The sequence below is a fragment of the Aulonocara stuartgranti genome, assembly GCF_965226115.1.
Source record: "Aulonocara stuartgranti genome assembly, chromosome: 10".
Lineage (NCBI taxonomy): Eukaryota > Metazoa > Chordata > Actinopteri > Cichliformes > Cichlidae > Aulonocara > Aulonocara stuartgranti.
The window spans coordinates 8,980,844-9,269,201 of NC_138946.1; the positions used below are offsets into that span (position 1 = coordinate 8,980,844).

The following is a 288,358-nucleotide window of genomic DNA, read 5'->3' on the forward strand; positions in this document are numbered from 1 at the left end:
AATTGTGTAGGAAAATTCCAGTAGATCAGCAGTTCTGACCAGCCCATCTGGCATCAACAACCATGCCACACTGAGTCACCTTTCTTCCTAATTCTGATACTTGGCTTGAGTTTCAGCAGCTCATCTTGATCATGTCTGTGTGCCTATGTGTTTTGAGATAATGCCATGTGATTGGCTGTAACATTTGAGTCAGTTTTTCCTCAGCTGGTTTGATGCAGCAGAAAAGTCTCTCTTAATGCAGTTCTCACAACACTTCAGACATTTTTCATAACGCAGAATCAGCTGTGCAAAAGACACTGAAAGATTCAAAATACCCTTTTCACATTTATCAAAACACGAATAGTGAGTCAATCACTTCAACTCTGTGATGAAAGAATCAAACCCTTTCACCACTCTTTAAAGAATTAGTCATTGAAATGTTTAGTTGTTTCTTTGTCTTAAACCCTTAGTGACTTTGAGAGATTTCTGCAAAAATGTGAAGGATTTTTTGACACTTTACAAAATTGCTGAAATTGAGAAAAGCTAAATAATACCCATTAAATTCTATGCATCAGAAAACGGACAAGTCAAATATATATAATCTGAGACCTGAACACCAACTACTGTGTGGGCCAGAAAAGTCACGCTACATACATTTAGCAACCACTTTATTAGATATGCTTGTTCCAATGCTTGTTACAGTAATCCAAATATCTAATCAGCCTTTAACATCAGCAGCAACTCAAAGTATTTAGGCATGTAGACATGATTAACTTAAATAACCACTCATTAGAAACAGGCTAGGCAGAAGAGCATCCCTGAAAGTACAACATGTCTGGCCTTGAAGGAGATCTGTACTTCAGATGGGTACAGAAGACCACACTGGGGGCTACACCCATCAGCTAATAACAGAAATACCTAATGTAACCAGTATGTAACAAAATATATAAACAATGGGCAAATCAGAAGATTTCAGGAACGACAGGAGCCCAGAGGATGGGTAACCACAATGAAAACACAACTGCAAATGATGAAGCAATAGTTCAACTGTATTTGAAATTTGTGCACTGTATTGCCTTTACAATAACAACCAAAATTGTGTGTGCGCGCACAGATACCCAAAATAAAAAAAGAAAAGAATGTTAGACCCGGGTCTTTTAAAGTGTCAATAGGATCCAGATCAGGCCTGTTTGGTGATCTGGTGAGTTATTGGTGTGAGTTCAGTCCACGATCGATGTATGGTTTGCACTGTCCTGTCCTACCACAGTTCAGGCAACCAGACTTCAAGATTCAATTCCAAATGGGCTGTGGCTCGCCATCCATTGCAATGGAAAATTATTCCTCTTCTGCGGATTTCCACAAAGTCTGTAATCCAATGTTCTCCGAGGAGTCTCGGCTCCTTTCTCCAACTCAAAAAACCTGACCTAAGAGTGAGGTCAGAATTACTTCAAATGAACATGGTTCACACTTAACTAACACTTCTGTTTAAAGTATAAATCATGAACAAAATGTGTTTCAATTTCTAATGTTGTACAACTAATCAAATTCTAAACGTTTTCATTACATGGCAATGTAGCTATCACCAATCATTAAAGCAATTCACACTGCTCATTAAAAGCAGCAAACTCAATATACTCTGCTCACGGTCAAGTAACAACAGTGATGAATAAAAGTAACACAATAAAACATTTCAATACAACAGATAGACATACTGTTTTTTCCTTAACCTAACAACAGCTAATAAGTTCTCAACTAACGCTTAACAACGGGAGTGAGCGTTTAGCACACTCGCTAGCTACTTGCATAGTACCGTCACCATTAGCGTTTGTTTTTTGAAGCGAACAACATTAACATTTCAGGATGCCGATCAGCGGCTATAACAGTTTCGTTACTCACCAGTGCAAAGCACTTCGTATTCATAAAACTAGCTTCGGCTATCCAAATCTGGCGGCTAATCAAGCAGACACCAACAGCTTCGCTGTTTCAACAGCTACCACGTTTTCCCCACAGGTACTGCTATGGCGCGTGTGGTCTAAGCAGCCTTAGCAGCGCAACCAAATTGAAAAACAAGGCGGGACAAACAATCCCATTGGTTGGACTGCATTTGTATCCAGGTCAAAAAATAACCTTTGAGAAACAAAATAAATAAATAAATAAATAACACAAATAATGCAATTCCATACAAAATAATTTGGATTTTTTCTTTAGAGTCTCTCTCCAATCATGAGTGCTTTTAACTGAACAAAATAAAACACCTTTAATAATAATTACAATAAACAGTCTCTAATTCCATCTGTTTGCCACTGGGCTACACTCTCCCCTCCTAAATTCATGCAAGTCCCTTTGCATGGGAGATGGCTGTGACCTCACCACTTGAGAGAGTGGCTCCTGGTAAGTTCCAACCTCCTTACTCTCTTGCAAAGCATCAGTAAAAGCTAAGCTCAAGCCTTGGAATAAGGATTGCACAATAGATATCAGTGGATTACCCAACTGGGTGTACTGCAGTCTTTCTGGCGGACCTCTATTCCTCACTGAACGTCGAAGAGTGTCCGTTTTATCACCTTCCACGCTCTGTTGTGAATCTTCTTTGTTAAAGGCCTCAGGCTCACTGTCAGAGTCTTCTCTGCTTAGAAGAACATCTCCCTGAAAGGTGGATGTGTCTGCTAAGTCATTTCCACTTCCAGGTACATCAGCAGCTGAGCGTTTTTCACTCACGGCATCCAAGGCAGTATCCTCCAAAATGATTTCTGCATTTCCATGAGACAAGTCTTCTCTGACTACCGTATCATTAACAGCTAAGCAGTCTTCAGTTAAATTTATCTGTGCTGCCTCACCATCATCGGTGTCAGGGGATGATTTTGGAATCTCGTACAATGTGGTGAATCGAATGGTTTCTCTGGGACGCCTCTCACGAAACCAAACGGTATCCTCCTCTGTCTCAGAAGGTTCAGTCTCATCATACTGTTTAGCTGATTGCCGTGTTACAGGCTTGCGTGTGGAGTTTGTCATAACAGGCTTCTCCTTAGTGGGTGTGACAAAACCACAAGGGAGTAGGAGATCTCGATGGACAGTTCGCCAAGGAGCGTCTCTGTTCTCAGGTTTTATTGTGTAAACTGGGAGATCTCCCGCCTGCTTTACCACCACATAAACATCTGACTCCCACTTATCAGCAAGCTTATGTTTCCCTCTTAGGCGTACAGCACGCACTAAAACTCTGTCTCCTTCTTCCAATTTAGAAGCGGTTACACGCAAGTCAAATCTGGTCTTATTCTTGTCAGCAATCCTGTAACTCTCTTCCAGACGTGACTTCAAACTTTGCACATATTGCGAATGTGACTTGTAGCCGTCGTCTCTGAGGGGAAGACCAAAAGCCAGGTCAATGGGCAATCTGGGTTTACGGCCATACATTAATTCATAAGGTGAGTACCCTGTAACGTCGTTCTTTGTACAATTGTACGCATGAACCAATGGTTTCACAAAGCTATGCCACTGTGATTTGTCCTTGTTTTCCCAATGTGCCAAGCATGCTCAACAGCGTCCTATTAAAACGCTCTACAGGGTTTCCCCTAGGATGGTAGGGCGTAGTACGAATCTTGTGAACACCCAGGATGTTGCATAGTTCTTTGATGATGTGTGACTCAAAGTCAGGCCCTTGGTCACTATGCAAACGTTCAGGAATGCCGTAATGGACAATGAAATTATCCCACAGGCACTTGGCAACTGTTTGAGCTTTCTGATTGGGAGTTGGGACGGCAATGGCATACTTAGTAAAGTGGTCTGTAAGTACGAGGACGTCCTTAATATTGCTCCTATCAGGCTCAATGGACAAAAAGTCCATACAAACAAGCTCAAGAGGTCTGGTGGACTTTATGGTGACCAAAGGAGCAGCTTTTTCAGGAAGGGATTTTCTCAGAACACAGCGATCACAGGTTTTAACCTTTTTCTCAACATCTGCAGCCATCCTTGGCCAGTAAAACCTTGTTCTCACCAGGTCGAGAGTGCGTTCAATCCCTAAGTGGCCCATATCATCATGGAGGCTATGGAGGACTGTGTCTCGAAACTGCTCTGGAAGAACAAGTTGCCAGGTTACACAACCTCCATCTTGTCGTGTTCGGTACAGTATTTGATTGTGTAGCTCAAGGCGACTGAATTCCCTGATTAGTAAGGGAATATCGGGCAGTTGCTTTCTAACGGTGGGTGGAACCTTGTCCCCAGTCTCGAGTTGAGCTATAATTTCCCTCAAACACGGGTCAGCTCGTTGTTCTGCCCTTAGCTGCTCTACTGGCATATGGGGAATAACTGGTAACCCACCACACTGATCTTCATTCACAAACTCATCTGGTATAGCAGATACAGACATGGCCAAAGAGTCTACCAGGGTGAAAGCACAATCCATCTCTTTGTTTTCACTTGGGCTACAGCCAATGAGGTGCCTCTCACAGATAGCTGGGACCACGTCTGGGCCAAGAGTGACTCCTTGACCAGACAGATGTGTTTCAGTGAACCGCTGTATACGTTCCTGCTCTTTTTGTGAAACGGTGTCATTGAGCAGTTCTCCATGTGGTCGTCTTGAAAGACCGTCTGCATCAGAATTTAACTTTCCAGCTCTGTACTGAAGCTGGAAGTTAAACGTGGAGAGTGCTGCTAGCCAACGATAGCTCATTGCATCCAACTTGGCTGTAGACAGAACATATGTTAAGGGATTGCTGTCAGTTACAACCATGAATTGGCTACCATAGAGGTAATCAGAAAATTTTTCTGTAACTGCCCACTTTAGAGCTAAAAACTCTAGTTTGTGGGCAGGGTAGCGAGACTCACTCTTGGACAAACCTCGGCTAGCATATGCTATTACTCTCATCTGCCCCTCCTGCTCCTGATACAAAGCAGCACCCAACCCCATAGTGCTGGCATCCGTATGGAGAGTGTAGGGCAACTTGGGGTCAGCAAAACCCAAGATCGGAGCAGTAGTTAGCTTTTCAATGATCGCTCGGAAAGCTTGTTCACACTCTGGAGTCCATCGCTCACCAAAGGGTTTTTTCGGATCATGATACTGAGGAGTGTTAGCTTTGGGCTTGGTACCTTTGCGAAGGGGTGGGTAACCTGAGGTCAGATTGGTGAGGGGCTTCACTAGGTTAGAATAGCTTTTAATGAAGCGTCTGTAATACCCTGCAAAACCAAGAAAAGACCTCAGTTCTTTCAGATCAGTAGGCACTGGCCAAGTTTGCAGAGCCTTCACTTTTTCAGGGTCAGTCTCCACCCCATTACGAGACACAACATGTCCCAAGTACCTCACTGATGTCTGAAAAAATTTACATTTCTCAGGGGATAATTTCAACCCGTACTCTTTCAGACGGTTGAGAACTTTGATCAGTCGGGTCTCATGTTCTTCCAGCGTTTTAGAGAAAACAATGATGTCATCAAGGAAGACAAGAACCTCCTTCAGGTTCATATCCCCCATGCATTTCTCCATGAGACGCTGAAATGTGCTTGGAGCGTTCGTAATGCCCTGCGGCATACGGTTAAACTCCCAAAATCCAATGGGACAAACGAAAGCTGTCTTCGGTTTGTCAGCCTCTTCAACCTCAATCTGGTAGTAACCAGATTTTAAGTCGAGGACAGAAAACCACTGGGAACCAGTCAGCGTGGAGAAAGTCTCCTCCAAGTTTGGGAGTGCATAAGCATCCTTCACTGTTTGCAGATTGAGCTTCCTGTAATCAACACAGAGACGCACATCCCCATTCTTCTTCCTCACCACCACTATGGGAGAAGAGAAGGGTGATGTGGACTCCCTGATCACACCTGCCTGTTGAAGTTCTAGCAAGTGCTTTCGGACAGCTTCCAGATCATTTGGGTGTATGGGGCGTGCCCTGTGCTTAAATGGAGTCTCATCAGATAGCTTGATTTGGTGTTTTACCTGATTAGTTCTCCCAAAGTCAATGTCATTTTGCGCGAAGACCTCCGGCATATTGGCAAGTTTTTGTGTTACTCTCTCTCTCCACTCAGCACTTATGGGTGAGTCCTCGAAGTTGAAGTTGAGGCCTAGCTTCTGCTTGGTGCTAGAATCTGGTGTCACCACACAATGCTCATGTGAGAGAGAACACGATGAAATGCACTGATTTCCCCAATCACACACTTCTGGGGAATAACAACATCATGATCCAGCTCATTAGTCATTATGACTGGCACTTTATATGGCGCTTTCTGGGGCAAGTCAATGAGGCAAGGTTTAACTAACACCCCACCTGGCAGTGCTGACAAGGAGGGATGTTCTAAGAGGACAGATTTCTCAGTGGTATGACTGTTAACATCAATGAACCCCTCTAACACTACGGTTTGTCCTGCTGGAACTAGCTGGGGGTCTTTTCCGAGCGAGGTGACCAGACCAAGGCGGTTATCCTTGCACTGCCTGTGTCGCAGCCCCAAAATCTTTAGCACTGCTTTGTAACCATATTGTGATGGTTCATACTCTTCAGGACAGGTATCACGATGGAGTTCGTAAAGTAGATCTAGTGTGTTAGTACCTATCAAAACTAGTGGCTGGGGGACTGTACGAACATCTGGAACCACCAATGCTAGTGTGGGGACTTCAACCTCAGCACCTAAAAACTCTTTGGGGAATACAACATTAATCTCAATGTAGCCTAGATAAGGCACAGATTGGCCATTGGCTCCTTCAACCTCCAAAAGCTCAAAGAGAGGCCGGATCTCATGTTGTGACAGGTTCTGATTGTAAAACGACTGGGGAACAGTGGTGACTTGAGAGCCTGTATCCATTAAGCAGCTAACACAATTGCCCTCTATTTGAACCTGTGCTGTAGTTTTCGCCCCTATTAAACCTTTGGGTAATTTGAAATTACCACGCTCAGCATTCAATGTTAACATGGCACCCTTCTTAGTGGTCACTTTAGGCTTCTTATCAGCGGGACGTGTTTGACCCGTTGCAGTCCCCATCTGTCCCACGACAGGGACTGAATTCAGTTTAACGAAGGTGTGTTTCGGTGTTGGCTTTCCCATAACTGCTGACGGATTCTCAGTTCCTTTCTTTTAGCAGCTACCAGGGCAGGATTTGGATCTGACTCACAGGTGGCCACAATATGACCATCCTCCCCACAACGGAAACAGTACCACGGTTTTGGCTTTACAGTTAAAGCGCTGTGTGGAGGGGGCCCTGGTTCAGTCTTTGCATGGTCAGGTTTTTTAGTTTCATCTTTCTGCATGTGTTCTTTCTTAGAAGCAGTGGGTTTTCTTTGTTTCATGAGTGCTGTCAATTGACTCTTCAAGTCAGCAACTTGCTTCTTTAACTTACTTAGGTCACTTGATTCAGATTCAGCTTGTGTTTCGCTTGTTTCCTGAACACTCTGTCTATGGGAGACAACCTTAGGTTTGGTAGTACCAAGGTGCCGTTTCATTCTACTAGTTTTTGTTTCTTGCCTATTTTCTGCAGTACGCAGCAGCAACAAAAGCTCAGCGAGTGATGGGGGTTGTCGATCCTTAAGTTCTAGCTGCAAGACAGCAAGCAAGTCATGATTCCAACAACCCCTGTAAAATTGTTTCAGGAGGTGTTTGTCGACCTCTTGTGGCTGTACACCTCCCCTGCGTACAGTACGGTTCAATGCCACCTGCAGGCGATGCAGGTAAGCTGAGGGTTTTTCTCCAGGATCTTGCAATGTGTTCATGAACCTCACCAACAATTCCTCCCCATCCTCAACTGTGCCAAAGGCAGATTCCAATAATTGCAGGTAGGTAGATGGTGGCGCTTCAGGTCCAAGATGTCGAACTACATCTGAAGCAGGAATGAGGAGGCTCTCGAGAATTTTATGAGTCTTCTCCAAGTCAGAAACAGAAGTGTCCTCCATCATTAAATCAACATGAGAGCGCCAAGTATCATAATCAGCTTCATTATATGGCCGGGGAATCTTCCCAGAAAAAGCTCTCAGTCTCAAGGTGGAATGGGTACGTGACATCTTATCATCACTCTTTACAATGTGTTCAACCACAATTCTCTGTACGTCTGGTGGGTTAAGCTCACCAGGATTTAGAGTCAGGGATCTCTTGGTTCCAGAGCTTAAAGTCGGTGTGCGATATTCATCATCAGCGTGGCCAAGCTTAGGACAGACTGAAATACCAGCTGATTCAATAAAAGTAGCAGGGGTCTGGCTGGGCCTGTCAGTATGATCAACTTCCTCTATTTCAACCTCAGTACTGAGTGCAACACTTTCTTCGGCGACACCCACAGACTTTTCAATTTTTGTCATCACCTCTCTCAGTACCTCTTCAAAATCTTTCCCACTTAGCTTGGCTATTCCTCGCAGTTCACTCAGGTAAGTATCTGTGACACTCCCCCCAACTCTCTGGGAATAAACATCTGTCAAAGCATGTACAGAAAATACTACATCAGGATTGGCAGCTGAGGGGTGGACATAGGGCAACAAGGGTCCTAATGTTTGCACTGCTACTCCTGAGTTATACTCCACTATCTGATCCTTGTTGAATTCAGATACTTGATCATCAATGGTGAGGACCCTACTAATAGAGCCGTACTGCTTTAAGAACTCAAAAATCTCTTCATCCTTTTCTGATCCTGTTACCCCACGCACTATGACAGCATTTGGGACCTTAATACCTAATTTTTCAACAAAATCCATCTTTTGGTGCGACAGACGGTCTTACCAAAAGCTCAATCACACAATATGCTTCACTATCGTCACCCATTAATTCAAGGCTCCTGGCTGGCTCGCCACTTTTACACTGTAACCAGTATGTAACAAAATATATAAACAATGGGCAAATCAGAAGATTTCAGGAACGACAGGAGCCCAGAGGATGGGTAACCACAATGAAAACACAACTGCAAATGATGAAGCAATAGTTCAACTGTATTTGAAATTTGTGCACTGTATTGCCTTTACAATAACAACCAAAATTGTGTGTGCGCGCACAGATACCCAAAATAAAAAAAGAAAAGAATGTTAGACCCGGGTCTTTTAAAGTGTCAATAGGATCCAGATCAGGCCTGTTTGGTGATCTGGTGAGTTATTGGTGTGAGTTCAGTCCACGATCGATGTATGTTTGCACTGTCCTGTCCTACCACAGTTCAGGCAACCAGACTTCAAGATTCAATTCCAAATGGGCTGTGGCTCGCCATCCATTGCAATGGAAAATTATTCCTCTTCTGCGGATTTCCACAAAGTCTGTAATCCAATGTTCTCCGAGGAGTCTCGGCTCCTTTCTCCAACTCAAAAAACCTGACCTAAGAGTGAGGTCAGAATTACTTCAAATGAACATGGTTCACACTTAACTAACACTTCTGTTTAAAGTATAAATCATGAACAAAATGTGTTTCAATTTCTAATGTTGTACAACTAATCAAATTCTAAACGTTTTCATTACATGGCAATGTAGCTATCACCAATCATTAAAGCAATTCACACTGCTCATTAAAAGCAGCAAACTCAATATACTCTGCTCACGGTCAAGTAACAACAGTGATGAATAAAAGTAACACAATAAAACATTTCAATACAACAGATAGACATACTGTTTTTTCCTTAACCTAACAACAGCTAATAAGTTCTCAACTAACGCTTAACAACGGGAGTGAGCGTTTAGCACACTCGCTAGCTACTTGCATAGTACCGTCACCATTAGCGTTTGTTTTTTGAAGCGAACAACATTAACATTTCAGGATGCCGATCAGCGGCTATAACAGTTTCGTTACTCACCAGTGCAAAGCACTTCGTATTCATAAAACTAGCTTCGGCTATCCAAATCTGGCGGCTAATCAAGCAGACACCAACAGCTTCGCTGTTTCAACAGCTACCACGTTTTCCCCACAGGTACTGCTATGGCGCGTGTGGTCTAAGCAGCCTTAGCAGCGCAACCAAACATGAAAAACAAGGCGGGACAAACAATCCCATTGGTTGGACTGCATTTGTATCCAGGTCAAAAAAATAACCTTTGAGAAATAAAATAAATAAATAAACACAAATAATGCAATTCCATACAAAATAATTTGGATTTTTTCTTTAGAGTCTCTCTCCAATCATGAGTGCTTTTAACTGAACAAAATAAAACACCTTTAATAATAATTACAATAAACAGTCTCTAATTCCATCTGTTTGCCACTGGGCTACACTAAGGCTACATTGGTGAGTCACACAGTCTCACCAAAATACAGAAGACTGAAAAAACTGTACTCCAATGGCCTTCAGTCAACAGTATCCAGTAGAGCATCCTTGGGGCTGCTTAGAAGGGAAACTTGGATGAGCAGCTGACACTAACCTGAAAGTATGCATTTCTATTTGTTGCAAGTAAACCTCTGAATAGGCGTTACTGTATTTGCTCTTTCATACAAGCTTGAAGTCACTGGACTGGAAACATTAATGCAATGCTGGACAGTATTAGTAGAAAAAGGGTGTTTTCTGTCACGGTCTGGCTGGCAGACCGTGGGGATGTGGGGAAAGGAGGACCCAAAACGCAGACTCTGCGATGCAAACAGTGCTCTTTATTTACAGTGAAAAGGCTGTAAATACAATAACTCCCCGTTGCTCCCTCGAACCCCGTGTGCGTGCTTCCCTCCGATATCTGTGCTCGTGCTCCCCGCTGTTGTGTTTCCGCACCCCCGTGCGTGCTGCCTCTCCGGACCACTCCTCCTCCTGTAGGGAAACCAGAGACGCAGCCGTCAACACTAACCCTCGGCGGGCATATACGCACAGCACAGACCTAAGCTAACACACACTGACTTGGTAAGATAACTCAATGATCCCGCGTCGGTGGGAGCTCCAAGACTCTCCTAAGTAGCTCCCCCGACGAGCCCTGATCAGCGGCAGGTGTGTGGCTTCGGGTGTGGCCAGTCCCTCCGCAGGGCCACACCCCTCAGGCCTGCAGGTGGCCGAGCTCCATCCTCCAGGCACACCCGCAGACATACACACCCATACCTCGCCTAAACATATGAGTGGGACACAGACTAACACAGCACAGAGAAACACACATATGTACACGCACAGAGAAGGGGAAACGACACCAAAAATACATAATAATAATACACAGGTCCATGACTGCCCAGGGATCCTGGGTCGCCCAGTCCCAGGACCCTGACATTTTCATATTCAAATGACATAATTTCCTTAGGGATTATTAAAGTATTCTGATTCTGAAGTTCATCAAGACAGTAACAAATATCTTTAGTAGTGTAACAATAGCAGTATCACTGGACAATTTATTAGGTACTGTTAGATTATAATATTATTTTATGCCATGTTATACCCCTAATTAAAGATTGTGAATTATTATGTAGTTTTAGTTTGCATTATTCTCCTGAATTAGAAGAAGCTGATAACTATTGCATTAGTTAAACTGATTTGCATTACATTAAACTGCTGACTTGTTGTGAATGAATGATATTGTTTTATGATGCATTATACTGCTGAGTTATAAGAAATCTAATTTGTCTGAGTAGAAGAGAACAGAGTGTGCTGGAGTTTTCTGCCCCATTTCAGCAGGAGCAGATAAACAGGGAGCCAAGGTCGTAGCTTAGGCGCTGTGTGAGAGAAAGCATGTGAATGTTTAGGCTTTGTATGATAAGGTGGAGGCACCAGAGGCTATAAAAGTTTGAGCAATGCTCCACCATTTTGAGATTTTGAGGCTGTCTGCATCAGTGTCCATCTCCCACGCGTGTGATCATTAAAATCATCGTTTGACTCAACCCGGCCGGACCAGTGTTGTTATTGTGGTTTTTCTCTTGTTTCCATCCCCAATATTTTGAACCTTAACAGTACACCTTTTGGTAGATCTGTCTAGTACTGGTTTGGATCCCAATAGGTGATTCTATTGTGTAAAATGTTTAATTCTTCACATTTCATTTTTGGGTCTGGACACTATTTTTTTAGGGCCAGTAAAAAAAATTGTTGGTATTTTTTGATAAAAAGTAGAAAAACATTTTGATGTCAAAGTCCTAAAACAGCAGTGAGTAAAGGCTTTTACTCAGCGGTCACTGTGTTTAAGTGAAGTGCTCGACTGCATATTCTAACTCATGTGAAACAAGCTTTGATTGTTGAATTGTATCAAAACAATTGAGAAAACTTAAAAAAAAGAAATATGGTAATTATTATTCATCATTTTACTTACTTATGCTTACGTTAAATAGTATTATGAACATAATCATGTTCATAATTTGGTGAGGGAGCAGGATTTATTTGTCTCCTCTGGTGCATTGGACATGTTTTTTTGTATGAATGCTTTAACAAGGCCTGATATTTTTTTTCCCAGTGCCATCATCAGGCTAAAATCTCCACACGCTACCCTTTCCAAACAAAACACAGCACTGAATAGGTGGATTGTACAACATTTGCTGAGAAAATGTATGTTTCCTGAGAAGAAACTCCTTTGACTTCACTGATTTGAGGGTCTTTTCTGTACCATGATACTTAGAGCAAGCTTTGAAATTTCATCCTCAGTGCTGGTGAGGCTTAAATGTTGCATTCACATCACACAGGCAGGATAGGAAAAAACAAAAGACATCCCTCTAACTGTCCTTTCATTGCTATAGTCAGCAATTAAATGTACTAACAATGAGGTGTTCTGACATCAGTATAATCATCCTGCCTGAGTGTGCATTACTGCGCAGCGCATAATATATATGGAGTATATTTTGTAAATGCTTGCAGTGTTGTGTGTTTGTAGTTAATGTCATCGCCGCTCATATCTGGGGTAATAAACATCCATTGTCAGTTCTGTGTGGTTCCCAGAATTTTATGCCCAATAAAACTAGAGAAGGCAAGCCCGGCTGTGTGTGTCCAACAAATAAATACAGTGTCACATCAAAAGTGTCTCCAATATTTCCCAATAATCTTCCTATATTTGCTCATTTCCTCTCTCTGGCACACGAGATCAGATCTTGACTTCAGCGTATTGGAAACTAATGAGGCAGCTCTCCAGTTTCCCTGTTCATTTATGCAGAACACGCCAAAGTATTACATCCAAAACACATTGCAGATTAGTGTAGTTTTTCCCGTTTGATTTTTTCTTCTTTTCTTGTTTTTTTGGGAGAAAACAAAAACAGGAAATGAGGCCAAAAACTAACTGTGAGCAGATTTGTTGGACTTTGATGTGACTTTCATGTTATTTTGGGGGCATGGGGAAGGAAAGGGCAGTGGTAAGTGAATGGTTTGTCAGGATGGTAGAAGGAACAGTGTAGGGGCTTTGTTTTACAGAATCAGGTTTGAGTGCTGATCTTTGACCCACATATGTAAAGAGTGGATTATTAGAGTGATGACTCCAAGGTTCCCTGTTTGGTGGTGAAGGGAGGATTAATGATGGTTTAATTCCAACTATTAATCGCTTACTCAACCAGACTGTTTTTAAATCAACCACATGAACTACGCCATTGAAATCTGAATCTGAAATCTTGTCAGCAAAGACGTAAACAGTTCAGACATAACCCCAGTCATCGGTCAATGATTTAAGAGGAAGCTAAGTTGATATATGTTAGAGCTTTTCAGATATGATGTTATCATCACAGTGCATTTTACATAGCACATACCTTAAGTTGCACAGCTTATTGCTCAGAGGTAAAATAGAAGCTTAAGCGAGTCTTAAGACTTAAGAGATCCCTTATTCCTTTAAATTTTGCTTCCATTTTTAAGTGGTCATGAGCAATAGTTCTTCAGGCTTTCTGATTGCTTTTTCAGTCACTTTCAGTCCAGTCCTTGTACCTGACCAGAGCAATGCTTTGTTTGTTTTTTAAGCCACTTAACACTGACCTAAAAAAAAAGGTTCCTAAAACTGCCAGTGCAGAAAAAGCATACCCGGAGAGAAAAACACACAACAGAACACTGCCAGTCATAGATTGGCCTCCCCAGTAACTAGATGTCAACATTACTGAAGCAGTGTGGGATCATCTTGACAGCGAACAGAACAAAAGACAGCCAACACCCGAAGCAGAGCTTTAAATGTCCTTCAAGAAGCCCGGTTAACTATTCCTGAGGACTACTTAAGGAAATTGCGAGAAAGCTTTTCTCAGAAAGTTCAGGCATGTACTGAAGAATAAAAGTAGTCATTACCAATATTAACATTCGAGGTTATTGGAAATGTACAAACTCTTTTTGTGTACTTTATTTCCATGTATGTTTGTATGTTGCTGTACCTATTTCCCATTTTCCTGAGAGAAAAACAAAACTAAGGAAGAGCTATACTTTAAAATGATTATTCATCTTTTAGCATGCAATTGTGATGGGGCTAGGGAGGAGACCTTATATAGTGTCATTCATCTCATTTGCATTGTGTTTTTGCACAAAGAGCTACAAGTTGAACAGACTGATAGGTCGTGTAAACTGATTTAATTAACCTTTAACGTGACATTGTCCAAATTGTGGAACATGAAAGTGGGGGGAAAAATCCACAAAATGCATTTAGTCTAACTTACACAATCATTTAATCATACTAGAGAAAAAGATGGCAGTGAATATCGCAAATGTATTCCCCCTCTGCTATTACTCTAAAAATTCTCTGGGTGCACTAAAACTGATAAGAAGCATTCATGCGGGCCACTGATAATATGCACATCAGACCTTCAGTGACTCACTGCTATTGAGGGAAACTGATGTTATTGTACATGGTGCCATCCTCTGGCAGCTGTGGTGGACTGCAGGCAGAAAAAAAGCTAAAAAGTCTATTTTGTTATAAATTGCACATCACATGTGACACGTACTGTACTGTGTGTGAGTGTGTTTGTCTAATATCTGTGGGTTCATTTGCAAGGCACGTTACAGCTTCAGTGGCTTGGTTATGATTCTTTTTGTGATAAATTCTATGAAAAGGTGTTTTTCTCTGTTACGATTTTTTAAAACTCTGAACTTCAGCATTATATTTTTAGTAGAGTGGAACAATGCAGCTTCCGAAACCTAAACTATGGAAGTCATTTTTCATTTCATAGTGTCCAGGTGCAAAGACATATCTTTAAAAAACGTCATTTTACACACCATTACATAAATGGAAGCTCTTATAAATGTAGTTTTTATCATTTGCTTTGTTTGATTTTATGTTTTATATGACTGTGTATTTTTAATGAAATACTGTGGCACACATGGACTTCTATAAAAAGCAAAGACTGCTATTTTTTTTATTATTTTTTTTACTTCTTTTATTTGATGACTAACCAGTGGTATTTTTAACTGGTTGTAAATGAACATTATGCATTTTACATTTTTTTTTAACATTCTACATTTTTTCAGTGTATAATTATACAGACATTGTATTTTTTCACTGTATATAATTATATATCATCTCTTGATGGCACAAAAACACCAGAAAGTGTGTAATAAAAAGAATTCAATAGATTTCACATATTTCTCATGCTTTGAAGCATGAAAATAATTAACAGTCTTCTGTCCAAAAAAGACACTAAATAAACAAACAACATCACTCGTATGCAAAGCAGTTAATAAAATGCAATTCTTGCCTCACTAATATAAATTAATGTACAGATAACACACATGCTGGATATTTGGACTTGCATTTACATAGCACTTTTCTTCTATGCATGTTAAGCACTTTAATTTCTCACATATATCTTCTGCTCCCAGAACCTACCACTCACCACTTAACCCAACAACGACTGTAGACTACTTGAGTTCAAATTTGACACAGCAACATCTGCGATAACAACCTTAATGTCACCACTTTGACCAATTTTACTTTTTTTATGTGTATCTCCTGGTTTGTCACAGCACTTTTGCTATATTCGTCTGGGTTTTATATGATATTTACCTGCATTTTATGCTGTATTTTCATGTTTGTCTTGCAGATCTGAGTCACACACTTCTGTTCTTGCTTCTCATTCTTTGTAATCCCTCATAATGATGGATAATAGGTGCATTTTCATGTGTGTGGGACTATTTGTATTGTTTCATATCCAGTTGCTATGTGAGTGCCTTAATGTATCCTATGAGCTACATGTGGCACAGGCCGACTAACTCTGGCATTCTTGATTTCCTGCTTTCGAGCTTGTGCCCACAGCAGTACAGTGCTATAACTTAGGCGGCCTGCCAAACAGACCACAGTGTGCCCAGGGTGATGCTGTAGGCCACCACGGCCACCAAGTAGACTCTGAAGAGCAGCACGTCAAGCACATAGCCAACCTGGAGCCACTCCTTGGCAATTTCACGGCACTTGTCCCTCTTCTCTAGGAAGTGACGTATCGTTGTCACCTCTTGCAGGATGTTGTCCATGAGAGGTGGGACGTTGTCCTTAGCTGGAGTCAGGTGCAGTCCAAGCAGTCCATCTTCTCTCTCATGCTGGCTGAGCTTTCGGCCGATTTCACAGGTGTGGTGGAGTGAGCACGGGGCTGTAGGGTTTGATTGGAGTTGTAGGATTATTTACAGTGCTAAAGCTTAAAAGCATTTAGGGATTTTTCCTTATTTTCTGCATTATTTAAGTGCGATTATGAATTATATTAGCCACTTTACTTGTTTTCTTCAATACCTACCACTTCCATAGTTGTTTTCCTTGTAGTTCTCCATGTCAGTGGACTGAGAGGAAAGTCTGGAACATAGCCGGTGCTTTTTGTGGATGCAGAAAAGGACTGGAGCTCTTTCCAACACCAGATACTTCAGCCACTGGGGCACAGGGGGCTGCAGGTCTTGTTTGTGGACCAAACGTACAATCAGTACAGTTTCTGTTAGGCTGATTACTAGGAGGGCCATGCAAACCACAAAGTACACACCTGTAGGACAGATAAGATTAAAAAAATAAATGAATTGTAGTATATAAATGATAAAGGGTAGTATGGTAAATGGTGAAAGGATGTGGCCTGACACCCAATCCATCCTGGGATAGTTTTCAGCTCAGGTGATGTTTTGCCCTCAGCCATCTGTCACTGCATGCTTTACTACAAACCAATAGCTGTTCATGGTGTTGATCTCCCCTGACATATTTTTCTCTGTTTTGTTTACCCATACATTTAAAGAAAAGTAAGACTGCCTTCAGGCAAAATATTTTAAACTCATCTCTACATAGTCACAGAAAATGCTCATTTGAATACAAACTGCCGGTGAGCGTAATTGATTCTAGTCACCAATTAGCGGGGTTCCTATGGCAGTGGCAGGCAGAGTGTCAGACACAATGATGAGGAAGACAGAGTAGCCCAGCAGCAAAGTGATCTTGAATGAAACTCTCTCTCCACTGTCTGGTGGCAGATAGAAACCCACAATGTCCATCACCATTAAGAAGATGCTGGGCAGCAGCAGGTTCACGGTGTAGAATAATGGTCGCCGTCGGATCACCACCTGGGAGATTTAGTTTAGAGTCAAGTTAAAATGTGTGCTATCAAATGAGGGAGGACATGTTTAGCATTTCTTTTCATAAAAACTGGGAATCTGGGGAACAGATGGGAACATGTTTCTTGTTTCTTGTTGGTATAAGCAGTTTATCAACAGTGTTATCACCTGGGAATAGATTTTGAGTAATTGTACCACAGGCAATGAGAAAAATACACACAAGGTAAAATGATTTTTTTAAAAAGACCTTTCAGCTTTCTCTGTAAATCATAGTAAGAACATTAACTATAACCTATAAACAGGGGCGCACAAAGTGGTCCACATGTGCGCATTCGCTGTCAAAATAAAAGAAGCGCACCCAATAAGAAGTTGCAACGCGCGTTTGCGTCCATATAAAAAGCACTGTTTTTGTCCTGTAGAGTGGGATTTTCACGGCATATTCTGCACCACATCTCTGTGCGTTTATCATTTGTTTGAAGCCAGCTCACCTCCTGCAACCACTTTTCCGAGAATACGTGCTTCTTTTGTGGTTCGGACTCCTTCTGACATTTCTTTGGAGGTGGAGGAACACCAAAGTAATTGCTTAAAGGAGCTTGCATCTTCGACATCTTTAAGAGTTCTAAACAAATGTCTGTCCTCCTCCAGAAAATCTTATCTCAAACGCGCGTTGCAACTTCTTATCTGGTGCGCGTCTTTTATTTTGACAGCGAATGCGCACCTGCGGACCACTTATGTGCAGCCCCTGACTATAAAGCATGATGATGAATACATAGTCAGGTCCAAAGTTATTTGGAAGTATTTGAACAATTGTAATTTTACCTCTCGGGACCACTGCAGTGGATTTGAAATAAAACACTGATAATTTTATTAAAGTGAAGATTTAAATTCAAGAGGTTACACAAAAGTGTTGCATTAGTTGTTTAGGAATTATACCAATTTTTATCCATAGTCCCCTATTTTCACAGGTTCAAAGAGAATTGGCTTGACAACATTTCACGATCAGGTGATGCCTGTCTTTTTTCAATTCCAAGTACTGAACTTGCATTTGGTGCCTGTTCAAGAGACATCCAAGAGATGTCTGTGCAAGTAAACAAGACCGTCATCTGGTTGAAAAATGAAAATAAACCTGTCAGAGAGATAGCAAAAGCCTTTTTAGTGGCTTTTGCGACAGTTTGATGTGTGCTTAAAAAGAATGAATTCACTGTAGTTCATCAACACCAAAAGGTCTGAAAGACCACAAAAGATAACTAAAGTAAATGATCACAGAATTATTTCCATGGTTAAGAAAAACAACTTCACAACACCTTGCTAAGCCAAGAGCACTCTCAAGAAGGTATGTGTATCATGATCAAAGTCTCCAATTGAGAGATGGTTTCATCATCGTAAATGCAGTTTACGACAACGTGCAAACCACTTGTTCCACTCAAAAACAAGAAGGCCAGATTAGACTTTTCTAAAGATCTAAAGGAGCCTGCACAGCTCTGGAAAAAAATCCAAATCATGGAACGAGGATTCACTTGTAACAGACTGACTGGAAAAGAAACGTATGGAGAGGGAAAGGAATGGCCCACATCATCTGTCAAACATGGCTTTCCATAGAGACAGGTCACTGGTGTTTAGTAATGACTCAACTGCTGATAAAAGTATCAGGATGAATTCTGAAGTGCAAAGGGTTATACTTTCCTAGATTCCACCAAATCCTGCCAGCCAGACAGCGTTTCACAGAGCAAATGGTTAGTGATGCAAAACAACCTGCAAAAGCACCTCACAAGTTTTTCAAAGCAGAAAAATGGGATAGTCCTTAATCGCCGGAGGAAAAAGATGATGGCCATGGACTTCAGGCAGTCAGTGAGTGCAAAGAATTTAATCATAAAAAAATTCTTTTGTTTAACATCGGGGTTGTCCGGTTACTTTTGAACTTCCAAAAATGAGGGACTTTGTATAAAAATGCTTGAATTTCTGAAGAGTTAATTCAGTACTTCTGATAAACCCCTTAAATTGAAGCTGAAATTCTTATGTCTATTTTTTATTTTTGGTCAGTCTATTGTTTTCACTGTTTCTCTATCTTGACCTATTAGATTGGTTCTGAGTTTTTGTATGCTCTATACAACTTAGTAAATCTTTACACTCACATGAAATTTCATTTCAGCGTAATACTCTTCTTTGTCCACACTGAAGTTCTTATAGTTGGATAGTACATGAAGTAACTCCCACTCTCCTTGGTTCATGAAGACACGCTTGTCTTTACTGAGTTCCTCGGGCTCTCGCATCAGGGTGATGTTGATGTCATCAACTACAAATCGAACACAATATTGGGAGCAGCGTGAAACAGCCATGGCAACACGTCAGCCTTCACCTACCTCTGTGCTCTCTCACAGCGGGAGAGAGTTGATGGATTCATCAAACAGAGCAGTTGTTCTAGCCAAGACTTACAAGAAGTGGTGCTGCTTCAAAGACATTGATTGGATTTAGCTTTTTTTTTCTGTTCAGTTCAATTTGCATGCAGGTAATTGATAAATATGAACTATTCATTGCATTTTTTTTAAAGCATTCACAAATACTTCTAACCTAAAATGTACGTTTGGCTTGTTAGAGGCTTGTTAGCATTCTTATACATGGGAATACTTTTAGGAATAAAAATAATAAAATGTTCATTTAAATGTCATATAATAAAAATGTTTTTAGAAAAACAAAATTGTGAGAATGACTGTTATGTAATGATAAATTAATTAATAACTCGGTGAAATATCTTACTGGTATGGAGCCAGCTTTGGAAGGTCAGGCTGCAATTCTGTACATCAAATGGGAAGTTGTAGATATTGAGAGTGCAAGCTGTGACAACCTGGATGGGCTTGTAGTTGCGCACAACTCCATCATCTGTGACATAAACGTAAGGAATGTCTGGAGACTTCCCCACGTCTACACTGCAGGTCACAGGCAGAAATAACAGTTTTAATCATTGTAACAGAAATGCGAGAGGGTCTGTCTGTTAGAACTAGTAATAGCATAATCTTACAACTCATTGATGAGGATGTCAGGAACCCAAACATTAGCCGTGGGTATGGAAATTTTTTTGACTCCATCAAAGTCCTGTGAATCCCACACCAGGAACTCATCTTTCCATGACTGAAATATTCAGGAGTGCAGAAAGAACCAAACAGAATGTAAAGATTTTTTTAATTGCACTATGTCAGAAAATATGGACTGAGTGTGGTGTCATTATTAAGTGAACACAAAGGAATACAAAGAAAAGCAAACACAGATGTAAGTTAAAGCAAACATATTTCATGCAGCACTTTATAAGTTGACTAATGTCTAAATTTTATAGATAATACTTTGTGTCTTTTAATGGCGTATTTATTGATTTAGTCATTTGTCCAAACAAAGACAAGCAAACATTTGGTTTGTTTGTCTGTGTTTATGGCACTTACACAGCCCCATGAGAAAATGTAATGGTTTCAAAGAGGGGAAAAAAATCAATCATAACTGAAAGTTTTTTGTTTTAAATGGCATGAATGTGAATACTAAAACTTATTGTTGAGTAACCACATGTTTGCCATGTCAAATAGATCAAATATGTGATAAATTAATAATACCACAATTACAGATAAAGTAAGCAAACAATATACATCAAGATTTTTTATTTTTCTTACCTGTCTGTACCAGACGTATGTTGTTAACACCTGATTCTTCTCATCCTTTAACACAAAACAAAACAGAGAAATCAGGGGAAAAACAAAAAATGGTATATGGTCCACGTTACATTGGTGCTTCTATGTTTTTAAAAAAAAAAATCCTAACATGTGAAAGCAATGATTTAGATTCAGTTTTACAAAATGACTGTGTATTTGTGCATGCTCATGTATGCATAATTATGACACATTGTGTACTTAATGATGATTTCTTTATATATATAATGTTATATATACTATATAAAATATATATATATAACACACAGAAAATAGTAATTGCTTTGTAGACAGCATAACTCACCACATTAAGGATAGAGTATACCATGAGGTCAATTTCCACATTAGTAGGGGTGTTCCAGTCTTTCACTGGTCTCACTCCTTTCTTATAACCGACACTCAAAAATTCTGCCAGTCGCACTAAGGTGGCATTGGCAAATCTTCCAGTGCTGCTGCCCAGTTTCTTTGCTGAAAAAGTTACAGTGAAAATTTGAAAAACCCATAAAAAATCTAATAGACACACTAATATAATATATATATATAATAATATATGCACATATAAATATATGCCGTTAAAGAAATAGTTAAAATCACAAATGACAAACAAATGTGTAATAAGATTGGTTGCATCTGTGGTCAACTTCAATAAAAATAAAAATGGAATTCATCAAAAATAATTAGAAGGAAATCATTATGAATATTAAATGCACTGAATATTTTTAAACTAAATGTATTTCATAAGGAATATGCATTTCTGGTTTCAGATGACAGATAACAGCTACATGTCACGTATATTTAATCAAAAAGCTACATTTCCAAGCATTCAAAGCATAAATGTTTTGAAGTTCCATAACGTATTTCACCACAAATATAACAGTACTTTAAGTGTTCATTGCTTTTTTTATTTCTCAACATATATCCTTTATCTTTTATACGTACAATTAATGTCAGCTGTTTCTGCGATATTTCTTTCTTTGTTTGAGACACTTTAATTTTATTTAATTTAAATGATAGATATATATAATTATTAGTTACTAAGATTCATTATTAAGATTCAACTTTTTGCAAAAACACTTAATTTGTTAGCAGACAGATGTGACTAAAATAAAACAGCTAAGATTGGACTAGAAAGTCAAATGAAGACTAGCAAAAATATTACACAGGAAAGCTAATACCATTTTAAACTATCATTAATATTTTCCCTGATATTTGGTGAACCCAAGGCCCAAAACTGGCTTAGGTTAACAATAAAATTAAATCCTCTGGTGTACCTGTGCATTCTTTTGAGGCTTCATTAATCAGAAGGAAGCAGAGTGCTGTCCAGGCTGATGAGAATCTCATGCTGCTAGTTCACCTGTGTTTTCCCTTGTTGCTGCTGAAGTCTGCCTGTCGCTCTGATGAAAGGCCTCAGGATGCCTGGCACCTATATCCTCCACATCCATCCACTATATGCATCGCTTCGCTCACATCCACTATCAAAACCTTGTTAGTGTCACTCCACTCATGAGGGTGTATCCGTCTGCTCTGACACCACTCCTTGTTCAATAAAGCAGCAGCTCGCTCAGATAAATGGAGCCAGAGTTCTGCGACTGGATCATATGTCATGTCTGAGAAGTTATTTAATTCAATAATACGATCACAGGCCAGTATGTTACAATGTTTACCAATTAAGAAACCATTAGGCAAGAATGTCATCTCATTTTAGTCTCAAAGTGTCAGCAATTAATGCCTTAAAAACAATTAAAAAGGAGCGTGGCGGTGTGAATTTTTATTAGCCAGTTTTCAGCTGTCCTCAGTTTTACATCAGGGTACATTTTGTTTGGTAAATATGCCCATTAACTTTTAAGGAAAGGGCATAATATTTTGTTCACACCTCAGAGCATACTATACTGCAAATGTTCGTGGCCAGGATTGCTCTATCTACAGTACTTACTATGAGTAAACTGATTATGTGCCGCATACAGCCCAGTTATCTTTACAACACTGAAATAATCTTTGCTGGATCTGCCTTCAAAATGCTCCATCATCCCTATTACTACTGAGTCTACTATCATTACACTTGCTGTACAATTTCCAGACAACAGTGAAGTCCACAAATGCACGTAAGCTTCACATGTTCTGTGCTTTTGGATTTAAACAACAGTAGTATGTTGCAATTTATCAGGATCTAGAAATACTATTTACTTTCAATACATTTTCATGGCTATACAAGGAATAGTGGTATGCCTTATTAAAAAATTTAAATGATTAATGAATCATTTGCAACTGTTAGCCTTTGAAAAGTAGCAAGGTGAACTGGGCTCTTTGGCAGGCCAGTTTTATTCAGTTCAATTCAATTTTATTTATACAGCGCCAAATCACAACAACAGTCTCCTCAAGGCGCTTTATATTGTAAGGTAGACCCTACAATAATACATACAGAGAAAAAAAAACCCAACAATCATGTGACCAAGCACTTTGGTAACAGTGGGAAGGAAAAACTCCCTTTTAACAGGAAGAAACCTCCAGCAGAACCAGGCTCAGGGAGGGGCGGAGCCATCTGCCGCGACTGGTTGGGGTGAGAGAAGGAAGACAGGATAAAGACGTGCTGTGGAAGAGAGACAGATTAATAACAAGTATGATTCAATGCAGAGAGGTCTGTTAACACATAGTGAGTGAGAAAGCTGACTGAAGAAGAAATACTCAATGCATCATGGGAATCCCCCAGCAGCCTAAACCTATTGCAGCATAACTAAGGGAGATTTCAGGGTTACCTGATCCAGCCTAAACTATATGCTTTAGCAAAAAGGAAAGTTTTAAGCCTAATCCTAAAATCTTAAAATTCTGGCCTCTGTGCCACATGTTTAGCCCCTGATCTTAACTGCACCTTGAAAGAGGACGATATTGTAGTTCACTTTCACACTGACTATATCTAAAATACTGAAAGCTTTGGTTTTTGACTCATATAATGTAAGTAGTTTTCAAATTCAGATTGCAATTCAAACAAAAAAACCTAGGTTTGATTTGGATTGAACCTTTAGCTCTAAGCCATGGAGGGTTGTAACAACTCTTTAGTTTCATTCATGTGAAATTTCCTAAAGAAAGGTTTTGTGGCCTACTTTTTCACTCGCCTGCTCTCTGGGTTTCAGAAATAATGAATATGAGCAGCGAAGCCTTTGAAGGCTTGTAGCTGTCTCTCTAAATGGATGCATACTAAGTCTGTAATCATGTGTATTTCAGAAAGGCAGGATCCATCGTTCCTTTGCCTCACAAAAGCTTTTGTTGCTTCTTCTGTCATGTTTTATCTTTGCAAAATAATCACATTCTTTTTGTGGTTATTATTTTTATTTTAAAAAAAAAAACAGGCACAAACATCTACAGATTACATTTATATCCAAAACAAAGCGAATGCAGACATCTTAAACAGCCACTGGAAGCCTCATAGAGACACTAACAAAGCAATGATGAAAGATTTATTTTCAGATGTGTTGCATAACATCGTGTAACCAGATATACTGGAAAAAAGAGGTTGCTGATACCGTCAAAACTACATTAATATTGATCGTTACACTGGCAAGTTTTCTGTGCACATTTGATATTCTTATTAGGACTATTAGGAAACCACCAGGGAGTAGAGACACAGCAGCTGAGCTCTGAAAGGTTTTCACTGATCCATTTTGTGGCAGTAGGATGGAGATTAAAGTATGAATACAATATCATAGCATCACACTGGAAGTGAGAATTTTCTCCTGAGAGCTACTTTATTGTACAGTATCTCTGAGTAAATCTTCACTGCCGGGAAACATAATAACAGAGCCGATACAATAATGTCTTTGTCAGAATGATGATACAGTGCTACGATGGCTAGAGCGGTGGCGGTTACGCGAGCAGCATATTTAAAGAGTAGCTATTGCTCCAGAAGACTTCAAGTGTACTTTTTGCAGTTTTGCCAAATATTTGTACTGGCTATTTAAAAGGCATTACTCAATCTGTCAGTAATAAACATAGTTTTTTTAAATAATTTATATAATCTGAATAAACTGTTGTTTTGACCACATCCTGTTCTTAGACCCCAAAGGTCCAAAACTGTGATTAAAACTAAAAACAGTCAAAAAACAGCCACATTGCAACATATAAAATACAACAACAACATACAAATAAAGTGTATTGTAACCAGTGGTTTCTTAGGTTAAATATATATGAGCACTTCTTGAAGTAGCCTATATTTTTATTTAAGTCAGGTTTATTCTATACACAGCAACAGTGCAGTATTTATCTCTGCAAGTACAGTGGACATAGGCAAGAACTGTTTTTAAATGTGCAGTTAAGTCAAGCAAAGCTCCAGTTGACCCAGAGCAGCAGCAGCGTTCCAGCATACAAGCCCAGAACCAGCAGATAAAGGCGAAACAGGAAGCAGTCGAGCTTAGAGCAGAGGGCCAGCCATTCGCTCTGAGCTGAAGACTCGCTGTCCTCCTGGGAAAAAGCTAGACGGAGGGAAACCAGCTCTCGGAGGAGCCACTCCAGCCCAGTGGGAGTATCCTGGATCTCATTCAGGGACAGCAGATCCTCATCCAGTGAGTTTTCAAGCTCATAGTCTAAGAAAAAAAACATTACAATGTAAGTAATGGATATATATTTATGGAGTAGGAGACAGTTTATATCCTTTACCAGCTTTATATCCTGTACAATAGCCCCATTGACTTGGCCCACTGTGCCACCCTGCTGCTATTCCACCCTCAACTATTCCGCTAATGCATTTTTGTCCTACTTTCAAAAAGAGTTTCCATACGCTTTGGCACAGTGTGTATTTCTATTTCTATTTTTAGGGCTTAAATTTTCCCACAGATAAGATGTGCCTTGGCTCCCGTTTAAGTGTTTTTCCTCCCATGACTCATGATGTTGTTTTCAATTTTGCTGAAGCAAAGTAAAAAAAAAAAAAAAAAAAAAGTGTACTCTTATATCCGCTGCCAATAGCACATTTGGGAAAACGAGTCTTAAAGTTTACCTCCAGACGGGTTTATGTGGTCGAGGGTTTTGATGGAAGTTAAAGCACTCTCAGTAAAGACATGACCAGCTGAGCCATACTTGTCCAACAGGCAGGCAGACACTGACATTTCCTTGACCTCCTTCTCACTGTAGTGAAGCAGCTTCACAACCAGTATAGACTTGATCAGACTGAGCATCAGCAGGGCCATGCACACCACAAAGAATACCCCTAAATGGAGATTGCATAGTTCAGAAACTTGGTGGAGAATATAGAAACACTTACAATAGTGTCTAGTTACATAAAATCCAAACTATAACCGATATTTACAATAAAGCTTTACTGATTGCCCAGACACCTATTTCCATGCTCACAGTCTGATTCTACCTCAAACTGCCTTCATATTGTGACACACTGCCAGTCTTGGGGTATTTAGTCTAAGAGTGATCTTTTCTGTGGTTTAACATTACCCTTACTCTTTATAGGTTTTTCATGGAGCACTCTATTTAAGGCAGAGCAGGTTTGCAGCCTCCCCAGATAAATTACTGTGTGTAAAATTAAATGTGGGGAGCACTCAGAGCTTCATAATTTAATTAAGGTATTTCAGATTCTGCTTCTTCAATTAGGCTCCACTTGTTTTTCCTCTTGTATTCCCCCAGTACTACTAGACATACTATTGTCATTCTACAAATTAATGTTTTGCAGACAGTGCACATTGGAATTTATTTTACATTAACCTTTCTGGCTTCAGTTACAGAATAAAAAACAGGATATAGGTTGTTTGCTTTACATATGTGTGTCTTTAAAATCCCACCAATGAGTGAAGTTCTGACAGCAGTAACAGGCAGTTCATCTGTCATGTTGACTCTGAAGACGGTGTAGCCGAGCAGTATGCTGATCTTAAAGGTGATGCGTGTACCGCTGTTCAGAGGCAGGTAGAAGCTCATCACATCTACCAACATGAGGAAGATGCTCGGGATGAGGAGTCCTACCACGTACAGCAGGGGGCGCCGGCGAATCAACACCTGAATAAAAGATGAGGCCAGTGAGCTGAGGTATGAAGGACAGAAGACAGACAGAAATAATATCCACAAGTCTTGACAGTTCACACACCTAATTTTGGAGTCACTTTTAAATATAACCAAGGAATATTTGTTTATCTCTCCAGACAAACAGCTGTGTGCATGAAACACTTATCTCTGACATTTCTGCCCCCAAACCCACCTGAATGGAACTGAGGAACATTTTACTTAGGACACAAAACAGCAGCAGCACTGTCTTGTTTCACAAAATAAATGTCCTTATTAGTCTGTATAATCCACAAAACACATTATCAGCTGTAACATAAAGGACAACCAGACTAAAAAAAAACAGTTTCTATCCACAGGCCATCAGGCTACTGAATCACTAACTAATTGTTGAACTGTAATGATCTCTCACCTGTAAATTTGCAATTTTGTACATTTATATATGTATATATTTATAACACAACTTCATACAATATAAACATTGCATACTCTGCATATATTACACTGGGACAGTGTTGCAACTACTTGCACTTTAAATTCTGACTACACCTACACATAAGCTGCACTTGTTTTACTTTATTATTATTTTCAGTGCTATTTTCTATGTTCAGGGTTAAGTTTACTCTTTTAGTTAGTTGTTATTTAAATGTGTGAAGGGAACCTGCAAAGTAAGAATTTCATTGCTCTGCGTAACTACTTGTATTTTGTGGTGTATATGACAATAAACTTCACGAATCTTGAACATATTTCCACTGTCACTCCATCCATTTTCTTTCATTTATTCTGTGTTGGACCGTATCCCAGCTGCCATAGGGCAAGAGGCAGGATATGCACTGGACAGGTCACCAGTTTGTCGCAGGGTTAACGCAGACTGGCAACCATTCATTTAGAATCACCTAAATTGTCTAACCCCACTGACTGCATGTCTTTGGACTGTGGGAGGAAGCCAGGGTACCCGGTAAGAACCCACACAGACATGGTGAGAACATGCAAACTCCACACAGAAAGACCCCAGCCAGATGGTGGATTTTAACCCAAGGACTTCTTGCTGTGTGGTAACAGTCCTAACCACCGCTGCCTGTTGGCTCCTGTGTGATAACACGAGTGAACTTGTGTGTTGAGTACAAGTAATAATATAAAATTCAATTATGTCTGATTTTGATAACCACAAACCCTGAAAAACCACCATTAAATCCCTCTCTAGTGTGTTCATGTGTCTGAGCTGCCGTGATGGTGATTAATGAAAAACTAAACATAATCCTGTTAGAAAGTTTCCCGTCATAACAAGTTGAAACCATCCCTGATAATAATTACCAGCTAACTGATGTTTCACTAGCTGCTGCTGTGAGGGAGCCTTTCATTACTCTCTCTGAGAGAATGAGTCCCCGAAGTAACTTCTGTTTACACTGTACTCGTTAAACTTTGTTAGCATTCACAGCACATATGATATGTAATCACAGGAGTGTCTTATTCATCACATCTAGGACACTCTCTCTCAAAGTCATTTTCCATCGTTCTCTGCAGAATATCAGCTGTCTACAAACACGTCTATCACTCAGCTCGTCTCAATTTGTCAAGCTACAGCCTGCTTCACAAAGTGATTTATGAGCACTACTCTGGTACAGATTGCAAAAATTGCTGGCATCCCAAGTTATCATCACTCGCAAATTAAATATAAATTTGCAAGTCTGACAGTCCTTTCCCATGTTCGGGCATAGGATTCAAGGTTTTCATTTCTTCAGATCAGTTAAAAGTGAGAAAATTAGTGTGAAAGTAGTTGACCCCAATTGCCAAATTCATGAAATGGGCCCCAGTCATCAACGAGAGATAAAAAAGAGCCAAGCCATTATTATTTATGTAACAACAATATAGCAGTGTGCATTGACATCAAGTGGCCCACTGTTAAATAAGCTTGTGTTCCAAGGCATGAATAGGCGTCACTATGAATGCTTTAGTGCATTTTTTTACTTCCAAACTGGAACGAATATGTTTGGATTTCACTTTGACTTTTCATTTCGATGAATAGAGAATCAGGTCTTCTCGGGCTATAGATTTCGATTCTGAATGTGTGTAGATTTGTTTGTTCATGTTCAAGTATTTGGGTTATTAATAGCAGCTGAATGTTGCTCTGTTACTTTCTCCAGCTTGTGAAAAGCAACATTTTCTCAGAAGTCAGATGTTTTTATATAAAATATCTATTGCACGCAACAACACTGTCACAGTGTAACAATATCCCAGTGAGCCATGAAATGCTCCATTACAAAAAAAACCTTGGCTCTTTGAGCTGGATAACTAGCAGCCCTCCCTGCTCTCCACCTGCAATGGGCTATGGGGCCATTTTGCTCCCCGCTAACAAGAAGTCCATTGATCAGGCAGCCACTGAGACAGTCTCATTATGGTTGCTCACCCTCCCCTGTCTATCAGCTTCTCTCTCTCTATCTGTCTCTTTACTTGCCAGAAACAGCCTCAGCCTCATCATTTGGCATTAGCTCTCTAGCTCAATCCATGAAGGTCGCAGCCAATTGCTTTACACTTTACAATTCCACCGCAACGCTTCAGGGTGTAACCCGCAGAGAACTACAGTTTAAAGCTCACCATCGACTAGCAATCAGAGCCATCACAGCACAGTTACTCTCTCACTTGTTACAGAGCGTTTACGCCTCTGAAGTAATAATCTATCAAACACCCGAAATATTAGTATTTGATTGCTGTTAGATTTATAAGATAACCGGTTTCATTTAAATTACTCCCAATAACAGTAAATGTGATGAATGTACGCTAAGTACGATAAGTCACGTACGTTAAACTGGATGTAGGCATATTCAGTTTCGTTTTGTTGACTCAGCCGGTAGCGTGAAGGAATGGACAGCAGTTCCCATTCTCCATCATTCATGAACTGCTTTCTATCCTTAGCAGTGGTGTTTTCATTCCTCAACAGGGCCAAGTTTATTTCTTGCACTGCAGAGGGAGAGATAATGAAGAATAAAAGATGGCAGAAGAAACAACAATGAGCGTAGTGTGTATCTGCTATCTCCTTGTACTGTGTTGTCACCTTTGTCTCACAGTGGCAGACAAATCAGTTTCAAATTATTCAGTTTTCCTTCTACTATCCACAGATTTTTAAGCAAGGTGCACTGTCATATCTACATGTCATCTGTCAGCTGTGGCAAACCCTACAGCTGAATGGAATGATAAACACTGCAAATACGGAATAAAATAAGCTCAGCATTTCACTCACTGTCTTTATCGGTTGATGACTTTCATCAGTTGTCCTAGAGATGGTTCAGATTTTATCACAGGGCTGAAGCTATGTCGTTTACAAGGCAATGATAACTGATGGTTGCAAAGGCATATGAAAGAACACTAGCTGAAATTACAAAACATTAGCTGTACAGCTTCTACAGTTCGACTGTTTACTGCTTTAGTGGATCACCATAGTCTTTCATCCCGTCTTCCTTCTCTCACCCCAACCGGTCGCAGCAGATGGCCCCGCCCCTCGCTGAGCCTGGTTCTGCCGGAGGTTTCTTCCTGTTAAAAGGGAGTTTTTCCTTCCCACTGTCGCCAAAGTGCTTCTTCATATGGAGTCATATGATTGTTGGGTTTATTTCTCTGTATGCATTATTGTAGGGTCTACTCTACAATATAAAGTGCCTTGAGGAGACTGTTGTTGTGATTTGACGCTATATAAATAAAATTGAATTGAACTGAATTGAATTGAATTGAATTAGAAGAATAAGACAAGTTAAGTGAGTTTTGTTGAACTTTATGCAGCAATAGATATCTATGATTCTATTAACAGATGTAAACTGGATGAATTCATCAGAGCTTTTGGTTAGATTTTTTAACTTTGTAAAATATTGTAACATTTAATTTATTTTACTTAGTTACTGTTCTTACTTTCTTCGAGCAACTGTGACCACATAATTAAGGTTTTCTGATTCTGAAATTATAAAAAACAAAAGTTCAATTTATGTGATACTAAATAAAAACACTGTTGATCTAATCAGCCTCAACCTGTTGAATCACCATAGGTGCTCCTATTTTTTCTAATTTCTTTATTTTTATTATTATTTTATTTCTTTGTCTCCCTCCCTCACTAACAAATGCTTTTGGACTGAATAGAGCCCCATACTTCCACACAGCAGCCCCTATAACACACACACACCTACACACACTCATATATCTCGTCACATCCTGTCTTCTCTTGCACAATAAAAAACAATAAAAACGCTGTTGTTTTTGAGATTAAGCAGATACACCAAGTGAAGTCATTCTGACTGAATTTCTCTACTTAAAGCTGGTGAAAGTCTCCACCACAGGTATGAAAACTGTACTCTCCTGCTGTAAACGTAGGCTGATTTTACAGACCTGAGTGCAACAAACTTCGGAAGGTGAGGCTGCAATTCTGCTTGTCAAATGGAAAGGCATACATCTCGAGAGTGCAAGCTAGCACTGCCTGTATGGGCCGTTTGTTCTTTACTGAGCCAGAAGAGTTGACGTAAACGTAGGGGATCGGAGGGGACTTCCCTTCGTCCACACTGGAATGGATATGAGGAGAAAGAGGGGAGAACAGGTGAGATCATCAAGACACCTTTTGTTGAGCTGATCCATAACTAAAGTGGCTGTTTCGTGGACCTTGTCCCATGAACGGGGACATGCTAAACCAGCACCTATAAATGCTCAGGTTTAACATGAATCCTAACCTAATTTTGATTAGACTTACTGAGATTGAGACGTACATAATTTCCTCTGCCATTAATAAAGTATTGTGATTCTGATTATTTCATGATTACCTCTGGGATGCCAAAATCCAATTTCAAATACAGAAACATGACATCAGCAGTTACCGGAAAGATGTAATTTCCTAACAGTTTACAACTAAATTAAAAAAAACATTGCCATGTTTAAAGATATGTGAATATTTTAATGTACTGCAAATGTAAACCATGTTATCAATTGATGTATTATTGCTTTAATACAATGCAAAACAATCAGATCAGTAGGAATCTGTGGTACATTTCTAAAATCAAAGAAACTCAATCATGTTTGAGACTTGGGCAAAATTGAAGGACACTGCACTGAACACAAGAAAAAAAGTTTGTGCAGACACTTTCTTACAATTCACTAATGATAACATCAGGTATCCAGATAGCTTCAGATGACAGCGAGATCTCTTTGATACCCTCAAACTCGTCTGGATCCCAAACCAGGAACTCATCTGTCCAGACCTGAAAAGTGCAAAGGATTTTTCAGCTAAACTAAAAAGCTCTTTTATCCATAAAGATATATATTTTAATACACTGAAAAATGCCTTTTTTTCTTAACTTGTGTAGCAAGAAACAATAAGGAAGCACAAAAAGGCTATTTACCTGTCTGTACCAAATACTTGTAGTGATGCTCTGAGTCTTTCCATCCTGAAGAAAAGAAAATGAGTTTCAACACAATTTCTAAAATTTTTCTTATATATTAACTCTTCCAAGGTTACTGTTTGAGTTGCTTTGTAAACAACATAGAAATGCATGAAAAGTGATACTGAATAAAATGCAATATCATAAACGTTAGGAGCAATACAAACACAGCAGAAAGCATTCAAAACTAACATACCACATCAAGGACAGACCGTAGTGTCAGGTCTATGTAGACAGTAGTAGGAGTGGTCCAATTGTGAACAGGTCGAACGCCGCAGTCGTAGTTCCTCAGCAGGGTCCTGGTCAGCTGGTTCAGAGCTGACCTCTTTGGCTTCTCTGGCACACATTCAGCCAGATGGGCTGAAAATTAAAGAAAGATTACCACTTGGACAAACAACTCACACTCACAGGACACAAAGGACAAAACGATGTGCTGCTACCCAGTGGTGCAGAGGAAAATCTGAGGCTTAAACTATTACATCAGTGGATTACTAAAAAAGATATCATATCATGCCTAGACTCAATATCTGTTGCCTACTTGAATTTACACAACACAAAAAGAATTGGATAATTAAGTTTTGGGGTAAGCTAGGGGTATCAAGAAGTCCCCTTTGAATTTCCTGGATCACTTATTAAGTCTTGCAAAAAGGTAGCTGCATGAGCCATTCATTGTTCCGCATTCCCTTCATTTTGCCACTTTAATGTAAAGCGATGAGAATAATGTAAGGAAATCCACATTTTTTAAATAAATTTGTATTGATTTAAACACATTGTTAAGAGGATGCTTATAATGACCATCAGACAAGGTGACTTTTTCTTTATCTCTGCATTTATCGTAACATCTGAATGTGTCTGGTATTGCTGACCAAATACAATAAGCAAAGCAATGGCTCAAACAATTAAAACAAAACAAAAAATCAGGACATGTGACAGCTGCTTCATTCTGATGTGAAATGCCACAAAGACGAAGCATCTAAATGAATTCATGTGGACATCTCAATCAATTACAAAAAGAGCATCTTACCTGAGATCAGCAGCGTCAGCCAAATGAGAGACATCAAGCTAAAAACCAAGATTACAGGTGTTATCCAAGTCATACCCAAAATGATTGCCCTGTTAAAGTAGAAATATCCACAGTTTCATCAAATAAGTTCAACAGCAGCAATCCTGACAGGAGGGGAGGAGCAATGAACAGGGTAGAGCAGACATTTTTTTGGTTGTCATTGATTTTCCACTACCCGGGTAAGGTGATACATGTGATAGAAACACCCCAGAGAGACAGCTCCCTGGAGGTGTTTTTAGTCCAGTTTACAGCTTCGGATAATTCTAAACACTTAAGTATGTGTTGTAAAAGTGCTGGAAGCATCTAACAGAAGAACTAAAGAATGGACTGATGGGTAATTGTACATGTCTGCGAACCAGAGAGTGGAAAATAAAGCCATAAAATGCAAGGCATAAAAATATTTCACATTACAGATTGCCGTGACTGTAATACCATGGATATAAATGCATATCATTTATATTGCAATCACATTTAGTTTCTCGTAAGAAAAGCAGTAATTCAATTACAAAAACAACAATAAGGCTCTTAGAGACGAGGAAATTGTTTTGTTTTGTTTTTTTGTTTTTTCTGTAAGAGAGGCGGAAGTCACCGTATTGTAAACTAGCTACATAATTGCTGTAAAGCCATTAACGTTGGATAATAAATCTGCCATAGACACTGGAAGTATTTCATTACCTGAGGAAACGTCCCGACAATCACGTAACGGGTGCGCGCGGGTTTTAAGTTAGCGACCATTGACTGTAGTTAGCGATCGCTCCAAGGCACGCGCGTGTCTGGATAGGTGAGCGCGCACAGCTGGCCTGTCGCTCTGGTGCCTGACAGATGGAGCTGGTTTGAGTCGGAGGCAGAGCTGGAAGCATTTGGGGGGAAAAAATCAGAAGGAATTCATGTTTTCGTCTGCAATGAGAGCCGATCAGTCTGAAAATGGAGAAAACTCAACCAACTCGGTGAGAGCTCAGGATGATGGAGCTGCTATTAACACAATAAGTGGCATGTTTGTGACGCCTGCAGAGCTAACCTTAACACTAACCCCTCTGTTGTGTGGGCACAACCCCCGGAGGCCAGTGTGTGTTCAAAAATCTGCGATTTTAAAGTTTCCTCTGATATTCTTTAATGTAACTCAAAATAAAAATACATTTTAAAACGTTTTCAAATTTTAAAAAATAACGTTTTTTAAATCGGTAGGCATAAAATACACTTTTTATTTTTAAATCAAACTTCCGACATGGCTTTTTAACCAGATGTGACTACTTAACTGAGCCTTGTTTGATTGAACTTCTATTTTTTTTTTTTCTTTTGCTCGTTTAGTGACCAACAGATAAAATAATGTCTGTGAAGGTTCTCAGTCATCCAGGTCATCGTAGTCAAAGGAGCTTGCAAAGATAAAATAATAACACTTTAATTATGCAGAGTTTTTTGTATATAAATACATATTTTATTAATAATTCCCACTAGTTAAACGTAAACTACGTAACATTTACATTTAAACCGTTATTTGGCTCAGTAACTATTAATCCAACCGATTGCTCTTTCAATAGGCTTTTGTAATTATTCTAAGACAGTGTGGAGTGATTAGTGATTTTATACTTCAGGGAGGGCTTTCCTCTAATTATATATGATGTGGTGTTAATGAAAATGCAATGCAATCTAAACGTTTATTACACTTTTTTGGTTTGGTATTGACACAGGAGGTGTGTTTGAAGACAGAAAGAGACAGACCCACTACTGCCCTCTCACCATGCCTGGTGGCATGGTGAGTGGAATGATAAACAGAAGCTTGTGCTATCCATGTCAGTAGCTGAAAATAGAGGCTAACCAAGAGGGTCTCAGATAGCCACTGGACTCCATATAAGTCTGGTCAGCCTGCTCCTGGCTTCCTTTGTGTGTAAGAGAAAGATACCATGACATGTGCACCTGGTGTCAGGGTTGCAGGCTTTATATAGAGGCTCTAACTCAGTAAACGTGTGTTATTTCTTTTTTAAAACTTCATGTGTCTGTGAGGTCAAAGTATATGACTGCCTGGGAACACTTGTGTTTGCCTGTCCGTGTGTGGAACAAATAATGTGGTGGTGGGAGACTGACCATGCAAAGCCTGCTGGCTAAAAGAGGGGGATCTAATTGGAGGAAGGGTACCTGAAAGTGCCCCCGATTGGCCAGTGTCCCTGATTCACTGGTCTACTTGAAACTAAACAGAGAAGGCAGATACACAGACTGACATCCCAGCAAATCGCTAAGGTTTATTCAGTTGCTCCCTTTAGGAATCTCAGCGGATCATTTCCCTCCATTTCATTATCTCCCTTGCATCCTGTTCTGTCACACCAGCCAGTCTGCATGTCCTCTTTCAATACATCCATTAATCTTCTCTGTGGTCTTCCTCTTTTCCACCTGCCTGGCAGCTCCATCTTCAACATCCTTTGCCCAGTATGTGCACTATTCTTCCTCTGCACTTGTCCAAGCCATCCCAGCCTTGGCTTTCTCACTTTGTCTCCAAACTGCTCAACCTGAACTCTCCCTCTAATGTACTTATTTCTAAAGCTGTCCATCTTTAACATCTTCATCTACATCTCCTGGCTTTTTGTCAGTGTCTGATCTGACATTCTGATCAGTTGATCCATTTTGTTGTTGTGGAACTCACCCATAAATTACTGCCTCTCAATATCTCTAGCTATTCCAAAGCTTCTTCCAACTATGTTTCAGTTCTACTCATTGGAAATATAATTTCATTTTTGTTTAACTGTTCCTACTCAGCAAACTGCCTGTGTAAGTCACAGAATAGAGATGAGCCACACATGAGCCATGCACTTATTTGGTCCTCAGTTTGTTCCACTCCATGTACATTAGGTAAGGAGGACTGTAAGTGGGATGACACACTAACCTTGACATCTTTTGGTTACCACAAGTGACTTTCTTAGACTGGTCTTGTGTACCCTCAGTACTGGTGATATATAGACCAGACGTCACTTTCTGGCAGGAGTAATGCCAGCTGAATGATCGTGAGATCCCCTCTGAAATCCTGGTGTTTTCTCTGCTGAGGGAATGCTCATAAGGAAGTTGACTGGTGTTTTACTTTTGAATTCCTTTGGATAAATCATCTTTTTTGCCTCTTCTGACAACAGGGCTCTTTTTTTCTCTTTTGAAAGTCAATTTTTCACATTTTTCTTTCTTTGAGTGCCATTTCAGCTATCAGAGAAAAACTACCAATAGCTTTTGGTGAGAACAAAAGCACTATTCATTTATTTTGTTGGTGGCGTATTCTTTACAACATATTTCATTCTTGATGGAGGACAGACTTGGATAGTGAAAGCAAGGATTATTGAGCCAATCTAAATGGAGGACTTATTGTTGCCATTGTTACTGTAGTGATATTTATTTCGTAACAGTTGTAACTTCAAAGCCAATAATACTTCCAGTGGATCGCCTACTTGTGCTACAGTTATGTCCATTTTGTCTACCCAAATGGAAATGAAATGCCAGCCCATCACTGCCTCTAATGCATGGATCCGATACAGGAAGTTGTGTGTAATGGTGATAGAAAGATCTAAAGTCTGCCTGGTGTTTTCGTTCTCTCAGCAGAGTGAAATGCTGATCAGCCAGCTGAGGGAGATCACTGGCATCCAGGACCAACAGATCCTCTACAGAGCCCTGAATGTAAGGCCCAACAACTTAGCATCAGCTTTTAGAATCTGCAGCATCACATGTTTAGGGTACTACAGTTGTTTGACACTATGACTTTCAGACAGTAGAACAACATTCACGGGATTCCCGTGGCTGAGAGATTTGTAGTTTTAATGTGATTAAAAAGCTTGTAGGCCATTTAAAACACCATGAACCACAAACTGATAGAGCTAATACCATTTCTTATTTAGCCTGCTCAGCAGACCAGCCTCAACAAGAATCTGCTGTTTCACTTTAATAATATTTCATTTTAATATGATTGTCTATATAGTCGACTAATGAAGGGGTTTAGGTCAGGCTAACCTGAACTTACATTTCATGGAAGAAAAGGTTTACACTTTTTCTTCCACTCATCAAGCTTCTCGCTCCCTGTTGCCACAATATTTGAAACGTGTTATGGGCTATTATAAAATGATGACATTATTAAAGGTACAAAATGGACGATTTATTCCAGACATTCAGGAAATTGTTTATATTTAAAATGATTTTTGAGAAAGAAATGAAATACATAGAGTAAAGACTAATCTGAATGTGTGTATTTTTTAATTGATTATTTGCCCACATCTCATAATGGTAAAGTATCCTTACAAACATTCCTAGATTAATATCCAGATTCCCTAAAAATGTGAAACATTTCTAAGTTATGCTACGTCTGGTAAATGCATCTCCATCCATAACTTTATGAGTAATGCTGCTAACAAACAGATAAGCTAGCAAACATCCTGAAGCCATAGTTATTTGTAAAGAAATCCAAATGGTAATCTAAGTAATGGTGAGAATTCTGCTTTTAGCTGGAGAAATATATTAGACAGTTTAAAAGGTAGGAGATGTTTTATAGCAAGATTTAATACCATGAAGAACATGAATCTAAAACTGTTAAACTGTAGCAATCCATTCCCGCACTATTAGGCAGCTAAAGAGTCTTTGAAGTGTAAATTATGTTAAAGACCCCATAGGGTCCCATTTTTTCACTCCAGCACTCTACCTCAAGCTTACCATGTTTAAATACAGCTGCATATGAAAACCCCGTTAAAAGATTGAATGAATTGGAACATCATAAAAGTAACAGTTAAACAAACAGTACATTAAACACACTGGTTAACTTTCACAGGCATCGTGTAACCAGATGCAGACGGCAATAGGGTTATGTATTCGTTGAGTCATACAAGTCTAAAATTCTTGTTTAAAGCACAATCGACTGGATATGGCCATGTGTTTATATTTTGATTTGTGTGTCTTTAAAATGTGTTGATTTGTCCTTGTGATGTATTATTAGATGTTGCAGTCACAGATAAAATCCTCAATATTTATATATTCCTTCTTCTCTCTCCTCAAGGTCAGTCAGGGGGACATTGGACATGCTGTTGGACTGCTGACAACCCAGACTGCAGAGGTTCAGGACCCTGGAGAACCACAGGAGTCAGGGACATCTGGAGAGGCCTGGGAGGGCCAGAAAGGTACTCTGGAGATGCAAATTGACACAAAGCTGATAGCAGAAGTGACACTTCCAGCACAAATGCAAACTGAGCTTAATGGATGAATATAAAGAAAGCTTTACTATGAGACATCAAAAGAGAAGAGAAGACAGCAGTAAATGCATTCAGTTGGCCAGCAAAAGGCTGTTGGTTTGAGTCCAGCCGGAGACACAAATCTCCTTTGGGGTGGCATCAAGAAGGGCATCCAGAGTAAAACTCTGCCAAATCAAACATGTGGTGACCCCTTGTGGCAAGGGGGCAGCCAAAAGTGGCTACTACAGATTTGCCAAAATCGAATGACTTATGTGTGGCGTTAGGGAAATTAGGTATGAAACAGATAAGGAACACACTGCTCTTCAAACACAAGTAAAATGTACAAAGAATGTGTCAAGCTTTTTTTTTTCGAGGTGAACTTACACATATTTTAATATACATTTAAAGTATTGCCATTCATAGCCATCTGTTTGGGGATTTTAATGGTAAGTAAGCTAACAGGAGAATATCTGAGCAATGTTATGGGTCATCCATTTACTTTAGTTAGAAAACAATGTTTGAGTGAAGGCAGAGTCACATAGAAGAAACAGAATTTTATTATGAGTGCTCAGTGTGATTTTTACATTAACCCATTTTAAGTTGAATTATAGGATCTCTGTTGTAACGCTCTTGTGGTTTTTTGTTCAGGGCTTCCTAAAGATGAACTGCAGACCGCTATAGAACTCAGCCTGCAGGAGTCCCACAAAGCCCAGGAAGAGGAGCGAGAATTTCATAGGTAAAGGATGACTTTTCATTTGATACAACACTTGTTTTTGGTTTAATTCACTTTTTAATTTCAATAGAGAGAACTATGAAAATTAAAATGTTAGCGGCATGAGTGTTTTTCCTCTCAGGCTACTAAATGGCCATGGATGCCACAACTATTATCTTGGCTGTGTGAGTGTTACACTCTCAGCAAAGGTCACTGCTGACAGCTGACAGTTCACACGGAGCAAAAACACACAAAACAGTGTGGTCTAGCAGTTAATCTGAGATCAAAAGTAGATAAAATAGCAAAGAACTTTAAGTGTCTGACTACACTTTCTCTCTAGCCATGCTGGATGGATTGAAATGAAATTTCTTTCAGATGATAACCATCTATCAAAGACCTTAACTAATTATCGTAATGGTGATTCATTGACTTTTGATGAAGAGGAGATTTCATTTATCCAATCATAGATGGCCCTAAGATGATTTAGCTCCATGTCTTTGGGGAACCTCAGATTTCTTAACGTTTCATCCCATGCAGTGTTTCAGTTTACACTGAAAATGGGTAGTTATGGCGGTTTTGGTCCAGCAGTACCCCACACAGTTTACCCAAGTGTCCTTGGGTAAACTGTGTGCAGCTTGGGAGCTGCAGTTTTAACACTGAACCTGGAGTTGCTTCCAGTAACAGGCCCGCGTTTTGCATTGCAGCTCTTTTGCCACTGAGATGTGAGCAGATGAATAGGGCAGTTACTTCAGCATAGTTCATTCACCATGAGCTGTTCTTCATTTCAAATGCTGGATTTAATGTATAAGCATGTTGATGCTCATAATTCCCACAATACTGATTACCTGTTAGACTCATTTGCTCCTCTTGATGTACATTTAATGTTTTTCTACAAATCTTTTTGGGGTGATTTTACTTATAAAGATTACATTAAACTAACCCTAACCCATAACACTGGGAATGAGTTAACCTGTGTTCAATAGCGTTGTCAGATAACCATTTTAAAGTGGTAAACTGATGTTGTGCAGGGCTCTGGAAGCCAGTGCAGAGGAGAATGCTGCGAGAATAAAGAGGAAGAGATGTGAAGTCCAGAGTGAAATGTGTAGCCCTGCAGAGTGGATCCGTCAGGAAGATTGGCCTGTGGGCATTCGTAATGTAGGAAACACCTGCTGGTTCAGTGCTGTTATCCAGGTGAGGACAAGGAGCTTTTTTCACCTAACAAATAATAAGATGAAAAAGGAGCATTTTGGTTACAGAGGTCAGATTAATAACAACAAATGTCCATAAATATAACCCCTATCATGCTTCACAGAGAGATACTAAACAATCAAAATGTTGCTAAAATCTATTATTGCTTGTAAAATAGTGTAATTTATTTAGAATGAAAAAAAAAAACCCTCAATCATAAATATGATCAAATAGGAACACATGACATTGTAATGCCATAAACGTCCTGAATATGTTGATATAGAATGAGATCCATGTGAATTTAAGCAAATGGATGTAATACTTTAATTGACTTGTCTGTAACAGACTTACTTAAAATTCCTTATAAAATAACTATCTTAAAATTTAAGTATTTAAGACAAGTAAAAAACATATGGAAGAACAAATATGCAAAACATAATAGGGAATCTGTTGACTTATAACAGATATTTACCACCAATTTGAGGAGGAATTAGGAGGTTGAGGGTTAGCATTAGCAGTCACAAGTGTTTTAATTTATTTTTTATTTTTTTTACTTTTTGTTTTAAGTTGTTTCATTTAGTTTCCTAAATTGATTTTCTTGGTTCATTTTTGGGTGAAAGCATTTTGAGTTTCAGTCTTTTTAATTATCATTGTATAAAGGGCATATGTCAGAGGCAAGATTTAGCAAAATCAGTTCAGGTATTACAATAAAAACACTACTTTTTTGAAAGCAGCTGACTCACAATCTTGTAGACATCTATCGACTCAAAAACAAGGCCATCAAAGCCTCATCAGCCAAGCTGTAATAGCTTAAGCAGTAAACAGTTTTAAGTTTAATTTTAGTTGACTGTAATAACCCTGATACCCACTAACATAAATTAGTGTTGTATTTTTAATGTAGTGTATATATAACACATGTCGATGTTAGACCCATATGACACTTGACCACAAAAGTATTCAAATTCATATTCAGAAAACATAGCGACACCTAGCATGTATTCTGTTGCATGAAACTCATCACCGATCTCCACCTGTTCTAACAGTCTCGCCTCTGTTGCTCCCAAGACCTAAATAGCTCTTGCACTTAGTTCAACAAACATTTATAGACTTGGAGTTTCCTTTCAAAGATTTCTAACTTCTCTTGATCCAGTGTCAATCATCACATGTCTGTTTTGCTTTCAGCAATATCTGTCACCTAGTTTTTCCATGGTAAAATTTGACCACACTGGGTTAAAATGTACAGTACAGACATCTTTTTAAAGCGAAAGCAGAACCTGTTCAGCTACACAAGAATCTCCCTTCTATCTCACCTTTTCATCAACCCTCTATCTTGCTAATAAAGTTAAACATCTTCCCGGTGAGCTTGAGCATACAGTATTAATCTGAGCTCTTAATTCTATTATAAGTCCATTCCAGCTAACTTAACTTTTCCAGGCCTATCAGGTAGCTCGGCAGAAACCAGAACCCTAACTGAGATACACCAGCTATATTGATAATTAAATAGGACGGAGTGAGCGGTGGCAGCCTGAGTATAAAGTAAACAGAAGAGACTGTGATTGTTTCTCTCTGTTAAACTCAGATATGCTTCCATATCTGTTAAGAAGTCCCACCCGCATATGACGGGCCTTTATCTGGAAATTGAAATGGGGGAAATAAGGCCGTATTGTTAGAATACAAAAGGCGTTCAGATCATACCTTTTTTTCTCTGTTTATTGTACCAGAGTCACTTCCTTGTTTTACAACTGAGCTGTTGTAGATTCAACAGAGCTTGACTCGTCGTCTCCCCTAGAAAATTTTTATGCTATCAGATTGAGGCTGAGTGACCACGTGACTCAGTTGTCAGCTCATATTTCTTCAATTATCCTTTGTGGACTAAATTGCAGTAAAACTGAGATAAACCGTAATTGAATTTCCCTCTGAAATGTAAATGCATATCTTGATACTCAGAAGTGCTTATAAGCTCCCATCAGCCCTGCACATGACACATAAGATTAGTATTAATGCATTTAGTTTATCCTGAGAAACATAGGTATCTTATGACAAATTGATATGGGGTTTGTTCCTGGCTGTAAATATATTAAGCTATTGACATATACCGTTATAAAACCTTATTTTCCGACTTGCTGACTTCTTAGTCTTTTGCATATTTGTCACACTTACATGTTTCAGATGGTAATGAACTAGTGATTTGATTCAGATGTGTTGACCCAGGGTAATATCTAAAACCTGCAGGACAGCGGCCTTTGTGGCCTGGAGTTTCCCCCACCCCTGTTTTACATCATCAATGTAACGTTTTCCCCCCCGAAAAAACCTAAATAAATAGCTCAATACATTTTTAAGTAATAAATTGCACCCATAAAATACGGAATGTAGCCAATTTATGTGTCTTTTATTATTATTTTTTGGCAATAATTTCAGGGTTCAGGCTTTAAAGGGTTAATCAGAATCAGAATCAGAATCAGAATACTTTATTGATCCCTGGGGGAAATTATTTTTTGTTACAGTGCTCCATTTTAAACCAACATTAAGACAAGACAGACAATACGCTAACTAAGAATAGTACAATATATACATATATATACATACATACATACATAAGTCACTTATAAATAAATATTTGGAAAAGAAACATGTGTAGTTGTAGCAGCAAACAGTGTGTTAAGTGGATGCGTTGTACAGGGAGATGGCCACAGGCAGGAATGATTTTCTGTGTCGTTCAGTGGTGCTTTTCGGTAATCTCAGTCTCTCACTGAACGAGCTCCTGTGACTGACCAACATGTCATGGAGTGGGTGGGAGGTGTTATCCAACATTGTCTTTATCTTGGACAGCATCCGCCTCTCCGACACCACCTTGAGGGAGTCCAGCTCCATCCCCACAACATTGCTGGCCTTACGGATCAGTTTATTAAGTCTGTTGGCATCTGTTGGCATCAGGCTGTTCATCCTCAAAAACCCTCCAATGTAGCTGAATTAAAGCAATTCTGGAGAGAAGAGTGGGCCAAAATTCCTCCACAGTGATATGAAAGACTCATTGCCAGTTATCACAAACACTTGATTACAGTTCTTGTTGCCAAGGGTGGCACAAGCAGTTATTAGCTGTAGGGGGCAGTTACTTTTTCACATAGGGTTGGATAGCTTTTTTCCCCTTAATAAATATACTCATCATGTTAAACTTTATTTTGTGTTTGCCCAGGTTATCTTTATCTAGTTTTTTTCATGATCTGAAACATGTAAGTGTGAAAAATGTCCACAAATAAGAGATTAGGAAGGGAGCAGGTACTCTTTCGCAACACTGTATGTGAAGAAAAAAGAATAACAAAAAAACAGAGGATGTTGGCCTATTTTAGCCTACATTTTTGAATCCAGGTGAAACTACACCACAGTATTCATATGCAGATCAGCCACAACATCAAAACCTTCCACCAATTATTTAACCACCAAAATATCTCTGACCCGTTGTGGCATGGATACAGGACTTTGGTTGCTCTTTGTGGTTTTCGCAGTTGATGCTTTGGAAGTTTGGATGCTTGGTCGTTGCCTGTGCCTCATGTATTCCTCAAGCCATTCCCAAGCAACTATTTTTCCCTGCAGAACATTGCATTAAAAAAATAGAACTGATGTCATTAGCCTCACCTTTCAGTTATTGTGATGGTTGTTTGATGTGTGAATACTTAATCTACTTAACACTCGCATGCAAATTTCCAAACAGCAAGCTAAATGTCAGTGGCAGAACATTAGCAGTGTTCTTTGTTAATCAAGCAACATATTTGTAAACATATGTCCACATTTTCTCCTCAACCAAGTTACAATAAATGTTCTGCTGTAGCGATGATCTGCCATCTGGTAATCTCCCATATCCAACCTTCAGTGGATGGCTGGATTTATGTGCCTTGTTATGCTGTCTTGTTACAGTCACTCTTCCACCTGCCTGTGTTCAGGAGACTGGTTCTCAACTACCATCTGTCTGAGAAAATACTGGAGAAGTGTAAAAGCCATTCAGTAAGTAAGCTACTGTCACGAGTATATACAGAACAGGATAACACATAACTCTTCTTACTTTGCCGCTGTGATATAAGGGTGATGAAGTTGATGAGTTTACGTTAACAGGACAAGAGGAACATAGCCTTCATGCAGGAGCTGCGCTGCCTGTTTGCCCTCATGGTGGGCTCTACCCGCAGGTTTGTGGATCCTTCTGCTGCTGTGGAGTTATTGCGTGATGCCTTCAGGACCAATGAGGCCCAACAGGTACAAGATATGTACAGTATTTGTCTTTTTAAGGAACAACCTAACTCCGCACCTGCTTTTAATACTCTCTGACTTGCTGATAAAGCTGAGGTGTTCCTCTCTCAGATACAGTAACCAGAGCACATCTGTCAGCACCTTTTCTGCAGGGCACTTCAGACTTCTGGTTTCTCTGAAATTTGTAGCCACTGCCTCATTGTTTCTCATTAACTACAGGGACATGTAGGCTTTAATGGTCAGTAGTCTCTCTATTTTTCAGCTGCTGTCCTTCTCAGACTCATTTTCTTTATTTTTTCTATTTTCCAGCTGAATATTTTATTTGTGTCTTTGAAGGATTTATGATGTTTTAACTCTTCTAAACCACCATGACAGAAACCAGCCATAATTTTCCAGAGCAAGTCTGCCCACAAACTTTTTTTTTAGTGTCCATTGTAATAGGATCAGCAGACGGCAGGCATCATTATCTGGGTTTTGCACTGAATCCATTAAATTTACATGCAGTCCGTGTTTGCCCTGACCTGCTCTTAGCCCAGTTCTGTCAGGGCCACTTTAGTTAAAAGAGGTTTGTTACTTCATCTGTAATAATTATGAATTTTAGGCTGGGACCTTCCAATCCTTCTACCTGCAGATTTGCAAAGTCTATAGGGAGAGCAGCAACAAGACTGCTTAAGTGAAAAGAGCAGGCATTAAAGAAAGGGGCTGATCTCTGGGTGAATTCAGGAGGACTGTTTCAAGCTGATAGGAAGGCAAAACTCAAATAACGTCATACCGAGTTACAACCAATATATGCAGAAGAGCATCTCTGAATGCACAATATGCTAACACCAGGTGTGACCTCTGTCAGCTAAGAACAGGAAACTGAGGCCACAGTTTTTATGCACTCACCAAAACTGGACAATAGAAGATGTTGCCTGGTCAGCTGACTCTTGATTTCTGCTGCAACATTTGGATAATGGGGTCAAAATTTGGTGTAAACAACATGAAAGCACAGATCCACCCTGCCTCGACTCAATGGTTCAGGTCAGTGGTGGTGTTGTAATGGTGTGGTGGATATTTTCTTGGCGCATTTGGGCCCATAGTACCAACTGAGCATTGTTTAAATGCCTCAGCCTATCACATGTTGCCAACCATGCCGATCCCTGTAGACCACAGTGTACCCATCATCTGATAGCTATTTCCAGCAGAATAACGCACCATGCCACAAAGCTCAGATCATCTCAGACTCGTTTTGTGACATGACAATGAGTTCACTGTACTCATTTGGGCTCCACATTCACCAGATATCAATCCAATAGAGCACCTTTGTGATGTGACTAAACAGGAGATGGCTCGTCACGGTTGTGCAGTCTACAAATGTGCAGCAACTTCATGTCATTTCCAGCACCTTGTTGAATCTATGCCATAATAATTAAGGCAGTTATGAGGGCACTATAAGGTTCATTCCAGCACTGGCAAGGTGTACCTAATGAAGCGGACGGTGAGATTATAAGCAGGCTGAAACTGTTTAAATAGGATGCCAATTTGAGACTCTTTTATTCCCCGGTAAAATTCACAGAAGGGAATCAGCTGAAGATTTAGCTAATGTGGCTGACTGAGTTCAAGTGTTCAGCATGCCAGAGGTAGTGCTATGCACTCCTGGTCATCATTTAGTCTTGGTTTAAGACTTCCCAGTGGTCATGCAACAGGTGGTCATACACTTAGACAAGCTCCATTCACTGGGGAAGACCATGAGATGATACTGAAACAAGTTGATCTTTTATTAAGATTTTAATTAAGAGCTAAAAGACTTTTTCTTTATCTAACTTTCAGTGAAGATTGTCTCGTAAATGTAATAATATTTAACCTTCCCATTTGTTGTTTATATGTTTATGTAGATTCAGCACATACTAATGCTCAGCAGTCCCTTTAGTTCTTAGACAGCCCTTCATTAGGTCTTTATACATCAGAGACAGAGTACAGAAAAAGCACATAACAGAAAGACAATTAAATAAATGACTCAGACAAGTAAATTGCCCTTTTTGAAATGTGTCCCTTTTAGGATGTCAGTGAGTTTTCCCACAAACTGCTTGACTGGCTCGAGGATGCATTTCAGCTGGCTGCCAGTGGAAAGTACGTTTTAAGCTGATGGCACCCAGCGTGTTTTGTCATTGTCATCTTTAGTGCACTACTGCTTGCTAAATTAATTTAAAATAATGCCATGTTTTACTTTTAGAAATGCAGAAGATAAACAACATAACCCCATGGTCCAGCTCTTCTATGGTACCTTTGTGACAGAAAGAAGACACGAGGGTATGAGTTTGGTCTTTTTATTGGTGTTGTCTATGATTTTCAGTCATCCCCTGGTATCTATGTGATTTTTTTCTCAGGTAAGATGGTATATAATATTGAGCAGTTTGGCCAGTACCCCCTGCAAGTCAATGGCTTCAACAATCTTGATGAATGCTTAGAAGGTGCTATGGTAGAGAAGGAGATTGAGTCGGTTCATTCAGAGCATCATGTCACATCTGGACGTGAGGTGAAGAATTTGATCAACTTAAAATTGAATCTCTCTTTGTGCAGCACGCTCGGCTAGAGTTTGTGAAATTTAATGATCTGCTAAGAAACTCTTTATTTATTCATGTTTTCAGAGATGGTTCAAAAAGCTACCACCAGTCTTGACATTTGAACTTTCGAGATTTGAATTCAACACCCAGCTTGGGCGCCCTGAGAAGATACATAAGAAACTGGAGTTTCCTCAAATCATTTATATGGACAGGTGAGTTTAAAACAGAGGGGGATGGTTCCAGACTAGGCTTGTTGATAACTTAGGCCGCGGTCATTTCCACCAAAATGGTCATCCAACTTTATTCCATTGGTATTTTATGATGTGTGTATGGTGTAAATATTTAAATATAACTTTGCCACATTTTTAATTGTAGGAATCTTCTTGTTTTTGTGGTTACAGATATCTTCACAAAAACATTGAGCAGACCCATGAGAGGAGAGGAGAAGTAAAGAAACTAAAGGAGCAACTGGCAGTCCTTCAACAGAAACTTGAGTGGTAAGTTTTATCCTTTCTTTTTTTTAAGGTCAAATCTCCATCTAATTATCTGCTTTCTTTACTCACAGTTATAAAAACTATGGCTCTGGACCTACAAAGTACCCTCTAGCTGACATGCTCCAGTTTGTGCTGGAGTTTGCTACCACCAAGCCGACTAGCGTTTCCCCAGCTGAAGACTCGAGACAGGCCGCATCGTCACCGACTCCTCCAAGTGCCCCCCTCAGTGAAGCCATTGCCAAAGAAAGCAGGTGTTTACCTTTTTCAACTCTACTCTTCTTGTATAGAGCAACAGCATTATACTCACCGAGGCCACAAGTGGGATCTCGAAAATGAAATCATCTTTTAATAGATTTAATTTATTCTCAGTTAGTGTGGTTCCACACAGTCGTCTCTTTAAATGGGAAATCCTGACATGCTTGTAACTGCTGTGTCGTTGTTCTTGCCTTCTTTAGTGATCCCGGAGAATCAGTTTCATCAGAGAGCCTGGGTTCCAGTGTTTCCAGTTGCCAGAGGACCCCCATATACAAGCCCTTCACTCAGTGCAGACAACCTATTGACTGCCCACCACACCCTGCCCCCCACAGCATCACAGAAGAAGAGCTGCACTTTGCTAAAACCTGTCTTCAGCGTTGGAGGACTGAAGTTGAGAATGACATAAATGGTATGCTAATGATAATTCTCTTTTTATACCCACATTGATATTACCTTAAAGATTTACTTATATTGCTTTGTAAGCATCATATGAAATCATAACATCCTTCAGCTTTCTTTGTGTTGTGTTTTCAGTTGTTAAGCTGCAAACGATTTGTCTTTTGGTGCCTTGCTTGAGGGTTGATAAGTTCAGAGTGAGTAAACCAAAACAATCAAGCTGCATAGTATAAAACCCAAACATGCATAGAGTAGAGTGGGGTCATAAATCTCCTTGGGTTTTTTACCTTGTCTGGCATATTCCACATTATATAAACTCACTTGAACACCCAGTAATAAAAACACTGTGCTTAAAGATATGCTTCAATAAAACTGCTGCCAAACTGGATACAGCAGATGATGATGATGCATTAATGTGGGTAGCCTTGACAGTGAAATTGCAATGAGCCCCACGGTTTCCAATGACACTTGGTCTGCTACACTTATTCGCCATCTTCAGTGGAATAAAATACATTTCATTAAATATAAGTGCTGCAGGTGAGTAAAGAACAAAAAGTGTACTGGCACAGAGCTGTGCACCTGCACAAAAATAGAGCCAATGTTCTTCTGCTGACTGTGACTCATTCAGGCGCAGACAATACATCAGAATATGTTAAATGTCAAGATGAGTCATATTTCTTTGAATACGGGTGATAGACATTTGGCCGGCTCTCTCAACTTCCCCATTATGGCACATATCATATAAAATGTAGGACAGCTATGCAAGCATGCAAATTAGTATTATTCAGATTGACTTATTTTTGTTCCAACAGTTGTGAAAATCATTTCCTTTCAGGGTCTGTGTTTATTTTTTGCTTGTTTGCCAGAACTAAAGGCCAGCATTGACAGGCTCACTCAGACGCTCGAGGGCATGTACTCAGACAACAGTCTCTGCCAGGTAAGGCCTGCACACTCACCTAATTTAGCAATTCAATTACATATTTTACATCTGCAGCTGTAGAAAGTGAATGAGCTGAGATTAGATTAAACTTTACTGATATCTACAGAGAAACAGAAAATAGTGTCATGTAAACAGGACAACAGGACACAAATAAGAACAGGTCAACTGAAAGTAATGTTGCAGTTCATGGCGAACAGCTGATATTAAGTTGGGAAGCTGGATTCCAGTGTTCTTTCTCTATGTCTCTCGTGTGACTCTTAGGCCCCCTACAGACTCCATGCAGTGCTTGTCCATGAAGGCCAGGCATCAGCTGGTCATTACTGGGCTTACATCTATGACCATGCTAACCAGCGCTGGCTGAAGTACAATGACATAAGTGTCACTGAGTCATCGTGGGATGAGCTGGAGCGAGACTCCTTTGGAGGCATGACCAACGCAAGTGCCTACTGCCTAATGTACATTGACGACAGGCTACCTCAGCTCATCACAGGTACACCTACCTTTCAGTTATTTTATTTTTAAGAGGAAATGAGAGGAATGAAAGCAATTTTTGCAGAGCGTTCTCCGTTTACTTGATGCAAAGAGGCAGTTCAGAGGTTTCAGCTGCTCTCTCCAGTGCAAAGATTCCTTTGTCCAACCTTAATATTCAAGAGAGGAATGCTATCAAACACCTGAGCAGAAACCAAAGCATCAACATACTAGCTGACAAGCGGAGGTGTACCATTCAAGTCAATTCAACTGAAATATATTTATTTTTAAAACAAAGGTTTATCACTTTGTTTATTAGCCAGGATTTATTTGAGATTTTATAGATTTATAAATGTATACCAAACTAGTACATTTCATTTGCCAAATTCAAGTAAATTTAAAATTCACACTGTATTTATGAAACAAAATGCTCAGCATATCATTATAAAAATGGTTTGTCAAGAATTCCTCATTCCAGTATTCAATTCAGTTCAGTTTTAAATAGCTCGAATCACGACAATAGTCGCCCCAAGGCGCTTTATATTGTAAGATGATGGATACAAGCACTTGGCGACAGTGGGAAGGAAAAACTCCCTTTTAACAGTAAGAAACCTTGGGCACAACCAGGCTTAGAGAGGGGCTAGAGGTGAGAGGAGGGGGAGACAGGACAAGAGATGCTGTGAGTGTGCATAAATACATGTAGAGTGAAAGGAGAGTGAAAGAATGGTTATTAAAGAAGAAAGAACACTCTGTGCTTCATTGCAAGTCCCCCAGCAGCAAAGGTCTGTTGTAGTGTAACTAAAAGATGTTTTTTTAAAGTCACCTGATCCAGCCCTAACTATAACCTTAGGAAAGTTTTGAGCCTAATCTCAAAAGTAGAGAGGGTGTCTGTCTCCTGAAACTAAACTGGAAGCTGGTTCCGCAGAAGAGTGACTATTCTACCTATAAATACTGTAGTAACCACAAGCCAGCAGTCTGTGAACTGCTGAGTGAGTCTGTTGGGGTGATACGGTACTCTGAGGTCTTTAAAATATTCAAGACCTTTTATATGAGGGGACACATCACTAGATAGACAGCATCACTTATGTATGTACTTATGTAAGTGCTAAGCAACGTTAAGGAGCAAAAAATATGTTTTTTCCTGTAACTTGGACTCATGTAGTGAGATTCAGTAAAGATAAAGGAAACTGAAATGAAAACAATTTATGTATAAATTATATGGAGTTCACCCAGTAGTGAAGTAGTGGCTAGATACTAGAAACTAGAAACGCATAAACATTTTTCTATGCAAACATTTTAAGTATAGTAGCATATTGAAATACCTATTTGTACAATGGATATTAATATGCATGAATTCAAATGGTATTACTTGAAAGGCATTAAAATGATAATAAATGACAGTTAATTTCCTAACTAAAATGTCTTACATCCCACCCAGAAGACACAGATGATGAGACGGGCCAGGTGCTCCATGGCATGGACTCTCTGCCACCCATCCTCAGGCGCTTTGTCCACGAAGATAACCGCTGGTTCCAGCAGGAGCTCAGCGAATGGGAGGAGCAGTTCTGCCAGACAGCAACCCCGCAGGAAGAGTCCACCGCCTCTGCAGAGCCCACAAGTCCCAGTCTGGATAACATACAGCAGTCACCTGTTGAGCCAGCACCCCAGTCAGGATCCACTACTGAAGAGGTGGATGAAGGAGTTGCTCCAGAGCCACAGCCAGACCAAGAAGCAGAGAAAGAGCCAGAACCTGATCTCAGAAAAGAGCCAGAAGGTCTGTAGTGATGCCTGAAAAAGTGAGAATGACATAAAATATTTCATCACCACTCTAGATAATGTGGAGATGTATATGAAACATGTAGTCATTGTAATTATGTTCACACCAGGGCAACTAAGCCAGTTCAATCAAATCTTGAACCTCCTTCAGGAGCACAATATATACAGGATGAGACTTAAGAAGCAGATTAAAACACAAAGTATTATATATCTGTTCAAGCTTTAGCCTAAGGAGCCCAAAACAGCAGTAGACATTGTATTTAAAAATTGTATGGACCCAAAATATAATTAGCAAGGATAAGCAATTCTCAATAGAAGAAAATCTAATTCTACATGAAATATTGAACTAGTTGATTGCACTTCTTTGTCCAATTAAGCAGGTGTCAGTTATCACTTTCTCTCCAACAAAATCACCTCCCTCCAATGTAGTTTTATTGGCTGTGTAACAAGAGCCCATCAAAAATGTAATGAACACTTGTTACTGCAGAGCTTTCTTAACTCTAGACAGAAGTCTGCCCTCAGGCTGGACGAATAGACTGTATCATTGCTCAGACCTTCTAGGTGGGGTCTCTAATACCAGATGAGATTAGAATATATCCAGTAATCTAATTATATATTTAGCACTTCTTCTTTTCAAAAGACACATGAAGAGTCAAAGCCTGTCTTTCTTTTTTGACCTTAGCGCAAACAGATTTATCTCCCCCACCACCAGAGGGCCCTGGCTGCCAGCCAGGTGATACCAGCACTCCAACAGTCACTGACACCACGGGGGTCAGCCAGAGCTCTGATTCAGAGGAGAAGGAGCCGCAGAATCAGGTGAACAAGTACACGACACCTCACCCTATCATTCCCTACCCTACCATGTTGAATATGGGTCAGAAATTCTAGGCCACAAAAATAAAGTGCGTCCATCTGGGTCAGCGATCAGATTTCCCCAGTTAGCATGGTGATGACCCTTCAGGACTTATGTAGAGCTTATTTAGAGACCTATTTAGATTAGTGTACAGATAACAAGTAGTTATTTGAAGTAATTTTTGCACTTTTTGTTGTGATCATAATATAAACATAACTGTTTTTGCTGACCCAGATAACCCGCTTCTGTTGAATGCAGATAACTATTCTGAATCACAATATTTCTCACCATGTTTCTCATTGAATACATTTGTTGTTAGAATTGCAAAGTACTGTAAATTAGCACTTTGAGACACACTGTTCAAGCCAGGTACTAGACTTCCAGAGCTTACTGGTATGCTGACAAGACCCCCAAAAGCTGTGAAAGCATACGCTGATATAAGAGAGTATATACTAACGTGTTCTATCTGAAAACTTTCTCTGTCAGATCCCTGGCCCTGATGTAGAGCTTTGCGATCAGACACCATCTGACATCCACGTAGAGAAGGATGACCCAGAGGTGGCCGGCCTCGTCTCTGAAACTGAAGAAGAGCCCCAGGCTTCTGGAGAGGCTCCTGAACCTATCGCAGAGCAAAGCAATCAGGAGCAGCAGCAGCAGCAGGAGGTTCCAGCCAGACCACGACAGACTGAGAATGAGGTCTCAGAAGTGGAGATCCCCAATGTGGGCCGGATCATGGTGAGGGCGGATGCTGACGGATACAATGAAGAGGTAAGGCCTAATGTCTTAATGGAGTGTGATTTAAGCAGTTATAAATACATACCTGCAGCTGATAGCTTTCCTAGTCAGTGGACACAAATATAAGCTAAATGATCAAATGCAGGGTTAATGTAAACGTTGATGAGATTTAAAGAGATACAATAGGTTTTGAGTCATATATCATATGTGTCATATGTTTTTTCTTTGTTTACCCTTTGGACTAATTATCTGTCATTTCATGGTATAATCATTCTCTTTTTTCTCTACATTGTCATGTCATTTCCCAGATGATGCTAACTCCAGCTATGCAGGGTGTCATTCTAGCCATAGCCAAGGCCAGACAAATTTTTGATAAGGAGGGTCCTGAGGCTGGCCTCATCAAGGTATTTTTTGTTTGGGATATTGATGTTCTTTTAATCACACATCAACTCTAAATTGCAAAAAATCTGTAAAAGCTGTATGACTGATTTGACCTGATTTAGACCCAGATACTCATAAACTGTCCTTGGATCAACCCGTGCTCTAATTGCAGTTTTTATCTCTCTGCGAGACAGTTTTATTAAAAATCCACTCAAAAACAAAAATGCGCATTTTATGGGACTTTTTCGGTAGATGTTAATCCCTGAAGGAATTCCTTTTATCCTAAACTGGAGGTTCTCTTGCAATAAGCTCGGGAAGCAAGATTCACTTTGCAGGGTGAGAAGCCTCTTGAAGTATTCTTTCTGTATTTGATAAAGAACTTCTATGAAGCACAGTGTTTCATATTTAAAAAGATTAACATCAATAGCAAGATCTGTATTTTAACTTTGTCACTAAAGTCATGATGAAATCCCCATATTTCCTAGATTTTAAACAACAAAGAAAATACTTTAACTTGTGAAATGTGCGGTCCTTGTATAAGTCACACTGAGGCCTTAAAGTGTACAATTAATTAAATAAAGCATTAAAAACATTAAAATTTCCCGTGGTTCTTTCAGGCTTTCCATGAAGAGTATTCGCGCTTGTATGAGCTCTCTGAAGAGGAGACCACACCACAGGAGGATGCACGTCTGCAGCACGCTCTGGTCTACTTCTTCCAGAACAAGGCACCCAAGCGTGTCATTGAGAGGACGCTGCTTGAGCAGTTTACTGACCGCAACCTCAGTTTTGATGAGAGGTGCACACAGTCCTTGAGTGGCCAAAATAATTGTAACACAGATGAATTTTGTCCTAGATTACCCCAAATAAAAAAGTTTATAAATGAACTAACATAGAACAGAGGCATTTCAAGGTTGTAGCGTGTGTGTATATACAGGAATAGGAGTGTAATACTGTGGCTGGAAAGCAGAATGGTAACTAAAAATACAGTAGAATATATAGCATGCATATTGTGCCATCTAGTGTCCAGAGTTCAGAGCTGTAACTTTACAGTATCTTCTCCTTTCCATGCATTTGCTGTTAAACTTCATTTATCATTTTTGGTACTTACAGAGCCATCAGTATCATGAGGGAAGCCCGGGCCAAACTTCGTCTCATTAAGCCAGAAGACATGGACATGGAAGAATACATGGTACCGTCTCTAGGCTGAACGGATAAAATGTTTGATTTTTTTTATGCAGGGAAAACATCATAAATATGCAAATAAAGAAATTAGTATAATTTTCAAACAGATATTTGATGAAAAAATGTCATTAGGTCCATGATGCAATATGGCAGTGATCTGTAACAGCAGCTGAGACTTGCCCCCAAAACAGAACAGGGGCAGACATCTGTTAAGTAGCTTCACTGGGTTGAATTTTTGTTCCACTGCTGAGCATCTGTGGAAAATTAGTGGCTCTGTTAACAGATTTGTGGCCAAATCACCTCATTCTTGCCTTTAATAGCAATAAAAGGCTAAAAATCCAAAAGTAAAAATAGACACCCTGCACTGCTCTCAAATGTCAGTTTTATAAAATATTTTGCGTTTATAAAAATATTATTACATGGCTATCTCAGCTTTATGAAGGAAGTTTGTTTGTGTTCAGTATATTAAATCCCTAATCTGTGTTTATTTGGGTCTGCGTGGTTGACATTCCAGTAGGGAGCATGTAAACCCAGTGACATTTGTTCACACTGGAATGAGAACTATGTCCAGCATGGGAAGACAGCTGGGATGGTGAAGACACCAATCACAGACTGCAGTAATAAACTGTTTCTTATATCAAGAATATAGCATAAACCTAACACCAAACTTGTCTTTGATTAAATGACATATTCTCTATGTCTTTATATCTGTGCAGCCTCTAACAGTCTGATTTTACTTCTTTTTTTTTCTTTTCTTTTTTTCTACAAAATAGAAGTTTTTATTCAAATACTGTCAAGTGGAAAAAATAGGAGGAGTGTAAAAGAGGGAATTACGTGATGGTGATATTTCTGTTTGCTCTCTCACAGCAGTGGCATGACGATTACAGGCTGTTCAGGACGGTCTTTGTCTATCTGTTGACTGGGCTGGAGCATTACCAGCACAGGAAGTAGGTGTCGAATATTCAGCACAACCCTACCCGATCAGCATGTGTCTGACCACATTTTTCCAGATTAATATATGGTTGTTTGTGCTCATTCGTGCGTTACACATAAAAAATCTCACACATCACTGATCCTTTTGACACTGCCTATTAAGTTATGAATTCTTTACACAGAGTAAAGATGCACTCATTTAAAGCCAGGATATACATACCAAAGAATAGTTAATGATAGTACAGTTCAGATATCTATATCCTTGAATACTATAACTCTAGAGTAACATAACACGAAACAATTTCTAAAAGCATGGGGACCCTCATTTTAAATACTTTTCATATGTTTTCAGATCATAAAACTAAATATTTTGCTTACATTTTGATTACATTGTGTGGGAAATAACCATTTCTTTTTTTACAAAAAGTGTATTTTTTGTGTAATATGACAGCAGTTGTTGCCTTTGCGTACTGCAGGATGCGTGATGCACTGAATTACTTGGCCCACGCCTACGAGACCAACAGCACCCTGCTGCGAAACGGAGAGAAACGTGGTGTGGACAAGTCTCTCATTGCTGTTTACAGGAGGAAGTGTCTCACTGTGAGTAGGACTATTTTCCACTCCGTCGAATTGCAGATAGATCGCTGAGCTCGATTCTTCTCTATAAAGTCTGAAATATCAATAAAGAAAAATTATCTAAAAATAAGAGGTTTTGGTTTGCTTAAAATAAGATGTTTGCAGATCATTAGAATCCATCCTCTGGGAGTGATCCATGTCCCCCTGACATTTTCTAAAATATATTTCTCTGTACCAAAAATGTCGATAGAAGGACTGACTGGCCAAGAGGGCCACATTTAGGAGAGGAAATGTTTTGATAAGCTGCGCTTGGTTTAGTTTCCCATTACAGCCTGTATAAAATCTAGTCGGACAGTATTAGAGCAGGAGTAGATTTGTTCTCCAATGTATTGAATTTTATAAAGTATATTGACTTGGAAACGACGGTTCTTTAATTGCTGTTTTGCAGCTTTTGATTGTGTCTCTCGAACCTTTACTTTTAAAATGCCCTACATTTAAAATAGTTTAGTATCAACCTCATTTTGAATTTGATGGCAGCAACACGTCTCAAAAAAGTTGGGACCAAGGCAACTGGTGTGAGTGGTGCTAAAAAGAAACCGCTGGAGGAACAATTTTCACTACTTAGGTTAACTGGCAACAGGTCAGTTACATGATTGGGTAACTAGTCAGGCAGCGTTTCTCATAAGTAAAGCAGACAGAGGTTCACCAATCTTCAAAAAGAAAATGTGTCTGCCAATTGTGGAAAAATTTCAGAATAATGTTCCTCCATGTAAAATTGCAAAGACTCGTGAAATATGACTCGTGAAATATCATGAAAAGGTTCTAAAATTTGGAAAAATCTGAATGCCTGTGATTTTCAGGCCCTCAGGCAGCACTATAATAAAATCAGGCCTGATTCTGTTATGGAAATCACTGCATGAGCTCAGGAAGACTTCCTGAAACTGGTGTCTGTGAATACAGTTCCCCATATTATCTGCAAATGCAGGTTAAAGCTCTGTCACGCAAAGAGGAAGCCATATATGAACATGATCCAGAAAGGCTGATGTTTTCTCTGGGTCACAGCTCATTTAAAACGGACTGAGCAAAAGTGGAAAACTGCTCCGTGGTCATGGACGCTGCATCCTCTGGACAAAAGAGGAAAGGGTTTATCCGACTTATCATCAGCACTCAGTTTAAAAAGCCTGCATTAGTGCCTATGGAATTGGCAGCTTACACATATGGAAAGGCTCCATTAGTGCTTAAAGATATATACAGGTTCTAGAACAACTTGTGCTCCCATCTAGATGACAGTTTTTTCAGGAAAGACCTTGAATATTTCGGCAAGACAATGCTAAACCGCATGCTGAATCTATTACAACAGCATGGCTTCATGCCCTGCAGTCCAGACCTTAAAACAGCTGAAAACATTTCATAAGCATAATCAAATGAATAAGATAAAACAAGGAAGCTCAGGACTGTTGAGCAGCTAGAATCCTCTATTAGACAAAAATGAGACAACATTCCCAAAAGTTCAGCAGCTGTTTTCCTGAGATCCCAGATGTTTACAGACTGCTGTTAAAAGGAGTTGAGAGGGCTACACAGTGGTTCCGGTGCTTGTGATTAAAATATAGGGTGATAACATGTGCAAATCATTGTATTCTGTTTTTTTTTACACTTTACACAGCATCCTAGCATTTTCAGAACAGGGTTTGTACATATGTCCTGTCATCCACCACACAGGCACTAAATGAGAGCGCATCGCAGCTATTTTGCAGCGGTGAGGAGGCCAAAGTAGAAGAGGGTATTGCCATCATGGATGAAGCCGTCATCCCCTGCCTTCACCTGATGAACCGGGACTCGACTTTACCCCAGGAAGACCGAGATGCAATGGAGGCCATCCGCAGCCACTGGTGCTGCTGCCTGGGCCGAGACATGGATCGTAAGTTTAGATTGTACATCAGTCTGTACCGTCCAGCTCTATTATTCTTATAGCTGTATACATGATGTCTCATATGATGAGCTAGAAGTTTTAATTACAGCAGCTCAAAAAGAAATAAATATATAAGGTGGCTTGCTGCCATGGTTTTGTGCATTTTCTGCAATACCGACTTTTAGGATGCTTTTAGGTTGCTGTAGGGTTTGCATCAAAAATGTCAAAATACACTCAATTATTTTTTAACTTTCAATAAACACAAATCATTAATTTTCAGTTAAATGCAACTGACATATATGAAAGAAAGGGTTTATTTTTTCAAATAATTCATCACTGAGGAAAATGTGCTTGATATAAACTGGATGTATACCAGTAAAGTAAATTTCATTTGACCAGATTCCATTAAATTTTACATTATGACTTATGTAACAAAATTATATGGAAAATTCACATGTAATCAAATTACTTTAAGTCAGCATGTTGGTGCATCTTGAATAAATATTTTATGTGTATACAGTAGATGAGGATCCCTTATTCTGAGAGTTTGAAATACATTTAAATTAAAAGGAATGTGGGACAGAGGCATAAAGGCTTATATTGAGTCAATACAGTATAAAGTTTGCATACTCAATAGTGTAGGTGCACCCTTAGACAACATTTTGCTGTAATTACACACATACATTTAATTCTATACCAGTAATGCTGCTAGCTAATTAAAATTTAAACCTTAAATTGAAACAAAACTGCAATAAAGAAAATCAACAATAAACTAAGTCGCTCACTTCTGCTGCTCTTCCTTTGTGTTCAGAGTCATTGCAGGTGAAGCTCGGCGAGTTGCTTCCCAGAGTTCTGGACGGTTCAACTGACACAGTAGTGCTTAAAGACCCACCCAAAGTCCACGTCACCCAGGCCTACGACCTGTGCAGTCGCCTGGCTGCTGTTATGGAATCCATCCACAACACATCAGTGGTCATTGTGAAGTGAAATCCCAACAACTCTTTTTAAACTATGTATCTTAACTGAAAGTGTCCCGGCTGATGGTTTCTTCTCCACTGACAGACTGTAGGGCGGAGACATCATGTAGTTTTAGCACAGATTGTTTATTTTAGTATATCTGCTGTTTTGCATTGCACACTTGCCTTGTTCACATAGCAAACCCTGTGGGTAAATGATGGACCATGCAGGGCTGTCACCACACGAATACATAATTATTACAAGAACACATATCGTGGCATTTTACCCCAAAAGCCTCAAAAAGAAGTCAATGTTCTTCTCAAGAATATTAAGGTATGCACTTTGACTGCTCACCATACGCAAACAGCTATAATGTGTAAAAGAGGTACAAACTGTACTTAAAATTTTAAGGACTACATCACAAGGATATGCAAAAAGAAGCCCAAAAGGTTGCAGTATTGCTATGTTTTGCCTGGTACAAGATGGAGAACCAGCAACTCTAAAGCGGGGATTATCTTTTCAGGTAACACCTAAAAGTTTGAAACTTGTCTGAAACTGTCTTTATGTTACCTGCTACAAAGAGACCGATAAAGATTTAAGTAGCTCTGACCATCTCAATTTACAAAACCAGCTTGCTGGAGAACAGTGAGGCATTGAAATTCTGATTGGTGCAAATGTTCATATATGGAAATGTTTAGCTGGGCTACCCCGTTAACTTGAAAAAGTGTTAACAGTTGTCCTGTCGCTCAGCTCTGCAGTAAGTGACTGGATTGATATTTGGATTGTGAATATACAAGACTAAAAAAAACCCACAAAATTTATACTGCACAGAAAATAATAGTGTTTAATAGATTTTTAAAAAATATATGTTTTATATTACTTTATTATCTTTGAAGGTCTATCTGTAAACGCTGTAAGCCTTTTGAAAGGAGACTTGATATTGGCAATCCTGTTTTGTGTCGCAGATGCAACACGTTATCGTGAATGAATGAGGATTTCTAGATGAGCTACTGTAACAGCCATTTTTGCCCACTGATTTCAGTCTTTCACTTGTGCTCTGTGATGATACAAATAAATGTTTTAAATACTCTCTGCGTGCTTATTATTGAGACTATTATTGTGACTTGTGTGGGCAGGCTTTGAAGCTGTTCCAGCTGTTGTTCCTTCCCAAAACCAAAGCAGCATCACAAACACCCAAACAGAATTAATCCGCCTAAGGAGTTTGGCTGTTCCCCAGTAAGTATTAAAGAAAAATAAATCAATGAGCAGCAATGTTTGGGGATTTTTTTTTGCATTATAGTAAACATCTTATTTTGGATAGATAGCACATATGCCATGTGTTTTAATCCACAGAAGATAATTGATAATACCCATTTCCGGGCTGGCTGCTTCTTCCAAGGAGTCATACTTTATTGTATTTTTTTTTTTCAAGTTGACTTGTGCACTAGTTGTCTTTATGCATATAAGACAAGGTTCTGTCATGGTTTGGTATTTCAGCCAGTGGTGTTGGAGATTGATGGAATTATGAACACAGAAAAGGACCATCAAATTTTGATCTGCCATGCAAAATTATCTAGAAAGTATCTGACTAGCAACAGCTTCAACATGGCAGTAATCCCAAACACACTGCGCAGATGCAGTAAATGCTTACCTGGTTAAAAAAGACACAATTGAACACTATCAGCCATGGATTGGCCTCCTCAGCTTCCAGAAGCAGTGTGGGATCATCTTGACAGAGAGCAGAACAAATGCAGGCAGCATCCAAAGAAGAGCTTTGAATCTCCTTCAAGACCCCTGGAGAACAATTCCTGGAGTTACTTAAAGAAAGTACAGGACAGCTTACCTAAGACACCCAGTTGCTGAAGAGTAAAGGTGGTCACACCAAATATTGATTTTCAAGCTTGTTAGAATTGTATAAACTATGTTTGTCCTCAAATATTGTATTTTCACTGATGTTTGCTTGCTTTTTTAACTACACGTATTTTCCTAGAAAAATATAATGAAATAAGAAGGGCTCCAGACTTTTGCACAGTACTGTAAATCTACAATAAGAACCAGTTATGTTACAGAAGTCAGACACACTTACCTCTCATTGGCCTATTAACAGATTTCTTTACATTAGGATAATACCAGATTTAGTTGGATTTTTTTCTTCTTCTTTTACTCTCAATGAGTTAATTTCATCTGCTGATTAGACCACGTGTAAATCTATTGCTATTTATGATCTCTCTGCAGTTATACTGAGATTAAGACAATAATACTTGAGAGTCAGAGTTGGCACGAGGTGGATTAAGATCTGATTTTTGCTAGTCAGCATTGTTGAAGGATGTCAAGGGGGGCTGTTGATATGTCTACAGCTGTTTGAAGTTTTCAGGACATGTAGTGTTATTGTTCCATCTGAAGTTCATCATTTGAGGAATGCAGCAACATTTTTAAAGGAGCATAGAAGTCCAGTGTTTCCCGGATTATATCTGGGACCACTTCAGCACACACACTGCTCTTTACAAACAGCAGTGACTGTTCTGTTTGTAAAGAGTTTCGCAATCCTCACAGCAGGTGCAAAGGCATGACCAGCTACTTTCAGCAACTACATAGGTATTCAACAACAAAAGCATGTGTGCAAATTAAATAGACAATTTGTCAAGAGTTACTCTTAAAATATAATTTCAGAAACAACCAAAAAAAGATCTCTACAGGTAAGTAGTTTTGTGCATAAGGCAAGATTTCTCATAATATACAATACAATATTTCAGCCACAGGAAACTGACATGAGTGGCAAGCGTGAGCCTGGCTCCTGGATGAAAAATCTTTAAATAGATGCATCTAAAAAAAAAAAGTTTTGACAGCAGTAAATGCACTTCCACATACTGGCATTTTGCTAGTGCCAGTGGTGTGAGGGATATAACCACTCTGTCAGCTTTACAGAGGATATTACCTCCAAAATAGCCCTGGATGATCTTACCCACCAGTTACAGTTAGTTGCACTTTTGAGTTTGATCTAAAATTAACATTACAGGTCTTATTACATACTTTAAGAGGTATAATAACATTATTTAATTTATGTATCTTATTAACCCAGTGAGAGGCCTACTTTAGAGATTGTGACATAAAGCATTGCTGGGTCTAGAAACAATCACAACATGGTGCAAGTCATTTTTCTAAACCCAGTCTAGACAACTATTTATGCTTATAATGCAGTGTTATTGGGAACAGGGTTCACTGTTAAACTTTCTTTAATTGTTTTTAAGTGTTCTATGTGGAATTATTTTATGCATTAACAATGAAAGGGGCTTTTTGAACAGTCTTCCTTGTATTGTAGGAGACACCGGGAGGCTTCAACCTGCTTTTATTTTGAAAGTTACACGCCCAAGCGGAAACCTTTTATTTTAAGGACTTTAGTTTTCCTCAGCTTCCGTTCTGCACTCTGCTGGGACCGCACCATCCGAACCAGGAAACCAGGCGGCAGGTGAACTTACTTGGAATTGAAGCGCAACTGTCACGCAGGTTGTCGGGGTATGGAGGAGAGCAGTGCAGTTGGAGGACCTGGTTCAGATGCAGGAGTGAAACGGGGGTACTTTTATTGATTAACTACAAGCCAAGAGCGGAAGTTGTTTGACTAAAACACCCGGAGAGGACCGGAGAGCGTTCATTTGTCGGGTGGCAACGTGGAGAGAGGACTGTCTCGGAGTTTGCACCCGTAATTAAAAGGTACTTTGGCGGATAGGTAAGACGGAAAGTTAAGGAACAGGCGAACTTGCTGAGAATGGCTAGCTAAATAAGCTAGCTGGTAGAGACCTGCTTTTTCTGAATTTTGTTATGGTGCTCATATCAGGTGAAGATGGACTCAGGCTAAAATGCGCACCAGATTTTTTGCATAAGTATTCGCATTATGTCTTCCGGCTTTTACTGTTTAACGCTGACTGAAATAACAGCGGTATTTTTGCTTTCTGTTAGCGAAACTCTGTAAACGGATCCTGCCAACTTACCAGAGTTCTAAATATACATAGAGACGTAAAGGTGCACCCATCTGCTGAAACGTGTTACCCCTGCAAAATCATGGGGCCACCGTTTTGCACTTGTCTGTCTGTGTCTGTGTGTGTGTGTGTGTGTGTGTGTGTATATATATATATATAGATAGATGGAGAGAAAGAGAGTGGGCGAGATAGATATATAGATAGTGGTGCGCACTAACTATCATAAGCACTGACGCATTAATGGTTAAAGTGCAAACTGTAAAATTCAGTGGTTTGTGTTTGCACAGCCTGTGCTTGCACATCGTGAAGGGAGATAGACGTACTGCTGCTGTGCAGTTTGTTGAATGTTGTTGTTGAGTGCATCACTTTAGAATATGCCAGTGGATATGTGCTTATATATACATGCTTAAGTCTTTGCTTTTTTCATGTGTTTTTACTCATGGCATGGCTGTTTGTATTCATGCGTTAACTTTGTCTTTTTTTCCCACAATAGTGATTTCCTGTTCCCTCCCTTTAGCTCCCCTGGCTCTTTGCCAATAGGTTGTTGGTGCAAAACATTGTTGAGACAGCCCCCCTGTTCTCTCTCACACTCACACACACAGAGTTTGGGAGTATTTGGATAGTGAGCTCCTGTGATTGATGGTCAGGAGAAAACACAGCAAAGATAAACATTCACAACCGAGCATTTCTTTATATATAAACTTTATTGGGTTACTATGATAACATCGCAGTTAATAAACTGAAGGACCCATGATGTATCTTTTTTTTTTCTTTTTTGTAATATGTAAACAGACCTAGATATGGGCAGGAGCTGGTAAACCATCTTGGCTATAAATGCTGCAGTATTGTATGGTTAAAAATATGAATGTCACAGATTGATGATTTATGAGCTACAATTGTCCACAGCAGCATCACCAAATGTAAATTTTTGTATCTGATGCGTATCTCCTGTGACCACAAGGGAAGTTTTCTGTTTTCAAAATGAGTCACTTAAAAAAAAAGGTTGGTTTTGTTAAATGTCCCACAGTACGCTGATCACAAGGTTAACACTGTCTCCTGTTTCTCAATCAATCATAATTTGGTGATTAATTTGAGGAAGTGCTTTCAAAATAAAGTTCATGGTAATGTGATAGAATAGCGGTTAACAGCTGTGACTGTTAACCGCTAAAGTAAGAATCACGCTAAAGTAGCTTCATTTTTTGCATAAAAGTGGTACATGTCAAAGGGTTCTTGCAGGAGATTTAAAAAAAAAAAACTTTTGTTATTATCACTTAAACATGCCACGTGTATTAATCTCATATCTCTAATCTTAATCTGTAATGGGATCTGAGACACCAGGTCATTGATGTGATTCTGTCTCTGCTTCATATCCACCAGGTGAAATGAGCAGTGAGCTGAATGTGCCTATGGGTTCTCCAGCAGAGCATGCCCCAGACAACAGTGGGATGGACTACAGGGACTGGGTGCGACGTAGTTACCTGGAGTTGGTCAGCTCCAACCACCACTCAGTGCAGGCACTGTCATGGAGGAAACTCTATCTGAGCCGTGCCAAGCTGAAGGCCTCCAGCAGGACCTCTGCACTGTTGTCTGGCTTTGCAATGGTTAGTCAGTTTAGTCTAATATGAAAAATCCCCACTAACCTGCAGGAAGGAAGTGGTTTTAAATGTCATGTTTGTGCTGTCCATTTGCATTCTTAATGGGATGAGTGTTTTTTCTGACAATATAAATTAAATATATCGTTAAAGTTGATGAATTAAGTTTTTGACAGAGAAGCACATCTTGTGTTCTGTTGTGATCAAATTTGGACAGCAATTTTCCCACAAAGTAACAGCTATATAGTTAACTTAGTTGCTGTTTTGTTATCTCCATAGTAAATTAATTATTTTGCTCATCAAGAAGAAGCATTTGTAGCTGTTCTGGCATTGTGGCTTCTCACAAGACAAGCCACAGCCTCTGTTGCTATGGAGAGTAAGGCAGACAGAGCAAAACGCATTGCCTTCGAAACAGAATCTGACACTGACCCAGAAACTGAAATTTCATAAACCGCTTCATTTCCTGTGTGTGTGTGTGTGTGTGTGTGTGTGTGTGTGTGTGTGTGTGTGTGCGCGCGCGCCACCGGGTCTTTGCTGGGCCAATTCTGGCCCTCTTGCCTTATGCTTGACACCCCTGATCATTGGAGTTAGAGATTTATTCATGCTGAAGCCAATTCAAGCCTCCATTTGAGGGACTGCAGTTTGTTGGCTTTATTTTTCAGCCCTGGAAGCATGGTGGTTGTTATCTGACTTGAGAGTTAACATTCCAGAAAGTTTCTGAAGGCTTAGACTTGCCAAAAAACTGCTCTTTCTTAGTGGCTTAAATACTTCTGACCACAGTTAATGGGACCTCATACAGAAGGGTTAGAAAATGCCTGAAATTCTTTGCGTAGTATAGTTTGCATTGTGTTGGTGTGCTTTGATGTACTCATGGATGTAGAGTAATTTGGATATGTCTCTGTTTAAATGTCTCAGGTGGCCATGGTTGAGGTGCAGCTGGAAGTTCAATACAGTTACCCTCGTCTGCTTCTCATCGCCTTCAGTGTGTGCACCACCATCCTGGTGGCAGTGCACCTCTTTGCTCTGCTGATCAGCACCTGCATTCTTCCTAATGTGGAAGCTGTCAGCAACATCCACAACCTCAACTCCGTCAGCGAGTCGCCTCACGAACGCATGCACTACTACATCGAGCTGGCCTGGGGCTTCTCCACGGCCTTGGGGATCCTGTTGTTTTTAGCAGAAGTGGTGCTCCTCTGCTGGATCAAGTTCTTGCCTGTAGAATCTGGCAAGATCAAAAAGACAACTACCACATCAGCCACCCCTCTGGAAACCACCACCCCCTCGCAGCAGAACCCCGGCTGGCAGGCTGCCCTGGCCTCCACCATCATCATGGTCCCAGTGGGGGTGATTTTTGTGGTGTTCACCATTCACTTCTATCGCTCTCTGGTTCGCCACAAGACAGAGCGCCACCACCAGGAGATCGAAGAACTGCACAAGATTAAGGTGCAGCTGGACGGCCACGAGAGAGGACTCCAGAATGTCTGAAGACATGACGGCAGCTTTAATGACTTCACTTTGTCTCATATATTTATCAAACCCTCTCTCCCTTTTCTAAAATGTATTCTGGTCACTTTTAATACCTTGGACATGTCAGCAGTGAGCTTTAAAGTGTTGCAGTGCCGACAACCAATGTGTTCCAGACTGCTAATTTATTCTTATGGTGAACTTGTATTGTAGGATTTGTGCAGTGACTTTTTTCTGTGCTTTCAATCTTTAATCTGTGCTGATGAAAGGTCAAGTTAAAAGGTTTACAGAAAAAAAGGGCTATTAAGTTCTGTGTGCCATTCTTGCTATATCTCTGTTTTCATGTTAGGGTTGGGAGCTGGTGATGATTCCATTGTTGCAATGTTTGTTCAGTCTGAGAATGACTCATTTTTTTGGAATCTCTTATAAGTCCTCACTTAATGGCATAAAAGTAACCAATAATTCTCAAAAAGTTGTTCTGATTAAGCTTTGTTTATCATCTTGCCTTAAGTAATTTGCCATAATGTAATGTGGCTTTTGTTTGATTATTGTCTTTTCTGAAAACTGGTCTCTATGCTCAGCTTTATTTAGGCATAACTGTGACAGAGAGAGCCATAGCGTGCAGTATTTGTCATGCAAAGTGTAACGATGCTTTTGAATGTTCAGCTTTTCCTACTGTTGTTACTGAAAACATGTTTCTTTATGCATCTGTACCATCCCTCCCACGCAGATGCCATTTTGTGGGAGGGATCATTATATTAATCGTCGTATACGTAACATTATAATGAGCCGAGCTACTCACAAAGATGAAAGAGATGCTCATAATCCTGTGACGCGGTTATCATATTGACCAAGGTTTTACTTCACTTGAAGATGACACATTTAGGTGCCATCAGATTCAAGTTAAAGAGTGTGTGTCTGAAAGGGGTCTGAGTCTCAATCCAGAGTGGAAAAATTCTACTTTAGAGAGAGGTTTGTAGAAGGTCTTTGATGTCAATTATGGAATTGGTCAGTTTACCTTTTTTTAATTAGTTGTACCAAGTTAAGGTTTAATATTTTTACAGCACTTATATCTGAACACTCATACAAGCCACATTCACCCACAAAGCACTTTCTGAATAACATGTATGCACTGGAAGCTATTTCTTACCCAGTGCTACTTAGACACAATCTGTAGGAGCTGGGAATCAAACCACCAACTTTCTAATCATTAGAGAACCTGCTCTACCTTCTGAGCCACAGCCATCCTGATATAGAAAGATGCAGCTTTTTGCACCTACATGCTTAACTCTATAATGACAGGCAAAGTGTAACTGCCAACAAAAACGCGAGTTGTGTGTAATTGTCAGATGGATTCTGTGAGAGACTCAAAGATTTGGCTTTGTATAGCAAAGTCAATACTTGATTTAGGTTTGATGAAATGCTACTGAACCCCAGACCTCATGCATTATGTGGTGGCCTTATTGCTCACCCTCAACCTGCCCCTCCAGTGGGGTATACAACAAACTGCAAGCAGCTGTGCGGTGTCTCTGTTCTGACTGGAGGGGAATTGTTAAACTAAGTGTCTATTGTTGGTATGTCTTAAAAAAGCTGCATTCTAGTGTTTTTTCAGCCAAAATCTCACAAATGCCTCAAACCTTTTTTTTTTTCCCTTTTTACTCAAATAGCTTTTACTGTCTGTTAAGACCTTGGATCCTTTGTAAAAGATGTCAAATGTGTCTATTCTGTATATACTGATGATGCACAAATTGCTTAAATATGAATGTGTTACTGTCCAAATATAGTTCTGCCTTACAGAATTGTTGCCTTTTATGAAACGCTGTTTTGCTAAAGGTCATAACACAAGTACATCTTTTGTTGGAAATGTAGTGAAGCTAAAATGTGAGTTGGGTGTCATCCAAATATTTGGAGGAAGAGTCACATATGAACAGTCACAAAGTGCATGTAACGAGCATGATTTATGGTGTTTACAGTTTTTTAAATGTTTTCAGTTAAGTGCGGGTCCATAAACGGAAATCCGCACGGCGAATGACGATGTTTGAAAAAAGAAAAATGTTCAAAACAACATTCCAAATATGACTGACCAAAGTGTTGCTCAGTTATGTGTCGTTTCTTTCTTTTCAGAACAGAAAAAAGTGCACTTGTAGTTTAATTGTACAGTAAGTAAGTGTCGGTTTCTTATCAAAGAACGTCCTCCATTGTGTTGTGTTTGTTGCTTCTTAAATGGATACTGCAGAGGACACGGAGACCTGTGCTGTAAGATAATTAACACCCTGAAGGCTACCAAAAATAAAAATAAAAAGTTCTCTGTGTCTTTTATGTCCACGTCCATTTTTAGGCACTGTGAAAAATAATGATTTATCTTCACTCTGTCTATTGAAATGAACTGACCTCGTGTGGCTTGACTAATGGCCACAGGAGGAAATGGTACTTGAGAAAAAGATAAATAAAATCAAACTTTTCCTGTCTTGTTGCTCCTGTCCCAACCAGGTAAACTAGTTCTGATAATCTTCTCAGGATGAGACTGAGGCCTGAAATGTCCAAACGTTCTTAAAAAAAAAAAGTCTTGTAATGTGAGGAGGTGTTATTGAGGTAACAGGTCACACTGTGTTGTTTTGTGACGCATTCCTGCAGTGCTACATGCTAATGGTAAAAACATCTTCAGACTACTGCTGTCAAAAACATAATGTCTTAGACAAACCTTTGTAAGGAACCTTATTTTAGTGATAAACGTCCTTCTGATGTTCTTTGAACATTTCTTGAGAAGGCCGTGAGAACGTCATCAACACTGTGGGAGGATTTCCTGCTAGCTGGGAACTTGCAGTTGCCAGTATTACAAAATAACTGATTGACTGTGACTGATTAGCAAGCCAAAGACATCCTGAACAGCACGAGACAGCAAAAAAGTAAAAGATCTCCAACATGCAATATCAATATGATAGTGCACTTTTTTAGCATTTTGCATGGCTTGAACGATCCACGGTATTTAAAGCCAGAGGTTTCTGTGTGTGGCACTGAGTTAAATCATCACTCTTAACAGTTTGATAAAAATGCTAAACAGTGATGATGAATATGGTGAGCAAACAGGAATTCTTGTACTCCTGAAATGTAAATTCTGCTTGAAATCATTTGTTTAGATGAGTGTCACCAAGTGAAGTTTAGCCCATGTCTAAGACTAGTGCAGTGCGCTATATGAAGCAGCGAGCATGCCTCTGCTCAGCAGTGGAGGACATTGTGCATATTTTGAAGCACTTAACCTTTGAAAGACTCAAACCTTGTAAGAGAAACCACACACCACACACACCATACACATCACTGCCAAGCACTTATCTGCAGAATCTCTCACACACACACACACACACACACACACCTTCAGACACCAAGTTCTTTTTTGCACGTTTCCATTGCTCTTCCATATACCAGGATTGCAGTGATTGGTTTCACTAAGGTATACTTAAGAGCATCTCAAATAACCATTTTGAGTTTGCAGTTTAGACTTTACTGAAGATTTTACTCGCGTTTACACGAGAAAGAGCTATCAATCTGTCAATCCTTTCCGTGTCCGGGTTAGGGTGTGTAAACGAGCGAGCATGCCTCTGCTCAGCAGTGGAGGACATTGTGCATATTTTGAAGCACTTAACCTTTGAAAGACTCAAACCTTGTAAGAGAAACAGAACTCTGTCCAGGATTCAGAGAACCATTAAGCCGGCTGCACAAAGACTACTGAAGGACGCTGGCTTTGACTTAAAAACAGACTTCAAAAAGAGAAACTTGAAACATTTTGGTGTCATTTTAGAATTCGGTCCAACATTTACAGCAAAGAGAGAATTTGAGATTCAGTAAAAAGAGACCTATGCTCATACATAGAGCTTTAAACATGGGTTGTCATCAAGGACTCTATATTTGCTTAGTTATAGAACACCCTTTCAGAAAGGACCTTCAGGTAGAGCAATCATTCATAGTTTGCAGTACATATTACCTGTGGTGTAGCACAGAGTTCAATTTTTAGGTCATTTTTTATTTTCTGTTTACATCTCTTTTTCCACTAGGAAAAATCACCGACTTCCATCAGGTGTTTTTCTTTACTGCTCCACAGACAACTGTGCAGCAATGCACAGTTCAAACCACATCAAGTTCGCCGATGACACGACTGTGTCAGCATACAGAGGAGGTGCAGCAGCTAACGGACTGGTGTAGAATCAACAACCTGTCTCTGAATGTTGACAAAACAAAGGAGATGATTGAGAGCACAGAGAGATCACTGTCCACTTAACATCGGTGGATCCTCTGTGGAGGGCGTCAAGACCACCAAAGTCCTTGGTGCCCACCTGGCCGGAACAGTTTATTCCCCCAAAACATCACACTCCTGAACACACAGTGACAGGAATGACACCACACACTTCATACACATCACTGCCAAGCACTTATCTGCAGAATCTCACTCACTCACTCACTCACTCACTCACTCACTCACACACACACACACACACACACACACACACACACACACACACACACACACACACACCAAGTTCTTTTTTGCACGTTTCCATTGCTCTTCCATATACCAGGATTGCAGTGATTGGTTTCACTAAGGTATACTTAAGAGCATCTCAAATAACCATTTTGAGTTTGCAGTTTAGACTTTACTGAAGATTTTTACTCGCGTTTACACATAACCTGTTTATAGCACTAATGTTAAATGCATATGTGCCAGTTCACAGCTTTAATTTGTCAGGTTGAGGTAATTTTAGCTTCTAAGAGGTCAATACTTACTATTAAAAAAAAAAAAAAAAATCCCCATGTCTAATGTACACCCTATAAATTCTTTACTATTCTTTTCACTCTTAGAGTTTGTATTCCTCTGGCATTAACCATCTGAACATCTTTTCTTCTCTGGTCTTGGTACTGCACTCTACTCCAATGCGGCACCAGCAATGTGGATAAAAGAAACTAAAACCCAGAGTGACTAAGCACACAAAGGTATGTTAACAATCCACATATTTGGCTAGTACACAAGAATGTTGTGTGACATTCCTTACTTTGTTGTCAATCTAGGGCTAAATATAGGCCTATAAACCCTATAGATGTATACATAATTCTGTGTATGTAAATATGTTACCTTTGAGACTTTGTGTATTCTGCCTTGACTTATATGTTGCAAATGTCTAGCTAACAAAAAAATAATAATTTTTCTTTATGACTCCACTCTTTAACCATTTATACACAGGGAACACTGACTCACCTATAGTTTGTGATTTAGCATTGATAAACTAAAGGAGCACTGATGGTGGCTTTAAACAGTCACATACGTCCATTAGTTGTGTCAGCTATAAAATAAAAAAAAAACAAAAAAACACAAAAACAAAACACCCATATATTCATTCTGTGCCACTTGTCCAGGCCCGGGTTGCGGGGGCAGTAGACCCTCTCCTCAGCCACCTCCTCCCGCTCTTCCAGGGTGACCCCATGTGTTCCCAAGCCAGCCAAAAGATAGTCTCTCCAGCACTGCCTCAATATGACATCCCCTAAATACCTCACCTAGGAACCCTTACAAAAGCACCTTTTAATGCACAGAAATGTCGTCTCTATGCCAAACTCCTCGTCAAGCTTCTCACCCTACCTAACACGGTAAGGTGAGACCATTTGTAAAATAACGAACGAATAAAAATCAAGCTCACTCTCAGTTCCAACAAAGTGAAATTTAATATCTACAGAAAATGTGGGAGAAACTAATTTCAGTCAGAGAAAAAAAAAAAGCACACTTTCTCAGTAACATGACTTGAATATTTTGGTATTGTACTGGAGATCATTTCTAAATGAACTTTTTTCTGATCCTCATTTTAAAATGCAAAATTAATCTGAATTCTAGACAATTAAATTAACTTGTATTCACCATGTCCTCTTCTTCCTTGGAAAAAAAAAATCACTTGATATTCTCTCCATGAACAGTATTTTTCAGTCTGCCCTTCTCTTTTGTGGCCTACAGGGGGCATACAGTGCACATTTTATGTTTATGAAAAGCTACAGCCTGGCAGTGAAATTCAAAATGTGCAAAACCACTCTCAGCATTTTTTTTTTTTAATAGGAGGAATCCTCAAAATGCTCTTTACAGTAATATTTCCAAAAGGAGATACAAACCTCAAATGTTCACCTGCATTTTTTGAAGCTATGATTGTTTATGCTCCCTCGCCTTAACGTGTATACGCTAAAGTATATACAAGAACTTCAAGACTGTCAAATCAGTAATAAAAACATGTAGAAGGCTTCATCAAGAATACAGGTACAGACAGTATACCCTCTCTGACCTTTAAACAGTTAATCATAGGGGGCTGTTTTTGCTTCACAAAATGTCAAAATAAATACCAGCCTTTACAAAATTAAATAGATTCTGAAGGCAAAAGAATACGTTCACAATGTCTCACAGGTTTAAAATGGCATTTGAACTAATTTGTATGTAAAATCAGGGAAAGAAGAAATGAAGCTTTCTCTACTCAACTTTTTAAAGATCTTTGTCATTTTGTTTCTAACCAGTTCATAGTCTATACAAGTAATATGCATTCAGCTGTAGAATAATATGTCGCACAACTTCAGGCTAATGATAAAGACCGTATCACTGAAATCTAAAAACAAACAAACAAACAAACAAAAACCTGACAGATTTTAAAAATTTAGAGATGTTACATCTTGCAGATAACATCCTAAGATTTCTAATGCCCTTTCAAATGAAACAAAAAAAGTTAATGCAATAACAAGCCCACGGATCAAACAGAAGAGGTGTAGCTTTCTGATTGATCTGTTGGAGCTGGGACCCACTGGGGAATGTTCAACAAACTGCAAGGAGTGTTTGTGTTAACTCATATATCGCAACTTTTTCAACACCTGACTCTGCTCGATTTTTTTTCTCTACTCCCAACAGTGTCCGTACAGATGCTGCTGTGATTTTCTTGTACAAATACTGAGATCACAACATGGTTATCTCATTATTTTCTCAAACACATTCTGTTTTTCATCGGTCCATCTATGCATCTATTTTCTGGAGCCCCAGCCTATCGCAGGGCAAACACAGAGAGACGGACAATTTTGTGTCACCAATCACCCTAACATGTACACCTTTAGACTGTGGGAGGAAGCCGGAAGCTTTGAACCCACCTGTAGGGTACTGGTGCTACTTTTTCATCCACCAAATTGACAATCACACTGACTATACACACACATAAAGTGTGTCCTACTTACAAGTTTGGCCATTCACAATAATGACATAATCAAGCAGTGATCTATACCTAATAGAAGACCAGCAAACTTGGCTAACGGTGGAGAAACTCCTTTGTCTACTGATGCTGTGAAATTAAATGGGACCTTCTGCAAAGCCTTGTTTTAAAAAGAAAATATACACCTTCCTAAAGAAAAACTGTGAGAAAACAGTCAAATAACGAATAAAGAAGCGTATATCAGACAATACTTCTCTGGTATATTGTTACTTTGAAAGTTGTTACAATGTTAAAGCCTGCTATGATCTGCACTGAGCATTACAACAGGAAACCTATTCATTACTAGTGAAACGTTCTGACATGGTGTGCGTCTGTGTGACCCAATAAAGGTAAGTACCACAAAGAAAACAAAAGAACTCAGCATGCAGTTAAAGGACTAGTGTCACGCGTAAGGCAGCTGAACATCTCGGTCGACTTCCCCGTTCAAAAGCTCTGCAAAGACGCACCTCGACAAAGACGCTCATCAGAACAGAAGACAGAAATGTGTTAATGAGCATTTGGTGTTTTTGGCAGTTTCTTCTGTTTTTAAGAGCCACAGCTGTACAACAGAAGAAGAAAGCGGTGTTTGAGGAGAGCGCATGAGCTTTAAGAAGAGGATAATTAAGCGAAGCATGTATACTGCTTCTACCAACGTTTCCCCTTGCAGTCAATGACACGCTGGGAGGATTTGGTAATTTAACACATGAGCAGCATTGATAACTTTGAGGAGATTTTGACAGGGCTGCTGGAGTGTCTCAATAGTTCCACTTGAAACATTTATCATCGAAATTTCTACTTTGAGGCTATTAGATATGCAACTTCATCATGAACTTCTTTAAAACTGAAGCTCTTCTTTCTTGCTTTCCTCTGTCTCTCATAATCATCGTCATCAATAATATCAATTATCATGCACAGTTTGTCCCGATAACCTACACATTCAAAGTTCATTACCCGCCCCGCCCCTCAAACTTCAATACAACATGCCACAGGGTACAAAACAAAAAGAACACAAAAGGAAAAACAACAGAAATCATCACCTTGACAGGTAACATAGCTTATAATCAGTCTAAGGCAAAAAGACAAACTAAAGAACAAGTAGTGGGTTAGTGAATTTAGGAGCTTTCTGAAAAACACTTTTCGTCCTCGTCCTCACCAGCCTTCGTCGTGGGAAACCCTCTGCACTCCTGCACGGCCTGATTTCCTGGCTGGCGTCTACATGGATTACTGACGTGGGGAACGTTACACCCTGAAGCTCTCTCCTTTGCCATCAATATGGCGCAGACGCAGATAAACATCAGTGCCAATGCCCTGCATAGACTGAATAGACAGAGAGCCACCGAGGTACTCCGCATAGGCCCTAGACGTGGGTAGGCCGAAGCCAAACCTGTACAACACACAGGCAACAGGTTTAAGGTGATTACGTGAAGTGACAGAATCACACCAGGCTGAAAGTGATTTACTGTAGGTGAAACATTAAGCTGCAGGTAAATACAGGCAGCCATCAGAGCTTTTACTGGCTCATAAAGAAGCCTACTGGAATCATCGAGACTGGATAAAATCAATACTCCTCTCTTATCTCTGACACAAACAGAAGTGCATCAGTAAAGAGCTTACCCATGCATAGGGTTAGACTGATTCCCACTGTTGGTGATGTTGTTGAAGAGGTTGCTCATGCGGGGATCCTGTGCACTCTCCTCAGCTGTGCTGAAGTGGTAGTCCATCACCTTGTCTATGATATTGTGAGGGATACCGCCGCCGCGATCCGAGATCCTGAATTAGAAAGAAATGGCAACAAAAACTTGTAACGATACCTTCTGTTACAGGAAGTCTCCCCTGCAGCAGTGAGGAGCGCACAGATTTGCAAAGGAAGTACAAATTATTGGTCCTACACGTTAAAAGAAATCAACTGGGCTGGTTTGGGTATTTGGTCATCATGCCTGGACAGGTAAACCTGCTCAGAGGCTCAGGACACACCTGGATTACAATTCTGGCACTCACCTGATGACAAAATCTATGTCGTTATTAGCGATGGTGACAACCACATCGGGGAGATTGTATGGGGTGTCCAGATGGCTCTCCATGGTGGCCCTGAAGATGCAAATTGAAGATCGATGTGACAACTGTACTCCCATTTAATAACAATCCACTATGCAAAAAAAAAATATATATCTTTTTAATAATACTTTTGTTTTTCTACAGTCTGTCAATCAGAGGAGGCAAGAGCAAGTATTCAGCTCATTTAATTGATTAACTGATGCAATCCACTTTTAAATTTAAGTTGTGTGCTAAAAAGCAGATGTGTAGTCTAAACTACATACTTTTTCAGGCTTTTGAGCGAACAGTGAAGATTCTGTTGCAAACCTGTTCTTCTTGTGCATAATACTAAATTAAATTGTGCCAGAGCCACTGTTGTGACACATGAAAATCTCAATTTTTCCAGGTGGATGACACACAATAATCTTTCTAAATGCTGGTCCAATAGCCCAGTAAAATTTTTTTAAAAAGGACCTGTGTGCACACCGACTTGGACTTGGCTTCTATGTCCAAGCTGAAATCAACAACATTCTCTACACTCGTTAAAAGCTACATCAAAAGAGCCAGTCATTTTCCAAACTGCACCCCTTCTCTCCCGCTGTTGCCCTGGAAACCATTAGCAACAGCTACACTGGTGCCAACATTAAGCCAGCTCCAGGGCTCACTCACACCAGTCAAACAGCACCAACTAAAATCTTCACTGCTCTCCCTCAATGATCCTTTATTGCCATCACATTATTGCTCATCTATTATTTTACTGATTCACATAATTTTTCACTGTCAGACAAAAAAAAAAAAACCCAGCCAAATCATTCAATATAACTTTATTTAACACAAGCTGATTTGAGGTCAGTGGACATCTCCGTGGGTGAGTGAGTGGTTAGTTTACCTCATGGCGTTCTTGAGGAGCTCTGGCAGGATGTAATCCAGAGGCAGAGGGATGAACGGGAAGCGAGCTGCTACGTGTCCGTTGATCCTCACCCTGGGCGAGTTACCGTACTGGTGCTCGCAGAGACGTCTATCAAACACCAAGAACATTTCTCATAATATTGAAGACTACAAGGTCAAAAATATATACAAATTCTCTGCCTCCACACAACGACTGAAATGAAACTGTTTCATGACACTTTTCTAAAAAATATTAATGACTTTTTTACCTGATTAAAAAAAAGGAGGAGGAGCCACACGTAGTGTAGGGTGTTACCATGGACAAAGCACTAAGTAAACCTCACAGTTATGGGAAAGGTGTTAGTTTTGTCTGCGTGGGATTAGAAACCAAAGCAGTGGACCTACTAATGCTGCTGGATGACAATTACAGTTCATACAGTTCATTAAATGGAAGTCCAATTTCATTCATACAAATGTTAAACTGTAACGACAGAGAACACGCTGTATCTCTGATTGTTTCTTTGCAAACTTCCTTTGAACTTGGTTAAAACAAGTCTATAAAAGGTCACTTGATTAGATTACCAAAGACAAACAAGAATGAGAGCCCATTCACAGCTCCACATGCCATTTCTGAAAGGTTATCTGATGAACTCTGGTTTGCCTCGGTCAGCACAGAGACAAAGTCACCGAAAGGTGAGATAAACTAAGCCGTACCAAACACTCACCTGGCAAAATCCACCCACTTCTCGATGATCTTTTTGGGTGAGAGACGTCTGCATATGATCCCAACAAAATCAGGCTGGAATGAACAAAAAAACAACAACAAAGAAAACAAACATTCTTTTTAGTCAAGTCTAAAAAGTATTTCACAAAATAACTAAATCCCCGCTGATTAATCAACACTGTTGGTTTAATTACACAATAGCGTTTACTTAAATAGCCAGCTGCCAAAACAAACATGACGTATTTTATGCTTCCTTGTAGCTGAAGGTAAACACCATGAAACCAGCAACTTCTATTTGACAGGATCCTGTTGTCCCAACCAGAGATGGGCAGTAACGCGTTACTGTAATCTGATTACTTTTTTTCAGGTAACGAGTAAAGTAAGGGATTACTATTGCAAAAACGGTAATTAGATTACCGTTACTTTCCCGTAGGAACGCTGCGTTACTGCGTTACTAAAACCGTGATTTTTTTTGCGAGAATGTCTCATGACAGTGACGTAAGCGAGTCCGTGACAACAGCTGTGTGCAGATCAACAATGGATCATATATTGAGTGCCGGAGAGAGTATGAGCGTGCAGCGTTTAAAGCGTGGAAGTACTGACCTTGCTTTGAGTTTGATTCCATAAAAAGTGACAAAAACATTAGCGTCCGTTGTGCGTGGGAAGAAAACTTCTTTTTACAGCGAAAAAAAAACCCCTAAACTTCCAAGCAAGCACCGAGTGCGCAACGACGTAATAGGAAACTCACAGAGAAACTCGCGGATTCTTCAACTGACCGCGGCACACCTGCACCAGGGTAAACCTCCGCCTACCCTACTCCTGCTTTACAGGTGAAAATAGAGCAAAAGGACCGCTAGTCTTTGATGTTATTTATTTTCTGCTGTGTTTTACTTGCATCTATTTGAAAGACTGAGTGTAAACACACAAAAAAAAAAAAATTTATGTGCTGGAATGTGCAGAAAATAGGTTTAAATGTTAAACAAATTTCTTCCAGTCAGAGAATGTTGCATATAATTAAATTTTTGCTTGATGCATAAAGTTAAAAGATTAAAACTGATTAAACAAGTTTTAAAAAAGAGACTTTTCCATTTGATTACATTTTGTATGATGGATTATGCAGATAAAAGTAGAATTGGGCTGAAAGATCTATCGCTTTATCACCTATTCAGGTTGTAAATTGTGTTTTTAAAAAGTAACTAAGTAACTAAGTAATTATTTACTTTTGAAAATAAGTAATCAGTAAAGTAACGGGATTACTTTTTTGGGAAAGTAATCGGTAATTAGTTACTGATTACTTTTTCTAGTAACTTGACCAACACTGGTCCCAACCCAACATTAATCCCATGTTTGCAGAAAAGCTGGACAACTATCACCTTTCCCCTTAACAGTTACCGCATGATTTGCTCTGGGTAACCGTCACCGTTCAGAGGTTTTCAAATCCTTTGAATAACAGTTGCACGTACATTATCTTCATGAAGGGCGAGATGGTGCGTGGCCAGCATTCGTATTCCCAAACGAGAGCACAGCGTTGTATCCAGGAAGTTGCGGATGACCATCTCATCCTGTGACAGCAAATAAAAAAAAGCAACTGAAACTTCACAGTTGAAACTAACTTATCAACTCTAACAGCTTTTGGTGAATCACAGCAAATGTTTTATTTTAGCTCTACCTCCCATAAAGGTTCTGACATAAAGATGTGATTTAATGACCATTAGAAAAGTTTCCAGGTTTTTCCTGTGTAGCTGCAAATGCAAAGACCGCCCTCACTAACTTCTAATGCAGCCCCAGTAATTTAGTTCTGTAAGCAGGCCTGAAATATGACATAAAGAGCCTCAAGAGTGACTCCCTGAAAGCTTTAAGGAGTAAAGAGTTAAAGGCAGATCAGCAGCTTTCTTAAGAAAACACATCATTGTTAGCTGAGAAAGCCTTAAATAGTCTTTCCAAATAATAAAATAGTGTTTAATTAAACTGAATAACAAACAAACTGACATTAATAACCTAACCTGTGCAGACCGAGAGTAAGTTGTTTTAGTAAGGAGTCATTTCCAGCAAATGGTGAATCAGGTCAGTCTTAGTATCTCTGTACCTGGATGTGTCTGCGACACTCCCTGAAGCCCTGTGCCAGCATTGTGACCACATCCTTGTGGTCGTCCAGCAGCTGCCGCACTAGTTTGCAGAAACGAGCCTCCACGTCCTGATCCTTGATCTGCAAACAGAGATGCTTCACACTAAACCCAAGAAACCCGACGTTTAAAGAAACAGCCTGCTCTAAGAAGAGCCTTTTAATTATTTTGGATTTTATATTTATTCTGGCTTGAATGACTCAACGCTTCATGTTTACCTGCTGCACTGAGAGTCAGCTTCAGTGCAGCAACAGCCTCATACTCAACACTTCTACTGCACAGAGATTTTTTTTTTTCTTCTTTCACAGAAACGCTGCTTCCATTTATGAAATTGTCCGTTTCTTTCACGACTAGAGCTTCACATTAACGGTTGTTTAAATCCATAAATGGTGTATTGAGAAATAAATAAAGAATGCACAGGACCAGTGACTGAGAATCAGTCGAGCAATTCTGTGCAAACCGCTGTCATTTTAAAGCCACCAATGAGAGAATTCAAATGTAAAAGCAAAGCAGGTTTCAGGCATACAGATAAAAGCCGGGTGAGCGTGACCTGCCTCTGTAGCACAGAGATGTTTTTAGACACTATGATTTCCCCTGAGAGCTATTGTAGTATAGGTGACTCCAACCCAGAGTCACATTATCTGATCCTTTGTCTCTGTAGTTTCCTCTTAAATCTAGGGACCTTTTATTTTTAGCTAACCTTGCGTCTGCCTCATCTCTTTAGAAATGTGTTTATACAAGAGAACAAGAGGAGTCTGAAAGTCTCAGCACAGTACAGTGTTTCCACGCTCCATAAAGAAGGCACACACCTTTATAGGCACTGAAATAGGTGTTGTTTTTTCTTAACCTGACAATGTTAGGGTTACTTATCAGATTTAAGTGTTTACATTAACACAGAGGAAAACATATTCAGCCAGTTTGAAATCTCCAATCATACATGTGCGAACACAGTGAGCAACTGGGTGTACTCGTCTGCTTTGTCCAGACCTAAAAAGAACAGAACACAATGATCACTTTGCTACTGCATGCAGCAGTCAGTGAGACAGTTTGGCACTGATAACCCAGGAAATGCATTACATCTAGCAAGCAAGGATGACTGTGATGGAACACGTGTTATAGCCCTGACAGTACACAAATAAATACAAACAATAATCAGTGTCGTAGAAAAGCTACAAATCCTAAACTCGATAGCAGAGAAGAGTTATCCACTAACCTTCCCTCTACGACCTTTCAATGCCAAACAGAATGATTGGCGAGAAACAGATTTTTATTGACTCGAACAATGCATACGGCTAATGTTTCATTAGTTTTAATAACAGAGTCACGGCTTGTTTACTACTCAAATGAGCCAATCCTAAAGCGGCTGCGGGCAGATTCATCACACGTCTTGACAGGAAAAAGGTTCACACTTCCTGTTTTTGCTCATGAGCAAACCCACTCCCTGAGAAATAAAACTTGAACTTGTGACCCGTGTTTGTGCGCGTGTGTGTTTACTGTTCGTGTTTGAGTGGGTCGGGCACTCACCTCTGGAAAGTCACTGAGCATGTGATAGGCTCTGATATACAGTTCATGCTGTGAGAAAAGAAGAGAGATGCGGGCTATGGTTAGACCGGTTTCTCTGTGATCGTTCACTCAGCCAGAAAACATCACACCACAAGCACTGTCCCCCCTGACTGGGCCTCACTGTGTTACTGACAAGTCCATGTGAGGCTTACACGTGGCAACTTTCTCCAAGCATCAGTGGGATGAGTTTTCTGTTACTTGCAGAGTTGAGCAATTTCTCTGAATCAGAATTCTGCATAAATGACTAGACTGGCTTATTAAAATCCATCTGATCATCTTGATGTGCAAAAGTTGGAGAGTTAAAATCAGTTCCAGCAATTATTTCACTTCTGATCAAAGAGCTAAACAGTGAAGGTACAGTCACTCCGACGTCACAAGTAGTGGCACAGAAAAGGAGCTTTTGCTTTATGTAATCGACACAGAGCGGTTCCGTGATACCAGAAAAGGAAGGAATCTGGGTGAAAGTTCACCAGCAACGAGACATGCAGAGGCAGCGAAATACTCAAAGTGCTTGCAGGGGAATTAAAGGCTCAGCGGGAACAATGACAACAACAATTCTTTTGGTGTCAAAGAGTCTGTTATATCCAGACACATGCGTATTTTTCTCGTTAAGTTTTTGAGATCTATGTATAAAGGAGCTTTAAACCTGACCTCTGTCTGAAATTGCATCTGAAAAACTAAACAGCCCTGCAAGATCAGAATCCTGCTGATGTGGACAGTTTCTGCTGGAAGAAACATTTCCCATGAAAAATTAGGAAAGTAGAGAATGACAGCATAGTCATTAAGTATGAGTTATTGATATGACAGGCCTAAGTCATGTGTGAAATAACAGTATCAAAATTATTTACTGGACAGGGTGTGGCACTGATGTCGTTACAGTTAATCAAAAACAACCTTGCCTGCAAAAAGTTTGGAAGACTGTCAGAAACTTAAATAAAACAGTGTTTTCGATGTCATTTAAACCCTATTTATGATTTAAAAATAGTACAATGGCAAATATTACCAAATCTGAGAAATTGCATTGTTTCAAAATATTTTGCATTTGGTGCCAGAAAATCATTCCAAAGTAGTTGCGACAGCTGGCAGGAAAGTGGAAAGTGGCAGGAAAACAAACCACAATTAAGTGCCAAAAGGCTCCTCGAATGGCCACATGAGGTTGTTTCTGAAAGTGGATCAATCTCCATAGACTCCTGTGTTAAAATGACCAACTAAACAGCCCCGGAAAGCATCCAGAAAATAAAAGGTTTTGTGGGACTTTTTTCTGCTTCCTACATTTGGATACTGTTGAAGCTAACCGTTCAGGGCACGGCAGCTTAGACTGACAGGTGTGCTGACACCTTACTGCCTGCGCTCACCTCTGCTAACTCAAATAAGTGAACTGAACCTCTCCACTGTGTTTGCAGTGTTGGTGCCTTCTGAAGTTTTTTTTTTAAAATGACAAATAATAAGACAAGCTTTCTGATAATGACCATCCAGGCAGCCTGTGCTTCAGTTTTGTGTATTTGTCTGTTACTAAGCACCACTTATGTGTTTATAAGCATGTTTATGATGCATATTGCAAACCAAGCTTCCTAAAAAAAAAACCAAAAAAAAAAAAAAAATCAGATGATAACTTAAAACCCCATCACTTTGTCCAAATATGGGAACTTCCACCTAAAAATGTCAAATGTGCAATTTGTTGCGGTAATATGCAATGCTCTTCCTGAAAAACAACATCTGGGTGGCAGAAAACAAAACCTGCATTTATTGTTCAGCATTAATAGTACCCAGGACAGTTTTACTACAAACCTGAATACAAACATGTGCTTTCAAATCACAAGCTGCAGCTCCTGCGTCAGCCATTGATGCTCTTTATTTTAATAAAAAAACAGAACGGTACAACATTCCTGGTATGACCCATCTTTACAGGATATGGATATCCCATAAAGAGTCTACAGGTTGTTTGATGTCACCATTATGTGTATAAATAAAACCCCTCCTTTCAGTTCTTGCAGTCGTATTTCAGCTTGGTATTGAACCATAAACCTGCTGTACCTCTTAATGCACAGCCATACCTCCCTGTCCACTCTGACGGGAGTGGACAGGGAGCATCTTAAGAGCGCTTTCTGTCAAGACTTTCCTGCGCAGTATTGTTACTTTCTATTTATATAATCAGTTACAGGGCCCACTTCCTGTATAGCTCAGCAATCTGTAAACTGTATTTGGGTGTGTCTGGAGAGCTGTGCGCTTACCACTTGCAGAATCGTGGGGTTGCAGCCAATAATGAAGGGCAAACTACGGAAACCCTTGATGCGATGAGCGATTCGTACAGGCAGCTCCTTGTGGAGGTACTTGGCACTGCTCTGTGAGCGTAGAAACACACAGAAATAACAATGAAGAGTCTCAGAAGTCTCATTATTGTTACACTTTACAGAAATCCCAGCACGGCTGAAATATTTACCAAGATGTGGTGTCCATCGGCAGACTTCCCAGAATACAACAGGGTTGCTAAAGTCAGTCGAACAGAGGCCTAGGGAGAAAGCGGCACATAAAATTACACACACAATCATAACAGCAGGGTTGAGATTGTGTTTTAGTTTCGAGTGTGCAGCCGTAAAAACACACATGATTGTTATCCACATAAATGACTGGCTGTTTAGCCTGTGACAGATAAAGTCCTTCAGGCAGTTCATGCAGATTTTTAGCTGGGACACTGAAGGACACTCCATACTTGTCTTAGCTGTACACTCTGGTCCAGGTGACGAGCAGAGCTGAGTGTTCGCAAAACATAACGAAACATTTTCACTGCGGTATATAATTTATATTCAGAAAGTCCATAATCTGGCCTTCCAAACTGCAGTAACTCAGAAAACTAAAGCATTACTTTGTGATTGTTTGATGGCGGTTAAGTCTACCCAGACACAGAGACCTGGAGCTGTGAAAGCAGAAAAGACAGCTGTCTTTATCCAATCACTACATTTCTAAAAAGTCACACATGTAAAAACATTAGCAACTTTTTTTTGTCTGTGAACTTATTTGCCTGGTCGTGAAACAAAGGTTCCTGAGACTAAAAGCTCTGGGCACTTTGAAAAAACTGCAAAAGTGCTCGGAGCGAAACATCTAAAACTCAGCTTGTTATACGCTCGCTGCATGACTGTGTGTTTTATTTCCTCACGTGAGGCCAAGCCTTCAAAAGCATGCACCGATGTCGAAGGCAGGATATGGATGTACAAAACAGCACTGCTATTTTGATGTGCTTGCAGCAACAATGATGCATTTGCTTAGTGTATTATTATGTTCTCATTTGGTCCATTTTGGTGCTGTAGATAATAGAAAGAACACATGAAACACTCCCTTCATATCTGCACACACAGAGCCTGAAGCAGAAAAACTGGTCTGCAGAGAAAGTTGATAACCAGCTTCGTGATACCTGTTATCACTGACTAGGCCTGTAGATTTTGTTGACTCAATTTGTTAAAACAAAGCCTTAAGACTGTTAAATCACAGTTCTGATAATTGTTTTAATTTAACAAAATGCATTAGAAAGAAAAGACGGTGGCTGCAGCAGACACCCTTCATTGTTTTAAATGCAATTAAATGTTAGCACTTCGCTCTTCTCTACACACAGCCCACAATTAGCTATCCTGTCTGCTAACGCACTGCCAACAGAGAACCATGTTCAGCGCATTACAGCTTCAACATCACCTAGACATCGTTGTTAGACTTTCTTGTAAGAATACGTTTGTTTTCAAGAATTATTTTCCATCTCTATATCGATTAGAATATAATCAGATTTAAAGAAAAAACTATCGATAGAAAGACAGGGAAGATATATATCTCTCAGATAAAGTCAGTGTCTGACAGTGATAGTTACTAGAGCAGGGCGATATGGCCAAAAATATTTATCACGATATATATTTGAAAATTTGCGATAACGATATAACCGACGATATAATTGATGCGAGACAAAATACAACTCCACAACATTACTAGCGCAAAAAGACAACCTTCCATTTATATTCACTTAAACAAGAAGCTGGTTTTTATGTACATTAAAGCTTTATAAAAATGTAACAGTACAAATGCAAATTCCTTGCTGAAAGTTTAACCAAAAGGCATTTCCACTAGAAATGGGCTGACATGTCCTGAGCATAACCATGTATAATATCCACTGAAGTTAAAAAGAGGTGCTTTGCAACATTAAACTGCAGTGTGCAGTACGCATTTTTCGGACCATAAGGTGTGTGGTATATTGTAATAAGCAGCAGCTATTACTACCTCCCACCAGTAGGTGGTACTGTGTTATTGTATGTGTTCTGAGCTTATGGAGTAAAAGTCTAGACCTCCACCATAGCCTCGTCTCAGTCCTCTGTGCTTGGTCTAAAGTTATTGTTGACCACAACCCACGCTACACGGGCAGTTGGAGCAACACTGCATAAAGTTACAACATGGTGTCAGAAGTCGGCAAGACCGTGTGAACAGGGACCGCGACGTGAGTAAGCTAGCCGTAGATTAGCTAACAGTAGCCATTGCTAACGGCATGGAGCAATTCAAGCCACCATCACCGCTACTGCTCACAGGCAATTTATCTGAGACCTGGCGCAGATGGGAACAAAGATTCGGACTGTATATGACTGTTACGGGTGCGTTGGAGAAGGATGAAAAGGTTAAAATAGCCATTCTTCTCCACACTATCGGCGAAGAAGCGCTTGAAGTGTACAACACGCTCACAGTGACCCCGACCGGAGACGCACTGACAATGGCGGACATTTTGAAAACGTTTACGGAATACTGTAGTCCACGAAAGAACGTTGTTTTTGAACGCCACAAGTTCTGGTCATACCCAATGTCGGCGGATATAACAGTGGACAGATATGTCACGGAACTCCGTCAGAGAAGTAAAAGTTGTGAATTTGGGATCAATGAGGACGACATGATCAGGGATAAATTGGTGTTCAGCATAAGTGACGCAAGACTAAAAGAGAGATTGCTTCGTGGCAACGACCTCACACTGCGCAAGACGATAGAAATATGCAGATCAGCAGAAGTGGCCAAGTCACAGATTCAGGCCATGCAGTCAATAACTGCAGCCCAAGACACGTCAGTGGACGCATTAAGAAAAATGCCAGGATACATTAAATCAGGACACAGTAAAAACAAACTGAGCAACGACAAACAAACAGTTTGTCACAAATGCGGCAACAAACACGCATTCCGACAGTGTCCAGCCTATGGGGCAACATGTCACAAGTGTGGGAAAAATAACCACTTCTCAAAAGTGTGCAGAGCTAGCGCAGAGAAGAGTAGACACTTCAAGAAAACAAAAACTATTAACAACATTGAAACTGATGGCGATTCACTATACATCGGCATGGTATCCAGCGACAAGCACAAGACTGGCAAATGGCATGAAAGTGTGACAATCGGAGACGTACCACTCACCTTCAAGCTAGACACAGGTGCGGACGCAAATGTGCTCCCCAGATCAGTTTATGACGAGTTACCAGATATGCCTCGGTTACAGCCCACAAAGACTGTACTCATAGCTTTTGGTGGAGCCCGCATACGTGCAGATGGTGTGGTGTCTCTTGAGTGTGAAGCACGGAAGCACAAGGCTGTGTTTGACTTTCTTGTATCAAGCCATGCAGATAAACCGATCCTAGGTGGACAAGCTTGTGAAGAGCTCCATCTGGTGCAACGAGTTGAGACCCTTGCCATGACATCCTCTGTACCGAAATCAGCTAAACCACCTTCTACCTCGGAAGAACTTGTGGAGATGTACGCTGATGTGTTCACAGGCTTAGGTGAGTTCCCTGGACTTCACCACATACATATTGACCCAAATGCAACACCTGTGATTCACGCATGCAGGAACGTGCCACTCTCCATAATGGATGCGCTGAAGAAGATGCTACAGGACTTACAAAACAGAGATGTCATAATGCCTGTCAATGAGCCTACAGATTGGGTCAACAGTCTTGTCGCCACACAGAAGAAGAACGGAACACTAAGGGTGTGCTTGGACCCTTGTGATCTGAACCAAGCAGTTAAACGCCAGCACTACTCCATTCCCACACACGAGGACGTTCGCAGCAAGCTAGCAGGAAAATCCATCTTCACCATATTGGATGAAAAAGATGGATACTGGCAGATCAAGCTGGACGAGCCGTCATCAAAGCTCTGTACCTTCAATACACCTTGGGGCCGATATCGCTTCCTCCGACTCCCATTCGGGATCAAATCAGCCAGCGAGGTCTTTCAACAAAAGAATTGTGAGACTTTCGGCAACATTCCTGGTGTATTTATCATTGCAGATGATATGATAATTGCAGCTACATCAGAGCACGAACACGATGAAATCCTGCAGAAGGTCATGGAGAAAGCAAGAGCAGCTAACGTGAAGTTTAACAAGGACAAAATTCAGTTCAAAGTTGACACAGTGAAATACATGGGCCATATCATCACAGCAGCAGGGCAGAAAGCAGATGTTTCAAAGATCAAAGCTATTGTCGACATGCCGACTCCAGAAGACAAACAAAGCCTTCAGCGTCTGCTGGGAATGACGAAGTTTTTGGCACAGTACATCCAAAATGAAGCATCGCTCACAGCACCTTTGAGACAGCTACTCAAGAAGGACACAGTGTGGCAGTGGCAGCCACATCACACAGTAGCGTTACAGACGCTCAAGTCGACGCTCACACAAGCTCCAGTGTTGAGATTTTATGACCACAAGAAACCACTAACACTGCAGGCCGATTCTTCAAAAGATGGGCTGGGCGCGTGCCTATTACAAGACGGACAACCTGTGTGTTACGCGTCACGAGCACTCACAGACACAGAAAAAAGGTATGCACAAATAGAAAAAGAGTTGCTAGCCATTGTGTTTGCCGCTAAACGATTCCACCAGTATGTCTATGGAAGACCAGTGACAGTGCAATCTGATCATAAACCCCTGGAGGCGATAGTGCGCAAACCGCTATGCAAGGCACCAGCGAGGCTACAAGGAATGCTGCTGCAACTACAGAGATATGATCTCACCGTCACATACACCCCCGGCAGAGACATGTTCATAGCCGATGCACTCTCACGTGCCACAACTACCAGTGACGACGGAAACGTGAGTGAAAACGCAAATGATGAAAGAGTTGTGTATGCTCTGGAGGCCACAGCAGCATTGAGCGAGAAAACATTGTGTGACCTGAAAAAAGCAGTGGCAGCAGACAGCGTACTACAAGCCGTGCGTGAAAGACACTTCAACGGATGGCCGCCCAGAAGGAAGAGTTTAGACAAAACACTCCACAGCTACTGGCCTATGAGACACGATATCAGTTTCCACGATGACATTATTATGATCGGGGACAAGATCGTAATACCCCAAAGCTTCAGGCGTGTGATCCTGGAGAAGCTGCACCTTGCCCACCAAGGCGTGCAGCGCACAAAAGCCAAAGCAAGAAGAGTGCTGTACTGGCCTGGCATGTCACGCGACATAGAGACCATGCTTGAAAAGTGTGAACAATGCCAGCAAATGCAGCCAAAGAACCAGGCTGAACCGCTTATTCCACACCAGATTCCAGAGCTGCCATGGATGAAAATCGGAGCAGACATCTTCGAACTGAACGATCATCCATATCTTTTGTTAGTGGATTATTTATCAAAATATCCAGAAGTTCTTAACTTACCTGACAAAACGGCACACTCTGTGATTCAGAAGATGAAATCAGTCTTCGCAAGACACGGAATTCCCAAAGAGATAGTGAGCGATCATGTTCCATTCGCCAGCCACGAGATGAGATCGTTTGCAGCATCCTGGGAGATAAACCTAACTTTCTCCAGTCCCGGCTTTCCTTCTTCGAATGGCATGGCGGAGCGAGCCATAAAGACTGTCAAACATGCACTTAAGAAAGCCGCACGGACTGGAACAGACCCACATCTAGTGCTGTTGTCTTTGAGGAACACTCCAGTCACAGGACTTAGTGTGTCACCTGCACAAATGTTGATGGGACGGGTTCTCCGCAGCACCCTGCCATGCACCAGTGCTGTGTTGAGGCAGTCAACCCCACAGAACATTCACGACAAAGTGCGCAGGTTGCAATCAAAGCGGAAACGCCACTATGATCAGCACGCAAGACCATTGCCTGTTCTGACCCCAGGCGAGACTGTGCACATGCAAACAAGGCGCGGTTGGGAGCCAGCTGTTGTAACTCATCGGCGAGAGGAACCACGCTCCTACACTGTGCAAACACCAGATGGTAAAGTGCTCAGGAGGAACAGGAGACATCTGAGGAAAATACACCCAAGTCTGTTCAAGGACACACCCATGGACCCAGATGAACTGTCCGTTCACACCCAAGAGCCAGTGGAGCCACCAGCAAATGACACCCCACAAAACTCTAGTCCTGCAAGTATGGACAACACACCCACATGTTACACACGCAGTGGCCGAGCAATAATACGCCCTGCCAGGTATAGAGACTAAGTGATTGGGAAACTTAAAGTCACTCTATCCTGTACCTGCGTTGTTCTGTACAAGCTAGATAACTGTCTTGTTGGCAAAGAGAGAAAATATGTCATGTTTCATATGTTCATTTTGACATGTCTTATCTAATCTGTCATGTGTTCATCTGTTTCAAAACACTACACTGATGTGTATTTGCATTGCTCAAGTGACAAGCAATCTGAGGTGTGCTCTACTTAATGTCTCAAGAATATAATATTGTTAATGTTCCTACGATTTAAAAGGTGCATTTATGTTACAAAATATTGGAGTTAAGAGGTAGTATCTTTATCTCGGAAAAGAGGGATGTGGTATATTGTAATAAGCAGCAGCTATTACTACCTCCCACCAGTAGGTGGTACTGTGTTATTGTATGTGTTCTGAGCTTATGGAGTAAAAGTCTAGACCTCCACCATAGCCTCGTCTCAGTCCTCTGTGCTTGGTCTAAAGTTATTGTTGACCACAACCCACGCTACACGGGCAGTTGGAGCAACACTGCATAAAGTTACAACAAGGTGCACGGGATTATAAGGCACATTAAGCGAAACAAAGCAGTCAGATAAATCAAACTTTATTAAACTCATTCTTCTTGCTTCCTCCACTTCTGTACCATTGTTTCATTAATGTTGAATTCTCTGGCAGCTGCTCTATTCCCATGTTGCAGTATATTAATGACTAACCTCGTATTGTGGATGGATTATCTCAGTTGTTCTCCTGACTGAAGTTTGGTCCGTTTACAGCATCCTGCCATGCGATTGCATTTGTCTCTAACCATGAAGAACCTTCACGTTAACTTTTATAAGTGGAAAAGTGTTAGTGTTCGTCCTCCAGCTTCACTGTTTATGTTATGCTAACATAGCTGTGTCGCTAGCGATCACGTAGCACATCATTATATACCAGCTAGCCCAACTTCAGTAACCCTACAAACGTCACTGCTGTTTAGTTTCCTGTCTTCATTTATGTTGCAAGTGATAGCAGAGGTGTACGTTTGATTTTTTTCAGAAATCTCTCAGTCAGAACATGCAATATCATGCTTAGGTAACTAGCGAAACTAGCGAGCTAACTTCCGCTAGCTTCCTGCTAACTTCTAACTCCGTTAAATGTGATAACTTTTGTTTTCATGGATGCCTGGAAGTTAAACTTTATAGTTACACCTCGTAAAGCAGCAATGCTGATCGTTTTATTAAAGATGAAAGAATTTAGACAGTTTTTAACTCTAAGTGATGCTGCAGTGTTGTTTGACCTGAAGTATACGGAGTTTAGGACCCAGATTACTCCCAGATTTAAGAGCATCTTAGTCCGACAAATATGACAATAACAACGGCCGCTTGCATGTTCTGCAAAAAAATGTGCTTTGTTGTGTATCTGACGGACAAACACCAAACCAGTTCCACATCACGGAAGTTGCACCATTTTTACAAACCAATTCTGGATCATCTGTTTCACTCAACAATCGGCCATGTGCGTATGAAAACAAAGGCATTGCGCATGCGCGTTTTACTCCCATTCTATCGCGATATTTCATTTTCCTATCGTTGCCTAACATTATACCGGTATTACCGTGAACGGTATAATATGGCCCAGCCCTATTAGTTACAGAGGCTAAGATGGAGGTAAGTCACTGTGGTAAAGCAAGTCTAACATTTAATACTGTGCTCAGTCATCACTGACTAATGTATGTAAACTTGCCACATTATAAAACCTTACAACGGAGCCACAACTTCACCAACCACAGGCATGTGCACTATAACAGTGCACATGCATGCATGCAATGTTACGGTGTGCTCCAGTACTTTATAGCACTCCAACTCTGCTCACCAGCTGGAGCAAGTCGTGGCATCAGCTCCAAAATGGATCCGAGGGTGCCACAGCGAGATGCCAGTAGCACAATCTGAGCTAGCTAGAAAGACAAGAACACTAAAGAAATGGTTCATGGTTTGGATTTCCTGTTGAATCACTGCAGTAGCCTGATTAAATCAAACATACTACAGTGTGATAAAAAACATAAAAACTGTAGTAACTGTTAGAATAATGCATCTTTAAATTGCAGGTCCAGTCAATAACATTCATTCACACCCCACAGTAAGATGCAATTTGCAGGTGCACAAGTAAAAAGCATTGTGTAAATACAAGCAGAATGCACAGCTGTATGCCTGGTGATGGTCTACAGATCTGGGAACAGATCTCAAGTTAGAACCCAGGATAAATGGAGCCTAACAGGCACACCTAAGTCAAACAGGCATCAGTTTTATAAGCTCTAGCTGTGTTTACCCCAAAAGGACACTGACACTCCAGTGCTAAACCGACATGCACAAGTGGAGAATGTACAAGTGGAAAAACACTACTCATTGCTCCAGGATCTAAATGCTAAGTAATGTCAGTGCAGTCCTAATGTTTGCAGTAGGTCCAGTGGGTCCTACCTGCGGGTGTAGGACCCACTGGAAACAACAATCTGCTGGATTGGTCGTATTACATTATGTATACTGATGCAAACATTAAGCCATTGCATCGATATCACTGTACAAAACAATAACATTTGTCTTCCGTAAAGTGAAAATGTTGTCGTTGGGTAGTGTTTTGTTTCAATATTTCAATTCCTTCCTCTTTTTTGCTGTAAGAGTACTTCTTATATTCACTCCAGTAAGTGAGTAAGTAAGTAAGTGAAAAAAAACTGAAGAATGTGACCAAAAAAACAAAACAAAACTGAGCCAGGAGGAAGAAAAGCATCTATGCTATTTTTATTGGTAACAATAACAATAATAATAATAATAATAATAATACTAGTTAACATGGCGACATTCATTCGGGAGTTGTGTTTTCTTTCTTTTGTTTCACTTTAAGGAAAAGTATTTTAGAGATTGGCAGAACAGATTGTTAGACTTGCTTCTCATTAACTGGGGCAACGTCAGCTCAGCTCCATCGCTGAAACTTTACACCATCAAGTCTCCTGTTACTGGACAATCGTCTTATGTCTATAGTGTAGCTAATATTACAATTTTGCGTTGGCACCTCGTCTGGTCCGGTAAACATCAGCGACAGCAAAGAACCGACGTTATAATTTGTCTAGAAGCTCAGCAGGCTGCAGATAAATTTACCCGGGCGTTGCGTTCAGGTCTTCGGTACCGGGCATGTCAGCCGCTTTACATTATTACTGAATTATTATTATTATTAAATAGACCATTATAATTCAATACACTATATGACTTAAAACAACAACAACAACAAAATAACAGAACAAAGCACGCTCTTTTCTTTTGCTAGAGGAATCTCCGAAATATTAAAGGAAAATTACAAATTACAACTACAGACACTGCAATGTAGGTGACAGCTTTATTCCTCTTATAGAAGGAATTCGTTTTTAAGCTTCTAACTGACAAAACATTAGTTCTGAAGGCTAAAGCACTGCTCTTTTAAGTAGCAGCATGTCACTGTTTTTCCACCTGCCCCTGAACGTAGCACAACCCAGCCGCAGCTAGCTACAGCTAGCTTAGTTACCCAAGAGTTCTGAGACCTTTTCAGGAGAAAAGACCGGGAACCCGTCACATTTATTACCTTTTCTGCAGAAGAATCTATTGCAGACTGGTTATAAAACGACGTGACAGTCTTCGACCGCTCTCGTGCCATCTCTGAATATCCCTGCATCGAGGACGTTGACCGAAATCTCTGGCTCCCCGTGCCTGCCAGCGGCGGTACTGTTTTGGTGGCGGGGGCCAGCAAGAAGGTGCCGAGCCTCGGCCTAGCTCTGCTGGCTGCGCCGCTCAGCATCTCAGCCGCTACACCCGCCAGGGCCAGACGCATCTGGAGATGAGCTGTGTGTGCGAACAGGGCTGCCCTGCTCTCATACAAACACGGAATATCACAGTCGCTACGAGGCCATTAGGGTCGCGTCGTACTAGAGCACAAAGGCATGTATCTCTGAATACAGTTGCGTTGAGGGTGCAGAGAGGGCTTTGTGCGCATTGGCCAGTGGGGAAGAGAGCTGGGGGAACGACATGACAGCTCAGCCAATCAGTCCACCAGAGGCGGAGCGAAGCAGCATCAACAACACCCCGGAGCCCAGAGTCTGCAAAGCCCCCCCCCCCCCAACGTTCTGTACTGTACTGTACTGGAGGCAAAGCAGGAACAGCCGATTGTCAAATTGCACCAGTCATAAGTTTTATTGGCCGACTTGAGGCTGAAGGGGACATTTTAACATGTATGTTACTTGTGAATCGTTTATGCAGGTAGAAACGAGCTCAGGACCATTAATTAGAATGCCTTTTGCTACTTAGGATTTTTCCTGTTTGTTGAAAAAAACAAAACGTGGTTCAGGGACCTGCAGTTAGTGTTTGCTGTGTGCCTGTTAAGAAGTGAAAAATGCAAATCCCACAAGTTTCACTTCCTGTTAAATAAATGTAAATAATGATAGAGAATGTCCCAATAATCCGCCCCAAGAACCACGGATTGAACCGCCCAGCCTCTTGCCTTTTACTGCCACCCAACACACTTTGAACCCAATCCTCATTGGGGATCCTGTATGTGGTGAGCCCACAGAAGACCCTGTCCCTTAAGCTCCTTCCCCAGACCCGGCCCAAGAGTGCAACTCCAGTAACCCTAACCCCCTAACCCTAATCCAGAGTAAACAGGTCCCTTCATTTTTTATTTTTTTTTTATCTTTCATGGTACCCTCATCCAGGATTTGCCTTGGGAGACCCTACCAAAGGCAAAAGCCCCCTGACAACCCTGGGATCTTAGGATACATAGATCCCAGAAAATAGCTTCCTCCAAACGGTAGATCGCTTCTTGCTTAGAGATAGGGTGAGGAGTTAATAAGTAATTTGGGAGGGAGTCCCAAATGAGTTTTCCAGGCATGTCCTAACAGAAGGAGGGCCGAAAATAGGTGTCACAGGATAGGTGTTAGAAAATGAAATGATGAATAATAAAGAATGATGTGTCATCATTGTGTAGAATTTTTTCAAACTACTGGTGAGAGGGCACTTCTTAATACCTGCTATATTTCAATGTTAGGAAGATGACTAGGGCAGAAACACTGAAGGTGAAGAGAAAGACTCCCTCGGTCTTGTTTTGCACTCATATAGCCTTACATGAAGTGTGGTTGAATTAATACAAAAGTGCATTCTTTCTAAACTGTTAACAAAGGGACTCTGCTGACCTATGAAGACAAAACAGGACAAAAGTCTGAGGTAAAAGTTTGGACATCCTGCATGGTTGGATAACCTGCTCAGTAAAACTTGTTTGGGGAAGTTTTTTTTGTAGCAGCAAGTCTTTTGATTCTTGTGTAGAGAATTTACAGCCATCCCTGCCAAAGTCTTGGGTTCCCAGGAGTCTCAGAACACCTTTAGGAGATTTCCTATTATTGTTTAGGTTTGTGGACCGGGAGAGTCACGTCAAAACCTTCATCTTACACTTTCTGAGCTGGTCCATTGTAGATTTTTCATAGTTTTGGAACATTTTCTTCTTTTCATCTTTGTCTTTTACAGATACTTCAATGTTTACTCCTGGAAATCATTTGTGTAATTGAATCCATTCTTCCTTGTAGCACCAAAGTACTCCCAGTAAAATAAGCTGAGTGGTTCTTTTCATCTAATTTTTGAACCCCTTTTCCAAACATATGATTCTGTAATGAAATCTTCTGTTTTTATTGTTTGTTTTTTAAGCATATACATTACTGGGCACAGTGGGTAGCAAGCACCCTTCAAGTAAATTCCTTCCAAAGAATGTAGTCTGTGTTTTCAGAGCTAAGGAAAAAACAACCATGCCAGCCACCAAGTGGTTAAAATGAGAATAGTCAATACCAGGTACAACAGAACAACCTGTTTACATCTTTGCTGTACTTCTTAAGAATTCAGACATTTGATTCAACAACAGAATACACTTAAAAGCCAAAAGCAGTTAGAAGCAAGCTAAAAACTTCTTTAATTAAATAAAATAAAAAAAACAGTCCACTTTCAGCTTTAAAGCATAAAAACACAATAAGCACACTGACATGAGAAGTATTCAGAAAAGTAAATGTTGCAGCAGTTTCACTCTTCAGTGTTATCTGATCATTAAAAAAGTAGCACAGGAAAATAAAAGCCTCAATCATTCACATTCAAAAACTATACTTATCAACAAAGCATATATTTCAAAAAAGAAACAAGCCGCAGACTCTTGACGGCTTAAATCTGAATGAACCAATTTAATGTGAAACATGAAGTTTGTTACAGTGAAAATGTGGATAAACTGTAGCCCTTAAAACATCCTGCAGACACTGAGCAGTCTTATTATGTGGAGTCACAATCTGCTGTGTGCTAGGACTGCTTTTTCTGCAAAAACCAGGTCCTTACTGGTGGAAACAAGGGTGATGGAGGGGTGAGACCTTACCACAACACATCATTAAAGTTAGGAATAATTCTTTGACACGAACTCGTGACCGTTCTGACATTACACACAGATCTGCTAAAAAAAGTTTAACAAAGCTTTAACTAATTCAAGTTAAACTTAAACCAGCTAAATGGCTTTGTTAATGTTGGGCTCGCTTGTACTTTTACACTGAAGTTTGCACATCCAAACTGTGAAACTGTGCCAGGGAGTAGAAACAAGAAAACAAATTCAGTCATCAGCTGAATTTTGAAGTCCACGGTTCATTATTGTAACCATGTAGATCTAAATGGAGCCGTTTCTGTCCATTCTGGACAAATCAACGGATAATTCTGTCACAGTCAAAGTCACCTAGCTATGATCACCTATAACTCATAACAGCAGCAACTTTAAGTAAAAACAAAAACATCTGAAAATTACAGTTTTATGTTTAAACTCCACATAATACATTATTGTGTAAAAAAAGTAACAGAGTTCTTTTGTTCTTCAGTCTGTGATGCTTTTAGATGCTGATGTAGCATCAACACTCGCAAATTATGAATGTGCACATTTTCAGTAATGGGGCACACTCAGATTCTTTATGGCTGTGCAGTCCATGGTTGCTCAGGGCGACTCCTCTCTCTTCCACACTATCACCATATTCTTGTCACTAAGGGCAACTAGATAGCATAGCTCAGGGTCCATGGCTACGCTGTTGATGGAGGGGCCTTCTACCTTGCCGTGGCCGTTCTTAACTGGGGTCGGCCACTCCAACACCTGCCAAAAACAAACAACATGTTAGTGCTGAGTGGAGAGAAAAGCGAAATGCATCTGAAGTTTCGGCTCATTACACGCAGCCGACGTGAAGCTTTGGAAGTCTCAAATCACTAGTCTTTACATTTCATGTGCAGGCTGAAAGAGGCAAGCAAACTGAGCTCTCTTTAAAGAGTGAAGATGGATAGTGACATTTATTTCATTGAAATGTAGGTTTAAAATGTCTCCATCCTTTACGTTATCTTAATGGCCTGCACAGGCACTCCTGTGCACGATAATCCTGTGTTTATATGTGAGAGCTGGTCATTGTGTAATCTTCCAAAATGAAACAAAAATCAACTACACAGCTCAGATCTCTCATATTTATGGTGGTTGCACACATCTGTTATCAGAGATGCAGACAAAATCTGAGGAAATTATGCTGAAGCTAAAATAATACTTGAATGGCCCGTGTTTATCTATTGTAAGCTTCCTGTGTGCATTCCTGTGCACGTGTATTTCTCTAGGAACAACACAATTAACTGCTTCTGCAAATTTAAATGTCTTGTGAGTGCAAGACAAAGAAACTCTCTCTTTACGGGACTTCAGTGGATTCACACATGAAGGACAATGTTTCAGCCCAGTGCTGAGATCTGGGTATGTTGTGACATCACCAGAAATCCAGCTGGAAAACAAACAAGTGGGCGGATGAAGCTCCATGTGTTTTCACTTTTCAGAGCTAAGATTGTGAAACAACTTTAATAAGACATAAAAGTAAAAGAGAGCAAAAACAAGGACAACGAAGGAAAGTATAACTGATGATTAGGATAACGTTCACTAATCTGAGAGTTTGTTTTGTCTGACTGCAACTACCTCCCAGACTAATTTAATAGACTCATTTTTAGGAAAAAAAAGAACAAAAAAACAATCGATATTTCTCTAAACAAGAATCGTAAGAGAAAGCTACTGTCTGAGAATACAGATACCTCAGTGGGCAGTATGGGTTTCCCAGTGTGGAAGCTGTTTTTCTGGAGGTTGGGGATGTGGTATGTCCATATCTTGCCTTTGTCATCACCGCACACCATGTAGGCTTGACCTAATGATAGGAATGAGAACACAGAAAAGTACACGTGGTGAGTATCTGTGATGTTCTTGGTCTAAGCACTAAAGTAGTTTTTTCACAAGTTACTACCAGGAACCTTTAAATGAACTTTAAAGTCCTTCAGGTCATTAGCTGTCTGCATTTCAAGATCTTCTAAATTAGTTCACAGCATAGAGTGATTGAGTTACATCAGCTGTCCTCTCTGTTGTTTCAGAGCTGCAGGTCTGAGTGTGTGGCTTCGGTGAAGGTGTGCACTCATCTATTTGTGCTTTAGAATGTTTTATTTATCTGATTCACCACAATCTGGAGGGTTAAAATCATAACCCTGGAACGTAATTTAGATTGTAAAGTGAAAACATCCAGTTCTACAGTAAAGCCGACAGTCAGGGCAACTATGGAGTGGCTTCAGACCCAGTCTGGACTGTCCTTCTGTGTCCCAGCTCCCAAAATATCTGTGGTGACCGGAAGATGGCAGTTAATGAGCTTACTGCCTTTGTCTACACTGATGATGACCTGAAATGACGACTGAATGTTAAATGCATCAGAACTGACGAGATGAGGTGAACTTACCAGGACAGGTGTTGAGAGCCAGGTAGGGAATCTGAGTGTTGGTCCACTGCAGCTCAGCCAGAACCACAGCACGCACTGCTTTGCTCTTCTTGTCAGGCTGCTGAACCTTGGTCCTGCTCCAGCTCCACAGGTAGATGCAACCATACAGGTAGTTCTTGGATGCTATCATAATTGACAGAGCGCGCAAAAGATTAGGAAAAAAAATGAGAAAAGGGAAGTCAGGAATAGTAATAAGCAGGAGATTTTAAGCTAGACAATTTTATTTATGTAGCACCAATTTACAACAGAAGTCACCTCAAGGCGATTGATATTGTACAGTGAGACTATGACACTACAGAGTGCCAGAGTCAGATCCTCAAACTTAAATGAAGTCAGGACCAACCTGGACTGACTGCCAACGCCAAGCATCGCTGAAAGGTCTAATTATATCCAGCATGAGTCAATGTTTCCAGCTCAGAGTGGCATGTGTTTAAAGGCACTGTAAATAAAACTACAGTGGTATTGTGGTACACTTACCCACTATGTCATCATTAAGAAAACTCAGGCCGTCCACCGTGTGGTAGTCATGGTCTTTGTCTTCCTTCTTGTATATGGGGAAAGTTATCTCCATTTCTTTTGACCTACCAAGGAGATAAAAACAAAAACACTGTAATTGTTTCTGGGTGGGCCACATATGTATTCATAGTTTTCTCATTAAAACATCAGTGAACAGATATAGTGAGCCAGTATAGTCTAGGTCACTGACTGTCACCAGAATAAAAGGTAGACTGGGAGAGATTCAAATCTCACCTCTTACTGGTGTTGTTGGCACCGAGCTGTGTGTTGTAGCAGTGCAAGCCGTCCTCACAGGCAGTCAGTAGGTGTGCACTGGGAGCAGTGGGGGGCAAGCAGATGTGCAGAGGGGTGGTACCGATTTCCAATACCAGCAGCTGACTGGAGGGTCAAACAGCAAATTTTCAACATCACAGTCTGAACCGTTCATCTTAATGTCAATGGTAGCAGTTTGAAAAAACATAAAAAATATATTTAAAAATGTATTATTGATAAACAGTTATATATTTTAGAAAAGTCAGTACAACAGATGTGATCTGCTAAAGAAATTGCATCGCAAACACTTTTCCTGGCAGAAAGACTCACACAACTTTGAAGTTGTACTGGCTGTCCACCCCGCCGATATCCCACATCAAGATCTTGTTGTCGTACGATCCCGCTACAAGACAGAAGTTGAGGCGGTGTTACTTTACAAGTAACTCACTTTAAACAAGAGCAAATCAAACTATGTAAAGCCCACTACTCTAACAGGTGAGCAAATTATTGCTAAAGCAATATCAGTGAGATGTGAGGACTTAAGAGCAGGCATAGCTAAGAATACAACTAGAACACAGAGACAGGAGTGTCACTTTCCATAGCCAACTGTTTACAAACGGCATCAGATCCCTAAAACCTTAAAAAATATATCTAACAGAGAGAAAAACATGAGCAGAAAACAGTCCAGCAAACATTCAAAGAGGTGGTAATAATTCCTAACTGGACAATTACACTACATCAGATCACAGCTGAAGCAGAGGTTGATATGTAAACAATGGTAAATGATTACAACAGACATGGGTAATCACCTCGCTATTCATTTGTTTTCTCTTTATAAGTTTAAGCCTGACAAAAGATTTATTTACAAACCATCTGATTCTCTGTCAGAACTTTAAACTCCCAATTTTTATCCATACTCGCTATTATGGTTTGAGTTTGTGTAATTAATTACTCACTGAAGAGGAAGTTTCCCTGCTGGTGGTTAAATCGGAGGACAGACAGCGCCTTTCGGCTGGCTCTGAACTCTCCGTAGGCCACGTTGTTTCTGGGATGAATCAGTTTGACTATCCCTCTCTTCCCACCGGCTGCAAGAATGCTGCAGTGCTGCGCTGAAGCATTGCCTCCTCTGGACATCAGCACTGTAGTCCAGGCCAGGGAGAAGAACTCCTGGTGTAAAGGAAAGCAACAGACAGAGAGCTTTATTGTTTTCTTGCCATTATGAACCAAGTATCCTACGAGTCTGAGCAAAAGACAGAGAGAAAATTCAGGTTTTTAAAGCCTAACTACTGCAGACTAATCCGAATAAATGGAGCATACCTCCCCGGGAACTTTGTACTTCTTCATCACCATCCCCATTTCACAGTCAATCAAACAGATAGAGTCTCCTCCACAAGTAGCGACCAAACGACTTCCTCCAGCGTTGCCTGTTAATAAAGATAAAAAGCCTGAGTTTAATCCCACATTTACAAAAAACAACAACTTTCAAATCTCTTTCTTCTAATCCTTAAAGCTTTGTTTGACTTGGAGATGCCCTGCAACTGTTTTTCAACGTGTATTCAAACAATACCAGCAGAATCAGGCAGTGGCTGGAAAGCACAGGCCCACAGCTGGGTGGAGAAGTCCTCTAAGCTGTCCTGTTTGCTGTGGCACTGAAGAACATGGAGCGGCTTGAGATGCACCGGCTGTTGGAGGAAGGAATCATGAGATGGAGAAGGGAGATAGGGGGAGAAACTTTAATGAAGGCACAATCTGATGATACCTATAGTGATGCTACCAATACTGATGCACACAAAGCTCGAGCAAAAAAAAAAGAAAAGTGGGGGGTTCACAGCTATTTTGACAATAAACCAGGTTATTAGACAAAAGAAAAGACCTGTTGGAGCTAAATGAAAAATTAAAGAAGAGCCAAATTACTAAAATTCATCAAGAGGGGACATATGTTCTGTACCAGCTGCCAGATGTACAAGTCTGCATGGAAACACAGACTAATACTGCCACCTACTGGCTGTCTCAAGATACATTTTGACTTCAGGTATGTTTTTTTCCTTTTTTTTTTTTTTTTTTAGATCTTTTGTCTTGGGAATTCAGGCAGATCAATTTTCCAGTGATCAATGGCATTGGCAGCAAATTTCCTGAGAATCTGACTGGCCAGACTAAAATTTAAATGACTGCATTTAGCAAAGAAGGTATATTTCCCTTACCTGTGTGTCGCTGCGAATTTCTACTGTTTGCAGCATGTCAGCATCTCTCCGTGAATCCTTTTTGCCCAAACTTTCCTTCCGTTTCTTCTGAGCATCATCCTCGCTGGTTTGCTGCTCTTGAAAACTTCTCTTGGGTCTCTCTGATCTCCTCTCTCCCCTGCTCGGGGTAATGGGAGGCCGACTTGTTTTGCTGGGGACATTCCTGATTGTGTCGATTGGATCTTGTGTCTGAGGCTTGAGGCGGAATCTCGACTGGCGTGGACTGTCTGAGGCTGCAGAGGCTGCGGGATCTGTGCGAGGCTTTTTGTGAGGCCTCAGTCTTATGCTGGTGTCTATAACTGATTCAGTTTGTTTCCTCTTTGCGGGCTTCGAGACATCCTGTGTAAGACGAAGCCACTGTATGAACTTTAAATCTTCTAACATCATCATCAGCTGACTACAGAACTTTGGATATAAAAGCATATTCTGGACTAAAGCAGAGACACTAAGTAGGAAGCTGCTGATCTCTGGTGCAACTTCATTAATGCAGCAATATTTAGTGCACACAATGACTCACAGAGTTATTTTGAGTGCCTGTAGTCTCCACGCTATCAACTTCTTTCTTTGATTCTGTCAGTGAGAGAAGATACTCCTTAGCTAATATCCCCACCTAGGATCCAAAGGAGACAAAGAAGAAGTTATTAAATGTAACAGAAAGCAGCCAAAAACAAGTGCTAAAGCACTCTAAACTTACCCTCCACCTGGTGAAGTCACTGACTGAATTGGGCCCAAATTTAACTTGATAAGAAGCAGTGCTGACAAACTTGCTCTCCAAGACATCTATTTTCTCTGCTGTGATGGGATCAGGGAGGCAGAAGCTATTCTCCCAAAGAGCAGCAATCTAAAATAAACAGCAATAGTTAGGACAGCGATTCCAGGCTACGTGATGAAACGATGACGCATTGCCACATCTGGGCCAGAAGTTTTTTTTTTTTCCAAAACAACAGCTGCTAAAAATCATTTTTTGGTGCATGTTATGACTTTGTACAGTATCAAATGCAGGAACATTAACACCAACACCATGAAGTAGAGCAAAATAAGATATTAGTTCCATACCCTGGTCCTCAGATTATCACTGTAGACATAACGCAAGTGGTTGGCATAAGTACTGACATCTTTACCGTTGTAAATCCTCAGATTGGGCAGCAACACCATCAGCTTGTAAGTGTCACTCACCTGATAACCAAAAGAAACGTTAACAATTAAGTCAGTGTGGCGGCATTTTATGATGAAGGGACCTAAAAAAGCAGTCTCTCTGTGAACACTTTCAAACATACTGTACATTTGATATGACTGTGCAAATGTGGAAGACACTGGAGATCACAGCAAAAAAGGAAAAGAGTTTAATTCCTCCATTATTTGCAGTTCAGTGAATGATTTATACTTCAGAATTATTATGTAATTACTCATTCTGATCACTGAGCTGACAAAGATCATATATATTTGTTGTGTGCCAGCTATTTGATCTTGTTTATGAGTGGCAGCCAATCAGAAGCAAATGATGAAAATGAGCGGAAACCATTTTTAAAAGAATTTCTCTGCTAATAATACAGTTTTCATTGGGGCACTGGGATAATAAGAATGCAGGGATGTGTTTTGCTTTATCATATGAATCACCTAGAAAAACAACCAGATCCTACAGAGGAGCAAGGATTTCCTTATTTCCATTTATCATCTGCAGGATAGTGGGGGCTGAAACTGTGTCTCTTTCACAGTGGGGGGAAAAGGCTGGACAACAGTCTATCTTAGAGTTGACACAAAAAAGAGCCATTCACACCTACAGGACTTCATTTCACATCATCAGCATGTGTTTGCATTGCAGGAGGAAACCCTTAAGACAGAATACACAAACTCAGCAGACAAAGGCCTGAGCTGGCTGAGGGAGTCAAACACATGAATATTTTATTGTCATGACAACTGATGCAGGGTGCTCCCTTGCAATGCTAACACTAATAATCAGCTGATATGATCATTCAGCAATGTGGCCTGACTCAAATATTTCTCCATGAGCCAAGCCAGACAGCAGTAGGTGTAGATGTATGTGATTTTATGAAATACTGATGACAAGTGTCAGTTATAACCTGTTCATGTATTTGCCATTTGTGCTGTAGCTGCAAAGAGTGACACTAAAACAGGAGTGTAAGGAGAAAACAAAGCGATGTGCTCACAGTGATGTAGAGGTTGCCATCCATCCTCAGCTCTTCTACGTTGCTTAGCGAGTCCAGAGTGGTAACGTTCTCGATCTGGTTGTCGCTCAGGTCCAGGAAACGAAGAGCAGGAAGCTCCAGGTTCTTGGGAAATTCCTGCAGCATGTTTCCAGAAAGATCCAACTTCTCCAGAGACTGGAGACGGGACAGCAGCTTGACAGGTAGATCCTGAAGCTTCAACCTCATCTTAGACAGGCTGAAACACAAAGAGCACCAAAGTTAGTGTTTCCATGGGGTATGAAATAAAATTACATATGACACCGTTTAGTGATTATAGTATTACATCTATAATCATTTATTTAAATCTTATGGCATACACACAAATATCACAAAAGTATAAAAATATTTCCATTAATTCAATGTTTTATTCCAGTTTTTAAATAGCCAACTGGAAAATGTCTTTGACTATTAGGGCCTTAGCTGTTTATGTGCACTCAGCATTGGTATAAATGTCATGGTCATTTAGGGCTTCATAATTTCCAGGGTGGAATGAATGGATACATTTTAATTACTTTAAAAAAACAAGAATCATCATAAAAATACCATGACAATCATGCCCATGATGAGTGGATGTAAACTTGTCACCACAACTGTAACTAAGCATTACCAGTTTACTTCAGTGCAACTTTAACAGCAAGACAGCAAGACACCTACAGGGCATAATAAGAAGAATAAGAATAAGAAGAATAAGAAGTCCTTACTTCAAAGTCATGATTTGCTCCAGTTTGTTGGCTTTTGGAGAGGCTTTCTCCAGTAAAAGTTTCTCAGTGATTTTTTCCATCGCTTATCTGCAGGAAGAAGCACAATTCAGGAGTGAAGATGGCAAACTGAAGCTAAGGCTGAGAGAAGTGTCCTCCTAGTTTGTTTATATTGTCAATCCTGTTCTAATCACACAACCAGAGCACCGCCCACATGGCCAAAACAAACTGACTACATCAAGGACTGAAACTCCGTAAAAGCTCTTTAAGAATATAATTAGATACAAACAATAGGGTAAGGTCTGTAACTGCTTTAGAAGGCCTGATTAGTAATCAACACCACTGATCAGCCTCGAGAACAATGAAAATTCCTGTGGATGAGAAACGCTGTAGTACAGACAAAGACTTAGAAAAGTAGATTTGTGTTTAATATTATTACACAGATATTGTTTACAACTGAGCTTGTTCCACTTGTTTTAGCTGATCTAATTACTCTTTTTTGGCATTTTTTCCATTTAGCAATTAAAATCCCCTCTAGCTCCTCAGCATGATGAATCTGTTAAAGAAATGGAAGATTTCCTCCAAAAACAGTTTACAATAAATTAGCGGCTATTCAACAATAACAGGCTAAATGCGATTTCATAACGCGCTATCCTTTAAGTAACGTTATCATAACGTCTATATAGAGATCCATACATACTAAGGTGAGGAAGGATATTTCACTTAAAGAAGATGAGAAAGTGTTATATGAGAATAAGTTTGAGTTTCTTCTAGCTAACCACGTTGCAGTGCCGACAGCCGTATATATCTCTATATATTTATATTTCTCGGCTACAAACACAAATAACAATTATTGGCTTAATTAGAGCAAGCGTTAGTGGTTTTGATTTTATTATTAAACAACTTAAAACTTGCCAATATCTGTGATTAATATCACTTACCAAACACTTGAGCGAACTCAAAACACTCTTGCCGAAACCGAGCTTTCCCGGGGAAATGTTACGTATATCCGGTGGGCGTGGTTTAAATACGAGATTGTTTTTACAGCCTGGGTTTTGCCTGCCAGGCACTAACCTTAACCCTATGACAATTGTACAATAACTTAGTTTTTATTAATATGATTCTTTTTTATTTACGTTAAGCACATTGAGTTTAAGTGTAATTAAAAGTGCTGTATAAATTAAATTGACATTGATTTAAAATTACGTTATTTTAAGTTCTTTGGATCACAAAGAAGTGAAATAGTATTGACATTTCATTCCAAAAAGCCATCACCTGAATATTTTCTGCTTTTGTATAGTTCCAATGTGATAAAACAAAAAAGGTAAAATTCATGTCATTTTTGAATGATTTAGTTGAAGTTGTGCCGTTAATCACCACTCAGAACATTTTCAGGATGTGGTTCAAAAGAAAGGGTCTAGAACTGAAGAGTAGATTATGCTGTCTGTAGCCCCTGAAATGCATTCATTCTGGCACTCCCAGTTTAGAGCAATGAACAATGAAGACTTTAACAGAACGGCAAGGAGGGGCAAGAGGTCTAGGCAGGGTGGCACTGAAGTATATGAAAATCTCCTATATGTTAACGGAGTCAACAAAATATCCGCAAAAACACTTTAGAATTATTTATTGTACCATTATCTGTTCTAAGAAAACAAAGGCAATAAGAGGCTTTTGGACAAACAAGCAAACAGTTTTTACAAGTATTTTAAGGACATAAAAGTTGGAGGGCAGATTTTTAAGGCAGCCACTCCCGACATTTACCCTTATATCACGATCAACAATCTCTCTCTATATATATATGAATAAATATATATATATATATATATATATATATATATATATATATATATATATATATATATATATATATATATATATATATATATATATATATATGTGTGTGTGTGTGTGTGTGTATTTTTTATATTCAGAAATGTGTTTTCTTATTTGCATCCTCTTTTAGCTTTGGTTGGATAATTCTCAAACCCTGAAAATACCCGCATTCTCCGCTAGGTGTCGATAAAAAATGTTTTCGTTTGCTGCCTCTTCCTGACACAAGAAGAAGATGCAGGACGATGGCTCCCGACACCAGTGACGACGTGCCTTCATGCGCTTGTAAAGGTGTCCGCCGGTGTCTCGTTTGCGAAGGGTTGAAAGAGAAAGTACAACCGGAGGCGAGTGAATCAAAGGTACTGTTTTCCAACAGAATACTTATATATTGTGCTTATAACAGTTAAAAAAATAATCAAATACTGCTAACAGCAGCGCACACACAACAAGCTACGGGTGCCCTCTGAGGACATTCCATCCTTATTAAAGGGATATTACTGCGGTTATAAATGTGTGCCAACAGCTAGTGATGGCCAAATGAAGCTTTCCGAAGCACTGAAGCTTGTATTGAAAAACGGTTCATTACTCGAAGCTTTTCAACACAGTCCTCTCCGGTGACATCTGGTGGTGAAAATTTTGAAGAGCAGCTTGAATCTGCAAAATAAAACGGACTGCTCAATTATCACTGCTCACTCAAGAGTGGAGTTCTCTCTGATATTGGGCCACCGTTCCGTTGCTTTGAACATGTAATTGGTTTTGTTTTCTCGATTGGGGGGCTGAAAAAAATGTAATGCGTATCTGCGTAATACATTTTGATCAATAAACTTTCCCTATTTAAACATGCACTATGGTGTGGCCTTTCTTTGCTCATAACTCCTTGATGTTGGTAAATACAATAAGTGAGCAATATATATAATATACATATGATAATGCACAGCACATTATGGAGTATGCCCCTGCTGTGAAGTCCTGCCTCCATCTACTTGTCGTTTAATCACTGGACAGCTGGACAGGTTCATACAAAATATTAGATTAGGCCAATTCCTATACATATTTTTGACCTAGGGGTGGGACTGATTGTGAACTGGAAAGGGAAAATGCTTAGGGGGCTGAGTATGGCTGCATCGTCACTGATTTGTAGAATCATTTTGATTCGATACAGGATCCGATTCAATTTGATTGGAATCTGGAAAGTTTTGCCTCAGTCAGAACTATTACAATTCTGATCATTTAACAGTATATATCCATAATTTCGTATCTATTAAAAGAAAGCTGACACATGTGAGACTTAATTAGAGATGTAAACAGAGAGTTATGAAACCTGCAGCTGCAGAAGCCAGCGGAAAAAAAAAGAGGCAAACACAGCGCGGACCCGACGACGCATCAAAATCTGATTCTGACGCGTCGGGTCCGCGCTCTGTGTTCACGTTTGTATGCAGAATCCGTAAACCTGCTCCCAGTTACTGTTTTAGCTGTATGGTGTTTGACGACATGTTGTGAGGTTTAACCTGAGATGCTGGCGTTTCAGGCATAATAACGTTAATTTACAAATCGACACGGGATTTTAATGAATCAATATCACTTATTCAATTTAGCATGGATTGTAATCAGAAAAGCGATAATCAAAACCCACCCCTAATCAAGAACTTGCAAAGTAAAAACATGATCTATGTAAGGTAGCCCTTTTGTTATTTACATTTAAAAAGAGGATTAGTGTTACTGTGCGCTGGCTGAGTCTGTTTCTTTTCTTAGAAATAGTTTCTCCTGCCCTGGAGAAAATCCACTTGCATGGAACAGAAGAGGCTGTGGAGTGCAGGAACCACACTGCAAGCTGGTAGATATGCAGGTATTCCTGGGTCCTGCAGACTATCACCTAAAAACAATAAACAAAATGATTTTCTAAACTGTGTAGCAATGTAATGTACGTATAGTGTCAAATACATTTTTGTAGTCTTCATTAGCTTTAATTCACATGGAAGTGTTCCTAAAGTCATATGCTGTAATGATATTTACATTATGAAAACATGATTTTGGACATTTCAAGTTTTTCACTTCGGCAGATAAAATGAATTGAGCAAAATCAACTCAAAATATTCCCACACGCCAGAACGTCCTCTCTTCCTCGCTGGCTCCATATCTGTCAGTGGAATGATCACCTCGTCGCTATCTGTCACCATCAACACACTCCACGAATCCCGTGGATGATTCACTTCCTTATATCCGTTTGAATCAGGTACCGAAGCAGTTACGTGCGTAATGAAGCTTCGGACGTCACTGGTCACGTGACTTTTGCCAAACGAAGCAAGCCTCGACACAGTGCTTCTGAACCAGTGTGTTGTTTTTTTCGACACACGCTCCGGAGCGTCAGCTTCAAGCGGGCCATCACTACCAACAGCGTTTGTCATTATAACAAAAAGGCATTCACTACAAACTGTCAATTTCATCGCCAAAATAATAATAATTCTAGGAATACATTTGCGTTACTGTATAAATAACGATGTTTTTCTATTTATCTATCTTTCTGTGAAGATTGTCCATCATTTCCTCTACGATCCTCAGTCGAGGCTCGCTGTTGGAAAAGATGCCCAGGCTGCATCCTTCCCCTTTTCTGGGGTCTTTCTGTGGGAGAACTTCATATCAGAAGAGGAAGAGAAGGAGCTCATATGTGCGATGGACCAGGATGTGTGGAAGGAGTCGCAGTCCGGTCGAAGAAAACAGGTTAGCATGTTATCAAATAAAAACAGACAAAACATTTTTGTTTAGACTATGATTTATAGAAGCGATTATCAGGGCTGTAAAGCCAATATAAGTGCCAGTCCGAGTTTACTCAGGTCATCAACAGTGATTCACAGAGAGTTTGAGTCATACTTCTCCATGCTGCCTTCAACACTGTTGATTGTTGATCGTGATATTTTAATTCAAAGGCTTCGTGATTCAGTTTCTCGATTGGGTTTCATCATGACTAAAGGGTAAATGTTTCTATGTGTTAGTTAATATTTTTAGAACTGCAGAAATAAACATTCTGTCAGTGGTTACTTTTTAACCTTATCATCTAACTCACAGGTGTCGAACTCCAGGCCTCGAGGGCCGGTGTCCTGCAGGTTTTAGATGTGTCCTTGAGCCAACACAGCTGATTTAAATGGCTAAATTACCTCCTCAACATGTCTTGAAGTTCTCCAGAGGCCTGGTAATGAACTGATCACTTGATTCAGGTGTGTTGACCCAGAGTGAGATCTAAAACCTGCAGGACACCGGCCCCCGAGGCCTGGAGTTCGACACCTCTGAAACCTGTTCACAAATTATGAAGCTACGTTGATGACATTAACTTGTGGATGTCTAGAATCTTTCTAGAAATGAATAGAGACAAGATAGAAAAATCCAAAAAAGTCAGAGACAGAGAAAATTTGTTCATATTTATTATCCCTTTCTCTGAAACACAATGAACAAGTCAGGCACCTTGGCATCATTTTGGACTGTGGTCTCAGTTTTGATAATCATATTAATAAAATAACCAGAATTGCTTTCTGCTACTTAAAAATGTATAGGTTAGAAAATTCTTATCTTCTATTTGATATATGTAGTATGGAAAGTATGGAAAGTGTGTGTGTGTGTGTGTGTGTGTGTGTGTGTATATGTATATATATATATATATATATATATATATATATATATATATATGTTCCTTGTCTCAGTGAATACCTCAGGCAGCAGAAACCCAAGAAAGAGGAGGGAGACGAGGAACCATCATGGAAGGACAGGCCCCTGCACGGTATGTACCACCGGCAGATAGAGGAGGTGGCTGATATCCAGAAATCCTACCAGTGGCTGGACAAAGCTGGACTGAAAGACAGCACAGAGGCACTAATCATGGCAGCACAAGAACAAGCTCTGAGCACAAGATCCATAGAGGCTGGGGTCTATCACACCAGGCAAGACCCCAGGTGCAGGCTGTGTAAAGATGCCCCAGAGACAATCCAGCACATAACAGCAGGGTGCAAGATGCTAGCAGGCAAGGCATACATGGAACGCCATAACCAAGTGGCCGGCATAGTGTACAGGAACATCTGTGCTGAGTACAACCTGGAAGTCCCGAGGTCAAAATGGGAGATGCCCCCAAGGGTGGTGGAGAATGACCGAGCTAAGATCCTGTGGGACTTCCAGATACAGACGGACAAAATGGTGGTGGCTAACCAACCGGACATAGTGGTGGTAGACAAACAGAAGAAGACGGCCGTAGTGATCGATGTAGCGGTTCCGAATGACAGCAATATCAGGAAGAAGGAACACGAGAAGCTGGAGAAATACCAAGGGCTCAGAGAAGAGCTCGAGAGGATGTGGAGGGTGAAGGTAACGGTGGTCCCCGTGGTAATCGGAGCACTAGGTGCGGTGACTCCCAAGCTAGGCGAGTGGCTCCAGCAGATCCCGGGAACAACATCGGAAATCTCTGTCCAGAAGAGCGCAGTCCTGGGAACAGCTAAGATACTGCGCAGGACCCTCAAGCTCCCAGGCCTCTGGTAGAGGACCCGAGCTTGAAGGATAAACCGCCCGCAGGGGCGTGCTGGGTGTTTTATATATATATATATATATATATATATATATATTAGTAATGGAGTCCAATATTGTTGCAGGACTTTGGCCCGAAGGTGAACTTCAAGAAAAAGAAAGTGCGTGTGGGTGGCTTCAGTGGACTCCCTGCTTTGAGCCATAAACTTGTGCTTCGGATGTATCAGGAATCAACTCTAGCTGGCTTCCAGCCAGTGGAGCAGTGCAACTTGGATTATCATCCTGAGCGAGGTGCAGCCATTGATCCACACTTAGACGATTCTTGGCTATGGGGGGAGCGCTTAGTCACCATTAACATGTTGTCAGACACTACACTCACCATGTCTCTGGAGCTGGGCCTGCCAGAGCTGGGACTAACAGGGGAGGTCCATGTAGCTGTGCACCTTCCTCGCAGATGTTTAGTAGTTTTATACGGCGAGGCACGGCATATATGGAAACACGCCATTCACAGGAAGGACATTCATATACGTAGAGTCTGCAGCACCTACAGAGAGCTATCTGCAGAGTTCCTGCCTGGAGGGCAGCAGGCAGACCTCGGAGCCCAGCTGTTGAATATCGCCTTGAACTTCCAAGGCTCTCCGGTTTAATCTAATTTGATGGATCCAGAGGGAGCTGCAATCTAAATCACTTGGACTTGTCTTAAACTGTGAAGATGTGTCCTTTAAGGCACCCTAGGGCTTGTTTGCTGGATCTGTGCCAGCTCCCCAAACAGTGAGCAGTGCTCACGAGGCTTGTGTGCATTAATTAGTTGAACATCTGCTTTGCTGCGAAGCCAAGCTGAAGTCAAATTGCTTTGGAAAAAATGTTGGGGAGAAATTGTTTTAAAATAGCTGCAATGTCATTATTTTATTCCACCACAAACTTCAATTTTCTTTTTGTTTTATGACAAATGGAGAGAAAATATACATACACACTTATTTAGTGTTTGGATGATGGAGAGCACAGCCTTACACATCTCTTTAATGGTTCAAATCTGGTGAATGGTATGGCCAGAGTAGATACCTTAATAATAATAATTTAGTAAGCTTGATTATTTTTATTGTGTCAAAATAATTTTAAATATGGCCTTTAAAGTGAATTGTTGCACTGAATTGCATTTCTGTCTCTGTCATTCTTGGAAATAGACGGTCTCAAATTACAGATGTTTAAAAGTGGAAGCTTTTATTGACACATATAAATATGTGTGTGTGTGTAGAGAGAGACTGACACAAACCTAATCTTTGACGTTGTGATGATAAGGACAAATCTTTGATGACAAGCTGAATAGAGAATTATATACTTGTTGGGATTGAAGCTTTTTTTTTTCTCCTTCAGAACTGCAGTTGTAATTGTTAAGTTAAACATTTAACAGTAAAGTATGACTTAAAACAAAAACAAATCTGATTGCAAAAGTGAATCAAAAGATCTGTCACCTGAAACAATCATGTGCAATAGCTGCCCTTTAATATCTGGCTTTGTTGAATCAGCAGTGGCTGCGAGTCATTGTTCGGAAACCCAGTTTGTCCAGTTCCCGATGAGTTCTCAGACACAGAGTGAGAACTACAAACAGGATGTGGCCCGCACACTCAAAACTGACTGCCTTTACAAAGTTTTTGTGTTCAAGTCATTCTTCTTGAAGTCATTGTCTATTTAAAAGAAACAGGAAATGTGCAATGGTGTCAAAGCTTTTATTTTTCAGTTCTCTAAATGTGTTTTTGAGGTTGCTGCCGTTATCCACACATTTAGCTTCAGTGGTCACAGATGTCTGTATTCACAACACGTCTCCGGTTCATCCAGCTGGCAACATATGAATTTGATTAAGAACTACAAACATGAAGACAAAACCTTTATTGTTACTGTGTTCAGGATGTAGAGGGATTGGTAGTGCCGCTGCTGCTTAGTGATTTACTTTGTGATATTTAAAGGAAAAAATAAATTATATTGTAAAAGAGAGAACTTTTCAATAAAAAGCCAGGGTCAAATGAATTATTGTCTTCTGTATTTCCTGAATAGAGTGTTATTTCTGCTGGGGTTTGGAGCAATTTCTAATAACATTTTTCATGTTGGGGGAAATGAATTGTCACTGGAGAGATTACTTTACTAAACAATACATTTTTAAAAGAAAGCAGTTAAAGTTATGGATTTCTTTTTGCAGCTCATGAGTCCTTTGAAATCACTTGTAAGCTCAGTATTTTTTAAAGATTTTGAATAAATGGCAATTTACTTGAAACAGCAGCTTAATTTAAATGCTATTTTTAGCTGTTAGCAGAGTTATAATTGATTTATATTTTCAATTTTTTCTTGTTTCGTTTTTGCTTTTTATTTTTCTAAAAATGTTTAGTTTTAGTTTAGTTTTTTTTGTTTCAGTCTCTTTAATTAGTATTATGTGGAAAGCATATGGGGGGTGCAAGATTGAGGGAAAATTAATATATCATAGTGAACTGAATATTACAGTAAAAACATTTTTTTAAAGCAGTTGACTCATAGTCTAGTTTTGTTTTGTTTTTTTGAGTTAATTTTTTTTTACATTTAGATTTAGTTCTTAGTTTAGTTTCAGTTAATTATTATAACTTTGGCTATTTGGCTCTATTACAGGTAATTTACGTTAAGCCAGTTTTAATTTTCCCAGGTTCTGCGTGTTTGTTGACCGTGCTTTTACTTTGAAGGTACGGCCGGACATCCTTGTTTACTTTAGCTGCTGGCTTGCTGTTGGCTGGATCCGCTTCTCAACCTGTTTGTTAATCGCGCTGTGTGGCTTATTAACGCCCCGAGTTTATAATAAGCCGGGCTGATTTCTCAGGGGGAGATTTGACTTGCCGTCGCCGGGAGGCGGTAGGTCTATTTTTGAGGACAGATTAAGCAACACGGTGAGCATGTCCTGAGCTCGGAATCAAACTGAGTGGCTTTTCAAATGTAGCTTGTTAGCTAGCTGCATCGCGTACAGTGTACACACTGCCTTTTTTGTTCTGCTCATGGACAGCCTCTGCATGACAAATTATTACCAGTGTTGAGTGCAGGCAGGGCACGAAGACAGCGATCGTTTTGTTTGAAAACGTGTCAAGAACTGATCTTCGGTTGTCAGCCACCCACCCCCAGCCCCGGGCTAACCCCCGGTCACCGACCGAATTAATGGCCGGAAATCCGAGAAGGGGCGCCGGTCTCATCGGCTTGATGAAGGACGCCTTTCAGCCTCACCAGCAAGCTCTCCAGCCTCACCAGCCCGCAGTGGTCGACAAGAAAATGGTGGAAAAATGCTGGAAACTCATGGATAAGGTACTGACAGTGGTTTTCCGGTAATAAATCCTTTACAAGAAAGGGGTTTGAAACAGTAAACGAAAAACTTCTTACTTGACTTTTTTTCTTTTTGTCTGTAACTCGACATCAGAGACAAATGCAAGGCCACTTTAACTGATTTTCTTTTCTCACATATTGAAAAAAGATTTAGCTCAACTTTTCCATATGCTCCTTCACTTAGCGTGAAACTGCGGTTATATTGAATCATCACTAATTCCCTTTGCATGACATGAATAACCTCCAGGACATCCACACAGGAAGGTGCTTTGGCTTAAATTTTAAACAATAACCTTTAAAGCAGTCTAAACCTGAAGCCTAAAACTGGAGTACAGTGGTGTCTGATTGTCTAATTGGGGTCATTTCTCCTGAATTAGGTCACATTCATATCCCTAAGAGGACACCCTATATTTAGTATTGGATAAGAAGAGGTGTACATGTTGCAGGGGCAAAGCAAGGTTCTCTATAGTCATTGCAGCCTATTTACTTTCTTTTGCAGTTGGCTATAACTAAATCAGATGAGCGGGAAGTGCAGAGAGATGGTGAGACAAGAGCTCACAAGATATTAATGCAAGTGAGCTGATGTAGGAAGTAACAGTGCATCAGATAATAGAGAGTGAACCACGGCATGCATGTGCAGTGTTCTGTGCAGACTCATTTACACCTGTGCTTGTAAATGGCACGTTTGAGGTCAAAAGCTTTCACACCTGGGTGGTATGCTTCAGGGCTGGGTGCTGAAAATTTTTACTGCCTTGCTGTAAAGTTGTATTGTGGGAATATATTGCCATCAAAGTAGCAAAATGAGGAATCCGAGGGTTTGGGGGAAGGGCTGGATCTGATATAAAGAGTGAGTGTGCAAATGTATGCAAAAAAGAAACAAAACCCTACTTGCATGCACAGTTGGTCCACAGCAACGTGGGGAAAAGATGCACTTAAATGAATAGTGACAGCTAAGTTTCTGGTGAAGTTGATGCAAATTTTAGGTATTCAACGTGTTATTGTACTATGAGCCATTTCATGTTTATGGTCACAATATATTGGAAGTTATTTGGTGGGTATGGGAGCATAATTGAGTGCAATTTGATAAGTAACCTTAGTTGTCAGGTGATTAGTCGGGTAGTAAATGTCCGTCACAGATTAAAGAAACAGTTCCTGGTCAAACTTTGATCTACAGCTTGTGCCGCATTATTCTCCGATTACCGAAAAGACTTTATCAAGAACATTATCATCATAAACATTAGGAAATATTGGCTGAAACTTCAAACCATGACATCTGTAAGAATGGCAATTTTGTCCAGTAACATCACATTGCAAAAATCGTGACCCAGTTTTATGAGCTTAAAATTTATAGACACATCCATATCCAAACTTGCGTGCGATAGCTGATGATCTAGCTGGAAAACTGTCACGAAATCTGTGAGGTCTCTTTAAGCGCCCTGAGTATTAAACTGGTTAGTCCTGTATTTAAATGACCTCAGGCTTTTCTCCAGTACCATACTTAGACAAACTTTGTGAAACACGCACATTGCAGCATCTCGCATTGCCACAGCTAAAGGTTTTAATCCTGTTTGTTTTATTGTTTTTTGTTTTTTCGTTGTTTGCAAGTTAAAAAAAATAAAAAAAATCTCTGAGCCGTTGCGTTCTCTGTCCAGGTGGTACGTCTGTGCCAGAACCCCAAGGTGGCGTTGAAGAACAGCCCGCCCTACATCCTGGACCTTTTGCCGGATACCTACCAGCATTTACGCACCATTCTGTCCAGGTATGAGGGCAAAATAGAGATCCTCGGCGAGAATGAGTATTTCCGCGTGGTCATCGACAACTTGACGAACAAGACGAAGCAGACCATGAGCCTTTTTAAGGAGGCCAAGGAGAGGATGTACGAGGAGAACTCCCAGCCCAGGTAGGCGCACGTTATATCTGGTCAAAACGATTCATCTTTGTGGGGGGGAAACGGAATATTGCACCAGCAGAAAGCCAGGATGCAAAAGCTGTGAAGCAGGGAGTATCTGAATCATGGCACAGTTAAAGAGCTAATCGTTGTTTTTCTTGGCTTCCTATCAATAAAATAATCCCTTAAGCTCATGATGGTACGATAATTCGAGACCGTCTCTGTCCTATGGAGCACAGAACTGAGCTTTTTCACAGCATCTGTTTTGACATGAAATAGTTGGAAAGCACAGATGTTGATGATCACATTAATAAAGATCGTTACCTAAATAGAATAAAAGCTTCACTAATGGACCACCTTTGTCTGAAGGTCTGCTGTCAGCATTGGCTGACTTTTTTTATTTTTATTTTAACCAAAATAAAAAATGGGTTCTTAATGAAAACCTTCTAAACTACCCAAGAAATACAACTCATACTGAGATTTTTTGTGTGCTATTTTTTTTTCTCCATCAGATGATTAAAAAGATTAAAAAAAAAAAAAAAAGCGGCATGCTTGCACATCTCTAACTCTGTGCATTTAAAATGACTAGAAAACTACTGGAATTGCTGATGTCATTTAAGCTCTATAACATTAAACCTGCAATCTTTTTGTAAATATTAATTTGAAGTATTGAAAAAGTTTGTCTTTTTTCTCGAAATGTTCTTACAAGTTTCCATCGCTGCGATTAAATCAAACCATATGAAGCAAAGTGAACTTTATAGGGAAGTGATTGCACTTTCGCAATCATGTGTACTTCCTCTGCTTCTCAGAAAGTCTTTGCTAAGCAAAAGTTCATCCTTCCTTTTACGCACTGAATTTTTATCAAGTGTAAGATGTTCTACACAAACAGCTGTGTTGGCATTAGCAAATGCATGTATAGGTCATCGGAAAGCCTTTTAATTGAACCTTCAAAGCTGAGGTCATGCTCAGACGATGTCATAAACATATATATTTTAAAAAGTCGTTGCCCAACTGGCTGTGCTCAGTATGCGTCTGCGACTTTTGGTTCAGTTTTTTGTCATGTGTCACCTTGTGCCTCCTTTTAAACTGATTTACTGTTTAAAAAAGCAAAACAAGTTTGGACTAGATTATGCACCCGCACTGGTTATGTTCAACCCCAATGAGGGTGGACTCACTTCCTCTGAAAAGTAGCGTTTCGTGTAGACTGCTCAAACCAGTTATCTTCAAATGTAAAGCAAACGCAAGTGTAAATGTCAATTTTCAACATTGCTTCCCTTCTTCTGCAGTTATGTTCATCATTTCAGCTCTAAGTGGACATATTTTTATAAATTTGACACTTGAGTTGTCAGGAATGGGGTTCGTTTATCTGGGAGGTGGTGCAGCCGGCCACAAGTAATTTTACAGAAAGTGCTTTATATGCATTTAACAAAATAACACCAGTTGTTTCAACAGCAGAAAAAGAAAAAAGCGAAGAAGAAAATGTCCAGTTGACTATTGTGTTTGTTGAGAAAGAGGAAAAAAATTAACTGTAGATCCATAAAATGTGCCAGAGGAGAGGGAAATGTACGAGACGAGTGGTACCATCTTTGATTCCGCCTGATTGTTTTGTACTCGAAAGTGTCTGGCTGCTGAAAACTTCTATTTCTGTGTGCATGCAAGTGTAACTTCCCCATTTTATTTAAAACCGAACATGGCGTTATAGAATACTAAAGACATTAGGCTGATGATACCTGTAACTAACTTGTTGCTACGGTTTCCTTTAATTGTCTCTCTTCCTTTTCTCTCACTTAGGCGAAACCTTACCAAGCTGTCTCTGATCTTCAGTCACATGCTAGCGGAGTTAAAAGCCATCTTCCCCAATGGCCTATTTCAGGGTGACAACTTCAGGATTACCAAAGCTGATGCTGCTGAATTCTGGAGAAGGTCATTCGGGGACAAGTGAGTTTTTGTTTCAGCTCTTTATTCTTATTCTTGGGTGATGCTCGAATGACTCATATTTCACAGTAATCCTTATTTATGTCATGCTGGCCATCGATTCCAGTTCATCTCTGGCTGATACAAGCAGTTTTATCTTACTTACTGCTTCCTGCCTCTTGCAAACAAAAGATTTAAACAGAAGTCAGATTACCATATTAGCATAGTCACATTCACGGGCAACATACATACGCAAAGTAAAAAAAACACAACAAAAGCGCTGAAACTGAGCATTTATAGCAGTGGGAGGTCTGGGTTTTGGGGTCATGAGTTAAGGCTACGTAAGATGACCTCATGATTTGAACCTTTGACTGTGAGCATCCCAGCCATTTTATTAGGGGCACCTTGCTTCAGAGATGCCTTCATTTTTGTGGCATTGATTCAACAAGGTGCTGGAAACATTCCTTGCTGATTTTGGTCTATAGTGACATGACAGGATCATAAGGTTGCTGCCACATACCCAGGTTTCCCTATTGGACTCTGGAGGCCATTTGAATGCTATTGCTTGGATGTTACTTACTGTCATGTTTAGAAAACCAGTTTGATTGGAGCTGTATCACCTGATATGTTATTTTACTGAAAGCAGCTATCAAAAGATGTTAGAGATGTTTGTGGGGGGAAAATCACAGCAGATCAGCAGTTTATGAAATGCTCAGAGCAGCACCAACAAGCATGTCCCATTCAAAGTCCTTTAATCGCTCTTTCTCCCACATTCTGCTCAGTTTGAACTTAAGCAGGCAGTGGTAACCATTAGAGGTGGGGATCACCATACATCCCACGATACGATATTATCACAATACTTAATGCACGATATGATATTATTGCAATTTTTTAAAATATTTTGCGATATTCAGATTCTGTACATAAAGGTAAACTTTATCAATATTCATTTTATCTAATATCAAAGTCTCACACTCAGTCTTTCTCTCATTTCAGTCAGTTTTATTGCTGACAAACTGAACGGTTTGTATTACAGTCTAGTCCAACTTAACTGAATGCAACCATCTGGTACAATTATAGCTATTCTGAACTATGCAATTTATGAAAACTATGCAGCCCCTTCAGCAACTGAAGAATTTGAAAGTAAATGAAAACAAAATATAATTTTACATTAAATAAAAAAGTTTTAAACTTAATTAAAATAAAAAATGTCTTAAATTAAAATAAGTAAACTGTCATGTTTATTGCTGCCAAAAAAAAGTTAATCTTTTGCTCAGAAAAAGGATCAACATGCTCTGAAGTCAGAGCATGTTCCATTCCACAAAAACTTTTTTTTGTAACAAAACATCGATTTCTGCTGTCCCTGTAGCGATACATTATTAGCAAACAAAATATCACGATACTTCACAGTATCGATTTTTTCCCACACCCCTAGTAACCATATACATATGTGTCTGCATGCATAAATGCACTGAGTTGCTGTCATGCTCAGATATTAGTATTAATCAGTAGTTGAACACACGTATCTAATAAAGTCACAGTTGAGTGTGTGTATTTGAGGAAAAGCATACCAGGTCCCCTTTAGTCAACTAAAAATACACCTGTGTATATATTTAGAGTTGTGTCTTTATAAAGGTCTGCTGCCTTGTTAGCTAGGTGTTAGCTTAGCAAATCTGCAATTTTATTACATTTTAGGTTCTGTTTAACCCCAAATTCTGTCTTAATAGTGAAAGGCAATGTCCCCACAACAAACATTTGTTTCCTCTCCCTCCCTTCTACCCAGGACTATAGTGCCATGGAGGACATTTCGGCAGGCTCTTCATGAGTTTCACCCTATTAGCTCAGGTCTGGAGGCCATGGCGCTCAAATCCACTATCGACCTCACCTGTAACGATTACATCTCTGTCTTCGAGTTTGACATCTTTACAAGGCTCTTTCAGGTACGTCACAAAGCATTCAGAGTAGTTCACTGTAAAACTGCACAGTTTACTAAAATGTTATTAAAGTGCAAAGGCGGTGAATTACATGAGGACGCTTAAATTTGTTTATTTGTTTAAATTTGAGTCCAGCTTAGTCTCTCCTGTGTAAATGCAGCAGCAGGGTCTGAACCCACTCGCATATGTTTTTCTGTAGTGTTGCCAGCGATCAGAGTTGGTGTTTGTAATTTTATTGCTGCAAACAGATCTTCTGTCCTATATGCATTATAGTCTCATACCTGATTTTTGTTGTGAATTCAACTTCAAAACAGCCGATGTACACAACATAAATAAAATGTTTGCATTTGTGAATCTGTGTCTTGCAGCCATGGTCATCTCTTCTAAGGAACTGGAACAGCCTGGCTGTTACACACCCTGGTTATATGGCCTTCTTAACCTACGATGAGGTGAAGGCTCGACTGCACAGGTTCATCCACAAACCTGGCAGGTAGGCCTCACAGATCAGATATATCCTATAATACTTTTGGGGGGAAATTCCTACTGTATTAAATATTTTGTTGCAGGAGTTTGTAGCTGTTGGTTGAAATAACTCTCTCCCACAGCTATATCTTCAGGCTGAGCTGCACTCGGCTGGGCCAGTGGGCAATTGGCTATGTGACAGCTGATGGGAACATCCTGCAGACCATCCCGCATAACAAACCACTCTTCCAAGCACTCATTGATGGATACAGAGAGGGATTGTGAGTCGCATATCATCAGGGTTAATGAACTAGTATTTAGTGTCGATTTATAGCACTATTAAACTGCAAGCTGTCAGGGGAGGGTATTGTCTTTCAGCCTACTGAGTACATGTTACTTTAGGTTACTGAATTAATAGTGTGGAGGGTGGAGTCTTTGTAGTAGTTCCTCAAAATTTAACAAAAAACCTTACGAGGAACAGGTTGGAGAGTGTGGATAAAATGGTGTCACAATCGATGTATAATTAACTAGTTTGTGTCATCCTGCAGAGAAACAGACCTGTTTTGTTGTTTTTTTAAGGATTTTATAATGAGAAATTGTTTGGCAGCCTCGATGAATTGTAAAAACATGGCGAGGTTGTTGTTTCTTACTGTTGATTTATAAAATCTGAAACGGACCCTTTTTTCGTGACTTGGTTGCGTTTCTGTGCGCCGTGGTTCTCCAGCTATCTTTTCCCAGATGGCCGTGCACAGAACCCAGACCTGACAGGGTTGTGTGAACCGTCTCCACAGGACCACATCAAAGTTACTCAGGTTTGTTTCTCATGTGCGTGCATGTTTTTAATGCAGAGAACAAATACAGATGCATAAAATGACAGATTTTTAGGAATAAATCTCTACAGGATGAGAGTAACATGAGCAGCCGGTGTTGAACGGTCTCCCTCTTTCCCTCGTTTCTCTGTGTAGGAGCAGTACGAACTCTACTGCGAGATGGGCTCTACTTTCCAGCTTTGTAAGATCTGTGCAGAGAACGACAAGGATGTGAAGATCGAGCCGTGCAGACACCTGATGTGCACCTCGTGTCTGACCGCCTGGCAGGTATGACCTTATCTGCCACCTCTCCATTTAAACTATAAACTTTTATTACACTGATTTGAAGCAGCTCGATAAATCCTGACAGGGATCTTCTTTTTCCTGCTGTAGAATTTTCTTTAAATTCCGTTTTTTGTGCTCAATGGTGCCTTTTTAAATAGGTCAATTAATAATAAGTCTTTGATTTAGATTCATTTTCAGATTGCAAGTGTTTTACTCCACTCTCTGATCTGCATGTTTAAACTTAAGTATAATGTCTTTTTTCTTTTTTTTAAAAAATTATTAGTAGTAGTTCTTGCAGTAGAGGAGTCGTGTCATGTTCCTCAGTGTAACTGTTGCAGTCCCCAAACTTATACGTTCGGTTCTTTGAGCCATAAGATCCCACAGTGCTGCTGAGTTTTAATAATGAAAGTGTGAAACAAAGGGAAGCAAAAGAACTCCGGCTAAAACAAACAAACAAAAGAGGAAGGAGACCATGAACGAACCACACCAGACTGTCTGCTTCAGGCGTCACCCCTAAACTACTTTTTTTTCCTTCCTTTTTTAACTAAGAACCAAAAACAAAATCAAAAAACAGGCCTGTAGCAACAGAAAGGCAGAGGGGAGGGACAGAGATTCCAGTTACTAACCATCAAGCTTCAGCAGCCAATCGGCACTAAGAATAAATCTAAAGTGAGATCAGGTTAACGAGGGTGCTGATAAAAACACAACAAGGTGACGACTGGACCAACGCACCGAGGTCACGTGTAGCTGTAACTTTATTGTTTTATTAACGTGATCTTACAGTCAGTGAAGCTGAAGCACTTTCTTTTTGTACTTCCTTTAATAAAATCCTTCTTGTTACTAACAACTAACAACTTTTCCTCTTCAAACATAAAAGATTAAATAGACTTTACTGGCTGGGAACATAGACTTGCTAAGAGTGACACAAAGGACTTGTTTGCCATGAGTGAGTGATTAAGTGAATTAATTTGATGTGCTGTTTATTCTTGATGGACTTTGGACTTTAGACTTCCTTATATGGAATTTATTTTGATTGTGGTTGACATCAGACGAACAAGATAATCGTTGTCTTCCCAAGCACGGTCGTGTTGTTCTCACTACTCTGCTTTCATGACAGAAATGCTCTCCGGGCTAATTTAACAGATTAATTAATCGCAGCATGACTGCAGAGTTCTTTAGACATGGTTTTTGTTGAAGTGCTCCTTCTGCAGATCTTTGATGTACAACATTTATTTTACATCTTCAGTTTTATTTACATTATAATTCATCCTATCCAGATTGACTCTTTTTGTGGTAGTTTTCATGGTTTCCTCCTTCAGCTTTCATTCTTGAAAAGACTTGCAGCTGTAATTTGGGTTTAAATCAAAGCAAAGCCTTTTACAAATGATGAAAGCTTCAGTCTGCTCCTTTACCTTTACCTCCTAACCTTGCTGTGTCTTTCTGTGTGTGTGCATTTCAGGAATCGGAGGGTCAGGGCTGCCCGTTTTGCCGATGTGAGATTAAAGGCACGGAGCCTATTGTAGTGGACCCCTTTCACCCGAAGGCCAGTGGGGCTTCCTTTGCTGGTTTCCAGGGGTCGAGCAGAGCAGAAGCCGCAGGCAACGAAGAGGAAGAGGATGATCGGCTGGAAGACCAGCAACTTGTCATGAGCAGGCTGGCCTGCACCAAAGTAAGACGAGCACGTACATATATTTAGACACTCACTGGGTGCTTTATTAGACACAGCTGTTCGATTGCTTATTAATGCACATAATTAATCAGGTAATTGCTACAACAACTCAGTAAATTTAGCTAATAGATATGGTCAAGATGACCTGCTCAAGTTCAAGCAGAGCATCAGAAAAGGAATGAAAGGTGATTTGAGTGATCCTTATCGTGTAAATATCGCTGAGGAATATTACAAGCACTTCATCTGCTACAAAATCTGTAAATCAATGTGTGGGTGTGCAGGTGGAGCGCCCTCCATCTCCAGTGTCTCAGCTGCCTCCGGTGCCTCCGCGACTGGACCTCTTACAGCAGAGGTCCTCTGCCTCCCTTAGTGCACTGAGTCAGGGAGCCACAGCCAAAGTAAGTACACGCCTGAGTGCACTAAAGACAAAAGACTTTGAGACCGACTAGCTGTGGAAAAGAATTCAAAGGGTGGAAAAATAGTTTTTAGAAAAACACTTGCATTGGCCAAAGGTGCATTCAAGACTTACCGGTCACTGAAATATTTTCCCTCTGAATAGTGCCTATAAGAAGAGCCCTGTGCAAACATACAGTTGAACCAGAAGTAATAACTGCTTAATCATATGGAAGTCATATGCAAAGTGTTAAGGCCAACACCTGCTGCTGGGACGCAAACTTCATTACAAGAGCAGTACATTTAGGTCAGAGTAATATCACAAACTAACCACCTCCTATTACCAGCTTTAACTCACTTTTTATATCAATAAATGAATGTATATGAATGGCTAACGATATAAATATCTAATGAATATCTTCTCTAGAAAAGAGCATTTATAGTTTTAGTTGTGATCAAAAGAGCCTGTGAGATAAAGCTGTAATGAGCCCAAGTATATTTTAGTCAATATTTCCTAGAAGCCTTGAAGTTACCACAGTGTGTGTCAGATGTCCATTTGATAGTCAAAAATAATCATGTGTTAATGTGGCTGCAGATTCCTGGAAATTATGTGAATTGGCTAAGTGTTGGTATTCACAACTGCTCAATTGTTTGCGTGTGACTTAAAGATTAATAGTCACGCCTTTTTATTAAACCTCCAGTGTGCTGCCAGCCCTGCTAACACAATTATTGTTAATACCAAAATAGGATGTGTGTGTGTGTGTGTGTACTTGAGTCTTCACATCTCTAACAAAAAACATCCTGTACTGTGTCTTCTGACCCAGATGGTAGCCACTCACAGGGACAAGCCTCTACCTCTGCCTCCAGCACTGAGAGAGCTGCCCCCTCCTCCCCCACCGGAGCGCCCCTCCCTGGTCGGCCAGGAATCCAGACTCCAAAGGAGACCCCTCCCCTCCACCCCGGACCAGCCAGCCTGGGCAGCCAACTACATGGTGCCACGCCCTGCAACGAAGGCCCCGTCGTCCATCCCTCAGAGCAACGGAGCCGGCGCAGAGGGGAGCAAACCGCAGACGGCGATCAATGCTGTGTACTGCCTGGCTGCACTAAGGTGTAGTAGACAGGAAATAATGTAGTGAGACAAGAACTGATGAGGAGCGAATGGATATTTTTCCGTCTTTCTTCGACCTTGCCAGCAGCGTTCTTAACATTTGTTTTGGTGATGTAATGTAGAGCCACATCAGTGTTCTGATCTATCAAAATGATGCCTTTCATATATTTCTAGAACTAGTAAAAAAAAAAAACTGTCAGTGTGTTTGCGTTTTGTGTCTCCTTCAGGATTTCTCAAATTTGTCATTTACGACTGATGAGAAAAAACACGCTCTGTGATGTCTACCTTTGCTCAGGTCGTTGCCAGGGTCAGCGGTGTCCAGCGGGGAGAAGCTGTCGTCAGACGGTGAAGATAATGAGTACATGAGTCCCACATCCCTTCCAGCTTCCGGTGCCCCGTGGGTAATAACAGGCTCCTTGGTGCCCCCACCACCAACCCAGGGAAACAACCACAATGACATCAGGTAAACGGAACAGCAAGGGGGATGAAGTTGCTTCTATTAGAAGAATGTTTTTCAGGAAAATGACCTCTAAAGGCTTCTCCGCAGCTGGAACGTATTGACACTTAACATGTGGGCTATTTATTTCCCATATTTTTAGGTTTCTGGATTAGTTTTAGTATTCTGACTCAGTTTTTAAAGGCCAAACATAATCAATGACCAGAAGAAGAACACAGCTTAACAGCATTGAAAGTATCACAGTGTAAGGAAAAAAATAGACAACACTGGATTTAGACTACAAGTGAAAGAAAATCAGACCCAAAGGGAGCATAAAAATGACACAGTTGGTTCCACTGTCATCTTATTAATGGAGTATGTATAGTGTAAAAGGAAGAACTTTACACCAGATCAGGTCAGATGACTTGAAGCTCCAGGGTGTGCTGTCTTTTGGACAGCACACCCTGTCCAAAGGACAGGGTGTGCTGTCTTTAAGGGAAAAATATAGATGTTGGGTTGTTGGAAATACCAGCAGATCAACAAACATGCTCAGACCTTCCGGCAGGTAATAAAATGTGCTTATGTGTGTGGTTATGTAATTGTATAGTGAATTGCAGAGAAAAATCTCGCTGGGAAAGGTTACAAGTGAATTTCAAACAGTTCGTAGAGTGAAAAGTGAGGAAGTTGGTCTATAAACAAGTTAAAGGGATAGTCTGACACACAGTAATGCAACCCTCAAATCTGAAGCTGTGTATTTTGTCCAGCAGGGTGCTCTCGAGGTTCCCATTCCTTAGACAGAACTCTCGTTCACTTACTTGCTGTTTTTCACCTCCTTAAATAATTTAAAGGGCATTGCTTGAAGATGACGGCAGCTGCATCTCAGCTTGTCTCTTTGATTAAAATGATGAAAGTGTCTAAAATGTAGGGAATTCGAATGGATAGGAAATCTGCTTAAATTTTAAAACTCGAGAGCTGAAAGTTGTGGTGTGAGCCTACAAAGATGCCTTCACTGGGTCCATGCATGACTAATTAGGCTTAAAATGTGTAATATTTGGAAGCATTCATACCTCTGTGTGATTGGTGGATTTTTGTTTGAAGTAGAGCTAGATGTTTAGCGGTCTATTTGTGATGTTAGCACACTGAAATGATGAGTTTTTGATCAGAGGTTTGGTGATTTAGCTTACAAAGTGTAGATTCAGTCATTGAGAATATTACTTTCTCTGTGAGGATTAGTTTGTGTAAGAGTCAGGCATAAAGGATCGCCAACAATGGCCCTTTTCAAAATCTGCTTCTAATACTTTTTCCTTTCTTTTTGTTTATTTTGGTCATGTAGTGTTACCATGGTAACTAGACAAAATTTCAGATTATGAGTTAAGTGTAAGGGGCTCAGGATGCAGACTTTCCAGGCACACCGCTCTGTCCCCAACCACCTACAGTTCAAACCTGCTGTTTGCAAGGGGCATCCTATCAGAAGAAAACTGACTTTAAGGGGACGGTGGCCTGAAAGTATAAATGGCATTATTTATTTATTTATTTATTTATTTAAAATCATGGAAAACTATTTGAGTCCAAGAATAAGATTCTTTAAATGAAAATAAGCACAGTTTGTTCCCCTTTAAATGATTCCTCTATCTCTCTCCGTCTCGCTGTGTGCCTGCAGTGAGGTGGGGGACAGTGACTCTGAGGACCCCCAGGTTTACGAATCCATGTGTAACATCCAGGCCCAGGCTGGCTCGTCGGAGACGACACAGAACTCTGAGCTGGGTAACGTTCTCAGTTTCTCACTTCAGTGTATGGGAAGTGCTTGATCATTGTGGATTACTAACAGTAATCGGACTATTTGTTCTAGTAGTAGTGGATAAACTGACATCACAGAATTAAGAATATCAGTGTAAAACCTCATTTTTATTTACATTTTTTTCCCCCTCCAAGACCTTCCTCAGCATTCAGCTGTTCCGCCGGACAAAAAGGAGGAGGCCAGTGTGGAGGATGTTTACGAGTATGACTTTCCCAGACCAGTGGTCCCTCCTGCCCCCGCCAGAAGAGCCCTGTCAGATATCGGCGGCCCTTCTTCAGCCTTCAGTAATCTCAACATAGACTCTGCAGTAGATCCCAGTATGTGTGGGTTTTTTTTTTTTTTGTTTTGTTTTGTTTTTTTTCTCCCCCCTTTTTTAATTTCTAATGATCAGCAGGTGGCGAAATTTCTGGTTTCAAAAAGGGAGTTGTGGTCATTAGTTACGTCGTACTGAACACAGCGTGATTTATATTTTAATAGTGATCACCAGTATGCTCAGCTTGGGGCTTCAAGATGATGCACGAACAAACCGGTGACATCCAGTTCTCTGTTGTCCACGCTATTAATGTTGTTTTATTGAGCATTTTTCCTCAGGCTGGAAATAAAACAAAAAGTGCCAAACAATTTTTTTGGCATTGAAGCTAATCACAATTAAAGAAAAATCAAAAAGTCCAAACAGAAAAGTAGTTTTAGTTAGACTCTGTAGTGGTGGACAAATGAATATTAATTTGAGAAGTAATTAGGCTACATGAATGTAACTTGAAACTTCTTGTTTAACTTTGGCTTCAGCAAATTACTGCTTTAACCACACTGAAGTCAGTGATGGAAATTGCTTTCATAGATACTCTAACACATAGTGCTGCATGTCAGGCCAGCTTGTGAAACTGCTCAGGCGATTCATGAGGTCAAAGTTGCAACAGAATCCATCGTGCCAGGCTTGAAGCTATGTGCTTCTAGATGAACTACAGGTAGTTTGGACCAATCAGCCTTCTGTTAGGAAGCCACATTCATTCTAGGAGCAAGTGTCACTGCTTGGCAGTTTGCTTGGTAACAGTTATTTTGAAGCCAGAACTTTAATGTCAGTGATAACCTAAAGGCCTTTTTTCCTGCAAGTTTTATTTCTGTGGCACATGCTGTTTCTTTGCCTTTCACAGACTGTTACAGATGATTTATCCAGTGTTTTAGTTTTTTCAGAGTGCGGATACTTTTAACAGTTTTTAAGGACTTCTTAAATGTTTCTGTTTCTCAGATGTTTCAGGTTAGCAAATGTCTGGTTATAAAGGCAAATATTAAATTATTTTTCCCACAAATCATCTACTCATCAGTGCTCATGTGTCAATGTAAATGTGTATTTGACGTGTTTATTTTGTATTTGACTCATCACGTTTCTTATTTTTCTTTCATTTTCTCTCATTTGTTTCAGGTATGTTTGTAGCAGGCGGCGACCCCGAACGTCCCCCAAAACCTCTCCCGCGGCGAGCCAACTCTGACCGACGGCCTCGTCCGTTAAACCGCGAGCCACCTCCGCCGCCGCCAGACCTCCCTGGCCCCTCCTCATCTGCCTCCCCTGTTCCACCTCCGACTATTCCTCCTTCAGGTCCTGGAAGCTTGGCCCTAAACGGGGAGATTGAATGCCTCATATCCCAAGGCTACTCCATCCAGGACATCCAGAAGGCCCTGATGATCGCTCAGAACAACCTCGAGACGGCCAAGAACATCCTGCGCGAGTTTGTCTCCATCCCTTCCACAGCGCACATCGCCACATAGTCACTTTGCGCAGGCTCATCCTCTGTCTCGTCTCTCTCCACTCTGTGCCATTATCATTTACCAAGCACTTTCCTGCAGGGCCACAAGTACTTTCAGAAGGCTTTACTCTGAGGGATGATGCTGCGTCCATGTTATATCTCATCCAAAGTCATTTGTAGTGGGAAAACAGCAACGTGGGGTGGGGTGGGGGGACTATTGTTAAAGACAATGTCAAGCGGCTGAAATTACAGTCTCAGAATCTCTTTTACTTGTAATATTCATTTGGAGATTGAGGGTTTTGGCCTTAAAGGTGAGAGGTCAACTGTAAGTCCGATATGACCTGAACACAGCATAAATGGAGAATCGGAGCCTTTAAAATGGGCTTGCTGTGACCCTGCTGTGATTCGCTGAGTTAGTTAAATGCTGCGGCAGTGTCTCCCCTCAGTCTGCGTGCACGCTCTCATTAAGCTAAGTGTTAAAGCCGTGCAGACTTTGTTCAGCGAAGGTACCCCGCACATAGTCGTGTCCAACTGGGCGTCCCACTGCCTGCAGCCGCTCGGTCTGGTGCTTTTACTGGCTTCTTTGCAAATCGTGGCGTACGAATATGTAGCGATACGGTCTGAAACTGGTGATTAACTGTGTGGCAGTCGTGCTCGTGCTGATGAATGTGAACGTGTAGTCGCGGTGCAGTATTGCAGGGCTTCGATGTCGTACGCGTCGCTGTGGCTCGCTCCGTTTTCGATGGTATCTGACAAGGCGAACACAATTCAGTTGCCGTCTGTCAGCTCCAGGTTCGGTGATAGTTCTATGATGAAATAACAAATTTAATGTTTAAGTACTCTCATAATGTGTTGTGGTGTGCGTAGTACTAACAATGGCTGAGTTTGAGTTCTTTTTAATTCCATCGTTTCCTGCCACCGCTAGAGGTGGCCCGACACTGAAGGCTGGTTTATTTAGTCGCAAAGCTTCTCTCTACGCTCGTAGTTTCTTAGTTAATAACCGAAAGAAGCTCTTAGAACAGCTTCACTCAGTTCACTGGGAAATCACATCAAACTCTAAAGCCTAAAGCAAAAAACAAAAAACTGAAAGTGGGGTGAAGTCACGTGGACTCAGGTACTCAGTAATAAGCCAGGTTATATGTAACGAGCAGATGCTAAAGGACACGCTTCCTCCATCCTCACAGACATTCCATAGAGTGGATTTTCTTTATATTTTTAGGTTTCCTGCAGCATATTTACATACAGCTACCATAGTTAAGATATTAAAATCTGTTTTCTGATTCTTCGATGAGCTCGTTTACGTCCTCTAACTTTAAATTCTGGATATGACTCGAATGTAGCTGCGGTAATTCCATCTGTCCACAGTCCTGTATGACCATTTTGTGGATTTCAGTCACTCTGCAGTTCATAAAACTCTTCATGGGAGGAATGTTGGGGAAAGGCAACAAAAATCTCAGGATTGTATTAATCCGTCAAAGCAATTTACAACACATTACAGCTGTCACAAATGCCAACAAATTTCTAAAACATGTTTTAGAAATTTGTAAAAACTTTTTAAAACAAAATTGTATTATTAGTTATAATGTTAATAATGAACAGAATTCATGTTTTTCAGGCATAGCAGTGAGCCAGTAAAAACTTTCTGTGCAAGAATGCAAGAAAATAAGTATGTGGCATCTTAATTTAAAAAAAAAAAATTGTATTTAAACCAAATTAATGGACAACAAAAATAATTATATTCAAGCATTAAAAATAAAATTTCAATCAAATAGCTTGTTTATACTGGTGGATTAACTGGTATGGAGATGATTTCGGTAAATACTAACACTGTTCATTTAGAGCAGCTGGGGCACAAACCTTACATTGGATGGTGGTCTGATAAACGTGTTGTATAGCCAGCTTCTAGATGCGCAAGTGGTAACACTAAACACGCTCCTGATCACTAGTTTCAAACTTAGAAAGCCAATTTTTGGGGGGCTGATTTGAGCTATTTGCAGATATATTTCACTCTTGGTACTATATAACTGCTACTAAATGGAAATTAAAAAGAAAAGACTAGATGAGCGAAACATCCTTCAAAGATTTATCCGTGATGTTTCGTAGTTTTCCACCAGAGGGCACTCTGTAACTTCCCTGTTGGCAACAGGAATGTTCTGAGCAGAGTGAGAGAGTAAACGAGTGATCCATGACATGTATTGTCTGTATTTGTGTGTGTATAGACTATGCATAACAAATTTGTTTATTTCGGCTGCTGAAAGAAAAACAAACTGTTGATATCAGATTTTTAAATCACTAAATATCAGTTTTGTTTTATCCTATATGGGTCGGGAATAAATGCCCAGAATAAATTGGCTTGAAATTGTCACAAAACCTTTGAACAGGGACTCGTAGACTCTGACTTCTATTTTAACTTTGGTACAAAAAACAAAGAAATCAACAATCTGCTCCAATTTTACTAACACGTTAACTTCTTCGCGTAAAATTTCAAGCATGCGTGCTCTTCATCACACCAAAACTCTGGTACCACCACTAAGGATGAACTTAGATTGTAATACTTGTAGTGTTGCAATCCATTACAAATACTAGCTTTCCTGTAAAATGTCTGAGTTGACGATACGGGACTTTCTCCAAATTCCTGCTGTGACCATGTGCAGCTTCGCTGATTCATGTACGCTACTGTGTAGTTTTACTCCCCTTTTCTCCTCTTTAAAAGCTGCTAAGAAGTAAACATCTGGTGAGATCAACACTCTTCCCATACATACTTTTATGAACTGCTGCTTTTCAGTGCACAGAGACCTTAGGTCCTTAACGCGCCAATAAAATATCCAAATTGACACGTAAAAAGCCCTTTAAAGGTTTGGATTTCTCTCAGGTTATATTTTCTTGTCAATGGACCAAAAAAATTCAGCAGCTGCCACTTCCAGGCATCACCACACCTATAGCGTCTGAGATGAGCCCATCGGTGGTATTCAGCGTCATACCTGCATGAGGGCTGTTGGTTTGTCTACTTAAGAAACTAAAGAAAGATTCAGATTAAAGACATTAAAGGAGAACAGTGATCTGATCTGAATCCAAACACAACACAAAAAGAGTTGCAACATCTGGAACATTTATGTTTTTCTGCATGAATATTATTTAAACCATAGGCTGATTTTTGTTGTTGTTCTTACAAGTCCTAAAGGTAGATGACAAGAACCCAGTTTAATCAAATGAGCCTGACAGTGAAAGGAAGCTCACTGTCAGCTGGTCACCTTTTCATTCCTCCGCAGCGACATGTACAGTAAACGTGCCTTCTGTCCATCACAACTTGCACATGCCAGCAGGCAAGCCAAAATAACCCCTCCACATTCACCATTTAAATGTGTTGGAAACTACTGCAGATTGTTTTCAGGTCAAGCGCTCTCTTGATTTCACCATGGTAACACTATATCAGAACTACAGTTTATGCAAATTTACCTTTTTAGATTAAAAAAATTTAACTGACTTAAAAGTGTTTCAGAATAGAGAGAGCTCCACTTTTTAAAGTCAAAATAACAAACTTTAACCCTGATTTGGGTGAAAGGGCAAAGGGTGATTGACTTATATTAAACATGAACTTTATCTGAAAAATGTTTCTCGTAATTATCAGACACTAGGATCTCCCACCCCCAATAAATGTGCTGCTGGATTTGGAGACAGTGCAAAAACCTAATACTTCAAACGGAACTAAATGAAAAGAAATGTTACTAAATTTCTAAATCTGATGCTAAGGGGGAGAAAAAAAACCCAGTAAATCCTGTTAAGAACCCAGAATACCCTGGAGTTGTCCTGCTGTTTTCTGGCTGTCTGTGATGCCACAGAAATGTTGCAGCTTTAATCGCCCCAAACCAAAAGAATCTTAAAACGTGTGCGTGCGCTGCTCCTCCTCCTCATCTTCCTCGAGTTGCCCCAGAACAGAGACCACGAATGTGTCTTCAGTCCCCTCAGCTTTGTTTTCACTCAGTCTTGGCGTTTTGTATCAAGGCAACCAACTAAATGGCACTAACTCCAGGACTGTTGTAGTCCTGATGTGTGATTACGCACTCAAGGCTCATTGTCCTGCTGAATCACTGCCAGAGGCTCCTCCGTCTCACACGCTTTCTCTCAGTGTCGCCGGTAACCTCGGCCGGTGTGTTGGTTCTGATCCGCTGATTAACAAGGAGTGTGTGCGTGCGCTTTATTCATGTTAACTAGCCTTCTCAACAGGAACTTGCCTACTAAAAAAAACTGTCTTCATTGCTTTATTATTGTCTATGTAGATATTTTATTTATTGTGTTTTTAATATCCTCGGCATTCATTGTGTTACAATGTTTTCATGCCTAAGCCATTAAGATTTTTAATTAAACTGTATTTTCTTTAACATTTGATCTGTGTGGTTTGTCACTAAACATAAGCAAACAGATTCTCTATTAATGTGTTTGAGCATCAGGTTATTTGCATTTATCAAACTTTATGGGACACGCTAATGAAACGATCCTGCAATAACAATTTTAAGACTTGACACAGTACGCTGCAAGACTGTCATCTGCAGTGCATCACATTTGTAAACGTAGTGGGTCTCCAAACATTTACTGCTGCATTATTCTGCATTCATTAGCGGTTGTGTTTCTGGCTACATGCTGAAAGTAAAGCCAACGTTCTCCACAAACTCCAGGAGGAGCTGCTATTTCTCCTTTGTTTACTGCTAGAGAACTTGGTTTGTCTGCTTTTATCAGACTCAATTACTGAACAATTCTGCCTGAAGCGAGGTTAATGAGAGTGTACTCGACAAATTAAAAGATCAAAAAGGGTTCAGCAGAGTTGAAGGCGACTGTAGAGTCACTGCAGGCAACTTATTAATCTAAAGGTGAGCTGCGACCACTGTGCTATGAATTATGTTACAGTTATGGGACACTGGAGGTGAATACATGTTTTAAAAGTTAGGTTCTCACATGTTTAAACACAAGTTCCACTGTTTCTGCATGCAGACAGTTTTGGTTTTACTCGTCGAGGTTCTGAGATTTATCTTAAATAACATTTTTAAGTCTTTTTCCATGAGTAACACCTGCCTCCTGCTTATTATCTAGACAAAGTTATAATATGGCTTTGTCAGTTTTTTGCATTAGAAAACGTTCCTGTAACATTATACCCAGCAGCCTACATGTGTATAAAGGTATGCATGACAACGGCTGCACATTTCATTCATTCAGTTTCTTTTGTACTTCATGGGGTGGTTTAAATCCACCATCTGGCCAGGGCCATTCTGCATGGAGTTTGCAGTTTCTTCTCATGTCTCCAGGGGTTCTGAGTACTCTAGTTTCCTAAAGATATCCACTTAGTGGGTTATGTTAAGTAGTGATTCTACATTGCTCATGTGCAAATAGCTTTATCTCTGTTGTTGACCTGTCAACGTTGTACACTGCGGGGATAACTCTGGGATAAATGGGGGGAAAAAATTGCATGATAAATCTTCTGCCATCACGTAAGTATGGCTAAGATTGACAAAAGGTGTTTGTTTTAAATCTTCAACTGTATTTGAGAAACAGAGGAGCTGATGTGGGTTGCAAAGTAGCTTGCTTTGAGCAGGTTAAATACTGCAATCTGTGTGAGAGATGCCTATTGGATGTGTAAAAGGGTGTCTGCTGAGCCATCACAGCCTGAACTAACACTGTGCTTAAAATGTTCAGTGTGCATTTTTCCTGTGAGGCACCCAATCACACACAATTTATTTCTGATTTGGGTTCTGAATTTACACTCAGACATCAAACCTATTAAGAACCTCTGAAACAAACCAGCTCACTGGGTTCCTATGTGTTGTTCCCCCACTGTTAAATAAACACTAAATGCTTAAAGCACAAACTTTCAGTGTAGAAAATATGATGTACTTTTGCGCTTTTCCCTCAAAAAAACCCGTCACAGGCAGCAATCCATCCAAGCAGCAAAAATGCAAGACAAAGCCAAAGTACCGAGTTGTAATCATGGTGGCAGCGCCTCCTTTGGAGGCTTTACACTAAATGAAGCGAGAATGGCTGATTTGATTCGCAGCTACATGAGCTAACGCTGCCTGAATTCATTGCAGATGTGAGCTTTGTTTTCTGACCTGCCTCCTTCCAGACTCCAGCTGGAAATCTGAGCTACTGTTGGAGTCACTTCCAGTTCGTGCTGACAGCGGTTTGGAGGCTGCACTCCTTCCTGTCTTCTCACTGTGGGACTGTGCAGAGCTAACACACTGAGCTCACATTTGCTGGGGTTCATATTTAGCCTCTGGGCTCTCACTTCAGAGCTCCCTTATACCTCTGCAAAAGTAATAACACTTTAAATGAAAACTTTAAATGAAACTTTATTTGGCTTTATTTTCTTGCGAAAAATATAAAAAAATGCAAGCTCAAAGAATCACATGTACAGTACTCAATTTACACACGTAGAGAAAAAGAAAGAACACAACATTTTTTTCCCCACCAGTGAAAAAAATCCAGAGCAACAAAACAGAATCAGAAATGTTTCACTGCACACAGGACACTGTCGGCGTTATGGCTTCGTGCAGCTTTTCTAAACCATAATGACAGTTATTGCCTGAGGACAACCTGTACCTGGATATTTCTTCCAACTTCAGCTCAGTGGTACAAAAAAAAGACACAAACCAAAAGCAGATAACAGAAAACACATCACTACTTTGTTAATGTTGCAAGTCATTGGGGCAATGTAGCGCTCTCAGCAACAAAGTGTATCTTTTTCACAATGATGTACACAGTGAGCAATATTCACAACACTGGGCCAAAAAAAGGAGCGCACCAATATTTTTGCCTCTTTTCCCTCATCAGGCAGCCGGACTGCATTTGTACAGAGTGTTTAAGGTTAGCCACAGTTTCTGCCTCATGTACTATAATTACATGGGAGTAACAGAGTTGAGCACTTACTGAAATATAAATCGTTGAAGGTGTTTCAAAAAGCTTTGAAGATATTTTTCAAGAAACAAATCAACGTGTTGCTGTGTACAGAAGAATGGAGGCATAAACTCTTGTTTACATTGTACAAATGAGTCGAGGAGAAGCAGCTCATCATTTCTGGATATTGTTTTTTAAACACTGTGAGAAGAGTCTTCCAAATATGTTCAGAAAATCAGTAATGTTTAGTTTTCAGACTTCTGGGTTTGCTGAAGATTGTTCAAGCCGTTCTCCTCCAAAATGACAAACTGTAGACTGATATTTCAAGGTTTGAAAAAAAAGCACTTGCTTTAGTTTGGCAGTCCATAACAGAAATCTTAATGTCTGCAATTTATTTTTGTTGAAGGTTTGTGATAGTTTAATGGTAATGCCAAGCCAAGATTATTTTAATCAGTCTGGCACAATGCTGACCAGAAAACTAAATGTTCAAATCTCAGGTCTTCGCATATAATTTCTCAAAGTCTACAAAAACAAAAAGTGTGGCTGCCTGAGGGGGGAAAAAAGCGCAGAGCCTGCAGCCAGACTGGAAAACAGTATCTGCAGCATGTGTGTTGTCTGGACTCACACATGCAAAAACACTGGGACGCCTTTTCAGGCAACTAGCTCTCAGTGGAAACACAAAGCAAACAGCAAACAAACAAATTCAGTGTATGATGTATTCTCAAAAACATAGGCACAGCAGATCTCTAACCTTTGACCTTTTCACCTTCAGTAATAGTTCAAGGCCACCACTAGCAAGTCTGTACAAACATGTATTTACAAACAGTACACGAGCTTGACAGCAGTTTCCAAAGAAGCTGCCAGTGTGTTGTGTCGTTTTGACGCTCAAATTAGTGTTGGGATTAACCTGCTGATGATCATCGATTCGGGCTGAAATTACTCGTCCTTTTCTTAAAGTCAAACACACTGACACCCTCTCAGTATGACTGTATCATTTGGTCTCTGACAACACGTCCTGCCTTAAACATCACCTGGAACCATGAACACGGATCAACATGCACAAGACCCAGACGCTGCCATGAAATGAAAATCTGAGTGCCAAATTCCTTAAATAACAAAATATATATAATATATACACTTTGATAAAAACAAAAAATAAAATAACATGATGCACGTAAGATGCCATCATACACACTGAACAACAGCAAAGAGCTGAACACAGTTTCAGGAAGTAGTACAAGAACTAATGAATGGAAGAAAACATTCACTCAAAAAAAAATACAGATCTCTATGTACATACCTGTGTGTGTTAATGTGTGTGCGTGTGTGAGTGTAATGTGCATGTATGGTTGCAGTTCTGTGTCGATCATCTGAATACTGCTGTGAACAAAGCACGGTGGGTCGAACGTCCAGACTGTGAGGTGGTGTTACTCTGCAGGTATCAGGTCAGTGGGAGTGTCTCCTGCCTCTGCTGTTCCAACACACACCCACTGCCGGCTTCATTTATCCTGCTGTCTGCTGCACATCTTCACAGGGGCTTCACCGGAGACAAAGAGGAGAGCGTCAGCTTCTCAGATACTCCTCTCAGTCCAGTGATCACACTGAATAAATCCTGTTTCCAGCTGCATGCACTACATGACTGTTATTCTATATTTATCACACATTCAGTGCAGCCCTGAATGTTACCCAGAATGCGACGGCACAAATGTCTAACTTGGATCAAACATTTAAGTTTAACTGAACAGCTACCAAACATGTGAAATTAACCACAATATAGACAATTTTCAACTTCCACAGCCTTGGCAGTTATGTTAAATCTTCACAGAATAAAGGCATTTGATGGCAGTTTTAAAAATGCTGTCACTACAAAAATTGTTGTTGGTGTTTGATGAAATGAAAACTGCAGTCATGGTTCACACAAAATTACTGGCTATACATAGAAGTTGAGTGTAAATTGTGACTGTTCATCCACAACAATAGTTACCTGGTCATTAGGGCCCTTTTTGTCTCCGTTGACAGCCTTTAGGAGGACGGCTTCCTCATTCTTTGTGTTGGTCTTCATCTCCACAACAATCTCATCTTTGGTGGTCTTCTCTTTGGTGCTGACGACAGAAAGAGATGTTGGGACATGTATGTCATGGCTAAAGGCCCAGGCATCAGTGCTGGGCTTGATATGATGGCAAATTCCAATTTAGACAGTTTACCTCTGGTTTCATAGACTCAGTAATTCCATTTTTCCTTCTTTTATAGAACATACTAATCTTACACACGACTCAAATAGTCCTTTATTTTTTACACTTGAAGCACTTCACTTTACAGCCAATTCAGAATCACTGCTTAACCTAGCATGCATGTGTTTTAGAGAGCCAAAATCACAGAATTACTTAATCATTTGGAAGAAAAAATGGATGGATGGCTAGATAAATGGCGAGAGTGTAAACCCAAAAATATATAATAAAAAATATATAGTGTACACATTTACTAACACGTTGCAACAGTGCAAACTGGATGCAGGCGTAAAAAATATTGTTGGCAGCGTAGTGGCACGATTGCGTGACCGTGACCCTGTTGCAAATGTATCCCTGTCAGTTCCCTTTTCAAGATGCAAAATATAGGGAGAAAAATATTTAAATAAAGTGCACAAACTGATTTACAAACATCTACGATGTGCAATTTAATTGAGTTGATATTAAACACAGAAAAAGCATGTTTTGTGCTTTATATTGATAAAGAAACAACCTGGGTGTTAGAAAGCAGCACAACTTTTATAAATCACCCAGAAAACTAGCCACACCTGTCAATGCTCTTTAGGGCCTATTTAGTAAATCTGGCCCTCACAGAGTAGCTGGAGGCTTCAGACTGCTCTAGATAGCCTGTTTCAGCCTGTTTTTTCAACTCTTTTATCTCTATGATGCAGACGTTGCTAATATACTAATATCAGGGACATGTGATGCCCGTGAGCACAGAAGCTCCACCTTACATTTTGTTTGCCATGGGCAGCAAGTTATAAAGTTTAAGTGTAAGAATGAGCACAATCGGTCACCTTTAAGCAGAATGAGTAGAGACAATACTTACATCTCCTGCTTGCCAGAGCGTCCACAGGGGATTTTTCCCTTCTTGTGCAGGAAGTAGATTACACTGCCAAGGAAGGCCAGCAGCAGCAGACACACTATGATCACTACAATGATCACCCCACTGCCCTCTGCGTCACAAAAACACAGACAGAGGACACACTGATCATAGGTTCATCTAAAAGGTTAATCAGGTTAACCTAGTTAACTTTATCAATAACGTTTCTGTTTACTGGTTCAACCTGCACATAACAATCACACTACACTGAAGATACATGATTTACTTTAAATCACTCAGTGCTTTCGTGCCTGTTTCATAACATCACTGCAGTCGCCGGAGGAGCTTGTACAGCTTAGACTTTAACAACATGAATATGAAACAGAAAGACGGTGTCACATGTGTGGTGTTGTGAATTTTAAAGCTCTACCAGGGACTTAAAGTGTAAACATTATTGTAACGGCAGCGTTTTCTACTATTCTTCTCTTTAACTTATCTCTTGCAAAACCCTGTAACTATAAGGAAGTATAACGGGGTGTATTTACATACTGCATTACTTGCTGCTCTGCTACAAAGTAGTTTATTTAACAAAGTTCTTCTCTTTACGCGTAAGAAATAATTAACTGACTGTGAAATTATGTCTATTATATTGTCTCTATCATTTAACTGGCAGTGGACGCTGCAGTGCAGCAGGACTGTATGAAAAATCCTTTATTCATTCATTTATAATCATCATTTATTTTGCTCAGCATCTGTGACCCGTAGCCCTAATAATTGACTTCATTTGAATTGCATTATCCATCCAGAATGTAGGGGAGCTGTATTATCACGTCGAAGTCTACTGGAACAGCATTTGTAAGAAGTAATAGACTGGTGGGAAATAATACGAATATTTTAAAGGAAAAACAAATTCTTCCAGGGTAATATTGTATTTTGACTCAATGTGTCATTTCAAGTCCGAAATAGCATTCCTTGATGGCTTTTTCTCACCTCATAAGACTTGCCTGGTTGCATGCCATCATCAAAAAATGTCTTAGACACCTCATGTAGCGGTAACTATCACAAATGTTGTTTTAAGTACTTTGGGGGTGTTTATATGCTGGTCTGTCTGTGACCAATCCTGTCAATGGAATAGTGATGCAGTGATAAAACTTTACCGGTTTAGTAGCTGAAATAAAAGTGAAGGCAGGCATAGTCCAATCAGTGGGCACTGAAGGCATCAGAAACAGAGGCACCATGCCATCACTGGCATCCCACAGCCCTGTTACTCATTAATTTTAGTGTATTTGTAACTCACAATAGCAACAATCGTTATCTGATGCATAAATATGTAATACAAAAGCTTACATCCTTTCCTTTTAATCAAAAGTCTTTAAAAAAACTTTTGCTACATATCATACAGCCACTGGTACATCTGTGTAGTCTCTCTGTGTCAGTTCATTGTATTGTCCGGGTCTTCTATGACTACAAAACTAGCAACAAGGCCAGGTGGTTATAAACTGATCTGCATTTTCTGTTCTTTTAATAAAATAAAAAACAATTAAACGCTTCCACAGTCATGTGTTCCCAAATCTAACTCCAAATTTCTAACAATCTCAAATAAATTTTGTAGTTTGTATAAATTCCCTCGACTGCACTGCTCTAAGCCTTCTGAATATATACTCATTGCAATAAAGATGACAGCTCTTTGTGTCACGTTTATCTCCAAACAACAACGACAACAACAACGACAACAACAACATCTACGACAACGTAAAAACTACAAATTTAACCAAGTGGCTTAATAGCCTCTTTAATAGAATTCTTAACCTTTGCATAGGTGCGTGGGATGAGAGGCTATATAACCTTTGGCACTGAAACATAATTTTGCACAAACAATGTGAATGAGACACTCAGCGTGCAAAGACATGGACAGAGAGGTGACATGGGCAGAAGGATTAGAATAAAGTGATACTATTATCTTTCTATTCTGCTTTCCTAGAGAAAGATGCATCCAAAGCCATCCAATGTAAGGGAGAACTACTAAGAAGTTAGTTTTGAGGACTTCTTCAGGTGTTTTTATACCCGTGGACACACTTCACACTTCACAGTCAGAATTCAAAGGTCATGATATTTTTTTTGCATTTCATCCACTGAAATATCCACGAGTGTCCTGAATCCATATAAAAATTGGGAAGCACACCAAACACGGTGCATAGTGTTAATTCACTCTAAAAATACACATAACTGCAGTATTTTGAGTCCAGCCAATCTCCATGTGAGATAACTACAGCTCCCGATAACGCAGTAAATAAAAGTAAACAAGAATTTACTTCCTATGAGCACTCTACCCTAAATGGAGCACACACTGGGTTTTTTACTGTTGTTTTGGTTCCTTTGTATGGCCCATAGGGCCGATGAAGATTTAACAGTGACTGCTCAGATAACGTCAGAAAATTACTTTAATGCCCCTCGCCACAAATAAGTGCAAATTTTCCAGGTATGTAAAAATCTGCTGTAAAACAAGAGGGGTGTCTGGAAAAGTCAGTAAAAGTGAGACAGTGTCTGTTTTTAGTGTTTAATAAGTTATTTTATTTGTTTTAAAAATTCTGGTATAAATAAATAGTATTTGTACCAGGGCAGAGTGTTTGGTCTACGTACCATTCTAGCTTCTGCTGTGCTTGAATTTGCTGGTGTTACGATTTTTTAGTCTATATCAAACAGAATATTTAATGTGCCCACAGGCCATCCCAAAGATCTGCCAGCGAACCAAAGACAGGACTCGTATCGAGTCACTGAAAAGGATTGATAAATAATGTATGGACTCATCCAACCCTTCACTGTCACACACAAAACTTAAGTCAAAAGCGTGAAAACTGAGACACAAGTTGATAGAAAGTGAACGAAAGAAAAATAGGCGTCTTTAACAAGAAGAGACTGAAGGGCAATAATCTTACCAGGAGTGAAGGGAGCAGTTGTGGTGACCCTGGGAACTGTGAACAAGTAGAACAAAACTTAGAGCGGGTAGCTGTTCATGTCTACCAACATCCGCAGAGCACACACAGACACTCAGATTTAACTGGATTCTTTTCATTTATTATAAAAATCTACTTGGACTGTGTAACACAAGTTTCTGAAGCATGCAAAGCACTTTTCAAAGAATCAATAATGAGTCACTCAAAGATGTTCAAAAAGCTACTTTAACATGCGCCCTTATTCACAAGGGGTCGCCACAGCGGGTAGCTCCACATATTTGATTTAGCAGACTTTTACGCCAGATGCCCTTCTCGACACAAACCCCGAGGGATTTGTGTCTCCTCCTTGGACCGGAGCAGGGATTTTTCACTTGTTAGATATTTGATCATTTAAACAAAGATCAGTTTATTAGCTGGAACAAGGGAAAGTTTCAGATATTGTTTAAAACATAGCTACCAGTTATTGAGTTCAGTTTGGTAGCTGCAGGCTTCTTTCATTTTATTCAACTGAATGTGCTTTTTTTTTCTTTTACTTCGATCTAAATCTGAGGTTTAATGCAGCAGCCTTCAAGCAATCACAAGACTTAAAGAGATGTTAAAAAAAGAAAGAAAGAAATACTTTGGTTTTTCAAAGATATGTTTGAAAATATCCATGATATCCAAGAATCCATGAGAACCTTTTTATCAGTAATCATAGGGAGACGTGTAATTTTCTGAGAGGCCAAAATAGGTAAGAATCACTGCATTTATGTGATAAACTAAGGTGTGATGTATTTACTGTGGTCTAAACCTCTTAACAATCATTACCACTGACATTCATTCAAATTAAGTCTGATACGAGGTGTCATCATAAAGCCTTTGTGTGACATCCGTGTCACAAATGTCATGTAACATCCGCAAGTACCTTAAGAGGACACATTTTACTATCACAGAGACTGTCGAGGTGGACCGGACAATAAAACAAAAGAAAGCTTTATTCTGTCAAGGAATAGAGCTGCATCTATATTTCTTACAGAAGGAGACACAGACAGAGACTTTAGATGCTACTGTAAAATTTTAAACCCTTTTGCTATCTGTGACTAGAAGTCTGACTTTGTTTATCCCTAATCTAGAACTAACCTGCTCTGGAGCAGATTAGTACAAGCCTTCAGTCAGGAGCATGACCAGGAGCATGCTCAGCACATTCATTTGCAATATGAATTAATTGCTAAGGGTAAGATTATAAAAACCAAACTTCACGAGGAAACCACGTGAGCAAGTGGTGTGCACCACTCTAAGCCATTTTCAGTCATCACTCACCCTACTCGAGTCCCTGTAACTTTGTCCTTCAAACCTAACTTCCAGAGAGAGATTTTAAAGAGGGAGGAAAGGGATTTGGGAAGCTCTGCCCAAGGAATGACTTTAAAGGTGAGATTGGTCAAATTTAAAGCAGGTGTGTTTTTTTGATTTTTTATGGATGGGGGAGTTAATAGCTTCACCTCATGAATGCATTCTGGCCTAACGGGTCTTCTGAAAAAAAAAAAAAAAAAAAAAACAGAAGACATGTTAGGCCTGGGCTTCTTGGGCTGAGGAGGAGGGAAAGTTCACCAAACCTTGAATGATTTGGGGGCTACAATAAGTTCATCAAATAAGAAAGACCCACGCTGAGTTACAATTATAGTGCATGAGAAGTAGTGATGTTTGGTTAAAATGTGACAATCAATTTTTTGGTGTGTCCTCAAAGTGCCTGAAAAATGCATTTAATCTATTTAATACTAAAAAGTCATCTGCTTGTTTTATATCATCTCACGGTACCCTGAGACTCTTCTTTGCAGACATGTATGCACGCAAACATCACCACATATATTTGTACCACATTTTCTCTATATTGCTTATTTTATTGTTTTTTATTATAATATTCATGTTGAAAGTCCAGCGTGTTTTTGAAAGTCGTGTATTTTCAATGTGCAAATACGAAGGAAATCAGACACTAACGTTGTGCACTGGGACGTTACTAATGATTAAGAAAAAGTATGAAGAAGATGTTTGAGGGCTTTCTCCATATGTGAATTCACAAAGCATAATCAACACACCAGCAGTGCCTCTACAAAATGTTTCATTTCTCCAACTGCACAGATAAAAGGAATCAGCATTATGAATACTGAGCAAATGACTTCTGATTAGATTTAGGAAAATAAATGTTTTCTGGAAAAACCATGTTTCCAATCTTTCCTTTTGCACAGTTATTACAGAGCAGGCGGCTAGTAAGTAAATGGAAAATGTATTTGAAGATTTAATGTTAGAACCAGGGCGAGCTAATGATGTTCATTCATTTAGACTTGAAAAGCAAAATAAGTTTTAAGTTTCAGCACTGATGCTGCCTGGAAGAGGTCAGAAAATTCTGTCCTCTTCATAGCTGTACTTTTTAACTCCCTTAATTAGCCAGGAGCCAAATATTGTGCAAGAGTTGTGGCACTGTGTGTAACAGTCCTGTCAAATGGGAATGCAAGCTGGAATTAAACGAGCTAAAAGATGAAAGAAAACTTGTAAAGCTCTTTAGCACCGAGAGTTTCCAAACTAGCATGCTGGAGCAAAGGTTAGCATTGGGAAAACATATATGTAAATGAAGTCATAGTTATAGTGTTCTGGTGTAAGTGAGAGAGAGGCACTTACTGGCTTTGATTTTGAAAATCTTGACGCCAGAGCCCCTGTCACTGGAAACGTTGCACTCAGCGGTGATGTCCGAGGTGACTTTGACCGATACCACGCTGTGAGTCATGTGCTTATGTGTTTTTTTATCCACTTCATGCCAGCTCTGTGGAGACACACAAACACACTAACTAAAGCTGGACTAAAGCTGTTTGAGAATACTGTAATAAATGCTAGCATCATCGTGACATGTAAACAATCATAACAAATCGAGCTAGCTTCGACTGAACATGAACATTGTAGGACAAATGTCATCTCCCACTGTGAAGTAAGTTTGCACTGCGAGGCAGACTAAGTACCTGGCTGCCAGTGATGTTCCAGGAGATGCTTGGCAGTGGATTGCCCAGAGCCTCACAGCTCAGGTTCACCACCCTGCCTTCCACTTCATCTAGCTGGACCTCCTCCTCTGAACCCACCAGTTCAGGACCACCTAGAAGCACACATAAAGAAATGAAGATCATTACATGTCAGTGACAACACGGTCAAACTCTCACAGCCTTAATGAAGTCTTTCTAGTTTAAGTTCTAAGAATCACCACAAATCCCATCACTTGGCTGACATTTACTGTAATTAGTTTTCAGGGCAAATCAGAGGGATGTAAAAACAGAGGGAGCAAGTCATGACCAATAAAGAGAGTGCAACAAAAACATGTCCACATATCTAATGCTGTTTTCACAATTCATTTTTTCCCTCCAGGTCACATAGGTCCTCCTCTCAATAACTTCTCTCAGAGAAACTAAAGGGCTTTGCTGTTATTGCCCCCAGACTCTAGAGTAGTCTGCCAGCCCATGTAACAACCTGTGCAATCAATGACGCTTGTACGTCACCTCTAAAACCTCAAAACTGCCTATTTTAGTCAAACATTTGTCGCTCTTCAATTTCAACAGTTTTTCCACCACTATTAGAGTTTGTGGGTTTTTTTTAACCCTATGTCTAAATTTTATTTTGCCATGTTTATTATATTTTATTGCTGCTATTGTTCTTGTGTTATTGTAAGGAGACCTTGAGGGTCTTAAAGGCGCCTATAAATAAAATGTATTATTATTATTAATATTATTATTATTAGGTATATATTTATTTTTATTTTTGACTTATTCTGAAATTGTTCTTTTTTTTGGAGACCTAGAAAACACTTGGGGTCAACTAATAGTTATAAAATGCATTATATGAATAAAATTGACATGACTTGATATGTGAACTCTGAAGAATGCAAATCAAGTCTGAAGTTGCCCAAAGCGCTCTTTTCTCAAATCCAACAGATGCAGGACACAGAACACAGAAAGCTCGATGCATTCTGCACGCTGAAAATACTTTTCAGCGCGGGGTGGTGTCTGACTAGAGCATGCCAAAGACAGAACACATGACTGCTGTGAATTCTCCACATAATTATCTGCTCTACCCAAACAAATGGGGAAAATTCTTTAATGTGTTGTCTGAGTGATTTGCACATTTGCAATCTAGAATGGAGCTCCTCGGGGTCATTTCTCGAGTATTTTACAAATGGTGTGTAAAAGCTCGATTCTCAGGCACAGAGATAACAGTCCTGTTTTAGAAACCAAAAACATCCACATTACGAGGTTGCAGGGATGGTAAAGTTGAAGTTGCACAATTGTCACCCAAGGGTCACAGTTTGTAAAGTGAATAGTTTACTAAATTAAGTTGATTTTCACTCGCTTTAGTTCTGCTTTCAACTACGGGCTGACTGACTAACAGTTACCAGTTACCAACATCCATTATTACTGCAATATATAACTGCACAAAATGCTAAGAAACAATTGCTAAATAGCTACAGTAGTAATTTGTACACTCTTTTCAAAAACCTTAAAACTGAACCTTTGAGTCAATTCATGCAGTTGCAGGATGGTGGAAATTATGAGTGTGACACAGTCAAGGCCCATGAATAGCAGCAAGTTGGTTAAATGGGGGGAAATTATGACTTTTTTTGAGTGGAGCAAACCACCATCTAAAGAAAAGAAGAAAAAAAGCACAGGAAGTCTTGCATAAGCTTGTCTTGTGACTTCAGTTGGATGTCAACAGCCCTCAGTACGAGCACTTCATCTGTCAGTAGACGTTCTCTAACACTAGCATGGTGCCAACCAAGTGTGAAAGACGCCCTCAACCAAACATGTCTTCTCAGAGAAACTAAGTTACTTTGATTTATCTTTATTACAATTTTCCAACCTCACCTAATTTTCACTCTAATATTGTTTATTTCCCATTGGTTTGTCGTTATTATTATTATTTTTTCTTTTTAGTCACGTTTCATCATTTTCTTGGCTCTCCACTGGGACCCAATCTGTGGATCGCACTAAACCATCCAACCAGTAGCATTACTGAGAGTTGAAAAACTGTCTAAAGTCTTTCATCTTTAATAAAATGATCAGCGTTCTGTTCTACCAGGTGTAACAATTGAGTTTAACATCCAGGCATCCATGAAAATGGAATTTATGACCTTTAACGGAGTTAGAAGTTAGCAGGAAGTTAGCTCGCTAGCTTCTATCTAAATACAATATAGCATGTCCTGACTGCGGGGTTTTAGAAACAAATTAAAACGTACAGCTCTGTTATCACTTCCAACATAACTGAAGACAGAAAACTAAACAGCAGTGACGTTTGTAGGGTTACTGAAGTTTGGCTAGCTGGTATATAATGATGTGCTACGTGACCGCTAGCAACACAGCTATGTTAGCATAATATAAACAAGCTAACTTTTTTTCCACTCGATAAAAGTTAACGTGAGTGTTCTCGGTGGTCAGGAACAAATGTAATCGCATGGCAGGATGCTGTAAAAGGACCAAACTTCAGCCAGGAGAACAACTGAGATAATCCATCCACAATACGAGGTTAGTCATTCATATACTGCTGCATGGGCTGGGCTGTAGTTACATCCTAAGGTTTTAAAAACTGAGCTTAAATAAATGATTAGCGGTAATAAAAGCCGAGGGAGGTCAACAGTGATCACTGACTGTTTTAGGAGCTTTTTGAGATTAAATAGAAGAAAATGCATAACATTAAACATGTTAGCGACACAAAAGCCATATTAAACGCAGACTACTTTAGGCCTGGAAGTAGGATTCGTGATGACCGGATAGATAGTTAGTTAGCATATCGTTAAGGCTGGATCAGGTGAGACCGAACCCACCCTTGTTAAGCTGCAATAGCCTTAAGCTTCTGGGAATTTCCCATGATGGACAAATGTTTCTTCTTCACTCACCTCTTTTCATTCTGTGCCTTTATAAACTACTCTGTATTAGTTATTATTAATCTCTGGCCCTTTTCCACAGTCTGTCTTTTGTCTTGTCTCCCCCAACTCACCATCAATCAGGCAGAGGTTAGCCCCTCTGTGAGCCTGGTTATACCAAATATTAAAAAGGTTTCTCCTTTCCAATGTCATCAATGTCACTGCCAAGGTTGTGTGATTGTTGTTGTTTTCTCTGTATTATTGTAGGGTGTCTACATAACTCTCTCTCCCTCTATATACACACACACACACACACACATATATATATATATATATATATATATATATATATATATATATATATATATATATTAGGGGTGCAACAATACACAAAATTCACGGTTCGGTTTGATACTTTGGTGTCTCAGTTCGATATTTTTTCGATACAAAAAAATGTTCATGCTTTTTTAATTTGTCATTTATTAAATTTATAAATATATATTTTAACTCAAAAGTACAGTTTTTAAATTTAATGTTGCTGAAACAACAAAGTAATAAAAAAATAAATCTATCTGATCGAGAAATCACTCATCTTTGGAAAAGAGAGTTTATTACAGAGAAATGGCTCTTTCCAAAATAAAAGCTATACTATACGCTTCTTCTGGGCTATACTCTCAGCAGCATATTAAACATATCAGGTCCCCATAAGGAGAATCATGTGCTAACGGCTGTCTAAATGACTCAGGTAAAGTTTGTAGCATGCGTGCTTGTTGTTTTTGTCTGCTTCCACTTGTCTTTGCACTAGGATGATGTCGGCGTAAATGTGCAGTCATATTCGTTGTGTTCCCACTAGTGCTGTCAGCGTTAATCTCATTGAAATGATGTTAACGCCACAACACGGCAAATCTCCGTTAACGAGCTACCGCGGATCGCCCCGTGCGTGGGGCTGGACTGCGTCAACACGTTAACGTGCTAACGCAGTAGTTCCCAGTAGTTGAGCATTGTGTTGCACATCCGACATACAGTTTTACTTTTGTCCATGACGCGCTTACCTTCAGGGTCATACTTCACATGAAGACCAAAATAGTTCCAAAGTCCAGATCTGAATGAGGGTGGGGGAGGTTCAATTTGCCATGTTGCAACGAGCTTAGCTTCTGTCTTGCTAGCTTGTGCTGCGCTCAGTGGATCTGCGCTCGACAGTACAGCCTAGGCGGAGTAGTCGAACGCAGATCCACTGAGCTCTCAACACAGACAGCATCGTCAGAAGAAAAGTTGATAAAATAAATTTAAAAAAATTGTATTGTTCGATATAAATGCGTACCAAACCAAAAGAACTGTATCAAACGGTTCAATATCGATATGAGTATCGTTGCACCCCTAATACACATATATATATATATATATATATATATATATATATATATATATATATATATATACACACACACACACACATTTACATTATATACATATAATACATCAAATTGGGGGGAAAAAAGAAAAACGATTTCCTTGCAAGTAAAAGTGATGGGAAGTTGTTCTAGCAGTGCAGGGGATTACTAACCTTGGACGATGATTTTAACAAAACCGTTGGTTTTCAGGTTAGGCAGGGAGGGGACCGTCACCTCACATTTATACACCCCACTTCTTTCATAGGTGGCATTCTGCAGGTGGAACGTGTTCCCTCGACCCACCACCATCCCATCCTATACATATCCACAGAAAAGATGCACAAACATAAAAAAAGGCTATGATAGCTGGTCAATCCACTGTGGCTACTACAGAAACATCATCTCATCTATTAAATAGACTGGAACAGTCGCAGAAATGTATCTTCCCTTCAAGGAGAACTAGAACAGCAGTGATGTTTACTTATTTCTGTTTCTTTCTTTTTTACTCTGATCAAAGGAAGCAGCTGTAAACTCAGTGTTGTGTTTTAAAGGTTCATACCTTGTACCAGACAGTAGATGTTGAGCGGGAGGACAGAGCATTGCAGGTTGCAGTCAGATCTTCTCCTTTGTGCATTAACTCTTCATCTTTTGGTACCACAACAGCTGTATCCAAATCTGGACACAAGAAAAAGAGACAAAACAAGATATGTGAAAACACAGTTTAAAACAGGCTGTAATTAACAGAGTAAAAGAATCTGTGAATTAAACTTGGTTTTGAACCAAAAAATATGCAAGCCAAGCTTGCCAATTAACAGAAATGCAAAACTCAAAAGTCTGCAAAGACAGGCAGGAATTACGTCCATTGAGCTGTTGGGCAGCTTTGAAGGTTTAATAGTAACAGCAGCTTAACATCCCCCCAAAAAACCCAGAACAGCAATGAAGAAACCATGTACTGTAGAACAAAATACACAGAATTAAAATTAAAAGCCTTTTTTCTAGCAGAAGCAGAAAGATTTACTTTGTGGTAAATACAGGATATGTCGAGTTTAAATCAACATCAGAGCTTCTTACTATAATATAAGAAAAAAATATTTAAAATTAGAGAAAGAAAGTCTTCAGGTTTAGAGGGAAACCTGAGAATTATTAGTAAACTTTCATTTGTACAAAACTGTTTCCTCCCATATGTAAGTATGTATGCCATTCATATCAAGTTGCTCCTTACAATGCACTTTGAGCTCCACTTCTCCTTTGACTTCCATGACGCCATCGCCTTTCAGAGGGTGACATTGGTAGGTGCCGCTATCTTTCCGTGACACTGATGACAGGATCAACACATCCCTACTGCTCTCGAAATTCACATCAGGCTCCTGCAACAAATACTTTCATTTTAATTTTCATCTAAATACATTTTACTTTGGTGTAAAAGCAATAACAGGTAATAATAGTTTGCCTTTGACTTCACTGTACCATATTTGGGCTTGATTAAAAAAAAAAGATAAATGCCTAATTGAAAATATTATTGGCAGGAAGCAAAAAAGCAGTAATTGACTTTTATCTATCAAAAACAGAATCTGTGGTTGGCAAAGAGTTTCCTCAATCCTCTAGTGAATCAAGTAGTCTTTTGTGTCCTCTTAGAGAACGACCAAAGACAGACTCAAAATTAGTAACTTTAAACACAAATATTTGATGAATTAAAAGCAGATCCTTTCTTGTAACCTGCTATCTTAGACAGACAGTCACTTAGAAAAAGAGTTGATTTTTTTGTCCAACTTTACCAAAATCTTCTGAAGGGACAACAACAAAGTCACCCACTATTTATGGGTGAGTCCATTAATAATAAGCACATATGGCCAGACAATTACCAAGTGTACATACGAGAAAGCAAAACTAAAAGGCACATAATGTCTGTTGCATTATTCATTACAGTGCAAAAACATTCTGTATACAGCTATGATACAACTGTTAATACATCATGAAAGGTCTTATGGACATTAAAAGTGATGGGGTGAGTTATTAAAACTTTTCAAGATCTGTTTATCTGAAATTCCAGAAATTGGCTAGAGTCAAGAACACAAATTTTTGTTTCACCTTCATAAATACTAGTATGATCAGGACAGTGCAGTAAGGATCTTGTAACAAAAGAGTTCATTTTACAGTTCTGTTTATCATTCAATGGATGTTCCACACTTCAAACGGCTTGACTGACATCATTTTTTTACCATCTTGTCTGAGTTTTTAGCTGTTACTGTGTGAATAAATCATGTAACCTCGATGATGGCTTAACAAAATGGAGAACTTTTCTTTATTTTCTCAGAAAAAAATCTTTTCCAATTACTCTTATGTGCCCAAGTCAACAACCGTGAATAAAAAACCCTGACAGCCAAGTTAAGAAAAGTTGACAAAAGTGGACAATACAAAAACTCAGCTCACTGCCACTTCAACTTTTCTTAATTCGGCTGAGCTGAGGTTTTTCATTGTCTATAAGTACAATGAGTGCGTGTCTGACATGGGAATGAGTCCTACCCATGAGCCCTGTCATTGTGGCCTCTGGTCTCAGACCCCAGCCTGGACCTGCAGGGTCAGAGCTGACAGAGTCTTCATAGACCTTGCACACTCATGTCTACATGGGTCCCTGTGAGCTATGCATATCAAAAACATTCCCTACATGTCTCTTGTGTGTCACCCATTCTCTCTCTGGGACTTGCAGGATGAGAAAAGGCCGTCCATTCTTACTTCTACTTTGTTGAAAATGAAGTGCGGTGGGGGGTTGCCATCACCCTGGCAACGCAGCTCCACAGTATCCCCCTCTTTGACCAAGCCCTGGGGCGACTCCTTCCAAAGCTCCACCATGGTGGTGGGGTCTGTACGCACACACAAAATCAAATTAAGCAGGCTTATTCAGCAAGCTGTTAAAGTCACTTTATAACGCCATTTCCATATTGCTGACAGCACAGACTGCATTTGGCTCTGCCTGCCAATGAAGGAAAGAGGAGATACTGAGGCTGTTAAAATTCTTATAGGTGACGGAAATTGAAATGAAGTTTGTTTTGATATTTATTTTTAGTGAAACAAGGTCATTTTATGAGTTGAGGACATTTTTAAAAAGTTGGGGCCCAAAGAAGAAACTACTGTACTACTACTGTAAACACCATCTTAGGATGAGTATGGACAGATGCTGTGAAAGACAAGAGACTTATTTTGGGATTTGTGTGATATTGTCTCTGTTTTGATGGCTTTTGTTTTTCATTCTTACAGAATAAACTAAACCAGCATGGTTAAAAATGGTGAGCAATAATAGCTGTAGCTTCAAAAACACCTTTTTGTACATTTCGATACAACAAGCATAAACGTTAACAAGTAATCACTGCAGCTCCTTTGATGTGTGTCTTATGAATATTCCACCGACTGTGAGCAAGTTCAAACAAATTAGCATCTATTACAGTAAAATGAAACACAAGCAGCTTCCTTTGAGGATGAAGCCAGTTACCCAAATACAAAACAAAGGAAAAGGATTTCATATATATCCAAGGTGTTAATATTTCTGTTACGTTATGCTCTGTTATGACACTACATATAAAAAAGTGATAATCAATTAACAACAAATGCTATAAAACAGACCAGAATGTTAGCTACAGTTCAGCTCATGATACATCACAACTCACAGGTTAATGTGATGTTTGAATACTAGAAATAAGGTTGTGAAATCTCTTTTAACAAATTATCCTGTACATAAACAAATTCCCACAAACCCAGTTAACCTGGATAAACTAAAAGTTTATAAATAAACTTGATGAAAGACTAATAAAGTCATAAAGAAATAATTGCTTGACGTTATTGCTTCTAAAGATGGTTCTATAAGCTACTGAATCTTGGGTTATATATTTACTTAGTACACTTATTTTCTTAAGTTTACATGACAATATAAAAACCCTGAGTGTTAACTCACAGTGGACAGTGATGTTGACGCTTGGGGACTCGATTGTCCTGATACCGTCCGGGACAAAGAAGCTGACTTCACAGGAGAAACGGGCATCCTTGTCCTCCTTTTCCACCTTGTATTCCAGAGTGCTCTGGACGCTGTAGAGGTCACTGGACATCCGAGAGCTCAGGATCACTATGTTTACACCTGGAAATTGGACAAGACTAAATGTGAACATGCATCGACCAACACCATTATGTAATTTAATTGCAATATGCACGATGCAGCATCATGCAATCAGCTAATCTGAACAAAGTGCACATATTTTGCTCCTGTTTGAGTCCTTGTTCATGGGAACAGTTACAGAGTTACACTAGGCTAATATTGTGTTCCCATACTAACATGATCACAAGGTAAAAACACAGACATTTAACATGTAGTGGTTAACATTGTTACAACTTCAATCCAGCTTTTAGTATAGCTTGCAGGCAGTTTTTCCTCTAGTGCTGGACATTGTCAAAGGCAGCCTACATAGAGAAATATTTACTGAAGGTGATGGATGTACTGATCCAGTATGACAGCATTCTTTTAGATAACTACACGTATGCATTTTATCATTTCCTAGCTGGTATGTGCAAAAAGGATTTTCTGTTATAGTCCTGTGGGGTGTGTTTGAGAAAACTATAATAAAACAGGAGAAAAGTGAATTTTAAACAAAGGGAGATTTATTTCTTATTTGATCCATCTGCAGTTTGTACTCACGTCCTGATTCGTTCATCAGTGGCTCGCCGTCCCTGTACCAGGTGATGTTAGGTTTAGGGAAGCCGTTTCGTGTCTCACATGATGCAACCTGGGTTAAAGGTCACATAGAGAAATCTTTGCTATCTTTAACTTGGTAATTTATTTGTTTTAGTGACTTTCAGATGCCTCCTTCACATTGCCATCTCAAAGAATATTTATTTGTCAGCATCTAAAATTGAATGGCTCACCTTAGATGGTGTGTCTTTAGTGACAGATATTCCAGTAGTGACACTCTCAATCTCTGGAACATCTGGAGGAGCTGAATAAGAAACAAAAAACAATTGTAGTGGTTTATAATAAATAAAGATAGAGCTCAGTGACATTCTAAATGTTCCTTTAGATCGATTAGCTTGTTTTCTGTGCTTTCTTACCAAATACTCTGAGGTGTGTCTTGCGCACCCCGCTCCCAGCAGCCAGCCCATTAACATGGCAGTAGAATTCCCTCTCGTCAGACAGTCTGACGTCCTGGATTGAGAGTCGAGTTCCTTTCTCGTCAGTAACCACGTTAATGCGGTCGGTGTAATCTGTGCCGCTATCAATCAGTTCTTGATTGGCATCAGCGTAATAGAGCCGTGACCGCGAGCCACCACGTTCAGCCTAGTAGAGAAGGACATACAGTAAGAACATGGCATATTTAAAGTTCAATCACTCTTTTTCAGTCAACTCAGTTTTTCCTACACAGAAAAACAGTTTGCCTAATGGGCAATTCCCTGGCTTTTATTTTGAAAGTTTAGCTGTTGCTAAACAGCTATTCCTACTGTCCCTCTGAGCTAGAAAATCATAACAAGCACTGGCATCCGAAACAAAACGTCCAAAATGGCCAAGTTGGAGTTCATCCTCGCCCCCAACCAGCCGTGGCAGATGGTTGCAGCTCCCTGAACCTGGTTCTGCCTGTTTAAAAGCAAGTTTTTCCTTCCCACTGTCACCAAGTTCTTGCTCATAAGGAGTCTGATCACTGGGTTTTCTTAATTTACCGTATTTTCACGACCATAAGGCGCACTTAAAAGTCTTAGATTTTCTTCAAAAAGTACGGCGCGCCCTATAGCGCAGTGCGCCCTGTGTGTTGTAAGGAGGACGTAGTAGAGAACACCATGAGAACGCTAAAGGGTGAAGTGTGGGCGCAACCCTGAAAATGGCAAAGAGACACGCTTATGAAGCACAGTTTAAACTGAAGGCCATCAGCTACGCGGAGGAACATGGAAATCGAGCAGCGGCGAGAGAATTTAAGATTAACGAATCGATGGTTCGCAAATGGAGGAAGCTAGAAAACAAGCTCCGGCAGGTCAAGAAAACGCAGCTGAGTTTCCGCGGACATAAGGCGAGGTGGCCCGAGTTGGAGGAAAGACTCGAGCGGTGGATCATCGAGCAAAGAACGAGCGGGAGAAGCGTTTCGACGGTCACCATTCGGCTAAAAGCAGTTTCACTTTCACTTTTTATGAAACTGTGCCATTTTTCCATCCAGGATTGTAGATGCTTGGGCTAACATGTCTGCTGGCACTGTTGTTCGAGCTTTCGCAAAAGCCGGCATCATTTCCGAGGAGCCGCACGGCACGGAAAGTGACTCTGACAGTGAAGAACGTGAACCTGGCATGTTTGATGGAGATTTAGCGCAGCTGTTCAGTTCAGACACAGAGGATGAGGACTTCGATGGGTTTGATTGATGATAAAAATGTGAGTACCAAACTTCGTTTTGCTCCTGCTTTATTTTTAAATACGCACACTTGTATGCTTGTGTGTTGTTGATGATGACGATTACTGGTAATAAAAATGTGAGTAAGGTACCAAACTCAGGTTTGCTCCCGCTTTATTTTTAAATACGCATACGGTACTTGTATGCGCCCTATGATCCAGTGCGCCTTATGTGTGTGTTAAATACAGTAATGGCACACATAACTGAGACTGCGCCTTTTAGTACAGTGCGTCTTATGGTCATGAAAATACGGTACCTTAATTTAACTTACCTCAAGTTCCTTGAGCCAACCTTTGCTGTGTTTTGGTGGTATAAATAAAACAGAATTGAATAGAACTCACTTAAGAAGCTTGGATTTTTTATTTTTAAACTGCACATTTGAACCCTATTTACATAAGAAACCCTGCTATGTGAACAGATCTGCATGAATCAAAATAAATCTAAAATGAATGAGAGCCTCAAAGACTTAGGATTGCATGTTACTTCACAAATAGAGCACTTTAAGAAATCTCTGGAAATTACACAAAAGTTTGATGTTGCAACAAAAAAATGGAGCTCAGGGCTCCCTAATGGTGAGGTAATTGCTTGACTTTAAGACTTCATATAACAGCAGTTGATAGTTTCAGATAGTCTGAGCATCAATTTTCACTCACCGCAAACCACTGGATCAAAAATCTGGGCTTGCTGTCACTGTTCGTGGAGGTGTACTGGCAAAGGATCTCAGCCATGTCACCGATGTACACATCCACAGTCTCATTCATAGACAGCTCTACCTTGGCCAACACTGAAAAAGACAGAAATACATGTGCATAAATCAACTTTATGCTTCCTGTAAGCACTACATGGTTATCAAACATTATTCAGGAATCGTGTAAATCCAGAGAGCATTGTCCAGTGAAATTGGATGTATTCATCCTTACCAAACTTTAATTCTTAAAATATGTTTTACTTCTTAAAGCATTGCTCCTGACAGATGATTGACTGTCTTCTCAAGCCAAACTGAAGCTAGGCTGCCCTGTTAGCACAACAAAGAAGAAAAGGCTTCCTGTCCACATGGCATAATTTTAATCTCCCTTCTGCCTGACTGACTGTAACAAAAAAACCCACAAAAACATCTTGGCCAGAAATGTAGTTCCCTAGGCGCCGTTGGGAGAATGCAGGCAAGAAAAAGACTAGCCAGTTTGACACTGTGCTGTTGATTCAGAGAGCCAAGAGCTTTTTCAGCCATGTTGGACTTGGCTGCTGTTCCAGAGGGGCCCACTCACACAGTGATGAAAAAACAGAAGGATGGCACAATAACGTGTATTTTCTCTGCTTAATCTTGTTTGGAGTTACTTTGCAAAATGGCACAAGATACCCCCACCTTCTTACACTGTCAGGCGTCACCATGCGATAACCATTACAGTAACTTGTATATTTTCATTCACAAGTCAAGCAATCACAGGATAGAACAGATAGAACTTGTATGAACAGTTGCACTTGTGTACCCAGACAGCAAATACCAACCTCTCTTTCACACTGATTTAGCTTAAGTCAACTTTTGTATTGAGCAGATAGCTGCAGAAATAGCCGAGCTGTTGGGTGTGCCATCATCCACCGCAATTTCTTTAGCCACAGCAACACAATCTTGATTCGTAATCTGCCCTACTTCCAGATACTCCTCTGACTTTGTGTACTTCCACAAAATGAATATCAAGTTAAAGATTTGCTGTTTTTACCCACTGAATGCGAGGTCAGCCAAATTTAAATCAAGTTAGTTTGTAGAGTTTTACGGGCCGATTCCCAGAGCAGTTTCAACACATCTTATAAGATTTATTTAGTCCAGGGAATTATTCATGGATATTCCTTTAAGTCTATTAATAATTACTACATACAGATGGGGGGAAACAAATTGCATTGCAATTTTTTTTTAACCAATGGCTTCTAAAACGAAAATAAAAATAATGAGTCAGAGCTACACCACGGTGCCCTCAAGTATGTTTTCAGCGTTGGTTGAAACTGATCAAGCATGAAAGGAGCATTAAGAGTCCAGTTGCCACCCTGCTGCCCCCATTCTGCCGGCTGCTCCCCATCACCATCTTGTCAAGCCCCCCTTCCTCGGCACCAATCATTTTCGCAACTCATTTTTTTCTTTCTGTCCCTCCCTCCTCTGCGTGGGGCTATGCTCAGCCAACCATTCCTTTAAGACAACGGGCGAACTATTGTTCCCCCACCTGGGTGGACCAAATCCCCCCCTTGCACACATAAATAAAAATCCCACACACCAGTCAGCCAAAAAGTGTTATTTTCATCCAAAGCAAAGGTTAGCAACAGTTCATCATGTACTGAATACATTGTTTACTGTGACAAAGATGACGTGAAACGGCTTTGAGACAAGAAACAGATTACGGGCACTGAAGAGCAAAATATGTCACAGAAGTCAGTGTAAAAAATGCTGCGTCTCTTTGGGGCCATGCTGCTAACTTTTCAGCTAATCCGATTAGCAGTGGGGGGATTTAGCTTCGCAAGCCAACCTGGGACCAGTCTTATCTGTTCCTGTTGTGACTTTATACAGCATGGACTAAAGGACAAGCACACATGACCCATGATCTATGGAGCCTGACAACCGAAACTGCTGCCTGTGGGTGTGAATGCGCATACATTTGTGGCAGTCTGCTGTCTGTGTCTGGATGATATAGAGCTAATTAATTCAGGAAAAAAAAACCACTACTCCAGAATATTTGGATGTGTTGACAGCATGAGGGCTCTGAGTGGACCTTAACTGAGTGGCCTGTCAAGAGGACAATATAGGAGGACTGGAAGACAGACCAGTTACAATGCAAAATTATAAAATAAAACATTAAATATTAAATATAATCCATTATTCAGTCAATTTCCCATAATGACAGCAGTAAAGCAAATGAAACCACCATGCTAGAAACAAGGAACCAGGCGTGGTTGAAACATGAAGCCAAACAAACCAAGTGACTAAAACGGCACTTTCTCAAATGATCATAGTTCAGGCTTGAACTGAAAGAAGAGTTCATCTAAGGAAGCGCTGACTGAGACATTTTGGATTATTTCTGATACCAATGTTTAAAATAACAATTTAGTTTATTCAAATGAATTGAATTTTACTTATTTAGCAACAACAGTCACCTCAAGGTGCCTAAGGTAAAGAGCCTACAATAATACAGAGAAAATTCACATTTCTAATACTAATATTTATTTGTTTAGCAATAAGTTTTCAGTATAAAAACTTAGTTTTCCTCTTTTGTTTAAATATCACTAAGAATATTGTCTGAACATGTGGCTGTTTTAGTTTTCAAAACCTGTTCTCCAATGTTTTTGCATTCAAAGACCAAAAACAATCATAGTTGTTCTCTGCAGACATGTTGGTGTCCTCCATGAAAACTACCAGAGACTGTAGCAATCTGCGAGTAACACTAAGTTTTGGTGCCGCACCTTTTTGTGACCAATTACATCAACCACTCGCCAACCAGTCGGGGAATACACGTCACTGTTTCATCAGAATCAGAATCAGAATCAGAAACTTTATTGTCATTGTCACGAGAACAACGAAATGAAGAATGGTCCCCGATCATTGCATCATGTAAATGCCTTCAATACAAGTGTCTATGTAGCGTGTAGATGAAGACAATTAAGATTCTTAATTAACATCTCAAATGATAAAGGCTGATGTGTGAAGTATGCACAAATTTATTAACTGCCTTGATACAATATTACTCAGACTAGGGATGTTTAGTCCGTTCTGTTGATCCAGTCTGGAATTGAATTTGTTAGAAAGTTTCAGTGGATTGCTCTCAATGTTCAGCTCAGTGATTCCTTCACATTCATTTAAGAAATTGCTTTACTTATTCTCTTATATATCTTGGCATCCAGAAGCTGAATTAGCATTGAACTGTATACAGATGTTTATGATTCCCACTAAACTGAGCACAGTGAGGTTCAAACTCTGATGTCCTCTTTGGGATAAATAGCAATTTTCATTTTGTGCTACAATGATCCCTGACAGTCCTAATGTATTTATACAGACTTGTGACTATTTTTAATAAGATATAGGAAAAGAAAGAGCACTGGAGAGAATGGGCTGAGGTGGCTGAGATGGTTTGGACATCTGCAGAGGAGGGATAATGGACACAGGACGTTGATTGTCAAGCTGCCAGGCAGGAGGAAAAGAGGAATAACATAGAAAAGATTCACAGATGCAGTGAAGTAGGACATTCAGAGGGCTGGTGTGACAAAGGAGGATGCTAGGGATAAGGTGCCATGAGAGAAGTAGGGGAAGACTGGAAAAGTAAGAGAATCCACAGACGAAACCATTTTGTCTGATTTCTGGGTAAGACTCACATGCTCTCACAATACTAATAAGACAATAATACACATTATAAGGGGATAGTTCCAGGATAGCATCTGTGTACAGTCACTCATTATGCACGTCGGACAATACTCAGACAGTATCCTCACATGCTAACTAAGTAAACTGCCATTACTGCAATCTCCATCCCATTAAGGCTGCAAGCTTAGGCCTTTAGCAGATCTGCAGCTCTGCTGCCGATAAGAGTCCAAATCAACTCTGACATCACAAATCTGTAATCCTGCACATGCCTGGTGACCCGTGAAATAGGACTGAGTGCCTATTAGAACAGGATTTTACTGAATGAAAATCAAATTGGTTAAGATATATTTTGGAATATTCAGATATAGTTAAATCAGCACATTTAATGTTATTTATTTAAGCTACTTCAGAGAAAATGTATGAGAAGATTAGCCTTTCAAAATTTCAGAGACCTGGAAACGCCCAGAATAAAAGCTGTACGCGGGCACTGAGTGTCCCCTCGGAGAGTGAAGGGTGTAAAAAGCTAGCATGTAAGTGTGGATGACAGGGTGGAGGATTTCTCAATATGCAACCCTGGTTTGGTGCTGAACACCTGCGGGACACTGTGTACCGCCTGACATCAAAGAGCACACACACACATAGTGAAAGCATACAGTGAAGAAGAGCGCTCCTTGTCCTCCCAATGTGGCTGTTCTTTCAGAAGCAGCATCTGGCACAAATCTCCCAGCAGCCCCTTTCCCGTTGGTGCAGCAACTGTCACCCATGCTCTATTCTTTCACACAGACAGATAAGGAAGTGCTGCAAATCTCCTCAAAGCCACCTCTTTATGCATGTGTGATCTCTCCTTTCATGCAGTAAAGCATATCGCAGCTTCAGGTCAAGACCTCAAACAGTCCTCCATGATCAATGCCAAGGTGAACTCTCTCAGATTCACGACAGTGCACCCTTTAAACTTGGTTGCAAAGCATTTTTAAACTATGTGACCAATTTGCATTGCACATCTTTTGCAGTTCTTTGACTGTGAAGAATTCTCAACTTCAAATGTTGCATATTAACTTTAATCTTATATGATAGCACTGCAAAAAAAACCAAAACATTTACAAGTCCAATGGGATCAGCCTTATCGAGGTTTCTGCACTAAATGAAGGTGACTGATTGTTTTCTGTCAGAACAATACTTACCTATACCGCAAATTAGGGCTGAACGATTATGGAAAATAATCTAATTGCGATTTTTTGCCCCAATATTGCGATTGCGATGCGATATGCGATTATTTTTTAAGGTCTTTGTCTTCTGTATTATTAAACAAAGACAAGCAATACATCATATAGTATGGCCAATACTATATTACATTAATTTTAAACTGTTCTTTCCTGGAAGACAGACCTCTGTTATGATGACATGAGGTGATGCATGAATTGATGACTGACATTTTTATTTAACTTCTTCAATCACAACAGTATATTTGAACATACACAATAGTTTATTTTTAGCTTACAAACATCTGAGCATAAAGTGCTGACAAGGAACCCTGGTGTAAACATTAAAATGAAAGTCAGTACAATGTGCAGATTGCAGAAATATACATAAACAAAATCAGTGGCTTTACCACACTCAGTTTTTCGACATCTGTGAACTACTAGACAGTCATTCAATTAAAAAATAATATTAAATAAATAAAACTAATAAATAAAAAATACACACATCTTACTGATCTCTGCAGTCAGTAACATTACACATAAAGTGCAAACATAATAGCAATTGTATAAACACACACACAAACACGCCTTTAAAATTTAAAGGCGTGAAATTGGACGGTCTAGTTCTGATTAGCGTCACCGCTGTCTCGGTGGAGTTTAATAAACTCGGCCGTCTGCTTCTTGCTATCTAAAATATAACCAGACACTGGCGTAAATTCTCGACTGTCTCATACTTCTGTTTAATAAGTTTTCTGTTTGACGTTTAGTCAGCTGTGTGAAAACCAAGGAGGAACCCACCCGGGGGATTAATAAAGTTTTATTTTATCTAATCTAATAACTTTAATCTCAGCCAAACCGATTTACTCACGAACAAACAAAACACTGAAAAAAGCCCAACAATAACATTTTTAGGTTGTCTAAGTGACTTATATATTACGTTTAACCCGAGCAGCGAAACTCCGCGGTGATCTGAAAATGATGTGCCGGGAGTTGTGCCGTTCTCGGCCGCATCAGTAACCCTCGAGCTCCCGGCTAGCTGTCGAGCTGGTGGGTAGCAGACGCCTCTGAAAACGTCGAAGCACTTTTGCAAATATGGGATATCTTGATAAACCGAGCAGATATTTGATGTTTACACAACTACTTTCTCGCCTGAAAATATTTTAAAAGTTTATTTTGTGACCCAGAAAGATTAGTATGAGTAATTTTAAAACTTAGTAGCGGCCGCCATTGTTGGAAACTGGAGTTTGGCTGGGCCGTGCTATGAATTCTGGGATATGGTAGTAATTTGGACAGCCTTCGGCGCGTTGCTGTGACGTAATCGGTCTACAAATGCGGCCTCAGGAGGATGCAGCCCATGAATTTGGACATGTCCAGAGTATAATCGCAGCCTTTGCGGTTAGAAAATTGCACTTGATCATGTCGCGATATTATCGCAAATGCGATATATCGTTCAGCCCTACCGCAAATTAGAAAAAAAAAAAACTGGTTAAAAGATACATTCTCACTAATGATGTGTCTGCATGTCATCAACGTGCCGAGTTATTGTTTTTGTCATTTGCTTACTAGACTTTTACATCTCCTGACCATGTTCCTTGGTCTATGAGTGAGTTGAAAGTGGCAGGCTGCCCACAGAAACATTACTTATTTGAGATTAAAACTATTTAAATGTCAGCTTTGCTGCACTGGTTTTGAATGTACTTTGGCAAAGCTTCCTACACACCAGGTCTCTCTTTGTCTTTTATTATTTTCTTTATCACTACCTCAGCCAAAAAGGTTGCGAGTCGGTTCAAGTATGTCTGACTGTCCGTCTGTTTGGCTGGCAAATGGGGCTAAGCCCAACTAAACATTTTTCAGTTCATTTAAATCAACATTTGGATCCAGGAATTTTTCGGAAGGATTCTTTAACCCCGAGGTAAAGGGTAAAAACTGTACTTGTCACAATGTATTTTCACAAATATATATAAATTTTCAATAAGAACATCTGAGAGACATTGTTTTAATATTACAGGGTACAGGGAAAAGGTAGAGATTTGATAGGGTGTTCTTGTCTAATATTTTCATGTGTGTGCGCATGCACGGGTTTGTTGGTATGGATATATATATATAATTGTAGGCTGTGTATCCTTGAGGTGTTAATGGGGTTATTGAAAATGTGTATATGTGCGTATGTGTGTATATACGTATGTATGGATAGATAGAAACATATATGTGTATATATTTAAAAAAAAAAAAAAAAAAAAATTACACATAACATATAATGTAATTGCAAGGAGGTATTTCTGTAGTCTATTGATACTAGATAGTGGAAAAGGGGTGGGATTAAATAAGCTTATGCTTCTTCCTGCTCCTTTTTGAACATGGACGTTATTTGGAGTTGTGGTTGCTCGTCTTCCTTTTGTTTGCTTTGTTCATTTGTCTCTTTTAATTCTATTTTTTTTTATACTTTTTCAACATGTTCAAAATAAAGATTCAATCAATCAATCAATCAATCAATCAATATTCTCATGATGGTCTTTGCAAACATCCAGATATCCTGCAGGATTTGGGGGCTTAGTTCATGCATGATTATGGGATAAAATTTCAGCCATGGTAGAGGTATGCATGACTGCTCTTGTTTAACTCTTATCCACCTTACCACTCAAACCTCTGCTCACATACCTGGAGATGGCTTACAGACATACTGGGAATGTTTCTCATCTTTTCTCAACTGTTTCACCACATCTTCCAATCATCAACAAACACAGTGCCATTTTTGGCTTTTCAGGAATTACTAATCATTCCCGCTGGTTAGTAACTTCTTCAGCAGCTGCATACATTTTTAATCATCACACCCGGTGGGTGAAACTTCATTAAAGAAGCAACATGAATGTTTTATTTATGCTTGTATCTGATGTTCAGCACTGAGTGCCGCTTGTTCCTCGGTATCTACTATCCATCAATAGATCCCCTACAGAGCCGCTGGGCTCTGGCACACAGGCTGCTCCACAGCCACAGGATGGATAATTAAAGGTCAATAGGCTAAACACTGTATCAACATTATGGGGGGTTCCTTTTACTATAAGAGAGAACAAAAACATCTGGAAAATAAGCCTATGGTAAGTCGTTTTGCTAAAAACAAAAACAAAATTACACATATGTTGCGTAGGGGTGGAAACTACAAAGCCACCAGCTAAAAACATGGAAATACAACCAATATATTACACAGTCATTCCTCTCACCAAACACTGGTTTAATCCAGTGTAACAACTGGATACATGATTTTATAGTTCCTAAATGTTAGTAACAGTAACTGAAGTCAGACTAGGAACAAGAGCAAATGCAGCTCAGCAATCCAGAAATACCCCTGACCACAATGTTGCTACTGCTATTTGGTTTTCTCTTTAAACATAAATATAAATTCAAGAATAAATGGCGTGGTTTCCCTCTACTAAATGGATAGGTTGGATAAAATATTAACCACAAGTTCAAAGAAGGTTCTGACCTATAACGACATGTTTAAAAATCCTTTCCATTAATTAATTTAGTTTTCAAAAGCAGGTCATGCGATCCTGCTCTGTGAAAGGTAGGCAAAAATGATTTCTGAGGTAGACAGAATCTGGAAATGACAGCGATTCCTTCTTCATCTCATATTAACGTGTGTGAAAGACGAGACATTAAGGTAAAAGGGGCCAAATATGAGGCTTTGGCTGTTATCCTAACACTATAAATAGGAGACCTTCTTTCCAATCAAACCTCTGATGACAGCACACTGACTTGCTGCTCTACTCCAACAAAGGCCTTCTTATCCCAGCCCCTGTGGTCATCATCACAGTGCTGAATATCCTTGAAAGCTACAAACTAGGTGCCAACTAAATCAGCTTTCCCTCAACCGCACAGCAGAAAGGCCTGGGATGAATTAAAGTCCCCAGGAGCCAAGAGCTCTGCTAACTTTGAATTCAAAAAGTTATTATAGAACAAAAGCAGCAATATAATCTATATTTTTTGGCACTTTTGGCTTTACTTCATCGTTGGCAGAGTATTTACAAACAGAAAACATGCAGATGTTGTATGTTATGACATGAAACAAGAGTAACTGGCTTGAATAAAACTCATTATATTTTACATTTCAATCAACAGGACATTAGCAGGATTTCTGCAGTCCTGTTTTCTTTGAGTGTGATGTGTTTTCATGAAGTTTATTGCTACAAGATTTACTTCCCTTCTTCGGGATCTTCCAAGCTGATTATATGTTATTCTTTCAATACCAATGCAATTATGTTATTCCTTCAGAAATCAAACTCACTAGTGTAAACCTACGTTATCCACCACAATCGTGGTTTTTTTGCACATTTTGCACACTCAACATGTAGCTGCTGGTTTTAATCTCTCTGAGGATACAGGTCCTATCTCTTATCGTCAAACAGACTAAGGCTTAAAGATGTTCAACATCAATGGATTCTAATCACTAAAGTCTCTCTTTTCTGCTAACCTCAAAATTGGCGACCTTTTTCTTTAAAAGTTAAGTAGATGGTATAAAACAAATCAAACCAACTAACATACACTCTCATTGGAGCACTGTAACCAAGAAAGCCCCCCCCAAAAAACAAAACAAAAAAAAAAAAACACATAAAGAGGAATGATTAATTCCAACTACATAATCATGTATGCAAACAGGTCAAATCTATTTAGTGGGATGTTCTCTGATACAGCCACACACTGATTTGTCAGCCGAGTTTTCACAGAAAAAACAAAACGTACACATTTATCTTTAATGGTGATTACATGCGATGTGACACACCAAGTTGCTCACATAAACACATATTTCTGTGCTTATGAGCTTCCATGTGTTTGAACTTTTGTGGATTGTTTTGTGCATCTGTGTCTGTTTTTATGTGTGTATTAGTATTCAGGCAGGCCTGTGCTACAACAAAGGTCTAATTGTGCTTTCGCTCTCCTTTTATCCCATCACCCAAACATGAGGGGAGCTGTCGGGCAAGCGTGCCACACCCAATTCACCGGGATCAAAATGCTGAACCCCAGCCCCCCCAAATCCCACGCTGAGAACCCTAATGCTCTCAAAGAGAATATCATAGTGATCACAGGTGCACTGCTGTGTTAATGAGGAGAAAAGGCTACTCCCTGTGCCCAGGCCAGTCGTACCCTCCAACATTCACAAAAGCATAATCCAAAACCAATGCTGTTTTGGTATTATTAAAAAACAATCTTAATTCTCATAGCACACTCCCATCAAGAAAATATCTGTAGCCAGCAGTCCAACAACCACGCCCAATTTCACTGGCGACAGGGCAGTTTGAGAATTGGCCACAATCTCTTCAGAAAATCTGGTTTCAGTTTTCACAAATCATCATATTTGCCACTGAACTAACCATTAACGGGAAAACTGAGAGAACTGCTAATCAGATATAGATATAAGCCAAATAATTTGACATAAATAAATGGAAAAGGGAGACAACAAAGGAACATTTTGTGGAAGAATGGTGTTCAACACCAATTTAAAACACCAATTTTTTGCAAAAAGACTGAAATGAGTGGTCCAACACTTAATTTAACACAGGGTTGATTGTGGGGAGTTTAATACACGTTTTCATTTAAAGTTTTCAGTAAATACAGTTGTAGTCAGAAGCTTACATACACTCATCATGGGTAACTTTTTGACTGTACAGGATACATCTTTAATGCCTAAAAACAAAAATTGGATGCACACAGTTGAATCATTTTGGATTTTCTCTAACCCATATGGGGTCAAGTGTATAAATACTAGCTCGAATATATACATACACACTCACTAATACTTGGGTAAATGTTCCTTAGCAAGTTGCACCTTAATACATTTGGTAGCCATCAAGAGGTTCTAGCATAATTCCAGCTGAATATTTGACCAGTCTTGGCAAAGTCAAATTTAGGTTGATATAGGCTTGGGGTCAGGTTCACACTGCAGGCGAAAGCGCATCAAATCCGATTTTTTTGACCCTATGCGACCCATATCCGATCATGGTTGATCTGATATCCTCATGTTGGTGTTGTTCCCAGATCATCATACTAAATGTTGTTCCAGGATTAACATTGCAAGTGACCAATCAGAATGTTGTGACGTCATACTTTTGCGACTTCGGGAAAAACCGGCGTAAAACAAAAAACCGTACTAAAGCTGCGTGAAACCGCCTCTGTCTGCCGATCAACGGACCCTGACCCTAACCCTAACCCTAACCCTTTAATAAACAGTAAGAATCATTTAAACTGCTGTTTTGTCTCTCCTGGCCTCACTTGCGCTGTTCCCTCTGAAGAAGCGAGAGTAATCGCGAAACGTAAGGGATGCCTCTCAGGCCTCTCAGGCCAGCGTGAGCAAGGTTTGTACCTCCCCCAGAATAAGGTAATTAGAAGTTTTAATAGTCTTTTTAGCCCTAGTTTTTAGTGGGAGAGAAACACACTTTTTGTTCTCCCATTCAGGGCTAAATTGAATAATTGAACCAGGGAGTGAGGAACTTATGCCTCCCACTTTTTCATTTTAACTTTTTTAACTCAACTCAGCGGGAATAAGCAAATTAGCCCTCCCAACTGAGAGTTTTAATATTGAATTGGGAATAAGCAAATCCAGCCCTCCCAATTCATATTTTAAAGTTTTAGTGGGATTAAGCAGAATTGGCCCTCCCGGTTTTAAGACTATCCTCTGGGGGAGAGGAAGAGATTTTATTCTTTTAACCCTTTTTAACTTTCTGGATTTTAAGAGGGGAACTCCAATGTTTTTTTACCTGTAATATCCTGTGTGGCATAAAGAGTTTTTGCAGCGTGTGAATGAACCACAGTCAACCAGGAACTCCACAAAAACGACACTGTGTAAAGGAGTAACATTAAGAAGGGACTTGGTTCAAAGACACTTAAAAAGTACAGCACACTGCTTAAAGGCCCTGGAACAACAAGTGACGACGTTTCTGACAAGATCCAGTGGAAGCCTAACCGCAGATGTAAAGGCAGGTGAGTTCCCCGGTAAGACTTTTAATCTTGGAGTCCAGAGTGATGAGGGTTGAAGGAGGAGGCTCAAAGGCTGGTCTGGGAGGGGAGGTGGGGCTGGGGGGAGACAGGGACATGTGTTTTGACGTTCTAGGATTAATTTTAAGCCAAGAAGGCTCTTAAACATTTAACACACAGTAGGAATATGGTCAGGTGTTGTTTTAATTTTTATGGTTTGGGGAGGAGGGAGGGAAGGAAAATAACGAGGGTGGGATTAGGTGGATTATGTTTTAAATAGATTGCTTTATTGAAGTGATTTTTATTGGTCTTATTGGTCTCTTTTAACTTCTTTCTTTTTATCTGGCCTGGCTCGACAGGGACATCCACTCCACATGACAGGATATATAGCTACAGCCGAAACAGGCAGTACATTGGGGAGATGATGAGAAATGTCCCAAATTGGGCCAATGCGGTCTACATAGGAGTAAATACTTCATGTGACTGCACAGATCCCCATTCATTTTAATATATCAGTAAAAAGTGAGGCTTGATTTGAGGCGGCGTAGTTTAAAGTAACACTGCTGCCAATGAAAAAAATCATATCACATAATCATGTGGAGGCATAGATTAGATAAAATGGATGCACTTGGGAGCGGGCTGGATACTTTTAAAGATGAAAAATTAGATAAACTGACCTTAGGACCACCCAGGATGAAGAGAATTTTAACATAAATATCATCCTGTGGGTTTTAGTATTGGGTAGCTTCATTGAGCTGGTCTTTTAAATCCACTTTGGACAGCCTGGCGGTCAGTGGAATGGTCTTGGTTTTATTATAATTCCCTGTGAAAATGTGTTTTAGCTTATTAATGCATTTTTTAACATCGTGAGAGGTAGAATAGGCTTGTGTTTTAAGGTTGTTTTTTTAGGTATAATTATTTATGTTTTAATGATCATTTATGTTTTTTTAAAGTTTTTATAAGTAAGTCCAACCCAAGTAAGGGGACTAACAAGATTACCGATATGTCAGCAGATCTTCCTGAACCTCCAACAATGTACTAACATGGATGTGTAAATAAAAGTGTTGAAAAATAATTGTGTTTGCTGTGTTTCATACCAGCTGCATGACTTTTTATATTTACTAACTCCAAAAACTAAAATTAACTTTCTTATAAAAATGGGTGAGATTTCCCCTATGGAGGTGTGGGAGGGTCTGTTCGCATGTTGGTTTTTAGTTGAGTTTTTATATATATATTTTTTTTAAAAACTTTTTTTATTAAGACCTGAGCACTCTTAGCCATTCCCTTGATAAATGCAACCAAACAGGGACTATATATTGGCATCCTCGCCATATGCCATCATGAGGGATGCCACCAAGACTCACACAAAAAAAAAAAAAAAAAAAAAAAAAAATGAAACTGAGGTGACGCACATATATCATGCTATAAGATCACAAGGAGAATACGGGTCCAGTCAGCCACTAGGACCGTGCACTGGAGCTCCAAATGGAGACAACTAAGACTTAATCTCCTAATACCTAACCCTTTAATAAACAGTAAGCAGAATTGATACTGTCCTTGCAACATTGGAATTTCATAAATGCACGAATGGCTTGGCGCGCAAAAGAATAACGTCACAACAATGTGATTGGTCACTTGCAATGTTGAACCTGGAACAACATTTTCATGATGGTCTGGGAACAACACCAACACGAGGATATCAGATCATCCATCCGATCATGGTCTGACAGTGTGAACAGCACAAATCGGATATTTCCAAATCCGATCTGGGTCACTTTCGTATGTGGTACTGAATCCTGTCACGGTTCTGGGTCATTTTGACCCAGCTTTTTCAGTTTTTTATATTTTGGTATATTTCTATAGTATTGATTATTATTCCAGATTAAGTTCAGTGTCTGTCTGCCTCCTTGTAAATTGTTTCTTGTTTCCTGTTTTACTTTGGAGGTTCGTGTCTGGTGTCAGTGTGTTCGGTTTACGTTTCCCGTCTCGTCAGCTGTGATTTCTCCCAAGTGTGTTCCCCTCCTGTCTCTCATCCCTTGATTACTGCCGTGTGTATATTAGCCCTGTGTTTCCTTTGTTCTCTGTCGCGTTGTTAATGTCTACTCACCCTCAGTCTATGCTCTGTGTTTCGGTCCTTGTTTATCTGCCTGTTAGTTTATGTTTTCCCAGTGTAGTTAGTCCGCTGTTCATCTGCAAATAAAGCTGTTTACTTTGAGTTCAACTTCGCCTCACTGAATCCTGCATTTTGGGTCCTTCCTCCTTGAGGATTTTGAGATTTTACTTATACTGCATAATCTGCAGATTCTGACAGAAATCTGCAACTATCCTTTGAAGCACCGCTCCTCTCTAAAACAGCGGTCCTCCAGGCTTCATGCCCTGGAGGACGGGGCTGTGGCCCCCCCACACCCTCTAGCAGATCATTACATGAAGGAACCTTTTAAAAAAAACAAGCGCGTCCATGCTCACAGGTGTACACACGGGTGATCACACCCACAAACTACACCCTTTTTGGCTTCTACCTCAAAGCACACTGTGTTCTGTTGATCTTATGTGCTGCACAATAATGTTTAATATTTAGTATTTACTGTCATATTCCCATATATCATTGTGATGTTGTTTATTCTATTGCTCTCGTTCTCTTCTGCTTGTTTTCTTTTTTCTTTCTCAGCAGGTGATCCAGGTGATTGATATATGCATTTTTTTTCTTTTTTTTTTTTCTCTGCTCATTCTGTTGGTTTTTGTTTTTTGCCCTTCTCCCCCGTCCCTCTTCTCAGCTGTTTCTCTTTCCCTCTTTCTTTCTCCCCTTCTTTCCCCCAGTCAAGTCTGTCCCGTATTCAGTAAATGAAAATAAAATAAACAATAAAAGGTGAATCAAATGGACCATTACGGCAAGGCTGGGATGGTCAATTTGGTAAAGTAAATCCGTTGGGCATCTTTCTTTGCCTTTAGACAACAATTCTGATGGCAAAAGAGCCAAACGGGACAGGCAAAAAAAAAAAAAAAAAAAAAAGAGAGAGTTGCACTTTAAAAGGGCTTTAATGGAACCAATTATTGGGAGTATCTTGCCATCTGATTGTTCTTGTTATAAATGTTCCTCCTTCCCTTGTCAGAGTTGGCCATCCCCATAGCCAACCCACCTCACATTTCATCTCTCCCCATTGTATAGTGATGAGAAGGTCGATAAAGTAGTCTTCACAGTCCTTAAACATTTTCCATATTTCCTAATTAGGCCAGGTTGCATGTAAAAATGAAGCCTATGGACAAGTACTTTCTCACACATGCACATACTGAACATATTCACACTTCATAGTGTGTTCACTAGCAAAGTCTGACTGGGAATCTGATGTTTCTCACAGGTAAAGGCAGACTGCACAATACATAGTTGATGTCTAGTGGTTCATTTCATATACTTTACACTTGACCAAAGCTGTCAGTTTGTGCTGTCTGCAGTTGGCATTCCACAAACTTAACATCTGACATACTAGAGAGGTGCTGGACAACCCATCCTTAACACTGGATAGAGGGGACTTACCATAATGTCAGTGGGAGGAAGGATGGAAAGAAGCAGGCAACAGTGGAGAACAGAGGAAAAGGGCCACTAAAGCCTTTGACATTTTGTTCATGCTTGAAATCCTCAAGTTGTTCTACTGAGAATCAGTCGATTCAAGTACTAATTAGCAATCAGAAGAATGTCATGGCTCCAACAGTAATTGTGCATGTGTGTGAAGTTACCCCACAGCTGTCCTAATGTGGCGACTGTTTCTCCCTTCCCTGCCTCTTCTCAGATTTAATGCAACCACTGCTGCACTAAAAACCTTACAAGCTGGAAACTCTTTGACAAAACAAAGTTTAAAAAAAAGAAAAAAAAAACAGCAATAAGAATAATTATTAGGTTATCTACATTATTATGTAAATTGTGGCGTTGCGTTGTGTGTGACGTCTTCTTTTGCACACTTGGGCCACTTTGAGGGTTCACACTAGAGCACGTTTGCTGTTGCATTTTATTTGTAGCGTGAACAAGCAGACAAAAAAAATCGGAATTGAGCATTAACACCTGCAGTGTGAACGTAGCCTTAATGTCATCTCTGATGTGTATTTGGGATAATTATCCTCTTTCAAAACCCAACTATATCTAGTTTTCTTAAAGCTGTTGATTTGAATTTGGAGGTAGTCCTCATTCCATTCACGTTGCGCAATGTACCAGTACCACTGACAGTAAAACAATCCCACAGCATGATGCTACCACCACCATGGCTGAGCTGGTACAGCGTTCTTAGGTTTAAAACATCACCTTTATCGTATCGTAGTGAAATATCAATCTTATATATTTAATCTCTGTAATATTCAGGATATTTATAATTGAGCTATTTGTATATACATTAGAGCTATTTCTTTCTTATATTTTGTAACTTTGTAATATATTGTATTATTGAATTTAGTTCACATTGTTACTGCTCTTATTGTCTTCGAGCAACTGCGGCCACATAATTTCCTTAGGGATTAATAAAGTATTCTGAAGATCCTCAACACCACTGGTTGAAACGTAGCTCAAACCATGACAGAGCCTCTACTGTGTTTTACAGAAAGTTGCTTGCCCTCATGTTTTCACCTCTCTCCTGTCCTCCTCCCTATATATTGAAGACGATTTCAACCAAAAACTTCAACTGAAATTCAATTTGTCATGAGCACGAGTAAACCTAAATGTTAAATGGACATACTTAACATTTCACTTTCATCAAACCTATTATCTGAATATACATATCACATGTTAAGTAAATACAAAAATCTAGCTGGTTCAAGTAGTTTCTTATCCGCATTTATCTCTCTTTTTTTCTTTAAATTGTAACTAATAGACTTTTAAAATAATCAGATTTCTAACAGTAACTGCCATCTTGCTTTTACACCATGGCCAATAATACAAAGAACAAGAGATAGCTTGCAGAAGCATTGTTTTCTAACGTTATTTCAATCCTTACTCACTCAAGGACAGAGCTGAGGTTGTCTGATTGTCAGCGAGATTATGCAAAAACAACCAAACCTCATGGAACCAGCAAATTTTGGGGCCGATCTGGTTCTCTTGCTTTACAAATTTTCAAACAGGACATTAGCTGTGGCTCAGGACTCCCCAAGCACACATCTAGGCCAAATAGGTTTCACAGAGATCAGTCACGCCAGCTTTTCACATTTGAAGCAACATTTGAGCAAACATGCATTCAGTTCAGAAGAAGAGAAAAGAGGAAGATGAGAATACAATGATAAGAGGGTCTGAGTATATCTGTCTGGTTGTACCAGAATGTTATCAACCACATCTTCCAACTGCTCTTTGTGATCACACACTCACACAAAGTGAAGAACTGTGGCAGGGATCACACCGGATACGGAGGAAACCCAAAAAAGGGAAGAAAAAAAAAAGGGAAAAAAAACGTGGATGTCAATTTTTTTGTTATCCAGGTTTACTGACTGATCGATCTCTAGGCATGTGTGAGACCTTAAGCATAAAATTACATCTAAATCTTAAATCTGACTGACTTAAGAAATCCTTTTAATTGCACTTCACAACAAAATGAAACATGTCATCTGTTAATTAATCCAAGTAAATCCAAAAAGACTTTGGAACTGGTTGCCAAAACTTTTTTTTCTTTTTTCTTTTTTTTTTTTTTACAATGGAAACTGAAAATCTGTTAGCAGTAACAACCATTATGCTGTTATGCTATTATGTCACAGTCAATAATATAAAAGAATAAGAGATGACTTGCAGAAACAGTGCTTGCTCAAGTAAACCTGGTCATTACTCTTCCAATGAGAGAGCTGCGGTTGTCTGCTTGTCAGCAAGATTACACAAAACTCCCAAGATGAATTTCATGAAAATTTGTGGACAGAAAAGTGATAAAGAGAGAACATTTATACATTGGCTGTGGCTCAGCCAAGCACCCATTTAGGCCATCTATGTTTTGCTGAGATCAATCATGCCTGTTTTTTATATCTGAAGCCAGGTTTGAACAAGCACGCATTCAGTTCTGCAGTGAGAAAAGATAAAGATGAGAAAGAAGTTATAAGAAAACATGCATCTACACTCCTGCACTGGAATCTTATCAACCACATCAATCAGCTCCAACTCTTCAGCAGCTATACTGAAGTAGCGATCCCATCAGCTCCAAAAGAAGCCCAAAATAAATATAATTCGTTTATTTTTTGAATGTTAGTGTTTTGTCTAGTTAATCAGTAGATCATTTGTTTGTGGCGCTTTGCAGGTCTTCTGTGGCTGGGTGAACTTGCATTACTTGGTGGTTAGGGGGTGTGCAGCTGAGATATCGGAGGGAAACTTGTGGTGGAGGGCAGAGCAAGAAGCAAACAAAGAACATGTAGGTTTTACTGCTACTAGATAACTGCAAGCGTTTAGAAATGCTGCACAAGCAATTACAATGCTTTTTCTATAGCTAAAAATATGTTTATGCTTCACAACTTCTAAGTAATTGCTGGCGATGAATCACAAATCCCAAGACAGCAACATCTCACATAAATTAACCGGTTTTAGAATGTCTTACAATCCCCAGGGTATCCTAAGACACTTTTTTTCAGTGATTGAAAACATCTTCACCTTCACCTTCCAGCAGCCTCATTGACAAATTTCCGAGACCTAAAAGTCGTCTATTTTCACAACAAACCTGCCCTGTATTTCACATCAAAACACAGACCTTGCCTCCGGGAAGTAATAAACACTTTCTCCTTTTTCTCTAACAGGAGTCAGATGCGTGCAGTCGGTCAGACACAATGTCAAACACAATGATATATCTGTGTTCAAAACTCATAACCAGCCGCATTGTTTGATATGAAAGTAGTGAGCAGCTCAGCGCCTACTTTATCTTGATCTCCAGACTGGGAGACTCCAGTTCTCAGAGCTCAGCAGACAATATCCACCACTTGTTTTATTCAGTGGGCCGCAGCATGCCAAAACCTTGAGCCAGGGCCATGGTTATGACTGGATTCCTAGTCGTCGGGTGGCAATGTGTCCTGCTGGGTTGGGGAGGATGAGGGCGGCGGGGTTCACGTTGACACAAGCAGCTGTGAATAATAGGAAAGTCGCCCACATTCCCATGCTGCAGGGAACGGGGCAGTTGGGGGGGGGGCAGCAACACCTGTGGGCAGCCCATTTGTCAAGTGATTTGTGGGGCAGAGTGTAGAAGCAGTGAGAACAGAGGACCGAGGGCAAATAGGGGTGTGTGTGTGTGTGTGTGTGTGTGTGTGTGTGTGTGTGTGTGTGTGTGTGTGTGTGTGTGTGAGAATGGAGGATGGGGGGGTAACTTTGTAGAGTATTATTACAGGACCACACACAATGTCATGCCTGTTGATTTCCGCTCTTACACACACCTGTGCAACTTAAAAAAGGCTTCACTTCCTCAAACTACAATTGGAGTGGAAAACAGCAGAATCCAGCTGAACTGGCCTGAAAGCAATGAAACTGTATGCCTGCAAGCTTATCGATTTGTTTTATCAACTAGGGCATGTTTTTCTCACACCTGCAGACTACAAAACACTGATGTCATAGCACCAGAAATTTTCCACACCTGAGCCACATGCGTGTCTTCGTGCTCTGTTTCAATTCTGGGCTCAGACTAAAAAGATAATAAAATAGCTGCGCTGATCCTGAAGATCCTGAACCATGGCAGTGGCATCAATAAAATGCTGTGATCTTATTGCACTTTGTCCTACTCCTGTCCAATATCGACATTCTACATTTTTACTCAGGTACTACCTAAGCTTAAAAGTCCCCAAAGAAAGATGACTCTGGCTAGAGCTGGGCGATAGAACGATAACGATATGTATCGCGATATAACTTTTACTCGATAGAGAAATTAAGCTATCGCGATAGACCTCGCCGCTCTTGTCCTCTTAAAAAAAAAAAAAAAAAAAAAAAAAAAGGTCAGCCAATCCAAATTAAGTAGCGCAGAGCCGAACCAATCACAGCCGCAGCGTCACGTCGCGTGACTTGTTACGTACAGCACAAGTGCCAAGCCGCACGTGTGTTTGTTTGGGAAGCAGCCAGCGGGTAATGGAGCCAGCGCGTAATGGAGGAAATGAGTGTGCCGACTAGAAAAATCAACCGAGCGTGACCGAAGAGAAAACAGATGATGGTTCCAATGCCGGAGAGATTGTCGAACGGAAGAGCCATAGAAGTTCCGTAGTGTGAAGGTATTTCGGCTATTTCAAGTCTGACAAAAAACAGAGTAGCGTGCACTGTAAATTGTGCCGAAAGCAAGTCTGGAAATACAATAAACTGGTGCATGCGTCACACTGTGCGCCACGTTATTGTTTCGGTGAAATGAATTTCTACAATACTGTTACTGTTAATTCTACTCTCTGCAGTGTTTAAATGCTTACATATACACACAGTTACTGTCCGTCCACACATACGACTCGGTTCTGCTTCTATGCCCCAGCTTTGTTTACTTTTTCCCACCGAGGCTTCTAGACTTCTGATTGGCCAACATTTCTGCACGGTTAGGAATCTAGCGCCACCTGCTGCTTTGGCATGTTCATAGCAGCGTTTTCCTTCATTTCTGCCTTTATGTGTGGACGGGATTATTTTTTAAAACGAAAACGGAAAATCTCCGTTTTCAAAAATACCCGTGTACGTGTGGACGTAGCCTCAGTCTCTGACTGGAAGCGCTAATTCGTCATTCGGCTTTTGTCAGACTAAAGTAACTGTTAAAACTGTTTGAAAAGCTCAGCTATACAACAAGGAGAGATTGAGAATTTCCTTTTAGTTCTCAGTTTATTTGATATTGACAAAAGTTAGTCAGTTTTGTCTGTTCTTCTGTAAAACAAACTAAGATTTATTTTTAGAATTAATATTTTGTTTCTAAGTGGAATCGACAATTTAGTCTGTTTCGTTTGTTCTATTTTGAAACTTAAACGCTTTAGCGGCTGCCTTTTGTGTAGTTTGCAATATTTGCCTTTATTTATCTGAAAAAGTCTCATGTTCCTTAAGTACATCTACCCTGTTGAACTTATTATGGGAAATAAATATTTAAATAAAAACAAGCTGCTGATTATTTCACATTTTACTTGTGAGCAACGGCACATTTAAATCTTACAAATATAGTTATTTGGCTTATATCGTGATAGATATCGTTATCGCCTGAAATGAAAAAAACATATCGTGATATGAAAAAATCTCATATCGCCCAGCTCTAACTCTGGCACAGTTTATCCATTCAGAGACAAACAGAAAGCTAGTCAGGGCACTATCTACCCTATTCTTACAGCTGGACTTAACACAGTGTAAATTTAATGTAAAGCATTCAGCCTGGCTCTAATGTTCCCAGAGATTTACTCTCAAACTAATTCCAACCATTTAGCGAACAGAAAGAAAATTATGACTATTACAAAGTCCAGCTCATCAATAGTAATAAAGTCAGTGTGTTGAATTTTATTATCAGTGCATTATTTCTTGTCTATGGTGTATATTTTGGTTTACTTTAACCGCTCTCATCATAAGTGCTTCCGAAAGCAGCAGCAGTTTGCAACTTTCAGTGGAAAAAGGATCTGATAAATGCGACCTAGCAGGTCAACACAGTGGAGAACTCAAAAATAACATGATGTGACCACCAGGGATTTATATGGTTTCATTGTTAGAGTGCTTTTAATTAATAAACTAAAAGACTGAACATCCATTATTTAATAAGTGTGGAAAGAACAGTAGCTCACAATAGCAGAAGAATCCACTCTCACAAGTGCCTGTAAGACAAAAGTTAGATAACCCAATTTTATGCTGAAACATGTATAAATTAAGTTCCACAGATGAGCACACTGGGAAAATCCTCTGCTCAGAACACTGCTCTTTGATTAGGCGGTTGATCTTTTAACAGCATCCAATATCAGGGCTGAGGGCGTGGGGGAGGATTTGATATTTAAGCATCTCTTTATCCTCTTCCTTTTGAAATGTCAAGTTCAAAGATCCAGACCAGCAGCCTTGATCTGTGAGCTAAGACGACCCAGAGAACTACCCAGCAACTCCTAACCATCATCACACGACAGCTTCACGGCAAGTAGCAAAACAGTACACATGGAGTTTTATTAACTCTGATTACATTAAAACCAGTAAATAGGCTTTTGATGTTTGCGCCTCATGCTCAGTCAGACCGTCTAAATCAAACCAAAGCTGTGTTTTCTGTGTAAGGAAATGCTCACTGGATGTCTGAGCCTACTCTAATCAAATAGAACTGATTCAATTAGGAAACTTTCCCAGGCAGACTCTCATAATCCCACAGTGTATCTTCAGTTAGTGGAATTTTTAAAGACAAACAAAAAGAAGATTTTGATGTCTGTAATGAAAAGAAGTGATACGCTGACCTTTAGTTTTAAGCAGGGTGCCAGTGCTGGTTAATGAGTTACTGCCAGTTCATCCAAAGCCAAACCAAGCATGATGCACTACTGAACCTGATTTCATGGCTCATGAGAGAAAAAACACAGAAAGGCAGCCCCCCTATGACTAGATAAAATCTAGACCTGCCTTGCATTTAATTTTTTTGCATCTTGCAACCGATGGCAAGCAGCTGCTGTTAACTTCTGAGCGACCACTTTTAATCGCAAGTCGACTGTCTCGTGAGGGCACCCTGCCTCCAAAACAATCACGTTCCGACTTGGGCTGACCGCAATCTCTCCCAGACAGACTGGCAAAGGTTTGCAAATAGCTGCTGTCCAATTTATAGACACAGACAGATTGTAAACATGTTGCAATCAATCTGAGTTAGTCTGCATCAATGAAAGGAACTCAAACATGACACATTTCTCAGATCAGCTGGATGCCAACTGGTTGAACCATGATTTCTGTCACATTGCTTTGTCATTCATTTCTGCAAGTTGTTGGCATGAACTTAAATCTGAACTCAAGAAGAAGCCGATGTTATTTGCACCAGTGTTCACAGTTAATCACTGCATTAAAACAAACTGTTTGTCATGGTTGGCTGTGTGGCAGGCAGGAATTGGACCCAAAATGCAGGACTCACGGAGGCAAAACGTGAACTTGAAAGCAGCTTTAATGCTGACCAAAGGAAAACCAAACAGAAAACCTAAACTGGAAAGCTAGAACTAAAATACACAAGAAAACATCAGGAGAGCCACAGCACGAGAGAGAACTGACGTTAACGACACAACGCAGAACACTGGAGGACACACACTATAAATACCCGGACGGGAACATGAGGGAACGAGGAACAGGTGGGAACACAGCCGGGAGAAATTAGACTAAACGAGACAGAGGAAGCGAAACTAGAAACACTGACATAAGATATGAACCTTCAAAATAAAACAGAAAATCCACAGACTGAACACGGATAACTCTGACCAAGAACAGGAGGAACACAGTACAGGGGTCAGAGTGACATCAGGGGCAAAGGAATACACAAGCTAAGAAATATAGAACAGAAACCAAAACACCAAGAACCAAAAGGAAAACACCATTCAGTCACAAACTGACTCCATCTTATTGTTGTTTCATCGGTCTTGAGGCACCAAAGTTGCCTTTGTTTGTGCCAGTATAACATTTTTCACTTACATCACCCTCATAGTTCTTTCAAGTTTAGCATTGACATGTCTCTGAACATTTATAAGCAATGCAAGGTGCTTTAAAAATGTGCAAAAACTATAGAATTTGTCTTCCATTTCCAGAGTTTTTGCAGAGAGTTACTGAGTGCATACAAAACCTTTCTTGAACTTGACAGATCATATTTTATTTATCATACATTTCTATCAGTGTAATAGTGACTGCTTTGTTATCAAGACCTATCTTTGAAGCTCAGCTCTCACCATGTAAAGCATTTAAAAAATGATTCAGCTCAGTTAAGACACGTACAGGTGAGATCAGAAAGACAAGGTGATCAAACGATTAGAGCAAATGCTTCTGGCAGACTGAGTCCATAATTTGTTCATATATGAAAAAGATAAGGGGATTAGCATTAGAACACCAAGGTAATATAGCACTGAAAATGCTGAATCGGAGATGAATAAAGTTGCAAAATTAAAGATTCGGTTCATTCAGTGAAGTTTAAAAAGTTTGAAAGTAGGTTAAAGTCAATTCAGTTTCAAAGTATTCAACACCTCAGAGTTTTTTAAGGTTAAGGTACATCTATCGCTATGAACACGTCAGCACTGTGTAAAGCATGACTGCTTCTTATTAAAGGGGCGAACCACTGGTTTAACACAAGAGTATCTGTGCACTAGCCATGGAGAGAATTACCAAACCTGCAGAAATGGTTATACACCATCTCTGGCTCTGAAGTAGCTGAAAAGACCCAGATAATGTAATCTCAGCTTGGGCTTGGAGGACTCAGTTTTTTAAGAAACTACAATTTAAACTCGGGCTGAGGCATTGGAAGAACCAGTCAGAAAGAATTCATGGGAAGTGTGTTAAATATTTCCAGAGTTTGATCCATGCAAAGAAACTAATGCTCTCTGCTGCTTCAAAGTTAACATTCAAATTTTTGTTACCAGCCTATCACAAGTGCTCTAACTTTATAGCAGGATTGTCCTGAGTGCAAATTTCTAGGCATTTTCTGGTGCTAGTCAAACAGAAAATATTCAAAGTATAAATAGTGGCTTTAAAAATAACTCATTTCGCACAGAAAGACCTTTAAAAGCAACAGAATGTCTTGTATTTTTTTCGTGCACAGTGCACAGCCTCCCTGAGGGCCGAGAGTAATGCCTCACTCTACAAAACAAAATTCTTGTGGGAGATAAAGACTCTCCACCACTAAACAAAACTGTCAATACATTTCTCACTAGGTACTTTTTTAAAAAAGAATCTCGAACAATTACAAAGACACACAATCTTGTGATAAATGTGTTAAATTGGTAAAAATTAACTAACTAATGAACACTACTGCTGTTATTAGAAAGGACTATTGCATTGTATTGGTCTACTATCCCGCATTAAAATAACCCCAACTCTGACACTGAAAACAAAATAAGGTCTAAACTGATCCTCATCACATGAATAATTGAATATATGGCTACAGCCTTATTTTTCATTAGTTAAAAAAATACTGATTTTTTTTTTCTTATTGTCAGCAAAAGAAGTCAACAGATGAAACCGAACAATTTTACAGCTTCCAATCTTCCAAAGAGTTCAACTGCTGTCTAGAGCCATTAAAAGAAGTGCATCAGTAAAGCAAATGATTAAGATTCACTGCACTGAAGCAAAACACACATTAGATCACTAAACATTTATTAATCCTGAAGAAAGAAAATTCAGAAATTCTCAAAGCAAGAATTAGTGTTGGAAAACTGCTGACTATAGCCTCTGTGTCAAAATGACCTTACAACACACATCATGAGATCTTGCGCAGACTGCTAGCAGAAGGGGAAGTGGAGATGATGGATGATAATCAGATAACATCTTTGTCACTGGGTAATAGGCCCTGCATGGTCGTGACCAAGTTGTAAAGAACCACCAGTCTTGCAGATAATCTCAATAAGGGATGACACAATAAACTGGCTGTCTGATTTCTGGTTAAAATACCATTAAATCAAACATCATGAACATTTGTCTTGGAACTCTCTAAAGCATTGCTTACTCCTCCATAACAATTGGCTCTGTGTGCTGTACCCTTTAACAAGCAGCAGTGTTTTTTTCAGGCCTGTCGATATCAGTGTTCCTGGTCTCTGCTGGGCAGCAGATGCCAAGCTGGCTGGAGGTGGCGGAAGCCCATGGTGTTCTGACTCCTCCGGCCCTGCAGGGGGCTTTGCCTAGTCAGAGACTTCTTCAGCAGGTTTTCTGCTTGTTAACCATACTTGGATACTGTCTGGCATGGTTTCCAAAAATCTAGTCGCCATTACCAAGCTTTTTTTTTTCCTCCTTGTGTCTGTAACTATGCGACAGCGTATATGGAAAAGGAGCTTAAACTGAATCAAGCAGCTAATGACTCTGTAACACTTCAGGAGCCATAATTTATTAAATGCAAGCCTGCATGGGGTCTGTTATATCAATTTGACTGCATATTAGATTAGTATGACATGTTGCAACTTAAACACCTCCAACGGGGTCTTAAAGCTGGACATTTGTTGTGGGGTAATGTGGTGTATGTACTTCCAGGAAGACTGAGCAAAGGAGAAACAGGTGGGTCTGTTACTTTACCTTACCTATCTTTCATATAAATGCAACAAAATAAAATATAAGTGCACTGAATTAAACCTTAAAGTTAAGAGACTGCATGTTCACTAAGTATAACTGCATAAAAACCTGTCTATTGCATCCATTTTGAGTCACATATTAAGTTCACAGTCACTTTAACAACAGGTCAAGGACAGCAATGACTTGCAGGCTTGTCTGCCTCCATCAGGGCATCTCCACCAGATGCCCAAACCACCCTGAATGACTCCTCTCAAAATGGAGAAACTGTAGTTTGACACTAAATTCTGCTCCTGCCACCCACTAATGTTAGAGGAACTACAGGGAGACTTTGGCTAAGATGAGAGTCATGTTTTTGCTTTGCCTCGAGGGAAAATGGGCAGCTTTGCTGCTGCTCCATCTCCTCTCAAAGCTGAGAAGTGCATTTAGAGAGACAAAACCACTTACCACACACAAAGATTGTTACAGTTTTCTCTGAAGTTTACCGGTTTGTAAAAGCCTGAGAGCCAGAAGTCACCTCACTTTGTCCACTGCATCGTGTCACTGTTACCTATGTCATGGTTTTTCTGAGTTTTTCTGTTATCTGTGGTTTCTATTGTAATCATTAATCTATCTTGCAGTGTGTTTTCGAATGTTCGTTCCTTTTCTAAATGTGTTCTGCGTTCTCTGTGTCTTATTGTCTTGGCTTTATGAGTTTATTCTTTGTCCTGCTTCCAGTTGTCTCCCGTTTTATTTTGAAAGTTAGTTCCTCCTGTGACTTTGTGCTTTTACCTCCCTCCCTTGTTCCTTTTCTGACCTTGTTACTGTCATGATTGAATTCACTTGTGCCTTATTACCCATTTTTCTGGTTTGTGTATTTAATCTTTATTTTCTACCTATGTCAGATCACCATATGGTCTCCCCTTTGTTCCCGTATTGCTGTCTCCCCAGTGGGCTCTGGTGAATTTGCTCCATTCTTCATATTTTTGACCTTCTTAGTACTTCAGGGTTTCCTGCCATCACAGTACAGCATGTTTTCTTTTTTTCAGTATTAATTAAAGTACCTTTCTGCAATACCTGTCAGTCTGCCTTCATCTTTTACTTTTTCACTGCTTTATGAAACATCAAATATGGCATCTTTACATAATGTTAAATGAATGTATCTTAAAATGAAAACTGTTCTTTCAATATCAAGATAAAAATTGTTTTTCCTCCCCAAGACATTTTGCCAAAGGCCAAAGAAAAAAGGAATCTCTAAATCATTATCAGCCATCGCATAATTTACAGAAAACCCTCTGGGTGGTTACCATTTGTCTGTGACAAACATTCACTTTAAAATGTTTGGAGCAAATTAATGACTGCTATGAAGCAAGATAATCCAGTGCAGTAAGCATGATGTCTTCATTTGGTATTGATTCAAGTTCTTTATTAAATTGAGTCCTTTCCAGGGACAAAATAAATCACTAACATGATTTTCATTTGTACGAAGAGAAAAGTCTGCTTGTCATAATACATTTTGGAAAACAAGTAAAACCTTTTAGAAAATAAATACACCACAAGAAATACTAGCAAAAACTGTGTCAAATCTGCATCTTTGCTTGAACAGGATGGTGCCTGCCAACAGCTAACCACAGGTTTTATCTTTATTGTCCTGAACTAAAGCTATTTCAGAGTCTTCAGTCCAGTTTTCACATTGCAAGGGACAGTGTACACCTGGAGTCTTGACATGCCTTTACACTTAAATTGCACTTGTAGAAGAAGACCCCCTGAAGGCAGATTCCAAACGCTGAACTTGAGCTGCAAAGGTAGATCACATTACAGCTCTCATCAGACACGTCTTTAAAATCCATTCCCTGTGTCTGGCAGCGACCAAATCGCCCCTAAAGTCAACTCTGCATCATGTCTCTTTAATAAATCCTGTCTGTGATTTAGTTATCACCCTTCAGCATCTGATTCTTATCTGTGAATACAGCCAGTTGTCACAGCCCACAGCAAGACCAGGAAGATGTTCCAACAAAAGCCTAAATACTCTTGTTATATCTACACATCTCATCCGAATAAACTCATATTAATCCATCTTCATACTGTGGGAAGGCATTCTGTTCAGTTCGAATACGTATTTTTAGATCCTTTACAAATCGAATTCAGCTCATCTCACTCACTGCAAGGCATCTGTCTACAAATCCTCCCACACATTTGCCCCATGACTTCTGGTGGCTGTACACATAGTGTGCACACACAGATTGTAAAAAGATACAAGAATCTCATTTCCAGTAATACAAATGAGTCATTTCAGGAAAATCATTAAAGGAAAGATAAAGAGTCTTTTGTTTAGCCAACATTTAACATTTGCAAGTCCGTTTTTTTTTTTTTGCCATTTAAAATGCAAAAGTTTTTCATTCTTGAAAAAACAACCTCTTTAGTACCAAAATCAGATATATTTTCTCAAGGCTTAAGAAATACAAACTATTAGTTTGGTGAGGCAATCGACCTTTTAAAGAAAATTTTAAATGCAAAAATAAAAAAACACCAAGTATTAATCTGAAGAACTGGTAGTGAAAGCGAATAAATATTTTGGCCCTGATGTTAAAATGATGTAGAGAAACATTTTAGACAAATTCCTCTGTCCGATCAACAGTAGTTGTTGGTTTTCCTTAATTGCTTAATTTTCTGCCTCTCTTGCGCTTCCTGAGGGACACTTAAACAAAGAGATCAGCCCTCTGGGGAATCAATCACACAAATGCAACAAATGCCCCGCAACCACTTACTGAACAACCAAAAAAGACCAAAATAATTAGCCTGCACTACAAGTCAGCTAAAGGGGAGAAACCCACTCAAAGCATGAAATGTGAGTTAAATCAGACACTTTACCTCTGCAGTGATGGTTGAGCCTTAGGGGCCAGAATAACATTAAAAGACATGACTGACACAGGACTCTCTAATGTTGTTCATCCCCTATGCATAGAATCATGTGCAGACATGCCTCCACACCTTCAGACAAACTTTATTTTGCAAAGCATATAATGTTGGGGGTGTTTTATTATGTTAGCTTACACTAATGTGCAAATTTCACGCTAACAATTCAACAAGAAACCCTGAAATTTTGACAAGTTACAAAAGGCGGTCAAAACCAGCCCCTAAGAAACAGCAACACTGCCAGATGCATGCTATATCCATGGCATGGCACAGCCCATTAGATTGAAGCGAAAACCATGAAAGACTGTCTGGTTAGCCCTGGGGTCCTCATGAATATTCATCTGCACATGCACACACTGAACACAGAGATTTCTTTTCACCATCAAAGTCAGTCTGGATTCAGACTGGTTTCATTTTAATTTAGCAGATGTGAATGCAGGTTTATGTGGCAGGCAACTGACTGGCACAGTGCCAGACATAATGAGCCTCATCATTTTATCTGGAGGGAGATGAATAAGGAAAGACAGTACAGCTAATAATGTAATGGTAAATGCATTTGGCAGGTTATTTTTTTTCACCATGTTTCCTTCCTGATGGTTATAAAACTGTCAAAATCTATGACAAGTCTTTGTTTCCTACAGGCAGAAATAATGATATCAGATATGATATTAGAGGAAAAAACAGCCAACAGGACAACCTGCCCCGACATGGCAAGATGTCCCGTTGGCTAAAAGTCATGACATACAAAAAAGCAAATACATAAAAAAACGAAAGCAGAGGACGGACAAGTAAAGTTAATCAAATTGAAGACAATTTGTTTCTTAGCCGTGAAGCAACAACGGAGAATGACTGTCTTATTGATTTGTTTCTGAAAAAAGAGGGAAGCAGGAAAACCCCCGTTGACCCCATGACCCGTCCCTACCCTTGCTTTACTAACCCATGAACACCCTGAAGCAGTCAAACTGTCACTTTATTTTTGGTATCTGACACAATAATCAGTAACCCATAAGCCTTTGTCCTCTTTGTGTCTTACAGCAGGTATTGTCAGTAACATGTATTTACTATTTTGTTACTTTCCTCATATATAGTGCCGATATCACTTTGCAACTTAATCCTGGTTATGGGCTAAATGGTACTCTAAATATATTTCCCCACAGACACATCGACTGCATTGACAGTTTGACATAAAGTCAAAGAACAAAAGAAATCAGAGGACATGGCATTCACTAGGACAATGGCATGGTCTGAGGGGAAGCCTTGAGCAAATACTTAAGAAGCTTAATGACATCTGCATTGTTCGAAGAAGAATCATATCTCATATCCATTACAAAAAAAACAGAAAAACCAATGACATAGTGCTGTGGTCACATTTCACAAACACCTGAACCCCGCAGGATGGCAAGGGGAATCTCTGCTTCCCACTTTCCAGGAGTAATAATTTATGGACCCTTTTGTAACAAATTGTAAGCAACAATGTTCGTAATTAATGGGTAAATTCTGGCCCAGAGATGTGGCACTCGATCCTTTTTTTAGTGCCTGCTGCTTGAGGTACTATTATAAAATAATTTAGTACTAACCTAATGGTGCAAACAGTAGAAAAAAATTAATATATATAAATATTGCTTCAGTTTCTGCACAATCCAACTTCATTTGGACATGATGGTAAGCTTTAAAGTTGCTGGCTGCAGAAAGACAAAAATCTTAATATCAACGTCCAAAATTAAGCATCTTAATTTCTCAGCTTAACTCTAGGAAATATAAAATATACTAGCTTGCATCAGATTCTACTGCCAAGAATGAAAGAAGGTACAACTAAATCCCAAAACAATCTGGTGTGATTTCAAATCATGTTTCTGGTTAGGAAGTAATTATTCCTGTCACTTGGTTAGGCTTCCCACGTGGAAGGTTATGTTTCATATGCCAAAGTATAATTTCTTTAAAAATCCGACATAAGATTTTACTGATTAACTCAGATGAGAGTAAACTGAAAATTAAACTAAACTCTATAACCAACGTATGCAGCACAGTATAGAATAAATTCCATCCCTTTGTGTGTGCTCGTGAGAGAACTGTTGATTTCAACAACAGCAAAGCAAATAATCCCAGGCTCTGGCAAATATTAAAAAAAACAAAGCAAAGAAGAGGGCATGAGAGAGGTGTGCAGAACACAGGGTGTGGGGGGGAGATGGCTCAGAAAAAGGCGGGAAGGAGGCAAAGACCATTGTGGTGTAAAATTTCTCTGTAACACGAGCCCCTGCTTGTTGCCCCACGGCAGATTGTGCCTTGTCCGATGTACTGGCGTCAGGTGTGTGCAGCTGCTCTTTAAGCTCTGTTTGTGGACTAAAAAGGGAGAGAAGAGGGAAAAGGAGAAATGAAAGACTTCTCAATGAAGGCAATACTGGAGGGTTTTTTCGTCTCTCGCCCTGGCACTCAAGGGACTGCTGCCAGGACTTGGACTGTGGCCCAAGACAGTGCCATGTGTCCCACAGATGGGCCTTCTAAATATGAAGGGACATAATGTACAGATGGCCAATTTTGCCTGGGCACAGCTCAAAGACAAATGGCCAAATCTGCTGAAGACTGAAATACTACAAATTTGTCTTATTTTAAGACAAAGAACCCAGTAGTTGTTATGGTACTCCCTGCAGTGTATTTTCAATAATACTTAGATATTTTACTTATGAAAAAGATACATTTTAAACTTTTAATTGTTATTTTATAATTACAACTAATTCTACTAACAGTATGCAGTATCTATGATTATCAAATCCTGAGGATTCTACATAACAGAAGACACGGGAGGAGAGTCACAAATAATCATACATTTCTTGGTGAATGGAAATTTTAAGCAAATATTTAGGCTACTGTCAACATTTCAAGCTGCATGTTGTTTCTTTATCATCATTTTCCACTGCAGAAATTCTCAGGCAGTTTAAGATTCCTTTGTGCTCATTCAAACCAAAGAAATTTTCCCCCTGTAGGATGCCTTTCAGCACCGTTTTCAAGGGATAAAAGAAGCAGCTTTTCAGGGCAAGGTGCTTCTGAATGTCTCTGAAAGACTTCTTGCTGGGACTTGACCCTGACTGATTAAACTTGTGACTAGTGTTGTTCTTAATACCATATTTGCAGGGCCCCAGAGAGCCACAAGCAGAAATGTGAACATGTCAAGGTATGGCAAGTTTGTTACTGTGATGTTGTCTCACATTGCCACAGTACACAAATGTTAAAGAAATGGTCTCTGCTATAATTTTTGCTACATTTACAAGTCAGATGCCTACTAAGAGACAAATTTACGAGCAGTAGAAAATGTCGGTATTCTTTTCAGTTCCCCACTGCTGAACAGAAAAGAAGAGAGAGGATGGTGCTTTAAAAAAAAGTCCCCAAAGAGCTATTAAAAATTGTTAAATTGGCAACAGTGAGGTGAAATGAACATGATAACCAATGCTGTGAGTGATAGGGATGTCACACACACAAGCTGAGATGGTAAATACTCCTGGATGAATATCCAAATATGCCGGCAGCATCCCACACGACGGAAGACTACTCCTCCCAAATATCACCAACAACAAAGCACAGTTTGCCAAAGTTAACAAAACAACTAGCAAAGTATAAACCACATCATTGCCCTGTGTTATTATTTTTACTCTTGCAATGCAGTCCAAGCCGCTGCAAAATTATAATGCTACTTTGTGAGTTCTGTGGGTGCTACGCTGCAGTGGACATGAAGGATATAAGGAAATGATTTACAGTGCAAGGACACTGTAACTCTTAAGGTGTAACTCTTATGCTCTAACTTTGCTGACATCATCCGCACAGCCAATCCAGCAGGGTAAAATATACCTCTACTTCACTTCACACTGCTCTTACAGTACTGGATAGAAATAATCAATCCTGTGCGAGCAATGCAGCCAAATCCAATATTTGTGAGTCAAAGAAGTGTGATGAAAAAAGCCCCTGAGCACTCTCCCAACAAGACGAGAAAAACCTGAACCTGCAAGATTCCTGAAAAAAACTGAATTCTGCAATGCCTTTTAAGGGAACAAGTATTAAAAAATGAACTTAATGTGTTTCTGGGGAGATTTTTCATGTTTCTGACACTGTGTGATAACAGTTTAACGCTCTGAAGCAACCGTATGACAAATTCTTTACCTCCTGAATGGACACATATCTTCTTAAGTCTCATGAGTAATTTCCTGCATCCTTCACCCTGACTGAGTCTGCTTAGACAACCGTCTCTAGCTCTTAAAAGAGGTCCTATCTTTTCTGAGGTGATTGTTCGCTTTATGGATTTCTCACTGTGGTGAATGATGTGCTTTGAATAACATACCAGGCGAGGATGTTTTGGGGCAGCTCTGAAGCACCAGAAAGGTAGTCGATACAGGAGAGTCCCTCCCAGAAGGATAGGGATCAAACTACAGAGGCAGCTGTTGGAAATAAAATCCCACTCAAACATCAACCATCCACTACACATGCAAGACAAGGCCCTTGAAAAACCTTTCAATTTAGGCTTAAAGGTGATGTCAGCTCTGTTCCTGCCAGCTAAACAGCTAGGGCTTTGATTTCCCAAAACATGTCTTGGATCTTCAGAGCATGCACTGGCTTCAAACCACAAACTGAAACAACAAACACCAATGAGCGCTCAAGCAAAATGCTTTTTTTTTTTTGTTCCAGTCGATTTGCAGCAGAGAAGCAGCCAGGTTGAGCACCTTTTAAAACAAAAGGTATCAAGCCTGCTGTCTTGGTGTTGGCACACATTCAAAATGAAAAAAAAAAATAGTTATGTTCTCTGGGAAACTATGATACTTAGATCATCTTTGTTCTCCGACAACAAAGGAAAATGCTTGGTTTACTATCATATACAATATCCCCTCATAACTTCTAAAGCTATATCAAGTCAAATTAAACCACTCAGGTTTAAAGAAAGTGCCAGTCTTTCTGTCAAAAATGTCTTAAAAATCCTAACATTTACTAACATTTAAATAGTCTAAATCAAAACATGCAAACCCCATGTCTTAAAAGTCTGGAATAACACACAAGGTATCCTGCAATCTATTTAGAAGCTTTTAAGTTCGAATGATTAGCTAAAGTAATGAAAAAAAGTTAATGCAATTGCTTGTATTTATTTAATTGTCCACTGTGCTGACCTACATGTTAGCCGAATTAGCTTACATATGCCTAACGCTACAGCAAGTCACCATTATAATACTACAGGGATCAAACAGCACACTCTCTTTAATGAAAACAATGAGCCAATACATTAGATTATATGGCTGTCATGCCTAGCTATCACTCAGGCAAATGCACTAATCCCACATGGACAACTGCAGCCAACAGCTGCACACTTCCTGCCACATCCAGACAAGCCCAGCAGAAAAGCGTAGGCATTCCCAGGCATTCAGCCATGGAGACGGATGAAGAGGAGGTCAGGGAGACCAGCCATTATTTACTAGAGAAGACTGACTCACTGGGATACATTATGACTGCTTTTTTATTTTTCTACATGCTGCAAAAAATATTTTCTTAGAAGTCAAAAATAGACCTGCAGATTTACAGCAAATACATTTTTAATAGCATATTTATATCTCTATGAATTTATTTTCATTTTCAAGTATTTTTCAATATGACCTTGGAGTCAACATGAATTTGAATGTCTCAATTACAGGATTGACTGTTTAATAATTCAACAGTCTGATATATTTAGAATATAAATAAATGTATATAAACCACAATGAATTATAAATAACATTGTAGAGGACTGCATGGTCATCACTTATTGTCTAAAAATGACATTATTATTTTCATAACTCAACAATTTGAGAAATATTTAAAGGCGACATCTTTAGAAAGCTTGATTGATTGGCTTACTGTCCACGGATATTAAAATATGATATATGATGACAACCAGGAAACACTTACATTTCAGGGTTTGAAACTAGAGCTGGTCCAGCAGTTGTGCTAGACAAATTGCCACTGCTATCTATTCATTATATTTCACATAAATAACAAATTACAAAGTCCTTCAGATGTGTATTAATTCTATCAAAAATGCTTAAAGCCAAAAGAATTTAAGAAAGGCTGAATGTGGGTAAGCATATGAAAGGGAAATAAAAGAAACCTTAATGTCATTTAACACTTCAACACACATAACACCAGCAACATGGTATTGTTTTTGATTAAGCATCATACTTGTAGTACTTCAACAGATTTTCTTCCCCAAGTGATGTTAAAACTGATCAAATGATGTCAATACAACCACTTTTTAAACATCAACCCACCCCTATAGTATGCGGCTATCCGATACACCCATACTATAGGGGTATTATCAGGAGTCACTCCCTAACAGGCAGCTGAATTGTTTGGATACTGAATTTTCTTTAGAGCTGGAATGAGCTGCTCTGTAGGAAAACCTTCAAGTTCAAGTGAAAAGTGTGTCTAAGGCCAGTAAAACTGGGATTTGGGGCTAACTTTACAACTTTAGCATTTTCTAGAAGGTGCCCTTAATCGTTTTCAACAACAATGCGAGTTCACGGTACAGCTGGGCAGTATATCAATGTTTTTCTTTGCTTTCTTGTTATGTTTCCAAACAGGATATAAGTTGAGACATTACCAATTGTATTGATATAGCTTGCTTTTGACACTTGGTTCGACTTCTTTATGGTCCAACAATAAATAATATCTCCAAGGTTGAAGGCATATGTTTTAACTGCATGGGTGTCCACAGTAGGTGGTGATCTGTGGAAACACTGTACTTAGAAAGAAATTGCTCTTCTTATTAGGGCTGCAAAAAACACTGATTCTCAGATACTGACCACTGGATTAGGTACTCATTTGCATCAGTATTAATAGCAGCAGTCCTGTTTTTATCTCCTCCAGTTGACACATAACTTCATACAGCCCCTCCCCTCACTAGCATCTGCAGTAGTTGACATTCACAACACTTAACAACACTTTAAGAGGAATTTCGAGAAGCCAATAAAGCTCCAGTTGCAACATTAATTGCTTAACAATGAGTCTTAATTACACTATCCGTGGGTCTGTTCGGATCCCAGTGAGGTAAATTTCAGCTTGCTATGGTCTGTGTGGACATCTGTGTACCTACCTGTTTTTTGTGACAGTATGGACTTGTAGAAAATTTGAATTACAATGCGATCCAAGTGACAGACTTCAAAGAAGCGTAACGGGAATGACTACTCATCTGTTGAGTCTCCAGCTGTCCCTGTCTGCAGCAGAGTATAATCAAGGCATTAGCAATTTACTCAATAGCTACAAACCCAGGGAGTCACAAGGTAGTGTACTCTTAGTGCCCATCCCAAGCCTGAAGGTGCATTTATGTAACAGCCACATTAGCTGACTGTTAATTATCATTAAGGTAACAGCCATGGCTAAACTTTGCAGGTGGGATGTGAACGTTATCAGCCCTGCACGTCTGTAACATTATAATAGACGATGTTAATTTACCAGGATAACAGAACTGTTTGGGTCTAAAAATCATTATGTTTCTCCCAACTGAAGCTAAGAAAAGTCTACCAGCAACCAAACAGAAATTGTGGCAGACTACCTTAACAACTGTGTTTCATCAGCAAACAAAGTATGGAGCCAATTCACCAGAAGCACAGCACTACCTCAGAAAACCTAAAAATACTGACTTTTTCGTTGTTAGCAGTCCCCAAGACAAGCTTAAAATATTTGTCATAAATACACTATGCAATTATGTTAAAACCTTTTTTGCATGATAGTGTCATCGCTGTTCTCTCTTTTTTTTAACTGACTCTTCACTTATAACTGATTTTCTGTCATTTTTTACCTCTTGTAGTATCCAAAATAGTGAGGAGGATTGAGGAATTTCCCAGTATCTGTATTATTATGACAACGATACTCCTTAAACACAACAGACTTCTTTGACAAAAATCGCCATTTCACCCTGCAGATCATGAAAGTTGCTGGTCTACCACTGTGTGACCTTTTTTTAACAGGTTAATCCAGTTTTGAACTAACCCTTTCAAAGACCAAAGTCAAATAACAACACAAACAAACTAACCAGTTGATGCAACAGTAAACCAGCACCTCCTATCTTTTAGCAGGTACGCTGAATAACTGACTTTGTCAACAAAGCACACTGTCTTTGGGTGATGTCACAGTTAGCGGTACACTACGATACAGCTGCTCATTTTAACATCACAAAGAAATATTTATTCAGGTAAGTTGCAGCAGTTTCTTACTAAAGTCTGCGGTACTCACATGTTGTTACACTAACATATATTATATAAAAGCATCTGCCAGTTTTCTGAATGCAAGAGGCATTTTACACACAGAAACTCAGAGCGGATCCCTCCGAGCCTCCAAATGCACCGATGGATAAAACCTTGTTTGGTTAGAAATATTTCATAACAGCATTAACTAAAAAGGCCTGTCTGCTTTCCCTACTCTCTGTTCTGTAAATGTCATCGTAAAAGCTCAGCCACTGCTCAGATTTACTGCTCTACTGCCATTCCCGGACCACTTGCCCATTCTTTTAACAGAACGTGATGATCATATTGATGAACATTGGACTCTGAAATCAATAGTGGGTTGTATACAGTGCATCAACAAAGCTTCATGTTTGGGTTTCTTCTCATGCTCAGGATGGGTTCATTTCCATGCAGCAGAAATGCTTTTAGCCACAAATTGTATTCGAGTAAGTGCCCTTCAAGGTCCATTAGGGAGTAGGTCAGTTTTGACAGGGGCTGGTTTAGAAGCTCTTTAGGGGTCCGGGGTCTCTACCAAAGGCTAATGACCTAATCCAAAAACAGACAGCTTTACTTGGTCTCCAGAGGAGGTAGAGGGGAGATGAGGATTAAATAGAGATAACCCAATTAAGACAAGGCTGATGGAGTAAAAAAAACGTGGATTTAAGGAAAAAAAGAGGGATAAGGTCAGGACAAAGTGAGTTGCGAGAGGGCGGATGGTTTGGGTGGGGAAACTGACTTAATGAGTTTTGATTAATGTGTTTTGCAAATATGATTCTAATAAAAATTTAAAGACACCCATATCAGGTGAATAATTTATCTTTCTTCATTTTTCATGTTCATTTAAAAGGATCAGCCACTGTAATGAAAGCAGTACAGCATTTAACAGTCCAATATAAAGTTGAAAGCACACAGCTGTATCGTCGATATACAACACACTCTAGTTGATCACGTCCTTCAAAATGAGAAGGTGCATGGTGCCATTACCCTACACTGGCTAGATAAACAGTAGAGTTGCAGTTAGCTATCCAAAAACTTCAAGTATTTCCCCAGTTAACCTACTACTTCTACAAAATTCCATAAAAAATTAATCATCATAATTTTCCACAGCTCAAGGGAAAAGCTTAAAATAGCTAAAATTGTCAAACAGTACAAAACCCAACAACCCAAAAAGGTTCAAATTGTTTTGAACCTTTTAAAAAAAAGTCAAAATATTGAAATTGAAATGTTTCAGTCCACCCACCTTGTTTTTTAATATGTCATGTAACTTAAAGGGGCACAAAAGGAAGAATTTGCAGTTATTACAAAAGCATTCAGTATTGTACTTCTTTGCAGATTGATTATTCAACAAGCCTCAAACCTTAAACTAATGTTTGCTTACCTGTGAATAGCTTTGATGAGCCCCAAGTCCTTAAGGCATACTGCTTTTCTCTGTCTTATTTTGTACTCAGACAGACCAGACAAACAATACACGAGAACCTTTCACTACCGGGAAACTATAGGTATTTTTCTCAATTTGAGCCAATCTGGTCAAGAGAATCAAAGAAAATTGTTCATAGAAGCCCCAACTAAAAAGATCTATAAACAGCTTCTAACCCTCCACAGCTCCCTGAGGCAATGACTCACGCCTTTGCAAAAATATTCACAAAAGTTAAACTCAGACTGGCTCTTAAAATGACACAAGCTGAGGATATACAGACACTGAAGCAAACAAACAAACACATTGCACTGCTCTGTGCTTATCTATCCCATCCTTTAACTAAAGAAAAACAAAATGCCCCTGCCTTGAAAACTCAACCCTCTTCTAAATTTGGTGCTGTGGTCTACATAAAGTGTTGTGGTTCTTTAGATGTTCACAGCAGTCGCATTAAACCTTTACCAACTTTCTTCGCAGACCGAGAAGAGTTTTATAACACACGAGCTCCTCAGACGCTCGACGCATGCCCGCGTGCACGCGCTTAGCTCTACGGGCTACAGCTACGCATTTGGTGCTTAATTAGTATCAATTACGCAGTAATTAAACACACCTTTAAAGGCGACGTTTCACGAAGACGACAAGCAACTTAAAAAAAATAAAACATGTAAAACGTGTAGAAGTCAACACCAGGAGGTTCATATATTACTATATTAAAATGAGGATGAAAATTCAACACAGAAGCCAAAAGCTTGTTAACGGAATAAGATAATGAACTCCTCAGAAGCACGCGACATAAAAACACGTCAACGTCTCGAGCAAACGAAACAAACGCTCCGAAAATTGTCGCCGCATCCAAGAAGAGACACGCATCCAATTCTCATTCAAACTCTGCACTCCTCCACGAAACTTTATTCTTTGATAAAAACGCGCAAAAAAAGCAAAACCAAAAATAAACCGTGCTCTTTTACTTCTCGATTTTTTTTTTAACTTACCGCTCACGTGCAACAGGCAGACCTGAAGAAACAGCAGCAGAAACGCTCTACGAAGGAAAGCCATGTCTTTTGCTGCTTGTCCGTATCCACTCCAAAACAAACTGAAGCCAAGTGGTGCGTCGACGAGAAGTTAGCTGCCCGCTGGAGACGGAGGAGAGAAGAGGAGAGAAGACGGGGGGAGGGTGGAGGAGAAGAGAGGGGAGGGGAGGGAGTTCAATTAAAGTCTCAGTGCGGCTGGGATCTCGTATTGTGGGGCCTTAACGTGTGTGGCAGAGGCACAGAGCTTATCGGTGTTTTCTTCTGCTGCAAATTCACGCTGCATAGATTCCTTCTTGGTGGAAAGTCCTCAAGGTCACTGTTTAATATGCCCACCTTATCACGCCTCCGCACCTTTGAGGCCAAATCGCATGGCCTGTTGGCTGTATTCAGTTTAACTTTGCGCTAATGCTAGATCAAGGTTAAAAGTTTATTTATACAGGAGTCTGAAATTTAATTTAGGAGCTACCGGGCTGTAGATTTTTGTAAAATATGCTAATAAGCTGTCCAGATGAGAGTGATGCCACATATCTAGAGCCAGCAGGCAGTTAGCCTCGTTTAGTATAAATTCTGAATGACAGCTTAACAAAAATATGCCTACCAGCATTTATGAAGCTTACCAATTAAGATTATATATCTTGTTTAATAGCCTACATACAGGAAATACGTGTAAAGGGGGAATAAAATGCTCTCATATGAACTAGATTACACTATATCTTAGCCTCTGACTTATCACATTATGTGCAGATTGTAAAATTAAAATAAGCTGACGTGTATTAATTAAAAAGCTTTATAGATGGAGGTTTGTTTGGTTTTTTCTGTTGTGTTTTCTGATGGTTAAGACTGCTGAGATGAGTGTGCCAAACTTAAGACTACTGAGAGGCCAGCGAAGCCTGTTTTTAAGCCGGACAGTGATTTTAAAAAATATTCAGGGTTAGAGGAAAACCTCAACCCTTGACTTGTGCATCTGAAGAACCAGATGGCTCTGTTAAGATGTGGAGGACATTTGGCTGGTATGGTTTGGCTCCCTTTGCCTTTTCAAGGAAGAAGTGCCACTCCAAATAAAAACAAAGCTGTTTTACTCTGCAAGGGGAAATCTTTTTATTGTAATTAGAGATACAGTGCCCACAGGAAGGATGAGGATTTTCACAGTCACCAGAGTTCAAATTATCAACACACTTATGGGAGATTACAGTTTAGACAGCACTATCCACCTACACGGTTGGCAGCAGACCTTATGAACTGGATGTGCAATCAACTTTGACAAGGACATTTGCCTCTAGTCACCTTGCTTTTCAAAATATAAACAACAACACAAAAAGTGCATATTTACAATAATATATGCATAGGACACTCACAGAGAAATGCCTTCACAGTTAAAAAAAATGTCAAAATATTTGTCTTAGATTGAAGATACAACACAGAATGCAAAGAAGACAAACAGGAGATAAAATTTCTTTAAGTGCAGAAGTTTTGTGTAATTATATTATGCCTTTCTTTAATTGAAATATTCAGAAGATTCATCAGAATATTGTTCTGTATTCCTCAACTATCTCATCTGAACATACTTCCCTTCTTTCAAGCTCCCCAACTCCTCAGATATTTCAGACCTGATTCGTAACTACAAGACATCTACTTGTAACCTGGACCCTCATCTAGTCCTCTTTAGAAGTTGCCTCCTCTCTCTGGTCCCTCTCATCTCTGTCAAAACTGCTGCAATAAACCGGATTCTGAAAAAAAAAAACTGGTGCTGATCCTACCAACTTCCTTTCTAATCAACTTTTCATTTCCAAAATTCTTTTTGCTATTCAACTTCATTCACTTTTATCTCATAACATGTTGTGTGAACAATTTCAGTCTGGTTTTTGCTTTGTTCATAATTCAGTGACTGCACTTACAAAAATTACCAATTACATGGCAGCAGATTTCAGTTTATTCAATCTATTCTCATCCTTTTTGACTTCAGTGCGGCCTTTGACACTATCAGTCATATCACCCTTCTCAAAAGATTATCTTCCATTGGTATCACTCACACTCTACGTGACTGGTTTAAATCCTACCTATTTGGGTCATAAATATTGATTAACCACCACCTTTGGAAATTCAGGGCTTTGTCCTGGGCCCCTTCCTTTGTATCGTTTATCTTCTTCCCCTTGGCAATATCTTCCATAAATACAACATCAATTTCCGCTCCTGTGCAGATGACACCCAGCTCTACCTCAGTACCAGACTTACATCCACTTTGCCTCCACACTCTCTCATCAACAACATATCTGAAGTAAAATCTCAGTCATCTTCAAAAAAATTTCAAATTAAACACTGACAAAACTGAGGTTCTCCTCATTGGTTTCAGCAGTATCCAAAATTGACCGTTTTTCCTTAGTCATTAAGAATTCCTCTGTGTTCCTCTCCTCACAGGTTAAGAGTGTGAGTGCCATTGTTGACAGTAATTATATTACCTGGTCGGCATATTTGTATCTACGTAACATCAGCCACCTTCACCCCTCCCTCCCTCCCTCCCCATACTACTTCTATCATTGTTACTTTTCGCCTGGATTACTACAGTTCCCTCTTCTTTGGCCTTACTCACAAATCCCTTCATAAGATTCAGCTGGTCCAGAATTCAGCTGCCCGTATTATCACTAGAACCACTCTACACGCCACATCACTCCTGTTCCGGCTTCACTGGCTCCCACTGAAATTCCACATCAACTTCAAAATTCTCCTACTGGTATTCAAGGCCATCACCCCTCCATATCTGTCTGACCTTCTCCATGTTGTCACTTCCTCTTGTACTCTAAGATCTTCTTCCTTCCTACACCTGACTGTTCCCTCTGCTTGTCTCACAATCAAGGGGTTCAGAGCTTTTAGTTGCCCTGCTCCCCGGCTTATTTTCCAATATCAGATATATTGATTAACCGCCACCTTTGGAATTTCAACTTTAAAGCCCATCTGTTTAAAATGGCTTTTTACCTGTGATCACATTTCCACTTATAGTTTTTATTTGTTTTTCTGCACAAAGCCATCCATTTAGTGTCCTCTTTAGTCATGCTGCCCACCACAATTTTAGAAGAAGCACTGTAAACTACTAAACTGCAATAACTTAGCCCTTAAATTTCAAACTTAACACTCTGAGTGTTTAAGTTTTTCATTGCCGAACTGCATGAATTAGTGTAATTTATAGTCAAAGTGTATCAGAAGAATTCATCTGAGGATGACAGTGACCTCACTGGGCTGGCCTGGACTCCCGAGGCCCATCCATAACCCTGGCATTGTCCACTTCCATCATTAGAACATCCAATGGGGAAATGTATTCTGAAGGAACAATCTTCCAGATTGTTCCAGCACACCACTATTTGTTTTGGCAAATAGTAGCTCAGCACCTTGCAAAGACACTTTATTTTCTCTAACTTGTCATCACTATACACCATTTATAACATGGATGAAAGATACAAATTGTCACTCTTAGATACAGTAAAAAGGATATGGAGCAAACTATGTTTAGGAAGGTACGAAGCCAACATAGACATAAGCTCTTCTGGGCTCTCACATGTTTTGAATGGCCTCGGTTCATTAATGAACTATGTTACTTTTTCCTCTGTTTGAAATCTTTGACCTAAACTAAATTTGCCTACACTGGGAGGGACCTCTTCCACAGTACATGGAAACATCTGATTTACATTCTATCAGTAAAGCAAATTTGAAGGTTCAAACCACCTTGTGGTGCAGTTTGAATTCAATGATGTGTTGTTTTCACCTCAGATAGATAAAAGTGTTAACACTAGACTGTGATTTCAGAGACAGACACTTAGTGTTTGCTTGCTTGTTACTGATGTCCGAGGCAGCAGCTAGTTGAAAACCCCTATCTTCTTTAATCTCTGAGTTACTCATGCAGCAGCTGCTAATGTAAAACTGCAATTCTGGAACCAGCTTTTACGACTTTACTACTAAAAAACAGTCCCTTTAAATCAAAAGCTTTTCAAGGTTATTCCAGTTATCCACTGCTGAGTAGAATATATGCTCATAATTAGTCAAAGACACAGTGAATTTACTGATTATTGCATCTATGCATGGTTGTCAGACACCTGTCTAGGTATGTAGTCTTTTTCACCTGTTTGTCTTTTGTCTTCAGACGGAGGGACATGTGGGTCTACCTTACTCAAGTCTTAGAACTTTGGAGTTTTGTCCAAAAATCACATAACCCATAAAAGGGGGTTAATACTAAGACACCTGGTAAAAAAGACTTTTCTATCTTTATGTCAAACAGTTTTGCTCATATGTCTTCCTCACCTTGAATTATTGAATGAATCCTGTATTTAAATATTTTTTGCTTGATGGAGGTTAACAAATGTATCATCACTCTAAGTTTCATCAACATATATTTAGTTTTGCGAGTTTCAGTGTGCAAACTGAGCAAAGTTTAGACACACTGGACTGCTTCCAATACAGCAGCTCCCAGTGTTTTTAATCGCTGCATGTGGGGTCACCTTGGCTAACAGCTGCAGCAGAAAAGTTTCCTGGAGTTGGTCACCCAGTTGTTTGACCCCCATCATAAGTGAAATTACAGCTATGGGCACGATGCAGGCATTAGGCCTGGAAACAAAAGCCACTTTGCACAAAACACTTAAAAACCCTATAGGTAAAACAGAAAGAGCTTCCAAGCATGCCAGTGATCGGCGCACTCTTTCTACCTCAGTCTGACCTAATTAACTATGTTACTGATAAATACGACCTTCCTTTAAGGTATAAAACCTTGCAGCAGCATTGTAGCCGAAAACTTTGAATGAATTCTTTAATAATTTGCCATACTTACATACAAGATTCCTAACACTAAACAATGTTTTGCTTTATTTACATGGATTTGGCTGCTGTATGGAGTGCTGTGGGAAGGTGTTTGTCTCTTTAAAATCCCTTCAGGCTGTTTCTCTGCATGTTTAGTCAGCAAACTGACTCAACCTACACCTACTTTGCTCACATTTGAGACTTTTATTGTGAAACTGTTACACTATGACTTGTCTGTAGTGATGTTATAGCAATAATTACAAAAAAATGAATGTTTTGTTGCTTTATATTGATCAATCCAGTCATAAATCATCTGACCATTCAAAACAAATGCAAACAGATGTTCTGCTTCATTTAAGCATGAATTTTACATGTTACACACTTAATTGTATGACTACATTTTTTAAAATAAACTGGATTAGCTAGACAAGACTGGGAAGGTTTGGACAGGTGCAGAGGAACGTTAACGCTCAGTTCATCACTCTAAGATTTCCTGTTGTAACCTTAGTTGCTGCTGGTTTTTGGTGCCATCCACTTTAATATTCTGAATCATGAATTTAACAGCTGTTTGAAAAAGTACATAGATTAAAAAAAAAAATTATTCAAAAATGTATTCACTAAAATGATTTTTTAGTAGATTTACACCAGTCAGTGCTCACAAACTATCCTATTTTTGGAAGCCACACAAAGGGCAGCCAATCAGAAGAAAGTATTTTGGATACTTTTGGATAGTGCAAGAACAGGGGGGCTGCATTAAAGGTCAGTATATTTGAACTCAAAGAATAAACAATCTAGTCTGACAAACACCTATTTCTTGATTTTGCACTGGGGTTACACTTATATGAGTCATTACTCAGTCAGCGTTGTCAACTCAAAATAAACCTAATGCTTCATGCTGAAAAGGGCATAGCAGCAGCTGCATGCAGTGTAAAAGTGTATATTGCGCCTCACATCAGAAAATATTTGGTTTGAATAGAAGCCAGCTTTTCTGTAGGAAATCTTTCTCACATGTACCTACCCCTTACTCCTGAAATGATTCTCACCAGGCTTCTCTAAAAAGGGAGTTTTTTTTCCCCAACTCTCGGCCCACACATTTTCTCCTTTGTTAATACCAGAGGCTCGGTATCTCTCGTCTTCTTCCACCTCAGTCTGACCTAGTTACCCGCATTACTGATGAATATAAGCTTAGACCTCCCTTTGAGGTAGAAGCCTTGCAACAGTATTTCAGCTGAAAACTTTAAGAGAATTTATTTAATAATTTATCGTACTTTGAGATGCATGAGAGTTGCTTCAAAACACTGTATTCAGATAGAAAGTGAAATAAATGTTTTGCTTTATTTGCATGAATTTGACTGCAGATGGCTTCAAAACCAGCCAGTCACGCCATGTCTTTCCTTTATATCCCTGCAGGCTGTGTCTCTTTATGTTTAGTCAGCACTTACCCAACCTGCATGTGTTTTTCCATCAATTTTAGCTTTGTACCAAATTGTGCTCATATTCAACCGCTTCACATTTTGAGCTGTGATCCAAAATTATGCAAAAGTTTTTACATTTAAAATTTCTAGACTTTTAAATGCTTGTTAGTGCATAACAAAGTGAGATGTCTGAAACCATCAGTTTAACACTGCAGTGTTGGTAAGGAGTAAAACACCTTTACAAACATGGTGACACATACCTTCTCAGACACAATCTGGTGCTGTGTAGTGGTCATCTTAAAAGCCCTGTCTTTTATCACTTACTTTGAATACAGAAATAGCCACAATCAGCGACAGCTGTTGCCATTATCTGTGACATTTCTGGCATCTGATGACTCTATGCAGCACTAAATAGTGTTGTGATTATTGGGAGTCATTATTTTAAATTTTCGCATTGTCCAACAACAGAAAAAAATGTCTGGAGAACTAAATTGTGATGTTTACATAGTTTGTATTGCTATACTTGCAGCTTTTCTTTTGCAGAAATAAAGTGATTGGAAGGGGAACAGAGCAGAGGCTAAAGGGGTGCCTGCTCCACTTGGTACCAGATATAAACTATATATAAACTTTTTGCCAGCACATCTGTGTAAATCCAGTGGGAAGAAGGAGGATGTAATGGTTTTCCCCATGAATGTTTTGGAGACCTTCAGCTAGATGATCTGATAACTTTAGTGTAGACACAACAAGCATCATGTACCTGACTCATGCTTTAAAGCATGTGCATTTCCTCATCTTTGCTTTCAAGAAACTATTATTACTCTCTCTTGAAATTACAAATGCAATATTATTATAACTCCTGTTCTGTTAAATGTTATCTCATTTATGACCATGACATGCATACAGAATGACATAGTTCCAAAGTTTGAACAGAGTCAGCTTTTTAAAATTAAAACTGTGTTTTGATGTGTTGGTGCTGTGGTTGACGGTTAGTTAAATGTAGCCTTTAAAAAAGAGATACTGTGGTTGCTGTGTGTAAATAGATCTACTTTGTTAAGATTGGGGAATCTTGTTTATGTGCTTAAAAAGAGAAACTATTTGTTTGAGGTCTAGGAATAATTTAACATGTTTAAAGGAACCAGTGTTGGCAGAAAACAGGAATTAAATGGTGATTACCTGTATGTTAGTATATCAACATATATATCATCTTCCCTTTTCAGAGAATGTGGCTTTATATTAAAGCTTGCTATATCTTTCATTTATCAAAAACAGTGTTAAATCCAGTTGAGCCTCAGTTAAATATCTGCAATGTCCGTTCATGAACTTTTTTCTTCTTCTAATTTAGAGCCCAATTCCCTTTGCTCTGCAGTCATTTTACTATCACTTCTGTTGTCCGGGGAAGGGTGTGTACAGGCATGTGCTACATGTATGACAGATGGTATGGACAGCCCACTTCTTTTCACCTGCCACGAGAGGGGAGCTCCATCAGAAGAGCATAACATGCCTGAGGTTTTTGCTATCCCCTCTAGTTCACAGCCCCCCCTCTGTGCAGGCAGCCCAACAAAGCATGTGCTCTCATAACTCAACTTTGACTGGAGCTCGTGAACTTTTTGCCAGGAGGCAACAAGGAAAGTTAGGCATCTCTGTAAAAGCTTTTTGAAATAATCGAATGCATCTAACCTGCTTTTCAGTCTTCGTTTAATCATTTCTTTGCCTACTCGTGAGACACTTCACTAGTTTTTGAACATAGCTACAACTTAAATCACTGCGAGGAGTAGCAGTAGAAATAGTTTGCATTTTTTTATTAGTAGTATGAGGTGAGATGTGTAGAATCAATCAAAAATATACAGAAAACAGAGCCTCTGTCCAGCCAGACTCCAGCTTGGTGCAGAAAAGCCACACACGAAGGCTGCCACAGAGATTAAACATCCGTCTCCAGTATCAGATTTCTCAGTATCTCTGCCTGAGTTATCAACCAAACCAGGACTGGAGAGCCATGAGGAAAACACCAGCCAGAAAGAAAGAGAGAGATTAAACTGAGAAGTAATTCTGACAAGCTTGAGGCAGTCTAAGGCATCTTAAAAATCAATAAACAACCATGAAATGTATGATTGATCAGTTAACAGTAAGGTAGTGGTGTCATTAATGGTTTATACTTGTATTACTATACTTATAGTGAAGAATAGCCAGAGAAACTATTGATGATTACATGCCTAATAAAGTGCTGATGTTATAAGTGTCTTCTTGTAAAATCAGAAAGTGAAAGGATTTTGAAAAACAACCAGAGAGGGTCAGTGTCTGCTGGTGACTGGGAAAAAAAGAATGTATACAAAGGTTTTAGTGAAATTAAACATGGTAACTAATTTGATTATTTACCCATAATGTGTTTCATCACACCATCTATTACCCCACTTGACCTGATAGGTAACTGGGGTAAGCTTATGCAGGATGTTCAGCTACGACTGGCAAAAATGGTTTAGAAACATTCGGACTTTATAAAGTTTACTGCTGCCTTGGGCTTCTGCATCACTTTAAATCAGGATTCTGAATCTATGCAGAGCTCTCAGCCGTGTTACACGGTCAACAATGACTGAGTTTCAACTGATTTTGGATTTAGTCTTCAGCTTTCAGAGAATAGTAGCCTGAGTGGGCTGCTAATGCTACCAATTACTGCATGCATTAAGTAAAGTAAAATTACATTAAAGGTTTTAGTAGCATTATTGTATTTGAGTTAAAGGCGTCTTTATGGTACCCGTAACCTCTCTTCACTGACGTAAAGGTGTGTGCCTAAATCAAGCCCATTAGATGAAAGCTGTTGTTGCTTTGTCTAGACTCTGAAAGTAACAATCCCTCACCAGTAAAAGTTCATTTACAGCATAAAACTATCCATCAATTAAGAACTATTTCAATTTTTGCCATTAGGCAAAGAGATTTCATAGTTTTCTTGGGGTTGGCCGGTATGGGTGTTGTTGAAAAACTAGCAGTGAATGGTTTGGGAAGTAAGACCACAGCTAGACATATCACCTTGACCTCAGGCTTTTAGTAAAAATAATTAGAGTCTTGCTGTGGACAGATCATTAGCCAGGCTAACATATCAGTTTACTGCGATGACTGAACTAGGCTCCTGAGTGGAGTTGCCAAAGTATCAGCGTTGCCAGATTGTAGTCAGTAACTAAAGTGCACATTCCTGAGACAGGATTTTGATTCAACACGCGCGGCACTAAAGTGAGAGAAAAGGACTGGAGTCAGAGAGACCGGGGTGGGTTGATAATACACTAAAAAAATCTATATTCATCTCTTTAGTTCTTGGTTGACAGACATAAGTGGAGGGCCACACAAACATCCCTCACCCATAGAGATGAAGTCTGTTTTATATAACAATGAAAAGAGAGCGAGAGACTTGTGAGAAAAGGTCTTTGAAGTGGGCAGAAATCCCAACCCTGATCGAAAATCCTTCATTTCCCTCCAATAATGGAGCTGGGGGGAGTCAGAAAGAAAGATGATTCCCCTCTGCCAAATCTTTCCTCTGCTGTATTTTAAATCAACTCTGCCTCTTTGTCATATTCCTGCCTCTCACCTTTTTCCATACTTATCTTTATTGCAGTCATCCGTGGCGCCGAGGAGTGGCTGGAAAGCAAGACGGGAGAGGGCGGAGGGAGAAGCCATGTGTCAGCTGTCACCCGTTAGTGTGTGGAACTGAAGATTTAATGTTTGTGTACACATAACCTGCCATGAGACATAAAACTGATATCCCTGTTAATTCGGTAAGGTGAGCTTTTAAATGACAACAAACAAAAAACTGTAAATGTCAAGTTAAATGTTTCATTGTGTTTTTTTTACCGAGCCAACAGAAATCTTTGGCTGTTGGAACCCCAAATATTGTTGCTAAAACAAACACATTTTTATCTTGATAGGACTGTCTGACTCAAGGCTCAGGTGAGAACTTATAGACCTCTAACCGTAAAAGTGTAAACAAGAATCCTAATTTAACCATTTTGTTTTCTAGCCAAACATGTGCCACATATTGAATTCAACATGTTGAAAAAATCTCTGATGTCTTCCAATAACTAAAGAAATGTCAACACAGGCCCTGGTTTCTCATTACTATTAAAGCCAGTTATACTCAGATTGCACATCACTGTGCCATTCTTTGTTTTGAGCTTGTATACAGCAGATAAGGGATGCGGTGGAAGATAAATTATAAGATGGTTTAAAGACTAATGTGCCATGGCTTTTAAGCGCTCCGAGATTTGAATGTACTTTAAAAATTATTGGGTTTAATTTTGAGTATATAAGGTTTAAAATATTTGAAATCCTAAAGATATACTTAGTCAATGGATTAAGATGCGGGGTTGTACTTTGAAAAGAGCATTTTGGTTGTAATGCAAAAGATAATGGTGACATCCATCCATCCTCCTAGCTGCTTATCCATGGGTCATGTGGGGTTTCAGAGCCAACTGTCATAGGGCAAAAGGTGAGATAGCCCTTGGAAATGACTGCAAGTCTAAACAGGGTGATAACAGCTTTGTATTTTCTGTTATTTGGTACTTATATTGATTTAGTTTAATCGATGGTGCAGATTTTTCTGGTTGAACACTGTGTGATACAGCAGGGGATGCTGATAAACATCATCAATTAAGATTGCATGAATTTCTCATTTCAGTCTAATCATTAAATAACTGCCTCCCGAACTTACACGATTAAAACTAGTAAACTAACATAGTAGATTTACAAAATTAAAATTAAAATCATTAACTACGGAAGGACACCACACCCACATGAGACTGGTGAGTTTCTTTATTTAGAGGTTTTGCTACAACTGAACTGGTTTTCTGCAGATGCAGGGGTCAAACAGGAAGCTGTAAGAGCAGGTAGAGGAAGTACGGTGGATTATTCTGGGTGGGGTTTAAATGCAAGTTTGTTTGGCTGCACTGTAACAGGAGTTATGAGCTCTTCTGCTGCAGTGTTTTGGATTAATAAAAAAAACCGAAAAAAAAAAAAAAACCAGCTTCTCCAGCTGTGCTTCACTTGTATGAAGAGTCAATGTGGATTTTACTATAATACTAGAAAAGCACTACATAAATGTCAGACCATTTACCAAAACTAACCAACTACCAAAAATAACCAAGCATTCAAAACAGAATAACTAAGCAATTCACTATATATATATCTATATCTATATATCCATATAGATATAGATATATATCTATATCTCTCTATATATGTATATATATGGTAAATATTAAACAGCTCCAATCTCTCGAGCTGTTCCCACGAGATGATAACTGTACACTTTCGTGCACCAACATAAAAACGTAATCACCTAATGGCTTAAAAACTCTTTACAGTAAGAAAGGACATGGTACTTAATCATCATCATCATCATCATCATCATCATCATCATCTTGATGTCCGGAGCCTGGAGTGAGCCTGCACACTGGCTGCTCCGCTCACACAGATTGGGAGCAGAGTGTTTCACCACAGGAGTGCCAGACAAAGTCAAGGGCCGATGGTTTGAGCAGGCAGACACTTACAGAGGAAGGGGTGGGAAAGAAAGGACACCATTCACTAAAAAAAAAAAAAAAAATGCCAGGGGGCTTTAAGGGCACGCTTCCCTGTTCAAGCAATGGATTGCAAAACCTTGCCTGTGTTGACCAGGGGAAAAAGATTTATGTCTGTGATGTCTGTCTTAAAGAAAATTGCAGCAATCAAACTAACAATCTTCCAAATGGGAACAGGAGGACCGCTGGGCCAGAAACGACATAATTAGACAGAAGATTCTTGTGTGTATTGACTTAACTGCTTAGTATTCAGACTGGAAATCTTGCACTGCACATTGCAGTTTGAGTTTCAAAGCAAAGCTCATCCTGCAGCATCACCCAGGAAGACAGAACGAAAACATTAGGCTGGAGGAGGCAGAAGAAAAGAGTGATGGAAACTGCCAGGCTGGGCATTAAATTATATAACAGATTGTTTATATTTATTGCTATAATGGTCTTTTTGTTCCAGTGTTTCTTCCTTAAGTCGTGTTTGGTTTAGGGTTAAGCTTCTCTGGTTACCAGGTTATCTGTTTATATAATACGTATTGGTAAGCATGCTAAACAAACTAAATACACAGCACATTTCTTGGTAATAGAGGAAAACACAATATTGCACAAAAAGGTTGATCCGAGACTGACTTCTTAACTTGAATTCTTGGTATGTAATGTTCATAATACAAATCAAATAAATGAATAACCCATTGTTTACATTTCTTTCTTTCTTTCTTAAAAAAACAAACATTATTTAACATATCTTGTACGGCACTAGTGCACTGGAAACGCTGAATAAATTGAGCTTACAGTCAGAGCAGATTCTGGATAACACACACACACAAAAGAAAAAAAGAGATCCATGTGCTTTCACCTCCATTAGCTGCGGTGAATTTTGCCCGACCAGAGGCACACTGGAACTATACAGAGACACTACCCAGAATTTCTTATTAGATCATAGCTGGAGCATTGTGTGTTGAGGCGATCTGCGTGAGTGTGTATACGTAGTTGTTTTTTGTTTTTTTTCTAAAGCTGAGGGCATAAATGGGTTAGGGGACCTCATGATGTTTTGGGGGTGGGGCAACTGATTGTACCTCCTGCCATTGCTCAGATCGTGTGACAGGGTTCGCCCTGAAGGAGACTGTCATGTTACCGGTGACCCCGTTAGAAAGATTGTTGCCATGGCCACAAGACGCCTTAATGAACTAATGAATCACTCTGGCACACCTCAGCTCAGACGCATCAGTGTCTCGTTGAGGGCACGGTGGGAGGGAGCGGAGGGGTGCGGTCAGGCCTCAATAAGAGGGTTTGCTTGAAGCAGACTTGGGGACCCAGGTGGCCAATTGTTCGTAAATGTACTGAATCAGAATTTGGTCAGGGGGAGCTCTTAATCATCTGCAGAAAGCACACTTCTCATTCATTCTTCTCTGATTACATTAACAAGGCGTCTAGGAGCATGCCATCTATTTTTTCCTTCACATAATGGAGAGACTGAAACCTCTTTTGTTTGCAGTGAATTACATTATGTAAAAAAACAAGACCGTTTAGTTGTTATATCCCATGATGTCAATCCAGTATTAAGGAAGAGTTTAGCATTTTGGGAAGTAATTGTATGTTTTTTACTTACTAAGTACGAGATGACATTGCTGTGGTATGAGGAGATAATCAGTCAAGTTCAGGATAACGACTTGAATCTGAGGCAGGAAAATCTACCTCACCCTACACCTGGTCTCTATGAATAAAGGGGCAACATCAGGCAGGTGCAGTCACTGTGTATCCTTAAGTTCCGTTATGGCTGCCAGGTTTGGCACCAATGGCAACTTTAAACGCTACAACGAATTACTTGGTGGGTGGATAAACTGTTTGTCGGGACACAATTAAATCACACATATCCCTCCCCAAACCACAGATTGCCGTAGAAGTAAACAGAGCTCATACAGCCACATCAAAAGCAGCGGATTAAGGACACATGCCGAGCGCTCGAGTTGGGAAGCCTCTCCTCTGGCTCTGATTACCTTCTTAAAGTATAAGTAATGTTATCCGTCTTAGCAAGACTTCAGAAAAGTTGCCTACAGATGCCGTCGTCATTTGGGTTTTAAATCATGGGGTTTGATGGGAGCTTAGATTGTATATAAACAGTAGATGCAGACACTATGATGTCACTGACTGGCATATGAACTCCAGTCTTGAAGATTCAGCATTTTGGTTGTTGCCATGCTTTTTTTCTTAACCCGACATAATGAGTGAGGGGATGGTCTGACTGAGAAACAGAAGATACTCACACAGTAGCTACTTTCCAGTAAAAAATAGCAACACAGTAAAGTATTTCCTGCTAAATATAAAATAAATATGACCATAATTTACTAAATTTGCTTCATGCCATCTTGAAAAAGACCTGAAACTAGTGACTGAGACCAGAAAATCATTTTTAAAGTCTTTACTGAAGTCGAAAATTAGGGGAGAAGTAAAGTGATTATCTCATAGATTTCAATATAAATGGACTTATTTCTGCAGCCAGTGGTGTCGCCACCTGCTGGCTAACAGAAAGACTGCAATTTTAAGATGCTTCTGCATTGGCTCTTTCATGGCAGCACTTTGAGACAGTTATCCACGCCTTTGTTACCCATATGGAAATGAAATAGTAAAAACTTGCATAAAAAGACTTGCATAAGATGTGGTCAACTTCATATAGTGAATCATGTAAGGCTTATATGATTTACTCATGAAAGTGGCCACTTTCTCATTACTTTCATATAATTAGTAAGTATCCAAAACATACAAGTTTCATTTATATAATTTTTTTAAGGGATCTTATATCTGTTTTCACTCTTGTATGCTTTTCATACAAGTTTCACACAAGCCGCAGCTTGTCTTTTAACCGGCACTCAAAAGTTTGGGCACATTTCCCCTATTTTAGCTTCACTTCACTGGCTGCCCATTCATTTTAGGATTCATTTTAAAATTCTTTTATTTGCTTTTAAAGCCCATGGCCTAGCCCCATCTTATCTCTCTGAGCTGCTACAGCCTTATACACCCACCCACTCTCTCAGGTCAGCTGATCAGCTGCTCCTGAATGTACCCAGGACTGAGCGTAAACTTAGAGGAGATCGTGCTTTTGCTGTAGCAGCTCCAAAACTGTGGAACGATATTCCTTTAGAGATTAGACAGGCTTCTTCTCTACCTATTTTTCAATCACTCCTGAAAACCCACATCTTTACCCTGACCTTTGACACCACGTGAGATGTTGGCTTTTATTTTTAGTTTTATTTTAATTGTTTTTAGTTGACTCTGTGCTGTTTTATCTTGTTTTTCTTAATATAAGGCTGTTTTAATTTTTATGTATTATGTGTTTTATTTAGTTATTTTTGCTGTTTTCTGCTATTCTACTGTTTTTAACTTATTTTCTGTACAGCACTTTGGTCCTGTGCTGGGTATTTTAAAATGCTTTATAAATAAAACTGGATTGGATTGGTGTCACCTTACAGATCCAGAAGAGATGTCCATCTTTTACTAGAAATACAGTTTACATTGAGTTTTTGCAGTGGAGGAATTGAAAAACAGAGCGGCAACAGAGCTGTCTTCTTCAGCGGGTTTAGTGCTGCAGTTCATGTAAACCTAAAGGATTTCTCCCAGATTTATAAATATGTAGTGACTCACACTCACAACAAACTCCTCATCCTGAACACAATAGTTCAAATCCTTCTTAGCATTTCTCCCCCCCAACATTACACGGAGCAGCTCAAATTATATTTGCTCCTGTTGAGTAATCCTGCTGAATTTAATTTACTAAAAAACAAAACAACAACTAAGAAAACAGGGTTTAAATTGATGAATTTGAGCCTTCGGGCAGCTCTGATAACAAGCTTTAACCCCTCCTTGCTCTGCCCTTTTAGCTGTTTACAGCTTTACACAGAAAAAATGGGAGCTTTAATGCACTTTTCTCGGGTATCTCACTGACTGACGCATGCACTTCTAAACCGAAATGAGAAAATGTAAGCAAAGTCTTGAGGAGACCTGGCGACAGACCTCTTAACACTTCACAGGACTAATGGGAGCTTCTATTCCTTGTTTATGTATTGAAGGGCATGTAGAGGGCCAAGACGGGCCCCTTGAAACTGGCCTCCGGTTACTTGAATGACAACCCCAAGTGTGTTTGCTAACACCATTAACCTTAAAACATTAAATTATCCAATCACATAAAAAGTCAAGTGTTTAGTATTCCCAGTGGTGTTATTCCCAGTGCTCAGAAGGGCAGCAGGTCTGTTTTCGGTGCAAAGGGTTAGCAGGTTTTATTCTCATCATCTTTTTAGTAGGCTTGTTTTCTTAGCAGTACTTACATGTAGTTATTTTATGTTCTTTTGATTTGGGTTCCTGTTGCATTTAGATTCTCCTTTTGACCTTTTAATACTGGGTTAGCTGAAAGAGGTCTCCCTGTTATTTTGACTGGTGTCTTAGTTGCGATCCCATTGTTTTTTGCTGGTTTATTGCAGTGTTGTTAAGTGATGTGGCACTGTTTTCTTGCCCCTCCTGTGCACCACAGGCAGCTGTGACACAGCATTCAACTCTATTGTCCGGGGTGGCTTTTTATAGTGTGACGTGTCTTGCAGCTGCCAGCCATTTAGTGTTTGCTTGATGTTTCATTTGTGGAAAGTGAGTAATGCTTGAATTGCAATGTGTAATTTAACATCATTAAATTTGCTTGTGTTCTTTAGATTTACTCAATTTTGCATTCCAAGCATTGGATTTTAAAGACAGTGCCAGACAGTATCGGTGGGTATTGCATGTCTATCAAACAGTTGTCTCACAACATTCAACACCAGCGCAGGGACTGTTGTACAGTTTATATTGCAAAGTGGAAAGTAATGGGCTGGAGGTTGTCTAATTGGTATAGCAGACTCACAGGCTTGCAATTAAAAAGAAAATGCAATTACTGACCTACGTCGTCCTTCCGTAACTATGACTAAATGTTTTTCTTGCTTAAACTTAACCACAGTTTATTTACTGCCTCCACAATCTTCCTGTTAACTCAGCAACAGTGTATACAATAAGACAGAGACAATGTAGAAAGCAGTGCTGACAATGGAAACTCTGAATGTAGCATGTTGCAGAATGATCTAATACTGGTGTTCTTGACTGGTTGTTCTCTCTGTCCAGTACTTAAATCTTATCCAGAACAAGATAAGTCAGCACATTTGCAGCACAAATTTGCTACAGTAATTACATTTTGCCAGAGATTACATTTTCCCTGACCTGTACTCAGGACAAGAAAAACACTTTTGTGAGAAAGTTCAAGTCTTAACAGGCAGATAGACATGAAACTTATGAATGACATTTGCATTCTTAAGTCCTGAACTCTTTCCATTTTGGGCACCGCCATCCGTGAATGTGAGATGTTGTTACTTTCCACTTCAAATACTCATTATCATTAAATGCAATGGCAGCTACTCAGTGTATTTAAGCATGAAGACATTGTCAAGATTACTCACTGAAGTCAAACCTGAGCATCACAATGAGGAAGAATGGTGATTTAACTGACTTTGAACATTGCATGGTTGTTGGTACCAGACGAGCTGGTGATCTCCTGGGATTATCCCACATAAGCATCTCTAGGGTTAAAAAAAATGGTCCAAAAAGGGAAAATATCCTTGGTTGAAAATGCCTTATTGATTTTAAAGGTTAAAGGTGACTTGGCAAACTGCTTAAAGCAGAAAGAAAGCCGACAGTAATTTATGTAACAACTCGTTACAACCAAAGTATGCAGAAGAGAATTGCTGAACATGTTGAACCTTGACGTGGGCTACAGCGGCAAAGATCAGACCAGGTGCCACTCCTGTCAACTAAGAACAGAAAACTGAAGCTACAATTCACACATACTCGCCAAAACATTGCCTGTTCTCATGAGCCTGGATAATTGCTGTGACATTCGGATGGTATGGTCAGATCCATGCTTTCATTCAGACTGATGATGGTGTAAGGATGTGGGGGATATTTTCTTGGCACACTTCACCAGCTGAGTATCGTTTAAATATCTTAGCCTACCTGAGTATTTTTGTTGACCATATCCATCCCTGTATCACAGTGGACCCATCTTCTGATGGTTGCTTCTAGTAGGTTACTGTGCCATGTTTCTGGAATATGACATTTAGTTCTCTGTACTCAAATGATCTCCACAGTCACCAGATCTCAATTGAATAGAGCGCCTCTGGTATGTAGTGGAACAAGAGCCTCAGATCATGGATGTGCAGCTGACAAATTGCAGCAACTGAGTGATGTCATCATGTCAATAACAACTAAAACCTGCGGAATATATCCATTCCTCTCCGGTTCTCATATAACGCTGTTCTTCTCTAACTGAGCACTTAAAGTGCTTTCTACTACAAGAATATCACTTTATTCTGTGCCTTTAAGTGCTTTCTAACTATCACATACATGCATTAGGGGAAATTAGTGGTTTAGTATCTTGCAAAAGGACACAATCACTCCTGGTTATATCTGCACAGTGAGTGCAGGTATAAGAAAATAAGTGAAGCATCATTTATATTTATTTAGACCTAATATGTGTATTGTCAGGTTTGTTTTATTTGCTTGTTTACACCTCACTTCAGTTTGGGGAGGGTGCTATTGGTTTAAAATGGAAATGGTAACCAGGGGAAACTGAAAATAGCAGTAACAGCACTCACTGACAATGGCCGCACTGAGCATAACAATGACAGCAGAGGGAAATAAGGGCTTTAGGTGGCTTTTTACTGAAAATAGATTGAAGTAAAGGGAATAAACTAGAGGCTGTGAAGAAAGCCCTTTCAACAAGCAGTGATGTGATATTCTAAAGCTGTCAGGCTGAGATTTGTGTGTAAGTAATGGGAGCATTTCAGCCTCTTGGTTCCTTAATACCTGCTCTAAGTTATTTCTGTGTACAAGCAGCTTCTCGGGTTCAGTGTATTGCAAAGCAACAAATCAATCAACATCCCACATTTTTTGGAAGTGACAGCAAGGTTACGTCCTTTGTTATAGTCCTTTATTTTCTCTGGGAATATGAGGGCTTTAATGACCTCAGGACAGTATTACATTACACAAAAAAAGAATGTGCTGACAGCAATTTTTCTTTCAGACTTGTTATCTTCAAATTTCACAGTCTTTAGGCAAAGACTATTAAATTTAATTAAAATTTAATAAAGTCTGAAACACAATTATATTCCTGGCAGTGAGGAGATGATGATGACTTTAGACCATCACAGGAGAAATGAACTTTAAGAAAACATAATTAACCAATTCAGTGAATAAATATAAAGGAGAACATTTCGCAGAAACACTGCAGCACACCTATGGGAGACATCATCAAAATGCCAAATTCAAAGTCATTATGGGGCCACAATCATATGCCAACATCTTACAAACCAAACACTTTATGGTTTGTCAGACATTAGTAGGCTGCATGGAAATTGTTTTAATTCGCCGATGTTTGTTTATATTAGAACAACTGGATTTCTTTTCTATTTTATAGTGAATTTGTTAGAAAAAGTGTCAGGACCAAAACACAATAACATTAGCTGCAATAATGACCAGAATCAGCCTCGGGTGAAACCTTAATCGCAACATCAAGTTTCAGCAAAAGCCGTTTTTGTAAATAACTGGCTCGTGTAAAGCTTTGTGGGCCATGTTTAGGCAAATAGTACACAAAAACACTAGAACACCAAATTACAAACTAACGAGCGCCACTGATAATACAATATATGATGAACCACGGGTGGAGTCCCCTCCACCCGTGGTTTACCATAGACTGCTGTGTATGTAATTGTACAGTGAGTATGTGGCACTCGACTGCTGCGTGCACCGCGGGAGGCTGCAGGGTCTTTATTCTGCAGGGTGTGTGCTGATTGAATTCAATCAGATGGTGGACAAAATGTGTTATGATTAATCTTCTCATGGCTCCAACCAAATTGGCCATCTGGCTTGCAAGAACACACAGAGTGTGTAGGAGTGGACCTATTGACCCACTTCACTGCTTATTCTTTTGACCCTCAGGGCCAATTGTTTTCAATATGTGGGTCAAGGACTCTGTGGATGCGGTTATGATGGTGTATGTAAACACTCCCATCTTTATGTTGCTGTGTAAAGAACTGCAGATAGCTTTGAATTGTTTCTGTTTAGTTTGAAATATAGATTTGTCTTTGTTCTGTGACTTAAAGGAATTTGTTAGCTGTTATATTTTGAAGAAATGTCACATGATTAGGTTGGAGGAAGTAAAAAAATCCACAATGTTTTCCCTTTCTCACAATAAGGTGTAACAAGGGTAATCAAGAACTAGGACTTATTTGGAACGGTACCTTGAGATTTCTATTCTACTCTGCAGAGACTACTTTAGAAAGCCTGGGCCCGATTCTCTGATATAAAAAATGGTTTGATCAGAAACTTAATGTTGTAGTATCCCTAATCCAGTATGACACCATAGAAATAGTGTCTGAAATTCTGTGAAAAAGAAAACATAATTTTAAGGAACACCTTAGGCTAAAGTCAAAGGGGAAAACAGTGGCTGGTTGGTTGCAATCAACTTGCATGTTCTTGCCTTTGAAATGGCCGCTTCAAAAAGGGGACCTGGTCTAAGACCAGCTGCAGTCAGTTGCTATCAATCTGACATTGGTGCGTCAAGACGGCAACAAAATGGGATAAAACAGCAGCAAGAGGGAGTGATTCGGTTTTCAGTTTAATGGGGTCAAGTTGGCACTTACATGCAATCTCTTTGCAATAACACTGACATTCACTGTGATAAACTGTCTACATCAGACCTGTAGTGCTGTACTTCAGCCAGGAGTGGACTCATCATACACATATGGGGTGCAAAATCAGACCTGTTTTTGTTGTTTAAATGTGCAATTTACAGCAAAGTGTAAACCGCCAACTCTATATGGATATGGTGAAACGGGAGATTTCCATCAAGGACCTGTAGCAGACAATCTACAGCAACCACGTGATGCTATCATGTCAATATGGACCAAAATCTCTGGGGATTGTTTCCAGCTCCTTGTTGAATTAAATAAAAAATAATTAAAGCAGAACTGATAGTGGATCCAACTTGCTAATGCAAGCTGTACCTAATAAAGTTTTACAGTGATGGTATATTGTAATCCTGCAGGTAGGAGGCAGAGGGAATACCCAAACACTGGACAGAAAAACAGGCAAAAATAAATAAAAAGTAGGGCTGCAGGGAACCCACATAGAGGTGTATGAAGCCTGAGAAGAAGACTCATGCGTGCAAATAGATGAACTCACAAAAAGAAATATTACATTATACCCTATATACAAAGAGGACTGATTGTAGGGCACTGGTGAAAACAATTAAAGGAAGACACAGGTGGAAACAATCAGTAACCAAAACTCAGCAAACACTAAACGGAACAGAGACAAATTTAATACAATTTCCTGAGATTACTGGGTACTCCTGGATGCTGAAAAGGATTTTATTTATGCAGAATAAAATAATTTACTGTTACACACTCATCAAAACAGGCCCACATCTTGACTCTGTACTAAATATATCATACTTTAAATAAGATATTCTTTTTATCAGCGATGCATTGGCTGGATTTTAAGGTCTGACTTGAGCAGAAGTAGACACTTGGCAGCGCAGAGCCTGTTCCAAAATGCTGTTTGAAGGTTCAAGAGGTAGTAAAGGCGCATGGCAAGGCAGTCTCCTCCTCACTGTCTGCTTTTTGCGGTTGCTATGGAAACATGCAGTCCAAACCCCCAGAAAGGCAGAATGTATGTAATCAGCGCTACAGAGAGGAGGCAGGGGGAGTCCTGCTAGGGTTGCTCCCAAAGAGCCATGCTGAAATAAAGATGAATTCTCTTTTTTCTTTCCAAACTCTGCAGGCCATAAAACTCAGCCTCTTTCTCTCAGTCAGATTTCCTCAGTGCTCATACTCTCATTTAACAAGTGGATGCAATCCTGTTCCCCTCCTATTAAATATGCATGTTTAATTTGTCTCTCAGTTCATATTTCAAGAGGTGAAGGAGTTGCTGTCATGGGACTTAATTTACTAATGAAGAGGGGAAAGAGCTGAATCTCATAAGTGTAAGAACATAAGGCTGGAGTTTCTATAAAAGCCTTATTTTGCTGATTTATTTGTTGATCCACTTAAAAGATCTACATGTCTTTCACCTTCTCCTCTGATTGGCTATATAATGCCATCCATATGCAGGTATAATGAAAATCTTTGACAGACTGCTGGCTGTTCTTAGTCTTGATGGTGATTCCCATAGATGTGGAATTAACTAGGGAAAACAATATAAACACCCCTTAAACCTCTAAAAATGTAAATGAACTGAAATTGGTGAGATACCTGTCTTTGTTAACCTGTTATGAATTTGATGGACTTGTTATTTTGGAGTGATAATTAGTGGCCATTATTTAGAAGAGAGGTTGTAGTTTTATTATCAGCTAACGCTAGCACGCTTGGTTACCAAGCTCCATCCATAGGATGTAGGGGTGCAGGGTGAAGACACAGATAACTGGCAATTAGTACTAACAGACTAATAAATGTTTTTGGTCTTCAGCGGTGTGCAGTTACAGAAAGCCAAGCAGACACCAAACCTCTACCAGTGCTTTGCTTGCTTTTATTAATGCTGTACTCGGCGTGGCTGAAGAATTGTTAAATGTTATTAGTTCTATATTTATCATTAGAATATTCACTGATAGCTGTACTACTAGCTAAGTACTAGTAAAGTACTTAAAAATGTTACCCATTTTCAGAGTTATATGGATCAATATTTCTGGTGCAGATGTTTAAAAAGGAACAAATTTTAAATACTTTACATTCTATTTAATCTCCAGTAATGCATCATATTCTACAAAATCATATGTTTGTGGTGGCTGACATGAGCTATATAGGCTATAACAGGATTAAGTTATGACTAACAAAATTATATTGAAATAAAATAACTGTTGAATAAACAATCTTGAGCAGTGTATGAAATTGTTAACTGATAAAAATCTACAAGGGGATTAAAAACAATAAAAAAAATTGAACTATTCAGTCAACCAAGTGATTTCTCACAGATGTTCATTTAAAAGTGCTGGCTGAGCCTGCACCAGTTCAACTTGCATGTATTTTTCTGTCTATTTATTTAACTGGTAAAAGCAGGAGCCTTGTGTTTCCTTCCTATCATCAAAGCTTTCCTTCCTAACATGCTAAAGAAATTATTAAAGTTTCTTACATTACACATGTTGGTCAAACTGATTAGTAACAGAAAATTTATATTTTGTGATGTTAAACCAGGGGGCATTTTATTTGTTAATTCTAGCTCAGTTTCTGCAAAATGTGTAGATTGTAACTGTTCTCAGAGCAGTAAAAGCAGAGCTGTAACACACTAGTCTTCAAGATCAGACGCTTGTCTATACTGTGCATGCGCAAATAACCAGAACAAACTGTCGACCGTTTAGCTTGTCCAGCGCAAGCCTTTGGTAGGACTTGGACATGCACATGAATTCCAGCGACTACAGATTTCAGTGGAATCATAGACAAGCAGAGTTAAGTTCTCTTCCAGCTACAATAACTGCTAACTGCTGCCACAAAATGATTGAATGTAATGAGAGAATCTTTTGGAATGGAACAGTGTTTGAAACGTAAAGAGAGAGAGAGATCACTTTCACTTTGACTTTTATTTCACTTTCAGATTTAACTGGACAAGCACTGCTTGCCTTGCTTGCCCTGACAGAACACTTCTGTTTTATCGATAGTTTCCCCATTCATAGTATCTGTAGAGTATTATTTGTATGTGTCAGAACACCTATTTACCGCATTGGCCTTAACAATTTCCAAATGGATAAGGTATAAAATCCACCTCTGTAAAGTATACAGGGGGAAAATAGACAAGTCCATGAACGCTTCTTGATCCAGGATATAAAAATATATTGCATGGCTAAAGTTGGGCATTTTACCATGAAAGTGAGTAAGTGGGGGCTGGCTCATTTTCACTAGCCTCCAGTGGCCTTTGCAGGAATGTGGTTTTAGCCACTTCCATTTTTCAAAACCAGACTTTCTGCTTGGCTGGAAGTGATTATTCTCTAAAGTCTTGGTGATGGTGGCCTGTTGCTAGCTAAACTTAAACTACTTTCTTGGCAGCATCAAACATCTGCAACTATAAATTCTATACAGCTAAACTAAACTATAAATGGCCTGCATTTGTATAGCACTTTACTCAGTCCCTAAGGACCCCAAAGAACTTTACACTACATTCAGTCATTCACACACATTCACACACTGGCAATGGCAAGCTACATTGTAGCCACAGCTGCCCTGGGGCACACTGACAGAGGCGAGGCTGCCAGACACTGGCGCCACCGGGCCCTCGGACCACCACCAGTAGGCAAACATGGGGTTAGTATCTTGCCCAAGGATATTTGGCATGCAGCCAGGAGGCAGCCTGGGATCGAACCACCGACCTTCTGATTAGTGGCTGACCTACTCTGCCACTTGAGCTACAGCCACCCATAACCTGAAATAAACTTTGTGGGAGAAAATACAACAACAAAAAAACAGGCTTTGAACACCATAAACCTAAACATGGGAGTATCACTGGAAACGCTCCAGTTAAAGACCCCATGTGGATCAGCCTTTTTCTTCAGAATCAACCCTTCTGTCATGAACTACTTCCTCTCCTCGCCTCTCTTTTAATCAGTCTTTCCCAGATGGAGGCTCATCAGGGCTGCCCTCCTCTTTCATATACAGTCCCTGAGAGAAAGCTTGTGCATTTCGGACCTACTCAACCAGAGACGCCCCCTCGGCCTCTCTGCAGCTGTTAGCCATTCCCAGGCTGGGAGAGAAGGTGAGCACAGATAAGAGGTCTTTATCTGGGCCCCAAAGGAAGGCAGGTTAAGTTTAAGGTGAAGGTTTGACATGGCCGCCGTCTGCTTGCGCTGGCTGTTTCCTCCCACCTCCTCCACCTCCTGATGTGAGGCTCAGGCTCAGTCCCCAATCCCCATGTCCCTGGGCTCATTCTTGATGGCCCCTACTGCTTCAGCTTTAATGAGAAAGATGAAAGAAATGCAGGCTGGGAGAATACCCAACCCTCCTCCCCTCATCTCCTTCTACCACCCCATTCACTTTGCTCCTCGTCCCATTTGTTCAGTACAACCTCGCTCTCACTGGCCCTCCAGCATTAACTCATCTAAGACTTTTTACTGGGGTGGGGGAGTTTTACTGTGATAAATCAGTAACAAGGGTAGTTTCTTTTAAAATTTCAGGTATTATTCCCTCTGATCTTACGTGCAAATTTCTTTCCAGCCTTTATTTCTCGTGCCCTGGCTCTTTGGTTCTGCTGTGGACATGTTTTAATCATAAAGCAATGGAAAAGTGGCTCTACTACTTTTTAATTTTTTTTTATTTTTGGTTACAAGATCGTTTTTTGGGATTTCAGGGTTTTCTAAATGTCCCTACATTAAAAATAATCAGTATACTCTGGAATGAATATATATATATATATATATATATATATATATATATATATATATATATATATATATATATATATATATATTTATTAATGACAGAACATGTTTTTTTATTAAACCACTCCATTTTTCCATTTTCAAAATCAAAGATAAGATCCAAATCTAGATCAAATCATCAGAGTTCACCACAGGTGAACTCACAGCATGACCTTTACCTGAAAAGGAGCATTATCAGTGATGATCTTCATGTGACTAACATTAAAGAAGCCAGACTAATGATGAAAAGAGTCCTCAGTCTACTGTCGACATTACTCTTTATCTCTGAGTCCAGTGTTGCACCTAAAGCACTGATTCTGAACAATGTGGCTGTGTTGACAGCACCTAAACAACAGTTCAGCCCCAGAAGGCACAGAAAGATCACACTTCAAAAGATGGGTGTGTTGTCCAAAATTTAAAAAAAAAAAAAAAAAAAGATAAAAATAAAATAATGTATACAGTCTTTTTGCAGCTGGGTCCAGTGTGTTCACCATCAGTTAGTGTAATTCAGTGCTTCCATCTTGTGGTCAGTTTAGGTATTGCAGTACCAAACAAAACTTCTCAAACAACAGCTGTACACTTTAACATTACCATTGCTGTCACCATATTAAAATGTGCAATCAGTTTCAATTTTCAGGTAAGAGAGCTTCCTTTTGCTTTATAGCATACAGAAATTTGCAACAGTCTTGAACCATCCTTCGTTTTTTGCTTCCAGGAGCCAGACGGTTTTATTCTTTAAGTGTTTGTGAGCAATAGCTCTCCAAGCTTTCTGAAAATTTATTTGTACCTTGCACTTGATCACTTTCATTCTTTGTTTGTTTGTTTGTTAAGTGACTGCCATATAAATCATTCAAGGAAAAAAATGCACCTAACTTAAGTGATAAAACCTTTAAACTTGTTACAATTAAAATGTTAAATTAAAAACATTAAAATGTTTAAAAGTACATGTCAGAAACAGAACTACAGGATGAAATTGTACCTAAGACACGTTAGAGGCACGTATGTACACAGAGACAATAGTGCAGCATAATAAAGAGTTAATATTTCACTGTGTGTTATGAGCCCTGCATAGTACTAAAACCCAAAACACGTGGAGGATGGCGGAGTGTTTTTTATTCAGCAATGCACTTTCTCCAAGGCTAAGATACAAAGCAGCTCAGGATTGAGAAACTTTAGAGCTTCCTAAATAAATACAATGTAAATAACAAGCTGTTTAACCAAGAGAGACAGATAATTCTGCCCCAGCGATCTCACAGTGTAACTTATTAAGACCAACAAAGTATCTGATTACTTCTTTTTAAGTAAGTCATTGTGACAATACTTTAACATGGTGGTCTGACCAACATTTGGAGAAATATGAAATGAAAGGGACTTCAAAGATGCAAATTAATAGAAGAAGCTGTATATGTAAACACATGGACAATAATAGAGACCACGTGCTCCTCCTAAGAAAACATTAAAGTGATTGTAATTATATGAATTTACCGTTCCATATATAGGACGGAGTTTTGGAGAATTGGAGAAGCCGTCTCATTAAGGATTACTGTCTTACACGTTTTTAGACTTGTCCTGGTTGTTCATGTATTTCTGGTAAACCACTGCCAGCGTGGTGAAGACGTTTCCCATGAAGAGGACCAAGTAAGAGCAGCCGCACATGAAAACCTAGACCACAGCAAAATAAACAAAAATAATACACACAAATAATTCTAAATACAGAAAATGTATACCTTTTATGAGGATGTGTTCACTAAAATATCTGTTTTCATGTAATTTTTGCTTAATGACCTCATTTATAAAATAAATAAATTTAAAAAAACAAACTTGTGAAAGCTCTGGTGTACAAACCTGCCACTCTTTACATTCTGGGAGCTGAAACATCCTGAAGAGTGTTATGCTGTTGTAAAGCTGCCAAAACTGTAACAGAACAAATAGTTAACAGTCAAAAATGTCCTAAAACACGTTCCTGCAAGAATTTTCTAATTTAGTATCTAGTAAAGAGTTCACAGTATTACAGAAAAGAGAAAAGAGCCACTTACATGATAAAAGAACAAAAAGGGCAGGAGGAAGGTCAAGCCTCTCCACATCCAGGACTGGAACCCTTCTGAACACAAAGAGGGGAGAGAAGAGAGGCACTCGTATAAGAGAGACACTGAGACGATGCATGTGTGTAGGAGGACTATAGACATAGTACACAGCTGACATAAAATAAGATGTTAATATGTAAATGAGACACTGGGATTTAAAAATACTTATCATGTACAAACATGGTAGTACAGGGATCATAATATTGTTTGTGCCAAGTTAAACATAACTATAAACCAGCTGCCAACATGCCAATCAAATCACCCCTTGGTTTCTGGACTCTACACTGTGTTGGGAGTTCGCCTTGTAATCGGAAGGTTGCCGGTTCGAGCCCCGGCTCGAGCCCCAGCTCGGACAGTCTCGGTCGTTGCGTCCTTGGGCAAGACACTTCACCTACCGCCTACTAGTGTTGGCCAGAAGGGCTGATGGCGCGATATGGAAGCCTCGCTTCTGTCAGTCTGCCCCAGGGCAGCTGTGGCTACAACTGTAGCTTGCCTCCACCAGTGTGTGAATGGGTGGATGACTGGGTGTGTAAAGCGCTTTGGGGGGACTAGTAAAAGCGCTATACAAATACAGGCCATTTAGCGTTTTTAGGATCCAGAGATGACTGTCTTTTTATGTGAGGGTACCCTGATAAGTTATCTGTTAAAGCAAGTAAACTGCATTTAGGGCTGGGCGATATATCGAGTTTTTTTAAAAATATCGATATATTTTCATACGAGATATAAGATGTGACAATATCGTTTATATCGATATAGTCTATGTTACGTTATAATTATACTTGTGGAGCCGCAGGTTTGCCTCTCTTTCGTCCACTTTTGTCTCTACGCAACGTTACTCGGCCTCGCCTCTCCTTCACTGAACACAACTCCGCCTCCCCCATAGCTTCACCTGCAGGCAATGACAAGATGAAAGCGGAAAATCTCCATTAGCGAGTTACCGTGCGTGGGGCTGGACGGCGTCAACGTGTTAGCGAGCTAACCGCGCTAACGAGCTAACCGCGCTAACGACATGCAGCCCGGAGGAGCTGCACGGCCTAAAATCCTTTCATTTTCTCAAAAATCGACAGTGCGCCTTATGTATGAATTCTGGTTGTGCTTACTGACCGCGAACCGATTTTATGTGGTACACAGCGCTCAGCAATCTGTCAAAAAAATGTTTTAATATGACTTTGCTAAGCTACGGAGCTGCACCGCTTGATGGATTGTCGGAGGATTACGGCTACCAAGGAGGAGCCTCGCGGAGTGATACGTACTGTGTGTGTATAAGGACCACAAACGGCACCTGTTCAGAGATGTGGTGCAGCTGTGAAATCTCTCTTTGTTATTATGCTCAGCGTCTATTAGTTTACATTTTGACTGCACAATTGTGAGCTTTTTGTTATACACAAAAACAACATTGTTTTCTTTTATTTATGGACCATGATTATTTAATAAATGCTGATAATTTATTTTTGAGTAATTTCTTCATGTACATCTACGCTGTATGTAAATAAAAGTGCCCGTGTGACATCTGGGACACAGTGTGACTAAGAACTCTCTTTTTGTTCTTAACTTATAGCTTTAAAAAAAAAAAAAAATCGAGATATATATCTTATATCGCCATCCAGCTAAAAAATATCGAGATATGAATTTTGGGTCATATCGCCCAGCCCTAACTGCATTGATAAAAAGTTAAACACTACAATGCAAAAATAAATGTAAACATAGAGAATTTCACTCGCCTAAACTGAAGCAAAACTCCTTATTTGTCAGATAAAAGGCACTAATCCATAAAGAACAAATGTTTTTTTTTTGTGAAAACTTGCTTTTGAAGCCTGCCTCAAGTGGTCAGTCTGGGAACTTCAGTTTCTGGCTTAAACTTTTTAGTCAGGCAGCATAACCAACCTGGTGGTGATGCTAAAATGTAATCTCAACTGTTTTCATTGCCTCAGACATACCTTTATCATTCAGTAAATTTATTAGTAAATTACCAAATGTACCACCTGTAACACCCTGAAGTCAGATGCCAAGATCAGCCAGATAAATATATCATGCTTTATCTTGTTCTGTACCACCTTCCTCTTCGGCTTGCGTTATTTCAAAGTCATTTATGAATATAAATAACAAGCTGGTGTACTCACCCACTGTAAGGTCCATATTATGTCTCTCTCCCAGTGCTCTGAGTCTGTACAAACAGCCACTTTGGTAGTAGTACTGGAGGAACTGAATGAAACCTAAAAGAAAGAGAAGTGCATGTATGACTTCATTGTTGGGCATCTTGCCCAACAATGAAGTCATACATGCACTTCTCTTTCTTGTGACACAAGTGAGACGAGGACCAACCACAAACAGACTTGCTTACTTTGAATATTATCAACAGTTTACACATTTTAACCGTGTAAGAATGACATGCATGCAGGAAACGCATCAGAATGAGTACATTCATGTAGCTTTCCTGATTGAGGCTTGTGCATATAGAACCCCAACTGTACAAAATTCTTTATTAAAGTGCATTCATTTCCACATTCCAGGTGCCTGATCTAATGTTTCGGTCTCTATACTAAGAGACAGATACAGCTTTTATGCACTTTTATGATGCTTCCCATGATGAGAATCGAGTCCCCACAAGATATTTAAATGACTATGGGAAAAATATGCTTTCTATGCTTTTCTTTTTTTTCAGTTTTTGTTTGCATTTGTTGTAAATTATTGGATAATTTAGGCCTGAATGAATCCTTAAATTGAAATATGCAGTTCTGCTAGGTAGGCTCAGCTTCATTTTAAGAGTTTGCAAGCCAAAATCATCACCTGACAACTCATACTGCAAGCATGTCAATGAAACAGGGGCAGTCTCTTACTTTGGTATAAGCAGTAACTTAGAAACTGGTTCCTAAACATCTGGTAGAGTGCACCTTCAGGCCTGTCAACAAGGACATAAAAACAAAGCACACCCACATAATATGTATGTCATTTAAAACGAAAAGGATTTCGATAGCAGGGATGCAAACAGTTATTGTATTATTGAATAATTTTAAAACTGTGATAAAAGTGCAAAAACATCACTCACCAAGTGAGCATGACTCCAGACAAGAAGGTTGACACATAGTGATGGAAAACCCACCAGCCTTTGATCCTGAAACAATTTGGAAGATTGAAGGATTACAGACGGGATACCAACAAGAAAATAACATCTCATAAATAAGATAAACCAAACAAAATATATAATAGTCATTATAACTGGTCACATACAGTAGTTACAGAAAGGCTTAAGAATAAGGCTTTCTGTAGTTGACAATGCCCTGCTTTATTACAAAGCCTTTGCATATAATCTCCTATTATCATTAAAAGAAAAACAGTGGAGACAGAGGAAATAAAATGGTCACAGACCTAGAGCCGTTGCTGATGAGGATACTCTCCCGGATGGTGAGAGTGCAGTAGTACCACACCAACAGGAAGTTGAACAGGGCGTCTAGGACTCTAAAAACAACAAACATGATGATGATTATCTTCCTTTATACATTAACATGGGACCTGTAGTGGATTTGCAGATAATTCAACATTTACTACTTGCTGCTACAAACATTTGCCAATAATGAGCGAGCTGACAACATCATCCACAAGTTTCATGAAAACCAACTCAAAACAAAACAGTAATGAGGTGTGGGGAATCATACCTGTAGCTTAACAAAAAGCGACACGTAAAAGAGAATACAAAGAGGATGACAGTGAGGACCAGTTTGAACTTCTCATATTCGTCTTTGTAGGCAAATCTGTTTCATGAAAGAATAGAAATGATTATTATTGTGGTGCTCATGTGGCCGCACTTTAAGAGGCATTTTTAGGTTTGAAAGAAGAAGAAAATTACCCTTATACTGGACTTACTTTGACTGTTTGTTGAGGAGTGTTATATTGACATTTCCTAAAACAAGATTGAGATATAACCTAAACAGGAAGAGGCATTAGTTATCCAAAATGTCCTCAAATCTTATATAAATATGTTTTATTTTTAAAACGCAAAACTCATCCACTTTAAACTAGTGGATGGTGTAGGTTTAAGTTTATTAGATTGATCAGTATTGCTGAACTATGAAATATTTTGGGTGCAGTGTATTTTTTGCATACAGGTATAACAGAATGGCTTTAGTGTTGTTTTAAACTTGAGTATGAACTTATACAAAATGCAGCAAGATATTAAAAAAACTGTTTTATTGATTAAAAAACACACTATATCGGATTCATATCGGTATCGGCAGATATCCAAATTTATGATATCGGCATTGGACATAAAAAAGTGGTATCGTGCCATCTCTACTTTAAACATTTTCCTTGTTTACTTCCATTTGGACAAAGAAAATTGTAGCTATTTATCATTCTCATTTAGAATCATACCCATTCCTCTTGGGGAGAAATGCTTCCATCTCAAAGAAAGTATGTGCTCTGTCTTTGATGGAGTCCTCGATTTCTGCGATGGCATCCTCTTCCTCTGGACTTAATTTGGCTGTTGAAGAATTTGATTTGCATCTAATGGAAAAAAAAGATTTGTTAGGACAATTGTTAGGTTTCATGCATGTAGGAAGATGTTCACAGAGTCACTTTTGATTTTAGATCCAGTTTGTGGACGAGGTAGGTTGTGATTCTGTTGTGGCAGTTATAATCCATAATAATGCCCTCCTTCGGAAAATGCCTGCAATTGGTCAGATCCTCCTATTGCAGGCTAGATTTTGAGAACTCAGTGGAGGTGCAGGAGTTTAATATCCTCCTTAGCACACATGATTATAACATGCTGAAAGATTATCAATTTTTTGCTCAGTGATGCCAAAAATGACTACCTATCCCAGCTTTAATAGTAACACTCTCCATGTTATGAGAGTGTCAAATCAAACAATGATATATCCATGAACTTAAAAAGTCTGAATTATGAACCCTTAGTATCTGAAGAAAGTATTACGTGAAGTACATTCAAATATAACTCTTACTTGACTTTTAAAGTCCTCACATTTTTTTGCATTTATACTCCCACTGACCATATCTGTCATACTAAGTTCATGTTTTTTTGTAGAGCACAAAGTCTTCCAACACCCAGCTGAAGTTTTTTAAAAAGAAACAAAGCTTCTTTAAATGCCAATTAATACTGAACTGCAAAACTAAACATAAAAAGCTGCAGTTACTCTTTAAAAAGCATGTCTGGTAATATTGGAGAAAGTGGAAAAAAGTCCCTGAAAACAACCAGCTACTAAAAAGCCAGAATAAATTCCTACCCAATTCATTTTTTGGGCTTCTGTATCCTGAATGAGCTGATGACACAAATGCTTTTACAAAAACATTACATACACATATTTCAAGTTATCTTGTCTCATTTCTGATCAATACTTACTCTTCTAGGGACACAGTAAGCTCTTTCAGTTTCTTCCTCTGACGTGCGATAGCGTTTGAGCAGCTGTCTTGCAGTTTGGTCACGTCCTCAAGTTTCTGTTTATATAGACGATGGGTGTCCTGGGGTTAAAAAGAAAAAAAAATCCAGAGGATAATATAAATATGTATGGTGTAATGCAAAAGTTTTAATTATGATGAAATCTGCAAGGTAGGATGGGCACAAAAAGATAAAAACCAACCAAAGCTTTAACCAATCAGAATCAGAATCAGAAAGACTTTATTTATCCCCAAGGGGCAATTAAAATTAACCAAAGAATCTGATGCTGTTGCATGTTTTTCTTTAATGGTTGCAATACAGGCTGCTAAATGGGTTATCATGTAATAATCATGGATTTATTGTTAATGGATTCTTGGATTCTAACCCTAACCCATAGATATTTTAAATGATTACATGAGAAAATCTGTCTAGCTTCCAAAGCATTTAAATAAGTTATTGTACCTTAATTATTTAACTATATATTTGAGGTAGGTATAATCAGACGTAAGTATGTTGCTTTCCAGAAAACATGTGACTGGTTATCACAGTTGGTTTGTACAAGTTTAAGACACTTTTAACTGCCAAATTTTTCTGTAAACTGATTCTGTAAAAGTTGGGCACAGGAATAATTTTTTACCCCCTTGGCTTCATATTGTGGCAAATTCCCAGAACTGAGCAATCAGAATTGCACAAGAGACAGAGAAATGGTTGTGCCCTCTTTTATATGACGGAAAGTGATGCAATTTTACGCAGAATTTACAACTGCAGACAGCAGTTACTACTTTGCATTTTACTATTCACACACACATATTGATAAAGGGCAATCTGGTATTCAGTATCCCACTCAAGGATACTTTGAAAGGAATTGATCCAACAACCTTCCAGTTAGTAGACAACCCACTGTACCACCCAAACCACAGCTGCTCTAATATGATGTGTAAATTGACATGATAAGACAAGTTACCTAGAAAAATATTTGTGTATTGTGCTACATTTACTAGCATAAACAGACCTACTCAAAAAACTCTGTCTCAATGTATTAATCTTAGCAAAGACACACTGAATATATAAAATCTATTTTATGTGTTTGCATCATTGTCTAGCAGTTAAAATGCTCGCCTTTTTAAAATGTAAAATTTCCAGTTACACCAAAATTCACATTCAGTATATTGCTCCAACAATTGTGTTTTTAAATTTAGTTTTTCTTACCTTGATGCTGGTTTAGGACCTGAACACTTCCTTTGACAAGTGACAAACGCATTTCAGTGCCTGCCATTTAGTTATATATTAACACCACACCTATAAACGACAACTAACCAGGCCTATATCAATATATGTGCACTGTAACGGATCTAAGCTCTCAACGATAACAACAAACCAACACCCATAGCCCCGAGGTTCTTCCTTTAACAGTGTGACAGCTGTCACGGTGGAGGAAAAAAAAGAGGCTGTTGTCCTCGCAGGAATTAAGCTTACGTTTCAATTACATTTTCTGCATCTCTTGGCTGTCACAAGACAGTTATCTTGAGCTGCTGAAGGCAAGCCCCTCATTCTGTAGCCTGTGCGTTTCCCCCACCTACCCCCGACTGTTAGCTTACCCGGGCATGGGGTAACCAGGGATGGACACACCATTTAGTTAAAATACCTGAATCTGTTGGTAGTCCTTCTCTAAATCCTCCCATTCGCGTAAGCACTCAGATAAACCACCTGGACTGAACAACATTTTTCCCTCTGGCATCAGGAAACCTCGCGGAGTTGGTCAATAATCACACTCGAGTGAGCAACAGTTGTACCACCCAACAGAATTAAAGCTTAACAGATAAACTGGCGCTACTTCCTGCAAGCACCTTCATAATAAAGGTGTTGAGGTATTTTAACGTTCCCAGTTCAAAACGGATGGATAATAAAATACGTAAATTGGCATTAGTTAAACATAATTACAAATGTGTTGTAACTAATTGCGGTTTAATATTTTATTAATTTATGTTTTAGTTTCCAATGAATAAGTGGTTTATGGGGTACTTTCAATGAGTTTTTGTTACTGACACCGATGGTCCAAAAAAACACAAAAACACCCCCCCAATAAAATAAATAAATAAATAAATAAATAAATAAATAAATAAAAACAGAAGGTAGAAGGACACACATTATGTAAACACAGTAATTATAGTGTGTGTGTGTCTGTGTGTTTGTCTGATTTTGGCTTAAACCACCATTATTTGTAAGTCTATTATTTTAACATGAATTTGTTTTAATTTAATTTAACTTCATTTGTAATTTCATTTACTTATTTCATTGCTGCTCTGTTACGAACATAATGTATTCGAATGGTGGCTTACAGAATAATTTCATATATATCTTTTTTTCAAATAGTATAGATAGCAGTAATCCTATAAAGTCCAAATATATTACTTTGTTCACTCCAAAACCACTTTACACTAACAACAGTACTATTTAATTTCAAGGATTAAAAATGTATGCTTTTATTTTTTTTTTTTTTAAATGTCCCATCCGGTTAATCATAGGCTTATAACTAGTTACCCCAATCAGATGTCAGGCTGGCATTTCGGTTTCCCCTATCAGCCAATCAGCTCTAGCATCTTTAGAGCCGCTTTGTCACATCAGGAAATAGTGCCCTGAGTTATATCTTTCAGGCAATACAACAGCTTTTTATCCATCCAAACTAACCAAGCTAATAAGCCGGGTTTGCCACATTACCCTAAACTGTCATCTAATCCTAGCCATGCTAGAAACTACAGAAACACAGATAATTAGGATATATGTTACTACTCAGTTGGGATTTTACAGAGAAGGCATTCTCTCACCAGAAAGGTAAAATCTAGGGTTATAAATTGCCCACTACTTGGCCTGTGGCCTGTATTTTTAGAGGTGACGTTGTGCAACTGCAAATAGGGGAAAGTGTTAACGTCAATAATGTAAGCGCCTCTGGCAGGGCCATTTAAGAACCTAAATCAACAAAACCTTTGTCAATACAAACCAGGTCCTTTAAATTCTGCAAAATACAAAAAAAGCAAAAAATAAAAAAGGAAGATGTTACCTTCATTTTTTTTTATCCTTGTGTATTGTAAAACTATATCAACACCTGAAATTGAAATCCTTGCTTTTTTAACCTTAAAAATCCATAAAAATGGTGAAAAGGTTATTTGTTTGCATTTAAAGCAGTAATGAATAATGAATGGAGAAATTCATTATTTAGAAAAGTTTATTTAAATACAGTTTTATTAACCATTTTTACTTGAAATTGATCCTTTAAATTACACCCAAAATTTTGTGATGAAAGGGAATGTTTGGAGATTTCATTGCTTTGGATCAAATTTCCACTTAAAGTCACTGGACATTTCAATACTTTCAATGTTTCCAATAAATCTCAGTGTATTTATTTAAACAGTTCAATCCAATATTAAATGAACTAATACTGAATGAACCTAATCTGTATCTTAATTAAAATACAATTCCCCTGTCCCCTCCGTGAATTGCTGCCTTATTTTGGTAGAGGGGTTTTTGTGTCCAAGGGATCCTGGGGGCTATGTTGTCAGGGGGCTTTTGCCCCCCTGGTAGGGTTTACCATGGCAAATTGGTCCTAGGTGAGTGACCAGACAAAGAGCGATTGAAAAACCCCTGTGAGTGTGAAATCTAGGGAACAGTTCACCCTGCCCAGGATAGAGTTACAGGGTTACTGGGGCCCTGCCCTGGAGCCAGCCCCGGTGGTAATGGTAGTGGTGGTAGTGGTACAGCCCAAAGAGGGGACACCACCCACAGGAGGCGCTATGGGATAGGGTGCAGTGTGTGCAGGGGCGGAGACCCTGACAGAACAATCACCGGGCTACCGAGCAATTGGGATATGGAACGTCACCTCTCTGGTGGTGAAGGAGGCTGAGCTAGTGTGTGAAGTTGAGAGGTACTGGTTAGATATAGTCAGGCTGACCTCAACGCACAGCTTGGGCTCTGGAACCAGTCTCCTGGAGAGGGTCTTGACTCTGTTCCAGTCTGGAGTTTGCTTTGATGAGAGGTGGTGGACTGGGATAGGTATCTTAGTATCCCCCTCCGCTTGCTGCCTGTGCATTGCAGTTGAGGTGGTTTGGGCATCTGACAAGGATTCCTTCTGAGCGCCTCCTGGGTGAGGTGTTCTGGGCATGTCCCACCAGGAGGAGGCCCTGGGGCAGACCCATGACATGCGGGAGAAATTATACCTCTTGGTTGCCCTAGGAACGCTTTTGTGTTCCCCTAGACAAGCTGGCCAAGGAGAGGGAGGTCTGGGCCTGCCTCTCTGCTTAGTCTGCTGCACCCATGACCTCCCCGCAGATAAGCGGAAAAGAATGGATGGATTAAAAACCAAGGTTCTGTGAAGTTACAGACTTGCATGCAGTCAATGTAGGTATATCAGATATTTTAAATGTTGCATGGGCCACATATACAGAATCCAGAGTTCAGATGACTAAAAAAAATTCTTCTTTTGTTAAAAATGTGAGACAAAATCAGTCGTTGTTGTTCCCAAAGTGTGAAGCTCCCAGTTGGACAACTGCTGCAGAAAACCTGTGTTTGGCCTCATGATGGGTTTACATTTGAGCATATGCGTCCAGGCCTCCTGAAAAAGTTAAACCAACATCATTATGCACTGTATTTACTGTACTTTCTATAACTAGGATCAGTTCTTTCTTGGTGCCATTTTGGAAAATATATTGTTTTTCTTGCCATTTGAGGACACAAGAGCCACACTTTGTGCACATACTGCCACTAAACTGAACGAAACAAACTTGCCTTTAGTGTGTATTTGAGGTAATGGATGAGAAATGCAATGGCCACTGCGCTGGCGCGGCTTCTGCCTTGCTTGGAAACTATCAGGACACGAGAGCCCATGTTGATGTGGGAACCTGAAAGCAGGAGATAACAAGAAAGCCCTCTGCAACACCTGTTCTGTGCAACACTTACTACATTTATAGCAACAAAAAACAGAAATTAGAAAAATCTGAAATCACTCATTACAATTTGTGGTGGATGGATTGCATTGCATAATACACATTGCCTCAAATAATAATTTTCTTTTTAAAATACATTCAGTAAGTTAACGTTACACTCTGTGATTTTAAGTTAACGCTATGACTCTGATTCATGATACATGATGCATTTCTTTCAGATGGACAGTCTTGAAGCTGTTGTATTTTTACATATTAATAACAAAATAATCAGAAAACAAAATAATTCAGAATTTGAGTAATATGCAATCAGTTTTTTTTAGTTTGAGATCTTGAAATTTTTACCTGAACTAAGACAGCCAACTGCATTTATATAATTATTTCTGTTCTCCTTCTAGAGTTTGCCCAACTGAAGAAATTCAGACACCTATAATTCACTAGTTTCTGACTTCTATGAATTAAATTATAAAATTCAGATTTTTAAACGTCTTGTTAATGAAAGCAAAGGAACAACTTACTAACAAAATTGCAGATCCTTTCAAAGCTTGAATACAAATCAGACCGCACTGAGTCAGCCACAGGGGTGATAAGCAAGGTATGGATCTCCTTCATGAACCTTGATTTGAAGGAATTTAAAAGAGTAAAAAAACAACAACTAATAAGATCTATAAAGCAATATGTTAATTATTCTCTCTAATACTCAATATCCAGCCCAGCCTTACTCGAGAGTGTCACTCTCTGAGATGCTGATGATAGCACCAATTTTCAGGTCTTTGATAAGAGTGAAGTCCATGGATTGCTTCTCATCGCCCATGTACAGCAGTCCTGCTAAGATCTCCACTGGGTAAATCTTAAGGCTTTCCAGCTCCTGAGGTAGCCCACAGATATATACAATCAATTACAACAATTCTCCAAACTGCTTAGACTGGAGCCTATCTCAGCTGTTATGGGGCTAACAGAGTGACAGAAATACTCAATGGTGCCATCCACACTGAAGGCCAATTTATAATCACCGGTTAACATAACATGCATGTCTTTGGACCATGACAGGAAACTGGAGTACTTTGGGAAAAGGGTAAACATCCAGGTTAACCAGTAGGTGGCAAACAGGAAACTTATTGCATGCAAGGTGGCAGTGCAATAATTACCTGACACATTTTATATTTATTAGGCAGAAACTGGAATCAGTTCACTTTAGCTGGATATGTGGGAACACATGAGTAAGAAACTGCCCTGTAGCCGCTAAACACTGGCCTTATGTTACCTTATATTGCAACATATGTAATTTGGCAATTAATTGAATGCTGATGGAAGATTTGTATACCTGGCTCCAGATAAGACAGCCCCCCCATAATCTTAAATTGATGAAAAAAAAATGATGGCAGGAATGTTTGTGTTTTAGGAGAGTTCTACCATGATGGTGTTCAGGATTTTCTCAGTCCTCAAAAAAGGGTATTGAGCTGAGAATCTCTGAAAGCCTCCTCTCAATATCTTGACTGGATTGAGGCTAGCCTTAGCGAACACTTGGGCACACGAAGTTGCTCTGCCTGTAATCACAGGGAGAGAGCCACAATAAGCATTGCTTTTAAGGCTGAAATACAGATTTTATTTATTTATTTTTGTTTGTTTGCAGGAAACCAGTTGTTTTCTTTTGGCACAACAATGCAAATAAAATGCATAAAAGTGGACTTGCTCTGAAGAAATCTCTCATTTACCACTCTAACCTTGCTCCTGTAAAGAGCTTGTGTTGTTGTCGTAGACCACCACATGCTCCATACTTTCAACCTCCACAAACTCTGGAAGAAGGAATGTCCCCTCTGAGTCCTGGAAAAAGTCAATTTGAAAGTTTTGGTACAGTCGTGTGCAAAAAGTTTAGAGGAAAGGTTAAAGCCTGACTAAATGTACAGGAGAAATTTGTAGTTTGAGCCCTGGGTTTTTGCACACACACACAGACACATGTCAACTGTGGGCCCAATGATAGCCATACCATTTTAGCATTTTTAGCAGTTATGATGTGACTCCTGTAGTAATCTTTGACTTCATTAGCATCTGGAACAGAGACATACAACACTGAACAAAGTTACAACTAACGGAATCAAGTTTATCTATCAATCAATCAATCAATCAATCAATCAAAACAGATTATTATCAATCTCACAATCTTATTTGGTTTTCATATTTTTAGTGATATCAACTTTTGTATTTGTCAATTATTATCAATTCTTTTCTTTCTCTCTCTCTTTTTTTAGATATATGTAATTTTGCCTATATTTGACAACAGCATAATAAAACTGGAAATTCAGTTTTTTAATGTGCCACCCCAATATTTTTGTTGGCCCCCATATGGCCACCACTATAAAAAAGACTGGAGGCGCCCCTGCTAAAGGGAGCAGGTGAAATAAGAAAATAAATTATATTGCAAAATATAATATTGCATAAAGTTACAAGTAAATCCATTAAGTGTCATGTTTGTGTTTGAACACTTTTTACGTTTTACTCTAAATCAAGCCTGCGGGTTTGTTTTGTTTTTTGCGCTAATGGGCAAGGTTTTGATAAAAGTATAAAATCATCCAGCACAAAATTGGGTATATCTTTTGCAAAGGTGAGACTTTATGCACAAAAAGTTGTGAGAATGAGTCTCCTAAAGAAACAAAAAGCATGTGCTATAGCACTCATACCCATAGACAACACATAGAGTAATTAAGCATAGGACTTATCTAACCAGACAAATGTTGGTACTGGCCGATTTTCTCTTACCAATCAAACACAGGTAGTTGATCTCTGCGAGTCTGGGCACACGTCGGCACTGATTGAGGATATTGTAGAGCTCAAGCGTCTCACACATCACGATTTTAGCCATCACACGGACAGCTGTAACAAGAAAACACTGAACTGGAAAACTACTGTCAGCAAGCGATCCGAAAAGCTTGACTTGCCAGGTAAACGCAGATACAAGTAGCACGTCCGCTTCCGCTTTTTTTGTATGGGTTCTGTTGCTAAGCAACTCAGCGTTATCGCTCATTGGGCGTTGGCGATGATGTAGATTCTGCATTGTAGAACGGTAAGTGACTGCACCTGTGGGAGGGAGAGCCTGAAAGTATTTAAAGGAGCTCAGTGAACAGGCATGTATTGTTCTGGAGTGAGGAAGCTGGTGAGTGTAGTGTGTGCCTCAGCCAAGCAAGCTGCAGCCTATTTTACTTTTAATTTTGGGAGAAGTGTTCTAGTTGCATCCTGATTCCACTGTTTTGGGAGTCCATTGACGCTCTAACCCTTGGGGAAATACTGAACCCAGGAAGAGTTAAGTGGTTTTAATGACTTAGTTATCCGTCTCTGTGTATGTTATTTCTAGAAAAAATTGAGGACTTAAACATCTATTGTAATAGTAGCTTAACAGTATCTTAGCTTCACCAACTAGCTTTTTTAATGATTTCCCAAAGTACAAATGCAAACAGAGTCCATACAAAGGCATTTAGAAAGAGTTTCTCCCTTTAATTTGAAGTTAAGTGTTAGCTAATCTGTTAGCTAATCTTAAAATGTCTATTTCTTGCTTTCACTTAACGTCAGTGTGTTGAGAAGTCTTACGAATCCTTCTGCAATATATTTGTTTGGAGTGACGTTTGGAAATCTTTCTAAAACATTTCTGGACTATTAAAATTGAGGGTAAACGTTCATTTACCCTCTGAGCTTGCTAAGTGGCAAATATTGGTGCTGTTTCAACTAACACTGCTGTTAAAATTATAAGGGGCAATTAATAAGAAATTGAGAGGGATTTTTATTCTTTGAGATGTTAACGTGATTCAAAGCAACTTCTATGTTGCTCACCATCCTTCTATATTTCCTAAAAACAATGCTGATCTTAGAAGGCAAAAAAAGCAACCCTACCTAATCTCTGCCTCTTCCCTTAATTTAAGACTTGGTGATTTTAATACCACAGTGATGGCATTGATTGTCTGGTGTGCACAGGCAGGAATTGGAGCTTTCCCTGGTAGGATGAAGGAATGTTTCTCCTTTGGGATTCATTCATAAACTCTTGGTAGTGTTGCAGTGAAAGTGGTCAGAGCAGTTGTCTCGGGGGCACATCCCTAGACTCGAGGGGGTTGCTGTTTATACAGTTGCCTTTCTCACTCTTGTGGTTTTCAGTGCATAAATACCCACTGCAAGTAACTGCATGAAGACTAGGGTTGAGATTAGTAAGTTTCTTGGTAAGCAGTCAGTGGGAGAGCTCTAATTAAATTGCACATCATGGATCACTGCTGTTCTCTAAGGCTAGCTTTGTTTAACCTGCATTTGAACAGAATACTTTATTAATCATGTGGTGATAGTTACAATAAGAAGAGTGAAAGAAATCTCCGTCCCGGGTCATCCGTGGATCGGGTTTTCCTCCGAGGCGTGGGCACCTATAAGCAGAGTTTTGTCTTTACCCTATAAGATTCAAAATTATTCAAAGTAACACTCAGGTATGCCGTTCAGCAGGTTAGTTACGACGTCGGGAGTAGCTTGGGAGAACAAGGAAACACAGACTGCTTCAGGTTGCCTTCCCAAACCAACTCAAAGGTTTATTCATCATATAACAGTTTATATAGAGGAAAAAGGTTCGTGTGTCAGCAGATTCTCAGTTCAAACTGGTACAAACCAAATAAGGAAGCGTCTTCCTGCCCTCTGAGCAAAGAAGTATCCTTTGTATAGTTTATCAGTTCAGCTACAATTTATGATTATCCCAGCGAAATACACTCCTAGACATAGAATACAGAGTTCTTTCATTAGTGAATTCTGAAACAAACCACCTGGCCTTTAACAAACCCTTTTCTAAGAGATAAAGAAGGGAGGATGGGAGTAAGGAAGTGATCTCTGTGGTATTTTCGACCTTGAGGTACCAGCCTGTGATTCTTACACATTAATTCTTGGGTCACAGAGAAAGAGAAAAAAACTAGTAAATGGGCCTTATTGAGTAACAGTTTTCCTGTATAATATCACTATAAAACAATATCCTGTAAATGCTACCATGGTATCAAAATATCACAACAGTTCTCTCCTTTTATCATAAAATGATAACATAGTATAAAGACAGAATGTAATAACATAATCTAAAGACAAATCATAAACATAAAACAAATCATAAATGTAACTGGTCCTTCGAGCAAGCTTAATATCAAAAATTCTGAGAGCGTATACATGGTATCACACAACAGACAATAATCATCAAAAACAAAATAATGCCTGCTGCAACGGTTACAAAGGCTACAATTAGTTCCTTCCATTTTCCAAATGTGTCCTGTAGCCACTTGTCTAGCCACTGACCGTGACCTGCATTGGCTCTTAGTTCTATCTGCAATGCTTCAAGTCTATTCATAGCTTGTGTGAATGAACCGTTAGGGGCGGTATTATTGGGAATGAAAGTACAGCATACATCGCGCAAACACCTCCCTTCTCAGCTAACAGCATGTCTAAGGCCATTCTATTTTGCATGGTCATTAAAGAGGTAGCAGACATCTGTTCTCCTAGGGTTTTAAGGGCCGTATTGGTCAGATTGGTATGTCTTTGCTGATGGTAATAAACATAATTGATCCAGGCTACATTTTTGTTTACCTGTATCCACGGTAGTATTGAGGCAAACCCTGCTGATATTTCTCCTTGTGCCTTTAATTCCTTTGGTATCCAGCGTGGAACTCCTATAGCATCTATGTAAACGTTATGTGAGTAAGCGGAGCGTTTTGTACGTCTGCTGGATACAGGCAGATCAGAGGTTTGTTGTATTAGTAGTTCTTGGGCTAAAGTTACTAGACCACAGGTACCGGTCCAATTAACAGGTAAGGCTAATCTGAGAGTATTATTGCACAACCAATAACCGTTAGGGATTGCTCTAGTTAGGTGTGTGTGTGTGTGTGTGTAACTGTAAAGTGTCTTTAAGGAGAGCATTATCTCCGCCGATTTTCTCTAGTCCCTCAGTGAGGGGGAAACCGGATATGGGGTATTTTACTATAACCTGTTCTGGATTACCCTTTGAACAGACATAACAGTTACTGTTTCCTAAATCACGAGCAGCTGTTCTAGCATTTTCATACCAGGAGTTAACGCCTGCTCTAGGGGGCGCATAAAATGGTTTATTAGTGGCGTCTATGTTGCCATTTACTGATTGTGAGGAGCGTATTAAGTAAGTGTCTCGCAAAATGAGGTATTGTCAGCAAAATATGACCTGCAGAAATGTGTACATGGTTGCAGTCTACAATACAAAATAGAAAAGAGAAATCCTAAGGTTAATGCGATAGATATGATAAATAACCTAAATATATAAGAATGTATAAGAAACAGTTCTTCAGTTGTCTCCTGGCCTGGTCCCAGGTTCGAGAGACATAGAATAAACGTCGTATGATGACGATGGGCATTTCATTTTCTCCATTATCAGGATGGAATGAATATTTTAATAATCCCTACAATTTTTTTTTTTTTTATAAACTAAAGAATCAAATTATAAGCATGCATGCAAATCAAAACACTGATCCAAAGACTTGCCCACTAAGGTGATATTAGTATTTATTTTTGTTAAGTTTGAAAATGTGTGAAACCTATGGAAGTCAAACAACAGCCTCTAGCTCAGCTGGCAGGGATAGGTGAAGGGAAAGGCTTACATTCAATACAAGTCCACTTGTTCACTTATGACTCTCAAAAGGTTGATTCTGTTCATCTGGACGGGTGTTCTCAGTGAGAGAAATGTTTCTTCACTCATATAAGTGACTCCTTTAGTCTCAGCTGACTGAAGGCTTCCCCAACCTTATAAACGGTACATTTGCACAACTAGCCCACTAAATGAACAATGGGCTGAGAGGTCAACTCCTTGATCATTAACATGCAAACTGTCATGACATTGATCAAATACCATTGATCAGTGGCCATGAGTAGCATGAGAGTTAAAATGGCTGCAACCACAGCATTGTAAGATGTTGACAGATGTACCCTTAGGCACCCTCCTTGATTCAAAGATGGTCTTTCCCTTTTCACATAAGTGACCCAGGGTGATATATAAAACTGTTTTGGGGGGTTTTGTTTTTGCAATTTTATTTTTTTCTGATAGTTTCCAACATAATGGCCACCTCCACTGAAAGACACTTTCCATCCTCAGCCTGTATCACCACCAAATCAAGACAGGATGAGCTTTACTCAAACTCAAACTTCAGTGATGAATCAGAGTAGTAGTAACTGGTGTTGCTGACTTGCCTTGTTTTCCCAGGAAAATCTTGTTTTTTGGAATGTGTTTTATGGCCACCTACAAGAAACAAACAGGATTTTGGTTAGCGCTTCAGGATGATATAGTTTGCATTCTGTTCATGAAAAACATGTAACGATCCTTACCGGTAAATTGTCTGCTTTATGATAGCCAGCAAACACTGATCCAAACCCTCCTTCACCAAGTTGATGCTCCTGGATGTATCTGGCTTCAAATTCAGCTGAACGGACACAATCAAGAACCAATTTGGTTTCATAACGTGTGAGAAAGGACTATGGTAATATGGTACCAGTGTTACCTGAACTCTAACACAAGGGAATATCTAAGATTAAGTATTTAATGAGTGTTAAATTAAGCACACAATGTGGTTTGAGGGATTCAGAATTTCAAGCATACCTCTGCCAGTGTTCACCGAGGATGAAGTTGGATCATTCTCCTTGTAGTCCAAAGGCCCCTCGCCAACTCCCCTGCTTGTCACAGACTCTGACAGCCTTGTCCTTTTGCTGAAGGCATGTTCAGAACTGGCCTTCCTTTTGGTTGCCTTGCAGAGCTTGGCTGATGTGTTCTGTGGTGCCATTGTGCTGTTTGTTGAAAGAAAGGCAGACTACAGATGACCCTGAATTTATAGTGACCTGTAGCCATTGTCTGCATTGCAGACACTGCTTGTAGCTGCAGTAATGACACCTGGTTATGTCATTTGGAATTCACCAAATTTAATATTGAATCTAAGTGTGACATTGCCAAACGCTGTTGGACTTTCGTGGTTTTGTTTTTGTTTTTTGTCCCCTCCCAAATAAGACCAGGAGTGACATGTTTAGTTGAATGTTCTCATATTGCAGTCTGAGTGGTGTCTAAAAAGACATGGCCTTTATAGATTGGGGAACCTAGTCTTGTTAGGAGAGATGGCATCCTACTTTGGATGGAGCAGCTCTCATTTCTAGAAATCTGGACAGTTTATTCATGCTGAAATGGTGGTGCAAGAGAGGCATGCTGGGCTGTTTCGAAGGTTGTCAACTCTTCGGTTTTAGCAGGAGATCCTGTATAATGAGCAAAATTGGTTTGTCCCTTTACTTTACCTTAAATGTCCCATACTGACAGTTACCTGCAATGTCACTTTCTGACAACAGATGGCACTCTGATAAATTCTAAATCTGATTTGACCACAGTTGTATCAGGAGTGCTTGTGTCCAGTCATAGCCGTAAGTGATGGTGGTGTGTCAAAGTTGAGACTTTAAACTGTTACAAATGACTTGACCTAAAATCTGACAAATTGGTCAATCGTATCTCTCCAAGAATATAAAGTAATTTGGAACTAGAATCTCTTCTATCAAAGTACCTGCTGCACTCAGTTCCACAATGGCTCTACCCATAAGGGCAACAGAGAGGGAAATTGGTAAAATACCAGTTAACGCATCATGCTATGGAAGCTGCACAAAACTGCTCGGACGATGTCAATCAGCAAGACATGTGGAACATAGGTGTAAAAAGCACAGATATGGGTTTTTTTTTTTTTTTTTTTTTTTTTTTTCCCCTTAGTAGTTTCTCCTTACACAAGCAATTAAGACAAATAGGCCAGTATGAAACCTGTGGAAGGCAAACAAAAACTCCATCTTCACATCAGAAAGCAGAGTCTAATTGGGGTGGAGGTATCAATAGAGATCTGCTTAAGTTTACACGACTAAGTCGGATGATTTCTTATTTTTGTCTTTAGGTTAGGCTATGATTTGTCTTGCTGGCTTAATGCAAAGATGGTTCTGTTCACACCAGCTGAGAACATCATTAATGACTCCCTGTATTCCAGTTAGTTTCCCTTTGACACCCGACCCACAATGGCGGTGTCGTCTGAGAACCTCTGGAGATGGCAAGTGTCTGTGTTATAACCGAAGTCCGCAGTGAAGAGAAATGGGGCAAGTACTGTTCCTTGTGGGACCCCTGTGTAACAGACTACCACCTCAGACACGCAGTCCCACATACTGGGGTCTACTAGTAAGGTAGTTAACAATCCATGTGGACAACAGATGGTCCACTCTCACTCCCTGCAGCTTCCCCCTTAGCACTGTGGGCTGGATTGTGTTGAAGGCACTGGAGAAATCAAAAACATGAACTGGTGCAATCTATTAGCCCAAACCTTTTCTCCAGACTCTGGGCCTTCTCTGCTCGCTGTACTCCATCTGGTGATTGTATTCAGTCCTCTGCACACTGTAGCAGAACCAGTGCCGCGGGTGAATCGAATGCACCACTCTGTACCCATTTTACCTGATGGTCACAGAAATGTGGGGAAAGAACATAAGAGACTGTCTAGCTTATATTACACATCACCTTAACAGAAAGCCAAAAATTAATAACTCTGTTCAATATTATCGTGTGTGTGCGTTACCATTTCAGTTTGAGAGCCACGGGTGCTGATAGAGTTGCTTCAGAGTGGGACGTTGCTCAGGAACTTTATTTAGACAAGTTCTCAAGAAATGACGGCAATCTGAGGAGCAACCAAAGGAAATGTGGTGAGATCTACAGTGATTTAAGAAGGTGAACTACACCAGACCTGTGCTGACAGTTCATCATGCAAGAGTGTGTTTCTTACTTTTTGAGAGCCTGTTGCTGATCTTTAGTTTGTGCCTGATAAACTCTTGGGTCTCAAACTGTTTTCTGTGGAGGCTTTCATAAAGTAGCACTCCCAGCTGCCACACTGTTGTAGGACCAGCACTGTAGCTGCAATAGCTGTACCACTCAGGAGGAGCGTGAGCAACTGTGCCTGCAAAATACAGGAATGAGACCTCATTAAGAAAAGGATTAAAGCAAATGGGTAAACTGGTAAACAAATAGGTAGGCTGAAGCAGGACAACGTACCATAGAACACTTTGAAAGAGTCTTCCTGCACAAAACAGCTAAGGCCAAAGTCAATCAGCCAAACACGTGGAACATCTGAGCCAGTCTCTATTAGAACATTTTCCACCTTAATATCACGGTGAAAGATGTTCTTGTCCTCAAACGCCAATGCTCCAGCGACCAGCTGTTTCAGTATGATCTGAAAGAGGCAAATAAACATGCTGTGTGAGAATTGGGGGTTTTCTATGCATTGCTAGTTCAAAGTGCCATACTGCCATCCCCACAAGGCAGTCCTATTACTATAATTACTTGTATAAAGATGGCATTTACATGACCAAAATGAAAACTGCAGGACATGTTGCCAATTCCACACTTTGTTTAGGTGCTCAGGAGGTGAATAAATTTAATTCTCCTCCTCAGCATAGCTGAATTATAGGTAAATTTTGTCTGAGGCCTTCAAATGTAGAAATGGTGAAAGGTTACAGGCAATTTAGTATCAGCAATAGAAATGTTTAATACACACTTATAAAGACCCCCAATCATCTTACCTTGGCCACGCCCTCCTTTACACAACCTCCATTGACTTCAATGAACTGAAGGAGGTCCTGTGCAGGGATTGGTTGCTCAAGCACCAGAATTTGCTCCTCCTGTAGATTGTACCAATCCAGCAAGGACACAGATGTCGAGTTCAGCAGCTGTCCAGTTTTTCCATCCTGGAGTTTCAACATAATGGCCACCTCCACTGAAAGACACTTCCCATCCTCAGCCTGCATCACCACCAAATCAAAAGATTGGAGCATTACAGAAACTCAAACTCATAAATAAACATCAGTTATTTCAGTGATGGATCAGAGTAGTAACTGGTGTTGCTCACTTGCCTTGTTTTCCCAAAAAATCTTGTTTTTTGGAATGTGTTTTATGGCCACCTACAAGAAACAAACAGGATTTTGGTTAGCGCTTCAGGATGATATAGTTTGCATTCTGTTCATGGAAAAACATGTAACGATCCTTACCGGTAAATTGTCTGCTTTACGATAGCCAGCAAACACTGATCCAAACCCTCCTTCACCAAGTTGATGCTCCTGGATGTATCTGGCTTCAAATTCAGCTGAACGGACACAATCAAGAACCAATTTGGTTTCATAACGTGTGAGAAAGGACTATGGTAATATGGTACCAGTGTTACCTGAACTCTAACACAAGGGAATATCTAAGATTAAGTATTTAATGAGTGTTAAATTAAGCACACAATGTGGTTTGAGGGATTCAGAATTTCAAGCATACCTCTGCCAGTGTTCACCGAGGATGAAGTTGGATCATTCTCCTTGTAGTCCAAAGGCCCCTCGCCAACTCCCCTGCTTGTCACAGACTCTGACAGCCTTGTCCTTTTGCTGAAGGCCTGTTCAGAACTGGCCTTCCTTTTGGTTGCCTTGCAGAGCTTGACTGATGTGTTCTGTGGTGCCATTGTGCTGTTTGTTGAAAGAAAGGCAGACTACAGATGACCCTGAATTTATAGTGACCTGTAGCCATTGTCTGCATTGCTAGCGACTAATCAGCCTACCTGATTAGTCAGGTGGCTCATTAGCATGAGTGATTACAGGGCTCTGTTCACATTTACCGTAATCCTTTTCAGGGAATTGGAGCAGGGTGAGGCTTTTATGCAATGCCTTTTGATCATGATGATTGAATTTAAAAGTTTCAGGTTGGTTTCTTTTAATGTCTTTTTAGGTTGCCTGACTGACTATTGTAATGTCTTCAGGCTCTATGTAGTGATAACTGTTTTTAATTATCTATTGGTAATTTTTAAATTCCAATGGTTGATTTTAGTTTCCACTATGTATTACATCATTTTATTCCAAATAGATTACAATATTAACGAGTGACTTTAAGTGGTTTAAGCCACTGCAAAAGTCTTGGATGAGAGGTGAAACATCTTTGAGCAACTTAAAGTCCAGACGCTTTTCTTTCCAAGCTTCTTAAACAATATATTAAAGATTTTCCATTTATCACAATGTAATATTCAAGTATTATCTTCATTTTAATGACTTTTTAAAACTCTCTTGAGTGTAAGACTCAGCTTTGAGTTCCATGTTTTTAAACAATCAGTTGGAGGCTTAACGTACACATGAATAATTGATGTAGATGGCCATTGTACAGATGATTAGAACACAAAGGTGTGAATAGGTGAACTTAAACTGCTCAAAGATAATGACATTGTGACTCTAAGTGGTTTAAGCCACTGCAAAAGTAAAAAGATTTCTCCTTGGGCCCACCAATGTAATCAGTATGCTATATTGCAACTGTTAAAGCACAATGAGGGGGGAAAAAAAGAGAATACAAGATAATGAAAGAAAACACAAAGCAATGAAACTAATGATCATACAATTACCCACCCTTTGTCACAGCTTCAGCAACAGATGTGTGGAGTTACAAGAGAAGGATCCAAGTGCTGGCACTGGCTTTACTGCGAGTTAACTTTTATTTTCAAATGGTGACAATTCAAACAGAAGTGGAAATGGCAAGGACAGAAACTTAGAAAAACCTAAATTGGGAAAGCTAGCTAAACAAACCTGCAGCTAGAACACGATGACTCAAAGAATTATACACAGGTGGACCAGCAACAAGCAGAGGGGGGAAAAGGGCTTAAATACACAGGTGGTAACAAGGGAGTGAGAAACAGAAACAACTAATTACACATAACGAGATCAAGGAAGCAAAGCAGAACATGCTGACAAAGGACAGGGATTATCAAAGTAAGACAGGAAACACACAGGCTGAACTCAAGACATGTAAGCTTAACACTTGGGACTGGAGGAATGAAACAGAGACAAGACTCACAAAACACAACACCTGAGTAGACACTTAGGGAGGTAAAAAAAAAATTAGATCACTAACAGCAAGGAACTAAACAACCTAACATAAACCACTCAGAGAACCTAAACTAAATATTCTTTTAACCCCAAAACACAGTCCAATAGGGACGGAACAGTAACATAAACACAACAACCAACTGATACAAAACCAAGGAATATCAATCATACACAAACACATGGACACTGGGTCACCCTTTATCTAAAACTTAAACACTCAAGCCAGCAGATGGTGCTGCACTGAACTGAACCGAAAAACCAGTTTATTTGTTCAGGATTTTTAATTTTTATTTATTTATTTTTGAGTAATAAACGCAACTATGGGTTTTCTCAGTGGTTGACATGGTCAAGAAGTGGTTGCCTTCTTGTGGCCATGTCCTGGCCCCCACACAGGTTGTAACACATGACTAATGTGACTATGACTGGAAAAGGAGTTTCAGGGTTTTACACAATGCAGCATTTTCTCATAAAATAGAAAGCACCTCTGTTTATTTATTTACTTCTCTTTTAAACCACTGGTATCTTTCTGTCTAAAAATAGTGTATGTTAGTATGATTGTAGATTATATGTGCATTGTCTTTAAAAGTTTAGATGGAAGCAGATTACAATGGATAAAATTGTCTAGGCTACACATTGGGTGCTTTGTCAGTGATAAATGTTTGGTCCAGGATGCCTAATCTCAATGTTTGTATTTTGTTAATTTATGAACACTGAAATCTCACCACAGTGAAGCATTGTTGATATGAAATTTAGTTTTTCCCAATAAAAATGTAGACCCATCTATATACACACACACACACACACACGCTTTTGTCCTCTTTCTACAGTGGCTTTTGTGAACAACATGTACTCAGTTCCAGCAGAGCCTGAATGAATGACTGTGTCCTCCGTCCAACCCAGAAGCACAAATCATGCTGCTCGTCTGGGAGGAAAACAAAGCTTGAGACCCAAGATGAAGGAAGAGAAGGGTGCTCCATTGAAAAACAAAATAATTTACCAGATTTTTTTGCTTGTGTGTTTTGGTTTCTGCAATTCAGGTATGTTACCTTCTTTTATATGGGTGCTTCAAACTTATTCTCCAGATGAGCAAATACTTGCCTAGTACAAGTCTATATATTAATGTACTAGATTATTAGGATTTGTGCATAAAACAATGTGTAGCAGTACATTTGTCTACATGTACTGCTGAAATTTGCAAATCTTTAGAAAACTGAAATTTGCTTCTTTTTAAATGTCATTTTTCATGTTATTGCATCACCAAGTCATTAAATGAACAGATGCTTCTAGTAGATTTTGCAAATTAACAAACATTTTCAGAATAACTGAATTATAGGGGCAGGTGGAGTTTTTATAATTGCCAGCTGTGACGTGGATGGAAATGGCAACAACAGCTCCAGATACGGTTGCATACTTTGATCTAATTAGATATAGTATTGAGAAATACGGTATGATCACTAGTTTCTGATCATTTTTGCAACATTTTGCCTATTTTAAAGTTTCAATGGTATTACAAAAAGTACGGCTTCAGAGAATATATATTTAAATTTAATTACATGAGGTTCTGGGGGTGTTTTGTGCCCATTCTTCTAATTAATAAGGGCTCACAGACTAGAGCCAGTGTTTTCAGCTGTTTTCAGCTGTGGCTGGGTGTCATCACTGTCCTGCCATTGTTGTGGTTAGCAACAGAGTTACTGAGCTGCTCTGTTTCTGCAGAGCTAGCGTGGTGTCTGGATTGCTCCCATTGCTCTTTTCATGAACTGCCAAGAAGGAAATTTCAACAAACAATCCTCACTTTTGTTGGTTCATGCTGGCCCATCCCAAAGTCTAAAAGCCATCACCATGGTAATATAGATCTGTCATGCAAAGGCTTCCAGTATACAACAGTGACGGGGTGCAGTGCCCGCTTTCCCACAATGATAAAGTATTTGGTCTTCATCTAACCACTGTATCACTTCCCAAAGTTAAAATACTGATAAATTATAATATATTTATATAAATTATTTAATTGTGCACAAATTCTTCATTGGCAGTAGATTAGTTGGGCCCTTATTCTATTCAGATAGGTATAATATTCAAAAACGGATGGGTGTGTAGTTACTTTTAAATCATTAAAGCTTTCCAATTGTAAACAATACATTCATTATCAACTTTGTCAAGCTGGAAGGTGTATTAAGGGTTTTTATGTCTTAAAAAAAAAGTCACTAGGCTTTCAGGACTGTCCAGTTGCAGCACTTCCTCTTTAAATACTGCTGGTTATATGAATATTACATATTTATAGTTTGCAGAATTTACATTTTTCAGCATAGAGTGTAAAAAGTTAAGATAACTCAGTCTGATTCATAGATATAATATAAACTTATATTTTAAGATTATGCATAGCCTCGCTATTCTTGTGTGTTAATTTTCTACTTACTTTTTCTAGGTTCGTGCATTTGCTTCAGAACATTTCTTATCTCAAGAGTATCATTTTTTTTTTTAGTTAACATTGAATTGACCCTAATTTATTTATATAGCGCCAAATCACAACAGTTGCCTCAAGGCGCTTTATAGTGTGAGGTAGACCCTACAATAATACATACAGAGAAAAACCCAACAATCATATGACCCCTATTAGCAAGCACTTTGACGACAGTGGGAAGGAAAAACTCCCTTTTAACAGGAAGAAACCTCTGGCAGAACCAGGCTCAGGGAGGGGCGGCCATCTGCTACGACCGGTTGGGGTGAGAGAAGGAAGACAGGATAAAAGACATGCTGTGGAAGACAGAGCCAGAGATTAATATCAGCAGAGAGGTCTATTAACACATAGTGAGTGAAAAAGGTGACTGAAGAGGAAAAACTCAATGCATCATGGGAATCCCCCAGCAGCCTACACCTGCAGCATAAGGGTCACTTGATCCAGCCCTAACTATATGCTTTACCAAAAAGGAACGTTTTAAGCCTAATCTTGAAAGTAGAGATACTGTCTGTCTCCCGAATCCAAACTGGAAGCTACTTCCATAGAAGAGGGGCCTGAAAACTGAAGGCTCTGCCTCTCATTCTACTTTTAAATACTCTAGGAACAACAAGTAAGCCTGCAGTGTGAGAGCGAAGTGCTCTAATGGGGTGATATGGTACTACAAGGTCATTAAGATAAGATGGGGCCTGATTATTTAAGACCTTGTATGTGAGGAGCAGGATTTTGAATTCAATTCTGGATTTAACAGGAAGCCATTGAAGGGAAGCCAATACAGGAGAAATATGCTCTCTCTTTCCAGTCCCTGTCAGTGCTCTTGCTGCAGCATTTTAGATTAACTGAAGGCTTTTCAGGGAGTTTTTAGGAAATCCTGATAATAAAGAATTGCAACAGTCCAGCCTAGAAGTAATGCATGAACTAGTTTTTCAGCGTCACTCTGAGACAGGATGTTTCTAATTTTAGAGATGTTGCTCAAATGGAAGAAAGCAGTCCTACATATTTGTTTAATATGTGCATTGAAGGACATATTATGGTCAAATGAATTATGAAGGTTCCTCACAGTGTTACTGGGGGACAAGGTAATGCCATCCAGAGCAAGAATCTGGTACCATATTTCTAAGATTTTCAACTTAAAGCTTCATTATCTTTATTTTAATCAGTAAAATTCAGGAAACTCACGGCAGCAGAAAAATAACTTCAACTATTTTAAAAAGACATTTTAAGTACAAAAACACTAAAAACAATTTTTTTTCTTTTTATGGTACAAATGTAAAGTAGCCACAAAAAATCTTAAACTTTAAATAGAATTTTAATCTTATACAACCAAATCACAAAACAGTCTTGTAGTATTTTATGTTGTAAGGTCAACCTTACATTGCTGTAGATATGAATTCAGGGTCATATAAATAACTCACTGGGAAAAGTTAGGAGGCAACAGTATCTCAACCACCAAGCTAAAGAAGGGCAGCCAAGGGAAGTAAGCAGACAAAAGAATAGCATAAAGAAAGAAGTCTAAAAATTACATGTTGAAGCAAAAACCTTCACTGAAATATTTGAAAAGCATCAAACATTAGAAAGATTCTCACATCTAGTTTTGACTAGAATATCATACCAGTTATGCAACCTCCAGTCTTTATTTGGGAGGAGCCCATTTACAGGTTGCGCTGCTTGCAGTTGCAACAGAGGAAACTACAGGACCAGTTACAGAGGTGTGGCAACAAGCGCAGTCACATAATCTGTTTTGTGATGTTTTACATGATTAGTTGTTGTTCAACTAACTTAAACTGCTGATAATGCTGCCCAGATAAACCTAATCATTCAAAATTTGTTCTCTTAAGAAGATGACCTAAAACTAACAAGAAACTCTTGCAGTCTTTGAAGTGTTTAGAGAATTTAAAGTATTCACTGTTGAGATTGGCTATGAAATAGTGGAGTGGGATGATTTTAAAGTAGCCTACACAACATTTCTGTATTCAGTTACCAGTTTATTAAGTATACTTAGTAGAAAAAAAATATTATTATAAAAAAAGATTTTTCAAGATGAAAAAGTTTTACCTTTTTTCAGAGTTGCTGATTGAGTTCTGATCATCTGGGTGTAGGCGCCTCTAATTAATGGTGGAGAGTGTTGGTGTAGAGCAATGACTGTTTTCTACAGTTATTGGTGTAGAGCTGCATGATGCTATTTTTCATGCCAGTGTAGTTGTTGTAAAGTGCATTAGGAATATTTGATGGAAAAACATTGTTCCCCAAAATCTGGCTCCCCAAAAAGCCAGTCATCTTAAAACTCTGTAAAAGTTAACTGATACTAGAATTTGTTTAAAATGGAAAAGAAACTTCTCATGGACCTTTCTTCTTTGTTTCTGTGCAGGTGGAGTGTTGGCAGTGAATATGACTATCCCAAATACTCTCATTAGAGGTAAATTAGGAGGGGAGGCCCTTCTGTCAGTCCGCTATGATAGTTTCAGCTTAGACCTGCCAGTTATCAAGTGGCTACTTAAAAGGGAAAAATCTGTCACGGTTGTCCAGTCGATTGGAACGGACATCATTGGGACGCTGAGGCCCGAGTACCGGGATCGTATCCTGGTATTTGGGAATGGGACTCTGCTTCTCCACAACCTCAGATTTGCTGATGATGGAACATATGACGTAGAGATCTCCATCACAGATGATACCTTTCCAGGAGAGGGCAGCATCACACTCACTGTGGATGGTAGGAGGACATGTCCATTTGTACAATTCTGTAATGTTTTCAGGTGTAAAAGCACATTTTATTAACCCTTGTCTGCTGTTGCAGAATGCAATACTATCAGTTTTAATATATATAGAGAGATGTGTTTATTGTCTGAACTATAAGTTTAAACCATGATGATTCAAAACACTTACCTAGACTGTAAAAAAAGCCATTAGTGAACTGTTCAGCATGAAAATTTGGAGCTAAACCTGCTGAACTATAATTTAACACTCATATTTATCTTTCTTTCCTCCTGCTATGCTGCCTATGAGTCTTTGTGGCTCTTTGTTCATATTGCACACCATTAGTCTTGCTCTGAGTTCAGGTTTCTGAATCATTGTGTGTTTCAGACGTACTCAAACACTCAGGCGCTTCTGCAAACATTTTATCCCACAATGCAAAAGATTTTATTAAACTGTACTGCACTGTTCACGCTTTGTAATCAGCTTTCTTTCCAGACAGTTTTAAAGTCCTTACACATTCACATGTTTTTCTCTTTGCCTGATTGGGCTACTGTTCAAGTTGTAGGTGGCTGAAAGAATGCTGGGAATCTCATGAAGTCACTCCATGAATTATTTGGCTGTACTGATATGTCGGCTGTTAGCAGACAAGCACACAGATGTAAATCATCTAATTTTTATTAGCATAAATTTATGGAACAATAATTAACTTTAACTTTATTTTTCCTTTACTTTTTAGGCTCTGTTGAGACATTTTGTTGAGACTTTTTCATCGATATTATTTGAGATGAGCATGCAAATGCTCATGCCAGCTCAAACTTTTTCCACAATAGTTTGAGCTGGCATGAGCAGCAAGTGCTGTTTTGCTTGTTGAATTTAAATGGAATGCAAACCACTGGCATAAACAAAATAAATAAATAGTTCCAGAGGCGAGGTCACTGAGGCAGTTAAACAACTTCTTGGTGGCAGAGCCCCTGGTGTTGATGAGGTCCGCCCCGAGTTACTGAAGGCTCTGGACGTTGTAGGGCTGTCCTGGTTGACACGCCTCTACAATGTTGCATGGAGATCAGGGGCAGTACCCCTGGACTGGCAGACCGGGGTGGTGGTCCCCATCTTTAAGAAGGGGGACCGGAGGGTGTGTTTCAACTACAGGGGGATCACGCTCCTCAGCCTCCCTGGGAAAGTCTATGCCAGGGTGCTGGAAAGGAGAGTTCGTCCGCTAGTCGAACCTCGGATACAGGAGGAACAATGCGGTTTTCGTCCTGGTCGCGGAACACGGACCAGCGCTTTATCCTCTCAAGGATACTTGAGGGTGCATGGGAGTTTGCCCAACCAGTCTACATGTGTTTTGTGGACTTGGAGAAGGCATTCGACCGTATTCCTCGGGGTGTCCTGTGGGAGGTGCTGCGGGAGTATGGGGTGTCTGGCCCATTGCTATGGGCCATTCGATCCCTATACAACTGTTGCAAGAGCTAGGTTCGCATTGCCGGCAATAAGTCGGACTCGTTCCCGGTGGGTGATGGGCTCCGCCAGGGCTGCCCTTTGTCACAGATTCTGTTCATAATTTCTATGGACAGGATTTCTAGGCGCAGCCAAGTGGCGGAGGGCTTTCACTTTGGTGGCCTCAGAATCTCATCTCTGCTTTTCGCAGATGATGTGGTTCTGTTGGCTTCATCGGGTGAGGGCCTCCAGCTCGCACTGGAATGGTTTGCAGCCGAGTGTGAAGCAGCGGGAATGAGGATTAGCACCTCCAAATCTGAGGCCATGGTTCTCAGCCGGAAAAGGGTGGAGTGCCCACCCTTTTCGGGGATGAGTTCCTGCCCCAAGTGGAGGAGTTCAAGTATCTCGGGGTTTTGTTCGCGAGTGATGGGAGAAGGGAGCCGGAGATCGACAGCCGGATTGGTGCGGTGGCTGCAATGATGCGGATGCTGCATCGGTCCGTCGTGGTGAAGAGGGAGCTGAGTGTAAAAGCGAAGCTCTCAATTTACCGGTCGATCTACGTCCCTACCCTCACCTATGGCCACGAGCTGTGGGTAGTGACCGAAAGAACAAGATCGCGAATACAAGCGGGGGAAATGAGCTTCCTCCGAACGGTGGCTGGCCTCTCCCTTAGAGATAGGGTGAGAAGTTTGGCCATCCGGGAGGGGCTCAGAGTAGAGCAGCTGCTGCTCCACATCGAAAGGAGCCAGCTGAGGTGGTTCGGGCTGACAAGGATGCCTCCTGGGCACCTCCTGGGGTTGGTGTTCCGGGCATGTCCCACCGGGAGGAGGCCCCGGGGAAGACCCAGGACACGCTGGAGAGATTATATCTCTCGGCTGGCCTGGGAACGCCTTGGTGTTCCCCCGGATAAGCTGGAGGAGGTGGCTGGGGAGAGGGAGGTCTGGGCTTCTCTGCTTAGGCTGCTGCCCCTGCGACCCGGCCCCGGATAAAGCGGATGAAGATGGATGGATGGGATGGATAGTTCTAGTCAGGTTTTGGAAAACACTTATATAAACTGATAAAAGACTTAATTTATCTCACAGTAAAAGGTGAAGATAACAGGAATGGAGAGGTCAACCAAACTAAATGAATGCACACCAAACCTTTTATCTGTGTATATAAAACAAATATATAATAGTGAGTATAGGTGTGGCCAGCAGAGACATTCACATCAGCTCAGGTTGAACAGTTTGCAGACAACGTTGAAGAGGCAAGGCTGAGGTGGTTTGAACATGTGCAAAATGAGGGATAGTGGATATATTACACAAAGGATATTAAAGTTACCAGGCAGGAGGCAACTTTAGACCACAAAGAAGATTTGTGCCTTTAGTGGATAGCAAGGGATAGTGTGAAGCTGTGGCGACCCCTAAAGGGACCATGCAAAAGGAGAAGATTAATATATTGTCTGATGTTATGATAGAAGTTATTCCCTGAGAAATTATAAGTAATAGACTGACTTCTTGAAACCAAGCACACCATTGTTTTTCTTGTGACATTACCAATAAGTTTGATGTGTCACATGGCCCTCTTCCTATTGAAAAAACAAAAGTTGTATCCAAGATGGCCGACTTCTAAATGGCCCCCCTGGTCACCACCCATCTTGAGGAGTTTGCCCCCTCTCATATACTAATGTGCCACAAACAGGACTTTAATATCACCAACCATTCCCATTTTATTACGGTGTATCCATATAAATGGCCCACCCTGTAGAAAAAAAAAAACTAATATTCTTGGCATAATTTATTTCAAAAGTTCCTTCAGTGTTTCTTGCATGTGTAAAGACTACAAGAAAGAAACGACTTCAAAAAAGGACAGAAGCATGTTTATTGTTTTTATCTGCTAACATATCCAGAACTATTGTATCTACTGTCTCTTGTATCCAGAATCTATATCCAGGCCTTATATCAACATGGAGTCTTCATCATTACTGGAGCTTAGCGAAAATGTTGTCCTCAACTGCTCTCATGACAATGGAACCAGGACTACATACAGGTGGTTCAAAGGTGGAAAACTCCTGACCAATGAGACAAGGTTCGTGTTTTCTCCTGATCAGAAGCTTTTGACCATCAAGCGGGTGTTGATGGCAGATGATGATGTCTACAGCTGCACAGTGGAGAATCCGGTGGGAAATATGACAAGTCTGCCAATTAGACTGACTGTATACAGTAAGTAACACTGCCTTAGTTAGTTATTGCAATGTCAACAAGGGTTAAAAACATCATGGTAGACACAGAGACATGGGCAGCAGATTTCAGTTGAATTCAGTTTTATTTTTATAGCCTCAGTTCAAAACAAGTTTCATCTCAAGGCCTGTAAATAATTGCACAATTTAATAAAGGTGGTGATTTTGACTACTAAGTATTGCAGTGCACTGCCTAAAATATTAAATTCAGTAGTATAATTTCAGGTGTTTAGTTTTTGTTCCGTTAACAGTTTAATAGCTCATTTGAAAGACTGGTTCAGGCTGTCCTGAGGGTGACATAACTTATATAACTATGCAGCTGTAAGAACACAGCAGGTCTACATAAAGTAAAGAAAATAGTTCCTTCAGTTGATCAGAGAGGATGCTTTTCTACATTACTAAATTTTCCCTAAATCTTTTGACAGATTTCTCTCAGAAATTACAAATGTCTGCCTTCTGGTAGGGATGGAGGAAAAGTCTGAGGTTTTTGAAAGCCAAAGAAAGGTGTCTTTGAAAGACCTGCATAATGCATTGCGTATCTGCCATTCACAGCAGACACATGAGGCATGGAGCAGGTCGTCAAAGACACAGCTCAGTAAGTAAGTAACATCTCATGACTCAGATCTCTGGAGGAGCGGGAAAGTAATATAAAAAAAACCACAGTTGGCCACAGTTGACTGTTGTTAAAAGATCAAGTTTAAGCAGGGTTGACAACATATACATTGCTCATCAATGATAATGTGATAGTGATGTGAAAGGCTGGTACAAACAGTACAAAAATAGTGAAAAGCAGACCCAGAAGGTATATGTGTGTCACATGGGCATAAAGAGAAGGAATACTGTGTGTTATACCATTCGCTCTAGTTGCACATTTTGTTTTGTCAGTGCCTGTGTTGTTCATTAATTGTAATCTTGTACATTCTAAACAGAAAGAAGTTCCCTTTATATCATCCTTTCTACTGGAGGCATCTTTCTTTTGATCACCTTGGTGACTATATGTGCCTGCTGGACACCTTCTAAAAAGTAAGACTGGCTATTAAATAATTGAATTCAATGCCAAGTATCACAAAACTGATCAAATATTTTGTCTACACAGACCAAGACAGCCCCCTAGAAAGCACCTCTCCAGGTTTTATAACCGCTCTCACCAAACACCAATCAATCACACAGGTAAAGTATAGCTGTGACGACAGTTATGAAATGTGAAAACGAAGTGTGAATTTGTATTCAAATAATAATAAATTTGAATACTAATTTATTTATTTATTTATTTTACTTCATCACAGATTGTGTGCTTCCAAAAATGCCACAGCACAATGGGATAAATGCAGTAACTTCACTTTATATCCTCCAGCAAAAGGTAACACTTTTCATTAACGGTCTTATTTTGTTACATTCTGTGAGTCGTGAATAACACCACAACAAATCTGAAGCAATCTGAAACTATCATCTAACAAATTTTGTCTTCTGTTGCATAATCTTTAGGCATAAAACCCACAAGTCACTACAAGGAATACATGCAACATTATGTTCTGGCAAAAAAAGTACTAAGGAATGTTTATAAAACTCAAGGCTAGCCAGTTTAATAGCTGCATGGACAGACAGACCAGCTATAAGGTGCTCATTATAAACTGTCTCATTAGCTGCATATACTTCAAAACCAAGCTATCAAAGTCTTTTTGGTCATTTAATAGCACCTTATCAGTCTCACAGGCTAAGCTCAGTAAACCGAAACCAGTGAGTTTCGCTATTAGGTAATCTGAGAGCCATCTACACAAATAGCCACAATGAAATTTAATAAAAGTAAAATATTACTTTTGGAGAGTGAAGTTGGGCTCATGTCACTGTGTTTTGCAGGATCCTTCCACAGATGACTCCTCCAGCAACAGTATTGGATCTCCATCTGAACTTGACAACCCACCATGCTACACCACTTCCCCCACATATACTGATCCTATTACTCTTACTGCTGGTTCCCCTGCTCACATCTCCCGTAAGCATACCTGATGGGTCATCGGTTTAAACAGTCCACAGTACAACAAACAGAAGGTTACATGCTCTATATTCTACTGCTCCGAAATGCAAAGTACTCTAGACATCGTGGAGAGTGTCGTAAAATGAAGAAAATGCTGTGAATTAAACACTGTAACTTAAATAACAGTTGTTTTAAAGTTTAGTAGCACAGCCTGGAATGAAATATGAGGACAGTTTGACATTAGAGTCAAAATGTTTCAGTTTTTATGATTTAAATTTTTTATTTGGTTTGTTACTCAACACCATTGCAGTTTGTTACATGACAATTCCAGACATATAACTGACTTGTTATCTCTCTGTTATGTCAAATTTTTTGTATACATAAAAATACAGATTACTTTGTGAAATAATGTAAATTAGTATTTTAGTTCTACTAGATTGCTTAATTTATGTGTATACAGTGACAAAACCATGTTGGGGTAGGATAGGGGGCCATGGTATTTGAATTTTATACATACTTTAATAAAAATGTAGAATTATCAGAAATTTGTCTTTGTGGTATTTTGGAAAGACTGACCTGTGCCAGTTGACTTGAAAAAGTAGCGTCCTTGTTTGCTTGTCATTTATCATGGATAGATTAGTAGATTTAATTTTTAACAACATTTGCCTCAAGCTGCTTTATATTGGAAGGTAAACCCTCTACAATAATACAGAGAAAACAGGGAAGATCCCATCAGATGACAGTGACACAACTGTCATTGATGTCCACTACCGCTGATCAAAAAGAAATTTTCATCATAACCATGTTCCCATTTTAGGACATGGGTGTCTAGTTTTTACTTACCAGTCTATACTAATCGGTCTTGAAGGACGTAGGCCTTGTTACAGAGGTAAATTTCAAATATTCAGCATGAGCAGGAGGAGGAAAAATGTGGTACTTTTAACAGTTTTGCTTTCTTTATACATAAAGAAATGGTGTAATTTATGCCATGTTCCTTCATGCCTAAGGCACTGAACATTATCCATATCAACATGAGTATCCTTCTATTTTTCAACTCTTGGGCTGCATTCAGACCCAGGGGAGTAAAGCTAACAATTTTGACTTCTCCATTGTACAGAAATTGATAATAGAGCATAGTACTGTGTTTTTTATTTTTGTTTTTTTTATGTCACTTACCTTAATACTGGGAGTACAAGGGAGCAAATTTGAAAAATTGATACTAGAGCATAGGACTGTGCTTTTTTGAATGTCACTTACCTTACTGTTGGTAGATCCAACGCTGTTGGACCATGGGATTGCACCCAACTTTTTCTCTGAAAATTGTCCTAACCTGTCTGGAACATGTCTTATGTTCGCTGTGTGTTACACTGCATGGGCACCTATAGCTACTGACTTAGAACCCTTCACCTTATCAAGTCAAAGGGAGTACAGGAAGCTGTTTTGATATTTCCCATACACCTACAGTGTCCCTCAAATGTATACTTGATTGTAGGACGGTGGGAGTTTAATGTCAGCGACCTTTAATGTAGATCAGTCTTTTTTGACCTAAGGACTTGGCCCTACTTTCTGACTGAAAACTAGAGTAAAGTGGGAGGAAACATGTCTTCTTCCAACACACAGAGAAGTCTTTGCTTTTCCAACTGATCACTCAAAGGAGTACAGCTATACTATGAAATGGTATTACACGCCATTGCAATCAATTTTTTCGTTTTTAGCTGCGTTCAATCAGAACAGACAGAAGGTATTGTAAAATCTCCTCCGAGCCGGAGTTGAACCAGCGACCTAAGGATTCCTGTTCCCATACACCTACAGTCCTCCGCTCTACCAACTGAGCTATCGAAGGGAGCACATGTGCAGTGTCTGGTTTGTTGGACCATCGGATACATGGGACCTAACAGAGTCTGTGTTTTGCAAGAATTCCATGTTGCAAGGACTTGAACATAACAAAACTGTATCTGTCTGACTCTACATGTTCCTTCATGCCTGAGGCACTGAACATATTTCACATCAACATGAGTATCCTTCCTTTTTCCAACTCTTGGGCTGCGTTCAGACGCAGGGGAGTACAGGGAGCAATTTTGAGAAATTGATACTAGAGCATAGGACTGTGTTTTTTTTGAATGTCACTTACCTTACTGTTGGTAGATCCAACGCTGTTGGACCATGGGATTGCACCCAACTTTTTCTCTGAAAATTGTCCTAACCTGTCTGGAACATGTCTTATGTTCGCTGTGTGTTACACTGCATGGGCACTGACTTAGAACCCTTCACCTTATCAAGTCAAAGGGAGTACAGGAAGCTGTTTTGATATTTCCCATACACCTACAGTGTCCCTCAAATGTATACTTGATTGTAGGACGGTGGGAGTTTAATGTCAGCGACCTTTAATGTAGATCAGTCTTTTTTGACCTAAGGACTTGGCCCTACTTTCTGACTGAAAACTAGAGTAAAGTGGGAGGAAACATGTCTTCTTCCAACACACAGAGAAGTCTTTGCTTTTCCAACTGATCACTCAAAGGAGTACAGCTATACTATGAAATGGTATTACACGCCATTGCAATCAATTTTTTCGTTTTTAGCTGCGTTCAATCAGAACAGACAGAAGGTATTGTAAAATCTCCTCCGAGCCGGAGTTGAACCAGCGACCTAAGGATTCCTGTTCCCATACACCTACAGTCCTCCGCTCTACCAACTGAGCTATCGAAGGGCTCACATGTGCAGTGTCTGGTTTGTTGGACCATCGGATACATGGGACCTAACAGAGTCTGTGTTTTGCAAGAATTCCATGTTGCAAGGACTTGAACATAACAAAACTGTATCTGTCTGACTCTACATGTTCCTTCATGCCTGAGGCACTGAACATATTTCACATCAACATGAGTATCCTTCCTTTTTCCAACTCTTGGGCTGCGTTCAGACGCAGGGGAGTACAGGGAGCAATTTTGAGAAATTGATATTAGAGCATAGGACTGTGTTTTTTTGAATGTCACTTACCTTACTGTTGGTAGATCCAACGCTGTTGGACCATGGGATTGCACCCAACTTTTTCTCTGAAAATTGTCCTAACCTGTCTGGAACATGTCTTATGTTCGCTGTGTGTTACACTGCATGGGCACCTATAGCTACTGACTTAGAACCCTTCACCTTATCAAGTCAAAGGGAGTACAGGAAGCTGTTTTGATATTTCCCATACACCTACAGTGTCCCTCAAATGTATACTTGATTGTAGGACGGTGGGAGTTTAATGTCAGCGACCTTTAATGTAGATCAGTCTTTTTTGACCTAAGGACTTGGCCCTACTTTCTGACTGAAAACTAAAGTAAAGTGGGAGGAAACATGTCTTCTTCCAAAACACAGAGAAGTCTTTGCTTTTCCAACTGATCACTCAAAGGAGTACAGCTATACTATGAAATGGTATTACACGCCATTGCAATCAATTTTTTCGTTTTTAGCTGCGTTCAATCAGAACAGACAGAAGGTATTGTAAAATCTCCTCCGAGCCGGAGTTGAACCAGCGACCTAAGGATTCCTGTTCCCATACACCTACAGTCCTCCGCTCTACCAACTGAGCTATCGAAGGGCTCACATGTGCAGTGTCTGGTTTGTTGGACCATCGGATACATGGGACCTAACAGAGTCTGTGTTTTGCAAGAATTCCATGTTGCAAGGACTTGAACATAACAAAACTGTATCTGTCTGACTCTACATGTTCCTTCATGCCTGAGGCACTGAACATATTTCACATCAACATGAGTATCCTTCCTTTTTCCAACTCTTGGGCTGCGTTCAGACGCAGGGGAGTACAGGGAGCAATTTTGAGAAATTGATATTAGAGCATAGGACTGTGTTTTTTTGAATGTCACTTACCTTACTGTTGGTAGATCCAACGCTGTTGGACCATGGGATTGCACCCAACTTTTTCTCTGAAAATTGTCCTAACCTGTCTGGAACATGTCTTATGTTCGCTGTGTGTTACACTGCATGGGCACCTATAGCTACTGACTTAGAACCCTTCACCTTATCAAGTCAAAGGGAGTACAGGAAGCTGTTTTGATATTTCCCATACACCTACAGTGTCCCTCAAATGTATACTTGATTGTAGGACGGTGGGAGTTTAATGTCAGCGACCTTTAATGTAGATCAGTCTTTTTTGACCTAAGGACTTGGCCCTACTTTCTGACTGAAAACTAGAGTAAAGTGGGAGGAAACATGTCTTCTTCCAACACACAGAGAAGTCTTTGCTTTTCCAACTGATCACTCAAAGGAGTACAGCTATACTATGAAATGGTATTACACGCCATTGCAATCAATTTTTTCGTTTTTAGCTGCGTTCAATCAGAACAGACAGAAGGTATTGTAAAATCTCCTCCGAGCCGGAGTTGAACCAGCGACCTAAGGATTCCTGTTCCCATACACCTACAGTCCTCCGCTCTACCAACTGAGCTATCGAAGGGATTCAATGCACAGCGTCTGGTTTGTTGGACCATCGGATACATGGGACCTAACAGAGTCTGTGTTTTGCAAGAATTCCATGTTGCAAGGACTTGAACATAACAAAACTGTATCTGTCTGACTCTACATGTTCCTTCATGCCTGAGGCACTGAACATATTTCACATCAACATGAGTATCCTTCCTTTTTCCAACTCTTGGGCTGCGTTCAGACGCAGGGGAGTACAGGGAGCAATTTTGAGAAATTGTTACTAGAGCATAGGACTGTGTTTTTTTGAATGTCACTTACCTTACTGTTGGTAGATCCAACGCTGTTGGACCATGGGATTGCACCCAACTTTTTCTCTGAAAATTGTCCTAACCTGTCTGGAACATGTCTTATGTTCGCTGTGTGTTACACTGCATGGGCACCTATAGCTACTGACTTAGAACCCTTCACCTTATCAAGTCAAAGGGAGTACAGGAAGCTGTTTTGATATTTCCCATACACCTACAGTGTCCCTCAAATGTATACTTGATTGTAGGACGGTGGGAGTTTAATGTCAGCGACCTTTAATGTAGATCAGTCTTTTTTGACCTAAGGACTTGGCCCTACTTTCTGACTGAAAACTAAAGTAAAGTGGGAGGAAACATGTCTTCTTCCAAAACACAGAGAAGTCTTTGCTTTTCCAACTGATCACTCAAAGGAGTACAGCTATACTATGAAATGGTATTACACGCCATTGCAATCAATTTTTTCGTTTTTAGCTGCGTTCAATCAGAACAGACAGAAGGTATTGTAAAATCTCCTCCGAGCCGGAGTTGAACCAGCGACCTAAGGATTCCTGTTCCCATACACCTACAGTCCTCCGCTCTACCAACTGAGCTATCGAAGGGCTCACATGTGCAGTGTCTGGTTTGTTGGACCATCGGATACATGGGACCTAACAGAGTCTGTGTTTTGCAAGAATTCCATGTTGCAAGGACTTGAACATAACAAAACTGTATCTGTCTGACTCTACATGTTCCTTCATGCCTGAGGCACTGAACATATTTCACATCAACATGAGTATCCTTCCTTTTTCCAACTCTTGGGCTGCGTTCAGACGCAGGGGAGTACAGGGAGCAATTTTGAGAAATTGATACTAGAGCATAGGACTGTGTTTTTTTGAATGTCACTTACCTTACTGTTGGTAGATCCAACGCTGTTGGACCATGGGATTGCACCCAACTTTTTCTCTGAAAATTGTCCTAACCTGTCTGGAACATGTCTTATGTTCGCTGTGTGTTACACTGCATGGGCACCTATAGCTACTGACTTAGAACCCTTCACCTTATCAAGTCAAAGGGAGTACAGGAAGCTGTTTTGATATTTCCCATACACCTACAGTGTCCCTCAAATGTATACTTGATTGTAGGACGGTGGGAGTTTAATGTCAGCGACCTTTAATGTAGATCAGTCTTTTTTGACCTAAGGACTTGGCCCTACTTTCTGACTGAAAACTAGAGTAAAGTGGGAGGAAACATGTCTTCTTCCAACACACAGAGAAGTCTTTGCTTTTCCAACTGATCACTCAAAGGAGTACAGCTATACTATGAAATGGTATTACACGCCATTGCAATCAATTTTTTCGTTTTTAGCTGCGTTCAATCAGAACAGACAGAAGGTATTGTAAAATCTCCTCCGAGCCGGAGTTGAACCAGCGACCTAAGGATTCCTGTTCCCATACACCTACAGTCCTCCGCTCTACCAACTGAGCTATCGAAGGGATTCAATGCACAGCGTCTGGTTTGTTGGACCATCGGATACATGGGACCTAACAGAGTCTGTGTTTTGCAAGAATTCCATGTTGCAAGGACTTGAACATAACAAAACTGTATCTGTCTGACTCTACATGTTCCTTCATGCCTGAGGCACTGAACATATTTCACATCAACATGAGTATCCTTCCTTTTTCCAACTCTTGGGCTGCGTTCAGACGCAGGGGAGTACAGGGAGCAATTTTGAGAAATTGTTACTAGAGCATAGGACTGTGTTTTTTTGAATGTCACTTACCTTACTGTTGGTAGATCCAACGCTGTTGGACCATGGGATTGCACCCAACTTTTTCTCTGAAAATTGTCCTAACCTGTCTGGAACATGTCTTATGTTCGCTGTGTGTTACACTGCATGGGCACCTATAGCTACTGACTTAGAACCCTTCACCTTATCAAGTCAAAGGGAGTACAGGAAGCTGTTTTGATATTTCCCATACACCTACAGTGTCCCTCAAATGTATACTTGATTGTAGGACGGTGGGAGTTTAATGTCAGCGACCTTTAATGTAGATCAGTCTTTTTTGACCTAAGGACTTGGCCCTACTTTCTGACTGAAAACTAAAGTAAAGTGGGAGGAAACATGTCTTCTTCCAAAACACAGAGAAGTCTTTGCTTTTCCAACTGATCACTCAAAGGAGTACAGCTATACTATGAAATGGTATTACACGCCATTGCAATCAATTTTTTCGTTTTTAGCTGCGTTCAATCAGAACAGACAGAAGGTATTGTAAAATCTCCTCCGAGCCGGAGTTGAACCAGCGACCTAAGGATTCCTGTTCCCATACACCTACAGTCCTCCGCTCTACCAACTGAGCTATCGAAGGGCTCACATGTGCAGTGTCTGGTTTGTTGGACCATCGGATACATGGGACCTAACAGAGTCTGTGTTTTGCAAGAATTCCATGTTGCAAGGACTTGAACATAACAAAACTGTATCTGTCTGACTCTACATGTTCCTTCATGCCTGAGGCACTGAACATATTTCACATCAACATGAGTATCCTTCCTTTTTCCAACTCTTGGGCTGCGTTCAGACGCAGGGGAGTACAGGGAGCAATTTTGAGAAATTGATACTAGAGCATAGGACTGTGTTTTTTTGAATGTCACTTACCTTACTGTTGGTAGATCCAACGCTGTTGGACCATGGGATTGCACCCAACTTTTTCTCTGAAAATTGTCCTAACCTGTCTGGAACATGTCTTATGTTCGCTGTGTGTTACACTGCATGGGCACCTATAGCTACTGACTTAGAACCCTTCACCTTATCAAGTCAAAGGGAGTACAGGAAGCTGTTTTGATATTTCCCATACACCTACAGTGTCCCTCAAATGTATACTTGATTGTAGGACGGTGGGAGTTTAATGTCAGCGACCTTTAATGTAGATCAGTCTTTTTTGACCTAAGGACTTGGCCCTACTTTCTGACTGAAAACTAGAGTAAAGTGGGAGGAAACATGTCTTCTTCCAACACACAGAGAAGTCTTTGCTTTTCCAACTGATCACTCAAAGGAGTACAGCTATACTATGAAATGGTATTACACGCCATTGCAATCAATTTTTTCGTTTTTAGCTGCGTTCAATCAGAACAGACAGAAGGTATTGTAAAATCTCCTCCGAGCCGGAGTTGAACCAGCGACCTAAGGATTCCTGTTCCCATACACCTACAGTCCTCCGCTCTACCAACTGAGCTATCGAAGGGATCACATGTGCAGTGTCTGGTTTGTTGGACCATCGGATACATGGGACCTAACAGAGTCTGTGTTTTGCAAGAATTCCATGTTGCAAGGACTTGAACATAACAAAACTGTATCTGTCTGACTCTACATGTTCCTTCATGCCTGAGGCACTGAACATATTTCACATCAACATGAGTATCCTTCCTTTTTCCAACTCTTGGGCTGCGTTCAGACGCAGGGGAGTACAGGGAGCAATTTTGAGAAATTGATACTAGAGCATAGGACTGTGTTTTTTTGAATGTCACTTACCTTACTGTTGGTAGATCCAACGCTGTTGGACCATGGGATTGCACCCAACTTTTTCTCTGAAAATTGTCCTAACCTGTCTGGAACATGTCTTATGTTCGCTGTGTGTTACACTGCATGGGCACCTATAGCTACTGACTTAGAACCCTTCACCTTATCAAGTCAAAGGGAGTACAGGAAGCTGTTTTGATATTTCCCATACACCTACAGTGTCCCTCAAATGTATACTTGATTGTAGGACGGTGGGAGTTTAATGTCAGCGACCTTTAATGTAGATCAGTCTTTTTTGACCTAAGGACTTGGCCCTACTTTCTGACTGAAAACTAGAGTAAAGTGGGAGGAAACATGTCTTCTTCCAACACACAGAGAAGTCTTTGCTTTTCCAACTGATCACTCAAAGGAGTACAGCTATACTATGAAATGGTATTACACGCCATTGCAATCAATTTTTTCGTTTTTAGCTGCGTTCAATCAGAACAGACAGAAGGTATTGTAAAATCTCCTCCGAGCCGGAGTTGAACCAGCGACCTAAGGATTCCTGTTCCCATACACCTACAGTCCTCCGCTCTACCAACTGAGCTATCGAAGGGCTCACATGTGCAGTGTCTGGTTTGTTGGACCATCGGATACATGGGACCTAACAGAGTCTGTGTTTTGCAAGAATTCCATGTTGCAAGGACTTGAACATAACAAAACTGTATCTGTCTGACTCTACATGTTCCTTCATGCCTGAGGCACTGAACAGATTTCACATCAACATGAGTATCCTTCCTTTTTCCAACTCTTGGGCTGCGTTCAGACGCAGGGGAGTACAGGGAGCAATTTTGAGAAATTGATACTAGAGCATAGGACTGTGTTTTTTTTGAATGTCACTTACCTTACTGTTGGTAGATCCAACGCTGTTGGACCATGGGATTGCACCCAACTTTTTCTCTGAAAATTGTCCTAACCTGTCTGGAACATGTCTTATGTTCGCTGTGTGTTACACTGCATGGGCACCTATAGCTACTGACTTAGAACCCTTCACCTTATCAAGTCAAAGGGAGTACAGGAAGCTGTTTTGATATTTCCCATACACCTACAGTGTCCCTCAAATGTATACTTGATTGTAGGACGGTGGGAGTTTAATGTCAGCGACCTTTAATGTAGATCAGTCTTTTTTGACCTAAGGACTTGGCCCTACTTTCTGACTGAAAACTAGAGTAAAGTGGGAGGAAACATGTCTTCTTCCAACACACAGAGAAGTCTTTGCTTTTCCAACTGATCACTCAAAGGAGTACAGCTATACTATGAAATGGTATTACACGCCATTGCAATCAATTTTTTCGTTTTTAGCTGCGTTCAATCAGAACAGACAGAAGGTATTGTAAAATCTCCTCCGAGCCGGAGTTGAACCAGCGACCTAAGGATTCCTGTTCCCATACACCTACAGTCCTCCGCTCTACCAACTGAGCTATCGAAGGGCTCACATGTGCAGTGTCTGGTTTGTTGGACCATCGGATACATGGGACCTAACAGAGTCTGTGTTTTGCAAGAATTCCATGTTGCAAGGACTTGAACATAACAAAACTGTATCTGTCTGACTCTACATGTTCCTTCATGCCTGAGGCACTGAACATATTTCACATCAACATGAGTATCCTTCCTTTTTCCAACTCTTGGGCTGCGTTCAGACGCAGGGGAGTACAGGGAGCAATTTTGAGAAATTGATACTAGAGCATAGGACTGTGTTTTTTTGAATGTCACTTACCTTACTGTTGGTAGATCCAACGCTGTTGGACCATGGGATTGCACCCAACTTTTTCTCTGAAAATTGTCCTAACCTGTCTGGAACATGTCTTATGTTCGCTGTGTGTTACACTGCATGGGCACCTATAGCTACTGACTTAGAACCCTTCACCTTATCAAGTCAAAGGGAGTACAGGAAGCTGTTTTGATATTTCCCATACACCTACAGTGTCCCTCAAATGTATACTTGATTGTAGGACGGTGGGAGTTTAATGTCAGCGACCTTTAATGTAGATCAGTCTTTTTTGACCTAAGGACTTGGCCCTACTTTCTGACTGAAAACTAGAGTAAAGTGGGAGGAAACATGTCTTCTTCCAAAACACAGAGAAGTCTTTGCTTTTCCAACTGATCACTCAAAGGAGTACAGCTATACTATGAAATGGTATTACACGCCATTGCAATCAATTTTTTCGTTTTTAGCTGCGTTCAATCAGAACAGACAGAAGGTATTGTAAAATCTCCTCCGAGCCGGAGTTGAACCAGCGACCTAAGGATTCCTGTTCCCATACACCTACAGTCCTCCGCTCTACCAACTGAGCTATCGAAGGGCTCACATGTGCAGTGTCTGGTTTGTTGGGCCATCGGATACATGGGACCTAACAGAGTCTGTGTTTTGCAAGAATTCCATGTTGCAAGGACTTGAACATAACAAAACTGTATCTGTCTGACTCTACATGTTCCTTCATGCCTGAGGCACTGAACATATTTCACATCAACATGAGTATCCTTCCTTTTTCCAACTCTTGGGCTGCGTTCAGACGCAGGGGAGTACAGGGAGCAATTTTGAGAAATTGATACTAGAGCATAGGACTGTGTTTTTTTGAATGTCACTTACCTTACTGTTGGTAGATCCAACGCTGTTGGACCATGGGATTGCACCCAACTTTTTCTCTGAAAATTGTCCTAACCTGTCTGGAACATGTCTTATGTTCGCTGTGTGTTACACTGCATGGGCACCTATAGCTACTGACTTAGAACCCTTCACCTTATCAAGTCAAAGGGAGTACAGGAAGCTGTTTTGATATTTCCCATACACCTACAGTGTCCCTCAAATGTATACTTGATTGTAGGACGGTGGGAGTTTAATGTCAGCGACCTTTAATGTAGATCAGTCTTTTTTGACCTAAGGACTTGGCCCTACTTTCTGACTGAAAACTAGAGTAAAGTGGGAGGAAACATGTCTTCTTCCAACACACAGAGAAGTCTTTGCTTTTCCAACTGATCACTCAAAGGAGTACAGCTATACTATGAAATGGTATTACACGCCATTGCAATCAATTTTTTCGTTTTTAGCTGCGTTCAATCAGAACAGACAGAAGGTATTGTAAAATCTCCTCCGAGCCGGAGTTGAACCAGCGACCTAAGGATTCCTGTTCCCATACACCTACAGTCCTCCGCTCTACCAACTGAGCTATCGAAGGGCTCACATGTGCAGTGTCTGGTTTGTTGGACCATCGGATACATGGGACCTAACAGAGTCTGTGTTTTGCAAGAATTCCATGTTGCAAGGACTTGAACATAACAAAACTGTATCTGTCTGACTCTACATGTTCCTTCATGCCTGAGGCACTGAACATATTTCACATCAACATGAGTATCCTTCCTTTTTCCAACTCTTGGGCTGCGTTCAGACGCAGGGGAGTACAGGGAGCAATTTTGAGAAATTGATACTAGAGCATAGGACTGTGTTTTTTTGAATGTCACTTACCTTACTGTTGGTAGATCCAACGCTGTTGGACCATGGGATTGCACCCAACTTTTTCTCTGAAAATTGTCCTAACCTGTCTGGAACATGTCTTATGTTCGCTGTGTGTTACACTGCATGGGCACCTATAGCTACTGACTTAGAACCCTTCACCTTATCAAGTCAAAGGGAGTACAGGAAGCTGTTTTGATATTTCCCATACACCTACAGTGTCCCTCAAATGTATACTTGATTGTAGGACGGTGGGAGTTTAATGTCAGCGACCTTTAATGTAGATCAGTCTTTTTTGACCTAAGGACTTGGCCCTACTTTCTGACTGAAAACTAGAGTAAAGTGGGAGGAAACATGTCTTCTTCCAACACACAGAGAAGTCTTTGCTTTTCCAACTGATCACTCAAAGGAGTACAGCTATACTATGAAATGGTATTACACGCCATTGCAATCAATTTTTTCGTTTTTAGCTGCGTTCAATCAGAACAGACAGAAGGTATTGTAAAATCTCCTCCGAGCCGGAGTTGAACCAGCGACCTAAGGATTCCTGTTCCCATACACCTACAGTCCTCCGCTCTACCAACTGAGCTATCGAAGGGCTCACATGTGCAGTGTCTGGTTTGTTGGACCATCGGATACATGGGACCTAACAGAGTCTGTGTTTTGCAAGAATTCCATGTTGCAAGGACTTGAACATAACAAAACTGTATCTGTCTGACTCTACATGTTCCTTCATGCCTGAGGCACTGAACAGATTTCACATCAACATGAGTATCCTTCCTTTTTCCAACTCTTGGGCTGCGTTCAGACGCAGGGGAGTACAGGGAGCAATTTTGAGAAATTGATACTAGAGCATAGGACTGTGTTTTTTTGAATGTCACTTACCTTACTGTTGGTAGATCCAACGCTGTTGGACCATGGGATTGCACCCAACTTTTTCTCTGAAAATTGTCCTAACCTGTCTGGAACATGTCTTATGTTCGCTGTGTGTTACACTGCATGGGCACCTATAGCTACTGACTTAGAACCCTTCACCTTATCAAGTCAAAGGGAGTACAGGAAGCTGTTTTGATATTTCCCATACACCTACAGTGTCCCTCAAATGTATACTTGATTGTAGGACGGTGGGAGTTTAATGTCAGCGACCTTTAATGTAGATCAGTCTTTTTTGACCTAAGGACTTGGCCCTACTTTCTGACTGAAAACTAGAGTAAAGTGGGAGGAAACATGTCTTCTTCCAAAACACAGAGAAGTCTTTGCTTTTCCAACTGATCACTCAAAGGAGTACAGCTATACTATGAAATGGTATTACACGCCATTGCAATCAATTTTTTCGTTTTTAGCTGCGTTCAATCAGAACAGACAGAAGGTATTGTAAAATCTCCTCCGAGCCGGAGTTGAACCAGCGACCTAAGGATTCATGTTCCCATACACCTACAGTCCTCCGCTCTACCAACTGAGCTATCGAAGGGGTCACATGTGCAGGGTCTGGTTTGTTGGACCATCGGATACATGGGACCTAACAGAGTCTGTGTTTTGCAAGAATTCCATGTTGCAAGGACTTGAACATAACAAAACGATTAGTTATGTCTATAACTTCTGTTCCCTGAAGGAGAGGAACGAGGTACAACACATAAGTATGGGATATCACGCCCTCGCGTGTCCTGGCTGAAGAAACCTTTATTCACGCCTTTACGGCAGATGACGTGTGATGACACGCGCAAGGCCCCGCCCGCACATATAGCCGCTGCCATCACCGTCATCCCTCAGTTCGATAGCCGCTCTTCACCGAGCCAACTGCTCAGTGGGGCCACCCTGTGTTGTACCTCGTTCCTCTCCTTCAGGGAACAGAAGTTATAGACATAACTAATCGTTCCCTTTCAGTCGATTCACTCGGTACAACACATAAGTATGGGACCTATATACACGCCCCGCAGAGCAGCCACCGAACCGGAACGGGACCACCACATCCTTAGTGAGTGGTAGACCCAGCAGAAAGGACAGCATGAGCCACCGAAGGGGCTGTAACGTCCAACCGATAAAACCGCACAAAAGTGTGCGGCGACGCCCAATTAGCCGCTGCACAAATATCAGCCACAGGCACCCCTCTAAAAAGAGCCCATGAGGTCGCCATCCCCCTGGTGGAATGAGCTCCCACCCCGTGGGGCAACGCAAAACCTCCGGTGCTGTATGCCAGCGAGATAGCTTCCACAATCCAGTGGGACAGCCTCTGTCTGGACAGAGCTCTACCTCTATTCGGATTAGCGAAGCAGACAAACAACTGGTCACACAAACGCACATCCCGAGTGCGCTCAATGTAGGTGCGTAGCGCACGCACCGGACAAAGAGAATGCACCCTCCTCTGCTCCTCAGATTCAAAAGGAGGGGAGCAAAAGCTCAGCAACTCAAACTCCATTGAACTATAAGATGCAGGCATGACCTTGGGAAGATAGGCGGCATTCGGACGCAATACGACCTTGCGGCCATCAGGAGAAAACTGTGTGCAGGCAGGATGCACAGACAGCGCATGAAGGTCCCCCACTCGCTTCGCCGAGGCCAAAGCGAGAAGTAATGCGGTCTTATACGAAAGAAGTTTCATATCTACCGACTCAACGGGTTCAAACGGAGGGCCACAAAGGGCCTCCAGCACCAAAGACAAGTCCCAAGCCGGGACACTGGACTTAAGCACGGGCCTCAGCCGGCGAACCCCTTTCAGAAAACGCACGGCGAGGGGATGCGCACCTGGTGTCACCCCGTCAAAACCGATATGACAAGCAGATATAGCCGCTAAATAAACCTTGATCGTTGAAAACGAAAGGCCTTTATCCAACAGCTCCTGCAGGAATGTCAAAACATCCACAATAGAGCACTGAAATGGGAGAGTGTGGCGGTCCTGGCACCATCGCTCGAAGGCTCGCCATTTGTAAGCGTACAAGCCTCTAGTAGACGAGGCCCTGGCGCTCTGAATCGTCGCTACCACACTAGGTGGCAGACCCTTAGCAACCAAGTTTAACCTCTCAGCAGGTAAGCATGAAGGTGCCACAGATCCGGGCGCGGATGAAACACTTCCCCCCCCGCCTGAGAGAGGAGATCCCTGCGGAGAGGAAGCTGCCAAGGACTTGCTGCAAGCAGGCTGATTATTTCTGCATACCACGACTTCGCGGGCCACCAAGGGGCCACCAGGATCAGAGAGAGGGAATGCCGACGCACCCTCTCCAGAATTGGAGATATCATTTCCACTGGGGGAAATGCATACAGGAGCACGTCTGGCCATTGGTGCGCTAGCGCGTCCAAGCCCAAGGGTGCATCGTGGTCGATTATGGAGAAGTACAGGGGGCAGTGAGCATTCACCCTGGAAGCAAAAAGATCTATTTGCGCCTCGCCAAATAGATCCCAAATCTGAGCCACTATTGAAGGGTGTAACCTCCATTCTCTCACCAGAGGACCCCCCCTGGAGAGAAGGTCCGGCCCCAGGTTCAGGTGGCCCGGGACATGGGTGGCTCTTAGAGTCAGAAAATGAACACTGCACCATAACAGCAGAGAGCGAGACAGCTGCAACAGGGGAAGAGAGCGTGTTCCTCCCTGCCTGTTTATATAAGACACCACTGTTGAATTGTCTGTCCTGACTAAGACATGCTGGCCCTGCAGGACTGGACGGAAACGCTTTAGAGCTAAGAACACTGCCAACAGCTCTAAGTGGTTGATGTGCAGCTGGCGCTGAGCCGCGGACCAGATCCCTCTCACTGACGCACCCTCGCACAACGCTCCCCACCCACTTAGGGAAGCATCTGTGGACACCACCTTGCGAAACAACACCCTCCCAATCCGAGAGCCCTGGTGCAGTAGCCCGGGCTCCCTCCAAGGACGGAGAGCTAGCATGCAAGACGCAGTTACCGGCAGCCTCCTCCGGAGGTGACGCGAAGCACACAAACGGTGAGAGAGAGTCCAGCGTTGAAACGCTCTCATTTTCAACAGCCCAAGCGGCACTACGGCGATCATAGATGCCATCATGCCCAACAAGCGCAATATCGTCTGGAAACGCAGTCTGCGTCCCAGCTGAAATTGAGCGAGGCAGCGATGAAACGCGGCCACTCTGTGCTCTGACAACCGTGCGCGGCTGGAAAGAGAGCATATTTCCAGACCGAGAAAAGCGATCTGTTGACCTGGGATTAGCGAGCTCTTCTGAAAGTTCACAGAGAACCCCAGTGTCTGAATGTGTGACAGAACCCGCGACAGCTGCGTCTCCGCCTGTTCTCTGGAGCAAGCCACGAGAGCCCAGTCGTCCAGGTAGGCCAAGATGCGGATGCCCCTCTTCCTGAGGGGCGCTAGCGCTGCCTCGGCACATTTCGTAAAGGTGCGGGGAGCGAGCGACAGCCCGAACGGCAGCACTAGGTATTCGTAGGCTACGCCCTCGAACGCAAACCTCAGAAACTGCCTGTGTTTCGGGTGTATAGCGACATGAAAATAAGCATCTGTTAGATCGATTGTCGCAAACCAATCTCCCGGGCCGACTGCACTCAGGAGCTGTCTGAGTGTTAGCATCTTGAACCTGTACGTTCGCAGGTACGTGTTCAAGACTCGCAGGTCGAGGATGGGACGAAGCCCTCCCCCTTTCTTCGGAATGACAAAATAACGGCTGTACCAACCTTTGTCCGTCTCCGAAGCGGGGACCACCCGTATTGCTCTCTTCTGTAATAGCGCCTGTATTTCCTCCCTGAGTACCAAGGCTGCCTCGGGGTTGACAATCGTGTTCACGACTCTTTGGAAACGAGGCGGCTTGACCCGGAACTGCAACCGGTAACCCATGGCAACGGTTTGCAGCACCCACGGAGAGGGGGCGCAAGCGCGCCACTGAGGGAAGTGAGCAGCCAGCCGGCTGGCCTGCAGCACTGACGGCGGGGCGCCGTCGCCCCCCAGTGTGTCTGCAGGGGACTGCATCCCCTGCCTGACCTGGCTCATTTCGCCTGCAGGTTGAGCATTTGAGATTGTTTGAGAGTAAACAACACTCTTTATTGATTGCAACATGGGAACATGTACATTTATACATTTTGTTGGGTGCACCTTTTCCGGGGCATAACAATGAAAAACAGCGGGAACACTCGATGTGGTCGCTTGAACATTCAACACATCTGAACCGTGTGCAGGGGTTATGTGCTTGGGAGACCGCGATAGGGAAGTGCAGCGCCTTCTGGGGCTGACAACCTGAACAGAACTTAAGCGGCACCTCTTGTGCGGCAACAGAGGGGTAAGAGCAGCGTCTCCCTGCGTCTCCCGGCCTTTGCCCCAGGCCGACTGGCGTGGAGCTCGGGCCGGAGTACGTGCTCTCGCCGGCGGCCCTCCCACTCCAGCAGTGGGCGCCGGTCTCTTGCCAGCTGTCAGAGGAGCGGCGGGCCTGTGAGAGCTAGCAGTGGGCTTGGGCTGGGGCTGGCGTCTGGGGATGATGTCGCGCAGAGCTTCCGTCTGCTTCTTCCTCAGATCGGATCTAGCCTGAATGGCTTCAAGTGAATGTCCGAATAACCCAGCCGCAGACACTGGTGCGTCCAGATACACAGCTCTGTCTCTATCAGGGACGTCGGAGAGGGTCAGCCACAGGTGCCTCTGCGCCACCACTGTCGAAGCCATCCCTCTGCCCAGGGAGAGCGCTGCACAGCGAGACGCACGGAGGATGTAATCCGTGGTGACTCTAACCTCGTTAAGAAGAGGTGACAGCGGGCTGTCCTCCGGAACCAGCGATCCAAGCTCCGCCAGGCACATTGCTTGGTACGTCTGGAGCATGGTGACGGAGCTCATGGCTCGAGCGGTGCCGGCCTGAGCCCGATAAATCTTCTCCAGCTGCGAGGCCGAGAATCTGCAGTGCTTGGACGGCAGAGTTGCGGGGCCACCGACACCATGGTTATGGGACGGGGCCAGATAAGCAGCCAGAGACGGCTCCATAGGGGGTGGGTTAGCTAAACCAGCTCCCTCGGCGCCGTCCAATTCCATGTACTGTCCATAGCCGGGCACAGTGACGCGGGTAGACAGAGGTTTGTCCCATGACGCTGTTAGCTCGCAGAGAAAGTCTGGGAACATGGGGAGGCAGTTTTTGGCCGTTGCGGGCTCCGGTGGAAGGAAAAAACCCGCAAACCGCGACGGCTTCCGAGCTGGTGGAGGAGAGGGCCAGTCCACCTGCAGCTTCTCAGCGGCACGGCGAAACAGGGAGAAAAGAGAGGTGTCATCGTGGCCGACCGGCGCAGCAGCGGCGGCATATTGGGTCGACAATGAGCTCTCCTGCTCATCCTCCGACAAACCATGGATGTCCAGGCCGATGTCCAGCACGTCATCGTCTTCCTGGGGAGCGCTGGCGGGCTTCAACCCAGGCTGAAGCCCGTCAGCGCTCCTGCATGGTTCCGGTCCGTCATCGGCTAACCCGTCAACGTATTCCATGTGGTCAGCCCAGCTAATCGCGGGGACATCGACCTGAAAATTTTCGTCTTCGGACTCGGACGAAGCCGGGGCTCCAGACTCGGAAAGAAGAGGGTCATGCCGTGCGACAGCCGAGCGTCCCAGCACTCTTTCCACAAACGTCACCCGTCTTTCCAGGGTCGAGCGTCGGAGCTGGCGACAAAACGCACAAGCTTCGGGCTCCGTCAACGCTCTCCTAGCGTGGACGATCCCCAGGCAGACAGGGCAGGCATCGTGCTGGTCGCTGTCGTGCAAAGAGAAACCACATCCCTGAGGACAGGGGCGAACAGAAGATTTCTGCTTTGCTCGCTTCGGTTTGGAGTCCATTCCCAAAACGCAAAGCGAAACGCTGCACAAGAAAAACTTGAAAATAGCGCTCCGCGGGCAGCCTACGCACCAGCTGGGCGGTGGAGGCTAACACCAACAGGGGCAGTTAAGCTAGGTTCAAGTTGGCAGACAACGGAGCTAACTAGCAGTAGCTAGCTAGCCCAACTCAGCAGAGGTGTTCTCAGCGAGGTGAAGAGCGTAAGAACTGAGGGATGACGGTGATGGCAGCGGCTATATGTGCGGGCGGGGCCTTGCGCGTGTCATCACACGTCATCTGCCGTAAAGGCGTGAATAAAGGTTTCTTCAGCCAGGACACGCGAGGGCGTGATATCCCATACTTATGTGTTGTACCGAGTGAATCGACTGAAAGGGAACTGTATCTGTCTGACTCTACATGTTCCTTCATGCCTGAGGCACTGAACATATTTCACATCAACATGAGTATCCTTCCTTTTTCCAACTCTTGGGCTGCGTTCAGACGCAGGGGAGTACAGGGAGCAATTTTGAGAAATTGATACTAGAGCATAGGACTGTGTTTTTTTGAATGTCACTTACCTTACTGTTGGTAGATCCAACGCTGTTGGACCATGGGATTGCACCCAACTTTTTCTCTGAAAATTGTCCTAACCTGTCTGGAACATGTCTTATGTTCGCTGTGTGTTACACTGCATGGGCACCTATAGCTACTGACTTAAAACCCTTCACCTTATCAAGTCAAAGGGAGTACAGGAAGCTGTTTTGATATTTCCCATACACCTACAGTGTCCCTCAAATGTATACTTGATTGTAGGACGGTGGGAGTTTAATGTCAGCGACCTTTAATGTAGATCAGTCTTTTTTGACCTAAGGACTTGGCCCTACTTTCTGACTGAAAACTAGAGTAAAGTGGGAGGAAACATGTCTTCTTCCAACACACAGAGAAGTCTTTGCTTTTCCAACTGATCACTCAAAGGAGTACAGCTATACTATGAAATGGTATTACACGCCATTGCAATCAATTTTTTCGTTTTTAGCTGCGTTCAATCAGAACAGACAGAAGGTATTGTAAAATCTCCTCCGAGCCGGAGTTGAACCAGCGACCTAAGGATTCCTGTTCCCATACACCTACAGTCCTCCGCTCTACCAACTGAGCTATCGAAGGGATCACATGTGCAGTGTCTGGTTTGTTGGACCATCGGATAAATGGGACCTAACAGAGTCTGTGTTTTGCAAGAATTCCATGTTGCAAGGACTTGAACATAACAAAACTGTATCTGTCTGACTCTACATGTTCCTTCATGCCTGAGGCACTGAACATATTTCACATCAACATGAGTATCCTTCCTTTTTCCAACTCTTGGGCTGCGTTCAGACGCAGGGGAGTACAGGGAGCAATTTTGAGAAATTGATACTAGAGCATAGGACTGTGTTTTTTTGAATGTCACTTACCTTACTGTTGGTAGATCCAACGCTGTTGGACCATGGGATTGCACCCAACTTTTTCTCTGAAAATTGTCCTAACCTGTCTGGAACATGTCTTATGTTCGCTGTGTGTTACACTGCATGGGCACCTATAGCTACTGACTTAGAACCCTTCACCTTATCAAGTCAAAGGGAGTACAGGAAGCTGTTTTGATATTTCCCATACACCTACAGTGTCCCTCAAATGTATACTTGATTGTAGGACGGTGGGAGTTTAATGTCAGCGACCTTTAATGTAGATCAGTCTTTTTTGACCTAAGGACTTGGCCCTACTTTCTGACTGAAAACTAGAGTAAAGTGGGAGGAAACATGTCTTCTTCCAACACACAGAGAAGTCTTTGCTTTTCCAACTGATCACTCAAAGGAGTACAGCTATACTATGAAATGGTATTACACGCCATTGCAATCAATTTTTTCGTTTTTAGCTGCGTTCAATCAGAACAGACAGAAGGTATTGTAAAATCTCCTCCGAGCCGGAGTTGAACCAGCGACCTAAGGATTCCTGTTCCCATACACCTACAGTCCTCCGCTCTACCAACTGAGCTATCGAAGGGATCACATGTGCAGTGTCTGGTTTGTTGGACCATCGGATACATGGGACCTAACAGAGTCTGTGTTTTGCAAGAATTCCATGTTGCAAGGACTTGAACATAACAAAACTGTATCTGTCTGACTCTACATGTTCCTTCATGCCTGAGGCACTGAACATATTTCACATCAACATGAGTATCCTTCCTTTTTCCAACTCTTGGGCTGCGTTCAGACGCAGGGGAGTACAGGGAGCAATTTTGAGAAATTGATACTAGAGCATAGGACTGTGTTTTTTTGAATGTCACTTACCTTACTGTTGGTAGATCCAACGCTGTTGGACCATGGGATTGCACCCAACTTTTTCTCTGAAAATTGTCCTAACCTGTCTGGAACATGTCTTATGTTCGCTGTGTGTTACACTGCATGGGCACCTATAGCTACTGACTTAGAACCCTTCACCTTATCAAGTCAAAGGGAGTACAGGAAGCTGTTTTGATATTTCCCATACACCTACAGTGTCCCTCAAATGTATACTTGATTGTAGGACGGTGGGAGTTTAATGTCAGCGACCTTTAATGTAGATCAGTCTTTTTTGACCTAAGGACTTGGCCCTACTTTCTGACTGAAAACTAGAGTAAAGTGGGAGGAAACATGTCTTCTTCCAACACACAGAGAAGTCTTTGCTTTTCCAACTGATCACTCAAAGGAGTACAGCTATACTATGAAATGGTATTACACGCCATTGCAATCAATTTTTTCGTTTTTAGCTGCGTTCAATCAGAACAGACAGAAGGTATTGTAAAATCTCCTCCGAGCCGGAGTTGAACCAGCGACCTAAGGATTCCTGTTCCCATACACCTACAGTCCTCCGCTCTACCAACTGAGCTATCGAAGGGCTCACATGTGCAGTGTCTGGTTTGTTGGACCATCGGATACATGGGACCTAACAGAGTCTGTGTTTTGCAAGAATTCCATGTTGCAAGGACTTGAACATAACAAAACTGTATCTGTCTGACTCTACATGTTCCTTCATGCCTGAGGCACTGAACAGATTTCACATCAACATGAGTATCCTTCCTTTTTCCAACTCTTGGGCTGCGTTCAGACGCAGGGGAGTACAGGGAGCAATTTTGAGAAATTGATACTAGAGCATAGGACTGTGTTTTTTTGAATGTCACTTACCTTACTGTTGGTAGATCCAACGCTGTTGGACCATGGGATTGCACCCAACTTTTTCTCTGAAAATTGTCCTAACCTGTCTGGAACATGTCTTATGTTCGCTGTGTGTTACACTGCATGGGCACCTATAGCTACTGACTTAGAACCCTTCACCTTATCAAGTCAAAGGGAGTACAGGAAGCTGTTTTGATATTTCCCATACACCTACAGTGTCCCTCAAATGTATACTTGATTGTAGGACGGTGGGAGTTTAATGTCAGCGACCTTTAATGTAGATCAGTCTTTTTTGACCTAAGGACTTGGCCCTACTTTCTGACTGAAAACTAGAGTAAAGTGGGAGGAAACATGTCTTCTTCCAAAACACAGAGAAGTCTTTGCTTTTCCAACTGATCACTCAAAGGAGTACAGCTATACTATGAAATGGTATTACACGCCATTGCAATCAATTTTTTCGTTTTTAGCTGCGTTCAATCAGAACAGACAGAAGGTATTGTAAAATCTCCTCCGAGCCGGAGTTGAACCAGCGACCTAAGGATTCCTGTTCCCATACACCTACAGTCCTCCGCTCTACCAACTGAGCTATCGAAGGGGTCACATGTGCAGTGTCTGGTTTGTTGGGCCATCGGATACATGGGACCTAACAGAGTCTGTGTTTTGCAAGAATTCCATGTTGCAAGGACTTGAACATAACAAAACTGTATCTGTCTGACTCTACATGTTCCTTCATGCCTGAGGCACTGAACATATTTCACATCAACATGAGTATCCTTCCTTTTTCCAACTCTTGGGCTGCGTTCAGACGCAGGGGAGTACAGGGAGCAATTTTGAGAAATTGATACTAGAGCATAGGACTGTGTTTTTTTGAATGTCACTTACCTTACTGTTGGTAGATCCAACGCTGTTGGACCATGGGATTGCACCCAACTTTTTCTCTGAAAATTGTCCTAACCTGTCTGGAACATGTCTTATGTTCGCTGTGTGTTACACTGCATGGGCACCTATAGCTACTGACTTAGAACCCTTCACCTTATCAAGTCAAAGGGAGTACAGGAAGCTGTTTTGATATTTCCCATACACCTACAGTGTCCCTCAAATGTATACTTGATTGTAGGACGGTGGGAGTTTAATGTCAGCGACCTTTAATGTAGATCAGTCTTTTTTGACCTAAGGACTTGGCCCTACTTTCTGACTGAAAACTAGAGTAAAGTGGGAGGAAACATGTCTTCTTCCAACACACAGAGAAGTCTTTGCTTTTCCAACTGATCACTCAAAGGAGTACAGCTATACTATGAAATGGTATTACACGCCATTGCAATCAATTTTTTCGTTTTTAGCTGCGTTCAATCAGAACAGACAGAAGGTATTGTAAAATCTCCTCCGAGCCGGAGTTGAACCAGCGACCTAAGGATTCCTGTTCCCATACACCTACAGTCCTCCGCTCTACCAACTGAGCTATCGAAGGGCTCACATGTGCAGTGTCTGGTTTGTTGGACCATCGGATACATGGGACCTAACAGAGTCTGTGTTTTGCAAGAATTCCATGTTGCAAGGACTTGAACATAACAAAACTGTATCTGTCTGACTCTACATGTTCCTTCATGCCTGAGGCACTGAACAGATTTCACATCAACATGAGTATCCTTCCTTTTTCCAACTCTTGGGCTGCGTTCAGACGCAGGGGAGTACAGGGAGCAATTTTGAGAAATTGATACTAGAGCATAGGACTGTGTTTTTTTGAATGTCACTTACCTTACTGTTGGTAGATCCAACGCTGTTGGACCATGGGATTGCACCCAACTTTTTCTCTGAAAATTGTCCTAACCTGTCTGGAACATGTCTTATGTTCGCTGTGTGTTACACTGCATGGGCACCTATAGCTACTGACTTAGAACCCTTCACCTTATCAAGTCAAAGGGAGTACAGGAAGCTGTTTTGATATTTCCCATACACCTACAGTGTCCCTCAAATGTATACTTGATTGTAGGACGGTGGGAGTTTAATGTCAGCGACCTTTAATGTAGATCAGTCTTTTTTGACCTAAGGACTTGGCCCTACTTTCTGACTGAAAACTAGAGTAAAGTGGGAGGAAACATGTCTTCTTCCAACACACAGAGAAGTCTTTGCTTTTCCAACTGATCACTCAAAGGAGTACAGCTATACTATGAAATGGTATTACACGCCATTGCAATCAATTTTTTCGTTTTTAGCTGCGTTCAATCAGAACAGACAGAAGGTATTGTAAAATTTCCTCCGAGCCGGAGTTGAACCAGCGACCTAAGGATTCCTGTTCCCATACACCTACAGTCCTCCGCTCTACCAACTGAGCTATCGAAGGGATCACATGTGCAGTGTCTGGTTTGTTGGACCATCGGATACATGGGACCTAACAGAGTCTGTGTTTTGCAAGAATTCCATGTTGCAAGGACTTGAACATAACAAAACTGTATCTGTCTGACTCTACATGTTCCTTCATGCCTGAGGCACTGAACATATTTCACATCAACATGAGTATCCTTCCTTTTTCCAACTCTTGGGCTGCGTTCAGACGCAGGGGAGTACAGGGAGCAATTTTGAGAAATTGATACTAGAGCATAGGACTGTGTTTTTTTGAATGTCACTTACCTTACTGTTGGTAGATCCAACGCTGTTGGACCATGGGATTGCACCCAACTTTTTCTCTGAAAATTGTCCTAACCTGTCTGGAACATGTCTTATGTTCGCTGTGTGTTACACTGCATGGGCACTGACTTAGAACCCTTCACCTTATCAAGTCAAAGGGAGTACAGGAAGCTGTTTTGATATTTCCCATACACCTACAGTGTCCCTCAAATGTATACTTGATTGTAGGACGGTGGGAGTTTAATGTCAGCGACCTTTAATGTAGATCAGTCTTTTTTGACCTAAGGACTTGGCCCTACTTTCTGACTGAAAACTAGAGTAAAGTGGGAGGAAACATGTCTTCTTCCAAAACACAGAGAAGTCTTTGCTTTTCCAACTGATCACTCAAAGGAGTACAGCTATACTATGAAATGGTATTACACGCCATTGCAATCAATTTTTTCGTTTTTAGCTGCGTTCAATCAGAACAGACAGAAGGTATTGTAAAATCTCCTCCGAGCCGGAGTTGAACCAGCGACCTAAGGATTCCTGTTCCCATACACCTACAGTCCTCCGCTCTACCAACTGAGCTATCGAAGGGGTCACATGTGCAGTGTCTGGTTTGTTGGGCCATCGGATACATGGGACCTAACAGAGTCTGTGTTTTGCAAGAATTCCATGTTGCAAGGACTTGAACATAACAAAACTGTATCTGTCTGACTCTACATGTTCCTTCATGCCTGAGGCACTGAACATATTTCACATCAACATGAGTATCCTTCCTTTTTCCAACTCTTGGGCTGCGTTCAGACGCAGGGGAGTACAGGGAGCAATTTTGAGAAATTGATACTAGAGCATAGGACTGTGTTTTTTTGAATGTCACTTACCTTACTGTTGGTAGATCCAACGCTGTTGGACCATGGGATTGCACCCAACTTTTTCTCTGAAAATTGTCCTAACCTGTCTGGAACATGTCTTATGTTCGCTGTGTGTTACACTGCATGGGCACCTATAGCTACTGACTTAGAACCCTTCACCTTATCAAGTCAAAGGGAGTACAGGAAGCTGTTTTGATATTTCCCATACACCTACAGTGTCCCTCAAATGTATACTTGATTGTAGGACGGTGGGAGTTTAATGTCAGCGACCTTTAATGTAGATCAGTCTTTTTTGACCTAAGGACTTGGCCCTACTTTCTGACTGAAAACTAGAGTAAAGTGGGAGGAAACATGTCTTCTTCCAACACACAGAGAAGTCTTTGCTTTTCCAACTGATCACTCAAAGGAGTACAGCTATACTATGAAATGGTATTACACGCCATTGCAATCAATTTTTTCGTTTTTAGCTGCGTTCAATCAGAACAGACAGAAGGTATTGTAAAATCTCCTCCGAGCCGGAGTTGAACCAGCGACCTAAGGATTCCTGTTCCCATACACCTACAGTCCTCCGCTCTACCAACTGAGCTATCGAAGGGCTCACATGTGCAGTGTCTGGTTTGTTGGACCATCGGATACATGGGACCTAACAGAGTCTGTGTTTTGCAAGAATTCCATGTTGCAAGGACTTGAACATAACAAAACTGTATCTGTCTGACTCTACATGTTCCTTCATGCCTGAGGCACTGAACAGATTTCACATCAACATGAGTATCCTTCCTTTTTCCAACTCTTGGGCTGCGTTCAGACGCAGGGGAGTACAGGGAGCAATTTTGAGAAATTGATACTAGAGCATAGGACTGTGTTTTTTTGAATGTCACTTACCTTACTGTTGGTAGATCCAACGCTGTTGGACCATGGGATTGCACCCAACTTTTTCTCTGAAAATTGTCCTAACCTGTCTGGAACATGTCTTATGTTCGCTGTGTGTTACACTGCATGGGCACCTATAGCTACTGACTTAGAACCCTTCACCTTATCAAGTCAAAGGGAGTACAGGAAGCTGTTTTGATATTTCCCATACACCTACAGTGTCCCTCAAATGTATACTTGATTGTAGGACGGTGGGAGTTTAATGTCAGCGACCTTTAATGTAGATCAGTCTTTTTTGACCTAAGGACTTGGCCCTACTTTCTGACTGAAAACTAGAGTAAAGTGGGAGGAAACATGTCTTCTTCCAAAACACAGAGAAGTCTTTGCTTTTCCAACTGATCACTCAAAGGAGTACAGCTATACTATGAAATGGTATTACACGCCATTGCAATCAATTTTTTCGTTTTTAGCTGCGTTCAATCAGAACAGACAGAAGGTATTGTAAAATCTCCTCCGAGCCGGAGTTGAACCAGCGACCTAAGGATTCATGTTCCCATACACCTACAGTCCTCCGCTCTACCAACTGAGCTATCGAAGGGGTCACATGTGCAGTGTCTGGTTTGTTGGACCATCGGATACATGGGACCTAACAGAGTCTGTGTTTTGCAAGAATTCCATGTTGCAAGGACTTGAACATAACAAAACTGTATCTGTCTGACTCTACATGTTCCTTCATGCCTGAGGCACTGAACATATTTCACATCAACATGAGTATCCTTCCTTTTTCCAACTCTTGGGCTGCGTTCAGACGCAGGGGAGTACAGGGAGCAATTTTGAGAAATTGATACTAGAGCATAGGACTGTGTTTTTTTGAATGTCACTTACCTTACTGTTGGTAGATCCAACGCTGTTGGACCATGGGATTGCACCCAACTTTTTCTCTGAAAATTGTCCTAACCTGTCTGGAACATGTCTTATGTTCGCTGTGTGTTACACTGCATGGGCACTGACTTAGAACCCTTCACCTTATCAAGTCAAAGGGAGTACAGGAAGCTGTTTTGATATTCCCCATACACCTACAGTGTCCCTCAAATGTATACTTGATTGTAGGACGGTGGGAGTTTAATGTCAGCGACCTTTAATGTAGATCAGTCTTTTTTGACCTAAGGACTTGGCCCTACTTTCTGACTGAAAACTAGAGTAAAGTGGGAGGAAACATGTCTTCTTCCAACACACAGAGAAGTCTTTGCTTTTCCAACTGATCACTCAAAGGAGTACAGCTATACTATGAAATGGTATTACACGCCATTGCAATCAATTTTTTCGTTTTTAGCTGCGTTCAATCAGAACAGACAGAAGGTATTGTAAAATCTCCTCCGAGCCGGAGTTGAACCAGCGACCTAAGGATTCCTGTTCCCATACACCTACAGTCCTCCGCTCTACCAACTGAGCTATCGAAGGGCTCACATGTGCAGTGTCTGGTTTGTTGGGCCATCGGATACATGGGACCTAACAGAGTCTGTGTTTTGCAAGAATTCCATGTTGCAAGGACTTGAACATAACAAAACTGTATCTGTCTGACTCTACATGTTCCTTCATGCCTGAGGCACTGAACATATTTCACATCAACATGAGTATCCTTCCTTTTTCCAACTCTTGGGCTGCGTTCAGACGCAGGGGAGTACAGGGAGCAATTTTGAGAAATTGATACTAGAGCATAGGACTGTGTTTTTTTGAATGTCACTTACCTTACTGTTGGTAGATCCAACGCTGTTGGACCATGGGATTGCACCCAACTTTTTCTCTGAAAATTGTCCTAACCTGTCTGGAACATGTCTTATGTTCGCTGTGTGTTACACTGCATGGGCACCTATAGCTACTGACTTAGAACCCTTCACCTTATCAAGTCAAAGGGAGTACAGGAAGCTGTTTTGATATTTCCCATACACCTACAGTGTCCCTCAAATGTATACTTGATTGTAGGACGGTGGGAGTTTAATGTCAGCGACCTTTAATGTAGATCAGTCTTTTTTGACCTAAGGACTTGGCCCTACTTTCTGACTGAAAACTAGAGTAAAGTGGGAGGAAACATGTCTTCTTCCAACACACAGAGAAGTCTTTGCTTTTCCAACTGATCACTCAAAGGAGTACAGCTATACTATGAAATGGTATTACACGCCATTGCAATCAATTTTTTCGTTTTTAGCTGCGTTCAATCAGAACAGACAGAAGGTATTGTAAAATCTCCTCCGAGCCGGAGTTGAACCAGCGACCTAAGGATTCCTGTTCCCATACACCTACAGTCCTCCGCTCTACCAACTGAGCTATCGAAGGGATCACATGTGCAGTGTCTGGTTTGTTGGACCATCGGATACATGGGACCTAACAGAGTCTGTGTTTTGCAAGAATTCCATGTTGCAAGGACTTGAACATAACAAAACTGTATCTGTCTGACTCTACATGTTCCTTCATGCCTGAGGCACTGAACAGATTTCACATCAACATGAGTATCCTTCCTTTTTCCAACTCTTGGGCTGCGTTCAGACGCAGGGGAGTACAGGGAGCAATTTTGAGAAATTGATACTAGAGCATAGGACTGTGTTTTTTTGAATGTCACTTACCTTACTGTTGGTAGATCCAACGCTGTTGGACCATGGGATTGCACCCAACTTTTTCTCTGAAAATTGTCCTAACCTGTCTGGAACATGTCTTATGTTCGCTGTGTGTTACACTGCATGGGCACCTATAGCTACTGACTTAGAACCCTTCACCTTATCAAGTCAAAGGGAGTACAGGAAGCTGTTTTGATATTTCCCATACACCTACAGTGTCCCTCAAATGTATACTTGATTGTAGGACGGTGGGAGTTTAATGTCAGCGACCTTTAATGTAGATCAGTCTTTTTTGACCTAAGGACTTGGCCCTACTTTCTGACTGAAAACTAGAGTAAAGTGGGAGGAAACATGTCTTCTTCCAACACACAGAGAAGTCTTTGCTTTTCCAACTGATCACTCAAAGGAGTACAGCTATACTATGAAATGGTATTACACACCATTGCAATCAATTTTTTCGTTTTTAGCTGCGTTCAATCAGAACAGACAGAAGGTATTGTAAAAGCTCCTCCGAGCCGGAGTTGAACCAGCGACCTAAGGATTCCTGTTCCCATACACCTACAGTCCTCCGCTCTACCAACTGAGCTATCGAAGGGCTCACATGTGCAGTGTCTGGTTTGTTGGGCCATCGGATACATGGGACCTAACAGAGTCTGTGTTTTGCAAGAATTCCATGTTGCAAGGACTTGAACATAACAAAACTGTATCTGTCTGACTCTACATGTTCCTTCATGCCTGAGGCACTGAACAGATTTCACATCAACATAAGTATCCTTCCTTTTTCCAACTCTTGGGCTGCGTTCAGACGCAGGGGAGTACAGGGAGCAATTTTGAGAAATTGATACTAGAGCATAGGACTGTGTTTTTTTGAATGTCACTTACCTTACTGTTGGTAGATCCAACGCTGTTGGACCATGGGATTGCACCCAACTTTTTCTCTGAAAATTGTCCTAACCTGTCTGGAACATGTCTTATGTTCGCTGTGTGTTACACTGCATGGGCACTGACTTAGAACCCTTCACCTTATCAAGTCAAAGGGAGTACAGGAAGCTGTTTTGATATTTCCCATACACCTACAGTGTCCCTCAAATGTATACTTGATTGTAGGACGGTGGGAGTTTAATGTCAGCGACCTTTAATGTAGATCAGTCTTTTTTGACCTAAGGACTTGGCCCTACTTTCTGACTGAAAACTAGAGTAAAGTGGGAGGAAACATGTCTTCTTCCAACACACAGAGAAGTCTTTGCTTTTCCAACTGATCACTCAAAGGAGTACAGCTATACTATGAAATGGTATTACACGCCATTGCAATCAATTTTTTCGTTTTTAGCTGCGTTCAATCAGAACAGACAGAAGGTATTGTAAAATCTCCTCCGAGCTGGAGTTGAACCAGCGACCTAAGGATTCCTGTTCCCATACACCTACAGTCCTCAGCTCTACCAACTGAGCTATCAAAGGGCTCACATGTGCAGTGTCTGGTTTGTTGGACCATCGGATACATGGGACCTAACAGAGTCTGTGTTTTGCAAGAATTCCATGTTGCAAGGACTTGAACATAACAAAACTGTATCTGTCTGACTCTACATGTTCCTTCATGCCTGAGGCACTGAACATATTTCACATCAACATGAGTATCCTTCCTTTTTCCAACTCTTGGGCTGCGTTCAGACGCAGGGGAGTACAGGGAGCAATTTTGAGAAATTGATACTAGAGCATAGGACTGTGTTTTTTTTGAATGTCACTTACCTTACTGTTGGTAGATCCAACGCTGTTGGACCATGGGATTGCACCCAACTTTTTCTCTGAAAATTGTCCTAACCTGTCTGGAACATGTCTTATGTTCGCTGTGTGTTACACTGCATGGGCACCTATAGCTACTGACTTAGAACCCTTCACCTTATCAAGTCAAAGGGAGTACAGGAAGCTGTTTTGATATTTCCCATACACCTACAGTGTCCCTCAAATGTATACTTGATTGTAGGACGGTGGGAGTTTAATGTCAGCGACCTTTAATGTAGATCAGTCTTTTTTGACCTAAGGACTTGGCCCTACTTTCTGACTGAAAACTAGAGTAAAGTGGGAGGAAACATGTCTTCTTCCAACACACAGAGAAGTCTTTGCTTTTCCAACTGATCACTCAAAGGAGTACAGCTATACTATGAAATGGTATTACACGCCATTGCAATCAATTTTTTCGTTTTTAGCTGCGTTCAATCAGAACAGACAGAAGGTATTGTAAAATCTCCTCCGAGCCGGAGTTGAACCAGCGACCTAAGGATTCCTGTTCCCATACACCTACAGTCCTCCGCTCTACCAACTGAGCTATCGAAGGGATCACATGTGCAGTGTCTGGTTTGTTGGACCATCGGATACATGGGACCTAACAGAGTCTGTGTTTTGCAAGAATTCCATGTTGCAAGGACTTGAACATAACAAAACTGTATCTGTCTGACTCTACATGTTCCTTCATGCCTGAGGCACTGAACAGATTTCACATCAACATGAGTATCCTTCCTTTTTCCAACTCTTGGGCTGCGTTCAGACGCAGGGGAGTACAGGGAGCAATTTTGAGAAATTGATACTAGAGCATAGGACTGTGTTTTTTTGAATGTCACTTACCTTACTGTTGGTAGATCCAACGCTGTTGGACCATGGGATTGCACCCAACTTTTTCTCTGAAAATTGTCCTAACCTGTCTGGAACATGTCTTATGTTCGCTGTGTGTTACACTGCATGGGCACCTATAGCTACTGACTTAGAACCCTTCACCTTATCAAGTCAAAGGGAGTACAGGAAGCTGTTTTGATATTTCCCATACACCTACAGTGTCCCTCAAATGTATACTTGATTGTAGGACGGTGGGAGTTTAATGTCAGCGACCTTTAATGTAGATCAGTCTTTTTTGACCTAAGGACTTGGCCCTACTTTCTGACTGAAAACTAGAGTAAAGTGGGAGGAAACATGTCTTCTTCCAAAACACAGAGAAGTCTTTGCTTTTCCAACTGATCACTCAAAGGAGTACAGCTATACTATGAAATGGTATTACACGCCATTGCAATCAATTTTTTCGTTTTTAGCTGCGTTCAATCAGAACAGACAGAAGGTATTGTAAAATTTCCTCCGAGCCGGAGTTGAACCAGCGACCTAAGGATTCCTGTTCCCATACACCTACAGTCCTCCGCTCTACCAACTGAGCTATCGAAGGGATCACATGTGCAGTGTCTGGTTTGTTGGACCATCGGATACATGGGACCTAACAGAGTCTGTGTTTTGCAAGAATTCCATGTTGCAAGGACTTGAACATAACAAAACTGTATCTGTCTGACTCTACATGTTCCTTCATGCCTGAGGCACTGAACATATTTCACATCAACATGAGTATCCTTCCTTTTTCCAACTCTTGGGCTGCGTTCAGACGCAGGGGAGTACAGGGAGCAATTTTGAGAAATTGATACTAGAGCATAGGACTGTGTTTTTTTGAATGTCACTTACCTTACTGTTGGTAGATCCAACGCTGTTGGACCATGGGATTGCACCCAACTTTTTCTCTGAAAATTGTCCTAACCTGTCTGGAACATGTCTTATGTTCGCTGTGTGTTACACTGCATGGGCACTGACTTAGAACCCTTCACCTTA

At 40.3% G+C, this 288,358-nt stretch overlaps 12 protein-coding genes, 1 long non-coding RNA gene and 1 pseudogene across 21 annotated transcripts; 5 read left to right on the forward strand and 9 right to left on the reverse strand.

Moving 5' to 3' along the window:
- Positions 1-1,010: 1,010 nt before the first annotated feature.
- Positions 1,011-2,066, reverse strand: LOC309716125. Its single transcript, XR_014279374.1, has 2 exons — positions 1,876-2,066; positions 1,011-1,403 (listed from the first exon to the last, which is right to left on the reverse strand). It is a non-coding gene; the product is annotated as an uncharacterized lncRNA (long non-coding RNA).
- Positions 2,067-16,010: 13,944 nt separating this feature from the next.
- htr3a (5-hydroxytryptamine (serotonin) receptor 3A) lies at positions 16,011-22,383 on the reverse strand (the record flags this gene model as incomplete). The annotated part of the gene is made up of 9 exons (XM_082550216.1): positions 16,011-16,321; positions 16,463-16,699; positions 17,051-17,261; positions 19,385-19,545; positions 20,007-20,176; positions 20,269-20,378; positions 20,906-20,950; positions 21,246-21,409; positions 22,296-22,383. The coding sequence occupies 9 exons, from the start codon at positions 22,381-22,383 to the stop codon at positions 16,011-16,013; spliced, it is 1,497 nt and encodes a 498-aa protein (XP_082406342.1).
- Positions 22,384-25,021: 2,638 nt separating this feature from the next.
- On the reverse strand, positions 25,022-34,165 carry htr3b (5-hydroxytryptamine (serotonin) receptor 3B). The gene is made up of 10 exons (XM_082549419.1): positions 34,079-34,165; positions 33,365-33,402; positions 32,537-32,700; positions 32,302-32,346; positions 32,051-32,160; positions 31,301-31,470; positions 29,733-29,890; positions 26,719-26,929; positions 25,926-26,135; positions 25,022-25,515 (listed from the first exon to the last, which is right to left on the reverse strand). Exons 2-10 carry the CDS (start codon positions 33,396-33,398, stop codon positions 25,250-25,252), a joined length of 1,368 nt encoding a protein of 455 aa, XP_082405545.1. The 5' UTR covers positions 33,399-33,402; positions 34,079-34,165; the 3' UTR covers positions 25,022-25,249.
- On the forward strand, positions 34,156-60,216 carry usp28 (ubiquitin specific peptidase 28). 3 transcript variants are annotated; one of them, XM_082549398.1, is made up of 26 exons: positions 34,156-34,350; positions 36,974-37,051; positions 38,415-38,535; positions 39,235-39,322; positions 40,327-40,489; positions 44,399-44,485; positions 44,594-44,731; positions 46,767-46,837; positions 46,941-47,017; positions 47,095-47,243; positions 47,356-47,483; positions 47,673-47,768; positions 47,837-48,016; positions 48,221-48,429; positions 49,283-49,353; positions 49,618-49,846; positions 51,266-51,598; positions 52,283-52,416; positions 52,940-53,221; positions 53,497-53,592; positions 54,187-54,365; positions 54,680-54,758; positions 55,619-55,698; positions 56,161-56,284; positions 57,980-58,178; positions 58,981-60,216. In XM_082549398.1, the coding sequence occupies exons 1-26, from the start codon at positions 34,291-34,293 to the stop codon at positions 59,154-59,156; spliced, it is 3,627 nt and encodes a 1,208-aa protein (XP_082405524.1). In that variant the 5' UTR covers positions 34,156-34,290; the 3' UTR covers positions 59,157-60,216. The 3 variants fall into 3 exon arrangements, with proteins under 3 accessions (XP_082405524.1, XP_082405522.1, XP_082405523.1); XM_082549396.1 differs by having other exon boundaries at positions 34,157-34,350; positions 51,263-51,598; XM_082549397.1 differs by having other exon boundaries at positions 34,157-34,350; positions 36,977-37,051; positions 51,263-51,598.
- A 2,301-nt stretch (positions 60,217-62,517) lies between these two features.
- On the forward strand, positions 62,518-68,475 carry orai2 (ORAI calcium release-activated calcium modulator 2). 2 transcript variants are annotated; one of them, XM_082548453.1, is made up of 3 exons: positions 62,518-62,850; positions 64,478-64,701; positions 65,608-68,475. In XM_082548453.1, the coding sequence occupies exons 2-3, from the start codon at positions 64,483-64,485 to the stop codon at positions 66,175-66,177; spliced, it is 789 nt and encodes a 262-aa protein (XP_082404579.1). In that variant the 5' UTR covers positions 62,518-62,850; positions 64,478-64,482; the 3' UTR covers positions 66,178-68,475. The 2 variants fall into 2 exon arrangements, with proteins under 2 accessions (XP_082404579.1, XP_082404578.1); XM_082548452.1 differs by having other exon boundaries at positions 62,519-62,834.
- A 3,364-nt stretch (positions 68,476-71,839) lies between these two features.
- Positions 71,840-93,252, reverse strand: bckdk (branched chain ketoacid dehydrogenase kinase). The gene is made up of 11 exons (XM_082547931.1): positions 92,764-93,252; positions 83,179-83,247; positions 82,970-83,080; positions 80,700-80,747; positions 79,139-79,258; positions 78,516-78,614; positions 77,054-77,127; positions 76,330-76,458; positions 75,405-75,494; positions 75,021-75,176; positions 71,840-74,790 (listed from the first exon to the last, which is right to left on the reverse strand). Exons 1-11 carry the CDS (start codon positions 93,007-93,009, stop codon positions 74,646-74,648), a joined length of 1,287 nt encoding a protein of 428 aa, XP_082404057.1. The 5' UTR covers positions 93,010-93,252; the 3' UTR covers positions 71,840-74,645.
- A 1,607-nt stretch (positions 93,253-94,859) lies between these two features.
- Positions 94,860-104,939, reverse strand: lrwd1 (leucine-rich repeats and WD repeat domain containing 1). The gene is made up of 16 exons (XM_082548309.1): positions 104,869-104,939; positions 103,931-104,017; positions 103,191-103,425; positions 102,079-102,198; positions 101,717-101,863; positions 101,540-101,632; positions 100,984-101,361; positions 100,350-100,464; positions 100,100-100,206; positions 99,739-99,949; positions 99,113-99,185; positions 98,765-98,908; positions 98,492-98,595; positions 97,976-98,137; positions 97,290-97,399; positions 94,860-96,327 (listed from the first exon to the last, which is right to left on the reverse strand). Exons 2-16 carry the CDS (start codon positions 104,008-104,010, stop codon positions 96,175-96,177), a joined length of 2,232 nt encoding a protein of 743 aa, XP_082404435.1. The 5' UTR covers positions 104,011-104,017; positions 104,869-104,939; the 3' UTR covers positions 94,860-96,174.
- Positions 104,940-105,966: 1,027 nt separating this feature from the next.
- On the forward strand, positions 105,967-112,285 carry alkbh4 (alkB homolog 4, lysine demthylase). 2 transcript variants are annotated; one of them, XM_082548451.1, is made up of 4 exons: positions 106,011-106,116; positions 107,510-107,603; positions 108,287-108,475; positions 110,386-112,285. In XM_082548451.1, the coding sequence occupies exons 2-4, from the start codon at positions 107,598-107,600 to the stop codon at positions 110,905-110,907; spliced, it is 717 nt and encodes a 238-aa protein (XP_082404577.1). In that variant the 5' UTR covers positions 106,011-106,116; positions 107,510-107,597; the 3' UTR covers positions 110,908-112,285. The 2 variants fall into 2 exon arrangements, with proteins under 2 accessions (XP_082404576.1, XP_082404577.1); XM_082548450.1 differs by lacking the exon at positions 107,510-107,603 and having other exon boundaries at positions 105,967-106,116.
- Positions 112,286-112,976: 691 nt separating this feature from the next.
- LOC309716048 (E3 ubiquitin-protein ligase CBL-like) lies at positions 112,977-132,407 on the forward strand. The gene is made up of 15 exons (XM_082549615.1): positions 112,977-113,572; positions 115,243-115,490; positions 117,270-117,416; positions 119,176-119,332; positions 119,695-119,816; positions 119,932-120,069; positions 120,513-120,600; positions 120,754-120,885; positions 122,342-122,551; positions 122,833-122,949; positions 123,769-124,052; positions 124,348-124,515; positions 126,149-126,252; positions 126,421-126,603; positions 127,707-132,407. Exons 1-15 carry the CDS (start codon positions 113,429-113,431, stop codon positions 128,048-128,050), a joined length of 2,586 nt encoding a protein of 861 aa, XP_082405741.1. The 5' UTR covers positions 112,977-113,428; the 3' UTR covers positions 128,051-132,407.
- Positions 132,408-134,346: 1,939 nt separating this feature from the next.
- mcama (melanoma cell adhesion molecule a) lies at positions 134,347-195,253 on the reverse strand. 3 transcript variants are annotated; one of them, XM_082548456.1, is made up of 16 exons: positions 194,765-195,253; positions 155,257-155,387; positions 153,285-153,510; positions 153,102-153,172; positions 152,875-152,962; positions 152,140-152,319; positions 150,927-151,054; positions 149,416-149,560; positions 148,753-148,868; positions 148,367-148,508; positions 143,921-144,051; positions 143,586-143,727; positions 140,916-140,951; positions 137,986-138,112; positions 136,895-137,012; positions 134,347-136,447 (listed from the first exon to the last, which is right to left on the reverse strand). In XM_082548456.1, the coding sequence occupies exons 1-16, from the start codon at positions 194,826-194,828 to the stop codon at positions 136,439-136,441; spliced, it is 1,854 nt and encodes a 617-aa protein (XP_082404582.1). In that variant the 5' UTR covers positions 194,829-195,253; the 3' UTR covers positions 134,347-136,438. The 3 variants fall into 3 exon arrangements, with proteins under 3 accessions (XP_082404582.1, XP_082404584.1, XP_082404583.1); XM_082548458.1 differs by lacking the exon at positions 194,765-195,253 and adding an exon at positions 193,737-194,668; XM_082548457.1 differs by lacking the exon at positions 140,916-140,951.
- Positions 195,254-221,104: 25,851 nt separating this feature from the next.
- On the reverse strand, positions 221,105-229,315 carry tmem120aa (transmembrane protein 120Aa). Its single transcript, XM_082548454.1, has 12 exons — positions 229,127-229,315; positions 227,446-227,564; positions 226,461-226,592; positions 225,954-226,013; positions 225,746-225,841; positions 225,459-225,548; positions 225,139-225,204; positions 224,930-224,991; positions 224,213-224,305; positions 222,045-222,109; positions 221,854-221,922; positions 221,105-221,670 (listed from the first exon to the last, which is right to left on the reverse strand). Exons 1-12 carry the CDS (start codon positions 229,217-229,219, stop codon positions 221,557-221,559), a joined length of 1,059 nt encoding a protein of 352 aa, XP_082404580.1. The 5' UTR covers positions 229,220-229,315; the 3' UTR covers positions 221,105-221,556.
- Positions 229,316-230,751: 1,436 nt separating this feature from the next.
- styxl1 (serine/threonine/tyrosine interacting-like 1) lies at positions 230,752-235,437 on the reverse strand (the record flags this gene model as incomplete). Of its 2 annotated transcripts, none has more annotated exons than XM_082549755.1 (8): positions 230,752-232,087; positions 232,261-232,373; positions 232,934-233,031; positions 233,138-233,283; positions 233,829-233,962; positions 234,140-234,239; positions 234,403-234,464; positions 235,173-235,437. In XM_082549755.1, 8 exons carry the CDS (start codon positions 235,435-235,437, stop codon positions 231,959-231,961), a joined length of 1,047 nt encoding a protein of 348 aa, XP_082405881.1. In that variant the 3' UTR covers positions 230,752-231,958. The 2 variants fall into 2 exon arrangements, with proteins under 2 accessions (XP_082405881.1, XP_082405882.1); XM_082549756.1 differs by having other exon boundaries at positions 234,403-234,485; positions 235,173-235,354.
- A 4,077-nt stretch (positions 235,438-239,514) lies between these two features.
- LOC309716129 (serine/threonine-protein kinase pim-1-like) lies at positions 239,515-244,157 on the reverse strand (annotated as a pseudogene). Its single transcript, XR_014280696.1, has 6 exons — positions 243,748-244,157; positions 243,477-243,571; positions 243,342-243,389; positions 243,012-243,230; positions 242,219-242,662; positions 239,515-242,113 (listed from the first exon to the last, which is right to left on the reverse strand). The product of XR_014280696.1 is annotated as a serine/threonine-protein kinase pim-1-like (transcript).
- Positions 244,158-244,191: 34 nt separating this feature from the next.
- hepacamb (hepatic and glial cell adhesion molecule b) lies at positions 244,192-256,646 on the forward strand. Its single transcript, XM_082549758.1, is given in 8 exon segments — positions 244,192-246,272; positions 246,275-246,370; positions 250,154-250,495; positions 253,839-254,120; positions 255,067-255,160; positions 255,234-255,307; positions 255,424-255,497; positions 255,995-256,646. Coding segments are annotated over 8 exon segments (1,140 nt in total). The 5' UTR covers positions 244,192-246,244; the 3' UTR covers positions 256,145-256,646.
- The last annotated feature ends 31,712 nt before the right edge of the window (positions 256,647-288,358 follow it).

Coding starts and splice junctions, on each gene's coding strand:
- htr3b (XM_082549419.1), bottom strand. CDS start 33,398: ATGTCTCTCATTTGGCTGACGCTGCTGATCTCAG. Junction 32,701..33,364: donor GCTGACGCTGCTGATCTCAG/GTAAGATGCTCT, acceptor TTTAATTTTCAG/CCCATCTGGCTGAATGTGTG. Junction 26,136..26,718: donor TGTCAGAACTTCACTCATTG/GTGGGATTTTAA, acceptor ATCTCCATTTAG/GGGTATTCTTTGTGGTGTGC.
- usp28 (XM_082549396.1), top strand. CDS start 34,291: ATGTTTTCGTCTGCAATGAGAGCCGATCAGTCTGAAAATGGAGAAAAC. Junction 46,838..46,940: donor CAGCTGGCTGCCAGTGGAAA/GTACGTTTTAAG, acceptor TTTTACTTTTAG/AAATGCAGAAGATAAACAAC. Junction 54,366..54,679: donor AACCTCAGTTTTGATGAGAG/GTGCACACAGTC, acceptor TGGTACTTACAG/AGCCATCAGTATCATGAGGG.
- orai2 (XM_082548453.1), top strand. CDS start 64,483: ATGAGCAGTGAGCTGAATGTGCCTATGGGTTCTCCAGCAGAGCATGCC. Junction 64,702..65,607: donor TGTTGTCTGGCTTTGCAATG/GTTAGTCAGTTT, acceptor TAAATGTCTCAG/GTGGCCATGGTTGAGGTGCA.
- bckdk (XM_082547931.1), bottom strand. CDS start 93,009: ATGCGTCTGGCCCTGGCGGGTGTAGCGGCTGAGATGCTGAGCGGCGCA. Junction 77,128..78,515: donor TCGCCCTTCATGAAGATAAT/GTACGTGCAACT, acceptor TGTTCATTCCAG/CCTGATTTTGTTGGGATCAT. Junction 75,177..75,404: donor GACATAGATTTTGTCATCAG/GTGAGTGCCAGA, acceptor TTTCTAATTCAG/GATCTCGGATCGCGGCGGCG.
- lrwd1 (XM_082548309.1), bottom strand. CDS start 104,010: ATGGAAAAAATCACTGAGAAACTTTTACTGGAGAAAGCCTCTCCAAAA. Junction 100,207..100,349: donor GCCACTGCCTGATTCTGCTG/GTATTGTTTGAA, acceptor CTTTATTAACAG/GCAACGCTGGAGGAAGTCGT. Junction 98,596..98,764: donor GCCAACAACACCAGTAAGAG/GTGAGATTTGAA, acceptor TCTCCTTGGTAG/GTCAAAAGAAATGGAGATAA.
- alkbh4 (XM_082548450.1), top strand. CDS start 106,003: ATGGCTCCCGACACCAGTGACGACGTGCCTTCATGCGCTTGTAAAGGT. Junction 106,117..108,286: donor CGGAGGCGAGTGAATCAAAG/GTACTGTTTTCC, acceptor CTTTCTGTGAAG/ATTGTCCATCATTTCCTCTA. Junction 108,476..110,385: donor AGTCCGGTCGAAGAAAACAG/GTTAGCATGTTA, acceptor ATATTGTTGCAG/GACTTTGGCCCGAAGGTGAA.
- LOC309716048 (XM_082549615.1), top strand. CDS start 113,429: ATGGCCGGAAATCCGAGAAGGGGCGCCGGTCTCATCGGCTTGATGAAG. Junction 117,417..119,175: donor AGAAGGTCATTCGGGGACAA/GTGAGTTTTTGT, acceptor CCTTCTACCCAG/GACTATAGTGCCATGGAGGA. Junction 122,552..122,832: donor GCAGGCTGGCCTGCACCAAA/GTAAGACGAGCA, acceptor GTGGGTGTGCAG/GTGGAGCGCCCTCCATCTCC.
- mcama (XM_082548456.1), bottom strand. CDS start 194,828: ATGGCTTTCCTTCGTAGAGCGTTTCTGCTGCTGTTTCTTCAGGTCTGC. Junction 152,963..153,101: donor CTAAAGACACACCATCTAAG/GTGAGCCATTCA, acceptor CCTTTAACCCAG/GTTGCATCATGTGAGACACG. Junction 148,509..148,752: donor CATCTACTGTCTGGTACAAG/GTATGAACCTTT, acceptor GGATATGTATAG/GATGGGATGGTGGTGGGTCG.
- tmem120aa (XM_082548454.1), bottom strand. CDS start 229,219: ATGCCAGAGGGAAAAATGTTGTTCAGTCCAGGTGGTTTATCTGAGTGC. Junction 227,565..229,126: donor AGGACTACCAACAGATTCAG/GTATTTTAACTA, acceptor TTTTAACCCCAG/GACACCCATCGTCTATATAA. Junction 224,992..225,138: donor TCTGGAGTCATGCTCACTTG/GTGAGTGATGTT, acceptor CCTTGTTGACAG/GCCTGAAGGTGCACTCTACC.